Source organism: Thrips palmi, unplaced genomic scaffold (assembly GCF_012932325.1).
Source record: "Thrips palmi isolate BJ-2018 unplaced genomic scaffold, TpBJ-2018v1 HiC_scaffold_10, whole genome shotgun sequence".
Classification (NCBI taxonomy): Eukaryota; Metazoa; Arthropoda; class Insecta; order Thysanoptera; family Thripidae; genus Thrips; species Thrips palmi.
Genome location: NW_023144621.1, coordinates 10,816,028 through 11,071,621, shown reverse-complemented (window position 1 = coordinate 11,071,621; position 255,594 = coordinate 10,816,028). Strand labels below are relative to the sequence as shown.

Sequence of the window (255,594 nt, the reverse complement as noted above, 5' to 3'; positions counted from 1 at the left end):
CAGCTCCGCCACCGAAAACCGAAAGCAGTAAGCAGCTCTGGGCGGCACGGTGCCCGCTGCTCTGCCCGCCCGCCCGGTACGCGCAGCTAAGCGGCTGGCTGGCTGGCCCGGCTGGCGGCTACAGGGCTGTGCTGGGGTGGGGGGTGGCGGGGCGTCCGTGGCTGTCGCGCGCTGCGCTGCGCTAGCCGAGCCTGGCGGCCCGGCGGCCCGGCCCGCCGCCCGCCGCCTCAGACTGCCTTGGGCCCCCGCAGGACTCGCAGCACCCGCCCGCCGCTCGCATCCTTTGTGGCGGTCGCCATCCGCGCTCGCGTGGTGTTTGTGTTGTTGTTGTTGGTGCTGGTGACGGGGCCGCGGGCAAGCACGCCGAACATGGGCGGCGCCCGGCATGTGGGGCGCGTCGACTTGTAAAGCCGGCTCGTCGGCGACACCGCGTGCACCGCGTCCGGAGCGCTGGCCGCGGCAGCCGAGGCCGCGGGGAATGACAACTGCAGCGCGTCGACCGCTCCATTAGTCCAGGATTACGGCCGCAGTTTGCGGTGCGGCGAGACGGCGGCGTGACGGCGACCCCACGGTGAGTGATGCACGGATTTGGTTAAAGCTTCGGCCAACGGGCCATGCATCGCGGTGGCTGCGGGCTGCGGCGGCGGAAACATGCCCCGGATGCACCCCGCCGCTCGGAGGGCTGGCCGCTGCCGCCGCAGCCGCCGCGTTGGCGCGCCATGGCGGTCGCTGGTCGGCGCGCGCGGCCGCGATGTGGCGTCACGGGGGCGGCGGCAGCACGGCGGCAGCACGGCGACAGCACGGCGGCAGCGCAGCGGCCACCACGTGGCGGAAGGCCGGGCCGAGTCACCCACACTTATTCCGAGAGTTGCTTTCGTCGCTCTGTCTCTATCGCTCGCATTGGCGTCCCTAGTTCTGAGAGAGGCAGAGCGACGAAAAGGAATCAGTCTGTTGGACGGCGAGGTGAGGCTGGCGGCACGGCGCCCGTCCGTCCGTCGGCGTGCTCCTGCCCGTTCCCTGCGACGGCCAGGGCCACGGGCGGCCACGGCCAGGGGCCGCCAGGGGCGGGGAGAGGGGGCGGGTCTGCAATTGTCTTATTGCCGCCGCCACTCCCGCTAGTCACTTCCGATCAAACGGCCGTTCGTTTCCATTTGAGGACGCTGCCTTTGCCTTGAACGCGGACTGCCGGGCGGCGGGCGGCGGGGCGGCCGGGCAGGGGGGCCAATCAAGCACGGCGGGGACGGGGACCGGGACGGGGACCGGGACGCGACTGGCGACCAAGCCTAAGTGGCGGCCGTCTTGTAGCGGCGCGGCGACACAGGGCGATGCAGTTACGCCGAGAATAATGATTGCTCGGTGGCCTCACCTGCCTCGCCCGCCCCGCCCCGCCCCGCCCTCGCGACCGACTGATGGACATGATTAGTTAAGGAGTATCCATGAGGGTGAACAAGGCCTGCCTGGTAGCCGAGTATTTTTAGGCGCCTGTGCCTGTGCCAAGTTTCGGGCAATTCGGCGACAAGCGTATTGGTGGAGGGAGTCCTCTCGGCTTTCCGCTGCGACACACCGTCGTCTGTGTGAGTGCGTGTGTGTGCGTGCAAGTCTCGCCGAATAATCACGAAGAGGAGGTTATTCTGCGTGACTTTGGCTGGAATTTTGCTGCGAAATGAATATTGACGCAGGGTGGCGTGACTGGGGCGGGCGTCGATCTTCCGCCACCCAGCATCAAAAGCGCGGTCGCGGTCCCAACTTTCATATAATTTATAAATGTCTCTTCGCCTCAAACGAGGTGAACGGAGTGGCGCCAGCATGTGGATGCACACAAAAATAATTTTTTCAGAGTGTGGTGCGGGCGCCTGTGCGTGTGTGTGAGCGTTCGTAGGTTCGGAGCGAGTGAGTTGGAGGGAAAATATTACATTCCAGGGGCAACAAGACTGCGCTGGCCTCTCTTTCTCTCTTTCTCTCCCAAAACTCAGCAACGAAAATAAACGAGCTCGGGAATTTAAATTAGGCTGACGTGTGGAAGGCACACACTAGAGGAGAGGTTTGCACGCGCGCCGGTCTTGGGGACTGCATTCTGGTGCAGCGCGGTGCAGCGCAGTGCTGCGTCCGCCTCGCCTCGGCGTCCCGCGCACCAACAGTCCAACACGCCCCGTGTGAGTGTGTGTGAGTATGTGTGTTTGAGTGTGGGTGGTAGCGTGGGTCAGATAGTAGGGATCAGGCGGTGGATTAGGATGCGCGGCGATCCATGCCGTTCCCGGATCTCACTCACGACGCCGCGGTGCCACGGCAGTGCCACGGCAGGCAGGAGATTACTGCCAACGCGACCAGGACGACGACGACGTCGACGGACTTGCAGGAGGGGAGCGTACGAGCACCGCCTCCATCCTTTTGGGCCTTTCTTCCCCGCGGCCCCCGGACGGAAATTGTGGTGTTTGTGTAATTTCCGGCGACTGTGCGCCGGGCCGCCGCGCGCCGCTTTTCCGAGCGATATCGCTCAGCCACACCTCCCGGGATAAATGCTGCGGCCTCTCGGTTCCAGGCAGCACAGGCGGCACAGGCAGGCTGCCGGCAAGCCGGAAAGCCGCCTGGACGATCGGAAGGAAGGAGCTGCGTGCTGCCTCTCGCCTCTGAGAGGCACGACGTGGGCACGACGTGGGCACGGCGACGTCGCGCAGCAGCGCGCAGTGTGTGCGTGCGTGCGAGCGTGTGTGTGTGCGTGAGAGAGAGAGAGAGAGAGAGAGAGAGAGAGAGAGAGAGAGAGAGAGAGAGAGAGAGAGAGAGAGAGAGAGAGAGAGAGGAAACGGTGCGCGACCCTCAGGCCCAGTCCGACACCTCCCCACTTGAGACATTTGTCACCCCCACCCCCTGTCTTTCTCATGCCGTGTTTACTCTCTGCCCGGCGAAGATCTCCGTGACTGCCGTGGTGCTCCTCCGCGTGTATCGCGCCACAATTACGGCCATCCTGATTGAATAAAGGCTCCGCACCGTTCATCTCGCCGCCCTCTGACGGCGGCCTCTGTATAGCGGCCTCTGTAAAGCGGCCTCTGACGGCAGCCTCTGATGGCGGCCTCTAACAGCGGCCTCTGACGGCGGCCTCTGACGGCGACCTATGACGGCGACCTATGACGACGGGCTCTGACGGCGGGCCGTAACAGCGGTCTCTGACGGCGGCCTCTGACGGCGACCTCTGACGCCGACCTCTGACGGCGACCTCTGACGCCGACCTCTGGCGGAAGCGCCCCGAAACGGCGGAAATAGCGACTATTTGGCGCACTCGACCGTGTTCCGTAGTTCCATGTTGGCGCCGGGTCAACACGGAGCCACACGGAGCGCGCCGCACAACAATCGGGCGTTTAGTTTGATGCCGGAGCATGCCGGCTGGGGAGTGAGAGTGACTGAGTGAGCGAGTGAGGCAGTTGGCGCGCGGGCGGAAGGGTCGCCGTCGGGGCGCAATAACAACTTCGAATGTGGACAGAGAGCGGCCATGGCGGCCGCCATGAAGGTCGCCATGAACAGGGTTATCAAAGTTTTCACAAGCGGCGGCGTCGGGGCGTCCCTCGTCGGAACGGCATGGCACAAAATTTATGAATATGAATTCAAATTGTTGAGCCAATGATGGTGTTGTTCTACTGGTGACGGGTCACAGTTTTTGCGCGTGGAACTGGCTGGTGTGGAGCGCGAGCGACACTTTTCCGCTACACCAGGCGGGGCGGGGCGGGGCGGGCCGATCAAGAGAACCTTGTCGAGCGAGGAGGCCGTTAGCCATTATCGGGCCGGCAGAGGGCTGGCCGAGGGCTGGCTCGCTGGCCGTGCACTTGACCACAACACGTGGGTGGGCCCCACGGAGTCCCGGCCAGCCGGAGAAATAAACGTGCCAGGACCGTCGTGGTGAGAGGAAAAAAAGCGAAAACAAAACAAAAACAAAACGAAAAGGACAACAACGAAAAAAGGGACAAAAGGACACGAGTCGTCTGCGTTGGTCAGGGGCCGTGCCGGGCTGTAGTGTGCGGCCTTCGTTAACACGGTCGGTGAGGGAAAATAAATGTAGCACCCCGTCGGGGCCCGGGTGATAAAGGGGCCGTGCAGCGGTGAGGACGCCGATCAAACCAACTGGAAAAAGACACTTCTGCGACGACGGCGGCGGTGGGTGTCGAACCCGGGCCTGGCTTTTCGGAGGGGACCGAGGCGGCGCATGACGCATGCTGTTGGCACCATTAGCAGTCGGCGCACGTCGCACTCGCACCTTGCTGAACACGCACGGCCGGCGTTGCGCGTGGGCCAACCCTGCGGAAAGTGTCCACGACGAGCACCCCGCCCCGCCCCGCCCTGACAAGCGCGCATTGCGGTGACGTTGATTGATACTTGACGGCCGCAGCGGAGCCAACGGAAGTGCAGGTGTCAAACGACTGTCAACAAGCCAAAGCTGGAGGGGGTGCTGGGCCAATCTCACACACGATAGTACCGATAGATTCCTCTATTCCTCGAGCCCCAAATGTGTCACGGGAAGTGTCGCTTCTATGTCGAAACGACTTAACCCATTCGTTTTAATCGATTCGACTCAACTGTTTTTACAGTGTGGCCGTTTGCCTTGCCCGGTCTTCCCTCGCAGGCCATGCGCCGTGCATTGGCGTGCCCAGGCCTCCATCTGTCGCGCGGGAAGTCGCGCTGCGATTGCTTTTTCGCCGGCAAATTGGAAATGTCCGGAGGTGCCCTGGGTGTCTGTGTGGCCGTGCCCCACGCCCTCCCAGAATGCGCGCAAGCCGCGCAAGCGGACAGCTCGCGAAGACCTCTTTGCACTCTTCCCCACCAATTTCTTTTTTAAACACATAATTATGTTTAATGTTTGCAAGCTGTGCGTGCAAAGGGTTGTCGCCGTGTGCGGGAGGGAGGGGGAAATGGCCGCGCTTTCATCACGTTGCCCGTCGACCGATCAGTATCACGCGCATTTTGATGCATTTCGATGCATTTCGGAGTCTATATCATTTCTCCTACCTAAATGTTCGCCTACCTGTCTATTTCGCCTACCTATATTTCGCCTACCTAATAAAAATATTGAATGAAAATATTCAATTAATATTGCCATTTTTCGCCTACCTATAGTTCGCCTACCTAATAAAAAAATTAAATAAAAATATTCAACAAAAAAACGAAAAAATCGGCGGCAAAAAGTGGCAATACGAAAGTCTCAAGGAGACCCGCCGATCAGCTTCGGTGTTCTTATGGGAACCGGGCCTTCATCCGACGCTCCCTGCCGCGCAATTCGACAGATTAGTGGGTTCGTATTAGGCTGGCCCACCCGAAGTGCGCGCGGTTTCTGTGGTACAGTGAGAGTCCAGATTCAGAGGCCTTACCTCAGAGGGGTCACATTGGGTACTTGAACCCGCGACCCCGAGTGCCGAGTCTAGTCAACTCCTCTACCCTGACCGCTCAGCCACCGAACCAGCTTGTCGGCGGCGATGTTGCAACTCCTCTTGAGCTGCCGTTCGAGAAATCTGGTCCCGAAAAAATGGTAATTAGAGCGGTCTCGAACCCGAGACCTGCTGCTTCCCTCATCATGCTCTTAACCACTGAGCCACCGGGACCCCATGGCACCCGCCCTGCCTGCGCTGGTACTCAATCTTCTCTGGATATACCTCCCGAAGCAATTGGTCGCCGAAAAAATTGTGTATACTACCGGTCCCGAACCCGGGACCTACCGCTTCCCACATCATGCTCTTAACCACTGAGCCACCGGGACGCCATGGCACCCGCCTTGCCAGCGCTGGTACCCAATCTTCTCTGGATATACCTCCCCAAGCAATTGGTCGCCGAAAAAATTGTATATATTACCGGTCCCGAACCCGGGACCTGCCGCTTCCCACATCATGCTCTTAACCGCTGAGCCACCGGGACGCCATGGCACCCGCCTGGCCAGCGCTGGTACTCAATCCTCTCCGGATAGACCTCGTCGAGAAGTCGGTTGCCTCTGCCGAAAAATATGGTCATGGTACTAGTCTCGAACCCGAGACCTGCCAGTCAGGAACGCAGCACCCTAACCACGGTGCTACCAGGTTGCTATGCACGCCACTAACCCAGCGCCAAACTTCAATAGCCACCCATCTTGCTTGATGCTGGACAAAAAATAACTTCGGCGATGGGGTGAGCGCTGTGCGTAGCAACCTAGTAGTGCAGTGGTTAGAGTGCTGCGTTCCAGACTGGCAGGTCTCGGGTTCGAGACTAGTACCATGACCATATTTTTCGGCAGAGGCAACCGACTTCTTGACGAGGTCTATCCGGAGAGGATTGAGTACCAGCGCTGGCAGTGCGGGCACCATGATCCTCCGGTAGCTCAATGGTTCAGAGCACGTTGTGGGAAGCGGCAGGTCCCGGGTTCGGGACCGGTAGTATACACAATTTTTTCGGCGACCAATTGCTTCGGGAGGTATATCCAGAGAAGATTGGGTACCAGCGCTGGCAGGGTAGGTGCCATGGCGTCCCGGTGGCTCAGTGGTTAAGAGCATGATGTGGGAAGCAGCAGGTCTCGGGTTCGAGACCGCTCTAATTACCATTTTTTCGGGACCAGATTTCTCGAACGGCAGCTCAAGAGGAGTTGCGACATCACCGCCGACAAGCTGGTTCGGTGGCTGAGCGGTCAGGGTAGAGGAGTTGACTAGACTCGGCACTCGGGGTCGCGGGTTCAAATACCCAATGTGACCCCTCTGAGGTAAGGCCTCTGAATCTGGACTCTCACTGTACCACAGAAACCGCGCGCACTTCGGGTGGGCCAGCCTAATACGAACCCACTAATCTGTCGAATTGCGCGGCAGGGAGCGTCGGATGAAGGCCCGGTTCCCATAAGAACACCGAAGCTGATCGGCGGGTCTCCTTGAGACTTTCGTATTGCCACTTTTTGCCGCCGATTTTTTCGTTTTTTTGGTTGAATATTTTTATTTAATTTTTTTATTAGGTAGGCGAACTATAGGTAGGCGAAAAATGGCAATATTTTATTGAATATTCTTATTCAATATATTTATTAGGTAGGCGAAATATAGGTAGGCGAAATACAGGTAGGCGAAATAGACAGGTAGGCGGACATTTAGGTAGGAGAAATGAACAACTCCCGCATTTCGATGCACTCGTTTGGCCGGCCGACTGCACTGCCGCGCCTCGCAAAGTGCTTTGCAGACCGATCAATGGGCAGCGCAGCGCGGCGCAGCGCGGCCTAATTTCGGCCGGGCTGTGGGCTCAACTGCTAAAAATATTTATTTTAAAAATCAAAATATCTTATCTCTTTAGGTTAAATTTAAATTTAAATTAATAATCCTGGTATGTAGTCGGGTGGTCGCTTCTATCGAAAGATTTAATTTCCACACGACATTGATGGGAATCAAATTTTGTGAGGAAAGGAGTGAATTGGAGTCTGCTGGAAAGTGTCCGCGGAAGCACCCCGACTTCCGGTGTGGCCCTCCGCGGCCGGCGAGGGAGCCTTAATCACGCAAAACAAATAAAAGCTCGAAGGGCCTTTCTGGTGTAGGCGCGTCCTTTGTCGAACTGGCGCCAGTCAAATTTGGCCATTCAGCGACGGACCGCCGTACCGCCGTACCGCGGAGCACTGTGGAAGGGGCGGTCGCCGCCTGCTCCGCTCCTGCGGGCTCGTCCCGTCTCTCTCGCACTCCCAGAGCGGCGCAGGGGTGCGACAGAGACAGAGCGATGGAGCGCTGCCCGGAAGCAGCGGCCCGCCTCCACAAAGGGAACCTCAGCGGCCTGCCTAATCATTCGCAAACCGCAGCGAGGCAAGTCCTCCTCCTCCCTCCGCGGATCGCGTTATGACGGCCTCGGCCACGGCGGCTCGCGCTGTCTCTCTCGCACCCATAAGGGACGTCTCACGTGTGCGAGAGAGCCAGAGCTTGTCTCGGAATTGCAGTGCGGCGGTCGTCAAGTAGTGCTGAATACCGGCGTGCTGGCTGCTGGCCGCTTTGCTCGTCGCCCAGGACGAGGCCCGCGCAGCATCGTGGAAGATGAAGCGGAAAATGAAGGCAGAGCTTCGCTTCCGTTTCCTGATTCGTTTCTCTCTTAATAAAACAAAATGAAAACAGTTTACGCTGCAGTGTTTCTTGGCTCGTTGCGCCATTGTGCAGGCAAGCAGCTGCGCTTCCGAGGGAAGACAATCGCCCGATTGGGCAGAGCAGCGTTATTCCATCAACGCCTGCGCGACGGCGGAAACGCTGGAAACAGTCGCACGCAACAGGTGAACGTTTCTAAATTCTGGGAAAGCTCGCGCGTCAGCGAGAAACTCCGGGCGCATGCCGTTCGGGTCCGTCACCGTGGAACGGAGGCAGCGGCGTGGCAAGCGAAGGAATCGTGTCGCGAGCTAATTCGCTGGGAACGCGCGTTCGCTGGCGCGTCCTGCAGACATCGGGCCTCGGCTCGGGGAAGGGACTCGCAGCGGCCCGTCGCTCTGTCTCGCTCGCACGCCCACGGGCTGCCAGGGCCGCCCCACGAGAGCGAGCGACTGCGTCGAAAAGTGCGCACTGTCCGGGATCAGCCCGCCGGATTACCGGATTACAAGTTGGAAGGCACCGGGCCGAGTCCAGGACGGCGGCCTCGGCGTTCGCGGCGTTCGCCCTCACGTTTCTCGTTTTCCGCGTCCACGGGGAGGCGTGCTGGTCAGAGGGGACCGGCATGCCGCCCGCAGCGAAGCACGGGGCTCTTCTTGTGCCGCAGGGCGTGCCATTAGCGCCGTTGCTGCGCGGCGACCGTGTTCGAAGTGGGAGGCGGCAACGGTCCGGATGGCGGCGTCCTCCGCAACGGCCTTCGCGCTTCGCGGCCTTGCTGGCGCTGCGGAATGAGGAATCGGGAATGAGGACCGGTTCATGTGGGCCACATAATGTGGCGCTGGCCACGACGCGGTCCTCTCCTTCCGCAGGGGGAGGCCTGCCAGGGCGCATGGGCCTGCCCTGCCCCGGGGCCGAGCGGCCGAGGGGCCGAGGGGACCGCGGTGGGAAGTGTGCCGGCTTGCAGGATGTGGTTAGGCCGGGGCCTCGGCCGGGGCCGTCACTGTCGCATGGGCGGACCGGACCGAGTTTTCCTCGCTTTTCCTCCAGTTTCCGTCGCGCGCAGTTCGCCTTCATCCAGCACAACTTTGCCGTTTTTTCCTGCTTTTTTTTCGGCTTTGTCCCGTTTTCTGTTTTGAATTGGCATGCAGCCTCGCCTCCGAGGTGGTGCGCAACAAGGTCCAAAGCGTTCAATATTTTGTTTTTATTTTATTAGATGTTTTCTTTCGTAAATTTTAAATATTTTCGTGCACTTACAATTATGGTTTTCTCCTGATGAGCCCCCTTTACTGTTTCCCCAGCGTTTCGTTGCCACCCCCTCCCCCTCCCCGGCCCAACCTGCTCGCTGTCCCAGGCCAAGTCAGCGAGTCAAATGGTGCCGTCTCAAATCCACTTGCCGTGGGGAGGGGGCGCTGAGTCAATACGTGCCATGTTGATGAGGCGCTTGCAAGGAGCACACCGGAGAGAGAGAGAGAGAGGGGGGGGGGGAGAGGTTACACGACGGGACGGTGGACCGGAAGGAGATAGAAAAGAACAATGCGGGCGCGCCGTTTGGATCGGTGCTTTGTCAAGACTGCTTCTAACGGAGGCCCAGCCGAGACCGGCCGAGCTGAGCTGTGCCCAGGGAATGCCCTCGTCGTGGGGCGTGGGGCAGACGGGCAGTGCCGCCGTGATGCTGTGATTTAGGGGCTGCAACAGATCGCTCCCCTCCCTCCCGGCTCGCCGCACGGCCGCACGGCCACACGAGTGTATTCCGTTCCGTTCCCCGCGCCCCTTCCGTTTTTCGGGACGATGCTTCATCTTCCATCTCCCTCTCTCTCCCTCTGCTGATGGGGCTAAAAGTGATGGGCGATACGACAGTGGCGCGACCAGGGGGAAGGGGAGAGAGGGAAGAGGGAAGGCAGATGCTGTGAGACCGGGGCCTGCACCCGGGGCGATTGAGTCGCCCGGCAGCTCGCGGGAAGCACCCCTGCACTCACGCTCCGCGTCACTCCGCGTACACTGCGAGGTGCTAGACCGAGTGCTGCGGACTAGGCCGACAGTTGTCGGAATGCTGTTCGGTCCGGGCCGGTCCGGGTCGCGCATACCGAAAGCACTCATAGCGCCACCTCCTCTGCTAGCCGACTTGCTCTCTCTCTGTCTCTGTCGCTCCTGCTAGCCGCCCGGAGGGTCTGCCGTGCCGCCGGACACCGGAGCGCGGCGGGCAGCCTACCCCGGCGTTGACAGGCGCTCTCCAGCTTGTTTTTAATCCGGGGGCGGTAACGCGTACCGCGGCCCTCTGAAGCTGCTGGCCTGGCCAGGCCGCGGCACCGCGCGGCACGGTGATGGGTCGCGGTAATTAGAATTAGACTCTCTCTCTCTTTCTCTCTCTGTCCGCGGCTCTGCTCGACGAGGCGCGATGACGCGCGAGCTTGGCGACGGCAGTGTGTGTCTGTGTGTGTGTGTGCCCGAGTGCGAGAGCTCCCAGAGCAGCGCTCCACTTCGCGCGCTCACAGATAAGGCAAACTTTTTGTTTTATCGATGGCGGCAGCTCCGCCCTGCAGGATGCAGCAGACGCTTTTCGCAAAACAAAAAAAAAAAAAACGACAGCAAAAACACACACACCTACACATTCAGGCGTACGCACGCAACGCGTGCAGAGAGACAGGCAACGCCAATCAAAAATGGATTTTTTAAAGGTATGAGTTTTTCGCTTCGCCGGTGATGCCCAATAAAATGGCAATCCTCCGGCCATGAATGGACTCGGTGGGCGCGTGTTTTAATTGTCGTCCCGAATGTGTAATGCGAGATGAAGTGAGGCGGGTGACGCATCGCTCGTCAAAGCCTCGTCAAAGCATGGCAAAGGCTATTTATGGAGTGCTCTCTCTCTCCCTCCCTCTCTCTCTTAATCAGGTTCCAGCGTAATCTAGATGCCGCGCCCCGACTCGGGCCGCGTCGCGTGTGGCTCCAGATCACGCCGATAAGAACAGCGAGTTGGCACGACTAAAATTAGCGTCCGGGTCGGCGACGCGCTGGGACGGATGGGGGCGGGGCGGGGCGCCCTGACACGCTCGTCGCACGACAAGCGCGATGATCATGGCGTCATGGCGACGTGCAGCAAGCCGTATTTAGCGAGGGGGCAAGACAAAGTGGATTATCGAAAACGACAAAAACAGACGGCAAAACATGGACGCCGGGCGGGGCGGGGCCGTGCGGGGCGGCGTGGCTAAGCCCGGTCTAGACGTGTTTTGCCGGGCTGCTGGGGCGGAGATAGTGCAGTGTAGGGGACAGTGCTCCGCCCGACCCGCTCGCGGCGCCTCGAAGCGAAAATAATGGCATTAATTGACTCTCCCTGACCGTCGTCTGTCACCCCGAGACCCCCAGAGCCGCAAGCAGACGTTGTTTTTATTGCCGATGGGCAAAGTAAAAATCCACGTCCCGCGGTGGCGATTCTTTCAGGAAAAATCACATCCAACAAGTTGGTTACGGCGATGCAAATTTAATGTGAAAAATTGCAGAGGGCCGAAGACTCCACCTTACAAAAAAAAGAAAAAGAAACGGAATGGAGGACGCCTTTGTTGCCTCTGAGTTTCCTCGGGTCCAGTGACTCGGCTCCTCCGGGGCCAACGGCCTCGCCGACTGTTTATTTTTCGGCGTCCGTGTCGTCGACCAGATAGTGCATCACCGCCCTCGCTTGTCGCTTCTCGCCGGCCAGGATGTATTACCGCTGTTCGCCGCCACGCCGGCCCGCCAAAATGTTAACGAACGCGCCGCAATCTGAATTTCAAATGGCGACACAATGCTCCACGGAGAGGCTGTAGGCCGGGCGCCGCGGAGCGCGGACAGCCCACACGATTATTGGCTTCGCAGTTCGCACGCACCCCTCCCCTCCGCCCTAAGAAAAGCGGAAAACTCGCAAAGAAGGCCGCGCGGCTCCTCTTTTCCCACGGCTGTTGTTTTTTCTCGCTCGCTCCCCTTTGCGGCGTCGCTCCGCCGCACGGCGCGCACGGCGGGGCGCGCATTCATTCACATTGCCGGTGCAGCGTGCAGCGCGGGGAGTTGTGCGTGTCGGCAGCGTCTTCTTCGCGGCGAGCACGCCGAGGTGTGGCGGTGGCGTACAGCGCCCCGCCCCGCCCCGCCCCGCCCCGCCCCGCCCCGCCCCGCCCCGCCCCGCCCCGCCCCGCCCCGCCACGCGACGGCGCCTTGGCCTGGCATCTCTCCCGGTGGTGCGGCACCAGGGGTACCCCGGTAGGAAGGGCGCGGTGGCTCGGCGGCAAGGTTTCTGGGCCGGGAGAAGGGGGACGGGGGAGGTGAAGCTGCTGATGAGGACCTCTGCCCCTCCCCCAGTTGGCATGCGGACTGGCGTTTTGGCGGGGGAGGGGGTGGGGGCAGCTGGTTATACACCTGATGAACTTGAGCGACACACGCGTCAGCGCAACGCAACGGACGAACGGACCCAGCCAGGGCCACCCCGCCAGCTGAAGCCTGTAGCGGCCTGAAGCGGCGGCAGCATCCTGCAGACTCGTTCCGAAGAGGCGTCTGTCTCTGTCGCACGCAAGGGGTGGTGTGTAGGGGTGCGAGAGAGACAGAGCCGCGGTACAGAGCGGCGGATGGCGAAGCCACAGCTGCCTCGCATCCTGGCCGTGCCTGGCTGCCATTTCCAACTTCCACGCGGTGCGGCGCTGTGTGGCGCGCGGCATGCGCACAGTTCGATTGCAGTGTACCTGCCGCGCACTGCCAGTTCAACGGTCAGAACAACTACAGTAACTTTTCTGTAAACAGAGTGGCAGCAAATTTTCCCTCCCTCTGGTGTATAGAAACGAAACAGCGCGTGAGCGGCCGCACAGTGGTGGTGGTGGTGGTGGTGGTGGTGGTGTGATGGTGGTGGTGGTGGTGGTGGTGGTGGTGGTGTGATGGTGGTGGTGATGCGGGGGCTGGGGCCAATGGGCCGGCGCAGAGCTCCCCCACGGGCAGCGCCGCCGCATCGCTGGCACGCCACATCGCCACGCAACACCCTTTATCGCCTACCCGGCTTGATTATTCCACGGGTTTTATTCGGCCGCAGGAGGCCTCTTTCTGTCTGTCTCTCTCGCACTCAGCGGTCGCCCCGTGAGGGTGCGAGAGAGACAGAGAGGCCGGCGCCGCTCGGAAGCAGCCTGCGGCGAGGCGGCCAGGCGTGTGCCGCCGCCCGGGAATATCATCTCGGTGCCGGGAGTCTGGAGCGTAGAACCTCGAACGTGCGGCGGGCCGTGGGAGCTCGGCGTCGCGACGCGTCGCCATTGCTTGACAGAGGCGGCGAGGCGCGAGGCGAGAGGCGAGGCGAGGCGGCTGTGCGGTGTGGCCGCGTCGGCGCCGTGTCGCGGACGCGGGCCGAGTCTTTCACGGCAATTGCCTCCATGGACCGAAGGCGAGGCGGGGAGTCCTCTCCACTCCCATCTTAGTCGCCCTGCTGTCCGGCCCTTTCGGCTACGGCGTGTCCGGGCTCGGTTTCCGGTTTCCCCGCTCCCAACACACTGGAAAAGTCGGTTACTCTGTTTGGCGGAACGGAGGCGCGGAAGACACTGGCAAATCCATGTACCCGGCTGCGATTACAGAAAACGTAAAAACTGACGCTGGAGGAGACTCGAAACCTCCTGGAATGTGCCTCCACTGCCGGGAGTTGAACCCAAGCCCAGAGGGTTCGGAAAAGAGGGACTGGGCGCGCCACGCGCCACCCGCCACGCATCGAGCACGGTTTTTCATGTTTATCGGCTGGCCCGGCTCCAAAGCCCTTCCCTCCTCCCTGCCTCCGCCCGCCATAATGTAAGACACGCACACAGAGGCGGCCGCAACGCGCAAAGAGCGCGAAGCCACCCTTATCGCGCAGATAACGCACAGTGGAGTGACACGGCAAATCGCCTCCTTAAAAAAAGCTTTAAAAATGGAGAAAGAGCTTTCACTCTGCGAGTGTGCTGCAGCTCCCTCGAGCTCCCTCGTAATCGGCGTATCGGGCGTGATGCAATTTCCTCGGCAGCGCGCTCTCTCCCGCACTCGCTGTTTACTGGCCGGCTTGAGTGCCGCGCCCGGCGCAAGGCCCGGCGCAAGGCCCGGCGGGCCGCGCGATGGACAATCCCCGGCGAGCGTTACACCAGAAACAACCGCAGCGCCAGACTAAAGAAAAAAGGAGCGGCGAGGGGTACTTGAACTCGGTTAAAACGAGACGAGCGCGGCACTTGTTTGAACGACCTCGCGAGCGGCAAGCGCTTTTTTTTTCGGGCAAGTATTTTAAAAACGCGTTTTTTGTTGCGATGGAAGGAAGGGCGCCGGGACTAGTGCACCTGGCGGCCTGCATTGTGGTGGCGGCGCTGGCGGCGGCTGGCGGCGTGGCGAAACCCCGCAACGCCCCGCAACCTGCAATCGGCTGCGGTGCGCGCCGAATCGCGTCCAGGAGCCCGGCCGTCGCGCACACACACACACGCACACACAACCAAGCAAGCAGACACCCACACCACACACAGACGGACCCTGCAGTAATGAAATAATTAATTGCAGCAGTGAAATGCAGCACTGACCCGGACAACTTTGCCCAATTTCGGAGTGGCGGGCCCCAAACCGGATTGTCGTGCGCACACACACTCTGACAGGCCAAACAAACACACACACTCACACACTCACGAGAGAAAGAGGATGAGTTTACCGTGAGAGTACACTGCGTGGGCTGGTGTGCCGGCTGGCGCTCGCGTTTTTGGCCGAGCGAAGCGGGTGTCTCGCACCTGCTTTGCCTGCACTCCCCGCACTGCCGCGGCACTGCAGCGGCTGCATAATAAGGCGGCCGTGCTGACCGTGTTTTGGACAATGGCGTCCAAAAGCCGACGTAACAATACAGTGAATGCTCGCACACACTCGGAGGCACGCATTGCCGGTTGTTTTGTGCCGGACCACGCCTGCCCCGGCCGCCCCGGCCGCCCGGCTGTCGAGTCGCGCCTCTGTGTGCGAGCGGACGTCTATCCCAGCACGTGGTCCAACGCAGTTAATATGCTGATTATCAGAGATTTGTGTTGGCGGCCCTGTATGCACTGGGGCACTACGTACAGGGCACTCATTCACTGGTGGCGCGGCTGGCGCGGCAGCTACACTGTAACCCCGTGGTGCCAACATGACGGGCCCAAGCGACACACTGTGGTTGCCCGCGGTGCCAACCTGCAGGCGCGGATCCAGGGTCTTTAGAAAAGGAGGAGGGGGAAGGTGATTCCTTTTGTGGAACTTACTGTCCTGGGTGATGTAGTGCTTGTTGCCTGCCTACCTTCCGGGCGGCCGGTCCAGTATACCCAGAAGGGAGCTCTGTCCAGTACCCAGAAAGGGGCCTCGGTCCAGTACCCAGAAAGAGGAGAATCGGGAATCGGCCCATTACCAACCTGACGGTCCGAATGGCGCTGACGCTGTTGGGAACGAGAAACGAGAGTGGCCGGCCGTGCGAAGGACTCGGAGTGGGCGTTCCCCGTGTGGAGCCGTGTGGGGCAGTGTGGAGAGGGAGGTGCTGCCAATCGCAGCCATTAGTGCACTGCACTTCACAGCCTGTTGGATCCGATGCAGGCCGAGAGCCGTGCCGAATGGGGCTTCCGGGAAGTACTTACCGGTCGTCCTAAGAATCCGCTCCTTCGACGCCTTGCTTCGGGTAATTTGATTTCTAACTACAATTGACAGCAGCAGCCTGCCGATATTTTTAACGAATAATTTTGGTCGGTTCGTCCGCCGGTTTGTGTCTTGAGGTAGTGACCGTGAAAGTCCCGGTGGCACTGCGGGCGGCGGCTTACCTGCGTGCCGTGCAGCGCCGCGCCCTCCCCTCCTCCCCGAAGGCCGCAGGGATGGCCGCAGGGATGGCCGCAGGGATGGCCGCAGGGATGGCCGCAGGGATGGCCGCAGGGATGGCCGCAGGGATGGCCGCAGGGATGGCCGCACGGATGGCCGCACGGATGGCCGCACGGATGGTCGCAGGGATGGCCGCAGGGATGGCCGCAGGGATGGCCGCAGGGATGGCCGCGCGGCTGCAGCCCTTATCGAACCTGATTGCCCCGGGCGAGGTCGTCATCGGGGGCGTAAAGTCGAGAAGGGCCTCGCGGGCCGCGGGGCCGGGCCGCGCCAAGGGCACCTCGCGATCCCCGCGCCCTTCGGCCCCTTGGCCCTTGACATAGTGCGGCGCGGCACGAGCGCACCCTGCCCTTGAGTCCTTGAGTGCGCCAAGGTGTTTGCCGCGGCCTGGGTGGCGTGCTGGCCCTGCCGCGTTGGCCCTGCCGCGTTGGCCCTGCCGGCCCTATGCCGGCCGGCCGCGACGGGGAGGCCGGCCGTGACTCCGTCAGCTGCTTCCGCAGTCCCCGGGTCGCTCTAAGTGGCGGGGTGGGGCGGGCGAGGCCGGCGAGGCGAGGCCTGCGCTACGTGACGGATCGCGCCGAGATCACAGACTGTTACAATGTCACCATCATTCACGGTTCAGTGGCTGAGGATCAGCAAATCCCTTTGCCGCCGGTCAGCGAGCGCCAGCACCGCCCCCGGCCGCCCCCCGGCCGCCCACGCCGGCGACGTCGTGGCCTCCAAGGCGCCTCACGACCCAAGGCGAGGCAGCCGAGCGTCATTCGATTTATTGCCTTTCGTGCGGGCCTCCGCTTAACGCATATCACACTGCAGTGCGTCATGACAAACCTAAAAAAAAATCCCGGTGTTTTGTGTCTTTTAATTTGCTTCATTTAAGGATTTCAATTTGCTTCATTTATTATGTGTGCCTTTCAACTACAGACAAAGGCAGCCATAACCGCGAAAAAATATTTGAAGTTGGCACTAAATGCTCCGCGTGTGGGGCGAGGGCGACCATGAGAGCGACACTGGTTATACGTTGGCGGCAATAGCGGCGTCGGCGGCTTTGGCGCACTCTAAATAATGGGGGTTCATATTGCTCTCGCTTTGACGCCAATCTAAAGGCTATTACTCATTTCAATTAGTACGCGGGCAGATCAATGGAGGTGTGGCGCAGGTGGCTTCGGCTCGGCTCGGCACCCGCGGCATGTGGCCGTACCGCGAGGCATCCGGGGTCGTAACAGTGGCGAGGCGGGAAACGACAGCAGAGGCCGTCGCGCTGCCGCCGTGCCGCCGTGCCGCCGCGCCGCCGCGCCGATGCGCCGATGCGCGGGAGGGAGGCGCCGAAACTTACACTGAGGATAAAGGCCTGCATCGCGACCCGGCCAGCAAGGCCGATTTCAAACCGCGCTATACGCTTTCGTAAGGCTCTCCATTAGGGCTTACGCCTTTGTCGCTCCGTCTCTCTGTCGGTCGGCTCCGTGTAGGTGCGACGGAGACAGGGCGACGAAGCGCTCTTTGGAATGTCTGCTGGCCTGCCGCGGCCTGCGAACAAGTGTCCGTGTCATAGTCGTCCGCGCCCCTCAACGGTTCACAGCGGTCCCCAGCGGTCCCCAGCGGTCCCGAACCCTAGCGTCGTTCAATAAGAGGTCCAACTTCCACAATCGAGCGTGGCCGGCTGGGCGGACGCGCGGACGCCGCACCGCCTGGATTTTGAACGCGGCCGCGTAACAGTCCACGGAAGGCTTTGTGGAATCTAGAAGCAACAGGACGGTCAGGGTTGCGTGCCACGCGGGAGTGGGGAGGAGACGACGGCACAACGTCAAAATCAAAAAAGAAACAAACAAAATTTGATGTCCCGTTTAAGAGTACCGCACTCTGCTTGTCGGGTACCACATAGCGGGCGCGGCGTATTGCCGCCGACATTTTACTGCGAGTGACGAGTCGCCGGGAAGGGGAGGCGACGCCAAGCGACGCCAAGCGGGAGAGAGGGAGAGAGAGACGGCGCCCAAGGACGCGGAGTCGGTTTATTCAATGTAAAATTGACTCTTGAGAACAGAAAAATAATATTTCAGCGTGGACACGAAATGGGAGGTGACGGAGGGGTGGCGGGAGATATACGGCGCGGTCCTTTATGCGTCGCGACGCCTTCCATTGGGGCGGGCGGGCGGGCGGGGGGGCGGGGCGGGGCGGGGCGGGGCGGGCGTTCCACGCGAATACTGGATGCTCTTCCTAATGGAAGGCAGCGTGACGGAAAATTGCGGCGGAGACGTTCGCTGTAAACGTCACATCCAGTTGCACCTGAGGCGGCAGAACCGGTGCCGCGGCTGCCTCGCTCACGCACTCACTCGCCGTCTCTCTCGCTCTCGCTTGCTCGCCTCGCCACCACCGCGGCGGCGGCTTAAAATTAATGAACTTGTTTAAATGTTCGAATGCCTGAAAGCCAAGTTTGTTCTAGTTGTGCGAGTGAGACGCCGCGCCGGCGTGCGGGGCCGTGGGAGGGGTGGGCCGCTGCTCATTTGGGGGCTCGGGGAGGGGGGGGGGGAGGTTCGCGCGGAGGTTCGCGCGGGGCTGAAGCGCCACCGGCGGCGGGCGAATGGGGGAAATGCAGCAGCCAGCCGCAAAGTTTCAAGCGGGGGAACGGAAAGACGGCAAAAAGAATGCAAGAGTGCGCCGAGCTTGGCCGAGCGCATGGCACTCACGAGCACTCCCGCCGCGCGAGAGAGTAGGTTGTTTTGGTGTCGCTCGGACGCGGAATGCAGCAGGCATGCCACTTTCATTCCGACCGGGGGACTTTGTTTCTTGGCGCACCTGGTGCAGGCGGTCGTCAAATTATCTCGGATACCACGAAGCCATGCGTGCTCCACTCCGCTCGGCGGGAACAGTGCACTGTAGGTCATTTTGCAATAAAATCGACTTTCCAAATTGACTAATCGTGCCATGAGTTGTAAGTAATTGCAATATTTTCAATTTTTCGACAATTTTTGCAAGGCACACAACCACGGCCTCGTGCACGTCCCCGTCGCGCCGCTGCCGGCGGAACCAATTTGCAAAATGATCGCTGCCGCTCCATAGCTGCGCGGGCCGCTGAGCGCCGCTGAGTGTGGGGAAGTGGTGGTTAAGGTGTTACCGCGGGCCGGAGTGCTCCCGCCCTCCGCCACTCCGGGACCGCAGACCGCGGGCCGCAGCAGCGCGGCGCCGCGAAGCACGCAGGCATGGCGGGACGGGGCGGCTGCCTCGGACGCACCCCGAGGATGGAGCAGAGAGGCCGCCACCACCGCTTACAGCTCGACGAGACCAGGCCGTGCAAGTTGGCGCGCAGATTCGAAAACGCCGCACTTGAAAAATGGCGCCTCAGCGCTAGCGGTGCTGCTGGTGGGAAGGGAGCATGGTGAGACTTGGCGGCGTCTGTGGGATTACCATAAATAAGCGATGCGGTTTGGCGCGCCTACGCGGCTTACGCGCCGCGACCTTGATTGCGCGCGATGTGAGAGTCCAGCGGGCAGTGTCCGAGGCCAAGGCCGTGTCCGAGGCCAAGGCCGTGTCCGAGGCCAAGGCCGCGTCCGAGGCCAAGGCCGTGTCCGCGGGCAAGCCGCAAAGTATCGAGGGAGGTTTTCTGGGCGGAGTAAGCGATATACCCGAGGCCCGTTATTCGTTATTTGTTATTTCGTCCCGACCGCTAATGAGAAAAGCTCTGAAACAACGAAGGCCGAAGCCGATCCTCGCGCGCGGCATGGCGAGCAGCGGGGCAGCCGAGCTGCAGCGGGCTGTGCTGCAAGGGCTGCTGCAGGGCCTGAGAGGCCTTTGTCTCGGCCCTATCAGCCCTATGGCAGCCCTTTAGGGACGCTCGCGGCGCTCGAGAAGAAGGCCGTTCTGCGCCTTCGACCTGCCGGGCCGTCCGGGCCGTCCGTGCCGTCCGTGCCAGCCGGGCAGGGGGGCGGAAAGAAAGAGAGGACTAACAAAGTGGCGGAGGTCCGCGCAGCGCGGACAAAGACGATCCCCCGGACCAGCTGCAGCCCGGCGCGAGCGGTAGCACCGGGTGCGCCGTGGAAAAACGACATGCTGGAAGAAAAACTAAGCGTGAATTGAAACGAAATACCGAGTGCGAATTGAGACAAAATACCCAGTGCGAATTGAGGCAAAATAGTAGCGAGTGCGAATTGAGACGAAATACCCAGTGCGCATTGAAAAGCAATACCCCGTGCGAATTGAAATGAAACAACGAGTGCGAATTGAAACGAAATATACAACGGCGCCCCCTCCCTCCTCCTCCAGCCGGTCCCGCGATGCCTATTATCTCCGCTAATAACGCGTGTGTTTTCCTTTTGTGGGCAAAGCAAATAATTCCGGAGTGTGGCTGTGGTGGGCCCGGCCCGCTCGCGGCCCGGCCCGCTCCATCTCGCAACAACTCACTCGGCGCGTGCTCGCCGATTGGCCCGCTCCGCTCCATTCAAAGGCCGTCGTTTTGGCGCCATTCAATGCGGAAAAACGTGCAGGTAACAGTGTGGGCGACGCGTGGGCTTGCGGCTTTCCCACCTCCGAAGAGTGCTCTGTCTCTCTCGCACCCACTGAGCCCCCTCGGCCCGCCGCGGCCCCAGGAGTGTGAGTGAGTGAGACAGTGCGACAAAAAGCACTATGCTGGCGGACGACCGGCGCATGCTGTGCACGCTGTGTACCCGCACGCCACCATGCCGGCCATGACGGTCCCCTTATCGCAGCAGCCTCTCGTTCTGTTGATATAAATCCGGATTTCATTAGGCTTTGCTCTCGTGTGCTGCCGTCGCTCTGTATGGCGGCGTGGTGGAGCGGGGTGGGGCGGGGCGGGGCGGGGCTGGGCGGCAACGAAATCGCCGCGCCAAAGTTTCCGCCGGCCGGAGTGACTGCGCGGCGAAAACGCAGCATCGTCGGCGTCGCCACACCGTTCCGCCCTTATCAGGCGACGGGATGAGGGCTCAGGGCTCCGGGGCTAAACCGGCCGACGGGGCGGGGCGGGGCGGGGCGGTGGGCGGGGCGGGGTGGGGCGGGGCGGGGCGGGCTGGAGCGCGGTCGGGCGCGAAATGCCGTCGCCGTCCTCTGCAGTGCTTGCTGGCCGTACCGCCACGGCTGGCCGAGGCGGGGCGTGGCGGAGCAAGGGCCTCTTTTATACCGCCGGGGCCCTAAACAGCTATCTTACTTGATGCTGCCTGCTCAGCCCTGCGCTGGGACCGGGCTGGGACTCGGTGGAGATTTGCCGGTCATCCCGGTTGCGTGTCTGTGCGTCTCTTTCCGCCCCTGTGTGCGTGGTCGAGGCGTCCGGTTCTTGTCGGCCGCCGAGTCGGCTGTGCCCAACATAGCCATGATTCGCTATGAAACAGTGCTTCGCCGCGCTGCCTCGCTCACCCCTATCGGGCGCGCAGGAGGTCCGAGAGCGACAAATCAACGATGCGCCGTCCGTTCCCCCCTCTCCCCCCTGTCTCCTCCATTTTGTCCACCTTTTGCATATCTCACGGGGCTACGGCCCGACGTCCGAGAGGCTAGGCTCCCTTTTCTCTACTGCCTGCCAGCCTGCCACCATTGGTCTGCAGCGGCCAGGCCACGGCGTGGGGTTCAAAGCTATCGGAAACAGTTAGCCATCTGTCCGGCGCGCGGGGCGGCGCGGCGCGGGGCGGGGCCCGACCTAGCGAGGCGGACGACGACGCCCACCTCGTCCCCGTCCAGGCCAAAGGGCCGAAGGGCCGAACACCCAAAGGCTGGCCGCGGGGCGGCGCGGGTACGCTGGAAAAAGGGTTTAATCTGCTGAGTACGTGTTTGCGCTGTGCTTTGACCGGCCTGGCACGAACGTACACACACACCACTCCCCCGCGCGCACACACACACGCATTGCACTGTTTACTCTGGCCATCATCACACCGCTGCACATTGCCGCTCTCCGTGCTCTCAGTCCGACTTCTCGCGCGTCTCGCCGCGTCTTGCCGCGTTGCCCTGCCAGACATGAAGAGGCCTCAGGAAGCGGCCCCCCCCCGCGAATTTCTGAATCGGACACCCGTCGAGAGTCTCAGACGGCGCCGCGTTCGTGACTTAGAGAAAAGACCGGCAGAGGAAAAGGGGAGGGCATCATCCGTCCGTCGCAGCGGTCGCAGCCCTGCCCCGGCGTCATCAAGGTCGTCTAGGTCGTCAAGGGGCTGCTGCACCCGTGTCGTGGCTGCGCCACTCGTTGAGGCCGGTTGACGGCTGCTCGTAGCGAGCACACCGAAAAGAAAGGAGTTACTGAATTTGCACCAATGTCAGTCTGAAGATTGGGAAAATTGTATTGAAATTCATGATTATTTTTTTGCAGTGGGGCTTTATTCGTCCTGAATGGCCCCGCGTCACAATGGCGCTGTGCGGGCGCCGCGTGTCCCCAGGGGCCTAGGGGCTGCGGGTGCTGTAAGGCGATAGCGCGCGGAAAGACTCTATGATACTCAATTTATTTAACACGTTCGCTCCGAATAACGAGGACGGTGTTCTCGCCCCTTGCCCGTGGGGTGTGCACTGCGAGGAATCGTGTACAGACTTCTCGGTAAAACGCTGCTGCGGCTATGTTACACGTGTATCCGATTGGGATGTGACAATTCGGACGAGTATGTCACGTTTGGTCCCCAAAATGGTGTCACGTCTTTAGTGGACAAGTTGTCACGTACCCCCTCGCTCTTAACATCATTTGTCATCTTTCAAAACTCACTTCTGAGTGAACTTGTTGGACTAAAAATGTTCTTCCAGGATTTCTTTTAAGATCGGGCCCTGAGCAGTGCTGTGTATGATTTTGGTCACGTTCCCGCCTTCGTTCCGCTGAAATATCCGTCACGGTGCTCTCAAACCTCTCAAACCTCCGCCGGCGAGGGAGGCTCTGGAAGGTAAGGGCCATACCCTTCCGTTCCGGAGGCCGTGTCCGTGTCCGTGGAGATAGAGAGAGAGAAAGAGAGAGAGAGAGAGAGAGAGAGAGAGAGAGAGAGAGAGAGAGAGAGAGAGAGAGAGAGAGAGAGAGAGAGAGAGAGAGAGAGAGAAAGAGGCGGGCGCGCCATGACGGATGGCCCGATGAGAGCGGACATGTCCGGCGGCCGCGGCGAGCCAGGTGGACGGAAGACGCTGTACGCGCGGGACAGGCTGTAGGACTTGGACATGCACAGCGGAAAACTGCTTCTCTGAGGGACGACGGAGAAGGTCGCAAGGACGCACTCTTCTCGAGGTGGTCGCCGCGGCCCGGACCGTCTGACCTTCAAGAGATGCTGGCGTTCAAATCCCAGTTTGTAAGTGGTTTTTCTTGCTGTTTTGCCCGCAGCCCGGCGAAGCCAGCGGCGACAAGCCGTCGGCTTAAGCGCGCGAAAGGTTGTAAAACAAAAGGCAAAGTGCCGTAATGGATGGAAAGCCACTGGAATGGATTAATGCGGCCCCTAAATCAACGCGCTTCGCACTGAGAGGCGTAATGACTTCGGCCTGAACGGCCCGCAGGGCCTGCAGGGTCTGCACGGTGCGGCCTCCGAGTCCGTGGGACTCATCCCGACGGTACTGCTTCTCATCCGTCACGGCGGCGTCGGCGTTCCGCCTACCCGCGGCCCCAGCCAAGGCCCCAACGAAGGCTCCAGCCAAGGCCCCAGCTGCCGCTCTGCAGCGTCCAATCCAGGAGCCTCCAGGCGGTCTCGCTCCAGTCTCGCTCCAGCCCCGCTCCGCCCACCAATCCCTTCGGCCGACAGGCCGCGTCCGTCTAGCGCGTCATGACGGCCGGCGACATCAACAAAGGCCGTGTGTGCCGGACTCCAGGCCGGACTCCAGGCTGCTTGCCGGACTGGACTGGACTTCAGGCGCCTGTTTGATTTGTAACGCCGCTGTCCGAGGCCGGCGGCGTTGGCGGCGGGGTGGGTCCGACCCGACCCTTCCCGTCCGCGTCCCCTCCGTGCGGGGCGTGCGGTTGGGCTTGTCGCCTTGATGAGTCCGCAGCGCCGGGTGCTCCCGGCCAGGCGCGGCCCGGCCCGGCCAGGCCAGGCCCGGCTCCAGGAAAGAGGGTGGCGGCCGGGCAGCCTCTGCGATCCACTATCTGGATCCCACCGGGATGCTGGAGAGCCAGCGCCTCACCGCGATGCCGTGAGGCCGGAGGAATGCGGCGCAGGACGTCGACGCCGTGCCCTCCACGCAAAACGTCTTAAATTTGGTTGTTGTTGGAAAGGAGAGCTGCACTGCGCTGCAGCCAGTGGCGGTCCCGGTTCTCGGGTCGTCGGCCGACGCCCCTTTGACGCTCTGCCGGGCGGTAACTGGCCGCCGGAAATGGGAGGGCGAAACGCGGGAAGAAGGGAGGCAGCGCAGCGGCGCGCTGCAGCGAGGAAATTGAAGAGACAACCCTGGATCCTGGCGGACGGCACGGCACGGCAACGGGACGCGACGCGCCGTGCGGGTCCCTGTCTAGTCCGGTCCGGCTGCACCGTGTATTCCCGGACACCTGCTGTGCCCCCCCCCTTCCTTCTCTGCCTCTCTCCGGTTCCTCGTTAGCGCCCTGCTGCCAGGCTGCGTTGCGCCCTGATGTGCCCGCCCCGCCGGACAGGGGGCGGCCGCGACGCGACGGGATTTATTGGGCCACTCCTGGACCTCCAGCGGGCTGTGTGTGTGTGTGTAAGAGTTTGTGTGTGTGTGTGTGTGTGAGTGTGAGTGTGAGTGTGCGTTGGTGTGGAGGGAGGAAGCAGAGCCGTGATCTTCGTTAAGGATGCAGTGTGGCCATTGGGGGACCCACCAGTCCCACCGCCCAGCCACCCTCGCCGAGGGCAGGGCAAGGCAGGGCGCCCCGTCCCCAAGCCTGCCTCGCGCTGTGCCGAGGCCGCGGCCGAGGCAAACTAAGCGAAGCCGACTCAAGCTGGTGTGGTACGGCGGGGACGGTTGGTTGGTCGGCGCGGGCTTGGGTGCCAGGGCACTGCCAGGGCACTGCCAGGGCACTGCCAGGGCACTGCCAGGGCGGGGTGGCGGGCGGTGCCAGGCTTGGATCTCCTGCCGCCGGTCCTGCCGTTGGGTCCTCGGGGCCAAGCGGGCCAAATGGGCCAAGCAGAGACGGGACGCCGCGCAGCCCCTCCCGACTTGCAGTGCGGTTTGCCTCCCTCGAGGAGTACCCGCTCCTCTTAATGACACCCCCCCCCTTCCGCTGTACAGTGGAACGTGTCACCCGTTCTGAGAATAGATCCGCTTCGACACGTCGTGTCAGGCGGGCGGCATCTTTTTGGCGCCTCTATTTATTTCGGTGTGGTGGCCGCCCTGCCCCGCCCCTGAAGGATGGCCTCGGGCAGCGCAGTGGCGTTGGGGTGGCCAGCCTTGCCAGCGAGAGGAGAGGGTCTCACTAAAATCCAAAACGTTAAATAATTTTTTTAAAGTTTTGAATGTGCCTTTTTCCTAGTGAGCCTCCCGCTCTCGCCTGATTCCCCAGTCCGGGCCCGGGCCAGGACATCGTGCATGTGCAGGGCCTGCGGTGCTTGCACGTGCAATGTGTCTGTGTGTGCAGTGGAAGGGCCCAGCAGGTGTGCCAACACACTCGGCGGCCACTCTCTGCAAACTAAACAGGGCCGTTCCCCTAACGATATCCAACATCCAACTGCAGCAGCGGCAGCAGGTGGCTCCAAATGCACCGGACTGGGTAAACACTTTCTGTGGCGCCGTCTAGCCCTGGTGGTCCGGCGGTGGTGGCGGCGGCAGCCCCTGCAGCCAGCAGGACCAGCAGGCAAAGTTTGTGAATGTCCGTAAAGTGCAGCCACTACTGTCGTTGCGGCCGGGGCGGGCGGGCGGGCGGCGGGCCTCGGCCACGCGGTCGGGGAAGCTGTCCGGCGCGGCGCGGCGTGTTTGGAAGAAGGGTCGTCAAAGCAGGCTTAACGACGGCCGGAAAGGAACGACCGTGCTCTTGAGTGTCGCGGGTTCAAATGCCCGTTTCCCTCTCCCTTTTTTTGGGTTTTCTATTTTCTGCCGCTTTAAAGTTTAAAAGGGATCTTTTCGGAACAAAGCACCGGACCTTGTTTCGCCGAGGCCATTCGATAAAATAGTTTGAAGAAGAAAAGTTAGTTATTGTGTTTATTGTGGCTCACGTTGAGAGTTTCCAGAATTTAATTACTCTCACCGCCGGTATTTTGTTTTTCACCCCTTTCATTTCCCATCTTCTCTTTTCGGTAAATTTGATAGCTGCTGCTGGATGGATTCCGCGTTATCGCTTTTGAATAGCACCGTATTTTTAAAAGTGTTTTTTCTGCGCAACGTACGGTTTTAATCCACTCACATGTGAAGACGAAATGCGGTACGGCTGCGGGACAAATGACTCTCTCCGTCCTTTGTGGTCGGGCCAGGCAGGCCAGGCAGGCCAGGCAGGCCAGGCAGGCCAGGCCGTCGGGTGGGGTGAGATAATGATGTAAGTCGGGAGACAACTAAGCGGAGGAAACAACCAAATTCATTTAGGGGGCTGCGGCGAGCTGCGGTCGGGACGGAGAGGCAGGAGAGAGGCTGTGTCACTCGGTGTCGTCGGGGAGCGCTCGGTCCGAGATTGTCGCCTCAACAAAGAGTACAGCTGCTTCTTCCTCCCCCACCTCCCCCTGCGTCGACGCGCCGCGACGCGCATACCGCGGAAGAGCGGCATGCTGATGGGGTCCAGGAATCCCCGCCCTCGGGTACCCCTACCCCGCGCACCGCGCGCACCGCGCGCACCGCCTCACAACGGCGCGAAAGCGAAACTACTTGCCGGCTTTGCAGCTCGTGTTGTTGTTGCTGTTGTTGTTTAATAATGCCGCGGTCGCGGGATAAGAGTAGTAATGTCACACAGCGAGGGCCGCACACACACACACGCACACACGGCCGGCGTCTCGGGTATCGCTTGGCTCTTTGGCTGGCTTAGCTGTGCCGCGCCCGCTTTGCGCAGCCACCCGACCCCGCGGCGCCGCGCCTCCCCACCCCGCCCCACCGTCCGAGCCAATATATGCTGCCTCCCAATTTGGTTGCGTGCCTGCGAGGAAGAGAAGACCGGTGTTTCTGGAGGCACTGGAAGAACATGCCCCGCGCGTATGGAGGCCATGCCTTTGGACCCCGCCTTTGGAACGCCACGCCCCGGGACCCCGCCCCGCCCCGCCCCGCCCCGCCTCGGCTCTGGCTTCGGCATGTTCCATTTCGTGCACGTCCGCCCGTGCGGTCCAAACTATTTACTGGTCCGCGCCGCCAACTCTCTTGCGGCGTTTCGTCCTTGCAGGTCCTTGCCTCCTGCACCGCGCCAAGGCGTCGATGTGGCGATGGGCCGCTGGGGGCAGCACGGCCCTGTACACCGAGGGGGGGGGGGGTGCAGTAAGTTTGGATGTGTAAGTAGTCCGGCCCTCTTTCCAAGGACCCAACTGAGCGCGCGATATTGCCCCGCAGCCCCACCCCACCCAGCCACTCCCCACCCCGCCCCGCCCTATGGCGCGATGGGCCAAAGGGCAGCCCTTCGACTGTGCTCAAGGACTCGCCGATAGCACGCAGCGGCGCAGCACGCACCAGACAGACTCCAACTGCCCCGGCGAGCGATGCCAGACACATATGATTGCCCCTCCCCTCCTCCCCAAAGCAAAAGCATCCAAATAATGCTGACAGCGAGAGCACGACCGCAGCTTTCATTCATTGACGCACGAGGGGCGCGCGATGCGGTGTAGGTTAATGGGGCCGGGCACGCCGCGCGCGCGCCGCAGGCGTCGCAGTGACGCTCCCTTTTACTCGGCACCCTTATTTTGGGCGGCCTTGGCCCTGGGGCAGCCTGGGGCAGCCTGGGGCCGGCAGCACCCAGGAAGCGATGCCCCTCGAGAGGCAGGAGCCGACCCCACACGGCGACGACGACGTAGAGCCTTTCAAGACACTTTTTTTTGTTCTTACTTTTTCGGCGGAGGAAAGTGGCGGCGCCCGCCCCGTCTCCAAGAATGTCAATACGACGGCCGCCCGGACCGGCCTCGGTGCTGCCGGCCTCGGCGCCACGGAGCGCTGAATATTGCTGCCGGCCCTGCAGGGGATGAGCGAGAGGCGGGGATGAAATTCGAAGACGGTCTTGCTGCTGCTGTGCCGTGGCCGCGGCCCGCCTGATGGGCTGATGCATTTACCTCTCCCTCGCCCTGCCTGGAGAGAAACTCGAGATTCACCCCCTTCCCCCCTTCCCCCTCCCCCTTTCACCGCCACTCCCGGTCTTTAACGGCCGCCTTATTGGCTCTGCTGCGGGGAGCCGCACCCCCACCCCAGCCCGGCCAGGTGGGAGCGTGCCTGTCAAAACTTGGAAAAATGTCGGCGCATCGTCCATCCGCTCACCTCTACCCTTCGGTGCCGTCTATCCGCCGCACTCGTCCGTCCGCTCACCCCTACCCTTCGGTGCCGTCTATCCGCCGCACTCGTCCGTCCGCTCACCCCTACCCTTCGGTGCCGTCTATCCGCCGCACTCGTCCGTCCGCTCCCCTCTATCCCCCGCCCCGTGACGACGGCCACTGACGGAATATTCATGAGCCGTGGCAACTAGCTTAACACGTTCACCCTCATGGAGCAGAGCGAGATACGCATCATGATTGGGGAGGGGGGCGTGTGCTTCCTTGGATTGGCAACGAGCTCAAAGTCACGGTGGCGCCTGGCCTGGGCGGTGCAGCGCTGCAGAGTCCTTGCTCTTGACCGGCGGCACATGCTGTTGCTTCATGCCCAGCAGCACGCGGCCCCGCGGGGAAAGCCGCCCCAATCCCTCTGTAGGTCGCTGTCGTTCGACCGCGCATTTCGTCGGCGAGCAAATCCACGACTTATCAAACGCAGACGCATCCGCGGTCTCTTTATCCTCTTTTACAAATGGCGCCGCGGGACACCTGTCAATACGGAAGCGAGGAAAAAACGAAAATCGTCGCTCCTTCATGTTTATGGAAAAGGGACGCACCGGGTTTGCATTTTATGAGGCGCGTGCTGGCTGCGGCTGGCGGGTTGCGAGGCTCCGACGCTTGGAGGAGGCCGCTGGACGACCGAGTCTTGTTTTGCTTTTAGCGGCCCGCTTCGATTGTATCGACAAATTTCATTTCCATTCTCAAAACGGAGAGTGAATAAAAGCGACAGTCCGACTGTGAATCCGAAGCACCGCCCTGGCCGTCGCGGTCGCCGCCCACGCCGTAGCCGCAGGGCCGCAGTAGGCTGTCTCTCTCGCGCACCTAGGCAACGCCCCGTGAGCGGGAGGGAGACGGAGCGACGCCGTTGTGGAACGGGCCTGCAGCTGGCTGCTGTCTGATTTGACGCATAATCCTCGTGTGTGGACCCGGCCGCCGCGAAGCTTGGCATCACCTCCGGCCTCAGGCACGCTCACTCTCTCTGTCTCTCCCACACATACACACACTCACTCGCCGACGCACACAGACAGCTTGACCTTTGTTAGGCGGGGCGTGACACAGTCCGTCCGTTCGTCCCGCGGGGCTCAAACTAGCTCGGTCTATGGCCGAGGGCGGCAGTCGGTCGGCCGGCCGGCCAGCCTCGGCCTCGGCCGGGCTTTGGCGGCCTGTAGACATATTCCGAGAGTCGTTTCTCTCTCTCTCTCTCTCTCTCTCTCTCTCTCTCTCTCTCTCTCTCTCTCTCTCTCTCTCTCTCTCTCTCTCTCTCTCTCTCACACACACACACACCTATACGGGACGCCCCATGAGTGCGAGAGAGGCAGAGGGACGACTCTCGGAATGAGTCTGCAGTGCACGCAGCCTGGACCTCGGCCGAATGCAGTGTGTGTGGAGAGGCGCGGGGCCTCGACCGCCAAAGTAAGTTTGTTCTAATTAGAGGCCCTTTCATGCTTTCCAGGGACGGCCGGCGAGGAGCAGCGCGTATAGCAGCGCGTATAGCAGCGCGTAGCAGCGCGGCCGCCGATGCACGCGGCCCGGCAGCGCACTACACCGTGAGTCGAGTGGCGGCCGGCGGGCTCAGTGGAGTGCACTGGGCGAGTCTCGTAATCCGAGTGATTGCGCGAGTGCGCGCCTTTGTGTGTGTGCGTATGTGTGTGTGTGTGTGCGCGCAAATATGTGTGTGTGTGTGCGTGTGTGTTTGTGTGCCAAATTGCAAATTGGAATTGGAGAGCACTTCGCCGGTCCTCAATAGAGCAATCCCGCACAATGCTAATGGCCGCGATCGATAAACGTCTTCGGGGCACGGTGCTCGCGGTGCTCGCGGTGCTCGCGGTGCTCGTGCCCACGCCGCGGCCAATGCGCCCCAACGAGATTAAAAACGAATTACTCCATCATCATGGTCGTCAAACACGACCACAGTCCGATGTGAAATGTATAGCGCTCCGCCGCTTTGGGTTTTTTGCCTGTGTTTTTGTTTCGGAATGGAAGTGTCGACTGGAACAAGCTCGCGTTCCATTAGCGCAGTGTAGCGGCCTGGCGGCGTGGCGGGGGCAGCCTGGGTAATGGTCTGGATGGATGTCGCGGGGAGGCCGCGCCTCGCCGCACACACGTCTCAGGAGGAGTTTCTCCGAACCGGCCCGGGCCGGCGGGCGGACTCGAACCTGAGTGGGCCGGGCTGCCCCCGTCTCGCGAGTGTCGCGTCCGCGGTCGCGTCCCGTGCTCCAGCGTGGAACTCACCCCTCGTCGGCCCGTTGCCCTGGCAACCGCGGGAGGACAGACGCTCACGCGTGCGTCTGTGTTTGTGTGTAAACGTTTGTGTGTGTAAGTGTGCGTAAGTGCGGGCCCTGTTTGTCTTTACGCAAACAGAGTGATACCAATATCAGGATAGCATCTAACTGGAAACGGAGAGCAAATAAGGTGCATGGCAATTTGAACAACAAAACAAACAGCACGCGATAGCGCGCGGTAAAAGCGGTGCCATATGTGGTCCCGTCCTCCCTCTTCCTTTTTTGCAGTGTGTGCTCTGCTCGTTAGAAGGCAAATAAATGTCACACATTACGCGCCGACAACAAAACATGAGGTGCACGTGGGCTCACCTTAATGATGATTGCCCGAGGGTGTAATTGTTTCCTCGACAGGGCGTCCTTGTCGCCCGCACGCCCAGATTTCTAATGAGAACGAGAGAGAGAGAGAGAGGGGGGGGGGGAGGGAGGGAGACGGAGAGAGAGAGATAGAGAGAAGGCGGAACAACGGGGTGAGCAGCACATAGGCCAAAACGCGGAGCTGGAAGCAAAAAAAAGGCGGAGACTGTCATCATGCTTAAAATGCCCTGTATGTGGCCGCTTTTGCTCCTGCTGCGAAAACAAAGAAGGAGCGACGCCGTAGGTAGGACGTGGGACAAGGGTTCAGGTACACTGCGAAGTATACGCCAAATGAGACTCGCCATACACCTGGCAGAGCATTGCCCCGATGGCATTTGTCGCGGCCCTGCTTGGGGTGGCGGTGGTGGGGGGTCCTTGGTTGATTCGTCGTCATCGCCATCAAGGTGACAATTAGCAGGCTGAACGCGCAGAGGACGACTGAGCGGGGCGATGGCTGGAGTGGGGTAGGCCCGCGCTGCGCCCGTGCTAGCGCGCTGGAGGGCTGGAGCGGCAAGGCGCCCGGCGGGCAGGCCGCCGTGGCGCACGCGTGCACGGCGCGTTGCCTATGCCGCCGATTGCGGGCGCTCTCGCTCGCTCTCGCTGGAAGACGAAAGACAAACATGCCGGCCCCTGCACTGGAAGCGGCTGCAACCGCACTGTAAATGTCTTACGAAGAAATTTCCCACGAAGGAAATGGCGCAAGCATAATACGAAGGTGGTTTTTCTTCGCATTATGAAGGTTTTTCTTTGTATCTTACAATTAAAAAGCTAGAAAGATTCGTATTACGAAGGAATATTGCTTCGTATTATGCTTGCGCCGAATTCACTGTAACATACGAATAACATAGGTCAAATTTCACCGTAAGACATTTAGAGTGCGGCGGAGTGGCGCGGCCGCCCGCCCGAGCGAATCCTGATCGATGACGGGGACGGACACGGGGGACACGAGGACGGTGATTCAGCGGAGGGCCAAATTATGATTTCGGGATGGGAGCCCAGGTGCGAAGGACAATGCGTCGCCATGACGTATGGGTGGAGGGGCGACCTGAAATAAGCGGCACAGAGCTGAGCGAGCTGCCCTCGCTGTCCCTTCCTCTCTTCCTCCCCCCCCCTTCTCTCTCTCTCTCTCTCTCTCTCACACACACACACACACATTCACTCACGTGTGCGCACGGGTACTGTACTCTGACGCAAGATCCGTCACGCTCCGACGGTGATTTTTCTATTCTTCGAAACGGGTCCTGGGCACTCTTTCTGCCGGGGAAACAAGGGTCCCCTGCCGCGAAGGGTCTTCCCTCCATCTCGCGTGGACGGACGGGCCGAGATGGAAGGTGCTGGGGGGAGGGGGATCTCTTTTTTCGCTGTTTTTATTCCCCCGCACTGTATCAGCGCCGCCGAACTTGGACCAAACTGTGGCAGGGATCGCGGTGCTGGGTCGGCGCGTCGCCGTGAAACGATATTGAATATCCAGTCTCGGCTCCACTGTGACTGTGGCACTGGTCTGGACGAGATGCGAGAGGCTCGCATCGTCGCCGTCACCCATAAATCAATCTGCTAATTTCCACTTTGGACACTCCGCGCGTCTCCCCTTAGAAGGTTTTCGTTTCTTTCCTCTTGTCGCAAGGGCCTGGCCAAGGGCCTGGCCAAGGACCTGGCCGAGGACCCGCCGCCCCGCTGTCGGCCGAGACAGGCCCCGCTTCGGTGCGCCTCTCGGAAGGAACGATCTGTCGTAAGCGGATACGCTGTCAGCCGCACGACGGCCGGGCGGGGCGGGGTGCGGCGAGGTGTGCGGGATGGATATCTTGTTGGGGGCGACGGACGTGTGTAGCCGCGGATGGGGTTGCCGTCAAAAGGTTGGCGTCCCTGATGGCATCAGCCCCGCCTCTGCGGCGTCGACGGGCGTCGAGTCCCCGGTGCCTGCAGTCGCTTTGCCGTCTGACTTGCACCGCGTTATGGTGTACGCGCGCTTCGCCAAAAACTATCCGGCCGCGCCCGGTACTTGCCCACACAGTTCTGCTGGCCGCGAACCCCGTCGTCGTCGGGCGGTAATGAAAAACACTCGGCCAGGGATCCTGAGGTCATTCCATCACGGGAGGCTCCTGTCTTCGCCGAGGCGGCCGAGGCGGCCGAGACTCCAGTCCATCCAATCTCGTCAAGGGGATGACGGCGCCGCTTCATGAGTCTCCTGTCGGCCTGCCGCTCGGCCTGCAGTCCGCGGCCGTTGCAGAGACGTCATCGGCGAGGGGCGGGGGAGGGTCTTGAGTACCGCTGTGTGAGGCACGCCTACGCGCGATGGCCAAGCCGACTCGCCACAGTGGCTTGCCCCGCGGCTTGCCCGGCGGCTTGTCCGGCGGCTTGACCAGGTCGCAGCCCGCCGATCGGGCCTGCGGGCAGCGCGGCATGGAATTCAATAGCGGGAGGCTGTTACGATGTAAATGCAGGGCGCTGCGGACGGGGCCCCACGGCCCCACGGGGCAGCGAGGGTCACGCGCCGCGGCCGAGGCACTCGCTGGAAAGAGCACGCAGCATCAGCAGTGCCGCAGCGCCGCGGGGTGCTTCAACCCTTGAATTTCCAATCCCTGACTTGGTTTCCTTCTTGTGCTGACTGCCGAACTTTGGTCTGGTGGCGCCGAGCAGGGCGCTGGGACCGGCGAGGACCAGCAGGACGGTCTGTTTGGGATCGCTGCGGTGCCGGGCCGGGCCGTGTTGAGCCGCACCAGCAGGGTTGCGCTCGCGTTCCCGCGTTTTGCAGTGATGGCAACGAGCGGCGACGGTCTCACTCCGACTGAGTCTCCTTTCCTCTCGTCTCGCGCGCTGAAGACTGCGGGACGGCGTGCACAACTAAAAAAACCAGACGCGGATGACAGTGAAGTGCTTCACACGAGAATAAGAGTATTTTTGCGCTCATTTCTGTGCCGCCGCTCTGGTCTCGGCGGCGCGGCTTTCCCCCGCGCTGCACCGCGGCTGCACCGCGGCTGCACCGCGGCTGCACCGCGGCTGCACCGCGGCTGCACCGCGGCTGCACCGCGGCTGCACCGCTACGACAAGGCCCTCCGCCGCGCTTCAAGACGCCTCGAAGAACGCCGAACGCAGACGCGTAATCCATCACCGACGGCTCTCCGAACGCGGAACGGAGGAAATTGATCGGCGCTTTGGCCGAGGCGGCCGAGGCTTTAGCCGATTACCGCGTGGCCCCTCGACGACACCGCCACGGCCACAACCTCGTGGAGCTCGTCGAGCTCGTCTAGCTCGTCCAGGGCGGACATGCGCCATTGTTCCGCGCGGGGCGTTTACCAAAGTTTCGTGGCTCATACCCAACTTTTCCCCGAATCTATCGGGGAACAGCCCCCAACCTCTGCCCCCTCCACCCCGCGGGGCCCGCCACACTTGTCCGCGAAATAAAGGCAAGTGCCCGCGGGGCTGGCGGGGGCGGCGGGGGCCGCGGGGGCCTAATTCCTAAAAGAGCCGCCGCCGCGTCACTTTACTTTACTTTTATCGGATGAGAAATTTGCCTCATTATCTCCTTTTAAGTGGTATTATCGACGCTAATTTGGCCGGGGGGAGCAGCCCCCTCTCTTGGCGTGCCCCGCGTCGACTCGTTGATGTCTTGCGGGCCTGGCCGCTGCCTGCCGGCCGGCAGGTAGGTGCTTTGGACCGGCGGCGCGAGCAGCTCGTTACCGCGGTCAGTGAGCTGTGCAGCGACACGGACCCGCGCCCTCGCACTCGTCCTCTCACTCTACCGTTCACTCGCACCAGCCCGGGCAACGGTGGAGCGGAGCGGTGCCGAACCAGCAACAGATTCATTGATGATTCATGATTCATACGGCAGTGGTTCTCAACCCTTTTCCGCTAGCGACCCCAAATTTGTGGCCAAAAATTTTCGCAACCCTCAGGAAATCTTTCGCTGCCCCATGCGACCCCACCCCTCAAAAATACCCCCACCCACAAAAAAGTGAAAAAGAATCAAAACATGTCCTTTTGGAAAGCTACAAATAAACATCTGAAAAAGAAAATAATCCGAATTTATCCGATCTCCTGGTCATAGTGATCTCGGCTCTCGACCCCGCCGGCAAGGCAGCCACCACGAGCACTCAACGTCGCCTCAGCTACTATAGTAGCCGTATACGGCAAACCAAAAACCGTATACGGCAAACAAAAAACCGTATACGGCAAACAAAAAACCGTATACGGCAAACAAAAAACCGTATACGGCAAATCAAAAACCGAATACGGCAAACAAGAAACCGTATACGGCAAAGTGCAACAGTGAAACAGGTTGTGGGTTTCCGAGTTCCGCGAATGTAGGTTCCCGGCAATGCCCGGACAACCGCGTGCCGGGAAACAGCCGCGACCCCAGGTGACCCCAGCTACCGCGACCCCACAAAAATTTTTCACGACCCCATTTGGGGTCGCGACCCCAAGGTTGAGAAGCGCTGTCATACGGTGCCCCGCATTTTGGTTGGGCTTCCTGCACTGCATAAGTCCGGAAGTATTTGACTACCATGACGCCTCGCCACGCGTCGTGTTTTTTGTGAGGCTGTCGCGACGCTTGCGGCACGGCCCCGACGCCCCAACGGCGTGCTCGGTGCTCGCATGGCCCAGGGGTGCACGACCTCATTCTTACGAGGTGCTTGTCCTTGGCCGACTGTGGGTGGACGCGAGCCAAGCCGCGTCACGCCGCGCCTCGCCGCGACTCGCCGCGCCACGCCCTCAGGGACCTCGCGCCTTGCACTGACGAGCCCCTTGCCGTTTGAGCCCACCCAGACCAAAAGGCTTCAGGCCGCTCCAGGCACCCGAGGCGCCTCCAGGGCCTCCAGGCCCTCCAGGGCCTCCAGGGTGGCCACCCCGCCCGGATTACTTCGCCGATCGGCCGTGGTGCGCACTTCTTGTTGCGGCCCGGGGCGGTGCGCCTTGGCCTCGCCTCGGCCCGCCTCGACCCCCTTTGGCGGGGACCGCCGGACGCACCACAAGGCTCTTGTTTCCATTTGCATATCTTAGCAAGAACAGCTCCTCGAAGAGCACCAAATCCAATTTTCCATTATCTGCACTTTCAATTATACGCACCTTGGGTGTCGACCCGACCCTCTTGTAGCTTGTAGCACCTTGCCTTGATGTAGAGGAGAGGGTGGTGCGTGCTTTGAAGCACCAGGGGTCATCCACCCTGCGCCTCCAGCCATCCTGCGCCCACTCCGAGGCGAGCAAGGCGAGATTCCAGATCGCAATCTCACTGTTTCTTTTCTCGCAGCGCTGAGTCGCGCAGCTTTTCAGAAAATGAAAAATAAAGCGGTGCTGGCGGTGTGAGACGAGCGGGCGAACCCTGCGCACGTGGCAGGCCTGCGCAGGAAGATAAAACAAAGCAAGAAAAACACGAAGGCAGCGAGGGGGCGTCGGGACCCCCTCCTGCAGTGTGGTGCAACGTCCTTATATCCGGGCGGCCACGCAACTGGCACGCAGCGCTCTCCTGGAAGTTGGCGTCGGAGAGCGGCGGGTCGCACGGATCGGGAAGACGGCGTAACAAGCAGCTCGGGTTGGCGCCGTCGTCGTGAGCGACGGACAACTTTCCGCCGAATGACAACAAGACGAGTCCTCGGAAGTCAGCGGTGCAAGGAAGAAGCAGGACGGGGAGCAGGGGAAGACGACGCGGCATCACTCTGCAGTGACGTGGCGTCCGGGTTGATTGAAATTATTCCTCTGGGTGTTGGCCGAGGCCGGCCGCGCCTTGCCTGGCCTCGCCTGGCCTTGCCAAGCCGCGATAATGCGGACGCCACTGCAGTGCCAGGCCCGTTTGTTGGTGGCCGATATCGGCCCCCTCGTCAGCCAGTCGTCAGCGGCACTGCGGCACAGCAAACCGGAAAAACAGTCCGTTACCCGGAATAAAACAATTTCCTCATCTCCCCTTTCTTTTATCTTGGTTGATGACTTTTCCGGACCTTCCAGCGTCAGTCAAGAACTGAATCAAGTAGAAGAAGAACCGCAAAGGAAAACAGTTGCTAAAGAAAAGGAACAAGACTGGCCGGAGGTCGAGGGGGTATGCGCTCTCTGAACATGTGTACCGACTATTACGCTATTACGCTCTATTACGCCACAAATTAATCGGAATATAGCTAAAAATGGCCTAAAACACACCAAAATTGATAAAATTTTGACAATTTTCGGCTATTACGCCGACTATTACGCGTATTATTACGCTGCTATTACAGATATAGTGTACCGACTATTACGCTAGTGCATACCCCCTCGCCGAGGTTTTTCCTCTAACTTCACACAGCTTCGACTTTCTGACTAGGGGTACGCGCCGTTTAGTCTGGGCGCGTAGTGTGGCTGAGCGATGCGAATTGACATGGTTTGTGCACTTTGGACTTTGCTTGAGAAGACGAAATGTGCATCTTAAGGACTCATATTGAGTGAACTTTAGACCAGGGGTACAAATGGAAGTGATTTTCGTTATCAGAACACCAAAAACTGCTGGGATCAATGCCAAACTCGATTTAAAAATTTTGGTCCAAAATGGGTTAAAATTCGGTTAAATGTGAGTCTGGGAAAAGTTTGAAGGTCATTTTTGAGTTCAGCACAAAAAACTGCAGGAAACAATATAAAACTCGACTTGAAAATTTTGGTCCAAAATGACCTAATTTGGGATGAAAATATAAGTCTGGAGTCGAAATGAGAGTGATTTTCGTTATCAGCACACCAAAACTGCTGGGATCAATGTCAAACTCGATTTAAAAATTTTGGTCCAAAATTGGTCAAAATTCGGGTAAGTGTGAGTCTGGGAAAATTTTGGAAGTCATTTTTGAGTTCAGCACACCAAAAACTGCAGGAAATAATATAAGACTCGACTTGAAAATTTTGGTCCAAAATGACCTCGTTTCGGATGAAAATATAAGTCTGATGTCTAAATGGAAGTGATTTTTGCTATCAGCACTCAAAAAACTGCAAGAATCAATGTGCAATTCAATTTAAAAAATTTGACCCAAATCGGTTAAATTTTGGGTCTGGGGACAATTTAGAAGTCAATATTGAAGTCAGCGCACTGAAAACTGCAGGGAAACGCATGACTCTCAAATTAGAAAGTTTGCCCCAAATTGCGTAGCTCTAGGTGAAAGTGTAGGTTTGGCATTGAAATAAATGTAGCTTTTGTGACTAGTACACTGAAATCTACAAACAACTATCTAGACTCAATTTCTGTACATTCCTACACTGTCTTCATGAAGCACCCTCTGTCATCACCAATTCCCTGATGCCACACCAATGTGAATCCCTCAGTCGAGTAACATTCAATTGCCAGCATTGAATCGCTTAATTGGTTACTCGTATGATTGGGTCACTATTCGATATCTCTTTTTTCTTAACTAATGAATTCTCAATTTATAAGTAATATCTATGAAACATTTTGTCATTCTTTCATTGTGAACCAGTGAATAAAACAATATTGATTGGCATACGTTATCACAGTTAATATTAAGAGAGTCAGTTTAGGGTAGGCTGATCTGAACCAGTTAACGGGGACCAATTATTGTCAAATCCAGTGATTCGTCATATAGAGTCCAATGCCAAGGCTACCCAAGGCTTAATGAACCGACACAATTTATCTTACTCAGGTATGCAATACTGAGTAGTACCAGTTATATTAACTTCAGTGAAGTGAAAGGAATCGTCTCATTAAATCCATTCACTAATTCACTCACCGCTCAAAACCTGAGTCGTCTCTTTGAACCCAATATCAATTCAAACTCTATTAGGATTAAATATACACAACCATACATTGATTCTATTAATAAACACATGTTAGTACTTTTGCACTCTTGTCAGCTTGCAGCATTGCAATAGAATGTATTTCTCGAGTCCAAACTAAGTATGCCTGCTAATTTCAACACAAGTTATTTGCATTTCCCTGATTTCCTCTACTATGAGAATTTAAAAAAAGAGGATGACACTATAGAAAATGAAACAAGTAGATGCCCAAATACAAAAGGTCAAAAAAAAACATTCTTTTTACACTGCTCTGTCAAAGTGCACTGACCTGAAGAAGATTCCCCTCGAAAGGGGAGGGGGGAGAGGGGAACGAAACACGTAAATCATTTTCACTGCCATTCTCCATATTTCGCTGTGTTGATACCCTAAAAGGGTTTTAATCATTCTAGAATGTGGAAAAACTATGGCCGATCTCATTTCCAAACCCTTCTGCTCGTTATTTTGTTTTATTTGCTTATTTGCTTCTGTCCCGTATTTGAGAGCCGCGGCCGCAGGTATGAGAAATTCGTGAGTGCTGAGTGCTGCCAACCTAACCATGCTAATAACCTGATTCAAAAGTATGTTTTGAATATTTCAAACGATACTAAACAACGATTTGAAACAAACTCGTGTTGGGGGGTACTAAGGTGACGTTAAATACGAAATCTTGAAACTATAGCTACTGTAGTTGCTGAGAATCGTTGGTGAGTACAAAGTCACAGACAGACAGACAGACTCACGACCAGTCACTTTTCAGCGCGCCCAAACACGGCAAGGGCTTCGCTATCGCTCAGCCAATGAAGAGGACCGGGGACATGGACCGAGCGCTGCGAAATCGGAACAGAGCATTGGGCCGCCCTGAGATGGACGGCTGGTTCGGATTCCACCGGCATTGTCTGCGGTGGCGGGGCAGGCGGGCGCCACCGGACACAGCCTCGACGGAGGCACCCGAGACCCGAGTGGGCCATCTTCGCCCGGAGACTTATCGCGGAGTCCAGCTGGCTGGATCCGAAATGGCGCTCCGTCGCTCAGTCTGGGTCGCACCCCTACGGGAACCCCCGTGCGATAGAGACAGTGGTGTTTGGGCTGTGTCTCGGGTCGGTGCGGTCCGAACGCCAATCTGAAGCTGAGTCTACCCAGCCCCTCGCGGCTCATCGTGTAGTAGTGGTCCTGGAGCTCGTTAGGGGACGGCCACATCTTTCACCGCTGCCTGTCGAAAGCTCTCCGGCGAAGCCCCGGCGAAGCCCCGGCGAAGCCCTCGCAAGCCGAGCTTGCAGTAATAGGACATCGGGATAATGAGAGGGAGGCGGACAGAGGAGAAGGGCTGAGCCGGGGGGTGAATTTGATATCCGCGACTATAAAATGGAATCTTTTGTATCGCGGCTAGCCGGCTGGCGGCGGGCAATCGCGGGTTGTTGTCAGTCGCAGGTTCGTGTCGCGAGCTCGTCCTCGCCCTCATTACCCGGCCTGTGTTTGACTCGGTTGCCTATTTCCTTGCCATTCAAAGGCCTCTTTGTGGCGCCCGTCTCTGCCTCATCGGCGGGGAGCGTCCCCCTAGGACGGCAGAGGCAGAGGGCCACCCGGTGAGCCTTCCGGCCTTGGGTCAGGCCACAGACCAAGCCGTGGGCCTCACAAAAGAGCGACCTGCCGGCGTCTGGCGCCTCGCCTCGTCCAGCATCGTCTCGTCGCTTTTTCCTCGATTTCCCCAGCGATCCATCCGGCGTGGAGTGGCGTGGCGGGGCGTGGCGGCGAGTTGTAGCAGTCAATCCCCGTTCTCTTATACGCCCCGCGTCCCCGCCCCGAATAGCCATATGGCGGAAATGGATTCTCAATCTCTCGGCCATCGCGGAAAGTGTTTGTGTGCTGGCGTCTGCGCGCGCGTGACTGTGTGTGCGAGAGTGGGCGAGTGTGCGTGAGTGTGTGTGCATCGACATCATCATCAACGGGAACAACGTCATCATCAATATCGCCATCAAGGCCGTCTAACGGCATTCCTCCGGGATGAAGAATGCCGACTGCAATTGCTGGAGGGAGAGAGAGAGAAGGGGAGGGGGCGGCTGGAGCCCGCCCCTTGTCCACGAGTGCGCCGTCGGCGAGCCGTCGGTCGCTGGAGCGAGTGCCTTGTTGTTGGCGTATTTGATCTGCACCACTTACCCGCACCCCTCGAAGCGCCCCGCTCCGCCGCGGCGCGCCGCCATGCGTTGTGTCACCGCCACTCCAGTCACTGCGTCACTGGATGTCAGGAGGCCGCGCCGCAAGTCGGGATCGGCGAGCACCTGGCGGTGCACTGGGCAGGGGTGACTCTCCCTCGCTCTCATCGGGAGTACTGTACGTGTGCGTAGGGGACAGCGTGACGAAACGCAGTTCAGTCTGCAGGTTGGCCAGCCCGTGAATGCGCGCCTTGCGTCTTGCCGCGTCTCGCGTTTGCATAATCTGGAACGTCCCGCGCGGCGCCGCGGCGCCACTCGGGGCAGAAAAAAGTGGCCCACATTCCGGACGGCTCCATCTGATTCTGGTAATGTATTCCCCCCACGACGCCGTGCCCGCCGTGCCCGCCATGCCCGCCATGCCCACGAACGTACGATGAGGATGTCCGGAACGACGCCCGCCGCGCCCCGCTGGGCCGTCGCGTCACCGACGGGTCCCGCTCTGGCTTTTCGCCAAATCTGCAAATAGAGAACTGCCTCCCCAGAAAGTGGGTCCATCTTTAATTTTTCATTTAAAAAGGGGGAGGCCCCGAAAGGGGTGGCGACGAGCGGGCCGCCCAGTCCATTGCGACGTCGCGCCACCCGCTGCGCGCAGCGCGTGGGGCGGGAAAACAGTTTACCATAAACATTACTCGGCATTTTTGGCCCGTCGCACTTGCTGCTCCTAAAAAAGATGCGGGGTGACGAGTCGCGGCGAGGCAGGTAGTTTGTAAGGGTAATCCGCTGGTTTGACGCAGCCAACTTGGCCGTCCCGAGGGGCTAGGGGGGGGGGGGCAATGAAGGACTTTGTCGTTGCGGCATTTCGACTTGGCTTGCCGCGACTGGAGCACTGCTAGTCCCCCTGCCAGCCTGCCTGCCACTTCAGCGGCCTTGAGGGACCATCACTGTCGCAGAGCTTCGCGTCGCGGAGCCAGCGCCATGGCGCTATGCAGAGCCACGCAGTGCAGTGCCGCATACCGTCGGCGCTGCACAGATTACCATAAAAGTCGTAAACACCTACGCCAAAGTGGAGTGCAGTGCAGTCCCGTTCCCTGGGCATGCAACAGATTCATGGCGCTGCAAGAGACGTAATTAAAAGTGCAGGTCTGTCGGGCAGTGCCTGGGCTCGAACCCGAAGATTAATTTAGATCGGCTCCTCATCATTCCCGCGGCTCATGGCGGTCCTCTTGCCCGTGACGACTGCCATTGTGCCGTGCCTCCTTTGTGGTCCCCAGCTCGAGAAACGATGATGAATGCAAATGAGCTTCTATAATCTGCACAGGACTCCTTTTTTCTGGCTGCGCGAGGCGGCGCAAGGTGGGGCTAGAGCCTCGGCTAGAGCTCTTGGTCGGGGAAAGTTTTGGCGCCAAATTAGCGGTGACGTGCCGCCGTGCTGATGCGTCGGCTTAATCGGTTTGAGGGCCGCGCCCCGACCGGCCCGCCGGAGCAGCTGCATTTGTGACCGGAAAGTTGGCGCTTGGTCCGCATATCCCATCTGCGGCCCGCTGCTGCGCGCCGCGCCCCGGCATCCAGAGAAACAGTCTGCGTCGCCGGGACGAGACGCTTATGACGCCAACTTGGATTCCAATCCCAACTTATTCGAGTCCCGGGCCGGGTCTGCGCCCTGGTGTGCACCCTGGTCTGCGCACGGCCTGCCTGTCCCAGACAGACCCGTCACGGCGACAGTGCCACAGTACAGTGCAACTGAAAATTGCCGACAAAGTTCTGTCCGACTGCGCTCCACCGCCTCCGTCTCTGGCGTCTCGCGCGTCGTGTTCCCCCTCGGGAGCGGTGCAGCCAGCCTTGCAGCTGGCTATCTCTGTTGCACCACTACGGGACCTCTCAAGAGTGCGAGTGGGAGAGGCAGTCTGCAGAGCGCAGCTCGCCAGCGAGAAAGCCGGCGAAAGTGTGGGACTGCCGTGTACGGTTCGCAACCGGTGTACATCGTTTGTCCGACCGACGTTTGTCCGACCTGCCGAAATTTGTCCGACCTCCTTTTCCCTTAAATTTTTGTCCGACCGACGTTTGTCCGATCGACGTTTGACCGACCGACGTTTGTCCGATCACTTTTCGGGCAAGAGGGACGGGGAGAGTAGAAATATTCCACGACGTCAGTGACAAATTGGTCGTCAGGATGGACAAAGGGGGCGGCCACGGTGCACATCGTTTGTCCGACCTTTGTACGACCTGTCCAAATTTCACTTGCCCGTGAATCGGCTGAAAATTTTGTCCGACCTCCGTTTTGTCCGACTCACTTACACCGCCACGCGGTCAGGCTGCAGCTAGAGAGCAACTCGGCGGCGCTCAATTGATCTAAACACCCGCGACTTACTCTCTATGTCAATCAAGACTGGATGCATGACAATCCAAAGACATTTTAACACAAAATGTATTCAGAGTAACAGAAGTAAAATGAACACTATAAAGAAAATTTCAGCGAAAGAGGGCACCCCGGCGAACCGGCCCTCTTCCCCGCTGGCTTGGTGAGCCAGTGGTTCCCCCATCTCATCACAGGAGCAACCTCAGAGTTAAACCGCAGTGGCCCCGTCATTGGTCACGTCATCTGTGATGTGGAGGAGTCCTCTCATAGTAGGCCAGGCTGCCACCTTTCCCAGTAGTCGGGTTTCGTTCCCGGCCCCCTTCCCACTCAGGGGCCATGCTACTGGTACTCAGGAGTCTGCGTCACCCTGCCCAGCAGCGGAACCACTGGGCTATGAGAGGCACACTGGACGCCGGCCGATTTTGTATACTTGAACCGCCTTCTTGCGATGCAAGCTTGGTCAAAATATTCGATATCGTACTAGGTATCGAACCCCGGACTCCGCAGTTGGGAACCGACGCCTCTGCGCTCTCGGCCACCAAGGCCCATGTGTGACGCTGTGCGATGGGGAGCCTTTGAAGCCGCTGGTCCGAACCGTATAGTCAGACAAAAAGAGCGGGACGCTGGTATTCGATCGCTCGATCCGCGTGTAGGATTGAAACATCTCTACACGTTCGACCACCGCGGCTCTCTGGGGGAGCTGAGTGGCGCGACGGATCCAAACCGGATCGGAAAGTCACTCCCAAAATGTAAAGAATTGCCGGGAGTCGAACCCTAGCCCCTGCGGGTGCGGGTCGACGCCTCTGCGCGCTCAGCCGCCAGTGATTCGAGAAAGTGAGTCACATAGGGTCCCACCCCTGGCTCCACACTGTGGCATCCCGAGGAATTCATGATCCGCGCAGGGGCTAGGGTTCGACTACCAGCAATTCTTCACCGGGGGAGCCGAGTGGCGCGACGGATCCAAACCGCATCGGAAAAGCCACTCCCAAAATGTAAAGAATTGCCGGGAGTCGAACCCTAGCTAGCGATGCAAGCTTTGTCAAAATATTCGCTACTGTACTGGGTATCGAACCCCCGACCGCGCAGGAACTGACGCCTCTGCGCCCTCGGCCACCACGGCCCATGGGTGACGTTGTGCGAAGGGGAGCCTTTGAAGCCGCTGGTCCGAACCGTATAGTCAGACAAAAAGAGTGGAATGCTAGTATTCGATCGCTCGATCCGCGTGTAGGATTGAAACATCTCTGCACGTTCGGCCACCGCGGCTCACAGGGGGAGCCGAGTGGCGCAATGGGTCCAAACCGCATCGGAAAAGCCACTCCTATAATGTTAAGAATTGCTGGTAGTCGAACCCTAGCCCCCGCGCGTGATCATGATTTCTCGGGATGCCACAGTGTGGAGCCAGCAGTGGGACCCTATGTGACTCACTTTCTCGAATCACTGGCGGCTGAGCGCGCAGAGGCGTCGACCCGCACCCGCAGGGGCTAGGGTTCGACTCCCGGCAATTCTTTACATTTTGGGAGTGACTTTCCGATCCGGTTTGGATCCGTCGCGCCACTCGGCTCCCCCAGTGAGCCGCGGTGGTCGAACGTGTAGAGATGTTTCAATCCTACACGCGGATCGAGCGATCGAATACCAGCGTCCCGCTCTTTTTGTCTGGCTATACAGTTCGGACCAGCGGCTTCAAAGGCTCCCCATCGCACAGCGTCACACATGGGCCTTGGTGGCCGAGAGCGCAGAGGCGTCGGTTCCCAACTGCGGGGTCCGGGGTTCGATACCTAGTACAGTGGCGAATATTTTGACCAAGCTTGCATCGCAAGAAGGCGGTTCAAGTATACGAAATCGGCCGGCGTCCAGTGTGCCTCTCATAGCCCAGTGGTTCCGCTGCTGGGCAGGGTGACGCAGACTCCTGAGTACCAGTAGCATGGCCCCTGAGTGGGAAGGGGGCCGGGGATCGAAACCCGACTACTGGGAAAGGTGGCAGCCTGGCCTACTATGAGAGGACTCCTCCACATCACAGACGACGTGACCAATGACGGGGCCACTGCGGTTTAACTCTGAGGTTGCTCCTGTGATGAGATGGGGGAACCACTGGCTCACGAAGCCAGCGGGGAAGAGGGCCGGTTCGCCGGGGTGCCCTCTTTCGCTGAAATTTTCTTTATAGTGTTCATTTTACTTCTGTTACTCTGAATACATTTTGTGTTAAAATGTCTCTGGATTGTCATGCATCCAGTCTTGATTGACATAGAGAGTGAGCCGCGGGTGTTTAGATCAATTGAGTGCCGCCGAGTTGCTCTCTAGCTGCAGCCTGACCGCGTGGCGGTGTAAGTGGGTCGGACAAAACGGAGGTCGGACAAAATTTTCAGCCGATTCACGGGCAAGTGAAATTTGGACAGGTCGTACAAAGATCGGACAAACGATGTGCACCGTGGCCGCCCCCTTTGTCCATCCTGACGACCAATCTGTCACTGACGTCGTGGAATATTCCTACTCTCCCCCTCCCTCTTCCCTGAAAAGTGATCGGACAAACGTCGGTCGGACAAACGTCGATCGGACAAACGTCGGTCGGACAAAAATTTAAGGGAAAAGGAGGTCGGACAAATTTCGGCAGGTCGGACAAACGTCGGTCGGACAAACGATAGGGCCAACAGAGCGATTCCGGACAGCATTGTGGCGCTCTGCCCCACGAGTGCGAGAGAGAGGCAGCGACGACGAGACAATTGCTCGGAACCAGCCTGAAGAGTGTATCATCCGGAGCCCTCCCACAGGTGCGCTGCCCAAGCACTGCAGGTGTCATGCCTCTGGAGCAAAATCTTTACTTGATACACTGCGGAACAAATATTTGAAGAAAATAGTTGTCGGTTCTGCTCGCTGGAAGTATTGCAGAATCTCATCAGTTGGCAGAATTGTGGTGGGCGTACTGTCTGTGTGGGTGTGGACGCTGCAATGCCGCGAAATGGTATTGGTTTTCGAGTTTCAAAGAAGGGGACTCCCCCACGCCCACTTGCCAAGATTCTCTCCGCTCGTGGCTCGCAGAAATCCATTATTTGCGTCAACTCTGTTTTGATTGCGGTCGTCATGCCGTCATGCGATTCCCATTGCAACGTTCTCATCTCGCCTGGGGCTCCTTTCACACCACTGGCAACGTCTCAACCACCCCCTGCGTGCCTCGCCTATGCGTGCCCTGCGAGCCCGGCCCGTGTTCTCATTTCGCAGTTTCACTGCCTCGAAGGGTTCAGGCAGGCGCTACCAGCGATACCCGAGAATATTGCCTGCGCCAACAACAGCAACCGCCACCAACGCCGCCACCCGCTCGCCAAAAAACGAATGGTCAAAGTCGGCCGTCTTCTTTTTCACTTGTTTCCTTCCCTTCGTTTCGCCTTTGTTGCGGCTAACTGGCTCTCCATTTCCAAATATCCATTTCGCAGATTGGCAAGGTGGAGGGTCTTTGCCTCTCTGCCACAAGGGCCAGCAAAGGCCTCGCCGCCGTCCGGCCCAACTTTCCGTGGCGAGGCTTGGCGTGGGGTGGCGTCGTTAGGGTGCATTCAAGTGCACTCGGTGGGGCGCGTGGATGCGCCCAACTGGACTGGTCGCCTCCCTGGTCTTGTTGTCGTTTTCCCGCCATTACACTCACGGCGAGCTCACTCGTCTCTCTCGCACTCCTTGGGACGCCGCCTTTGCTGTTCGGAATCAGCCTGCAGCCTCGCAGATAGGGCCGCCCGACGGTCCTGCGTGCGGCGCGGTGGATAAACCTCCCGAGCGATTCTGAAGGCTCGTTGCGCCGTCTCTTTCGCACGTAGGGGGTGTTCCGCCAGGGAGTGAGAGGGACAGGGCGATATCCTTCGGAATGAGGCGGCCGGTGCAGGTCGTAAAGCCCCACGCCCCTGCAAGCCGCACGCCGCCGGCGATGCTGGCGATGCTGGTGATGCTGGTGATGCTGGCGGTGATGCTGTGCGCCGGAAAGCGTTGCGGCTGCGGCTTGCTGCGGCTTGCTGCGGCCTGTGGGCGGAAGCGGCCGAAGTGACCTCATCGCGCCTTCATGAACGTCGGCCGTAACGCGCCCACCATACCCAGAATGCAGTGCGTCACGCCGTGCGCGGTCTCGCTGGTCGACTGGCCGGCTGGCCGGCTGGCCTTGCCTCCGAAGCCGCTTGGTGGAGCGGAAACGCGTTGCCGATAAAACATAATCCTGATAAAGAAAATTTCTGCGAAAGAGGGCACCCCCGCGAACCGGCCCTCTTCCCTGCAGGGGTGGTGCCCACCAGACAGTTCCCCCATCTCATCACAGGAGCAACCTTAGAGTTAAGTTAAACCGCAGTGGCCCCGTCATTGGTCACGTCATCTGTGATGTGGAGGAGTCCTCTCATAGTAGGCCAGGCTGCCACCTTTCCCAGTAGGCGGGTTCCGATTCCCGGCCCCCTTCCCACTCAGGGGCCATACATGCTACTGGTAGTCAGGAGTCTGCGTCACCCTGCCCAGCAGCGGAACCACTGAGCTATGAGAGGCACGCTGGACGCCGGCCGATTTTGTATAGTACTTGAACCGCGTTTGTGCGCTGCAAGCTTGGTAAACACATTTGGGACCTTACGGGTATCGAACCCTGGACCTGACGCCTCTCGGTTCTCGGCCACCACAGCTCATGTGCAAGTGCTGGTGGAACGAAGTGCTTGAAGCCATGAGTTCGAATCGCAATGTTAGAGCCAGTAAAAATGTGTGAGTGATGGGTTTCGATCGCCCGATTCGGACGTTGAGTACGGACACCTTTGCACACTCGGCCACCACGGCCTGTCGACTGTACTGGGTGAGGCAACAGGCTTGATCCGCAGTGGGATAGACAGTCAAAAAATGAAAAGACGTGTAGGGAATCGATCGCTCGACTCAAGGGTAGAGGACCAATGCCCCTTATTTCGCACCGACGACGCGGTGCGCCAGTTCGCGCGATGCGTCTTCTGTCCTCTCTCTTTCTCTCTGCACCGGGCGGGCGGAGCGAGCGGGCCGAGCGGGCCGACGCTGAGGCCGCTATTCGCGTCGTGTCGCGCGCCGCCACCTGCGTCGCGCGCTGTGGCGTGGCGGTCTCACACGCGCCCCCGGGCGCCCGGTTTAGAGAGACACTGACGGCGTTGCTGCGGTGCGCCGCCAGCTAGTCCACCAGCGTGTCCACCGCGGGCGGGATTCGAACCCGGCACCCGATCCGAACGGCAAACCACGGTTCTATTTGGCGATCCCGGTTTACCGCCGGCGGATGGTCTCGGAGTGCGTCACCTCTGGCGCCTCTGGCTCTGGCGCCGTCCGTCTCTCTCCCCCCGGCGCGCGCGGCCGGCGCGGTCAGCGCGCCAGACAAGGACCGCCTTTCTTTCTTGGCCGCGATCTCGGCCCTGCAACTCGGACATGAATAATGGAAGTGTTCGGGAAGTGATTCGGCGCGGACGTGATGGGGTGCCCCGCCAGGCCCCGCCGGACCGGACCGCCTCGCCACTGGAGGAGAAAGGCGGAACGGGCCGTGTGCGTTTTTCTGTGCGAATCCGTCTGTGTGAGTGAACGAGTCTGTGTGTTGTTGTAAGTGCGCGTGGCCAGCTGGTCCGACCGAAAAAAGAAAGAAAATCTCCATCTCCATCAAAACAACTTTCCCCCTTTTTTTTTTACAGAAATGGCGACTTTCCCCCCAGGACGACGAATGCTGCTGGCCCGCCCACTGCGTCCATAATCCGCCCCTGGCTGCTGGCTTTCTGTCAGAGAGAAGAGCCAATTTGTTCGCTTATTAGGTCCGCAGATGAAGCGGCAAGGGTTCTGCAGTAATAAGTTGCCTTCGGGTCGGCCCGAAGCGCCGCGGCGCTGCAGCCCCACTGCGCTAGCCAGCTCTAGGCAGCACTAGCGCGGGCATGGCGGGCTGCACAGTGGAGTTAGTGTGAGTTGTGGGGTGCCGCAAAAGGTAGTGCGCTCGGTGTGCGGCCCCGGCGGCAGGGCGATTCAGGCGTATTTGATGCTTGATTTAGAGGCACAGTTCCGGCAGCAAGTGGGAAGTGGGCCACTCGCCTGTTTATCACTCGCAGCCCGCTCGCCTCGCTTGCCGCGCTCGCTCCTTGGCTGCGAGCAGGCCGTCTCTCTCCCACTCCTGGAGGGAGGCACCGCTCGGTATCAGAGGGCGTTGGAATGAAAAGTTGAAACCGGCGGCCGAAGCGAAGCCGGGGGTAGGAGGACGGGCACGGCGCGCCCACTAGGAGGAAAGAAGGCGGGTTTGCGTTCGCCCGGGTGCCCTGGCACCGAGAGCAGCAATATCTCCGTCGCCCCGGCGGTGCCTCGGGCGGTGCAGCAGCATCGTCCTGGACGTCGTCCTGGACGTCGTCCTGGACGTCGTCCTGGACGTCGTCCTGGACGTCGTCCTGGACGTCCCAGTCAGCAAGGCGGAATCCACGGCGCTGCAACAACGCGGCTCTTTAGGCCGCCCTGCTCCCGCTGCTGTACATATTTTCGCACTAACATCGGCAGCCTAGACGGGCTTGCACAAGTTGGGCGCAAAACTGCGTAAGTCCCGTAGGCAACGCTAACGCTCGGACTCTGTTTGCAGGTGCGGCCCGTTCCCGGCCGCGTCGGGGCGGCAGAGGCGGCAGCCTAGTCGGCGGAGATGTGACGCACGCGCCTGAACGGTAAGGACCCAACTACTGTGCGGACAGCGCAAACTGTGACAATTATGTAGAAATCGTACTTTGGGCTCACTTTTGGCGGCCACTGCGTCCAATTCGTCGTATAATCGTGCTCCCTAAACGGGGCAGTATTCTTTGATGGTACTTTCAGCACGCCTTTGCTACGGAGTGCGATTCCCCGGCTCTGTTTCGGAGCAGTCTCGCCACAAAGACGGTCATAACGGCGGCTATTTTACTTTATAGTAGCCATATACAATCCGTATAAAATTCCGTTCGGCGGGGCGGCGGGGGCGTTCTCGTCGGACTTGCAGGTGTTGCGGTGCCGCGCCGGCCGCCCCGCGGCCAATTTGCCGGCCGGCCGAGCCCTCGGCTTGGCTGGCTTGCGCTGCGCCGCCCCCGGCCGCCCCGCTGGAGCGAGCAGGCACGGCAGCGGGAACACGCGGCCAGCAAAGTGGGAGGGGGACGTTATTTTCAGGGAGGATGCACGCCGCAGCGAGGATGCTGGAGGGAATCAGACGCCGGGGCTCAAGCCTGGAATTATCCAGTGCCCCGCTGGACTGAGGAATGAGGACGTGGGAACGGCGAGATAGCGTGCGGAGGATAGCGGGGGCGGGGACGGAGAGCTCTGGGTACTGTACCTGGCCAGCCAGTCCCGCGCAGTCCCCGAGGTAGGCACCCCGCCTGACTTAGGGTGGCTTAGGGCCTCGGCCGGCCTCGGCGTGCGCGTATGCTAAGCGCGGTCGGCGCGGTCCCGCGGGAGACGGCGGGGCAGCGTGGCAGGAAGAAAGGTAGCCGCCGGGGCACCCGTCCAATCTTCTCCGGATTCTGGCGAATATGACAACGATGGTGGGGGATTGCCTCTTACCCGTTTTCCCTTGAGTCAGGCCTTTCGGAGGAGGAGAAAAATCCGGCCGATCTTGCCGGCAGTCCAGACCTGCAGGCGCACAGGCAATCTGCCGGGCTGGTGGTGCAGTGTACGTACCCGCACAGCCCGCCGCAGCGCCGCCGTGCTTGGTAATTGTCGACACGCACTCGGAGCACTTTAAAAAGTTTCCCCCTCTCCGCGCGGCCTTTATTAAAGGCCTGCCTTCGCCGAGTGGGCAGGCCCCCTGGGCCTTTAGGCCTTTGGGCGGCGGTGCTCGTCGTCGCTTTGCGTGCAATTCACAAAGTTTCGACGAGACCGGCAACGCGGCGCGCGGTGCGTTGCGGGCGGGAAGGCGGGCGGGAAGGCTGCCGGCGCGCAACAACCGCGCGCGAGCGGCACCCAGGCGGGGAGGACTTCATCGCCGGCAATACCGTGGACGGGCCCGTGGCCGGGCCTGCAGCAGCGCGACAAGGGCAGGGACACGCATTCCTGCCGGCCTGGCTGGGCTGGCCCTCGGCATTCCGAGCGCGGACACGGCGCGCCCCCTTTTCGCGCAATTACAGACTGCGGGGCTCGCTCGGCCTGCACGCCGGAAAGTGGGGCCCTGCCCCGCCCCGCCAGGGGCGTGCTCGCCCAGGGTCCAAGGTCGCAGCCCCGTCTGTAATGAGACGCCCTGGGCATGATGAACATGATGATCCCCTCGCCGCTGGCTGTCGTCATTGACGAGCTTTTGACTGAGGAGCGTTTCTCCTGGCGAAGAGCATTTCTTCTGAAATGCCGCCGATACTTGAACGGTGCTCGAGAATGACACGAGGCAAATCCACTAATGAATCAATCTCCAATCAATCTCCAGTCCCCCCCCTTTGGGTCGGGTGGCTCAGCCCAGTCGGTCCAATGTCCAATGGAGCGACTAGGGTTGCCAGCCTGCGGCGGACTCTGGGGGGACGGGACGGCGACCGCGGTGACCGGCGAGGGTCATCAGTTACGCTTCGAAATCCACCCGCCGCGGCCGAGCGCAGCGCGCAGCGAGCACGGCGGGGCTGGGCGGGCCGGCTGCTGGGTCTGCGACAACGAGGCCGCTACCCTTTCCAAATACACTGATCCTAATTAGGAACCCGGGCCGGGCCAGGCAGTGCGGTGCGCGTCAAACGGCGTGGGAGTGGCGGCCGCGGGCAGGTGCCCGCGAGTGACGCAGAGACGCAGTGTGACGCAGTCTGCTCCTCTTTGCTTGTCGCTGTGGACTCTACCGCCCCGCCACTCCGCCCCAGCCACCACAGCAGTGTTTTTCGGTTTTTCGGTCCCCGTGATGCCATCACCCCTGATCGGATTTGCCTGCCCGGGGCGGGGCCAGGCGGGGCGCTCTCCTTCTCGGCCGAGCCACGAGCGAGTCGCCCCGGGCCGACAAAGAGTCCCCTCAAAGACATTGTTCCAGACCCGCGCTCTGATTTTTAACTCGGCGTTCAACTCGCTCCAGAGCAGGAACGTAGTCGTCCACGAGGCTCGGACCAGCAGCGCCCCGAGCGGTCTTCTCGACTGGCGAAGTCTGACAACTTCATTGGCTGCCGCGCGAGCGCCGTGCTGGCTGGGCAGCCCAAATCGCGCTGCGCGTAGCGGGCCTGCCTACCTCACAGGCTGTCTTGAGGCGCCGTGCGAGGTAGACAACCCAAACTGCGCTGCGCGCGGCGGGCTTGCCTACCTCACAGGCTGTCCGCAGGCAGCTCCCTAAACGGGGCCACGACGTGCAGGGTCTTCTTTCCCCAGTCGAGATAAGACGTCGCGGCGCGGTTTCCGGAATGGATGATGCCTCCACCGTCGTGCGCCGCGACGTGGCTCGCCTTTGAAATTTGCAAAATACTCTGAGGGATATCAAAACTAGCTACTCTGTGGGAGTCGCGGCGTTCGTGGTGCGGCGCGGGGCGTGTTTTCTGCTGTGCCGCCACATTCAAAGCAACGACACGGGGCGCTTCTTTGTGCGGACGAGAGTGTTTTGTTTCCGCGGTGCCAACCTGGGGCCGGGAGTGCTCTCGTGGCGGGGCGGGGCGGGGCGGGGCGCCGCATGCATGCGCACCTTTGTGGGCCAGAGTCACAGCAGCGCGGGGATTCGGAGGGCGCGCCCAGGTAGAAAATTGTATGACGCCAGCAGCTTGATTATGGAAATGAGTGGTGCTCTCTGTGTGCCGCGTCACCGCGTCCACGGTCCACCGTGTCCCGGCAGTGCGGCTGATCCCTCCACCGCGCAGGCCCGGCTCGGCCTCGGCCTCGGCCACGGTCCTTCCTCCTGCCGACCGCAGGGTTGGACTGGTCGGACTGCTGTGGGATGGGCCGATGGCGCCGGCAGGGTTCGTGGTGGTGGGCGGTGGCGGCGGCGGTGGTCACGCGTGTACCAAGGGGCCGCAAGTTGGGTTCTGATTCTAGTTAGGTGGAAGTTAGCCTGTGGTCATCCCAGGGATTCGATGAGACAAACTGGCACGCACGCACACCCGTGCGCGTCACCGGGTTCCGGTTTACTCTGGGAGTCCACTTCCTGAGAGAGAGGGGGGCGCTGCCGGCGCCACCCGTGTGCGACACTAGCGACACCCTGTGCGGCCCCGCGGGGCCGGGCAAATGGAAAGCGGGGGCGGGGTTGGCCGCGACGGGGCGGGCCCGGAGAAAATTATCATGTCCGAAGTGTGCCGCCAGCAGGCCGGTCCCCGGTGCCACCGCGTCGGCGCGGAGCAAATCCGGCGGAAGCGACAGGTCGTTGTCGCCGTGTCGGCGTCGCCAAGTTGTCGGCCTTGTTTTACTTCTCCGGCGACACGCCAGGGAGACGCCAGGGCGACGCCAGGGCCAGGTTTATGTGCGGGGAAGCGGAGAAGTGCGGGAATAAGCTCGGCCTGGCGTTGCCTCGCCTCGCCCCGCCGCGGGCACCTGTTGCTGCCTGCGGCCCTGCGGCCCTGCGGCCCTGGGCTGCTCGCTGGGCTGGGCTCGCCCTGGCCGTTTGGAAGGCGAAGAAGGCCAGCAGGGCAGCGGGCCTGGCGGGCCGATGGTAGCGCCCTCTCGGCAGAAACAGGGACAGTGTCGTGGCCGCCTCTTGCTGCCGCCATCCCTGTGCTTCGCGCTTCGCGTTTGCGGAGAACAGAAAATGGAGCATTTGGTGGTTGCTCGAGGTTGATTTCGCTGAGCTCGGCGCTGCGTTTTTTTTTCGAGACTCGCCCGTTTTTCCCTTTAGAAAGGCAAAAGGGCATACCCACCGCATCGGAGGGGCGGGGCGGGCGGAGAAAAAGCGGGTTGTTATTCCGATGATTAGCTGAGCCAATACAGGTAGAGTCAATATTGGTTCTTCGTCCGATGCCGATTTGGCAACGCGACCCCGCTACCCTGCATATGGCGAGGCACTCTCTCATCGTGAGGCTAATGGGATGCTCAAACGGGACGGGCCTCTTCGCCGATTGGGTTGGCTGTGGACACCTCGCGAGGCACGGACAGGTCTTGCTGCCGCGGGCTGCTTTTCGGACCCTCCGCCTCACACTGCGAGCTGCTGGCTTGCTGCTGGCTTGCTGTCCGGGTGGGTGGCATCGAGAGCTGGCGGCGTGGCGTGGGTCGGCCTGGAATGCACGGCACGGCCGGCACGGCCCGCAAGTACTCTCCTTCAATATGCCACGGCCGTCGGCATGGTCCGCATCGTCGGCGTCCCGGCGGCGGGAAACCTGTTGTCACCCGGCCCACGCGCTGCCGCCAAGCCGCCAAGCCGCCCCCACTCCACCGCCACGCCCACGGCCCCGCGGCCCCACGGCTTCCACGAGGGCGGCGCGCACAAAGGCCCGCAAGGTTCCACGGTTTCCCTGCACTGCTCTGCGCCTTCCGGGAACTTGAACTCCCAGGAGGCGACGCGTGGCCGCGCGTGGATGGTGCGGCGCAGTCTCTCCGGCCGGGCCGGCCGGCCGGAGACGCCGAGAGACAAGTGGACCGCTGTGATGCTGTGTTGGGGGCTTTCCCTTAAAACCGACGCAGGGCCGGGCAGCCTGTGGGCAGCCGGGCAGAGCGCGGCCCCCGGCCCTCCTAATGGCGCTGTAAATTCACTTTGCGGTCCCCTCGGTCCTTTAGGTCCTCCAGGACCTCCAGGGCACCTGGCCAAAGGCGGCCAAGGCGGCCAAAGGCGGGTCCTTATTCCCTACGCAGCGTGGCTGGCGAACGGCCCCCGCCACGCCCCGCCACGCCCCGCCACGCCCCGCCACGCCCAAACTGTCACCCAAAGTGTCACCCCGCGCCCCTCACCCAGACAATGTCCGATATTAGATCAGCCGGCAAACTTTTTGCGCGTCCCTTCAAAGCGAAATTTGCGGCTTTAAAATATTTACTTCTTGCTTCCCTTTTCTTCTTTTCTGTCTGGGCGCCGCCCCTTGCCACGTCACCCCCAGACGATTACAATATCTGATTAATCTCGAGAAAATTGGCGACGGATCGCTCGGTCTGGGGCAGAGTGAGAGAGAGCCAGGCGGTTGGTGCGGAAGCTGCGAAAGAGGGAGAGAGAGGGGAGGAAGGGAGGCAGAGATGTCGAGGGAAACAAGACGTCGTTTGTCAACTTTACACCCCGCCGTCGCGCCGCGTGTCCGGTGCTGTCGATCGCGGGGCGCGGGGCGGGGCGCGGGGCGCGGGCGGGGCGGGGCGCGGGGCGCGGGCGGGGTGTCCAGGCTGGGCCGATGGACGTCGACGGCCGCGACGCGCGACAGCTGCGCGATGACGCCCTGGTCCTGCGCCCCTCGCTCTCGCCCGACGTGTAGGCGTGGCGTGGCGGCGGCGTGGTGGTCCGCGGCCGTAACAGCGTAAGTCCCGCAGCCGGAGCCACCCGATGTGGCGTTCTGTCCGGCGGCCTGTGGGCTTCGGCGCGGTTAGCACATTTTCATCACGGGGCCGGCCAGGCTGAAGCCGAACCGAACGCCGGCCTTGGCAGGCTGGGCCGGGCCGAGCAGGCCACGCAATTTGGCGGTCCGGCCGCAGCGGAGCGGCCCGCTGGACACCGTGGAACGTGGGCGGGCCGGGCCGGGCCGGGCCGGACTCATCGGGATGTGCGCGCCTCGCCCGCCTCGCCTCTCCCGCCGAAATTAGGCGTCAGTCAGTCCAATAATGTGGAGGGTTGGGCGGGGGCTCTCCGGCAGCGGCGGACTGGGGACCGGGGACTGGGGACCCCTGCGGGGATAGAAATTGCCGGGACCACCTCGCGGGGCGTCGCGGGGCGTCGAGCGGCGTCGCGCGGCGTGTTCAGTGTTCAGGGATGGAGCGACGCCGCGCCACTCTCCGCTTGATGTTCTAATAATGAGCTTGATGGGCAGGAATACGATGAAATCCGAACCACCGACCGAACGAGATTCCGAACGAGCGGCCAAAAGGTGTGGACGTGGACACGAATCTCGGACGAGGGACGATGACTTTCGGCCGGAGTGGCAATGATTGCCTGTTGGAGGCCTCGGCAGCTCTTTCTGCTCTTTCTCTGTCTCCTTCTTTCTCTCTCTCAGCCCTTTGCGCGGCTCCAAGGGGGTCCGCCTTTTCTTCAGGGCCGCAGAAAAAACAGTCCCCGCGTGACGTTTGGCTGCCTCGCGCCGAACAGAGCCAAAAGGACGCCAGCTACAGTTTCCTGCCGCTCCCTCATAAGTCCAGGTTGCGTTTCGAAGGAACGGTGGCCTGTCGCTGCCCGTGTTCACCGTGCCGATTGCAAATCGCGTGTAGCGTCAAGAACGCGCCATCGGCTTGGGGGGCCTTCCCACATCTTTCCACTCCCAGGCGGTGCACGGCCCCACAGCGCCCCAGAGGGTCGCGGTGGCCCCAGTCAACCCAGCCCCAGCATCCCGTCCAGCAAGCGGCCGCCAAACGTGTTTCATCTGGTCCAACACCCAGCCCGTTCTCCTTTCGCCCCATCGCCCAGCCAGCCCAGTCCGCTGCCGCTGTTTCTGTTTTCACGCCGATCTCCCCTACCGAGAAGGCAGCAGCAACAACAACAAGATCACTCCACTCTGCGGCTCATATCGCACATCCAGGTGCACCATCCAATAACCTTGACATGGACGACTGGGCAAAAGATTCCATTTCACCTCGGGATAGAAAACGATAACGCTTTTCTTTCTTTCTCTCTCTTTCTCTTGTTGGCGTCACCGCGATGTTGTCCCCTCCGTTCCCGCCACCACGCTCAGATTCTGTTTCTTCCGGCGGAGGCTGACGCGCCTTGACGCGCCTTGACGCGCTGCGGCGAACGCGGCCTGACGCGGCACGGCGACTTGCACAGGGCGGGTCCTGGCGGGTCCTGGCCGTCCGGGCGGCAAAGTGTTTCCGAGGAAGAAAAACAAGGCGCACTCCTCTTGGGCCCTGACTCACGGCAGGTAGGACGGCGTCGCACCGCGTCGCACGACATGCCTCCAGCGACACGGGGGGCTTAAGGCACCCCGGGAGGCAGGTGTATCACGCGGAGTGCGGAGTACTCTCGCGGGATTGGATCCCTCACTCCCTCCGTGTTGTGTTGATTCGTCTGTTTGTTTGCCGTGCTAACTTTTTTTTCGTGAATTACCTCAATCTGGGGGCGCTTGACCACGAGGCCGTGGCATCCCCGCAATCCGGCTCGGTCCGGCCCCGGCCCGCCCCCGTCCGTCCAGCGACTGACTGATGTGGCCTTTTTTGCGCGCCACCGCGGCCGCGGCCGCCACCAAGGCCATAAAGCAGGACACCTCAAAGCGCTGCGCCGCCGTTGGCCACCGCGCTGCCGACCTGCCCACCGCTTTTTCGCCTTCAAGCTCCGCTCGTCCCCCCGTCACTGCCAGGGCTGGCCAGGGCCGGGCCGTGGCCGAGGAGGCCGAGACCCCGGGAGAAAATCACCGCCGCTCACTCCCGGACGCGCGAACCGCGAAGTGAAAGGCCGCACAACACGATCTGTCTCTTTCTCTCTCGCCGTGATGGGTCGCTCCGTGAGGGTGCGAGAGAGACAGGGCGGTTTTCGGAAACAGCCCGCGGGGCCTCACAGTTTCCTCGTTTGTTTTCATTCGCGGTCTCGTTGTGCTTGGCCACGCTCGGCCACGCTCGGCGAGATAGGTTTCTCTTTTTCGCTATTATTACCCTGCCGGTGGTAGCAACCAGCCGCCACGCGCAAACGATCCAGAATCATGGGCCGGTCTTGGGGAACTAAGTTACGACGCCACTGCGGCCTGAGTCCGTTGGGCGGAGCGACGGAACTTGAATTGAATTTTTTGCGGTTGCATATCGTTTGTCCGACCTGGCAAAATCGCAAAAATAGAGTACCAGAAAGAAAATTTTCTTTATCGTATTGATGTTATTTCTGTTACTCTGTGACACAAAAATGTCGGGCAAACGATATGCACCTTTTCGGGCATGCGATACGTTGCATTATCGCGGCCGGCCACGGCGATTGCCTCCCCCCCCCCTTTCCCCCCTCCTTTGCCCCCGCGGTTGACTTAGCAGTAAAGCAGATCGCGGCAGCCCCCCCCCCCCCCTTGCGGAGCCAAAGCGTCGTCCGTGGTCAACTGAATAGCTCGGCTCGGTTCGACCCGCTCAGTATCATCTTTTCCGCTCCGTTGCCCCCCGCACCCCCTCCCCCAATCCACGCGGCCCCCCATAAATACCAGCGCGCACCGCGCCGAGCGGGGGATGTTTCTTGCTTCCGTTTTTCCGTTATTCGCCCCTCATTGGTTCCGGTCTGTTTGCCCCGCTCGTTGTCGCGTGCCTCCTCCTCCTCCTCCTCGTCGTCCTCGTCGTCCTGGGGGCCGCGGCGCTGCACGTGATTGTCGCAAACAAAGGGCGCGGGCCCCAAAACAGGCACGGGCAGACCATTGGGGTGGGCCAGCGGGCCCCGCCCGGACCAGCGCGTCGAGCCGGGCCGAGCCGGCTGCTGCAGCGCCCGATGCCCTCTGGAAGTGAGACGAACGAAATGGCAAATCGATACTCGATTCAACTAGTGGACCAAAAAGCCACCATTGGCAGAACGCGACGTGGTGCTTACGCCCTGCTGCTGCGCCAGCCCTCTCCCCCTCCCCCTCCACCACGCCCTGATGTCCTTCTCTCCGCCCCCGCACCCCCTGGAAGCGCTGCGCGGGTCTAATTTCTTTGTGGGATCTCTGACGCCGCCTTAGATAAGGTTAGCGGGCGCCTTTCTCTTTGCTCAGTGAGCCGCCGCTCCGCGCTATCCGCCCCCAAGAGTGCGCCGTGGGCACCCCGCCCCCTTTGGGTACGCACCTTGCGGGTGCTAACCGGCCGGATGATGTATGGCGCTGAGAATTAATCGTTTGAACTCGCCCGGCGTGGCGTGAGGCGCGTGAGGCGCTTGCTCGCGGCGCTGAGGCGCTGAGGCGGACAGGCAGACGGGCAGGCTCACTACTCATCGCCATGCACGGGACTGTCATTGCTGTCATTCACGCGCACGCGTCCGTGTTCCAACAAAACCCTTCCTGCGGCACCGCGTCCCGCGAGACAGTGTTCTTTGTGGCGGCAGTGCGGCAGGAAGCGCGCTAACTTGGCGGGCGCGGGCGGGCACGCCGCCGTCGCCCCGCCCCGCCCCGCGTGCGCGCCATCCATTATAAGTGTCCAATTAGCAAAGCGAGCTGGATTTATCCTCGCCGTCTAGTCGGCACCCGTTCAGTTAGGGAGCCCCGGAGCGGCCCGGCCCGGCCCGGCCAGCCCCAGGTCCGAGAATCTACGGCGGCCATGGCGCGTGACTCCAACTTATCAAGTCCACCACCCGCCACTGCGATTCGCCTTGCGGCCGCCGCCAGCAGACTGATTCGGCGGCCCGTCTCTCTCGCACTTACACGGGATGCCCGTGAGTGCGAGAGAGACAGAGCGACGAAAGCGACTCTCGGAATCGGTCCGCAGGGGCGCCACCGCCGCGCCGCCGCGCCGCCGGCACGAGCAGCGGGAGGCCACCTTCTCGGTGACAGTTTTCCAGCTTGACTCGGTCGGGCCAAAAGTTTCATCAGGGTCCGGCAAATATTGACCGGGCGGTGTTCCGCCGTGGCCGAGGCCGCGAGGCGCGCGCCGCTGTTCCTGCAGCAGGAGAAGAAGAGCCGTGCGCAGCCCGAGGGCAGCCCGAGGGCAGCCAGGCACGATTCACCAAAGTCAAAAAGTTGCCAATGGATTTATTGTTTTCGTTGCCTTGTTCTCGGGGCGACGCCGCGGTGGCCGCGTTGTCTTCTTCGGGGAGCTAGCTCCCCTCCCCGACCCTCGGCCCTCGGCGCCGGTCGAACCTCTCCGCCGGTCCATCCGTCTGAGCAGAGATGAGAAAGCCCGCCATAAATTGGGAATGTATTGTAAAGACGGCGTGGCTGGCGTGGCGCACCACATTTCCCAGCCACAAAGGCCATGTCGAAGTGCACCAAGACGGAGGGCTTTGCTGCCCCGCTGCGGCTCTCCGTCGAGACCGAGACGCAGCCCGGCTTGCCGCGCGACGCTCGGCGCGACGCCGTGACCGTTATCCTGTGGAGTGCGGCCTGTGCGGCCACCGCAGCGCGCGGCGCGGTGCGGGACGTGCAGGGCTTTAAAATTTATCACCGGCAAGATCCGATCCGGGCCGCTGGATCGGCCGGCCGGCCCTTTTTGGCGCGCGGGCTCGGATTAACGACTTAACGAGCCGTTGCTGCGTCGCTCCGTCTCGCTCGCACCCACAGGACGCCCCGTGAGTGCGAGACAGACTGGAGCTCCGTTCGGAACGAGCCAGTGTGCTTACCGCCCCGCCGGCCTGGCGGCGTGAAATGTTGCCGTGTTGCCCCGCGAAGGGACGGGCGAATATTATTCGTAGAATCAGAGCCGGCCGCCGCAACATCCAACATCCGTCTCGCTGGTCCCGGAATACGACCGCCGCATTTCTCATAGCCCGCCGGGCTGCTCGCTGTGCGCGCTGTGCGTGTGTAATTAATGGCGGTATTTACAAGGCTGAGCGCGCGAAGCGACGCGCGGTCACAGCGACGCGATACGTCTCCGTTGAGGTCTGCGTCGCCGCCACGCCCCCCTTGAAAATTCCTGGAACACCGCCTCGGGGGTAGAAAAATAAACAACTTGGTTTTTGGCACTTTTGATTTGACTTTTGGCTGCAAGTAAAAAGCGCTCTTCGTTCTGCATAGTTTGGCAGCAAGTTGATGATCCAACTGTCGCTGCCCGGGGCCATCGGTGGGAAGGAGGGGGTGGGCCGCCACCGCCGCCGCGCCACAGGCTCCCCCTTGCGATCGCCGAACCGCCGCGCGCTGTGTCCCAGCCAGCTTCTAGCCCGGGAGGCGGGCAGGGCGGGGCAGGGCGGGTAGCGGTACCAAGTTGAGGTCTCGAGTGGTGTTTGGCGTTTGTCGTGAGGTTTGCGAAAGTGGCCCGGTCGTCGTGAGAGTGGCCGTCGGGGTGGCGGACGAGGCGAGGGCGTCTTGCGGCGTCTTGGCGGTGGCCGCTCTGCGCCGCTCTGCCTCGCCGCGGCTCCGGCCTTTCAATCTTTGGGTTATTCATGGCCAGTGCAGCCCCAGCCTCGCACAGTGGGTCAAAAAGGTAAAAATCGGGAAAAAAATATTTTCCCGAAATTACTCTCCCGACCGGAACTTGAGGTGGCCAGATTCGGATTCCTCAAGAAAATTTGAGTCAGAATCATGAAAAATCGCCGTGGCTTTTTCAAATGCCGCCGATATATGGGCCTCCAAAACAGCTAAATGGGCTAAAATCAAAAATTACACTCTCTTAATATGACCCACACATCGTCGGGTATTCAAAAAGCCACGGCTATTTTTCATGATTCTGACTCAAATTTTCTGGGGGAATCCGAATCTGGCCACCTCAGGCTCCGATCGGGAGAGTAATTCAGCGTACGAAAATATTTTTTTCCCGATTTTTACCGTTTTGACCCACTGTGCCTCGGTCTTCTGGTCCCGCTTCGCCTCATTGAGGACCGGGCAGGGCTGGCTGGGCCGGCAGGGCAGCTCGCTCTGCTGGCTGCTCCGGGCTCCGGGGACGCATCCAACCACTCACCCTAATCCGGGCACTAAGAAACAAAGAGTCGTAATCGTGACGAAAATTTTGGGCTTTGTCACCCAGTTTTGAGTTGAGCAATGTTCTTCGCTCAAATTTGGATGAGATATGGCATTCCGTTTAAACGAAACTGATGCACCCTCCACGGCGCCAAAATTTGGGCGATGGCGTCACCCTCGCCCAATCGTGTGTGGACTGGCCACGTTTCGAAACACATTCAGCGGGCCAAGGCTCTGGCCAAGGCCGCCAGACGTGCCCCGTTCCTGTGACTCCACTCCACTCCACTGCTAGTCCGCGGAAACACTTTCCCGAGGGTATTGCGGTGTGGCGCCACGGGCCGCGGGCTGCGGGCCCCACGGGGCCCCACGGGGCGCCGCCAATCTCTCACTTTTGTCGCCGCGAGGAACTTTGTCCAGTAAAGCGCCCCCCTGTTGCCCCCCCTCCGACATGACGCGCTTCAGAAACGCCTCGGCGTCGCCGCGCCTGCACGCGCCGAACCGTCAAACGCCGAGCAGCGCGCACCTCGTCTCGTCTGGAGGCTTACAGTGTGGAAACACCCCGAAACTCGCGGCCCCGTGAGCGCAGCGCGCAGAGAGCGCTCGTGCTCCCGGTGGTACACTGGTACACGGTACACCGGTGCACGCCAACGACGGAGTGGTAGTGCTCTCCGTTCTGTGTTCTCTATTCATGTCCAATTTGGTTTGAGTGCCGGCCCAATAAATCGTGTCCCGAATTCACGTTGCGGTGGCTCCGGCCAATCCCGCGACCGCGGCCTCGGCCACCTCGGCCGCCGCGGCCACCTCGGCCACCGCGGCCACCGCGGCCACCGCGGCCACTGATTAGCTGCTGAGGCTGCTCCAGGTGGGGCGGCGGACGGACGGGCCGTGCTGCCTTTATCCGGTGCGGTGCTCGTTGGCGGAGTTCAGCGCCACCACAGCGGCGGCATGGCGCCAGCCCGCGGCATCACCTGCACGCCGAACAATAAACGCTCACCAAGGGCCGCGGCGGGGCGGGGTGGGGCGCGGCGGGGCGGGGCGGCCCGCATTCTCACCCGCGAGGCAAAGGAAAACGTGGCCGGGGGGTGGCGTGGCGCCGACGAGGGTCTCGCAGTGTGGTGGAATCGGAAGGCAAAGCCAGGCGGCAATAAGCGGGGAACTTGACGGCGACGCGAGAACGACAGCGAGCGGGCGCACACACACACACACGCACACGCGCGCTAGGGCAAACACAACGCCAAGCACATGCAGTTCCTCGCAGAAGGGCGCGGCGCGGCGTGGCGTGGCGTGGCGCGGGGCCAGGGGTGGGTTGTAAATCAAGTCCACATCCAGTCCACTCCAGGCCAGAAGCACGCCGCCCGCCGCCCTCACCGCGCGGCGCGCGTAGCATGACCTTGGTGCCGGCACTAAAGAAAAATACTCTCCGGCTGATACTTTATATGCTCGGCGCTTTTTTTAGCTTCTCCCTCCGCCCGCGCACGGTCATGATAATTAATTATCCAGCCGCGATTTTTATTTCTGTTTTCATTCCCTCTCCTTTGCATTCCTTTGCATGTGCAGCGCGGTCCTCGCGTCACTCGCACCGCGCCGCGCACATCATAACTCACCGCAGCGAAGATTAATGGACGAAAGTTGCACTCGTTTAGAATTATCATGTTTAAATGGCGTGGGGACTTAATGGAAGAACAGCAAAAGGACTGGAGGTTTCCGTAGCTTTATTTGCCTCCCCTCGGTGCCCACGGTGCCCGCCCTCCCCCGGCCCCCCGGCCCGCGCCGAGGCCGTCCTTACTTCCAGGATGTACTGCTCCGTGGGGTACTTTACCGCCGTATATAGCGGGCGCAGGACTCACGAGGGGTCAACTCTTTCAGCCGCCGCCCCGCCCCGCCCCTCAAGACACGCCAAACATGAACCTCCTGTGCCTCCACAGGGAAAGCCCTTTGCATAAAATAAACAGGTCGGCGGCGCCTCGATGAATCTCATCGGGGAAAGGGAGAAGGGCCTCTGCCGTGCTCGCGGTAAATTCCCATTCAGGGCATGCGGGCGATGCGGGCGTCCCGACCGCCGCCGCGCCGCCACCCCGTCACGCCGATCTGGACCCCGCCGATCCCACCGGCTGATACAGCGGCGGCGGTGCGGTGCGGAGGGCGGCGGGGGCGTCATGGGTATACACACATATCCTGACGAGGGGGGGGAGGCCACAGACGGCGGCAACCTGACCAGCCCGCGATGCGGCGGTGCGACAGCCACCCCCACTCGCTGAGGGGTGCGGCGGCGCGTCAAAGCACCTATCGGGGTTGACAACAGGCAGCCGGGGCGGCGACCCGTCCTGCCCGGACCTGGCTCCGACCAAAGTCACCCCACAGGTCACTGAGGTCACTGCTTCTTCTCCTCGCTGGAGGTAACGACCGCGCTGATTGTGTGCCCGTGCAGGCGGACGCACGCCCTGCGCACGCCGCGATGGACGCCGTGGACGCCGTGGAGGCCGTGGTGGAGGTGGTGGCCGAGGTGGTGTCGCAGCAGCCCAACTGCAGCGCGGTGCCCTCGTTCACCGCGGACTGGCCTGACGGGCCCCTCGCCGCCGAGGAGCGCTTCCTCCGGGGCACCCGGTTCCTCATCCAGGTACGTGTAGACAGTGTAGTGTCAGAGCGGAGTACATCGTTTGTACGACCCCTTTTTGTCCGACCTGCCGAAATTCGTCCAACCCCCTTCCCGCTGTTATATTTTTCTACGACCTCTTTTTGTCTGACCTTACCACCGCCTCAGCCCCCAGCCCCCACACTCGACAACACATGGTACCCACGACGGAGTCATATAAAATTTGGTTTAAAATAAAACATAAAAAATTTGAACCCTACGACCCTCTCTCCCCGCAATGGGGTTCGAGCCGCCTGCTTAACTTCGGTGTTCGGATGGGAACCGGTGTATCCAGGCTTTAAACTGCTACCGCATAGTTCAGCTTCTGTAGGACCGCTATAGCCCTCCACACATGAAGGACCGCCTTATGAGGGCAGCCGGCGATCGTAGGGTGACAGAGATAGAGAGATAGAGAGAGAGAGAAAGAAAGAGATTGTGTTTGTCACGGGCCTGGTGCTCCCGTAGTCCCCCACATGGGCATCCTTCAGGATCATAGGGCCAGATTGCCACGTTTCCAAAACAGTACAGGCCCCCTTCCCACTCGGCGAGCCACTGCCTGGTACAACGGAGTCATACGCCACCCGTAACCTTCCGGACAATGGCTGACCGCCGAGAGGTTGTATATATGCCTCAAGGAGTGAGCGGAGTCATCACCGCGAGGGAAGCGCCCGTCGACGCAAAATTGCGGAGTCGGAATGTGATCCGAAAATTGTGGACCTAGTGGGGGGTGTTGAACCCCAGTTCATCGAGTTGGGAGACCAACACCCCTACGCTCTCAGCCACCGCGGCTCATGGAGACCAGCCGGTAAGGCAGTGTGTAAGAAGCCAGGCGTAGGTCTCGACGGTAGCAGTTTCACTTAAGGTTAGGTTAGGTTCGTAGTTGGTTCAGTTCTATGTAGCTTACCTGTCTGGCGAGACGGACCTCCATCTCCCTCTCTTCTTTCCTGAAAACATGTCGGGCAAACCGTAGGTCGGAGAAAAAAATGGCGATGCAAGAGAGGTAAGGTCGGACAAAAAGAAGTGGAGCCCAACGTTTCTGAATTGTTTTTTTCTGTCAGCGCGTGCTGGTGCCCCTGGTGGTGGTGGTGGGCTTGGTGGGCAACTTCGCCACCATCGTGGTGCTGACGCGGCGCCGCATGCGCTCCTCCACCAACGTGTACCTGACGGCGCTGGCCGTGTCGGACCTGCTGTACCTGCTGGCCGTGTTCCTGCTGTCGCTGCAGCACTACCCGGGACCCGGCTCCATGGAGGCCACCTTCTTCTTCTACTGGCAGGTCTGGCCCTTCATCCTGTGGCTGGCCGACTCCATGAGTAAGCATCTCATTATTCGCACTCATTTTCTTTGGCCATATTCATGCGCCAAGTTGCTCACTTCCTCTTTCCCGCAGCCGCCACGTCTATCTGGCTGACGGTGGCCTTCACGGTGGAGCGGTACATCGCCGTGTGCCACCCCATGCGGGGCCGGCTGCTGTGCACGGAGCAGCGGGCGAGGCGCGCCGTGGCCGCGGTCTGGGTCTTCTGCGTGGCGGCCACGTCCAGCGTGCCCTGGGAGTACAGCGTGGTGCTGCACCAGGACGCCAACGGCATGCAGTGCATCATCCTGGACACGAGGTCAGGGCAGGACCAGGTTCCACTCCGAGCGCTCCGAGCCCTCCGAGCGACCCTAATGCCCAATCGGCTAAGTGCTGCCCGGCCAGGTCGGGCCGGCCAGGTCCCCGCAGTTTTCACTTTCGGCCTATTCTGTTTTGCCGGGTCCGGCCTCGGCCAATGGGTACCCTGCCAAGGACAAACCACCCCTGACGCTTTAAAAGCTTGGGCGTCCACCTTGCGCCCCACCGGCCGGACCCCGCTGGACTCGCCCTACGCGACCCACGCTGGTGCTGGCTCGCCGGCCCCGCCCTGGGGCCTACATTGAGAGGAAGGACATCCCCTTTCCAGCCAAATGCTGTGTGGCCAAAACTTTACGAAAAAGATCAGGACTAGCGCTAAGTTTTTTTAACTGAGAAGTTTACCACCGGCGCCAATAAAAATTGTTGGTGCCTCTTGATTAGGTGATAACAAAATATTTAACAATCTGCTTGACAAAAATTAGCTGAGCTTGGATTTATTTTTCTGTGCGCTAAGCCGGATATTAACGGCTGGCCCTGCCATGCACCGCGGACTGCCTTCCTTTGACGACGCCGGCGTTACTGCACTGTTTACGGCCCATTCTTTATGGTTGAGCGGGTTCAAACCCCGGCGCGTCTCAACATTATTTCCTTTGTTTCACTGCAGCCGGCTGGGGGACAACGACCTGTACAAGACGCTGTACTACTGGTCCAGCGTCACCATCTTCACGCTGCTGCCGCTGCTGCTGCTGGCCGTGTTCAACTGCTTCCTCATCAACGCCGTTCGGCAGAGCCGGCGTGCGCGCCGCTCCATGACGCAGGTTCGTCAATCGTCCGCTGTCCATGTGTCCATGCATCCGTCACGGCCTCGCCTCGGCCTCGCCGGCCAGCGGTCGTGGGGGCTTTGCATGTGACATACGCTGTTCTGTGAGTGGACCTTCCATTTGTCACAAGCTCCCCCGGCAGCCTGAAAAATGGAGCATCTGCGGCCCTGCTGGGAGCGGCGCGGCGCGGCGCGGCGTGGTCCAGCTTGAGCGCCCGCAAACGGCCGGGTAGGCCGACCCGCCGCGCACGCGTGCACGGGGCCTGGAGGGCCGCCGGGCGCTCTTGCCGCCCCACACTCACGGTGTAGAGGGTGTTTCTAGCTAGCCATTCCTGGCTGCTCTGATTGACGCGAGCGTTGCTGTTGCAGAACGAGCCGCAGTCCGTGTCGCAGCACCAGCGCCAGGAGAACCGCATCACCATCACGCTCATCGCCGTCGTGATCCTGTTCCTGGTGTGCCAGACGCCCTCCGCCGCTACGCTGGTGTACTCCATCTTCACGCGTGTCTCCACGGTGCAGCGCGCCCTCGGCAACATCTTCAACTTCCTGGTGGCCGTCAACGCGGCTTCCAACTTCCTGCTCTACTGCGCGCTGTCCGACAAGTATCGGAGGACATTTCTAGTCACTTTCGTCCCTTGGTACGTACGCAAAGGCGGCCGGTACGTGTAGCCTACGGTGTAGGCGCGCCGACCTGGCCAACCATCGGCCTGCCGCGCCGCCGCGGACACTTCCCTTCTCACTGTGTGCCTCGCTGCAGGTGCTACAAGGGGCAGGCCTCGGTTCTCCAGCGGGCGGGTTCCATGTACTCGACGCACTCCGACTTCACCCGGACGACGCGCACCCGCGTGGGCAGCGTGTACCTGCAGGTGCCCAACGCGCGCAACGGCGGCGGCGGTAACCGGCTGCAGAGGACGCCATCGGGCTACTCGTCGCAGACCCTGGGCCAGGGCCTGGGCCCCCACAAGGACCGCCCCTCGCCCAGCCGCCTGGCGCCGCCCGCCAGCCCCATGGGCCCCATGGGGATGGGCCCCCTGCACGCGGCCAACGGCAACGGCTTCGACGGCCACGACTGAGGCCGCGGGCCGCGGGCACCTGGAGCACCTCGAGTAGGCCAGCAGGGCGCTAAGACTGAATGAGGCTGTGGACTCGTGGCCCCGACAGGACTTGGAGTGCAAGTTAGTCTCGCTTTCGTTTTCAAGCCAGTGTTATCCTTCTCTTCGTATTGTAAGGAGAAATTCCAATATTTTTCTATGTGCGCCGCGCTGATGGCGGCAGACTGCACGGCCTCGAGAGGAATGGTTCGGCTGTGCTGTCTGCGAGTCGCGGTCGCCCCTCTATTTAGCCTGTAACGGCTGGTGTGGCACGTTTGTCTAGTCCAATTCCTGCTGGAAACCCAGTGGACCATTTTCTGAGGCCTAAGAAATATATCCCAGATGGGGCTCGGATGAGAGTCTTTATGTTTGAATGTACTCTGCTCTTTAGGAATAACAAACTAAATGTTTCGACGAGAGTGGAGAGCTGCGGTGGTTTTGCATCTAGTCATGTTTTAAGTTGATAGAATATTTTCTCTCTCATTTTCCATTGTAAATATTTCATCGTCAAATCGTGTAGGGCTGATGTGAAACAACAGCCGCTTTCTCATGTTTGTGTCATTATCTTTTAGATTAAGTGAATTTATTGCTGAGGCCACATTCTCCTTCGTATTGTGCTTTGGCATTGTGCTAATGTGTAAATGCATTTGCATTTCTAGTCGTCTAATTTAGTGTGCAGACCATTCTCAATCATGTTGCTCGTGCTGGCTGGACCACCACTTTGCTATAATACTGTCCTGTGCACATATCAATGCATTTGTATGTATACTGGCAAGCTATAATAAAGATTCTGAAAATGTTTCTGTAGCTTGTCTACAAAGCAACGATGTCGTATCTCTGTTCATTCAACCACTCATACTTTGTAATGTAACTCGATTAACGTGGGGGAAGAAAAGAGACTAGAATTGAATGACTCAATGCATAATTTATTTTGAAAGTGTTGGCAAATTATTAGAGCGGTGAACCTGACAGAAGGAATTATTTACTATGTATCACAAAGTGCTTAGGCAGTGTTGTTGGGCTCGTTGACCTGCTGGAAAGACTTCTGGTAGATGAAGACGTCCTTGAAGTACATGTTGGGGGTGTAGAACTGGTTGAAGTCGACGATCTCGCGGTCGAAGGGGAAGCCCAGGGGGCGGTTGTCGTTGTAGTTGAAGACGCCGGAGCAAGAGTACTGCTGGTTCTGCTGGTACTGCTGGCTAGGCTGCTGGTTCTGCTGGGTGTAGGGGCTCACGACGGCGTAGATAGCGAAGGGAGTGCCCTCCTTGCTGCCCATGGGGAGCACCAGACGGTCGGGGAAGCCGCACTGCTGGTCGTTGTCGTTGATGTAGAAGGAGCCCTGGCCCTGGAGAGCGGCCTCCACCTGCTGGTAGATCTGGTCGAAGGACGGGTAGTCGCCCACGGTGGAGGTGAACTGCTTGGAGGAGCGGTTGATGACATTCTCGCCGGGGACGACTGTGGCGCAACGGAAAGGGTGGTCAGATTGGAGCAAAGAGGGTGCAAAACAGGAAACACGTATTTCCGCGATGTACTTACGGTTGACGGGGAAGCGGTCCCACTCGACGAAGTACTCCTTGAGCTTGTCGAAGTTGACGTACTGGAAGGCGTCTCTGACGTTCTGCTGCTGGGGGTAGCCCTGGTAGTAGCCCTCGTTGCCGCCGGCGTAGAAGCCGTACAGGGAGCTGTAGTACGCGTCGTAGGAGGGACCGAAAAAGACGCGGACCAGAGCGCTCACGTTCTTGTCGCTGTTCACGTAGAGCTGTAACAAATCATCACAACGCCGTTAGGAAAAGGTTTTGAAAAGTTAATTGTTTTACGGCGTGGACGAACTGTGCAGTACCTTGTAGTTGAAAGGCTCGTGGTTAAGGCGCAGGCTGCGGGCGACGTAGTTGAGGGACTTGGCCTCCTCGGCGTTGTTCACGTAGAAAGCGTTGCTCACGTCAACGTTGAAGTAGTCGAAGTAGGTGTACAGTTTCTCGACCTCGATGTTCTTGACGGAGACGCCGGAGAAGGCGAGCTCCTCGAACTTGTAAGAGGGCTGGTTGTACGCGTACTGGCGGAAGAATCGGTTGATGTACTTGTAGAAGTAGTAGAAGGCGGGGTCACGCAGGGCGGTCTCGTAGTTGGCCAGCACGCCGGGGACGACCTGCAGCAAGAAAGCGGTGGTGTATCCGGTGGCACCGAGTGCACCGTGGCGCGCGTTTTTTGCGGGAAACTGCACTCACGCCGTGGTTGTAGCCGGGGTCCACGATCAGGGCGAACAGGCTGCGGAGCATGGACTGGTAGGAGCCGTAGTAGCGGGAGTTGACGGAGTCGCCGTTGGCCTCCACGATGTTACCCAGCAGGTTGATACCCTTGATGTAGTTGACGATGGGGATGCGGGAACCCTCCTTCTGCTCGAAAGAAAGGACCGTGTCAGTTTTACGCGCTTTCCGATGGCTGCGTCAGTTGGCAGCAGTGGACACTCACGCTGTAGACGTAGCCGGAGTCGATGGCCTCCTGGATGCGGTACTCGATGTACTGGATGTCCTGGATGGTGTACGAGCGGATGCTCTGCAGAGGGTAGTTGTCGGGGCGAGGGGGGAAGGGCTTGCCGGTGTGGTACTGGATGTTGGGGTAGTAGCCGTTCTACGGACACAGAAAATGGTCAAGTCAAACACGAGTTCAAAAGGAAAGAACAGAAAAGTGACCGATAATAATTGAGCAGCCACTCACGGGGATGGGCTTGTCCCAGTCGAAGTACTCCAGCTCGGGCAGGTAGTTGGCAATGCGGTTCAGGTTGTAGAAGTTCAGGATCTGCTGGTAGTAGTAGTAGAAGTACTCGCCGCGCGCCTGGAAGTTGTAGCCGTACTTCTCAGCGCTCAGCCAGAAGGGGTTGTACAGGTGGGAGTAGGCGTTGTACGCGTTCAGGCCGATGTCCTCGGTGAAGTAGGACAGGAGCTGCTCCTGGTTTCCGTAGTAGTTTCCGTAGTAAGAGCCGTAGTTGTAGCCGCTGAAGTTGGTGTACACGGAGTACGCGTTCTTGCCTAGAGAAAGTAGCAAAAACTTAGAACAATATAGCAAGAAAGTCAAAACTAGATGAGGTGTTTTAGGAACGCGAGGCTTACCCTGCTGCTTGGCCTGGGAGAACTGCTGGAGGTCGTTGCCATAGAAGTAGAAGTAGGGGTAGATCTCGTACAGGGGAGGCAGGACGATGCCGTAGGTGTCGTCGCGGTGGATCACGGCCACGTAGAAGGCGTAGGCGAACTGGCCCTCGTTGTAGTTGTCGCGAGCCCAGGCGGCGACCTGCGCAAACAAGCGGGATCAAGACGTCGTCTGAAGAAATAAACAGCGGTCTAGTTATCAAACTGTGGCACTCACGGAGATGAAGCTGTCGAAGTCCTTGGCGAAGTAGAACAGGTCGAACAGGGCGATGGCCTGGTTCAGGTAGTCATCGTTATACAAGTTGAAGATCTCGCCTTGAGGCAGGACTCCCTGCTTGTAGACGGCGAGGAAGTTCTGGTAGGCCTGGACGTTCTTGAAGTAGCCGGCGCTGTTGTACACGTCGAATTTGCGGCCCACTTCAGCCAGCTCGGGGTAAAGGTTGGGCTGGGTGATGTGCACGAGGAGCTGGAGCACGGCTTTCTGGCGGATCAGGAAATCCTTGTCGGCTGGAACAAGATCACTCCAACAAATCAGTCTCGGCAACTTTTGACCAAGGCGTTCGTTAGTCGAGTCGATACTTACCGACGCGGGGCTGTCCGTTCTGCTGGCCGGGATATTGCTGGCCCGGCTGGCCCTGCTGGCTGGAGTATTGCTGGTACTGCTGGCCGGGGTATTGCTGACCCTGCTGACCCTGCTGGCTGGAGTATTGCTGATACTGCTGGCCGGGGTATTGCTGACCCTGCTGACCGGGGTACTGCTGACCCTGCTGGCCGGGGTACTGCTGGCCCTGCTGACCGGGGTACTGCTGGTCCTGGTACTGCTGTCCCTGCTGGCCGGCGACGTAGCTCTGGTACTGGTTCTGGTAGTTCTGGTACTGCTTGGACTGGTAGCCGCGCTGGCTGCTGGGGGCGTAGAAGGCGCCGTGCCACGACTGGTCGGACTGCTGGCCGCGCTGGAAGCGGCTGCTGCGCTGGTCCTGCTGCTGCCAGCGGTTGCCGTACTGGCCGGCGGTGCAGGCGGCCACCAGGAGGGCGACGAGCCCCAGGGAGAGAGTGAGCTTCATCTCGGACTGCTTGGCGTGGACGAGGAGACCAGACCAACTGCGACCAGCCCAAGTGCCGGAGCGCCTCTGTGCTGTGGCTTGGCGCCCCGGTCCTTTTTAAGGCCCTTATCACCGCCCCGGGGTCGACCCCGCGCAACCCCGCGCAACCCCGCGCCCCGCCAAATCACACGAGGACCTGAAAATTTGCAGCCGGCCAGCCGGCCCGGGCGGTAGATAAGGCCGGTCGTTTTGATTCGGCGGGTAGAGTCTTTCTCTTGATTTCCGTTTCGTTTTTGTTTTGGGGCGCGGAACGCCGCCACGCCCTTTGCACTGCGAGGCCTCCGGGTTCGCTAAGTGGGTGACGGCCTGCCTGCCGTGCCGGCCTGGCAGGGCCTGGCAGGGTCATTGGCCGCCCATCCGCGAATAGATGCCATTCGCCTGAGATCTTATCCTGCCTCAGAACATTCGGCGCGCTTTGCGACATAGTAACACGGTAACATGTGTCGCCGCAGTGTCCTGCGTGAGGTGGACCAGGTGGACATCGTCACTGGAAAAGCTGCCTGCTGCTGGTCTTCCCCGCGGCCGCCGCGCTGACGTCAGAGCCCCGCCGCGGGACTGGGAATCGGACCGCCCCCCCCCCCCTCTCTCGCTCTCCGTCGGTCCATTAATGGCACTCTGGGCGTATAATTAGGCGCCACACCTCGCTCGCGCCAGTCTCAATTCCAACTATTTTGGTAATTATTTTCGATGGACCACTTTGTGCCCGGAAATTTGTTTTCCTTGCGGATTTTCGGCTTTAAATCACGGCCCGAAAGATGATCAAGGAAAGGCGTCGGCTTGAATGGCGACGTTAGCAACCCGTCTCGCCGGTCTAGTCTCGATCCAGTCGGCAAACTCGGCGGGCTGTCCCGGCGTTCAATTGATTGTCATCGTGGAGGTGCAATTATCCAATTAGTGCCGAGCTCAGTTGAAATGCCTTCCACAATCGATACGCCTCACGTGGTGTCTACGAATTCGACGGCGAACACAGACGAGCGGAAAGACTGTCAGATACCTGGAGGATTTGAAATTACAGTGGTAAGGATGATGTAGGACTGTGTTCATTTTGGTAAAATGCGCATGCTGGTTTTATGCTTCTTCAGATAGACAGACATATAGACGAACAGACGGCGGCGCGCATTCCCACTCGCAGATGACGGCGTCGTGTTGGACTGCAGGGATGCTGGATGACGTCATGCTGGAGCCGCGCCGGCTGGAGTCTTCCTTTTTTCCAGCTCGCATCAGACGGGGCAGGACAGGGCACGCCGCCGGGTTGCCGGCGCGAGCAGGAGGGGGAGGGGGGCAGGGACTCTGCAGGTTCTAATGCCCCTGGAGTGGTACCAGACAAGGAGATGAGTCCAGTCGTTGTCCGGTAGTCAGTTCGCGAACAGCTTCGGTGCACGCCAGGCACCGCAGGGTTCGAGGTTCGTGCCCCCAGGCCCCAGGACGCCGGTCACCATGGCGACGGTGCGAGTCGGAGGCTGCTTGGCGGTCATGCTGCTGGCCGTGAGCTTGGCCCAGGGCCAGGGCCGCCAGGGCCAGGTACGCCAGGGCCAGATCCGCCCGGGACAATTCCGGCAGAACCAGGCGCAGGCCCCGGAACAGCAACCGGAGGGTAAGAGTTCGCCGGTAGGCCCTCTGTGTCTTTGTTCTAGCAGCGCGGCAGTCCGTCGAAGGCGAGAGGCGGCTGCCAGACAGCGCGGCCACTGACCTGCCACAAGCACGAACAAAGCAAAGTGCAGTGTTCTCTTCGTGCGGAACTTGGCTGTACTGTACTTGATCGTTTGTAAGGGAAATCCGAAAATCACCAACTAAGCACTAGGCGTCATATTCATCGACAAAAAGTAAACACTGCGGTGTGACGTTTGTTCTGGTTTCTTCGTCCTGAGAAAAGCAAAACCGCGTTCGACTCGGCGGCCGTTACAAATACATACGAAATTGGCCGATTGGCGGCCTTGGCGAGCATCGACGTGCTGGTCGCTAAGTCGGAACAAAATAGTTGGCGCTAATGCGGCCAGTGACTGGCCGGCTGCCGGGAATGGCAAAATGGCATTATGCTCAAGGTCAATGAGTGTAAACAACACGCCGCCGGCCGGCGCCCCGCTCCAGCCGCTCCAGGCGGCCAGCCAGACGCCTGGCTTCGATAATTCCGCGCGGCGCAAGCGGCGCAAAGGAAAGGGCAGCGACCGAAACCGCAGGAAGCGTCTGCCGTCGGCGGGATTGCCGATCCGCTCGCAGGACATGAAGGGCCCCGTGGAAGACGCGTGGTCTTTCGAAGCCCCGATCGGAATGTTGGCGCGGCTTGGTGTTTTAAGACGTGTCTCCGGTGCCTCACTCCACGGCACCAAAACACCAACACCGCCTTCTTTTCCAGGCCGGTCGCTGGTGGACTGGTACTTCTTTGACGTTAGCAACCTCGACGTGCCCGAGGGACGGTTGGTATCCGTGCCGCCCGTCGCGCACCACCGCAGCTTCTCGCATGGCGCGAAGACGGCCTCCATCGACAGATCAGGTGAACTATGCGCCGGGCCTGCACGCTCCGCCGCGATGACCGCTGTGTTCCAGTCCGACTGGAGTGGGGCTCGTGCTAACGAGCGTCTTGCCGTTCTCTGCAGACAGGCTGGGCCGGTGCTTCCACCGCGGCACCTCCAGCGAGGGCGTGTGCGCCAACATGGTGGACTGCGCGTACGCGGCCCGCCAGATGCAGCACTGGGGGCACGCGGAGATGTGCGCGGACGGCGCGCTGGTGTGCTGCCCCGGCCTGGCGGCGGACGCCCAGTACACGCAGCACGCCCAGGACGACTTCCCGTCGCCGTCCTGGGACCCCTACACGTTCCAGTACTTCCCGGCGCCTTCCTGCGGCCACCCACACCACCAGCACGACCACCATGGTGGCCAGCAGCAACAGAACTTCCACCCGGCGCCGCCCATGCCCCAGGTACCTGTAAGCGCTCCGCCGCAGGACTTCCAGTACTTCGACAACCTGTATCAGCAAGCTGCGCCGCAGCCCACGCCCGCCCCCGCCCTGCCGCCCGTGGTCCACGCCCCCCACGTCCAGCCCATGGCTCAGCCCCCCATGAAGCCCATGGCTCGACCCCCCGCGAAGCCCATGGCTCAGCCCCCCACGAAGCCCATGTCTCGACCCCCCATGAAGCCGATGGCTCAGCCCCCCATGAAGGCCCCCACGCCGGAGCCGCTAGTGCCGCTCATCGACGCTGCCACCCCGGCCGGCAAGCAGCCGGGCGACGTCGCCAGAAAGAGTGAGTAGTGTGGACGCCGAGGGCGTGGAGTGGAGCAGCATGTCCAGGCGTTCGCGGTGTTCACGGCCTGCTTGTCCTCCAGAGTGCGTCGAGTACGAGAAGTACGCCCCCACGGTGCGCTTCGGCCCGGACAAGGACTGCATCCCCAACCACACCTACCCCATCGGCGGCAACCCCGCGCTGCCCAGGGAGTTCCCCCACTTCGTAAGTATCGAGGCTCGGCGGCTTGCCTAGTTCCGTGTCGCCCTGGCGCTGACGGGCTGTTTCTCGTCCTCAGGCGCAACTGGGCTCCGGGGACCGTGGTGATATCCAGTGGTTCTGCGGCGGCGCCCTCATCGCCCCCAGCTGGATCGTGACCGCGGCGCACTGCCTGTACAGCGGCAGCAGGTATGTGGAACGCCGCCGAAGACGCGGGTTCAACTCCCACCGCAATTCCTTTTTCAACCCTTTTTTTTGTGGCCAGGAAGGTCCAGTGGGTGCGCCTGGGTGACCTTGAGCCGGAGTCCGACGAGGACGACTCGAACCCGCAGATCATCGCGGTGGCGCAAGCGGTGCGGCACCCCGACTACAAGGTCCCCGAGGTGTACAACGACATTGCCCTGCTGCGCCTGGCGCGCGAGCCCGACATGAGCACGCCGCACGTGCGGCCCGCCTGCCTGCAGGTCGACACCAAGCTCAAGAAGGACAAGCTCAACCTCATCGGCTTCGGCCTCACGGAAGAGAGTGAGTGTGGCTGGTAAATGTGTTGATGCTCGATTGAACCCCATCTTACTGTTTTGTTCGCCTTGCAGACGGCGACCCCGCCAAGGCCCTCATGGAGGTGGCGCTGTGGCGCACGCCCGGCGACAAGTGCAAGGACTTCTTCGAGGGCCCCATCAACCTGCGCCAGCTTCCGGACGGCCTGCGCGACGAGAGCCAGCTGTGCGCCGGCCTGGACCAGGTCGGCAAGGACGCGTGCCAGGTGAGAGAGAGCTCGTCCAGCGCCGCCAGTCGGTGTCTTTGCGGTGTATGTCGTTTGTCCGACCTTATTTTGTCCGACCTGTCCAAATTTCATTTGCCCGTAAATCGGCTGAAAATTTTGTCCGACCTCCGTTTTATCCGACCCACTTACACCGCCATGCGGTCAGGCTGCAGCTAGAGAGCAATTTGGCGGCGCTCCATTGATCTAAACACCCGCAGCTCACTCTCTATGTCAATCAAGACTGGATGCAGGACAATCCAAAGACATTTGAACACAAAATGTATTCAGAGTAACAGAAGTAAAATGAACACTACTATAAAGAAAATTTCAGCGAAAGAGGGCACCCCGGCGAACCGGCCCTCTTCCCCGCTGGCTTGGTGAGCCAGTGGTTCCCCCATCTCATCACAGGAGCAACCTCAGAGTTAAACCGCAGTGGCCCCGTCATTGGTCACGTCATCTGTGATGTGGAGGAGTCCTCTCATAGTAGGCCAGGCTGCCACCTTTCCCAGTAGTCGGGTTTCGATCCCCGACCCCCTTCCCACTCAGGGGCCATGCTACTGGTACTCAGGAGTCTGCGTCACCCTGCCCAGCAGCGGAACCACTGGGCTATGAGAGGCACACTGAACGCCGGCCGATTTTGTATACTTGAACCGCCTTCTTGCGATGCAAGCTTGGTCAAAATATTCGCTACTGTACTAGGTATCGAACCCCGGACCCCGCAGTTGGGAACCGACGCCTCTGCGCTCTCGGCCACCAAGGCCCATGTGTGATGCTGTGCGATGGGGAGCCTTTGAAGCCGCTGGTCCGAACCGTATAGCCAGACAAAAAGAGCGGGACGCTGGTATTCGATCGCTCGATCCGCGTGTAGGATTGAAACATCTCTACACGTTCGACCACCGCGGCTCTCTGGGGGAGCTGAGTGGCGCGACGGATCCAAACCGGATCGGAAAGTCACTCCCAAAATGTAAAGAATTGCCGGGAGTCGAACCCTAGCCCCTGCGGGTGCGGGTCGACGCCTCTGCGCGCTCAGCCGCCAGTGATTCGAGAAAGTGAGTCACATAGGGTCCCACTGCTGGCTCCACACTGTGGCATCCCGAGGAAATCATGATCACGCGCGGGGGCTAGGGTTCGACTACCAGCAATTCTTAACATTATAGGAGTGGCTTTTCCGATGCGGTTTGGACCCATTGCGCCACTCGGCTCCCCCTGTGAGCCGCGGTGGCCGAACGTGCAGAGATGTTTCAATCCTACACGCGGATCGAGCGATCGAATACCAGCATTCCACTCTTTTTGTCTGACTATACGGTTCGGACCAGCGGCTTCAAAGGCTCCCCTTCGCACAACGTCACCCATGGGCCGTGGTGGCCGAGGGCGCAGAGGCGTCAGTTCCTGCGCGGTCGGGGGTTCGATACCCAGTACAGTAGCGAATATTTTGACAAAGCTTGCATCGCTAGCTAGGGTTCGACTCCCGGCAATTCTTTACATTTTGGGAGTGACTTTCCGATCCGGTTTGGATCCGTCGCGCCACTCGGCTCCCCCGGTGAGCCGCGGTGGCCGAACGTGTAGAGATGTTTCAATCCTACACGCGGATCGAGCGATCGAATACCAGCGTCCCGCTCGTTTTGTCTGATTATACGGTTCGGACCAGCGGCTTCAAAGGCTCCCCTTCGCAAAGTGTCACCCATGGGCCTCGGTGGCCGAGAGCGCAGAGGCGTCGGTTCCCAACTGCGGGGTCCGGGGTTCGATACCTAGTACGATATCGAATATTTTGACCAAGCTTGCATCGCAAGAAGGCGGTTCAAGTATACAAAATCGGCCGGCGTTCAGTGTGCCTCTCATAGCCCAGTGGTTCCGCTGCTGGGCAGGGTGACGCAGACTCCTGAGTACCAGTAGCATGGCCCCTGAGTGGGAAGGGGGCCGGGAACGAAACCCGACTACTGGGAAAGGTGGCAGCCTGGCCTACTATGAGAGGACTCCTCCACATCACAGATGACGTGACCAATGACGGGGCCACTGCGGTTTAACTCTGAGGTTGCTCCTGTGATGAGATGGGGGAACCACTGGCTCACCAAGCCAGCGGGGAAGAGGGCCGGTTCGCCGGGGTGCCCTCTTTCGCTGAAATTTTCTTTATAGTAGTGTTCATTTTACTTCTGTTACTCTGAATACATTTTGTGTACAAATGTCTTTGGATTGTCCTGCATCCAGTCTTGATTGACATAGAGAGTGAGCCGCGGGTGTTTAGATCAATTGAGCGCCGCCAAATTGCTCTCTAGCTGCAGCCTGACCGCATGGCGGTGTAAGTGGGTCGGACAAAACGGAGGTCGGACAAAATTTTCAGCCGATTCACGGGCAAGTGAAATTTGGACAGGTCGGACAAAATAAGGTCGGACAAACGATGAGCACCGTGTCCAGTGCGCCGCCATGGCGCCGCCAGGACTGCCTGGCTGAGGTGTCTGCTTGCGTGCTTGCAGGGTGACTCCGGCGGCCCGCTCAACACGCCCTACAGCCCCACGTGCATGCACGCCATCCCGGGCATCACGTCGTTCGGCCAGGGCTGCGGCCGCGGCGCGCCGGGCGTGTACACCAGGGTGTCGCACTACGTGCCCTGGATAGAGCGCATCGTGTGGCCCGAGGAGTTCGAGTAGGCCGAAGCCCTGCCGCCAGACCGACGCCGCGGCACTGTGAGCGTACCGCGTCCCGCAGGCGTCCGCCACCAACCGAACTCATTTGCAGCCCAACCAGCCCTAGACTGAAACCAAGTTCCTATTAGAAACTGCCCCACCCCATTGCGTTGGTGGCGCATGCCCCCGGACGTGCGTGCGCTTGCCTGGAGTGCCTGGAGTCGCAGCGAGGCGAGGGACCCTCCAGCGACCCCCGCCTGCGGTGAAAACGTTTGACGAGCAGCCAACTAATGCTGTGTATGATTACTGCAATTATTTGTATCCTCTTTCGAAGCCATCCTCTGAGTCTGAGCAATTGCAAGTCGTCAAATAAAGAGAGAATCCTCCCACAGTTGCGCGTTTTCATTCCCCACCTTGCGGCCAAAGACACACGGGTTATTGAAAAAAAGGGCGGGGAGGACACCCACTTCGACGCTGGGCAGCATTCGCCGTAACCTAACCTGCCGTGCTGGTGTTTGCAGGCAGCGCGTGCTTCAACATGGCCGCCAAGTCCCCGGGCATCTGCAAGCTCCAGGCGAACTGTCGGCCGCCGGCGGGGGTGGGCAGCCAGGACCCCGCCTTGACCAAGCAGGTACACTGGGATGCTGTTCGAGCGCAGTGAGAAGATGGTGGAGCGAGTGGACTTGAACCCGCGGTTGCTTCAGGTCTGCTCCTTCAGCGGTGGCCAGCCAGTGGTGTGCTGCCCGACGTCGGCCGAGTCCATCGTGTTCCCCAGCTCGTTCCTGACGGCGTCCCTGGCCAACCGGCCGCGGCCGCCGCCCCTCGACGCCATCACCGCCCCGCTGGTGCCCACCAAGCCGCGGCCGCCGCCCCCCGCTGACGGCACGCCGGGCAGCATGGCCAGGAGGAGTGAGCATCCCGGTCGCGGGTTCGAGTACCGGCCACGTTCCCTTTTCCTCTTTCTGAGCGTCGTCTCGTTCCGCCTGTCGCAGAGTGCGTGGAGTACGAGCGGTACATCCCGAGCATCCGCTACGGCCCCGACAAGGACTGCGTGCCCAACCACACCTACCCCATCGGAGGCAACCCCGCACTGCCCAAGGAATTCCCCCACATGGTGAGCTCGCCGCACATGCGCCGCGGCCCGGCAGGGCTCATCAGGGTTTAATCAGGGCATCAACGACAGTTAACGTGGTGCTGCAGGCCCTGCTCGGCTACGGCTCGCGCTCCTCCATCTCCTACGGCTGCGGCGGCTCGCTCATCTCCACGGTGTGGATACTGACCGCGGCGCACTGCGTCTACTCGGGGGAGTAAGTCTCACCGCCGCGTGCGCGCGCGTGCGTCGCCGACAAGGCCGAGGCCCTGGACCTGAACGAGTGCGCGTTGCTGCGCGTTGCAGGGTGCCCGTGTCCTGGGCGCTGCTGGGCGACTTGGTGCGCGACCGCGAGGACGACGAGGCCTTCAAGCAGCTCATTCCCGTGGCCGAGCGCGTGAGCCACCCGGGCTTCAAGCCGCCGCAGGCCTACAACGACATCGCGCTGCTGCGCTTGCAGTGGTCGCCCAACATGACGACGGCGCACGTGCGGCCCACCTGCCTGCACGTAGACCGCGAGCTGCAGAAGGAGAAGCTGTACCTCACCGGCTGGGGCCACACCGAGTACGGTGAGCACACCGTCGGTGCCGCCGACCTTGGCTGCCCCGGCCGCTGCTTTCAATCTCTCGTGTGCTCCTGCACAGGGGGCGAGCCAGCCAACGCGCTCATGGAGGTGGCGTTGTACCGCACCAAGTACGAGGAGTGCCGGAAGTACTACGGCTCCAACTCGCAGAGCTTCATGCCGAATGGCGTGGACGACGACACCCAGCTCTGCGCCGGCGCGGGCCAGCTCCTCAAAGACGCCTGCCATGCAAGTACCGATTGCCGTACATTCACGCCCACTCGGAGGTGTTTCCAGTGGAGTGCTTTCCCCTCCCCCTTCCCAATGCCTGCTGGTAGGGCGGGGTGATTTACGCCTTTGGCTGTGGCGCACCCGGTGCGGCCCGGGTGCGGCCCATGTTACAGTGTGTCTGCTTCCAGGGCGACTCCGGCGGGCCGCTGCAGACGCCCGTCATCAAGGCCACGTGCATGCACCTGCTGGCGGGGGTGGTGTCGCTGGGCCAGGGCTGCGGCCTGGGGGCGGCCGGCATCTACACCAGGGTGTCCTTCTACGTGCCGTGGATCGAGAGCATCGTCTGGCCCGACCCGTAGTCCAGTGCCACGCACGCAACTTATCAATTTAACGTTGTTTCTTAGTTTAATTTTACTTTCGCATAGGACTGCATGCATATTATGCGGGTGCTGCTTTTTGCATCTTTTTATTTCGTGAACTTCAATTGTTCGCAACGGTCGTACTCGAAGAGATTACCGTGATTGAATCATACTGTGCAACTCGCGCGGGTTTTTGTAATCATGAGTGGCGCCTTTACACTTTTCCGAATCCGAAGTAAAGTTGGAGAGTGTTTAAGACCCGTTCCTTTTCCTAAGCGCTGCTCCACAATAAATATAAAACCAAATACTGCATGTTGTGTCTCGCGAATCGTAAGATTCCCCTCCTACCCTCCCCTCCACTCTTTGACCCCGCCCGCAGTTCGCGAGGGGCCCAGTCGTGTTCTTGGCCACTTTATTTTGGCCCCATTTTGGCGCGTTTAAAGGCAGTCCAGCGAGTCTGCAAGTGATAAGTGATAAGGATTTAATGTGTCACGAGGCGACCTCGTGCCCACTGCTATGCACACGGGCGCCAAACTGCTGTCTGGTCCGCCTGGTCAACGTTCTGCTTTGACCTGATACACTCTCACTCTCAGACACGCACATCACAGCCTCCGAGAATGTTTGCGACGAGCTTAGGCGAAAAATGGAGCAAAAAGACGAAATTATCTTCGGGCGATTGCTTCCCGCTGGTCGGCGCTGGCGCCCTTTCGGAATCAGGGAAGAAGGGTCAGGGGGCCGTCAGGGCGTCAGGGGGCATCACGCTGCGCAGCCTGCGCGGCCGGCCAGAGGCGTTACCTGATAGCAGGACGTATGCGACGTGCACTGTGCGTACGGCTTCACGGTTCTTCCCTAATTCGTAGGCAAGCTGGGTGTTCCGTTCATCTTTCAAAGAAGCCGCAAAATTTACCAAGAAACATTATACTTTAGTTTTTTGTGCGTTTTTATATTTTTTAAAAAATATATATGCAACAGTTCAGCCACTTAGTCATCGACATTTGAAAGAATTTCTCCTTGTAATTCTAGCTTTTGGGTTGGTTGCTTATTATTGTCTGTTGTAGTTTTCTGTGGCTTTTTTGTTTCTGCCCGCCTTCGCCTAACCGCTCCCACCCCTTTGGACTTCCCTGCGGCTTCTTCGCGCCCATCAAATCCGATCGTGTCTTTCGAGTTCCAAGTGTAATCCTCTTCCGGGATGCAATGTTTAGGAAACGTGACGGTCTTACCTTTGGGGCTTGTCCAAGGGCTCGCCTCACGGATGATGCAATTCGTGTGTGTAAACGACAGACGTAGTCCCCACAGACACTCTTGGGGGCTCGTCCCGTTCGCACAGCTGATGTAATGTTTGGTTAAAGTGACAGTATGGGTGTCGGGGGTGTGTCTCGTCGGGCAACTGCGTCTGAATCATTCATCATTGCTCATTACCGTGAAGCCAATCTTAATTCTGGGATAATTTTTCTGGGCCATCTTCACGCCATGCCTCCGGTATGTGCTGGAGCACTTCCCAGTCATCCTAGACTCTATCTCGAGGTTACTTTCAGCCCCTTACAGTAACTTTCTTTAAAAAAAAAAAAAAAAAAAAACGGGGCTGGTGTCCAGTTTTTCACGCCTTCCCTGTGACGTGTCAAAAGGGTGGTCTACCTTCACGGCGCGGTGCACCGCGTAACAATGATGGCAACAAAAATTTATTTTTCCTGCGACGCTAGTTGAGTTCTGGTGCGGTGAAGAGGCTGTGGACGATGGGTTGCCTACCTTTCGGGCGCATGCTCAAGTCATCAAAGTTTTTCGCCAGAAAAACACTGTGGTGGGTAATTAACCTCTGGTGCAGGATTTCTTCATTCTTTTGTGAATTACAACTAACATTGATGTATTTGTTTTGTAGAGTGAACTTTTTTTCAGTAATTTATGCCTGAGCTATATGGTAGCAAAGGTTAGCAGAATTAACTTCTGCAGTGTATGGGACAACCTTTCTCACTGGCACTGCCATTGGAATAACGATTGTTTGGTGATAACAGGATCTTCTCTTTATTCTCAGTCTTTGGCAAAATAAACTAAGCATATCAGACCAACAGCAACAACCAAACGGAATACATTTTTTTAACTAATGCAAATAAATCTGTAATTCACATCTTTTGCATGTTTTGCAAGTAACAACTTTTAAATCGAATTTTAGTGACAATAAGTCATCTAAAAGTTCATCAACAAAAGGCATTTCTTCAACTGAACAATTGAAAATATTGGAAAACAAAAATGCAGAACATAGATGGTGATGTCAGGCTTTGGCACAGTGCCTCTGAGGCAATAACGACAAACCAGTTCAATTTACAAACAAATTAAAATTTTGTCCAGTTGTTTGCACCAGTTTATCACTTTGATAGTAACATACTGAATGTTAACACTGACAAATGCACAAAAGAGATGCAACTTACTTCTAATCCCAGCATTGTGAAAGACAATATCACAGAGGTAATGATTTCCACACGGGAACAAAGTGAAAACACAAGTGTCGTTAAAGATATGGCCAGCTCAACAGGAAGGAGTATTCCCCCTGGGCAAAAATATATATACATAACTCTATAGACAATTAAATAAGTAAAAGATTACTTAAATTATTAAGGGAATGAAATTTCCTGTGCTTTTAAATCTGTAAACATGATATTTTGTCTAGATCTTGCAATGGTTATCAAGATTTACGGCTATAAAATAGTTCCTATTTCCAAACAGCAATGCAGCACAACAGATGAGATGTATTTAACATAAAAAGAACTCTAATCTTATAAAAATTTAATACATTGCTTATATTATTAGGATCACAATGTACCATGATTAAATATTAAGTAAGTCATACATACACATTTTTTTAAAGGATGACTGGACACAACACGGACAAAACTGTTGAAGAAACAAGCATCTTCATGAGATAAAAAGAACAACTGTGTGTGAAAACAGTAGCAGTATGGGAAGCAAACCCTGGCATGGTGGAAAGTAAGATGTTGTATCCAACTAAGATGTACAAATACCACATGAAGACAGAGGGGAGCCATTCTAGTATACAGACACAAGAGGATAGAAACCAAAGTTAGCTCAGTAAAATACAACAAAATCAGTAATTATCTTAAAAAAAAAAGTAAAATAGGAACAAATTATACAGGTAATAAAGGTGCTTTGCTCATGTTCATGCTGCTACTGACTCTGGAAGTAAATATCTTTGTAAAAAAGGTGATGCCAGCTCTACCTCCAGGTATTGAGCTAGCCAGGAAAAATAGAAGGGCAATAATTTGTAAAACAGCACAGAGTACAGTCAGTGGTGTGCTTTGGGCAAATAATGCAAAATACAAAGTGGCAAACAATGTGCCAAAATAACAAGAAGTGAACATGATTCGTTCTCTTGAAAACAGGTGTCTGAGGTGGGTCATAGGGCCCCAGAGAAATGAAAAGCTGGAAAAGCAGAATAAACACAGTTTAGGACAAGGCAGGTGAAATGGAGAGCAATAAAGTCACAAATATTTACCTGCATAAAAAGAACAAGCTGCCCATGGTGTATAGAAGAGCAAACTTCCTTGCCTTAAACAGTAGAACAGGTGCATAGAAAGCAGCAATGGAGAAACATATTACTCCCATGAAAAGGCAAAGGCAAAACCCCACGATGCGTTGCATACGGCCCTGTAACAAAAATGGGGGGAAAAGTGTTAATAAATCGAACTTGATAGGATAGACACAATTTTGACACTGACAGTGACAGCTAGTCTCAAGTTCGGGGTCAATATGATAACTTAAATAACATTGGCAGGGGGCAGCAAAGAGTCTTAAGGAAGATGAAAATCAACTATTTTTGTTATTCTGGAACAAATTAGCAGAATCTGCCAGCCATTCGATACTGAAATAATATAAACAACAAAAATACAGGTTATGTGACTCACCATACTGGGACAACAGTCTTTTTGAGTTTCTTGAAACCAACCATAGCTGCTTTCTTCGGGTGCTGCATTTTGTTTCTTGGTCCATTTTCCGAACTCTGGAAGAGCGAAAGATAGAGACAAATTACTATGTTTTGGTTGAGATTTTTCACTATTTCTCGACAAATAGTCGTCCAAATCTTTCTTGAGGTCTGCCATATTGCAGCCACAAAACGCGCTGCAGAATTTGTCATAGCCTGGATAACGGCCCGCTACGTGGTCGCTATGAGAATTTTAGCGACTTTAAAACTGGTGGGTGGAAGTGGTGGGGAGAAGCGGGATTTCCAAATTTCCATCAGTTCTCTGCATTCAAATCAAACAGTCGTGCGATGTTTGATGGCATTTGCCATGAAAATTGGTTAATTCTTCGGCAAGTGAAGCGAGTAATGCTGGTTCTAAACCATCCATCCACCCGATGGTTTGCTGATTACAGAAAACAATTGAAGGGAAGTTTCGATAGCTCTGATAGCGAGTCGAGGGATTAGCGGCTGACGCTTGGATTATTATATTTTCGATTGATGGACCAAAATGACGACAAACTCAGTAATATGGGCGTTTCTCAGAGGCCTCAGCCTTCAGTTTCGTGGCGAAGTAATGAAGGCCTTTCCCACGCCCAGGTGGGTATGACATCATGTTGGGCTACGGCAAGCCACGGCACGGGGAAGGCCCACCTCCAGCCAGGCCCACCCTTAGCCACGACGGGTGACGGCTATCTGTCAGCCAGCCCTAGACGAGATGCACGGGGTCAGGCTGGGCTCAGGGAGTCCCAGGCCGCGTCTGCTGTACCGCTGTTGGGGTTGGGCCGTTGGGCCCACGCTCCTCATTACTGGCGTTCGGGATTCGGGACCGGCTAGGGCCAGGGGGGAGGGGAGGGGCGGTCGCAGCGCCGCCACGCGACGCCAGCCCACGCCAGCCCACGCCAGCCCAGCCCCGGCTCGCCTGTCTCCATCCCCATCCCTCCTTGATCTCCAAGGGGAGGGACAAGGATCAAGCAGCCGCGCTCCGGTCGGGCTGGGTGCGCGGGGTGGGGCGGGGCGCAGGGGTAGCTCGGGCGGGGCGCGGCGGCAGGGTCGGTACAGGGGATGACCGAGCCACGGGCGAGCGGTGGGGGATGGTGTGGGGTGTGGGGCGTCGCGGGGCGGAGGGCGGAGGGTGGCTAGAGGGCTGTGGGGGTTGGGGCTGGGGCCGGGGCGGCGCTCGGCGCTCGGTGTGTAGCCACCCTCCAGTTACGGACCCCAGTCTGACGGGCAAGGGTCGGAGCGCTGCCCGGCGCGCCGCACTCTGCCTGCCCGAAGGTTGCTTTGCTCTTGGTCCTGGTGATCATTCTGACCGCACCGCTCCACCTCGCCCAGCGACGCGCCGCCAGCAACTCGTGTTCGTCGTGGTGAAGTGATTGTGCGTCGAGTGACCCGTGGTGGCCGTTTAGTTTCGGTGCTTGGGGCCCCGATCGAGGAGTGTGCATCGCAAGAGCCGCGGCGACACGGCGTCGACGCGCCGCCAACCACACCGTCGTCCAGCCTGGTGCAGTCAGGAGGTGCAGTTTGGCCCCTGTGAGGCCGTGCGCGCGTGTCGAGGACGGCGTCGAGGACGGCGTGTTTTGCTCCCCCCGCCCTGCCCCTGGCCTGCCCCTGGCCTCCGTGCACTCGCCGTTCCCCGCCCCCGCCGCAGTCGTAAGACTTCCATCGATCCGCGCCGAGCCGAGCGGAGCAGCGACGCACCGAGCCCGGCCGGGCCAGCAGCGCGGGGCAGCGCGGAGTGGTGAGGGAGGGCCCTCCTCGGTGTGAGGTGCGAGCGAGAGCGACGTCGCCGTCCCCGACGCGGCGCCATCTTGCTCCGGTGGCGCCACCACGCTAGCGCCGCCGCGCCAACGTCGTGCTTGCTGCACCACCCCCTGAGGCCGCGCGGGCCGAGCCGCAGGCACTGGTACCTGCCCTCGCGATGGGCGGACCGTTGGCGTAGCCAGAGGCACTGTCAGTGGCGGAGGTGACGTCCGCGCCGACCACGACGCCGTCATGGGGACGGTGCTGAGCTTCAGCCCGCGAGAGCGGCGCCCCGGCCCCGCCAACCCCGTGGCCTTCGCGTCCAGCACGGGTCTGGGCTCCGAGTACACGCTCAACAACTACAGCCTGGAGCAGCTCAACAACGTCAAGAACCAGCAGCAGCTGCCCACCCCGCAGGTGTTGCCCCAGGTGCAAGTGCTGTCACCCTCGCCGTCGGCACCGCATCTGCAGGTGCCCCCCGCCTCCTCGCACCACATCCACAACAACAACAATAACAACAACAATAACATCAACAACGACGCGACGACGCGCATCCTGTGCGAGAAGAACACCAACGCGCTCGACAAGAACCTCAAGAAGCATTCGCTGTTTATCAACGCGCTTAGCTGGAAGCGGTTCTCCACTACCAACAACAACAAGAACAAGAACAACAACAAAAACAAGAACCTGACAGCGTTCCGCCAGCCCATCGTGGACAACATCCACCACCCGCTGGCGCACGGCGTCGTGGTGGACAAGAACAAGAACTTCCAGAAGTCGGGCGGGCACGCGCCGCTCGCCTCGTACTACCCCGTCGTCAAGTCGGCGTCCACCAACACGGTGTCCATCAGCGCGCTGGACGTGGTGCACGCGTCGCACGCCGCCAGGGACGCCGCTAGGGACGCCGCCAGGGCCAACAACGCCAACAACAACCAGCACCATGCCGACAAGGCCGACAAGCTGGTGCCCAAGGCGGGCCTTCCCTCGGCCGCGCTGCCCGCCCAGGCGCAGCCGCAGGTCGTGCCGCCCCAGCAGCAGCCCGCCAAGGTGTCGCACGGCGTGCAGACCAACCTGCCCGTCCCCAGGAAGACCGTCATCCAGGCCTCCACGTCCGAGCTGCTCAAGTGCCTGGGCATCTTCCTCCACACGCGCTGCCGGCGGCTGCACGAGTTCCAGGCCGGCGACGCCGTCACCTGGCTGCGCTCCGTGGACCGGAGCCTCTTGCTGCAGGGCTGGCAGGTCAGTCCCGGGTTGGAAGACCCGCCATTTCTTTCGTCCTTTTCTGGCTGATGGGTTTAGTTGTTGTTTTTCTTGCTTGGCTCGTCCTGTATGGCAGTGTGCATGCAAAAGGACATGATGCCTTTATCTGAAGGCCGGGGCCGTGGCGGCCACAAAGGCACACGGCGCGCGGCGTGCGGCACGGGGTAACGGTAGCCATGCGGTAGCGGTGGCGGTCATTTCATTTGGGGCCGAGCCACTCGGTGGCAACCAGAGCGAGGCCGCGTGGAGCCAGAGCGGGCCGCGGGCCGCGTGCAGTGCCGCGTGCCGTGCCCCGTGCCGCACGCGCACTGCCCAACGCCCCAGTGCTCCAGTGCGGCAGTGCGGACGCAGCGGCTTCATGTCTTCCCCATCCAGGGCGGGGTGTGCGCTGCATCGCGGGAACAGCCAGCAGCAGGGGGAGGGGGAGGGTCGCTAGTTGGAAGTCAAACAGAGCCTCGTTCTCATTTCAGAGCGATTCCGGACATCGCCGGCTTCCTCGCTCGGTCTCTCTCCCACTCATGAGGCGTCCCGTTCAAGTGTGAGACGCGGAGCGACGAAACGATGTGCGAATTGATCCTGTAGGCTGCGTGCGGTCTCAAACGCATTGCGAGGCCGAATCTGTTCCCACGCGAGATTGACAACCCCCTGTAGGTAGGCAGCCCACCAAACCAATCACCCAGCCCAGAGGAGCTTCCTTGACGCGCTGTCGCTGGAGTCATGGGCTTAGGGGTGGGCTGCCGACCCGTGCCGAGCTGCCCCATTGACGCACGCAAGACGCGGAACGACGGCAACATGCCGATGACGGCGAGTGAGCGACGAGTGAGCGGCGGGTTGGGCGCCAGTTCGTTGGCATCGCGCGGCACGGCGCAGCAGGGCGGCTGTCAGGCCGACTGCTCTGACGGGCTGCCGGCTTTGACTAAGCAACACGCGAGACGCGAGCGAGCACGGAATAAGGGTGGATTCGGGGAATTCAGTAGCCAAGGGGGAGGCCAGGCCACGCCACGCCAGGCCACGCCACCGCCCCCTGCATCGACTTGACCCGCACGGCCCTCAATGCACTGCACACAGGCGGTGAGGCGGTACAAGCGCACAAACTTCCTTTACGATCCCGGGGGGCTCGACCTGACTCGAGGTAAGGCGGGACGGAGGGCGGCACTCCGGAAAACATAAACTGGAAAAAAGAAACAGCCCGAACGGGGCCCCGCCCCGTTTGCATCGGTCTCGTCGGAAAGTTCGCGGAGATGATTGAGGTCCTGAAATAGAGCGATCGGCTCGCACGAGCGCACAATCGGCGTGGGCCCGATCCGCCGCGCGTGCCGCTGCGTCCTGCGTCCAGGGCTTTGGCCCGCTTGGCCCGCTTGGCCCGCTTGGCCCGCTTGGCCCGCTTGGCCCGCTTGGCCCGCTTGGCCCGCTTGGCCCGCTTGGCCAGGTAGACGGACACAAAACGAGACCAGCGGGGCGGGGCCAGGCGGGGCCAGGCGGGGCGTCGCAGCGGGGTGGCATTTACCTGGCCGCCTGCCTGGGACAGCCCTGCGGCCTCGCGCCCTTGCGGCGTCACGGGAAAAGGGCACAGCGCTCCCGCAGGAGCCTCCCTCCCCGAAGGACTTCGAGACTCGTTCCCGTTCCGCTGGGTACATCGCCGGATGTCAGTCACGCCGCGGAAGAGAAAGTATCGGAAGAAAGGGTAGTGTGTCCAAGAAGGATAACCTATTTATAAACCGCCTTCGCGGGAGCATGGGGCGGGGCAATGCAAGGCACAGGCCGCACTGGCGTTGGGGGTGTTTCGGGTAGCGGGGGCCGTGGGGGCACTGGGCCTTGGGAAAGCCGGGCCGCGACTGCTGCCTTGGGCTGCTCAGACAGGCCGGCACAGCGCTAGGATTCGATCACTACAAGCTGGGCACATCGCAGTCTGCCATCCCCAGCGAGGGGAGTGACAACCCCCAACACCTCGCCTGCCAGGCTGCCGCGCTCGGCCTGGCCTCCCTTAAACGGGTTGACGTCACCGACTTGGACCGGCAGGGCGGCACGGTGGCGGTGTGGCACGGAGGCCGCGCGGGGGACGCGGGGGACGCGCCCAGGCCGGGCCGGCCTCATGCATCATCACCATCAGTGCCTCTGTGGCACTCATGGGTCGTGCCGCGGGGGCGCGCGCGCGCGAGAGAGAGAGAGAGAGAGAGAGAGGGGGGAGAGAGAGAGAGAGAGAGAGAGAGAGAGAGAGAGAGAGAGAGAGAGAGAGAGAGAGAGAGAGAGAGAGAGAGAGCGTCGAAAGCCCAATGCGGCTTGCTGGGCGGCGTGGGCGTTCTGGAGGACCATTCAAACCGCGCCGTTTTCCATGGCAACGACCGCGAGCTCGGTTGACCATGCCAGCGCGGCGCAGCGCGGCAATGCCCATAGGCAATTATCGATACGGGTTTGCGAGGGCGGTAGGGCCGGCACTACTCGGTACCGCCCAAGGCTTTCCGGCGGGGCGGCGAGGCAAGGCGAGACCGCTAGACGGCGGGGCTGCACCAAGCTCATAGACCGATTCCATGAGTCGTTTCGGTCGGTGTGTCCCTCTCACACCTACAGCGGACGGCCTGTGAGTGCGAGAGAGACAGCTCTAAGTCTGCTGGCGGCGCGGCGATAAGATTCGTCGTATCGCGGCCATCCACTTGATGTATCGCGCTTTGATGGGAGTGGTCTCGAGAGCGGCGGCGACTCGCCCTTTGCGCGCCACCGCCACCTCCCCCTCCCCTCCCCCTCCCCCACCCCCTCACCTTCCCCGCCCCTGCCGCTCGCGGCGCCGCTATCGATCGTGTCGGGGTCGCGCCGTAGTCCGGGGAGGAGAGGAGTCGAAGCCACCACCCGGAGCTCTGGCGCAGCCCTGCGCAGCCCTGCGCAGCCGAGTGGAGCCGAGGGACTCGGGGCCTAACACGGCGCGAGCCGAGCGGAGCCGAACGGCGAGCGCGCGCACCACCACACCCTCCCGCCGCTCTATCTCTCTCTCTCTCACACACACACACACGCGCGCGCGCGTACCCACAAACACAAGCACGCGGGGGCGCAAACTCTGCCACGCAAAACACCAAGGCCTTCCTTTGCACGTGGCTACGGGGCGGCGGGGCGGTAGGACCTCGGTCGCCGAATTGCGCAGCGGGCAGGCAGGGGGTCCGGGCGTGGCGCCGGCCCGGCGGAGCGGTGAATCTGCCCGCTAACGATGATGTCGAGGTTGTCGCGGATTATTTCGATTTGGTCCAGCAGTCGGGGTGGGTTGGGATGAATGGGCGTTGCTGATGGTAAAAATAAAGCGCGCGCTCGGGGAGCCGGGGAGCTCGTTGCCGGGGGATGCTGTTGGCTGGACTGGCGGCGGAGGGCCCCCGCGGGGGTAGGCCGCCCGCCCAGGCAAGGTGTCCGGCGGGACTGCCCGCCCACGACTCTGCGGGCGTTCGTGCGGACCGTGGGGCGGGGCAGGCGGGGCAGGCGGGGCAGGCGGGGCAGGCGGGGCAGGCGGGGCAGGCGGGGCAGGCGGGGCAGGCGGGGCAGGCGGGGCAGGCGGGGCAAGCGGGGCAGGCGGGGCGGCGGGGCGGCGCTTTGACACCAACCTAACCACGTGTCTCTCTCTTGTGCGCAGGACATCGCCTTCATCAATCCGGCCAACGTGGTGTTCGTGTACATGCTGGTGCGCGAGCTGGTGGACGAGGACGTGACCTCGGAGCAGGAGCTGCAGGCCGTGGTGCTGACATGCCTCTACCTGTCCTACTCGTACATGGGCAACGAGATCTCGTACCCGCTCAAGCCCTTCCTCGTGGAGCAGAGCAAGGACGCCTTCTGGGACCGGTGCCTGGACATCGTGTCGCGGCTGTCCAGGGACATGCTGCGGATCAACGCCGAGCCGGGCTTCTTCACGGAGATCTTCACCGAGCTCAAGATGTGGGGCATCAACAGCGCGCTGGGGATGCACCTGATGCACCCGCACACGCACGCCGCGCACGCGCACGCCACGCACGTCAGCCAGACGCGGCAGCACCAGCACCGCGTCACGGTGACCAAGGGGTCACCGGGGAGGAACCCCGCGGCCAGCTGCAAGCCGCCAGCGCCGCAGCCACCGCACCTCCTAGTGCCGCCGCCAGTGCTGGCGCCGCCCATGCTGGCGCCGCTGGCCACCCGGGACGACGCGCTGTCCGACGCGGAGACGCCGAACCCCAGGCCAGCGCTGCCGCTGCCGCTGCTCACCGCCTGGAACGACGCGTCCCCCGACGAGAACCACAACCCCAAGATGCTGCCCAGCGCCACCACCACGCGCTCCCGCGAGGACAACAACGGCAACGAGTTGAGCGCCGCGTCGTCCCGGGTGTGCTCGGCGGCGTCCACGCCCGACGCCGAGGACACCCTGACGACCGACGGCGTGCCGCACGCCGCCGCCACGGCCACCCCGGCCGAGGTGGACCAGGCGGATGCGGACGGCGGCCAGGGCACGACGGCTGCTTGACCGGCCTCGGTGCCGTGCACGGCGTGCCCCGGGGAGCCGTCCGACCCAGCCAGCCAGCCCCTCCGGGGACACTCCACGCTGCTGGTCAAGCTGGCCCTCGCCAAGTCGCGCCGCTGCCAGCAGTACGTCACGACGTTGTGAAGCACGCTCGTCTGGCTGCTGCGTGACACGCGACGCACGCGACAGGCTGGACTCATGCGCCGAGCGCACGCGAGCCACAGCCACGACTTGCGCTGCAGTGCGCTGACCGGCAGAACCACGCCCTGTTCTCGCCAACAAAAACATGCGTTCTATCCTATCCTATCGAGTTGTGAAGTGAATGTAGTTAGAACCAAACTCTTTCCTTTCCTTTCGTTTGTTATTGTTGTCATTGTTTTCAAGTTACCAAAATACCTGTATGAGTTTTGTCTGTTATAGTGATTTCTGAGCGTGATTTGATATTACTTATCTTCTCGTGGTATGGCTAGCAAGCGAGTGTGAGTAATGGTGAGATTTTCTTGTTTCCTATTTTTGTTTGAGGTGCTCGTCGGAGAGCGGCAGCGGGAAGAATGTGAGAGTGGGACTTCCCTCTGTTGGTGTCCGATTATTATTATGTCTTTTTTAAATTATGATTGTGATTATTATTATTTTTATTATGATTGTGATTACGTATTATAATTTTATTATGATTATGATAATTATTATTACTTATTTCACTTTTATTTGAAGGCTGTGATTTTACTCATCTTAGTTCGTAATGCTTTTCGCGATTAATGTTAATTTTACTCGTGCAACGGTTTGAGCTAGGCGAGGTGAAGGAACAGCATCCAATAGCAATCCTCCCTTTTCCGCAACCACTGTGATATTTGAAAATGAAATGGCCAACGGACGAGGAGAAGTTTGGCAGTGAACATTGGGCGTCCACGACTAGCCAAAATAGTGCCGCTGGCATTTTGCCCTCCGAAAACTGGCGGGCTATAGTGTGGATTTGTGCAGCAAAGAAGGGACACTTATCAGCGCCTTGAGTATTGTTATTGTTAACGTTGTGATAGTCAGGGTTCGCGACGCAGCACTGCCTCCGGACTGCCCTAGCCCTGCCTTCGGTGTGTTGTGAACATTAGCATAGCCCTAGCCCTGTAATACGTCCAAAAAACACAAAAAAGGGCAAGGTCACCCTATTTGTATCACACTGAATCCAAAGTGCCGTATCATTCAATATTTCCATGACGAAATACCGAATTCACTTTCTGGTGTCGAGGGAACTCCATCAACTTATTTTCCAAGGTCATTCTCTCGAGGGAGATATGTTAGCTAAAATATATGATAAACTAAAGTGAGAATTAGTGATGAGAAGCGAGTTATTTGTGTCCACGAGGACTTAACTTAATTGTTAAGATTATATACAGATCCATTTTACAACATTGTTCATCTAAATGGTAAGGGCTTGAGGGTCAGTGAAGGTGAGCAAATAAAAAGTAAGCTCCTTTTGGGTCTGCTCGAGGGGGCAACCACTCGAGAAATCCTGTGACCCCTGGAGCCCCAGAAATCTCTGGAAATCCGAAATCTTTCCCCAAAAAGGCAAAAAACAAGCAGATTTTAGGCTTAAAATTGGATGAAATCCGACGAAATCTCTTGTCTTAAGAAATCGTGTCCCTAAACATCGTACGTGGTTGTCCCCTCGGGTCTGCTGCACATTTCAAACCAACTGCGTTTGTAAAGTGCAAGGGAGGCCATATCATCGGCGAACACAAGCACGTACTATATTTCTCTGCGCTTGCCTTTACTAATCCTTGATCCTTTCATCTGCTCGGTGAGCCCCAAGGTTTCCCTAGTGGTAGGTGAGTTCCACGATGTCCAGGTTGATAGACTTAAGAACTCCTTTCGAATGTAGAAAGTAACACACATTACATAGAAATTTAGAAGGGTGTCCTGAATAGTTGTTTACTTGCCACCTGTCTCTTACTTCAGAAAGGCGTATTCGTATTGTGATGTGTCATTGATCATTCATCTGTATCGTTTGTCGAAAACATGAACAATGCGAGCAACTATAGTTCTCTTCTTTACTGGTTTTGTTGTTGGGGCTTATTCTGCTCATATACCTGTTGATATTAAAGTGCAGTTTGCTTTTAAATTAATGCGGGCATTACAACATCTGTGTTTCTTTTGTGTGAGTTTAGTGAAAATTGAGATTAATCCTACTTTTCTACTGTTAAATCGACGGAACCGTGTCCCCAAAGCAATCCTGTGTGAATGGCTCTCATTGCCTCGACAGACTCACGACACGGTTTTGCCACAAGTCATTAAATGAGTTGGAACAAGGCAAACAATTTATGTAATTTTATGTAGTTGGTAAGAGAAATATAGTTATGGCTCCTGAAGGGCTGGTTAAAGTACTGGTTACGCGACACACAGCCGATCCACCACTGACAACTCAGTTGAGGTGAGGACGAATTAATTGTTTCTTTATATTTTCGTCAGTGGTGTGCATCATAGAAGTCAAACAATTATATGGCTGTGTGTTTTGAAGATTCAACTGTTCTCATTAAAATAGTCGTAGCTAGTAAGTTCGGAAATCCCAGAGGTTTTCATGGGCCGATTTAGTGCAATACTATGGTCTCTATGTTCTCAGTTTGACAAAGAGTCATATGATTAAACTCTCAAAATACGTTCTTACAAATACGTTACTGCATAAGTCAATGTTCTTGTAATCGTTTTGTTTTCATTTTGTTCTAAGCAAATAAAACTTATTTTTTTTACATAATTGAATTGTATGCTGACACGATATTTCTTTTCAATTTCTCTCACTTGTTTCACAATGATGTATCCAGGGCTTATCGTTTTCAAACGACCAAACTTGTCTGTGAGTGAGGCACATGAGTGTTCGTCAAGACGTTCAAATCAATACAAATTTTGGTTCAGATTACCGTTGCTGTTAAATTCTGGTTTGGATGTCGACATGGATCAGAATAGGATAGTGAAACATCCGTGCAACGACGCCGCACTCAGTGTGGACACAATCCATACAGTACCCGTATATAATAGACTTCTGTTTAATCAGGGCATAATAAAGTGAACCAAATTGTTACATATCTCGCTTTTGTTCCTGACCCCGTCCTCGACAGACCACACACATACGTATACACGCATGGAGGCACGACAAGAACACACCGAGGGGAAGTGTGTTGAGGCAGCCACGGAGCCAGGGCCGCCAGGGCAATGCATACGGTCCGTGCATGGCGTGCCACCATTTCAAACAACGCCGTCCTCTGCGACTGAGCGCTCTGATGACCCCTCCCGTCCCCGTTTCGGCCCTCTGGCTCCAGCTCGGCCTCGACTCGGCATCTAGCGGCAGTCTTGAGACGCGCTCCGTCCGGAGATGGCCTCCCCACGGTAGTGTCCCGTGTCCCCTAAAGGATGACAAACCTCGCGACGAGCACGCCAACAAGAGCACCGCCGCGACGTCCCCGGCGTCCTCGTCCTGCCGGCCCCGCCCTCGGCCTGCTCCCCTTGCTCCTGTGCGTCGCTCTAGCCGGAGGGAGCGCGGCCCGCGCCGCGACCGACTCCATGCACCTCGTGGAGACGCTCAGCCCGAAGGCCTTCGCCACGACCCAAAAGATCACGAGGATTTCCCCTGTGCCACCAGGCGCCCCTGCCTGGCCAGCACCGCGGGGCCACACCCTCAGCAGGTAGGAATTGGCATGCTCCCCGCACTGGAGAAGGACTGCTCCGCTTCACTGCTCCGCTCAATTCCACACAGGAGCGATATTGCTGCCGACGGCCTCGTCCTGGTCGACGCCATGCCCTCCGACTCTGAGGAGCCAACGGCCGTCAGAGGGCGCGACCACAAGTGCCGCCCCAAGGCCGTGTCCGCGACGCCCAGGAAGCTGAGCGACCGCGGCGGCGACCGCGGCGGTGACGGTCGGCGTCGAGGCGCCGGGGAGCGGGTGTCCCCGAGCCCGGCCTTCGACACTTACGCCGAGGACGGCGGATTCGAGATCGACGTCCGACCGGTACGCCTCCCGCCCCTCGCGGACAGCAGGGAAGACGGGCTGCCGTTCAGCCTGTGGGACGGCGCGGGGCGGCGGCCGCAGTACCTGGACCACGACGACCTCGACCAGCCGCCGTCCTTCGAAGGTGAGCTCACTGTGTCAACGAACCGCGTTGTTCAAGTCAGGAACTCCTTGTGACAGTTAGCTGGACGTTTGGGGCGCGTGGTGGAGCGCGTGTTGTGCTCCGAGAAGCGCCCGCCGTCCGCCGGGTAGGCCACCCATCCAACGCGCCTGCGACGCATGCTGCTGGCCAGGCGCTCCATTACCATTAAGGGCTAGACCACACATGATCGTATGCCATTTCGGGCCCGACACATGCTCGCCTGCACTGCAAAACGAGACAAGGTCGTCCTTACTAGGGTGACACGTTATGCCGGCGGAGAAGAACCTCAATCGGCTACATGCTCCCACTCGCAGTATGACCAGTCAGGGCGAGGAGCTTTTTCTGTCTTTCTGAAGAAGGTGAAGGTTACCTTCTGCTTTTCGCTTGCAGCCGCTTCCGGTGAAAGTGCGGAGGCACACCACGGCCACGGACTCGAGGGGCATGGCGTGGACGGCGGCCACGGCAGGGGGCCGGTCGTGGTGAGGGCACCGCCGTTCAACTCGGTGGCCATCGGCTTCCTCATCTACCTGGTGCTGCTCACCTTGCTGCAGGCCTCCATTTACGACACGTCCCAGAAGGGGCTGCTCAGCAGCCTACTGGGGCCGCTGGGGCTCAAGCCCTCGCGGAACCGTCGTGACATGGAGGACGACGTGGAGGGCGCTGACGTGATCCTCGGCCAGGCGGGGGAGCGGCGCGTGTCCATCCTGGGTCTGGAGCACCACGACCAAGGTCTGCAGCAGGGCGCGGCGCCCACACTGCCCGCCCTGGAACACCGGCCAGTGCTCGTGGCGGCGGTGCTGGAGTCGGAGGACGGAGACGGAGGCCCTCGTAGTGTCAGGACTCGCAGGGACGCCCCAAGGCGAGGGGGTCGGAGCTAACCCCACGCCCCACACTCTCCTCTCCGTTGTGGGCTGAGGGTCTCGTTGTCCTTGTGGGCGTGTGATATTTTGTAAAGGAACTTAACTCCCTGTATCAATTAGGTAATCATTTTATTTTTATCTCAGAAGATCTTCTACAAGTGTCAGTAAGTCCTGAACAGTTTTACACCAAGCATAGGGGAGTAGTAGTAGGAAGTTCCTACAAACATTGGATAATATCAATTTGTATGAAGAATCCAGGCTTTCAAATAATTACAAAATACACTTCAATCTGGGGCCGAATACATTTTCAGTCTTCCGACCACTGCATCAGCAACACACACTTCAAATTAAAAAAATAAAAAAAATGACAGAATTGCACTCTTTAATTACCTTATAATTATACCTCAGTTTAACAGAATAGATAATGAATTGCCCCAATGATTTTGACTGGTGCACTAAACATCAATAATAATAATAATAATAAATATACAAATCACAATGTTTCCGTTTAATGGTGTGTTTAAAACTTAAACAAAATTCTAAGAGTTGGAGTCACTTGTTGAGAAGCAGAACTTTAAGCTACATCGAAATTTACATGAATTGTTAATGAGCAACAAACAATGTTACGAGTGAAGTCCCACTATGTTTAAGATTAGATTATTTACTGCCGAACTATCTCAAATGGCATGTTACTCCAAGCCAAGCAATAAGAGACCAAAAAGAAGTCAGCATGTCAACCATAGGAGAGCTAATTTCATCCCAACTTAGGCATGTAACTGTATGTATGTTACTGCATGTACAGAGGCACTATGGACATTGTGAAAAAGAATTACAATCTTTCATACTTTCTTTTTGTTTTATTGAAAAACAGCTTACAATACATACTTTTACATTGGATCACACAGATAATATTTACAACACACAAGTGTTCTGTGCACATAGCCTACTAGGTAAGCAAAGGATCCACCTTCAAAATAAAACATCACAGAAGTTCGTCAGAGAAAATCCTTTATTTACATTTATGCCCACTAGCCTTTTCAGTTTCTCATGAGGGAAAGTGGGAAAATTAGCTCATAATTTGGTTAACTTAGCTGACCACAAACAAATTGTATTTCATTTTTACAGAGACATTTTTAACTGGTTACATTTCTTACAGATTTAAAGTAAGGCCTGGAAGATTGCTTACTAGCCAGGATTAATTTACACAGCAGAGTAAGCAAATATTCTGTACTTGCAAAAATGCAAGTTGATACTTTCAATTAGATTTGAAAAAGCATCGATGTTTTACAAAAGTATTTTGAATATTGATTCATGCATCAAACAATGGAACACCATGAAAATATTTTGAAAAATTTGAATGAGTTTGCCAAATGTAACATTTACGAACAATTTGTGTAGTTTTGTAACAAAAGTTTACAGTCCAGAATATACAGGCTTGATGGTGAAGTCTGCTGCCAGTTGTAAACAATAAACTGCGCATAAACCATGGCGCTGAGCATTGCTCAAAAATTTACATGGTTCCAAATTCCAAGCATCCTCTGAGCAAGCAATACCATTTTACTTTAACAATAAAACTGATACACATAGCAATGTACACAATATGAGCAAAACAAGTCACAACTGAAACAAAAGATAAATTTAAGATATCCGAAATGAAACAGCCTGTCAGAGGAAACAAGGAAATAAAGCAATTTTTGACCAGAAATGAATGGCATGTCAAAATACAAAAACTATATGAGAAAAGAAAAGGTGTGATGCGAGGAGGTAACATAGGTGGGAAGACCCCATAATGACTCAGTTTTAAAACAGCTTCCTGGCAAAGAAAAGTTACAAATAGAGCATATCTAATTAATTTAAATGAACTTTCTGACATCAATTGATGATTAACTCAAATGAACTCATTAGAGTTCCTGAAATAGGGACATAACTCTTCACACAGTGAAGAAAAAAACCTCGCCACTTGTGCAAGATGCTCCACAAGACCAGAGAGCTACATTCTCTGCAAGGAGCTGATTGAAAGGTAAAAGGGAAAAAGGAACTTTAAAGATAATGCTCAGAGATTCAACAGGAGGGTCCAAGAGAAAGCGGTCATTGCCAGAAAGAAGCTTTTCTCTCTAACAAATAAAAGTAATAATAAAAAAAAAAAAGAAAAAGGTACAAAAGAGATGAATAAAATCTAATATTAAAGTTGCTATCTTATAAAACCAATTTACATATTTTCTTCAGCATACTGAAGAAATAATTTATACACACATATTTTGTTCAAAAATGTGAACATAAGTTCTTGGCAATCACCGCCATGATATCACAAGTGGAAGGGGGTCCAAGAAACACTGTGGATGAAATGCTATAAGTGGAAGCCATAGTACCTCTGCAGCAGAAGCATGAAGCTAAGGTTTCCATGCTCCAAAAGGCAGATAAAGTTAACAGAAAAGACATACTTTCGAAGATTCAACCACACTAGTGTTTCGACACTTTGAATCAGTACATGCCTGCTTCACTTTAAAGAACCACCGAATCACATTTAACAATGTGTCCACAGCCCTGCTTCAAGTCCTCCATTGTGCCACACTAGACGGTAACGCCGAGGGTATCTTCTACTAGGGAGATCAGGTAATGTCCGACAGGATAATCTGCCACTGAACGTTCCCTAAAGGAAGCTTCCGTGGTGTGTGGCCAGGTGACGGTTGTTATCTTCGATCCCGGTACATGAGGTAGTGTTTCAATGCTTGGGGAAGCCTTAATTTTTGAATCTTGTCCTCCAAATTTCTTTTACCAATACGTTGCCTTATAACCCTCCGGCAGAGATCCATTAAAGGTAGGGGTTCAGCTGAAAAATGAAAAAGAAACAATAAACTTTTGATCTATGTCATGTGAAAAGCAGTACCAAAGTAGTTAGATACTCACGATCAAGTCCTCCTATATACTTCATAGTAATTTCACAGTGTCCCCATACTGCACTAACGATAGGATGCAATTTCTTGCCCTTCAGTCCTCGGAATGCTACACCAAGGTATTGGCCATCAACCACAAATGAAAGGGTACCTTCATCCATATCAAGGACAACTGCAAAAGAGAACAAAAAATTAATTTGAGCTTTGAATGCAATCCAGTACAGATACTGTGTCAAACAAATTAATAGCTCTCATGCAACAAAGAAATTCAAGGAACTTACCGAGGAACTTATCAGGAACGATAAAAGTTTCATCAGGTTTCAATAATGCAGGGTATGTGACACCAGCATTATTTTTCGAATCATGGTATAATTTGTTTCGGCCAAGATCCCAACCCCATGATTGGTTGTTGCTACCAACTAGGCTCTGCAAAACAAAAAGAACGACGAACATAAGTAAATATAATGACGACATTCGTAATACCAATAGGAAAGTGCAACGTTAGCAATGAAACAAGAGAAGGCGGAAGGGAACGGGTGGCTTACCTGGTAACCAACAGAATGTAAAGGGGCTTCGGCGGTGGCTACTCCTACAACGGCGTGCGTCCCCCGCTGTCTCGTTGACCAGTGCACTTCCCACACATGGAGGCCTTTGGTGAGACCGACCTTCCCTCGGATGCAGTCTGTGCTCTGTGCGACGGGGTGTCTGTGGAATGTCAGCTTGTCGTCCTCCTGAGACAAATCAAACGCTCACTTAAGTCACGGTCCCCGAAGCCAAACGACAACACACATCCAATCAAGCCTGGCAGGCCAACTCACTTTAACAAATATATTGAGGGACCGGTCGTCCGCGTTCCAGGCATGCGTGATCTGGCATTCCCTGGTGGCGGGGGGCATGTCGAGGAGGATCTCGAGGCGCGCCGGCCGCTGAAAGTCCTGCGCCAGCTCCCGTGGGATGACGGGCTTGTAGGGCTGCGGGCTCTCCCTGGCTAGCGCCGTCTTCACACTTCCTGCAAGTCGCAGACAAAGACAACGGTCAGCAAACGGGCCAAACCACTCAGCCAGACAGAGGCAACGAAACGGGGCTTACCTGATACTTTTTGACCCATTGTCATTCCCCTGGCCCCGTGGCCACGGTGACGTCTCAGTTCAAGGTAGGACGAGGTTTTGGTCGGCAGCACCGAGTTTTTGTAGGGGTACCTCCGCAGCTCCCGGAAGTGCTCGTACGAGCCCTGGCTGCTGGCGGGGGTGGTCGTGGACGTCTGGGTAGTGGTGCTGCCCTGGCTGGCGCTGGCCAGGTACGAGGAGTAGCGCGTCGATCGGGGGACTCGGGACACCGAATTCTGGGCAGCCGCTGTCACGCTTCGCGTTTGCCTAGTATTCTTGTATCTGCAACAGGAAAAGAGAGAACTGGTTAGCATCGCGTCAATGTGGCAAGCGTCCTTCCACTTCCGCGTGGGAGTAGCGGATGAATATTTTAACCGGGACTCGCAGCGCCAGCCGCCAGGGCGGTGCGCGGTGGCACTGGTCCACGTCGCCGGCCGCCAGTGGCTGCCAGTGGCTTGCCAAACGAATCAATGAGTGGTATTTCAGCGCCTGGCCACAGACACCGTCACCACGCAGCGACCAGCAGCGACCGGAAGTTGCCTCACGCGGCCCGTGCCGGCCGTGCCAACACCGCTTTGCTTTTCGCACCACAGGCTCCGACACAGGCACTTCGACGACAGGGTTCCCGACACCTTTCGCTTCGCCGCCGCTCCAAAATTGGCGCTCCACCAGCAGAGGGCAGCACGGCCCAGCCCGACGCGGCGCGACGGCTGAGCCTCCACCAGCTTCCACGCACCGCCAACAGATGTCGCTGCCAGAGTCGGGGCCGGTCGGTAGAGCGCGGGCCTGCGGCGCGGCGCGCCAAGCCCGCCTGCCTTTGAGCCTTTGTTCCCACAGTGTACGCGCGCGCGCAGTGGTACACAGCCAGCAACGAAAAGCGAACGGCGCGCCATGAGGGTCGCCGACGAGGAACTCGATAAAATGCGGGTTCGCGGCCAACGCCCAGGCCAGACGGGCCAGCCACGGCCAGCCCAGCCCGGGCGTATGTGTCCATTCGAACACATGTCACATCGCCGCGCCGGGCCAGCGCCGGCCCGCCGGCTGGGTCCGGGACGAGTCGGGACTCCGGACGGGCATCGACCCCCACGAGTACGCCGCGACAGGCCGCGACCCACGACGCGAGGCCCACGGCGGGAGGCGTGGCGCCACCCAGCCCATTCAGTCAGTACCTGAGCGATTGCAACGGCAGTCGGCGCGCGTCGCCAGAGCGTCGCCAGGCAGATAGCCTTGAGGCGTCGTCGAGGCGTCGCGACGCTGGCTGGCTCCACAGTGCAACACGGCGACCCGACCCGCGACGCCAATGCCGAAGCACCGAAGCCGATGCGGGCCAAACGCCAATGCGACAGCGACGCGGCCAAGCCGTTCGCGGCATTCCTCACCGTCTTCCTGGAGGTCAGGCCGACTGAAAAGGCGCCGGTCCAAAGGTCACGCCGCACGCCGCGTAGCCGAACTCATCATCGGGCATCCAGCTCAAACGGCCTAGACGGCGACTTGCGGACGGCACTCCGGCAACGCCGCTGCCGCCCAGGATTTCCATCTCAGATTTGACAGCGCTACCTGCCAGGACGCCCCCACTTCCCCTTAGGCCTGAGCTTTTCTCAGTCTCTCTCTGTCTCTCCCAGGTACCTGCCCCCTGCACCCCTCCCGCGCCTCTATACAAGTTATCAGCCGGCAGGGCAGACCAATTATCGTCGACAAAAACCCCAGCCTGCCCTGCTCGGCCCAAAAGGTTCTCTTATTTCACCGTCCCTTCGTCCCTTCGACTCCCACCCTCGCTTGGAACGCGAGAAATACTACCTCCATGAACGCACAGCTGCTCCACGGGGCCCTGTTGGCCCTGCAGCCAGGTAGACGACCGGCCGCGCCACGCCACGCCGGCCGGGTCTAGCAGACAAGAGTCACAGCTGAACGCCCAAGCCAACCGACAAGCTGTCTAAACCTCCTCGTGCAGGGGGATTCTGCGGGGGCGGAAAGGAAAAGCCAGCAGGGTCGACAAGGCGGGCAAGGCCCCAGCGTCCCTGCGACGCCTGGTGCAGCCATGGTGCAGCCCGCACGCTCATTCCGGAGAGTCGTTTCGTCTCTGTCGCACTCACGGGGCGGCCCGTCTGGGAGCGAGAGAGACAGCGACAAAACGTTTCTTCGGAAAGGAATCACTTGGCTGTGGCTGGCGAGGGCCGGCAGTCGGGCCGTCGGGCCCCAGGCGGCCGTGCTGCCGTGCTGCACTGCGCCAGGGCGTGCCACGCCGTGCCACGCCGTGCCACGCCGTGCCAGGCCCAGCAGGGCTCAGGACAAAGGAAGGCCAAGAAGGGCCCGTCCAGCGAGGGCCGTGCCGACCAGTACGCCGACCCTGCTTCAAATGCACACGCCAGGCCACGGCGCCGCCGAGACGTGGACGTCGGACTCCAGCGCGTTGCGCGTTGCACACGCGGCCCTGACCGCGACCCACTCGGCCCCCGCCATGGCCCCCGCCCCGCGCGGATCCCACACGGTACACACAATATGATACGTGCGGCGGGACTGCGCGACGATAGGCAGCCGTTTCGCGATAAAGTCATGACGCGGGGCGTGGCGGCGCGGGGCCTTCGCCGAGCGTGAGAACGGTGACGGTGCACGCGCCGAGGAGTCCCCCGTGCTGGAGTGCAGCCGTCTGGCGCGCCGCCGCGCCGCCGCGCATGGCCAGGGCGCCGGGCCTGGGGGCCTGGGGGCGACCGGGACGACCGCCACGGTGCGGCAGGACAGGGTGTGATAACCGTGGCGCTAAGCGAACTAACGAACTAAGAGATAGCTGGAGATAGCGGCGGCGAACACGCACTCCGCGACCAGGCGCAGGCCGCAGCGCACAGCAGGGAGCGGGGCCGACACGGAAAAGCTCTCCTCGCTACCTGGCCGACGACAAGCCCGGCCTGCCCGGCCCCACACAAAAGCCGCAGCACTCGCAGGAAAGTCTTTGAAAAGCAGGGGGCGGCAACACCGGGCCTCCATTTCGCAAAAGAGGAGGAAAGACGGGGGCACTTTGCGAAACTGCTACACTGCCAGGAAGGTCAGGCAGTGCGCGTACAGTGTACTGCACTCCCAAGACAACAGCTCAGTCAATTCCAGGGAAGCCCCAAGCCAAGCCATTCCTCTGGCTGGCCTGGCAGCCAGGCAGCCTGGCACGCGTGTCTGTGCCGCCCGGGTTCAACACCCCTCGAGTCCTCGACGCGCTCCAGTTGCACTGACCTCACTTCCGGTGTCAAATGGAGAGCGTATCCGAATCACACGCCAGGCCATCGGCAGCCATCGGCCCACCAAGACAGAGACAGACGCTCCCACCCCTCGGCAGTCGGCAGACCTTCGCTCCGCGGTACCGACCGCCCCAAGCGCCCCTCGGCGCAGAGCCGCAGAGCGCTACGCCTCCCTCGTCGTTCAGCACGTCCCGGGCGTGCTGGGCTCTAACCCAAACACGGCCCGGGCACGAAGCAAAAGCAAAACCCGAATCCCCTCGGCAGAGAGGCAGACCCGTCCCGCCGCCGCGGCCGCGAGCAGGCCGAGCTCGTCTCGAGCTCAGCCGGAACCGGCGGCGGGCTGGTTGGCCCTCCAGGCCGCGCAGCCGCGCCGAGCCGAGCCAGACGGGCAGACGAGGCAGGCAGCCGGGAAGGAGGGCCATAGAAGAAGAATACCTCTGGGAAGGCACAAAGCCGCGCGCGGTGCGCGGTACAGTCCGGACAAAGAGTGTACAGTCGTGACAGGCAGCGCGGCACGCGCGTACAGGCCGGCCCAAAAGGCCAGGCCGAGGGCCGCGGCATTCCCATGGCACTTGCACCCCGGTAATGGGAATAGGGTTGCCGGCTACCGGGGGACACTCCACCTGCCACCGGGCCGCCAACAAACACCGTCAAGGATACCGACGGCGGCCTCGGCGGAGACGGAAGGGAAGGGCAGGAGCAGCACCGCGGCAGCACCGCGGCGGCACCGCGGCGGTAGGCCAGGTAAAAGGAAGGCCGCCGTCTCCAAGACGGCGGTGACGTCCAGGACCTGGGCCAGAGGAGGACGGAGGGGTGCGCGCGGAGTCGCCGCCGAAACCAGTCAGCGCGACCGCTGCGACTCGAGACTCGAAGTGCCTGGCCAGCAAATCCACGACCACGACCGCCACCGCCATTTCGCACGGTGCGGCCAGCGGGCGAAGGAGGACCCCACGCCCCACGGTGGAGGGCCCCGCGGCGGTGCCATCAATCAACCGCAAGGACGCGACGAGGTTCTAGAAAGCCCCAAATTCGCTTTGCATGGCTTGCAGAGCGACGCCGCGATAGTGGCAAGCAAAGGGGCGACAGGGAGGTGTGACCGGGCCGAGCCCAGTCCGTCAGGGAAAGGTCGCCGAGTTGAGTTGGGCCCGGCACCGGGCGCCACCACTTGCGTGCGCCGAGCCGCGTTTAGCTCGAGCGCGGCGGCCCGGCAAAAAGGCCCAGAGGCAGGAGGCAGGCCCGACCGTGTCCGGCTGCGGCTCCGCGTCCGCCGAGTTAGTCCACGGCCAGACAGGTCCGTGGCCATGGATAGCCATCCTAATGACACTGGGCGTGCGAGTGCGTGCCTAGAAAGCGACGCATGCAAAGGTTGGGAGAGGGGGGAGGGGAGGGGGAATCAAGAAACTAACCCTGGCCTTCGCGGTTGTGCCGTGACCCGGCGAGAAAATGCACTTGGTGTGCCTAGTTACGTAAGGCTAGGTGAGGCGGCGCGCGATACAGCCCCCCCCCCTCCCCTTCCTTTTCCTTGGTTCGCGCGCGCACACGTTCCGCGTGAGCCAACCGAACCGCGCGCGTCAGAAGCGTCGCCACAACGGCTGGTTCCGAGAGAAGTTTTCGTCGCTCTGTCTAACTCGCACCCATACAGGACGCCCCATGAGTGCGAGAGAGACAGAGTGACGAAAAGGTCTCTCAGAATCCGTCTGCTGGCCCAAGGAAACAAACCAGATGGGACTGGCAACCTTGCGCAACACGCCGCGAGAACAAAGGCCCGCGGGGCCCCGCCATGCCCCGAGGGGGTTGAGGCGACGGGGGCGTTCATCCCTCCAGGACCGCCAAGACAGCCGGGCCGCCGGCCGCGCGGCCACGCGGTCCGGGATTGAAGCAAACGGCCGCCTCGTCCGGCCGGCCGTAACGAGGACTAACTTGGCGGCAAAGCGTCCTGGCTGCGCCTGGCACGGCTTCGCCTGACTTCGCCTTGGCGGTCCGGGCGGCCAGCCGGGCACTGGGCACGGCCGCCCAGCACACTGATTACGCGGCCCGCCAGCGCGCCAGCCCATGGCCCGGCCTGGCGCGGCCCCGCTAGGCTAGATAGCGCGGATTGGAACGGCCGACCACGCCAGCCCAACATATGGTACGAGCGCGCCGCGGCCAGCCCCGCGTTACCCGGCGTGGGGCACCGCGACGCTACGCGACGCCGACGCCACTCCGGACCCGAAGGCACCCCGCCGGAGGCATCTGGGAGACCCCTCCGGACTCTGGCGGCGCGGCAGTGCGCGGCAGCCACCCCCAGGGAGGCCCCTTCGGGACTCCGGGAGGCGCGCGGTTCGATGGAGAGTCCTGGGGCCCTGCGGGACAGGGCCCCACCGCGTGCTGGTAATCCTTGTGGTAATCCATTGGTATGTACGCTGATGTATGTACCTCATTCTACTCGAGGCGCGCTGGGACTCTGCGCGCTCCTCGTGGGGGTGCGCCGTCTGCGCATCGCCCACAGACGAGTCGTCCACTTTCATCTCCCATGGAAGATGATTGTCGTTCAATCGGATCCTCTTGCTCATCACAACACTCAGCACTTGGCACTTTCACGTCACAAAATTGGGTTCAGCCCAAAAAGCGGCTGAACTTAGTGCTGCTTTGTTTGAGGTATCACAGATAACGATTTTTCAACATGTTTCCACTGTATGCACCACTTTTGCTTGTTCACACGCGAAACGACACGGCACGACTCCACGACGACGGCCTCCTCCTCCACCACCACCACCACTAGCGTGCCAGGGCACTGCCAGGGCACCACAGCGGATGGAAGGCGCAGCAACGAGCCTTCCCCCTCGCGCGTTCACACTCAACTGGCCGCCTCGCCGCCGCCGCGCGCGCGCGCCGCCCCGCCCGCCGCGCCGCGCGCATCCGCGCTCCCCCAGCCCGGGCGGCCGGGGAGGGGAGCGGAGGAGCGGGGCATTGAGTCACAACGCTGGTGGCGCGCTCCCGCGGACGGCCAAGAAACGACCCACTGCCTCCAAATGCGTTGCCTGCCGCTGCCTGCCAGCCTGCCTTCCCTGCCTGCAGGACGACCAGAGTGCTGCACACCCACCACCGGGACCCCGGCAGGGCCCTCACCAGGGGAGGCCGAATACACTCCTAGAATCAACGCACAAGAGTCGCCCAGAGCCGAAAACGTTCAACACCAAGCGCGCGCTAGAGCCTCTACACTGCCAGGAAAGGCAGAAAGTGCTTGCCGTGTCACTGCCGCAGAGAGGGGGGCGGTGGAGCCAGGGTACCCACCCGAGGGATACCCGCCCGTCCGTTCAACTCCTCTGCGCTATCGGGGCGCCCCGACGCCCAGCAGGCTGCAGCAGGCTGGTGCCGAAACAGTGCTTCGTCGCTCTCTCTCTCTCTCTCTCTTCTCTCTCTCTCATCAGTGCGGACGGCCCATGCGCGCGACGGAGACAGCGACGCGGAGAGTCCAGGACGGCGCGGCCGCGCGGCCTTGCCCAGCCAATTAGCGCGCCGGACTTCCCTGAGACGGCCGAGCGCGGCGGCCGCGGCAATGCGGTCCAAACGCATCCTGGCCAGCACCCTACACTGCTTTCCCGCGGACCGCGTCCCCCCATGCGTCCCGCCATGCGTCGCGCGCTGAGTCAACGAGTCAACCTCCGCGAGGTGCGCCGCCACTACTGTAGTACGTGGCGGTCGGTGACGCGGGAGCGCTTCGCCGTGCTTGGCCGTGCTTCGGGGAGCCCAGCCCCCCGTGGGGCCGCCCGGTCCGCCCTCCTGAGTCACGGCGCCACGTCAGCGACCTCGCGCAGCGTAGCGCAGCGCCCTCGCGGAAATCGGACAAGCTGCGGCGACGCGACGACAGCCGCCGCCCTCCCTGGACTTCCGGTGGTCGGTGGCCGTCGTTGGCCAGGGGGGCAGTACAGGCCGGGCAGTACACGCCGGGCCCTGCAGCACGGCGTTGCGTAAGCCAGAGCTTCAATTCAAGGCCGCAGTGCGCCGAGAGTCAACAACCCGGCGCGCCGCCAGCCCAGCCAGCCCGACAGCCAACTTGACTCCTCTGCGGGTTGGGCTTGGTTCGGTTGCCTGCTGGCTTCGGCAGGGCTTCGGCTCCACTCGGAAGCCCTGGCAAAGTGGCGGCCCCCCTCCCCCGCCTTTTCCAGGCCTGCTGGAGTCCCGCCTGGAACCCACCTGGAGGAGGGAGTCCGATAACCGTCGGGTTAATACCCTGTAATAATGCTCCAGAGCTCCACACCAACTTGATAATTTCCAAACATTATTTTGATCCCGCCGCCGCCGACGTAAACTATTTTGATTTGACGCGCAGGGGGGATTCCTCGTCGCTCGTGTGCGTGGCGGCGTGGCGCGGCGGCCTGGGAGCGCGCAGGCCGCGCAGGCCGGCACGGCGCTCGCCCGCACGCGTGCATCTATTTTAGCAGCGCTGGTGCATGGGGGCGAGGCGGGGCGGGACGGGGCGGGGGAGCGCGCGGTACAGTCCGCGCCAGAAGGCACGACTTGCGGGGCAGCCTGTGGCAGCAGCCATCTACGCCATCGATCCACGCGGCACCACGTCCCGCCCTGTGCCGCCCTGCGTACAGCGTCCCTGGCACAGCCCAATATAGTGGGCGACTTTCAACCATTTCAGAACCCCGAGTGGAAAAAGTTGAGCGCCAAGTTTAATCCAACTCCGGCAAAATTAAAATGAGCCCTATCGCTTCGCTAAGTGCTCGTCGGGACGGGGCCCGTCCTGTCAAGCCGGCCTGCCAGTGGCCGGCCGGACAGGCCCACATTTCCCTCCAATTTCCAAAGCCTGAATAAGTCCCGACGAGTTCCACGGAAGCAAAATCTCATCCCCGGATGGCCCCGGCTCAGCTTCGGGGGCTCAGCGCGGCCCCTAGGCGCGGCCCTCGCCCGGCTCGGCCGCCGAGCAGAGTCCCCGTCCGCGGGCTTCCCGCCCCGTCCGCGCTTTCGAGAAGGAACCTGCAGAGGGAGCAACTTCTTTTCGAAATGACACGTCCAAAAATTAAGATAAAACTTGACAATGTCTTTAGATTACGGCTGGGGACTTATTGGCGAGGTTGGCTCAGATCAACTGGAGCACGAAGTGCGCTCGGACCTGCACTCGAAACACGACGCGTCGCGAGCCACATCGCCACACGAGGCGTGCGCCCGCCGCGTCCCCGCGCCCGCCGCGTCCCCGAGTCACTTTCGTCATCGCGTCACGCGGAACCTTCGACGAGACCATTTTGTCACGTCCCCGTTTTCCAAAGCACGCGGCCGGCCAGAAAAAGAACGCCACCGCCGGGCCACTTGAGCGCCAAGCGCAGCTTTCACCCGCTTCACCATTTTCCACAACTCACGCTCGCGCACGCTGGCAACGCGGCCACGCTCACGCCCTCCGTGCGGGCCACACGTGTCTCGGTCGGTCTCGGCGCACTAACGCCTCGGCGCGCCTCGGCCGGGATGGGACGGCTATCGAGACGAGGTAAAACAAAAATAAATAATGATCGAAGGGCCTAGCCCAGAGGGACTCTAGAGGGGGGTCCAACGAATTAAATGACCCCGAGCGAGCTCTATCTCGGCGGGCATCGCTCCGGGGGAGAAAACCGAGACCACTCCGCCCCGGCCGGCCTGCCATGGGCCTGCTGGGCGTCCAACTCCCAGCCCAGGTGCGGCAGGGCCTGGCTCGAGGCCTAGCCGCCTTGCGTTTCGACACGTAGTGTGATAGCTTCAATTTGACCGCAGCCCACCGTAACTCCAGGTAACTCCAGGCCCGAGGCTCGACGGCAGTGTCACCGCAGCGACGCGACATTTCCAGCGTCATCCGTCTTGAGGCGGACTTTGCGCTATCGATTCCAAGCCGGGCCAGGCTGTGGCTAGGACGACGTCGGACGAGTCAGCAGACGACGGAGCCGAGGGAGCAGCGAGAACGGGAGGGAATGTCGGACAAAGCCCAGGGCCAGACCGGACCGCAGGGCCTCAGGGCCGCAGGGACCCTGGATGACGGTCCACAGATGCAGCGACAAGCCCGACCTGCCTGGGCTGCCCGGCCGGCCAGCCACCCCACTGGAGCGCGCTCCCCCGCGTCAACCCTTTCCGAGCGCACGGCCGAGGCGCCGGGCTGCGGCGGGCCGGGCGGCGCTCTAGGACGGCGAGGGGAGGGGGAGGGGTAGCCATTACTAGGAGTAGTGGTGGAGGAAAGGGCGATCAGCTGACTGGCGGGGTGCGCGGCGCTGCGGCGGGGCGCTGGCGCGGGGAGGGGGGAGGCTTTGGGGATCAGCGCCGCGGCGGCGACGACGGCAACACCGCAGCCCAGACGCACACACACGCGTCGCGGAGCATTGCGGAGCGCCTCCAACCCCCTCCCCCTGCGTGGCCGGGACGGCGGGCCGGCCGGCGAGGCACGCCGTGGCACGCCGGGGTCGCGGATAGCCAAGAGGACGCGGCGTGGCGTCTGCTTTCTGCTCTGCCGAACTTGTTGTGATGCGTGTGAGTCACGCAGCCGGCTGCAGGCTCGGCTTGGCTCCGCTGCTCGGCTCGGCTCAGCCAGCCACCCGCGACGCCCGCGACGCCCGCGACGACGTCCCGTGTCCCCTAGCCAGCGCCACCGCGATGGCCTGGCGGCCTGGCACACTGCCCGGGCCGCGCCGCGACACGCACCGAGACACGCACGCCCGAAAAGACAAGACAAACACAAGCCCCGCGGCGCGGGCATACTCACAGGACGGGGTCGAGCGAGGGGTCGAGTGACGGGTCGAGGGATAGCGCCCCTAGGGCCCGCACCACGGCCTGGTCCGGCACGGCCCACACGCCCCGCACGGCCGGTAGGGACGCCGCGGATTGCATCGATGTAGGTCGGCGCGGTGTCCGCGACACACATACGGTGTGCATGTATTATCGCACCAGCCGCTCCCGGCGGCCAGGCGGCGCGGCGCGGATCGGCGCCACGGAGTGGCACGGAGTGGGCAGCGCGGCGGCACCAAGGTCACGCGGAGAACGTACGTACGAACGAACGAGCCCAACCAACAAACGTCCTGAGAAAACACGGCGACGTGTCTGCGGCGCGGCGGCGCGTTCCTGGATCCGCACTGACCTTGCCGAGTCCTCTGACGCTCGCACGCTCTGGACCTGGACGTATCACGCACTGCACTGCACTTGCACCGAACTGCCGTGACCACTGCACTACTACTGGCGCCGTCCGTGTCACCGCAGTCACTGCACTCCGCGGGGCCCTTGGAAGTGTCCCGCCACCAGAGTGTGCTGGCGATGGCTAGCGCGGCTAGCGCCGGCGGCCCCTCGGACTCGGTGACTCGGACATTCCCCGGCGGTGAGAAAGCCCAGCCCGAGGCCCGATCGGCTCACCTCGCCGGAAATACCTGCAGGACCCGCGGGCGGGCCTGGCGGTTCGGCCACCCTTCGCCAGGTAGTGGCAGCGCCCGCCCGGCCCACCAGGCTCGGCCCACCATCGCCCAGATAACCAATATATATCGCCCATAGCCCGGTCAACGGCCTGGCCAACTCCGCACCGCAGCAGGGACCACGGCGATGGCAGGCTACAGCCTCCCAGGCGCGGCTTGTGGTCCACGAGGCCGGCGGGCTGGGCGGGCTGCCCCTCCGGGCGCGGAGGGTGGTGGGGGAGGGGGTGGCCGCGGCGAAGGCTGCGGCTCCAAGTTCATTACCCGCGCCACGGGACTACTCCGTCCTCCGAGGGCCTAATGACGCCAGGGCCACTCGCAGTGCCCTTCCCGCCCGGCTCCCATCTCGCGGAGCGTCGCGGTGCGTCGTGTCGTCATCAGCCGGCGAATGCATGCAAGCACAAGGCGCGGCCACGCCAGTGCCACGACGGCCTAAGGGCAGCCAGCCAGAGCCAGGCAAGCCAGGCCAGGCAAGCCAGGCCAAGCCGAGACAAACCGACCAGACGGTGAATGGACGGGCCTGGCAAGCCGGGCAAGTCGGTGCCGCTCGCGACTCCCGCCTCGGCCCCCCGGCCTCGAGACGCCGCGCCGCGCCCCACCGCGCAGCCGCGCGCCCCGCCCCGCCAAGTCCACCTGCCTCGCCACCTTCCCACACCCCGCCCCTACCCGCCCCGCCCGCGTCGTTTCCCGCCGTTTTTCTTTGTAAATAAACGGCGGGCGCGCGGTCCGTCTCAAGGCGGCGAGTGCCTGGCGGCCTGGCGGCGTTGCCCGGTCGTGGCCCTGCAACGTCTGGTGTTCGTACAAGGTTCCCGACCGGGCCGCCCGCCGCCCGTCCAGGAAGTCAAATTAAAAAGCCTTTTCCCTGGCAAAACCTGAGCGCGGGCTGTTGCTCCGACGCAAGGGCACCGTGCAGCGCGCCGCGGCGGCCCTGCGGCCCTTCTGTACCGCCCTTCCCCTCCCCCCTCCACCGCGAGGGCCGAGGACAGCGGAGACGGGGCGGAAGGGCTACCGTGCAAGGGCCGGCAAGCCCCCCTGCGAGCGCCACGGAAATAGAAGCCAAACCGAGGCGTCTGGGCCCTGCCGGCCCTGCCACCCAGACAAGACGCCCTGCGAGTGCGAGAGAGAGAACTCTCACTCTGCGATGGGCCCAGTGGGCCAGGCAGCCTGGGGCTCAGAGGAGAGGCCAGCCAGCCGCGGAGCGGCGGCAGCAGGTTCACACTGCAAGTTCAGCGGCCTGGCGTGGCGAGGCAAGCCAGATGCCTGCGGTTCCAGGGGGTTCCAGGGGACTACCAGGCGCAACTTGAGCGGCACTGACAGCCAGTCGCTTCGCAGCGTCGCTCGCACAGCCTAACAGTGTCACAGTCACACAACTGCTGGCTGGGTCACCGACCCGCACCTCCTCCGTGTGGTTACGTTGTTGGTGCGGGATGAGTCTCGCTGGCAGAATGCTAATACACGCGACATCCGTTACCGTCCATACATTAGACGGACGAAAACACACAGAAAAAAAAAGAGCCAACAACAGCGTCCGAAAAAAAAACTGCTTAAAATGTCGCGGCATATATATGACACCCGCCGACTCATACATTCATCGCGAACCCGACGTGTGTCCCACGATGTCCAGGCGGTCCAGGTCGGGGGTGGCGGCGGGTGGCGGCCAGAAATCACCATTGCAGAGGGGGTGGTGAATGGCCGCATGGCTCGCCGCATGGCCCGGCAGGACAAGCAGCTTCGAAAAAGCGGAGCGGCGAAGCCCACGCCAATGACAACGAACGGTGCCTCTCTAGACAAGGGCCGCGGCAAAACACCTCCACTGTAAAGGCTGTCCCAAGGGCGATTTTAGACAGGGTAGTAGGGCCTCGGCGTGGCGGAGCGCGGCGGCGCAAGAAACCCACGACGACGACGACGGCGACGCTCTCTCCTCCCCTTGCTGCGGCGCTGCGGCGCGCCTCGCCCGCCCCGCCCCGAAGGCTCCCTCCGAGGAGGCGAGGCTCCCTCTCCGGCAAACAGCTGGCGAGAAGCCGAGGCGAGGCGACGCCGACTGCCGACGGCGGTTGGTTTCGCCGCCACGCCGCCAAGCAGCGACGCAGCACACAAGGAGGAGACTGCCGCTTGCTGCTCGCTTCTCGCGCCATCATGCCACACTTTTAAAAGCCAGCGACAATGGCGCGGTCCGAGCCGAGGGAGGGTTGGAGCGACGCCGCCGCAGTCCCAGGGCGAGGGCGCCGCCGTCGCCGTGCTCCACAGCCCTGCAGAGGACGGCAGCGGTGTTCGGCCCGGTTCGGCCGCGCGCGTGCTTGGCAGGGTGGGCAGGCTAGCGGCTCGGAAGCGCTTCCCGCTTCCTAGAAACAGGGCCCTGCGCCTTCCCGGGCCTAAATCCCTTCACAGGGCCGCGGCCTGCGCGGGGCTTGGGCGCGGCGGTAAAGTCCACCAGCGTCCTGTCCGCGCGGTCCCCGTCCCAGCCTGGATTCGGGACACACCACCCGGGCCAGCCATTCGGGCGCTCCCTTCCCTTTTCGGCGCTTTACAGCGTGGCAGCGAGGCGAAGCACGGCGACCCCAGTTCTAGCCCAGCCCGCCCTTAGCTCTGCAACCCTCCCTTCCTTTCCCTCCCGCGGCACCGAGCTATGTACCGAGCCAGCCAGCCAGCCCCGAGCCCAACGCCAAGCAGCGAAGCAGCCCTCCTTACAATTTTAGGATCCGTTTAAAACAGGTTCCGCGTACAGCCGCCACCAAAAGCACCCAGCACGCGTACACTCCGCGCCGGCAGTGTCGGAGCGGGCGGAGCGGCGCCCCCACGCCAGGAATAGCCCGCGGCAGCTTGCAGTGTGCTTGCAGCGGCGGCCTGCCTGCTGGCCCGCCTGGCCGCCTGCAGTCCGTCCGCACGCCACCCCGCCCCTGGAAACTACACTGGGAACACTGCAACGCACCAGTGACAGCGGCGGCCGACGCCACCCCAGCGCGATCCGCACGCGGCCCGCCGCTTTTGAATTACAAAATATTGCCGGCCGCGGTGCACGCGCAGTGCGGCGCAGCGCGGCGCGGCCGGGGGGTTGAAGCTTGGAACGCCGTGGGGGCCAGCGACCCCGCCGCGCCTGCAGCGCCGCGCCGCTTGCACCGGCCGAGTTTCCCAAAGCCGGCTGGGCCTTCGACAAAATCAATGTAGAGATTAGAACCCGGCGAGCTAGAAAAAAGCACCCTCGTGGACCGAGGGACCGAAGGGCCTGGGCTGCTGGTTTGCCCAACCACACCCCCGCCGACCGTCGCCGACCCCACACCGTAAACCAGCTGGAAGGAAAGCGCGGCAAGGGTTCCCAGTTTTTATTCACCTACACTGCGGAACAAGGCTCCTGGCCGGGCAACCGGCACAAGAGGCTCACAAACTCCAGTTTTTTCCACTCCCTAGTCATTGGCGAGGGCACTAAGGGCACCACAGGGCACCGGGAGGGCGAACTACCAGGGTCCCCAGGGCGAACGGCAGCGGCAGGCACCAGCCCCCCAGCCTGGCTGAGCCACGGGAAGTGCAACCGTTTCCGGCGCAGCGAGTCAACGACCTACAGAACTGATGCACACAAACTACGGGCGGAAAACTAGCAAACCCACCAAGACGAGACGGCGGCGCCTTTTCAAATTCTAAACCTTGACGGCCGCGGTGCCGGCTGGAGGCGCGCGCCGCGCCGCCTGGAAATGGTCCGTTTTTCCAGTGCAGTGCGTCGCCAGGCGTCGCCGAGCAGAGCACGGCCCCTTTAAAACCCCAGCAGGGACGGCGTCGCGGCCAAGCCAGGGCCAAGCCAGGGCCAAGCCCGCCATGGCGCGGCGTTGCCACATCCGCCGCACGCATCGATCCACTGGGGGAAGGAGATGGGGATGCCGGTGTTTCCATGACGACCGGGCCGGGGCCGCCGGGGCGCCCTCCCCTCGCTACCCCCTCTGGGCGTGGCGGGGGCGCCGATACCACGAGGATCACGTCCTCCAGGACGCCGTCGTCGGCGTCGTCCGTCGTCGGCGTCGTCGTCGACGCTGAGCCGACGCCGTCCGCCTCCAGGGCGCCGCGACGCCATAGCTGCGGGACGCGCTGACAATGTTATTGTGGCGGGATAATTCATCGTGGGGCTGAAAGGCTGGAAGCCTCGACTTGGGCCCTCTAATGCGCCGCCAGCCAGCCAGCCAGCCAGCCAGCCAGCCAGCCAGCCAGCGCCCTCAAAGGAAACTACATCGAGGATCACGGCAGAGGCTTTCAAGGGACGAGGGCCCTCTCGCGGGGAAAAAACTAGACGCCCTGCCCTCCTCTCCTTCCTCGTGCCGCCATTACTGCTGCGCACTAGGGAAAAGGAGTGGGGAGGGAGGGGTGTCGGAGAGAGATAGAGAGATGTGTGGACGATAGAGAGGGTTAGATATACGAGTGACGCACTGCTCGGAGAAACAGGGTACTGCGTACACCGCCAGAAAAGCAGACCCAAAGCCGGCAGCCAGCAAGGCGGGGTGCATCGCGGGGTGCGTCGCGGGCGCCTAGAACCACGCCGCGAATCAGCTGACGTACTCCACACCGCAGACCCGACCCCGGCCGCCTCGCCGCCCGACAGCCTAATCCTGCCAAACGAGCATCCCATCAAAAACAACCCCTCCAGCCGACAGCCAGCCACCCCCTACACTCCCCCAACTTGTCCGGGCGGCGCGGGGCGGCGCGGGGGATGCTGCTGGCAAGCAATATAAGGGATGGCCGGGAGGGGTGGGGGAGGCGAGGGAGACAAAGAGGGGGATCTGGACCAGCCCACCCCTGCCCAGAGCGTTTCCTGTTAGGGGGAGGAGCATTACCGGAGCAGGTACACACACACACACCCTAGACACGCAAGCACACAGACTAACACGGATGCAGGTGAGGGGAGCGGCGGGAGGGAGGGAGGGCGGGGGCGGTGCGCGGGGCGACCCCTTTTCTGCGCGAAACACCCAGCATTTAAATTTAAACGCCAGCCCCACACACAACGGCGCAGATCCACTGTAAGCCCCGGCGCAGTCCGCAATCCACTGTACACTTCGCACAGACGCAAACACAGACAGAGGCCGCGCGATGCCCTCTGCCCCGCCTGCCCCGCCCCCGGCCGTCGTCTTTCCAGTCTTTCCCAGTGGCGGCACCGCGACATCTAATCGGAGGGGGAGGCTGGCCCGGCCGGCCAGGCCGGTGCACATACAAGTACAGCCTCAGCAATCACACAGGTGGGTGTGTAAATCCACCCCCGTTTCTTTGCTCCTCTCTCTGTCTCTCTCCCTCGCACAGCGACACTGACCGTTCATTCCGCACCCATTCGTCCATTCCATTCCCATGGAGGGGGCGACGGCCACCGCCGGCCACCGCGGCCGCGACGAGTCAAGGCGAAGGGGGTGGGAAAGACGGGGCGAAAAAAAGGCTAAGTACACTGGCGACACGTACAAGTGGACGGCGAGACGACGCCCCACCCCGCCTTTTGCAATGACCACGGCCACGCCGGCCACGTCGCAACCGAGAAAGGAGAGGAAAACTGGTCCGACTCGAAAAGGTTGCTCAAAAGGCGTTGGGAGGTTGGCGGGCCGGGCGACGGGCCGGCTGGTTGCGGCAGCGCCGAAGACTTGAACGCTTTTCTTACGACAAATCCGACCGTTACTAAGGAGCCCAGCGAGCGAGCAAGAGAGGGAGAGCGAGCCACCCGCCGCGCCCAAGGCCACGGAGACATTCGCCTTACAGATGACTCGGCAGGGCGGCCGGCGACAGGGCAGCCCCGCAGAGCTGCCTCGCCGCCGCGCCGCCGCGCCGCCGCCCGCCCCGCCAAAGAAATGCCGCGTCCGCAAGTCCGCCGCCGAGCCAGCCGAGCCAGCCGAGGCGACGCGGCGACGAGACGGCGGGAAAGACGAGCCGCCCCGAGTCTGCCGCGTCGAGCAAGACGACACCCTTCGCGGAGCTAAAGCTCAAGAGGGCCGAACCGCCACCAGCAAGCACCGCGCCGCCGCGCCGCCAGCGCTGCGCAGCCGAGCGTCAAATCCGCGCGGATGTGAGCGCCAAACCGCCGCCTGCCGTGCGGTGTGTAATCCAGGAAGCAGGTCCCGCGGGATCAAAACCAGATCCGAAAAAAGTCGTTTGCACCCGGCGGGAGTTGAACCCGCGCCCGCGGCGGCAGGCGGATTACCTTATCCACACCGTCCCTTGGATCAAAACTTGCAAACGCCGCTTCCGGGCGGCACTGGCCGCGGCGAAGGGCTGCGGCCGCAGCAGCCGCAAGCGGCCCAGCCTGTAGCCCCTGTCGCCCCTCGAGTGCCTCCGCGGTCTCCGCGGTCTCCAAGGCGGGGACACGTACCTGCAACAGACAGACAGACGTCGTCAGACACGACCAACAACCGGCGGCAAGCGGCATGGCATGGAGCGGCATGGCGGCCCCGCGGCAAATTGACGGCAAGTGCAGCGGCGTCTTGTCGACATGGCGGCAGGTGTGGCCAGGTGTCGTCAACGAGCAGCAGGGCGGGGCGGCGGGGCGCCAGGTGCAGCCCGACCACCTTCACTTCCTTCCGTCTGCCGCCGCCCTGTCCACGCGCCGACCACCAACCCGGACGCCGCGGACTCGACGCGGTGGCGCGCTTTCCTGGCGGCAGCTGACTCGGCCTGGCCCACGGCCTGGCCATGGCCTGCCGACGCGGCGGTACGCGACGCGGTACGCGAGGGACAGGTGCAGCAAGGCCCGCACGGCCACTCGGAACGCGCCCTCGTTTTTGGCGGCAAAATTCGAAATGGCACCGGCCGTCACCCAGCGAGTCCACGACAAACTGGACCGTGACAGCCACCGGCACACATTTGGGCGCGGCGCGGCGAGCTGTCCCATCACTTCCGCTCGGACTGTGCAGAGCCGCGGCAGCTTAGGTCAGGCAGGTCGGTGACATCCTGTACAGGAGCAGCGTCTTCTCCGTGAGAGCAGCCAAGCACCGCGCAGCACCGCGTCGCATGGCAACAGCGTGAGTCGCCGAGTCGCTCAATGGGATGGGAACCAAGACAAGACACACGCCGCGCCTTGCCGCGCCCCGCCACGCCGCGACGCCCAGGGGGTTGGTTGCGCAGCGCGCTCCAGTGTAACGGTCTCGGCGGCGCGGGGCGCGCGGCGGCACAGAGGGGCGGCGGGGCGGCGACGTCGAGGGTTGCCGCGCTCCAGCCTCCCTTTCTCCCGGCCTTTCGCCCTTCCAGAGCCCTCCTGCCTCCCGCCCTTTGTCCGTTTGCCGGTGCGGGGCAGCACTGTACCACTGTACCGGCGTACAGGCCGCCTGGAAACAGGCTGGAGCGCGGGCCTGGAGACCGGCCGAGCCGCCGCCTAGAGCCCCCCGGGCCCCAGCAACGCCAAGAAAAGGACTTACGCCCGCCACGCTCCGCCACGCTCCACCACGCCCCGTCACGCACGCTGCCGACGACGGCGGCGTTGCCACGTCGCTCACCGGGCTTCAAATAGTACGTGCACACTCCGCGGCAGACTGTACACACACACACACACGGCAGACGACGAGTGACTGACGAGTGCCACCGAGAAGACTTCCCTCATGTCCCTGACGACGTGAGAGTGGGTGTGAATAGGCGGCAGGTACGTGTGCGCGCATGTGTGTGAGTAAGTGTGTGGACGAGTGTCTGGCGGAGGGTCTTGTGTGTGTGTCAAGGCATGTGTATGAATTTCTATAGTACGTACACATCCCCGCTTTTTCTCATTTCTTTTCGTGGTGTGCATGCGTGCGAGTGTACAACAGTGTGTGTAAGTGTGTGTGTGTGTGTGTCACAGGACGGATGCGCCGAGCATCGCGTCGTGCTCACCGGATGCGGTCTCGGCAGGCGGCGTGGATTGGTTGGCTGGCTGGCTGGTCGGCCGCACAACGCTGTACATACACACTGGGGCTCAAACGCAACGCGCGCTCGGCACACAGGGTACACTACACACGCATACCCTCTTCACATCAAGGCTTCTCCGAGCCGAGGGAAGTCCGAGGGCGGACAGGCTTGGGGCGACGGCGAGGCGCGACCGCGCGACGCGGTGCCGTGCCGACATGGCCTTGATTCCGAAACGCCTGCCGAACACGCCGAACCAATCCACATCATGGAAATTTCGATTCAAGGCTGCATTCACGCCACTCGATTTAATGCGTGCGCTCCACAAACGTACACAGCGAAGCACGGCAAAGCGGCGCGCACACGCCAGCCAGCCGGGAAGCCAAAAGCCCGGGCCCGGGCCACAACAGACCCTGCTAAGCCCCTGCAAACGCGCGTCGCCACGCCTCGCCAAAGGTAATCAGTGGCCCAGCTAGCCTAGCCACGGCGGCCCGGGAAGGGCCTTGGCCAACCTTGCCGCGCACATCAAAACTACATTCACGTGACCTTTTGGCGGCGCGCCGCGCGGGACCCATCGCAACATTTACTCCTCATACACGTATGTATCGCCTGACATTCACCAGCGCGGCGGCAGAGCAGGCGAAGCAGGCACAGCGCAGCACGCGCACCACGCAACGCATTGTGGACGCGCTAACCTTTCCCTGTGGTTCCCGGCGGGGTAACTGGCGAGGTAACTGCTCGTTCCATTGGGAGGGTAACGACCCCCCGATCGGCGAAACGCGCCAAACGACCAGGATGCAGTGCAGCACACAGCCAGCCGTGCTGCGCTGCTAAGTCCGCTGCTCTCATGGCTTCGAGGCTGCACAGGCTGCACAGGCTGCAGCCGCTGCGGTCTTTGTCCTGATACCAGTTGTTGAGCCCCGGGTCGAGGCGGGTCGGGCCGGCCCCCCGAGCACCGACCCTGCCACGCCCTGCCGCCCCGCCCCGCCGCCCCGCCCCGCCAGACAGGCTGCACCCGAGCGAGCGACGCGAGCGTTGGCTGCTGCAGCACGGCGTGCTGGAAGAAGGAAGGCGTCCGCCAGCCCCGGCGGGCCGCCTGGCTGGAGGCTGGCCTGAGGCTGGCTGGCGTGCCGCCGGGTGGCTGTGGTGGCTGGCTGACGCTGGCTGGTGCTGCAGCAGAGGCTGCGTGGGAACCCTCTCGCGCTGCTCGGCCTGCTCGCGCTGCTCGGGGTGCATCTGCCCCGCCAGGTGGTGGCCGTGGTGCTTGGCGCGTCCCGCGATAAGTCCCGCAGCGCCCAGCAAGGTCACCGAGGCCCGCGTCAGCCCCGCGGAGGAGACACCGGAAGGAGCGGAGCGGAGCCGCGACGCCGATAAGGCGACGAGCCCTGCAGAGATAGAGTGGCGGATGGCGCGCAGTGCAGTGTACTGTACTGCATGTGGGCCCAACGGCGCGGCAGGCGCGGCGCACCCATTGGCCAGCTCGTTGGGCTTGATTGAGTCGCCGCCGCGGCCCAGCAAAGCGCCACTGTACACAAAACCGCGGCGGCGGCCGGGGTTCGAACACGAGACTTGGCGACGGCCGAGCAGCGCGCTGCGCGGGTCCCGTCGGGTCCCGTCGCCGATCACGCCAGCAGTCCCCGCCGTGGCTCCGCGGCCTGGCTCCGCGGCCTGGCTCCGCGCTCTACGCGGCCTTGGCCTTGGACCTGGCCCGCCCAGCGCGGCGCGCGAGGCGAGCGAGGCGCGGGGCCGCCGTCCCGACGGGCCGTCCCGACGAGCCCACAGTCGCCGCGACGCTGGAGTCTAGTGACACAATCAAACGTGAGAACCGGCGGCATTCGATGTGCAGCGCTGCAGCGCCACTTGCACAGCGACCTTGTCGCCCCAGACACCCCCTTGGTCCCGGGCCCCCGGACCGAGGCCTCCGGACTGAGGCTCCCGTCGAGGGCCTCCGCTCCGCGCCACGCTCCACCGCCGCGCCCGCCGCCACGCTCCGCCCTTGGACGGGCGGCCTGGACGTGCTGCAGCAGGCCCTGTAGGGCCGGGCCCAGGGCCTGGAGGGCCTCGAGGGCCTGGAAGCCCAGGGCCTGCAGACAAAGGCGTCGGGCAAGCCATGGGCAAGCCGGCGAGGAGGCACAGCGGCAACGCCGCACCTGTCTGGAGCTTATTTTTCCTGGGCCGGCTGGGCCGGCCAGACGTCTCCGGCAGGGTTGCCAACGTTGCCGGGCCCCCTGGTTCCCCTGGCTCCCCTGGTGCCCCCTGTCACCCCCACCCCCTTCCTGCGCGCTGCTTTTATTTTCATTTTATACCCCGGCCGCCGCTCTTTTTCATTTTTTCCCAACGGCCCTGGAGTTCCACAACCTGCCGGATAAAAATTGACTCGCCGTGTACAGGCTCGTTTAAAAATAAAATAATTGGCGCGACTGCACTGCCGTCGGGCCTGTTTGCATGCTAGCTGTCGCGGCGGTCGCGCATTCATTCGCCCGCGGCGCGTCGCGGCGAGTAGTGGCACGCTGCCAGGCCAATTCCACGCACACAGCCACACGCACGCTAATCGAATTTGGGGGCGGACTTCCGAAGCACAACACGTCCGGGTCAAGGCACTGCGAGCACTGCGAGCCGGCCAGGGGAAGACGCACTGAAACCTCGACCACAACCTCTCTAGACTTTCATCTCTCTCTCGCCGTCGGGCCCTGCCGCCCCACCAGGCTCCTCTTTGTCTGCGTACACATCTGTTTCTTTGTGTGCGGGGTCGTTCGCTTGGACACTCCAGAGCCAGGCAGTGCCGTGGCAGTGCCGGCAGTAAACCCCCTCCCCTCCCCCAGATTTGACTTGACAAATCGAGCGAACGCCGGCCGACCAATCAGCTTCAATACAACAACCTTATAGTACCTTTACGCGTTCGCCTGTTGCCTACAATACGAGTCCGTCCGCAGCGCGGCTCAGGCAGGCTGCTTTCCGACACGTTGTCGTCGTCGTCGTCACACGAGCCTATCAGCCGCCTATCTCCCTCAAAGCTATCTTCCTCCCCTCCGGACACAGCCGCGCAAGGCCCTGGTGTCTGCCCTGGCTGCCCTGGTCGCCACATGTTCCTCAAAGGCTTCGTAAAACTTCTAGCTTCCCGGAACACCGCGCCACGGCCTGCCAGCACACGGTGCCCGCCACACCACTGCCACACCAGGAATCTCAGGAATGGGGAGGGGGCGGCGTACAACATTTCAGGGCTTTATGGTGAATTCTCGTGGGCACGACGCCAGGAAAACCAAAGTGGCCGTGGCAGCCCTGCCTCCCTCCACCCCTGGAGCACAACGACAAACGCGCCCCGCTTACCAAAGCGCGCGTTGCGCCACGACCAAAAATCAAAAGCAGCGCAAACCGTACACAAAAGGGGGAAAACAAGAAAAAACCAGACGATAACTGTCCCGATGAAACAACGGGTGTTTCGCAAACTCTGCACTCGCGCGCGCGCACACACACGCAATGTGCTGCTCCAGCATCAGCACACACACAAAGGAGGTGTAGCAATTAACATAAACAAGCCAATTCTTTTATTTCCTGATTAACGACGGGGACGCCCGACTCACATTTCAAACGTGTTCCATTCCGTTCCGGGCGCGCTGTAAAATTGGGGGCACAGCGCAGATGCTCCGGCCGCCGGTCCCCTGGCCGGGCCAGCAACCCATACGGGCTTTCGGACTTGGGCAACCCCCTCGTCCCCCATTGTTACGTGTCCACAGACTTTCCCTTCATCCTGCTGGTCCTGCTGGACGGCGTCGTCGGCGTGGTCCCTTCGGTCGCAGCCGACGGTCCTACACACCGCTCCACGCTTTCACCAAAACCGAAGGCATCATTGGCCCGTCGAGGCCCGCCGTCGCCGTGGTGGTGCACCGCGGGTGCGCGGCGAGGGAGCTCGGCCGTTACAGTTCCAACACCTCGGGGACGCCGAGGAGTCTCGGACCGCGCCACGACCGAGGCACCTGGAAGTGTATTGTTAGCCGCGGCTGCCTGCCGGGGACGCGGGGACCGGTCAGCAGCCTCAGCGGCGCGGCACCGCGGCGGTCAAGCGGCCAGACATCCGAGGATCGAGAGCTCGATCGGACCGCCAGACCCACTGGATCCAGGCTCCAAATTCCAGCTGAATTCAAAGAAGGACCGGGCGATTCAGATCCACCCTGACCCCACGTCCACCACCGCCAGGACAAGAAGGGGGAGCCTCACTCCGCGGCTTTGCAATAAAGTATTGATAACCAAATCGCAGGGTGAAAAAAAATTGCAGCTGTTGACAGACGCACAATGGCTCAATCTACTTAGAATGATTTTATTGCGAGACGCCAACAGGTTGACTGTATCCCTTTCGAGTGGTCTCGCCAGAGGCAGCCAAAGGGTCGCCGCCCGCGAGAACCGCCACCAGGGAGCGACCATTCCAAGACCAGCACCAGGAGGAAAATATCGACCCTATCTTCTTACCAGTACCACAGCCGTTTGGACAAACTTGTTCCGGGCCGCGCCGCCCTTTTATTTCGATCCTATTCCCGAGAACACGGCCTGTCTCTTACTGCCCTTGCTCCAGGCCGTCCAGGCCGTCCAGGCCCTCCACGAGCTCGACGCGCTGCAGCGGCCATAAACCGACAGCCTCCAGGTGGGCGTCCGGCAGGCCGCGTCGGGCAGCGTCAGCACGGCGTCAGCACCTCGGACCCCCACGGGGCTTGATCGAGGTGGTGCCCCGTCCCATGGCCCTGAGCGGCCCCGAGCCATAGGAGGCCGTGGGCCGAGAACACAGCCTCCAGCGCCTCACGCCGGGCACGCCGGCAACAGGGCGCTCCGGCACAAAGACGACCGAACGACGACCCCGCCGAGGGGGACGGGGAGGCGACGACAACATTAGCGGGAAAGGGGGAAAACTGAGAAATGGAACCAGAAACGGAGAGAACACCCTAAAGGGTGGTGGTGTAGGTATGGCGCGGAGACGCCAACGGAAGGAGGGGCGGCGGGGCGGGGCGGGGCGGGGCGGGGCGGGGCGGGGGGCCGGGCGCGCCGGGTTCGGGGTGCACGCCGGCGAGGGGTCGATCTGGGGGTCGCCGCCGTGGGAACGCAGACGGGCGGGGGCAGGTGCAACGGCGGCAACGCCACGCCGGCCTGGGCCGTGCAGGCACGCCGTGCGGGCCGCCCGCCTGACCCACAAAAACGCACGCAGCACGAGTGCACGCAGCCGCCGTGTTGTCAAGGCGCGGAGAAGGGCGCAGCAGTTCGAGAGAACAGTGTGCCGCGTCGCTCTCCGTCTCCCTCGCACGCACGGAGCGTCCCGCACCAAGCACAGGGGTGCGAGAGAGACAGAACATGGGCCAGCGAGCGCGCCCCAAACCAACCACTTTCCACACGCCCCTTCTAATCGCGGCGGCCATCGTCAATACCCCGCGATGCCCGCCGCCAGTTTGCCCAGGGGTTAGCGTCGTCGCGTTGCGTGAGAGAGACTCTCCAGTTGCGAGGCGCAGAGTCAACTCTTTGCCGCCGAGGAAACTTCCTTCAGTCAACCCTACGCCTGGCTGGGACCACTGGGACCTACGAGGTAAAAAGAAATTACACTGGACGCCTCAGCTTACTCGCGACCAGACAAGGAGGGATGCAATGGGTCGGAACGTGACTCCGCCTGATTTGCATCACGTCATTCCTCCAACCGGCCCGTGGCGTATACAGTGTGAGCGCAGCGGCGAGTCGCCAAAGGGATCTGTCGATGAAACAGTCAAACAGGGACCAGGCCCGGCCAGGCCACTGATCGCGAGTGTGAGTGTGTGCGTGAGTACGCCAGACACAATGCGTCATTTACATGGCGTTCGGAAAAACTCAATTAGTGGCGCACGAAGGGAGCAAAAGAGGGGCCCGCCAACGGCAACGCGGCAGCGCCACTGTTAGGCCACACCGGCGGGAAAAACTGTTCCGATTGCTGGCGGACGGCCCCGGACGGCCCCGCACCGTGATGGATGGCGCCTTTTGCGTCCCCTTTGGTTACGTCCTTTAATGAGGGCAGAGCAGACCAGTTGGCGGACTTGGCGCGCGGCAGACGTTAAAAATAATTCTCATCAAGCCGTACCCGTTCCCATGGGAGTCTTCCCTAGATTCCGGACGAATTTACATCCGCGGGCTGATTCCGAAGCTCGTTTTCCGTCGCGCTGTCTCTCTCGCACCGCTCGCACCCTAGGGGAGTGAGAGAGACGGCGGGCCGCCCCGTCTGCTCGCCCGGCGTTCACCCACCGCAGCAACAGCCGGGATCTAGGGAGACGCCAAGCGCACAATGACGAATCCAAAAGGGGTGTGAGAGGGAAAAAAATGCATTAAAAAAATTAAACCTTTGGTGGTTTCTTTTCGCCGGAGGATTAATACAAAAGAAGTTAATGAAAGCTTCGAAGAGAGGCTACCCATTTTCACCAAACAAAAACAAGGGACGCAGGAGACTTTGTGGCGAAGCACCAACACAGTCGCGGCAGCATAACTTCGCCTCGCCGTTCCGACACACGGGATTGAGACTTCGGCAAATCTCGCCTCCAATCGGACAGCGCACCGCCGCCGCTCTGGATCCGAACGAGTGGCGAAACGACTCATTGTGACCGGACAGGACGGCCGGGCCGCGCTTCGCTCGGCGCTTCGCTTCCCATGACGACCGGGAGTCTCTTGGCCGTCTGCAGCGAACCAAGGCTCCCCAGAGGGCCGCGTCGACGGCCACCTCTGGAAAGGCGCACCGCCAGGCTTCCACGCCGCGGCAGCTGCCACGCCCCCGACGCGCCGCGCACGGACAATGTTGAGGTCTAGGCCCGACGTCGCCGCCTGTGCCGCGTAGCGGGCTGCGGGCAGCACGTGGCCTAGCGTAGCCTAGCGGTGCTTGGCGGCAGCAGCCAAGGTTCCGCGGGGTTCGGCGTGCGTGCGAATGAGGACCCCACCCCGCACACGGCCGCCCGCGGCCGGCACAGGCAGCGGCCTTCATTTGTATACGTGTGCCCCGCAGTCTTAGCGTTCCCACCCAGCAGGGCCCCGCGAGGGCCAGCAGACGACACGGCCAGCTGCATCATCGGGCCCAACCGCCAGGCGCGCCAGCCCGCCGGCGAACGGCCGGAACCGGAACTGCACCTCAGAGCGGCCGGCCAGCCAGGCAGCCAGGCGGCCAGCCAAGCAGCCAGGCAGGCCGAGTCCCATCCCGCCTTTCCCAGGAGGTCATCGCCGCGCGCGCCGCCGGGGCGACGCCAAGCGATGCCGTCATCGCAGTGGTGGCGGCCGCGGCCCGGCGGCCCCGTCGCGCGTCCTCGCCGACAAAGTTCAACGCGTCTTCGGCGAGCAAAACAGCGATTGCTCAAATCAGCCGGCAAGGACGGACAGGCCGACCTGACCTAAGCCAACCCCGCCGAACTATCAACTCCCTCACCCCTCCCCACTTCCTGGCTCTAAGGTTACCAACCGCACCGAGCCACACCGAGGACCTAGAAACGTTCCCTTCCGCTCCGCCAGCTGCGCGCACAGTACAGCGCGTGCAGTGCACTGCGAGCGAACCGCCACACAGTCACACAGGCAAGGGCTCGCCGATCGCAGGGAAGGGGCTTCAGTTGGCACCCCTGCGGCCCCGCCCCGCCCCGCTTGGCGCGCAAAACGTTCCAATCAGCGCGTTCCGATTCGCACACAGACGCGCGCACGCACGCAGACACGCACACACATGCACGGCGGCGCCAAGGTCGGCAGCCGCATGCCGATAACAGCAGCCCGCAACCGCACGCGGTGCAGCCACATCGCGTGTGTGTGTGTGTGTGTGTGTGTGTGTGAGAGAGAGAGAGAGAGAGAGAAAGAGCAATTTTCGAGGCTCGACTCGCGGTCAACGAAAACGCACCTCTTCTTGTGCGCACGGATGGATAGGTGGCTAGGCGGGAAGCATCATCGCGCGGCGGCCGCAACAGCCTGCCCGGCCACAGCCTCCACAGTGTGGCACACACCTGCAGGCCTGCCAGGCAGGCCGCTCATTCTCATTATGCGAAAGTTATTCGCGGTGACGTCACGACGGGGCGCCAGTCCGCGCAGCCCGCGCCAGCTGCAGCGGCGGTGACGAGCCGAGCCCGGCCGGAGCGCGCTCAGGCGAGCCACACGCCGGGCAGCCCTCGGCGACGATAGAGCCGAGCCGGGGCGGAGCGGGGCGTGATTCGCGCCCAATTCAAGGCCGCGGCATGGCGGTTCGCGCTTCGCTCTGAGCGCCACGTTTTGCACGTCGCCGTTACTGCATGCTGCTGCATGCCACGCCGCCCTTCGCCCGATGCAAGCTGCACAATGACGGCAAATGCCAGCCGGCATTCCCAACAGGGCTTTCGTCGCCATGTCTCTCCCGCACCCATGCGGGTCTCTAGGGACGCCCCCACGAGTGCGAGAGAGAGGGGACCTGCCGCTCGGAAACAGTCTGCAGGCCGAGCCGGGCCGAGCCAGCCACACAGGGTCACGAGACGCGCCGGGCCAAGGAAAGAAGAAGTTATTCCAGGAGGAGGAGGAGAAGAGCGAAATGGAGAACGGAGGGAGGCTGCGGCCCAGGCAGCGCAGCAGCGCAGCCAACCGCATGCACGAGGGCACGGCGCGGCACGGCGCGGCACGGCGAGGAAGGGGGTCATTACCAACGTGATGCGATAGATGGAATAGGACGGCGCGGCGCTGGAGCGCTGGGGCGGCGCGGGAGAGGGACGAGGGGTTCTGCACCTGGAGGAGACGACTCCAGCTCCATGGCTGTGGTCAGGAGGAAGGGTCATGGCCCTCGGAAGTTACGCCACGTGTTCCCTTTTGTCGTTAGAGGTATCGGCCCAAGGCAATTTGGATTCGTTTCCCAGCGCCTCACAGCGCCTCGATCCTCCAGCCGTGAGTCCAGCATGCTGGATGGGCTCTCTAATCAGCTCAGTACACACATGGCTCTCTAACGGGCCGTGGCGTCGCAGCCAGTCCAGACGGCTCCAGCAAGCTCCAGCCGGCCCGGCCGCCCACAGCCCAAATTGGGCTCGTGCTGCTGCCTCGGGCCGGCCTGGCCGCAGCGACGCAGCAGGGTTTCCAGTTGTCCAGCAGAGCTCTCCAGGCGGCCGTGGCGGCCCAGGCCCAGACAGAATGCTTACCCGGCCCTCCTCGGCCCGTCCTCCAGAACGCCCAGAACCCAGGGCGGCCGTGGTGGTACATACCTGAAACAAAAACACAAACAGGTCAGAAAGCGAGTACGTCTTTTTGGTCGGCGGCGGCAGCCGTGTCGAGCGAGGCGCACCGAGGCCCGCGTCGCAAGCCAGCGGCAAGCCAGCCAGCCAGCAGCGCCACGCCCTGTTTTGTAACGCAGGGCGCCCTCGCCACGCCACCAGGCCGCCACGCTGCGTGGGCGCGTCGGGTAATCATATTCCAGGGGCCCTGGCGGCAGTGGCGGCAGTGTAGAAGCGGCCCTTGCGTCTGTCTTGTCTTGTCTGTCGCGCGGCCTCAATTCGCAGTGGCGTAGCAGCGCGGCCAGGCCCGCGCCTCTGCGACGCACAGCCGGCCAGCGCCATAAAGCACGCCACTGGCGGCCAGGGACGCGAGTCTCGAAACCAAAAACGAGCACCAGGCCGATAAAAAGCAGCCCGATGGGCGGAGGAGCGGGAGGGGGCCGGACACCGAGGCAGACGAGGCGAAGGAAGGGCAGACGACGACATCGCAGGCATCGCCCCGCCCAAGGCTGCCGCGCCGCGCCGCCGCCAAACGTTGCATGTGGGTCACTTTCGCCACGTCGAGGACACCGCGCCGCCGGCCAAACGCGCTGCAAATGTGCACCCCGCCGCGGCCCCGGTGCAGCCCTGGGCCCTGAGCCCGCCGAGCCGCCGAGGGCCGAGAGACAATGCGACAGAAACAAAGGCAGGAAGGCGACCGGCGCAGCACAGGCGCAGCCAGCGGGGCACAGTTCCGCGCAAGCAGCGCGCAAGCAGCGCGCAAGCGAGGGCCTGGCGGCCTGGTCGGACTACAGCCTGTTCCGCGAAAACGCCCGCAGCGTCCTTGGCAAGTGGCCACATTTCCATTTTCGATGAATCGGACCAATAGAGGGGTAGCGCCACACCAAGCAGGGTCGGGAGAAGGGCCCTCCCCGGGGGGTCCTAAGGGCCGGGGCAGCCAGGGCGCCAGACGAGCATAGCCCTTGAGGATGGCGAGGGCACTGGCTCCTCTCGCCTCCATCAGCGCCTCATAGACGGCGCGCCTGACCTGGCTAAACCCGGCCACCCCCTCGCGACCTCGCGACACGTCCGGAGCACAGACACTCGGTGCACGCGCGCAAGGAAGCAGCGGCCCAGACGTTCTAAGTATTGTCAACTCCCCTTCTCCCCGAAAATAAAAACGACAAACATTCAAGACCCATGAAAGTAGGTAGGGCAGCAGCGCTCCCCCTGGATGCGCTGCTGGGCTGCTCGCTCTTCAGGGCCTCCAGGGCCTTTGTGTGCTGCAGCGCTGCAGCAGCGCGCACCTGGTGCCCCAGCCCCCGCCAGCCCCGCCCCCGCATCCAACGAATCGCGCAGATTGTGTCACAAAATAAAAGTTGTCCGTTATGGCGGCCTGCAGGGCTTGTGTGCCAACGGTCGTGGGAGCGCGGCGGGCGCGGTGAGCGCGCGACGAGCCCGCCGGCCTGGTGTCCCCCAAGTCCCTTTGTGTCACCCACACCGGGATGCAGGTCCAAATAATGCGGCACGGCCAGGCCGACGGCGAGACGCGACGAGACGACGACGCGCAAAAACGCCCGCCGATCCGTTTCATCACGACGTCGGTCGCCGTGTCGCGGCGAGGCTGGCCGAGGCTGGCCGAGGCCTGCAAGGCCGAGAGCGCGACGGCGGCCGCTGCGCCTGCTGCGCCGCTCTTCCAGCCGCGCAGCCTCGATGCCGCGCCCACTCCACGTGCAGACCGAACAGAACAGCGCTTTTCGTCGCCCTGTCTCTCTCGCACTCACAGAGCTCGCCGTGGGGGCGCGAGAGAGACAGAGCGACCCAGCAGAACGCCGCCACGCACGCCGCAATTCCGCACAACGTCGTCCAGCCCCTCGGCCTGCATGCCACGCCGCGCCTCGCCGAGCTGATCACAGGGCCGCCGATCAGACCACCCGAGTGATCCGATCCCAGCGCAGCGCAGGGGACGGGATGGTGCATCCAGGCGTGCGGTGAGAGGAGATCCAACCGATTCCCCGCCGGAGGCCGTGTTTAGCAGTTTAGTGGAGGTCCCCGTCCTCTCCGGCGGCAAGGTCCGAGATGCAGCATCAGCAGGGCCGGGCAGGCCGGGCGGGGCGTGGGACGAGAGGAGACGGCCTGTGGGCCCTGTGGGCGATAGAGGCGTCCGCGGGAACGGCGAGAACCGAGATAGCTAGACCATCGAAGAGGCCGATTGCTAGAGAGGGGCCGATGATAGAGCGGCCGATAGAGGGACAGATAGGGAAGTCCACCCCTCGTCGCAGCCGACAAGTGCAACCCTTCCACCCCGTGACGGCATGGCGGCCTGGCAGGCTGACGGCGTCACAGAAACAACGCAAACACATTGGCCACGCCGCAAGCTGTCACCGAGGCGATGGCCGCGGCGTCGCCATGGCGACGGAGAGGTAAATGCTGTGGGGAAGGGCGCGTCTGCGCGTCGGGCCTCGTCGGGCGACCCACTGTTTGCCTGGCTGCCGACACGTCAGGCGTGCGTCACTAGCGTGTGGCACGTGCGGTCCGGTGACGTGTCACGGAGGTATACGTGACGTGTCACAAGGTGCGTGCCGTGTCACGGGTATGTATGCTTGTCGTAATGGTGTGCCGCGTGTCAGGGTATGTGAACTGTTACAGACGTGTGACGACTGTGACGTGTCACTGCGAGGGGGAAGGGGTGGGGGCTGAGGCGACAGTGGGCCTTGGGGGCGTAGAGCTTCGCCTTGCTTCGCCCTGTCGCTCTGCTTACGGACAGTAAAACCTTACAAGGCTACAGCGGAGTAGGGGCGGGCAGGCCGGCCAGCGTGTATTACGGCTTGTACCTTGCGCTCCGGGTTTCCATGGCGAGGTGCGAGCAGGGCTGCGACGGTGCGCTGCAGGGTGCGCTGCACACGGCCCAGCAGCGAAACACATACGGGCCGAGGAGCGCGTCAGTGCGGGGGCGGGGCCCCGGGGCCGGGCCGAGCACCGCGCCGAACGCGCCGAAGCCTCTGACGCCGAACGCGCCGAAGACGGGCAGACGAACGGTGAAGGGCAGCCCCAGGGGCAGCGACAACGGCACGACGGGCAGCGGCGACCAGGACCAGCAAAACGCGAAGGGGCCGAGGCCGGCGGGCATGACTCGGACACACGACCGTTCCGAGCGGCGAGCCCCACGACACTCCGCCACGGCCACGCCGTCGTGCCCCCCGCCGAGCCCCGCCGCGGCACCGCGCCCAAGCCGGGTGGGTATTGATCCGGCCGCCCACACCCCCGCAGGGCCCAGCCCAGCCAGCCCAGGGCAGCCCTTTGCCCTGCCGCCGTGCCCTTCCCGCGGAGGCGCGCCCCACCCTCCAAACCCCAACGAGGGAGCCCGCCCCGCCACTCCGCCAGAAACCCGGTCAGGAACCCCGGTCCCGGTCCCAAACCCCGGCATCGAACGAGGGGAGGCAGCTCGGGCGTTTCGAAACGGCGTGAGTCTCGCTTTCACGCACCCACCTGCCTGCCCTGCCCGGCAGACTGGCAGCGCCAAAACGCCACCTTTGGCACGGCGCACTGCACGGACGCCATGCACTTTGGCTGCGCGCACCACACACGCGCGCACACAGACGCCATTCACACGCACTCCACGTGTGGTGTTCATTTAAATAACACACACAGCCAGGGAACAGCTGTTGTCCGTCACTCCAGGGGGACTTACTTGGGGCCGGCCCCATGCGCAGCCACATGCAAAGGGGTAAAGACAGGGAGGGGAGGGGAGGGGCGGCAGGTTTCCCGAGGGCAACGGCCGCGGCACGCCGGGGGGAGCGACGCCAGCAGCGGCAGCGATTCGGCGCCCTGGTTTTTAAACTTCGGTTTCAAACGGCACCACGCCAAGACGCGGACAACTCTCCCAAAACAAAATGAGAAAGACGAAACGCGAAATTTATGTCCCCAGGCCGAGCTTGGAACCGAGTTTGCCGCCACCGCGGTTCGCGGGGGGTGGCCGCCGTCGTGGCGGCCTCGGCGGCGCGGCAAAAACACATTTCCATTTCAAATCCTCACTGCAAGCGACCGCGAGACCGCGAACAGGCCCCACCTACGCCAATGACAAAGCCCACCGCTGTCCCTTCCGCAACGCGCACTGCACTGCACGTCGCCGAGCGTCGCCGAGCGTCACCGAGCGACGCGCACCACGCCCGCCGCTCGGGGGCGGCGATGGCCCGATGGCCCGACGGCCGGCCCGGACATGTCCTCGTCCAGGACGACGGGCCGCCTGGAAAGTGATTCGCAGCGGCACCAGTTTCCAGTTCACTGGACCAAAATATGTAACGTTCCGAACACATGGCTCCGGCGCGCCGCCCCGCCCCCTCCCCCTGCAACCCCTATGAGCAGATAGACTAAGCGGAAACACGCTAGCCAGCCGAGGGGGTAAATACTTCAAGAAATCGTGTACAGACTACTCTCTATTACGCTGTATTACGGTGTATTACACGTGTATTACGGCCTTAAAATGCCAAAATTTGGCACATTTGACCCAAAAATGGTATTACGATCACGTGTATTACGCGTAATACACGGTTTTGGTGTACAGGGTATTACGCGAGTGGTTACCCCCTCGTAGCCAGCGCGGGTAACAAGCGGCGGCGGCAGCGGCGGCTCGCAGGGTTCAAAGCACGGCCGGCAGCACGGCCGGCCGGCAGGCAGCAGCGTAGCCCTCGTTCGAGTGTGGCACTGCCGTAGCCTTGCTACGCCACTGGGACGTCCGCCCCCTCCCCCTTTTGACCGGTTGCGACACGACGTGCATGCAGACTGCAGCACCAGCCGTGTGCAAACGCCGTGCAGGAGGCCGGCGGCGCGGCCCGCCGGCTAGGCATATAATTCCAAGCAGCGGCGTAGCAAGGCAAGGCACCCCACTTCCCGCGCAAGCACTGACAGTGGCGTAGCCAGCGAACCCAGAGTCCGACGACAAACGAGCATAGAATGCAATGCGCGCACAAAAAACACCGCACCCCCTATGAAAACGGCGGCACATAAACGCCACACCTTTTGACCTCATCGGAGAGCAGCAGTGCCTAAAGCACATAAATTGTCACTAAAATGACACACGCGCTCACTGCGGCCCGGTGCCGGCGGTGCCACAGTGTGCCACACATGTGCGTCGTGACGTCACGCAACAGCTGTTGCCAACCCCGCCACCATAGAGAGAAAGTAAAGGGGGAGCGAGATAGATAAAAAACAACCGGTCATGGACTAATTACACACGATGCACCCCTTATGTGCACGGAGTGCACAGAGCCTTGCAGGCAGGGCTCGGTGCATTGCACGCGAGCCCTTACAAAAGGACGAAAAAGAGGCATCGAAAAAAGGTCGCCTGACAGTTGGGCCCTACGGCCCTGCGGCCCAGTGCGCGGACAATGCCACCGGCTGCACCACTTCCACCTCCGCCAATACGGCCAATCCCCATCTCGCCAAGCAAATGCGACACAACTCCCAAGATCCAGCAGATGTCATTCATGCATTCAACGCTCCGGACAGCGGCCGCACCGAGTAAACGGGCGAATATGAATGAATGAATGAATGAATGAATGAATGAATGAATGAATGAATGAATGAATGAATGAATGAATGAATGAATGAATGAATGAACGAATGAATGAATGAATGAATGAATGAATGAATGAACCAACACACGGCAGTAAAACTGCTAACGAGCGACAGAGGATGCGGCGCGGTGCACGATCGGGCAAAAAGCGCAAAACGCGAGCAGAAGCAGTGAGAAGGGAAGCAGCTCGCGGGTCGTAAATCCAGAGCCAAACGGACAGGCAGACAGACGGACAGGCGGGCTGAGTGCAACTTGTGCAGCGACAGTGTAGGGCACGCACGGCCAGATGTGCGCGCGGCGGCGTGTAGTAGCGGCGTGGCAGCGCGGGGGGATAGTGATGCGTCCCCGGGGGCGGGGCGGGGTAGAGGGCGAACGTCGGGGAGGGTGAAGCAGGGCGGCGGGGCCGAGGCGGGGCGCGGGGCGTTGGTTGGCGCTGCTCGCGGCGAGGGTGTGGGGTGGCCCCGGCGGCCCCGGCGGCCACGAGTTTCCGGACCAGGGGAGTGCGGTGGGGCAGGGTGGGGGCGTCGCGTAGCGTCGCGGCCACGAGTGGGGAGGGGAGGGGAGGGGAGAGGGCACCGCGCTTTCCAGCGCCAGGCCGGCGGCGCGTCCGCGGCCATCCCGGCCTGGCCACGGTCTGGCCGCCCAGCGTTCAAGTCTCCAATCATACCTGTCCTTGATTGGACCCAGGCACTTGGTCGCTCTGTCTCCCTCGCACCCCCACACGGGACGCGCCATGAAAGCGAGAGAGACAAAACGCCAAAGGAACCTCTCGGAACGGACCCACCGGCCCGGCCGCGGACAAAGGCGGCAGCGGCGCGGCGGCCAAAAGGCACCACGCGGAAAGGACCTTGGGATTTGGAAAGGAGGCACGGCGCAGACGGCGCGCCAGCGCGGCGGTTACCGCCAGCACGCCAGCACCAGCTATTAGCGCTCCAGGGGCGCGGCGCGGCGAGGCGCGGCGAGGCGCGGCGCTACTCCCAGCCAACAGAGCCGAACGCCGCGGTGCTGCCGGAGCTGCCGGTACTGCAGGCAGTCTGCAGGCACGGCCAAGGCCGTGGGCGCCGTGGGGAAGGGCCACCGCCACGTCCGCGACGTCCGCGACCACCAACTGCACCGAGTGCACCGCCAGACACGCCGTCTCTAGCCCGCGCCACGAACAAAGGCAACCCGCGGTAACCCCAGCTCGCGCCTTGCGCGCGGGGTATCGCCGTGCACGTCCTTTGCCTGCGGGCCCTGCGGGTGTGGAATACCAGGGAGGGAAGCCCCCAGGAGCAAGGATCCAAGTTGTTTGGCGCTGCCCGCGGCTTGGCGGCTTGGCTGGTCGGCGTTGCCGCGCGGCGCCGCGAGGGCGATGGCGCGATGCCGGCTAGGCGGTTTCGGGGCAAGAACCTCTGCCGGTTCCGGCGCGTCTTTGTTCTCTCTCCCTCTCATTGTGGGCAACGCTATCAGCGAGCCTCTCTCTCGCTCCATCTCTGGCGGCAGGGCGCAGGGCCCGGCCAGGCCCTTACAGGGCTGGGTGACGTTGCTCTATTCCTGATTGCGGCGTCGTTCCGAACGCCATCAGCATCATCATGGAGGCAGCGCGGCCTGCTCGCTGGCCGCGCTGGCCGCTCCACCGTGCCGCTGACGGACGTGGAACGGACGTGGAACGCCATCTGCCTCGTGTGTCAGGCACGAATAGGTTCCATGGTTACCACACCGTCATACACCGCTGAAAAACCGGGCCGCGTTTTTCCGCTACACCGTTCGCGCCGAGCTCAGCCTCGCCGCGACCCGGGGGAAAAGCCAGGCGACGCGATAAACTGCGTCGATTCATTTGCAAACGCTCTTCGGCTGATGGCATACTTGAAGGGCTCAGAGCCAAAGAAGGCTACCGCGGCACAAGCGAGCCCCCGCACTACCTGTTTAGTGTACCGAGGCGTACCGACGCGGAGGTTCTGCCCCAAGAACGAGCCAAGGCAAACCACATGACGCACACGACACAGCCTCTTTCCTTTTTCTTCCATTCGCCATTCATTGGTCCATTCATTGGCAACGCGTTCCGTAGAAAACCTGCAGCATGTTGTCGCAAGGAATTGCCGGGGTTTCGAACCAAGGATTTTCCTGGCAACGCCAGTCGCCGTCGGTGAAGGTACCGGCTCCATTTCCACGGCGAGGAAACGCACTCTGCGCGGCGAGGCGCGGAGAGGCACGGCGAAGCACGGCGGGGCGTTAAGGGAAGTCCAAAAAGGGAAGGGAGAGGAAGGGGCCGGGATCGTCGGCCGCCGCGAAGGCCGCGCGGCCGGTCAGAGCGGTTGGAGTGGAATGGCTTGGCCCGGCCGTGGCGTGCCGTGCCGTGCCGTGGCGTGCCGCCCGCCGAGCTCCTTGGAAAGGCTGAGCCCGGCCCCCGGCCCCCGGCCGCTGAGGCTGCAGAGCACCAGCGAGCACCGAGGCGGTTGGACAAATCGATGACCGCTCCCAAGGTGAGGCAGCCAGCCAGCAGACACCGCGCCAAAATTAAAACGCCAAAACGCCCAAAGGCTGCGCCAGGCTGCGCAACCAGGGCAACCAGGGCAAGCAGCAAGGAGCAAGCAACGCGGCGACGCAACGCCTCGGCAGGCTTCACGGCTTCACGTTCCCCTCCCCTTCGCGCGGTGACATTTGTGGACCTGTTTGGCGCCGCTCCCTTTCGCCTAGTGGCCGGTGCGGGCCTAACGCACTCCAACACGGTAGATAAGCTAGGCAGGGCGGCGCGGAGGCACTCCCACTGCCGGCTGGCTGGACAAGGCGCTGAACCGCTGGACACGAGGCGGCCGGCTCGAGAAGGCACTGACATTTAGGCGGCCGGTCCGGAGCGGTCCGATTCGGTCCGCCCAGGCGGCGGCGGGCTGCACCGGGGCGTGCAGCAAATCATAACGCCGCTTTGTTTCGGGGCTCTAAAAATACTGCAAGCAGGCCGCCGGTGCAGTCGCGTCGTGCCACAAGGGACGAACACGGCTGCAGGGCTAGGCCCCCGTGCGGCACCGCGGCGAACGGCCGTGACCGCCAGCACGCCAGCCAGCAGCACGGCGGCCGGCCCAGCGCCAGCCCGCCGTCGAGGTGGGCAGCCCCGCCGGACGGACTCCGTTTGGACAAGGAAAATTTGAATTCAAAGTTAAGCGTTGAATTTTAGTTAAACAAAGCACGCAAAAATGCCAATAAATGCGAAGTTAGCACGCCCTTCCCCGCTCCGCGCTGCTCGCGACACGAGCGCTCCTTTCCCACGAGCGGCAGCGCGGCAGCCAAGGCTGCGTCGCTCGAACCCTTATCGGCCTGAGTTATGGCTGCCGCGGCCCAATCCGCGATAGCGGGGCCGCCGAGGGCCGCGCGCAGACGGCGAACCGCCGCACCGCCGCCACGGCATGGCGTCAGCGACACATGCAACCTGTCCGCAGCCGCCACCCCAAAACGGCACGCCGTCGGCACGCCGGCCCGGCCTGTGGCCCGGCGGGGCGCGCGAGACGCAAGCCGCCTCCGCGCAAAATCCACCATGAAATCGGGGAAGGCGACCTTGCCTCCAATGCGCGGCGAGGCGTGGCGCCGCGCCGCCACCACCACCACCTTGCCGACACCGAGCCACCCACCGCCACGCCACGCCAAACGCCTTTCTCACGAAATACAACAAACGACTTGATTATCATTTTGGAAAAGTTTCGCTTCCCCCCGCGAACGCCGCCGACACGCCGGGCGCGTTCTGTTCTGAGTCAGCGCGCCGAGACAATCCAGGGAAGTTTTCGCGTTCCGAAAAAAAAAAGGCTAAAACGAGCGAGTTTAAGTGTGGATTTATTCCCTCGGCGCTGGCCGCTAGAGAGAGATACAAGCGGGGTGGCGGGAGCTCAAAATTAGAGGAAGAGGACACCACGGCGACGGGGTGGAAGAACAACTTTCGCAGACGCAAAGTTATTATCATTCGTCCACGAGAGAGTTTACACGGCGAAACTTGCAACAACACGAACGGAGACGCTGGGCAAACTTTTCACCGGGCGCGGCGCCGCTCAGCGCTGCAATCACATTCAATTGCCCCTAAGTCGCCCCAGGTCGGGCGGGTGGACAAAGCCTGGCGGAAAATCGGCGGCGGCGAGGGGCGTTCTGAAACCCCGTGACGACGACGGTGGTTTTGGCAGGACCGCCAAACGTGACCTAGCCCAACACAACCCGGGTTCGGTTTACCAACGCCCCGGCGTCACTCACTGTCGCCCAGCCCCAACCCAATTCAAAGGCGGTACCCCCGCCACGCCACGCCCAACGGATTGCCAATACCCAACACTCGCACTCGGATTGTGCACGTTTATCTGCGAGGCTGGCGACACGTCGAGGTGCTTGAGCGGCTTGCGACGCAGCGCTCCCTTTCCCGCTTTTACGGCGCGAGTACCCTTTTGCCTTTTGTCACACACGCTGACGCCACGCGGCGGCTCGTCCCACCACCAGGGCCACCAGGGCCACCAGGGCGCACACCCCCCGCCGCGGAGCGCCAGCCAGACCGGGGCGCTCCACCTAATCTACGAGCCAGGTAGGGATGGTACACATTATAAAAAGGCAAATAAAGCTTATCAATGCACCCCATCGCGCCACCGCCCCGCCCCGCAGCCGGGGTTTCGGGGCCTTGCCTTCGGGCCTTCGGGGCCGCCGCCGCCCGATCGATACAACAGGTGGGGCGCCACGGCGAGCGCCACGGTGCCATCATGGTAATTGCAGCCAGTCACACCGACTACACCGCAGGGCCGGGCCGGGCAGCCGAGGGCCGCCAAACACGATCTGTGGTTATGCCGCCGAGTCGATACTCGGTGCACGCGGTGCACGCCGCCCGATCGTCAACCTCGCGCCGCGGGGGGACGAGCCGCCTAGGTCCGAGGGACCTTTTCGTCGCCCCGTCTTCGTCGCACCCGTAGCGTCCCGTAGCGTCCCGTTGCGGTGCGAGGGAGACGACGCGATGCTGGCGGCGCCAACGGGAGCTGGCTGCGTCATGGCTGCGCCCCAGCGGCAGAAAGGCGGCGCAGAAAGGGCCCACGCCGTTCGAACACGTTCCGTCCCCCCAGCGGGCGAGCGCCAGGCCCAGCGCCAGGCCCGCCAGGGCATTCCCTCCTCCGCCGACAGGGCGGCGACACCACCGCGCCGACGTCCCGGCACGACGCCTGCTCCCTTCGAACGCGGTTGAGTTATCCTTTGTCTGGAGCAAGCTGAGCCAGCCAGCCAGCCAGCCAGCCTGATATGACGTGGCAACAGGGCGCAACGGCCTGCCGGCAAGCCTGGCGGCCTGGAGGCCTGGCTCGCAGGGCAGCAACACGAGGGCCCGTCCCGTCGGCCCGGCGGCCCAGGCGGGGCTGCGGGGCCGGTGGGGCGAGACGTGCGGGGCAGGGCGAGTGTCTGCTGAGTCGTCGCCGCCGTTGTCGGGCTTTGGAACTCCACACTCATTATACCACCACATTCGCGCCAAAGACCAAGTTCCACTGTGTTTCCACCTGGCAAGAGACATCGGGGTCCCGTCCCAAGCCCATAAATAAAACTTCCAATAAACAATAACGCAGAAGGAAAGAGAAGGGGGGCCGAAAGCAACAAATTCGCTCTCTGGCCTCGCCCGCTCTCCGGCCGGCGAGTTTTAACGACGAGCGTATATTTCACCCCACCCCCTTCTGGTGCACACGCCCTCACTTGGCCATTACACCCTAGCACTGCGTAGCACCCGCACTGCACCGTTTTGGGCTTCGCGCACTTCGCGTGGTGCCAAGCGGCAGGGCGGCGGGCAGGCAGAGCTGGCAGCCGTTGCGTCTCCGCCGTCTCCCTCCGCGGTCCAGGAGAGGCCCGTGATTGATGATTAGGACTCCACTGCGTTGCCAGTGGGCTGCCCCTTGGGCTGCCCGATGCCCCGACGAGGCGCTGCTAACGACGCCGACGACGCCACCAACAGCCCTGTCCGCACGCCGATGTCGTCGCGGTCCCCAAAATGGCCCAAAACCAGTTTCCACGTGTTTTCAACCCCGAGTGTCGGCAGGGGGTGGGTGGGGCGTGGTGGGGCGGGGCGGGGCGGGGCGTGGCGGGGCCATGCCGTTTGGCGTTGCAGGCGGCGAGCAGCCGGATCGATTTCGGCGAGGGGTGCCGGGGGAACGCCTCGGTACACTCCACGCTCGAACCAAACGACACGGCTGGCGAGCGACAGCTCGGTACACTCCACTCCAAGACGGGGGCCAGGGCGCTTACTCAGCGCGGCGCGAGAAAAGGGTCTAAAAATACGGCGGCCGGTGGGGGCAGTTGAACCCAGAACCCGGGCAGCGGCGGGGTCGACCGCCGACATGGTGGCAACCACGCAAGGGCGCCATCAAGGAGGCCTTGGGCGGCGCAAGCAGCACCCCCGGATCGCAACGCCACGATGCACTCCATGCACTCCCACACGGCGATGCAAAACGCCTCGGGGTTGGGCTGCGCGCTGCGCCGGGCTCGTCGGACCAGCACAGCCATGGCAGACATGGCACAGCCTCGGTGCGTGTGCACGTGAGCGTGTGCGGCCGGGGCCAGGCCGGGGCGGCCAGCGCGGCCAGGCGAGTCGGCGAACACTGAGCGACTTGGCCGTTGTTACGATACGGATGCGTAACTCGTGACGCCAGCCACGCCAGCCACGCCAGGCGGGCCGGGGCGTCACAGAGCGTCACGACCGCCGCGTTCCAGGCCGCCGAACTCGAATAAGCCAGCGCGCTGCTCAAAAACAAGGAACAAAAACCTCGCTTTTCCTTTTGACAGCCGCACTATTCCAGCAGCAGCACTTAGGCCCTTGCCAGCGGAACGCAGCGGCGCAGCCAGGGGCCTTCCAAGGCAGTGCGGCTGGCGCGGCTGGCGCGACGCGACGTTGACATTCTCAGTACAGACTGTACGCCGTCGCCCCGCCCGCCCCGCCCCCTGCCCGCCGCCCGCGCCAGTCACGGACCGAGGCGAGTATACCTCGTTCACAGAGACCAGCTCTTGTACTGGGGCCTTACAAGTACCACAACACACCATGTGGCTGCTGGCGGGCTGGCAGGCTGGGAGGCGAGGCAGGCGGGTACACACACAGCCAAAGTTTTTCCACGGCCCCGCCTCGCAGCGCACGCACCCTCCAGCCTCCGGGACAAAAGCCTCTCTCAATATTTCCAGGCAGCGAGACGACGCTCCCCGTTCCAGCCGTTCCAGCTCCAGGCAGCACCAATTTCAAGGCAGACGCCGAATAGAGCAATAAAAAGCCACGCCGCCTGCTCCGCCTGCGCGTTCCAAACGGCGGCGTCTGGCAGAGTACCCAGCGCAGCACAGCGCAGTGCCTGCATCCTCACTCAGCTGGATGCGTCCCATCCATCGCGCCCCAAACGGCTGCCTCCAAACTGCGGCGCGCCCCGGACGCGCTCCTCCAGGAGGACGAGACGGATCCACTCCTCTCCCAGACGAACAAAAAGGGTATCGGGGCCCCGGTGGCCCCAAGCCAGCCAGCTCCGCGTAGCTCCGCGCCCAAACGCCAAAAGACCGAGAGCGCCCACAGCGCCGCGCGAAATCCAAACGACCTGTAAGAGGTTTCGGACAGGAAGGTTGTCGGCGGCGAGGCGCGGCGTGGCGGGCGACAGGACAGGGCGGCCTTCGCTGCACCGCCGTCGGGGGGCGGGGCGGGCAGGGGCCGGGCGGGGGTTGTGCAACGCCACAGCGCCAGACGGGTTGGGAAACTGCAGCGGGTCCTTGAGTGGAGAGAGAGAGGGGGACAGGGAGAGAAGCCGGGAGAGAGGGATGGAGAGCGGGAGAGAGAGAGAGGGGACAGGAGACAGCCGGGCGGAGGGAAGGGGAAGGGCAGGCAACCTTTTGTCATCGTCTGGCCGTCTGGCCCTGGATCCCGTGGATGGAGGCTGCAACTTCCACATGTCTCCCCCCAGCCGCCAAGCCGCCAGCGCGTCTGCACGGAGTATCGCCGCGCGCCTTCCCGCCGCTGGAGTGGAGGCAGCGCGGGGTAGCGACGCTACAGCGCACGCGCGCGTGGCGCTGCTCGCGCGGAGTAGCGGCGACCGCGAACGGTCGTTCCCTCTCCCCTCGTCGTTGAGCGCGGGGTAGCCACACGGCAAGGTAAGGAGAACCAGTATATCTATCTCCAGTGACTATCCCACACACAACCGCCACCACGGGAGTCCCAAACTGAGAACAACGTATTCAACGCCACACTGATAAAACGGACACTAGCGTCGCCACACACCGCCACAACGATAGCCCCCAACGAATCAAGTCCGAACAAGTCATGGGGTGCACCCAGCCGGCAAACACAAAGAACGGCAACACATTCAGCCAGTTTCCATTTTCACGCAGACACCATACAACAAGGTTATCTGCTGCGGTCTGCAAACTGGGGTGATGCACCACCGGCCACCGCGCGGGGCGCACCGTGTGGGGAAAACGCCACTGCCGCCTTTTGCGCTGCCGAGCGTGGTTGTTTGCCCACGGCGGACACGCCTCGCCTCGTCTTTGAGGTTAGGTAGGACGCCCGGGTTCCCACGCTTCCCACCCGTCGCGGCCGGAGCGGACACGACCCCCTGACAAACCCGACACTACTTCCGACACTGCACTGGCAAAACCCCCAAACTCACTTATGCGGTGTAGCGACAGCTGCTTTCTTGGCTTTCTTGGTACAGAGCCGGCCGGACCGGGCTCGTTCCACTCGTCGCGGCTTCATCTGGGCGTCGGCGGCACTCGCACACGGCCTCGGAGGGTCAAAGGACGCAAGGGCAGCGCGGAAAAGCTTGAGGAAAGCCTCAATCCGCGATCGGCGGCTTGGCGAAAACGACAGGAACGGACGCCGGCGGGACGGACAGGACAGGACCGGCAGCGCGCCTCGACACTCGGCCGGCCGTCTGCTCGCCGCTCCACCGGCCGGCGGCGTGGCGGGGCGTGGCGGGGCGTGGCGTGGCGGGGCGTGGCGTGGCGGGGCGCCGCGAAACAAAACACGCGCGGAGGGAATCGCGTTTCGCGCCAAGACCGGCCAAGCCGCCAACGCTCGCCGAACTCCAACCAAGCTGTTTGCCGTCGCCGATGTCGCCCATTTCCATTCCCATTCCAGTAATACACGATCGACAAGTTCGCTGCCCACAATTTTCTTTGTCTTTCACTGGTCTGATTTTACTGATCGAAACTTTGCCTGAAAGCAATCGAATCGACATCAAATTAAGTCGAACTGACCACCAGCAGCAGCACTACAACCGGGGACCCAGAAACCCGAAACCTCCGCGGTTCCAGCGGGCGGGGCCGCGAAAGGTCAAAGGCCGCGCGGCCCAGCCCAGTGCAGTGCCGCCCGCGGGGGCTGCGGGGGCACGGCGCGGGACGGAGCTCCGACCACCAACCCAAAGGCCGAAACGCAAACGGGAACGGGAGCACGTCAGCGGGACCGGGGCGGGGGACGGGACGGCACGGGCGACTTCCACTCACTCCCAGCCACAAATATGCGAGGCAGGAACACTTCAAAGCCTCGCTCGTTAAAAACAAAAGCGCTATCGTCGAAGCCGCCACAACATTTATGATTCTACCCCGACCGACCCGAACCAACGGCTCTTGAAGAGCGCGCGATCGCTCAGCGCTGGGAGGGCCGGTCGCCGGGAGGGTAGGCAGCCCAACCGCCGCCGCTGCGTCCGACTCCGGTGGCTGCATCGCCCAGCCGGCAGGCTGAGAGGCCCGGACGACCGGACTCGGAAAAAAGTAAAGGAAGAGACACAGCAGGCCGGCCGGCCCGCCAACCTTCACACCTCCGACGAGACTGGCGCGCTTCTGCAGCGCGTCAAGTGTGCCAAGGCCGCCCACGCCACGACCGCCACGACGCCCAATTTCGTCTAGGACGCCTTGCTCGCCGGCCTGCGAATTATGTACCGCCGAAGAGTCGTTTCGCCGCTCAGACAGACAGAAGCGACTCTTCGGAATCAGGCGGCCGGCGGCGACGGCGAGTATGAATTAATCCGTGATGCATGCCGCCAGGCCGCCCCACGGGGGAGTCGCGCCATGGAGGACGAGACAGGTGCACGTCTGGCTCGGTGCGCGTGCTGCGTGAGCACCGCGTGAGCCCCGCGTGCGGCGTACAGCAAACGGACATGTGCGGCGGCAGCTGGCGGTGCAGGCACTCCACCGGCCGGTGGAGTCGCCGACGTGGCGGTGGTGGCGGTCCCTCGAGGAACAAGTGCAGGTTCAAGGAGTTGAAGGCGTTCACTGGCTTGCACCGCGGGGATCAAGGCGGGCCACCTGTTAGCATGCCGTTGTCGGCGTGCAGCACGGCCTCTTATCACGGCCTCGGCGTGGCGGTGCCAGGCGGTGCAGTGAGATAACGGGTAGCAGGGCCAGCAGGGCGAGCAACGTGAGGCACGGCGTCATTAGGGCCGCCGGCAGGGCGCTGCACGCTGCAGCGGCACTCGGACTCTTCTTTCTCTCTCGCGCTCACGGAGCGTGCCGCTGAAGCACGAGAGAGACCGAGCGACTGCCGCTGCGCCGTGGCCGCACTATGACGGACGGCCCGGCCCAGGCCCAGCCAGTGTTGCCTCGTCGCCTATCAAGGAGATAGGCTGCCGGCGGACTGGTGCACCTGGCCGAGGCGGACGAGGAGGCCGGGGCCTGCGGAGCAGCGGAGCGGCGGAGCCGCGGAGCCCTCAATCTGGACCGCCAGGCCGGCCAGCCCGGCCAACCCGCCGCGGAACGCGGACACGCCCTTCTTCGTGCCGTTACAGGACGGCAAATTCATTCGTTTTCGATTGCAACGCGGATTCCATTGGGTCAGCAAAAGTTGTCGGTAGTATTACAGTATTTTCACTTTGATCAGACAACTGGAAGAGGTTATGCCAAAGGGCTCCAAAGTTTTAAAACTTGAGAAAACCTGAGTGTTTTAAAGCCCAATTTTTGTCGAAAGCCTCATGGAGTCATTGAGGGACCTTTTCCCGTAGTCTGAACAAAATGAAACAATACCACAAACCATTTACTCGCAAAATGACTCCAGTCAAAAAATTGGTTTCGAAGAAAATACTTGGTCCTCCCTAAACGTCACGTCGTCCACGTTCCCAGCGGCGTGCGCACGTGGCGCGTGCTGCGCGTGCACGTGTCCCCAAGACCGGGGTAATGATGGCGTTGGCCCGGGCCGCCCCGGCCGCCCCAGCGCGGCACGCCCCGCCACTGTTTGCGCCTCGCTTTGGAGGACGCGTCCTCGCCGTCCTGAAAAAAGCTCCGCAAACAGAAGCGGCTCGCCTCCAAGCGACGCGCGCCGAAAAGGCGCCATTTTGGCCGCGTTCATTTGGCAGCCGCGAGGACGGTCTGACGCTGACGGCGCTGACGGCCTGCTCCAGGGCGCGGGCGGGGCTGGCAGGGCGTTCGGCGCCCGGCGAGAAGAAAGTCGGCAAAGTGCACTTCGAAGCTCCCTGTCCTCGGGCGGGACTTTCTTTTCCTCCTGGCTTCCGACATCCAGCGCCGCGGCGCCGCGGCTCCGGAGCTTTGGCAGTGCAGTGCAGTCCTAGAGACTCTGGCCGCGACGGGCCGAGCCAAGGCTGAGCCGAGCCGCGGCCAGCCGGCGCGTGCGGGGCATATCTGGCATCCTCTGTCTTGCAGGCCTCCTGCATCGGGCGCGGCGGCGCGGCCACGGTCAATGCAAACACCGACAAAAAACGATGAGGCGGCAAAAAAGGAAATGAGTCAGAAAAGGCGGACCAAACAGCCACGGCGCCGTCCGGCCGCCGCCGCCTGCGCGCCGACGGCTGCGGCTCTGCAACGCACGGCTGCGCGCGGGTTGCCTACCTGCAAGGCGCTCTCGGCCGCCAACGCCGCGCAGCAGAGCGGGACCCAACTGCAGGCTGCAGGTGCCTCGGCAGGTGCTGGTTGGGAGCGAGTCGACTGACGGCCACGGCTTTTCGGCAAGCCTTTCCTTACGCTGGCGAAAGCCCCGGCGCGGCCAGGGAAGGCCGCTGTACAGTAGTGAGCTGAGGAGCGACAGGCCGCGGAGGCAGGCAAATGAGCGCGCGGGGCGGCGCGGGGTGACCCCTGACCTCAGCGTCAGCCCGTCAGCGAGCACGCGCCCCATCCCCGTCCTCGCCACTGAGCCGCCAAGCCGCCGAGCCACGGCCGACGGAAGCCAAGAATATTCTCCACTCGGCTCCCACCTGGTCGCGACTTCCGACGAAACCCCACCCCAGCCCAGCCAGCCCCAGCCCGACAGCCCGCCGGGCCGACATCAGCAAACAGACACGATTCCAGCCTTGACCCGCTAACAAAGTGCTGAGCCCCCCGGCAGGGCCGGCCGCCGTCTTTGCGAGCAAGGGGACGAAAACACTGGCCGCGCCGCCACGGCTGTTCCAAGCAAGCCGGGCCCTTGAGCGGGTGGGTGTCAGCGGCATGCGTTTCCTGCGTCTCGATCACGCTGCTGCGGGGGGAGGGGGAGGTTTATCGCTTTGGAAAGCTGCGTCGCGTCGTCGCGGAGTGCCACCACACCTCCCTGACGCGCAGACTCCAAGACTCGCACCAGGACGGCGGTCGCTTCTATTTCCGCACCGGAGCGAGACAATCGAGGCCGTGATGGCGGTGATGACCCACCCGCCGTGAGTCGTGAATCACCCCCGCGGCAGGCCTAGCGGCGGCAACGCGCGGCAACCATCGGCCGGAGCGGCGCGTCACTGGCCGAGCACGCCGCCACGTCATGGCGGTGCTGGCGGTGCCCCGGGACCGCACCGTGACGGACGACACCGTCTCCAGCGCGCCCAGCACCGCCAGCTCCGTCAAACAACACTCGCGGAAGGCTGGGCCCCGCTCGGCGCGGCTTGGCGCGCGCCGCGAGCGAGTTGACTTTGAGCGAATAACCGGTTAGCACCATCGCACAATGTTTTTTCCCGCTCAGGACGTGCCGCGCGGCACGCCAACAACGCGGCCAAGATGACCAACACCGAGAGAAACAGCTTCCATCTCTTCTTATTAGCGCGGCACCTCCGCGGCCTCTTCAACTTGGGTTAATCGTCGAAAAAAGATGACTGAACTTTATTTACCTCGACGCATGCCTTCTTTCCCCAGGCAATTGTTCTAGACGCCAAAAAAAGATTCTTGAACTTTACCTTACTTGTGGTTAGTTTTCCCCGGCGGTGGCCTCGCTGCAAGGCTGAGCGGCTACCTAACCTCATCCCGTACAGTCCAGTCCAGCAGCGGCACTGCGGGGCAGTGCGGGCACCGCTGCCCGTTGAGATGGTTTATTCAGACTGCCGGCCGGCCAGTCCGAAGGAGAAGTACTAGCCAGGGGAAGGCCTTCGGCCTCGATGCTGAGCTGGATTCTGCTGGAGATGGAAATGCATTTTCATCAGTAGTAAATTTGGATGTGTTTATTGAAAATGAGCCTCTTTTTTTTTGGGGGGTGATAGCCAGGAAGTATGCTTTTGCGCGAAGGATTGTGATTCGGCAATGGTTGGTTTCTTCTTGAATCCACGGAAGGCTATTTAAATCAAAACTAAATGTTCCAACCATCCTAACCTAACCTAACGGGCTCGTGACAGATCTTACTCTACTCGTGACAGGATCTTACCCTACTCTCGACAGATTTTATTCTCAAACTAAATGGTCCAACCAAGCCTAACCTAACCTAACGGGCTCGTGACAGATTTTTCTCTACTCGTGACAGATCTTTCCCTACTCTCGACCGATCTTATTCTCAAACTAAATGATCCACCAATCCTAACCTAACCTAACGGGCTCGTGACAGATCTTACTCTACTCGTGACAGATCTTACCCTACTCTCGACAGATCTTATTCTCAAACTAAATGGCCTATGAAGCTTGGCGTACGACTATGGACCTGGACTATTGAGCTTGGACTATAGAATATGGACTATGGAGCTTAGACTATGGAGCTTGGACTAGGAGCTTGGACTATAGAGTTGACTATGAGCTTGGCTATGGAGCTTCGACATGTATCGCATATGAATATAGAAAAATAACAGAGGAAGATACCTCTTGTAAACTAAAGGTATCAGGGGGGGGGTCGGACAAATGAGCTATTCAAAATCGCAAACAGGGTGCTTCGCTTCGCTCAGCAAAAAGTGACACACCGCCGCGCGCCGCCGCGCCACGCCAAGGACCGCGGACGCAACGCCGCAACGCGCTCTAAAGCGCGGCTGGTTTCTACGCCATTAGCGCTGCCGTCCTGCATGCATTATCGGCTCTCACAGCGATCGGTTCGCATAGCGATCGCATTGGGAAAGCAACCCGACTCATTCAATGCCGGGATCGGCGCGGTGCAGCAGAGTTCCTCGTTCGATTCGACTTTCCAGAAAAGCAAAACGATAACGGCGCGGGAACGCTGGCGCTGACGGAGTGCCTCTGGTGGCGGCCGCGCGGGGCATGGCGGTCCGCGGCTGGAGGTGGCCTGCGTCAGATAGCGATCGGGCGAGGTCGAGCCGAGCCGCATTGATAGGCGGGAGAAAACAGGAAACGCAGAGCGACGCAGAGCGACGCAGAGCGCGGCCGCGAGTGGAGCGGACATTCTACCAGTGACGCCCAAAAGCGCCGCGCCATGATGCCTTCGACGCCAAGGCTGCCTAGCAGGCTGCGGCTCCATACGCTTGTCCTGTCCGCGGTGGGCCATATCCGCGGTCTCATGACGCAGGGAATCATTTTTTGCGTCCAAACGAGCCGCGCCGCGCGTCATAGTGGAACCTTCGTGACTGTGGCCATCACCTCCTTGGGGATCAGGAGCGGCTGGTCAGGCCGACGGACGGACGGACGGACAGACAGAAAGACTCACGGGCAGACGCGCCGGCGCCGCACGGACGTCCTCGCCCTCGCCCTCCACTTTGGCGGCTTTGGCGCAGTGTCCATATTGGGTTCGGACTCCTGGCGGGCCGGCAATGGGCTTCATTCGGCCGCGGGTGGCGGAAATCTCGCTTTCCCGAAGCCCGGTCCTAATCTATCAGGCTGCATTTCCGCCTCCACCCACCGCACCGGCCAGTGCCCTGGCTCGGTCCGGCCAGCGGGGCGTGCAAACTTACCATTTATATTGACATTTTGGGAGCCTACATCTTGTAAACGGCTGGAGATAAGAAAGTTATGCGGAGGGTAGCTTCAGTTTTTCATATCTTGCCGTTATGAAATGAAACTCCAAAAAGCGCAAAAAGTATGCTAAGTTTGCACGGCCGGCTGCGCCCACCCGTGACAGGGCGGGGCGGACACCTGCCAGTCTGCCAGTCGCCACGAAATGACGCGGTCGTCGGCCCGGTTCTCGCCATCACGTTGCCGCGATGTCACGCGGCCGCCTGTCATCCGAACCACATATCACATCGCAGAGTCGAGGCGTGTATACGAACAAGCCGGACAGCAACCCATTTCGCGCCAAATTTGAAATTGGGCTCGGGGCGCGCTGCGTCAGACTCCCCACGCGAACGGAGCGCACCTATCCGGCCTCCGGGCACCTCCGGGTACCTCCGGGTGATCTCGAAGGGCGAGGCCGTTGGCTGACTCCGAACGGAGGCTGTTGGTCTGTCTCTCCCGGACAGGACGCTCCATGAGTGCGAGAGAGACCTCACTCAGCCTGCAGGCACTGCAGGGCGAGGTACGGCAGGGACAGTCATCACGGCCGCACCACGGCGATGCGATAGCGACCGATAAGTGGCGCGATAACTTGCGGTCACATCGCCGACCCTCGCAGTGCCCCGGCAGTGCCCCGCAGCCATTGGCCTGCAACTCCGCGTCGTCCACGCTCCGCCTGCAGGCACACTGCAAGCTTGGCGGCCGGCCCAGCCCGGCCATCCAGCCCCCACGGCGTTCCGTGGTGGCCGCATTGGTCGCGACCCTCGACCAACCGGCCAAATCTCCCCGTCAACAGGGCGCTGCGTCGTCCGAGCAGCCCAAGCCATCACTTGGAACGCGGAGGAGCCTGCCAGCGCCAGCCGGCCAGTCGGGCAGACAGACGGCTGAAGTAATCCTCAATCGTGGATGCTGTAGATGTAGAAGGCGACGCCGTTGCACCACTGGGGCACACACACATGACTCGTACGACACCACGACACTCGAAGCGCTACCAACCATTTCGCCGACGCAGCCGCCGCGGCGCCGCAGAACTAGGCCGCCACACCGTGCACGCGTGCACGCACGACGCACGCGTGCCACACACACGTCACGGAGGCCGCGATGCGCCGCGATGTCGGATGGCTCGGTGGGCCTGCTTGGCCAGCTAGACGCGGACGCAGCTCAGAGTGCACTGACTGTGCCCGTTGACGCGGCGCGGGCGCGGGGCGGAGGGCGTGGGGCGTGGAGCGCGGGCCGGGGAGTGCGGGGCGCGGGGCGGGGGCAGCCCGCTACGGTCCGGGGACGGCGGGGCGCGGGGCCGCAGCAGCGGGCGCCGCCACCACCGTGCCACGCCGCCACGCCACCACGGGACTTGGTTTGGTATGGTAGAGCAGGCCAGGTGAGCGGACTGTCGGACTGCCCTGCCGCGGTCTGCTGCCCCGGCGTCGGACCCGTCGGGCCTTAGCCTCGCCTCACGCCAGCTGACCAGCGTCAAGGAAGCGCCAAAGCAGAATTCGGCTGTCCATCTCGTTGCCTGCCACTGCTAGAACACACTGAGCGGCGCGGTAGGACATTCCTGGTCGTTCCCCGCAGTCCTTTGCGGCATTCTCTCTCTCGCTCCCCTACGTTTGGCCGCGTGAGAGCGAGAGAGACAGAGCGGAATGAGCCCCGCTCTGCCCCGCGCCCCGCCCACCACGGCCCGGGTCCACCGAACTCGCGTCAGATCGTCGCCCGCGTCGCCGCCCGCAGCACTCCACTCCAGGGGGCGGGTAAAAATACCGCGGCAAACAATAGGCGGCACGCATGGTGCAAGCATCGGGCCGCCCAGAGAGGACGGTGGCGTGCCTTCGTACTGCAGGACTCCAGCTCGACGGTAGCGGACCCACAGCACAGCCGGCCTGGAGCGTAACCTTTTGCCTGCTTACAGGGGCAGTGAGTGGCTATCCAGGGGACAAGGGGGCGTTGTCCTTCCTTAGTCCGCGCTTGGGTGGCCAAGTGTAGTTCGGTCCTCGGTGCGCGATGCTGCGATAGGCGACACGTTGCGGTGCAAAACAAGGGCCAGGGCCGCCAGGGCCGCCAGGGCCGCCAGGGCCGCCAGGGCCGCCAGGGCTTCTGGGGGCACAGCTGCTGCACTGTACGTAGTGCCGCTGGTCGAGCAGGCCAAGCAAGCCGGGGCAGAGAAACCCCGCAACTCGGGCATGCCTTGCCTGGCCCACGGCCTGGCCTAGCCAACAATCCACCAGCCGCCGCAGTGCAAGTTGGCGCGAGTCAATATTGGGTCGGTCTCTCCGACGAAACAAGACTGCGTCGTTTTTGAAACGTCAGCAACGCCGCGATGGCCGAGGTCCTGTCCATTGCGCCGAAGGTGGTCGATTATTCGACCAGAAGGGAAGCAAAAAGGAGAGACGAGAAAAGGTAATGAAAGCGAGACTGCGTTCGTCTGCAGCTCCGCAGCGCACAGCTCGCAAAGGACTTGGTTGCCTTGGGGTGGCTGCCGTTGGCTGCGCATGGGGCTGCCGCTGCCGCTTGGCACGCAGCAGGTGGAAGGCCTCTAGCGTGCATGCGTGCGGCCGCACAGCACAGTTCCGTGCATGGCGGCCCCTTCGGGCCCCTTTCACTGCACTGCACTCGACTGCACTGCACTGCGGCCTGCAGTCCGGCCTGCAGTCCGGCGAGAGGGAAGGGGCGTGCACTGTAAGTACCACCTTGGCCACGGAGCAGGGACAAGGGGGTGGGTGGAGTCAGATTGAGCTTAATTTGGCCGGATGCGGCCCCGCGACCACCGCGGCCCAGGGTGGGGCTTGGTGGAGACAGGCCGGACTCAGAGTGGCGGACTGGCTGTCAATCTCCGGGACTCCGGGACGCTGAGAAAGGAGGGCTGGAGGATAGAGGTCTAACCGCGACACAAGCGCCGGGCAGCCCCGCAGCCGTCGCCCGGCACGGACGGCACGCTCTGCCACCATGCTGCCACCAGGCTTCCCTGCCCGGGCTTGCGAGGCCTAGCCTAGCGTGGCGGCTGGCTGGGTGACAAACAGCAACGCATTGCGGCGTTACGCAAGCCCTGCCTAGTCCTGCCCCTGCCAGTGTGCCACACAAGGGGTAGGTTAGGTTAGGGGTCTCGCTGCGCCGCGTTGCTGCAGTCTGCAGTCCAGCGTCCAGCGATCAGGTTCTGGACGAGGCAGCAACGACACACCGCCACCAGCTGACTGTTTCCGAGTAAGGCTTCTTGTCGCGCTGCCTGTCTCACACGCATACGCCCGGTGTGTGCGAGTGCGAGAGACCTCTCGCTCGGAATCAGCCCGCGGTCGGTACCCTTGACCTGTCCAGACCCGCCTCGCATCGCACCATCGGCAAGCCATCGGCACCGGCCGCTCCGAGCGACGAGTACCAGGTACCTCGCCTCCGCCACCTCCTCGCTCGACCGCATGAGAATAGGACCGGGAGCAACTAGGCACCAACCACGTACAGAGACAGGAGAAGGGTCAGCAGACTCCATCACAAACAGCCAGACCACAGCAAGGTCCATCGCACCGGTTTTGGCCACAAAAGAAAATTAATTACTTCAGTGAGACTCTTGCACGATGTTATGTCCATGTCCAGATCTGGGCATATTTCAGTATCCAGTTAAGACAATCTTTAGCTTTGTTTTAATTATTCCAAGTCAAGAAGCAGTCTGTGGAGCAGCAATCAATCTGCTTACTGTGCACAGAGAAAAAGTTTACAGTTGAAAGCAGGAGTTGTCAAACATTCTGGCACTTCTGCCCTCCAAAAAATTGAGTTGACGTTATCTGCCTGTTCAAAAAAAAAAAAAAAAAAAAAAAAAACGCACAGAAAGGAAATATGGACAGTGAAAGGAAAATTCAAAGCAAGTTAGTGATTTGGCACCACAATTTATCAAAAAAAGGTCACACACAGAGCAAGTGAAAACAAAAGGAGCACACTACATTGTGAAGGGTACCAAAAAGTCTAATACAATATCACAAAAATAAACTCATCATGATCAAATTCAAACTAACAAAGCTTGAGAATTTAAGAGAAATATCCACATCAAATTTTTGTAACTTCTCAAATTAAGACAGTAAGCTGGAAAGTAATTTGTCTTAAAATGAAGCAAATGTTCAGTTAGCAGACAAACTATAGTTCTACTTTAATTCTTTCTCTAGGGTCCGAACATGATCACGTAATAAATAAAGACATATGCAAAATCCTTACAAATAAAAAATAGTTGGGTAAGACCAAAACAATCGGGAATAAATATGAAGAAATAGATGTTTTTCGTACACCACACAGTGGGGACTTAGGGGGGTGCTTACTGACCTTGATTATCCAGAAACGAGCGGAGTTTTGATGACTCGAACGCTTCAATCTGGTCGTCGCAGGCAGCACATTCCTCAAATTACCGCTTCTGAGTTCGATATCATGGCGCAAGCGGCTGAAACAAGCCAAAAACGCAGTTTTTCTCTAACACCTGCGGCCTCACAGGCAAAACGCAAACAAAACAACTCGGTTCTAGTCCGAAGTGGCGGCCATATTGAAATCGAACGGGACCAAGCGGCAGTACTTCGACAAAAAATATGAACGCCACTCTAAAAACGAACATTGCATGTTTGCCACACCTATATGTATAACACCATGGCAAATTTTTTTATTGTCAAAAAATCTTTCTAAAGTGCATTTTGAGGTGGCATTTCAAACTAAAGTTGCGCGAGAAGAAAGGGCGTCATTGGTGGCCCTGTAAAATGGGATCTGCAAGGAAAGCGGGCATTTTGAACGCGGCAGCTTTCATCTCGCCTAATCTCGCCAAGAAAGGAAGCCCAGGGAAGGCAAAGTAGCATCGCTGGACAGGTGACGCATTGTCACTCCCATTTTCTAAATTTTTATTGAATTTTGGCTTGCACATCTCATGTTGAGCGAGAGCAGAAATACGGAAGCGGGAATTGTTTGGTGTTATTACCCTGGCTCCATGGAGACCCGGAGATAGACTGAAGCCTGACTAGTAACAAGCTAGTGTGAACTTGTGTAAGGTGTCTAAGCGTCCTCTTCTTCGATCGGCGCCAGCCAGTGGCCAGCGGCCAGTTTGTGCCGTGGGGAAGGTAGGTGGGTCGTGCTGTGCTGGCTGGGATCTGGGATGGGATCGATGATGTTTGGTGTGATTTACAAGGCGGTGGACTCCTGTCAAGTTTGTTTTGATATGTGAGCTATTAATTTAAGACAGACTTCTACGTTTCGACAGGTTTCCCCTAAACGAAGGACTTAAGTTTATCGCGGTAGTTCCGCATATCACTCTACTGTCGCAAATCAAAACACGTATGTGGATCACTAACCTACCAGTTTCCAACAAACGACCTTATTTTAACCATGACATTCCCCATGAGTTTCTTTTATGTAATATATGTTATTTATATTGTTCCTTAGTAACCATCCAAGATTGATGACAACTTTTGTACTCCTTTGTGCAGGTGATTTCCCATGACACCACATCATGGATCCAATCGTATTGAGTTTTCATGACTCAATTATTAGGCAGAGCGATGTGGATATTTTGGAGGGACCGCACTGGCTGACTGACACCTTAATTGGTTTCTATTTCGAGTACCTGTCTAATGTTGCATATAAAGACGAAACTCGTTTGCTGTTTATTGCTCCAGAAGTGACCCAATGTTTGAAGGTTTGTCTCTTTTCTCTTAGTGTTCCTTTTCCGCTCTTAAAAATCAATTTTATTAAGGCTTTTCAATTGTTGATTTTCTTAATCAGGTTAGTCGCTGTCAGGAATTGGGGGTGTTTCTAGATCCTCTGCAAGTAGAGAAACGGACTTTTATTTTCCTTCCTGTGAATGACTGCACCCAAGTGGAATCACCAGGAGGTTCTCATTGGAGCTTACTGGTTTTTTGTAAAAATGAAGATAGTTTTTTTCATTTTGATTCTTCATCTGGTTCAAACTACCAACATGCTAAGCAATTAGCAAGCAAGCTTAGTAAATACCTTTCTACTTCAGAGGAAGGAGTGTTTGTGCAGGCTGAAACGCTGCAACAAAAAAATGGGTACGACTGTGGTATCCATGTGCTCTGCAATGTGGACCTTGTTGCAGAGTTCTGTGCCCGCTACAACAGGGTTGAAGGTTGTGGTGTCTCAAAACATACTGAAGTGATTAAAAAACGTGTAGAGGTTCTCAACCTTATCTTCCATTTGAAAGAAGAGTCGGTAAGTCAATAAAATTATACTAAAAAAAAAAACTAAAAAAAACCCTGATTAGCAACAAAATTTCATAGCTTTACGCAATATTTTTGGAATTTTGATGAATTTCTGGCATGCAGATGAATCTAAATTTCATTCCAGGAAAATGATGCAAAAAGGAATCCAGGAAAGGATGAAGGAACATCATCAGCAAAGAAGCCAGCTAGTAGTAACATAGCAGGGTCTTCTAAATGAAATATTAAATTATGGATTACTAGTTGTTGATTATAGGAGATATTGTATCAAAGTGTTTATATTTTTCTGCATTATTAGGACTTCTAAGGAAAATTGTGATATGACTGTTTCTGGAACCAATAATGGCTATTTTAATTGAAATGACACATTGACTTAAAGCACATACTGTAGTAATGCTTCTTTTTCTGTGCGCGATCTTAAGAGAGATCTCTGGAAATCTCTGGAGAGAAGTAAAAAAAAAAAAAAACTTTATAACTACTTAGTAAACTATACTAACCCAAATTGATAAATGTAAAACATGTCTTCCTTGCAGATGTAAGGTAACGTTTCTAAATGTTGGCAGAGAGACTCTTTACAATTGTGTATTTAAGTTGTTCAAGAAGAGGATCAAGCGAATTTATTTATGTGATTCTTGTACTTCTGCGCAAGGTTCCTGATTGTTTCAGAGTGTAGAAAGTATCAAGTAAATGTGATAGTTACTTATTTTAAATTATTGAATGATTTGATTTGAGAACTAAATGATTCTAATTTCAGAATTTAGGTTTTAAAGTTACTGATTAAATTATGGGCCTTCTAGACATAAGTAACTGTTGTTGTTAATAGTTATATGAACTGTAAAATTTCCTCTTATTCTTTCCTAATAATGCTAGTCAAACCCTTACCGTAATATCATGTATTTATTTTCGTCATATCATATAACCACACTCACCATCACCACTGTCATCATTTGTCCTCTTAGAAAGGACGAGATTTAATAAACATTGATGAATGAAAGACCATCTTGTGTCCTTTTGAGAGAAGTTCTTAGCCACAATGAACATGAAAAAGAAGTACAAGTCGGTCCTGTTACCGAATTCAAATCTTCCACGTCCAGAATGCCTTTTAACCACGTGATTTCGCCAACCTCGCGCCAGAAAAAGTCTCGCTGTTTCAAACAAAATGTAATACAAAATTCTTGAGGATTCAAACGTTATCTTTCATTCCTGAAAATGCTGTTGTTTTTCGTACATGAATACCTTTATTAAGGAACGAATGCATGAAGACAAAGTTGATATTGTGGGAGATAAAATTGGTTAGTAAGGTTGTCTATAGAGCATCACTTGCCGTCACCGTTCACCGTTACCGTTGTGAAGAGTTGTTGTTTTCGTTACATTCATGGCTCCTATCAAAGAACTAAGCAGGTGGATTTTGGAGATGTCAATGTAATTATTTCTTGCCCATGATCTTGATTAATAATCTTGGACGGGTGAAGGCGCTGGGTGCCTAGAAATGATATCCACTACCTGGAATCTGAGACAAGTAGTAGTATGACGCGGTACGCTGAGTTGGGTTATGGGTGTAGCTAAGCTCCTGGGCCCCTCGGTCTCGGTGCCGCTGCCGCTCGCCTTTATCCGTCTCGCATCACTGCAATGGAAGGATTAATGCTGTGGCTAGTGTCCATAGCAGTAGCAGTTTGCCTCATGTGTGCCTTGTGGGCCTGCATCTGGGGATGCCGGAAGACGGAGCCAAAGTAAGTGATCTACCGGGGTGCCACCCTTGTGTGTCACCTGCCTGCATATTTTAAAATTACCACTTTTCGTTAGTTTCTCTCTTGACACCTGACCTAAGATAACTGCAACTGTAGCAGTCTCGTTTCTTACACAGTCACATGAAAGAAAATCATGGTATCAGTCATCTTTATTTTATATTCATGTAGGTGTTCCTTACAGTACAATTTATCTTTGTTTTATGACAGGAATGAGTTGTTAGGATTAGCTGGAATGGTGAAATTAACAAATCCTGATGAAGCATTCAGTCAAAATGGTCAGTGGCCTGGTCCCAATGCAACTGCTGTAGCGACTACCTCAGATTCACAGTCCAACAAAAGGTAATAAAATGCTTCAGATTGTAATTTCTTAATTGTAGGTGCATTTACTGCCTGTGTGTGTTTTATTTCATTTGCTTTGAAGCCAGATTTGCTAATTATTTTGCATATAATTTTTATTGTGCTCACCTAGCTTTCAATAAATTTTTTTTTAAACCTTCAGGTGCCCAACATCTGCTAACCGAAGTCTTCCTGACTTGCCTGTTGATGTTAGTCATCTTCGTCATCCAGATGGGAGTGTAATTTGGGAGAGTCAAGAAGTAGGGGGTGATACAGGCTCAGAATTATATGCGACAGTGGAAGAAAATGCAAGACCTGGTAAAGCTCTTTGCCCAATTATAACTAAAGAGGTTCCCCATCTTGTAGTATTATTTTAATATGAGCTAATAGTTCTGACATTTCTCAGGTATGCAGTCTCGCAACAAGAAGTTGGTTCCTCGAGAACTGTCATCTGAGAGTAAGGAAGAAAGTGAGAGCACTCGTGAAGGTACATCTCCCATCAGCCAGCCAAACATATTGGATGATGATGGATTCCCCACCTATGCCAGGTTACGGAAAGAACATCCCTATGATAAACTCAAAAAATGTAAGTCTTTAATTTCTGGAGAAGTACCCATTGTGTACCTTGACATGATTAATAGTTCTAAACAAGGGCTTTATTTTTGTTATCAGCAGCAGAACACCCTTATGCTCAAGTAAGACCACCAAGCTCTAGAGAGCCAGATACAGAACAATTGCCGTCAGACAGATTAGATGTGTCAGATCCAGTGCCACCTCCAAGGACGAGGAAATCTCTGTCACATGGTTCTCTTACACCACCCCAAGCTACTATTTCCTCAGGAGTCAATAGTGCTGGGGCTGATTCTCCTCGCTCTCTTCACTCGGGTCATTTGCAGTGTTCTCCACCTGGATCCACACCTGACATAGGTGCAGCTGTGGCTATATCAGGGCGAATATCTGCAAATCAAGATCTACCCTACATGACTCCACCTATTGCATCCTCCCAAACTCAGACTGTTCAGCATTTTAGTGGAGACTCACAAGACTCCAGCAGTAAGTGCTCTTTATGTAGCCCCTCACCTCATTAAAAATCAGCAAATTGTGATTTTTTTTAAAATTTTGATCCCCACAGAAGGATACACTAGCATCAGTGTACGAGAACCCTTAGCTAACATTCGCCAACAGCGTCCTCATGACTCACATTATGCCACTGTATCAGATGACAGCGGTAAGGTCCTTGTTTTCCTTGTCTCTCCTTAGAAGCTAGCAATAGCTGCATGCCAATATTTGTGATGCATTCTTTCTTTCCTTTTTAAGATGAGATGTATGCAGCGATCGAAGACCCAAGTCAAGTGTACACCAGTGGAAGTGAGACTTATGCCCAAATTCAGCCTCTTGCCCTTGTGTCCCTGCCAACCTTCACTCCTCACCCACAACCAACTGACACTGTTGACCATGAGGATGTTACAAGCACTGCGACTCAAACTGTACAAAGTGGGCCAATGCCTGTTCCCACACAGCAGGGTGTTTTAGCTCCTCAGCCTCCTAGTGTGGACAGTTTAAAACATGTGGCTCAAGCTCACTCTCGTCAAGGTATTTATCACATGTGCTATTTCTGTTGGTATCTCTGGTAAAATACTGACCCTTCACTACTTCAACAGTGCTGATTAGCTGAACAGGCTGTAAACTTTCCACATGAAGTAATTGACAGGGTTGTTTCTTAAGAGTTTACCTGCAGAAGAACAAGAGCTGCTGTGCGTTTTCTTAAGGCGGTGACTGGGCAACTTATGAAAATTCACGGCCGCTCTTGTTCATCTGATATCAAGTACCATTTTGACAATGTATCACTTCAAGAAGTGAAAGTGTGTGCTCAATGTATTTCTTCATTTGATAACAGCTTCATCGTCAAGTGCTGCAAGTTCTGTAGCTAATTTGGGTTCTCCAAAACCTGAGAAAAGACCTGCAAATTCTCCACTTCCACCTCCCCCAGCCAATCTGGCAAGTCCAGAAGGTGGATGCAGTTTGGAAGATATGTATGCAAAGGTACATAGTCAATGAAGAATTTAAACATTCTTGAAATCTGGACTCTTTTGTTACCACAACATGTCATTTTCCCTCTTTTTTACTTTTGCTAGGTTGTTAAAAAAAAGAGAGGCAGTGCAGAAGAGACAGATGGAAAGTCTCAAGACACAGATAGTCCTAAAAGCCAACCATCTTCACCGCAAAGGCGCTTCTCTACTCTAATACCATCAGATACTGTTCCTGCAAGCAACGATCCAGGTTATGAGACAGTCAGTGCTACAGAGGCTATTCCACAAGAAAATATTCAAGTACCAGGGTATGAAACTGTTCGAAAAAGTACACAATTGGACATAGATCCTAATTATGAGGAGTTACAAGTTGATGGGATGGATCCAGGATATGCGCATATACGCATGCGAGCTGGGAACAAAGAACCTAAGTATGCCAAGCTTTCCCAGGAGCAAGTCGCTGGGAAACAGGATTGTCTTGAAGAACCTGACTATGCAAGTATATCTAGGGGGCAGAATCAAAAGGTTCTAGCAGCGCGAAAGGTAGCTAGGAGAGAGGATGGGGATGATCCTGGCTATGAACAAGTTCGCTTGCAGAAGGAAAATGTTCAAGGTGAAGACAGTGATCAAGACAATCCTGGTTATGAGCGTGTTCATGCCAGAACTTTTGGAAGCAAGAAGACTGCCCTCCTAGATCAAGATCCAGGCTATGAGCAAGTAAGATTAGGTGGTACTTCTCAAGTATGCTCAGTATCTGATCAAGATTATGAGGGAGTAACTTTGAATCAACTGGACCCTAATTATGAAACTGTTCACAATGAAGAACCCAATTATGAAAGTGTTCAATATTGCAATAATTCTACTTCGGTGGACAATTCCTCAAAAAAATTTGACCATTCTGATGAGGCTTCGAATCCTCTTCTTGGAGGCAGTTAATTTTACTGCATTCGCCAAAGTAATAAAACAAAAGGAAGGGGGAAATTGGAAATTTTATGTCAGCTCAAAGTACAAGAAAAACATCTGTGCTTCTTGAAATTATTTTCTGTGATTACTGTATTTAAAAAAAAAACAACATTTGTATTATAATTTGATTCAATTGCAAATGCAGTATTAATCAATAATGTTAAGTACATAACGTGCCCAAGTTAGTGGGTTTTCTCTAACCCATTTGATAAAAGTGACCTTCATGCTATTGTGTTGTTGATTTGGATGTGCTCTCCAATATTAATTAATCTTTGTCATTGCCATAAGTGTTAATAATGTATTGTTACCTTCTCAATAATTTGAGGTGCTTTCAGATTAATTTACTCTTCATGCAAGACTGAATTAATGAGAACTGAATAGCCATCTTTGAACCTCATGGTATCATAGTTGTACTAAGCTAATAGCCTTTTAAAATTCCCACTTGCTGCTAATGTTGATCAAGGGAGATACATTAAATCAATTATCCAATTTACTACTAAATAACTATCTCCTATAAGCTCATTCAAATGTTTTGAAATGGAACAATTACCAATTTAAAGATTTCCTTGATTTTGAACTATTACATTGTATTATGTATACTATATACACTTGTAGGTAAATGGTGTAGGCAGCTGATTAGTGGTATTTGATCATTAAATAGGTCCAATGGGACTTATGAAAAACTTTGTAATTCCAGCTTTGGGTGATGATGATATTGACTGAGAACTCTCTACAAGTAGATGACAACTTACTCTTTACCTTAAATAAATGCCCCCAAAAAGCAAAAACTTAAAAAAGGATTACTTCAATTTCCTGTTATATACTTATAATATGTACAAGTAGTAGTCATCTACTTGAAGAGGGTCATTTTTATACATATCTTTTAACAAATTTTTATTTATGTTGACAAATTTGTTTGAATATTTTAATGCTAGGTCAGAGTACAAATGAAATTACGATTTATTGTAATCAAATTATTCAAACTGTATTTCTTATTTTAAACATGCATTTTACTTGATAGTTCTAAGTTTCATTTTTTTCCAACTTAAGAGCTTATATGCAGCCAATCACATACACTTAGTTAAGCAGCTTCCAGGCAATTCCTGAAAAACAGACAGACATGAATTGAAAAAGACCACAAGATGACAAATACAAACTTGAGACCATTCACCATCTTACATGCGGAGGATGATTGCTTCAAGCTATTTCGATGTCATTGCTGTCATTTGTTGATACAGATTCAGCAGTGTCATCTAATGGTCCAGCTTCAAAGTAAGTTAAAGGCATGAATTTAGAACTTAGAAATGATTTAACTGCTTGAAATTTGGGTTTTACTGAACTACCTGATAGACGAATGTTTGCTGAAAACAAACTTGGATTTAGTGAAGGGAGAAGAGAAAGCAATGATAATAATTAAAACAACTTAAAACATAATTTACCAGCCAAAAGGTCCTTGATGTTGCCTTGGTTTTTCACAGTTAAGTCCACCTAAATGAGAAGGAAATAACATACAAGTCACAGAATATAGACCATTCTTAGGAGCATTAAAAGTAACTTTGAAAGCAATATATTTCATCCTCATACCACATGTACATCATCTTCAGTAGTAGGCTCCCTCAACACTCTGATAATGCAATGCTGATCCACTACAAGGTTGTGAAGCATGTCAAGTGTATGGAGATCCCAACTTCCATCCTTGCTGACCTGAACAATGAGAGGGGGAAGAGGAGAGGAAAATCAGAAGGTATTCCTTTGAATAAGCACAAGATTACACGATCAAATTCACTCCTCCAATCCACATTTGCTCCCCCCTCCCCCTTTTGATTTTCAGTGCAAAAGGGGTCCTTTTTAACTATAGAAAAAAAAGAGAAATACAATGGTAAAGAAATCATACCGGTTTTAATCCTCTTACACGGCATTTGCGAGCAAGTATAGGAATGCCTCGACAAACAACTTTCTTCCTGACTTCAACTGATCGGCACTCCTCTACATTACCATAGTCTACCAGCTGGACCATTAACATGTTGTTCGACAGTAACTGAAAATAATTGGAAGTACATATAGAAATTAAGAAAAGGAAGAGCGTAAGCTAACAGGAAAATAATTAGATTTAACTAGAGGTGAATCACCTTTATGACTTTCCCTCGGTACCAACTGCCATCCACATGGTACCTTACAGAACACATTTGATTCTCAAACCAATAGGCATCTTCAGGCCCTGGTTTTGATTCCACAAACATTCGGTTCAAACGCTTACAAACTTTATTAAGTGCTTCTGAATCTACAAATTTAACAATAAGACAGTTAAAACAGCAGTTTATAGCAGGAGAACAAAAGGAAACGAGAGGAAATGAGATTGACTAATACCTTCATTATCTTGGAGATAAACACAAGCATCATGGTCCACATAAGAGGCCTTGCCCTCAAATTCATCAGAAAAGAACTGTTTAGCAGGAAGCCAGCTATCTTTCATTTTTGGAATCTCCCCCTCGCCATCACTTCCATCGTTCTCGGTGCTGCTTTCGCTGTTTAAATCCTGATAATAAATAGCATAGATAAATGCAAAAGACTTTTAAATATCAGTGGGTTAGTTTTATAAAAATTGTGGCAGAGGAACACAGCAAACTACTGGTTGCTTACTGCATAACAGAAAAATGAGTCAAGAATGAAACAAACAAGATAAAAACAAACTACAGTATTTGAAGCAATTTATGAATTTAATATATTTAAGACCACAAGAAAAACTAATAATCGACATAACAAAGAACAACATGCAGAAAGGGGATGGCAGAGTGCTGCTTGATATTATTTGAGCAGGACGTAAACAAATTGAGCAACCCGCTTCTAAATTTAGCTTGTTCTTACCTTCAGATCTCCATAGGAGTCATCTTGCTCTACAATACTGTAGTCACAAGGGGAAATTTCAGCCATAAGTGACCTGTAGAAGATAAGATAAAAATCAGAGAAGATATTAACATGAGAAGTTAAAAATTAACTACAAAGGTATTATGCCAAGCACACCAGTCTATAGGGAGGGCTGCTCCTCTTTCAACCAGATATTGGTTTATTGTGAACCAATGCTCTCTGCTAGGCTCCAGAGGTTCTGCTATTAGGTTGCATGCCCATAATAATACTGGTATAGATTTGTCCTTAATTTCCCCCTGAAAAAGAAAATACTGATAAAACACTTGTACACACAAGACCACTAGTCCACTAAATACTCTGGTAGTATTTCAAATAAAACCCGAACTGTCTTGTACCTTCTTTGTAAAATACAGATTAAAGCTGTGCTCCTTCAGAATTTCGTTGAGCGTATCACAAGCCATTGACGACCAAGCTGCATCATTGCCACCAGCAGGTTTGACATTGGTCAAATGGCATTTGATGGAGCCATCCATGCCATGCAAAAATACTGGTGCTAATTTTCGAATAGAATCTGATGACACTATGTCAATTCTTCCAATATCTTTACAATTTACCTAAAAAAAATTTTTTTTTTTAAATTATTAGAAAAATGAATAAAAATGGAACTATTCATGTTAGACATAATTCAAAATAAATCGAAGGAATTTACCTTAACCTGTGAATCCGAAAGTACATCCAACACAACTGCTCTGTACCATTTAGAGTCCACAGAACTTTTCACAGCACACTTCTCTGAAACATCTGGGCGCCAGTTCAATGACTCTTTAAGAAGACCACCGCCCTCATAAAAATGTAGCATATTCTTTATCATGCTACAACCAAACACAGGGGTAAGAAATTTAATTTTTAAAATATAATCTTTTGGAACGCAAAGTGACATGAGAACAAACCTTTCAACTTTAAACATTTCTGATTTGCGCCTGACAAAAATGCAGCTTGGTGATTCAGCCGACAAAATCACAACCTGTTCTTTTACTGGGGACCGATGAGGAGCTGGGATGACTGAACTCTGTGCCTGTTTAAGTCTGGACTGGACAGAACTAAAAGGCCTTTTAAAATTTTTTTTGAATGAGCAAGTTTTTGATGTACTTGGTGGAGTGTGTAACTTCTCATCTGTACTATAAGCACGATTGCAATCATACTTTTCATTCAAAGCTTCAATACCAATTGGTAACAGCTTGACTGATTCCTGGCCTCTTTTAATTGCACAAGCATCAGGCTGTTCTGATTTTAAATAATTACTCAAAACAGAACCATCTATCTTTTCAGAGCTGATCAATTCTTTATCAACAGCTTCTTGCTGGTCTGAATATTCAACAGAACCAGATGACTCTTCAAGGCAATTACTAGGAACAGATACAAACAACTCTTGAAGGCCATTACCAGGTACAGAAACAGATGACTTTCCAAGACAATTACTAGAAACAGAGCCAGATGACTTTCCAAGACAATTACTAGAAACAGAGCCAGATGACTCTTCAAGACTATCTGCCTCACTTGAAATCAGGTCTCTCTCTTTCTGCGAGAGTACTTTCTGTTCATTGTTCTCTTGTTCTGTGACCAATAAATCTTCATCCTCATTTTCTAGAAATCTGTTTCTCTTTTCAGTGGTTTTACAGATTCTAGTATTTGGCAATTTCTCTGCACTGTCTTCATCAGAGTTTGAGGAGTCAAAATATCCAATTTGATGCTTGTTCAATATTTTTCTGCGGCTTGAAAGTCTGATGTTACAAGTCATTTCCTACAAAAAAAATAAAAAAATTTGTTCCTATGAAAGTACACAACTACACAAACACAACCGTCAGAAAATTTGTAGACATTCAACAACCCTATTTGAAAGTTTTTAATAAAGGGAGACAATGAAATTATGGGTACCTTGTGTTCTTTCTTGGCTAGAATTAAATCTTCTTCATCCTTTTGATATTCTGATAACAAGGACCTGAAATAAAAGTAAAATAATGTAGTGAGAATACCTTGTGTCACAGAACTTACTTGTGTTTGTTGGCACCCATCATTACCTGTGGCCAGTGCTTTGGGCAAATTTGTTCTGGACAAGGAGGCCATTGATACAAAGAGTGTTATTTTCTTCTACCATGTAAAGGAAGACCTTGTAATGATCTTTTTCCTGAGAAACTACCTCCATTTTCAAAAGCGTATCTTCGAATTGCCTAGTGTACTCCAAACATTCTGGCGAATATCCATGATCATTCAATGGAGCCACTTCATGTAAAGAACATGGCACAGCCTAAAAAGACAAGAAATAAAATAAAATAATGAGAAATAATTTATGTTTGTAAAAATCAAATAGTCTGTTAATGTGGTTTCACTTACCAGCTCTGGTATAGGTAATAAACTCTCAGGTACATAATTAATCTTGCCATAATCCACAATGTCAGAGTTTCCATAATCAACAAAGAAAACTTTTGCATATCCAGGTGTGCTTAAACTTGTGATGCGGGCTCGATACCAATTTCCATCAGAATACTTTCCCAGACAGGGCATTCCTTAAACATGTAAAAAAACATTGAAAGCAGAAAGCAAAATAAAAACATTCATATGGCAGCAATAGCAAAGAATAGGACAAAGAAACTTTACCAATGTAGGGATTGACTGGTCTGCTTTCATTGTCTTCCACAGAAAGATAAGAGGAAATCATGTCCGAAATGTGTTTGGTGATGCTTAGATCCTAGCAGATAGAAAAACAAATATAAATCGAATCACAGCATCCACACACACAAACACACACAGATAATACAAAAAGAAATGTTCTTCACCTTCTGTACGTAAAAGTGAGAAGGAGTAAGCCATGATGAAATCAGAACATGTCCATTCAGCACACCCAATGGAAGATCAGCATGTTTAGGGTATTTTCTCTGAGAGGAAACGGCAGGCAACTTAAACAGACATCAGGAAGACAGAAGATTCATAAAAGGTGAGAAGGAATACCAGGCATTAATAACTGTGGGAGATATTAATAGTTACCTCCCCAGCCTCTTGGAACGAACCAACCCCTAGATGAACGATTGTGTCACGAAGGGATGAGGGCGCTGAACCGTCGCCTGTCATAGGGAACAAGTCTACCTGGATTTTGTCAGGAGAAGTTTCCATCACATGCATCCACAAAATACCTCTGCAAAAAACATATAGGCTGTAAAATTCAAAATCTATAGGTTGATAAATTTATGAAACCCACAGAAAACAACTTACTGCGTTAATTTTGCCATTACATTCAGTGCACTTTGATCCCAGTGCCCACTGGGCGGAAATGTATGAAGCAAGGAGCACTTCACTGCTTGAGCAGGGAGTGCTGTGTACTGACAGGGTAGTTCCCTTATACTAAAAAACAGCAGATAGTGTAAATGATGGAGAACTATGACCAAACATGCTTGACAGCACAAAATTATTATAATCAAATTTTTACTTACATGTCACCGGTAACTTTTTCAATACTTCCATAGTCCACAAATTTAATGTAATGATCCTGCACTTCTCTATTATTTTCAGTTGGTATAACTATTCCTCGATACCACGACTTGTCTGATGCCTTTACAGCATATAGTTTGCCTGCACACAAATATTTTAGTTTTCAGAGATCAATCAATTAGTCAATCACGCAACCCCTCTAAGATAAGCATAAAAAGTTGAACTTAAAGAAGAGCATCAAATGCGCAGTTGAGAACTCTTACCATGCTCAATGGATCTGGCAGGTTCAGACTTCATAGCAAATTTGCTGATGATTTTGGATAGCTTTGTCAGCTTTTCATGGGCAGATGCCATGATGACATAAAACTCGGACGGATTTTTAATGTGAGTGACGATTACTCCAGAGGTTGACTCTAATATTGAAAACAAACAAGCAAAATTTAGATTTCAACGTTGGCATTCCAAAAGTTTAAAAGAGAAGAGAAAAAAATAAGAAAGTTTACCTCTGGAGAACACATTTAATGGATCAGAAAATTGAAGGGATGTTTTGGTGGTAGTTTTCATACCCGCTGGTACCAGTAGTGGGAAAGTTGAAGATTGTGATGAGCACGTAGAGTTTTGAGAAGATAAAGATTTGTTACTCTGGTCTAGAATGTAAAAAAAAATGCCACAAAGATATTATTTTCTTTTTAAATAAAGAACAAAAATACAACCGAAACTATGATTAAGTGACAGGAGTGCAAATATTGGGCTAACTTTGTTCCAGAGAGTCAGGTGACACATCCAACGGAGGAATTACATAAGATGCTGGAAGATCCTCCTCAGTCGACAGGCACATCATCGCATCTTTCGAAATATCGACACTAATAATGTCATTTAGCTGGTCTCTAAACGCCACACGAACCCTAAACGAAATAAAACAGAAAATGAAAGAAACGATTATGTAGATGTAGATGGCAACAAACCAATGATACAGTAATGTGTATCTTACTGAGCTGCGATGTCTCCGTGCACCAAGTGGCAAGGCACAGCCAGCGCCCTGTCCAGGCGGCTCTTCGCCGCCTCCAGGTCCGCGGTGGGCAAGTTCTCCGGCGTCGTGCAGGAGTGCGCCGCCTTGATCGCGTCACCCAGCTCGGCCAGAGCCGCCGCCAAGCTCGCCTCGACGTCGCGACAGCGGGCCTCGCCCTCGGAACGCTTCTCGGCCAGAAGAGCCGCCGCCCTGCCCTCCTGCAGCTGGAGCTGGCCGTGCAGAAGCACCGCATGCTGCACCAGGTCGCGCTCCGCCGCGGCCAGCACCGTCCTGGCCTTGAGGGCCGAGCCGCCGCGCGACAACTCCCGCGCCTCCTGCAACACATTGTCACACCGGTCAGACAAACATACAAAATAGAAACACAAACACCAACAAGGCGGTGCGAGGGATGCATCCCCTTAGAGCTCCTAGACCAGGCCACCTCCCTTCCGTCCGGGACTTCCCTCGTCTGCAGCGTCCTGCAGCCTGCAGCGGCGTGGCGGGGTAGGCAGAGCGCAGGCATCCAGACGGGCGCCCCGCCGCCCCACCCCACCGCGAGTCCCGCGCCAGGCAGCCCAGGCAGGCCGCGGTGCCGCGCCGTGGACGCGAAATGGCAGTGAGTCGCCGGCCGTGCAGTCGAGCGGGCCGGACTAGACTTGGACAGAGGCAGACGGCCAGCCCGCGACCGCGACGACCAGCGTCATCGGCCCGCTGTCGCGACAACGCACATCACCGCAAGCCGACCCGGCACTGCAGTCAAGTGGAGTGCATCGTGTGTGGCGGCACGCCCTGACGGCCATGACGGCCACCGTGGCCAGGAAGGCCTCCGGGACCAGGGTGCCGTGGACCTACAGGATAGGGGCGCCGCTGCTCCTCATCGCCCTCCAGCTCATCCTGTCAGGTGCGCGCCCGAATACTCCTTGAAGTGTCCAGTGAGGCCCCGCCAAACCGAGTGGGAGCAGCAAGCCGGCAACGGCCGCGGCCATCGCTTGTGGGGAACAGACGCAGAAACGCTCTTTTTCGACTACCGTCGCCATCATCAGCGCGCAGTGATGTAAAAACGGGTGTAGGGCGAGCAGAGCAAGCCCCGTCCTGGACCCGGCGGCCCACACACACACACTCAAACACGCACCAAGGGCGTGCCCACGAGTGAGGTCATCTCGATCCGCCAATAGGTTCATTTGGTCCGTGCCCCGCCTCGCTCCAAGGCCCCGCGCGTGGCATCGCGGCCCCGACGTCGTCCGCCCACCGGTCGACGCGCACGTGCCAGTGCGGTCCCGCGCCCTCGGCGAACGGTCGCCGGCCCGGTGGCTAGCCTCTCGTGCCTCTCGGCCTGGCGGTCGTCCTGGATGCGTCGCGTTATTGACGGCCCTGGGCACGGCGCGGCACGGCCCCGCACGCAGCATTGACAGTGGCGCCCATTTAGAACCCGATCCGCGGCCGCGAGTGAGTCGCCTGGCGGCGTCATGTTCCCCGTCTTGTGGTCGCGTGCTCCAGTTTCCGGTCACGCCCTTCAAGGCCGCGCCGAGCCTTCCTGCTCTCGACGAGGAGAGGAGGAAGCCGGTCAGTGTGCGAGTGAGGCGCGGGCGGCAAGCGGGCGGCAAGCGGGCGCGGGGGTGACACGACAATCGGACAGGGCGACGCGACAAGGCCGCCTCCGATACGGCACGGACACAGGCAAGGCAAGGGAGGGCTTCCGTCGGCCTGTCTCTCTCGCACTTATGCGGTACGTCCTTTACAGTGAATGTGAGCGAGGAGATTTCACTCCGAGTCGGTACGCCCACGCCAGCCGCTGCACCGCGACGCACCGCGACGCACCGCGGACTCCAGACGGCGGGCGGGGTGGGCGGCCGCGGCCCCTACACCCTACGGCGCCGCAACCACTTTATGACGGCGCAGCGCGCAGCAACCACTTTTATGTCGCTCCACAACGCCGCGAGAATTTTCACGCCTTCATATCGAGGAGGGCGTTGCGAAATGAAACGCGCGAAAAAAACAACAAAAAACGATCACGCCAGAGAGAAAAGAAATAACGGGCGCGAGGAGGACGACGACGGCCACGGAGACAGGGCGATGCACGGCCGCGCTAGCGCCGGCAGGCAGGCAAGCCGGGATTGTCTTTTCTGCAATGGCAAGTCGAGGAGGGAAGCCCCCGCGCTTTCCATCGGCCTGCCGCGTTCGCCGCGTTGCAGCACCGGGCGTCGTCGGCCGAGAGAAACAAAACCACAAAACCAAGAAAGTGAGCGGCGGGGCGCCACGCCAGACCACGCCGATGTGGACGCGGCGTTTGCCCGCGGTGATGTCAGCCCGAGCACGCTGCACTCCAGACCGTCGCGTCGCCGCCTCACCGCACCAGTCAGGCCCTGTCCCGCACCCTCCGCGTCGTCTTCACAGAGTCCGCGGCTCGCCGGCCCGCCCTCGCAAATCTTGCAGAGTTCCCCTCCCCTCCCCGGCGACGCGCGACGCGCGATGCGCCCCCCGTTCACCTGACGGCCTGACGGCGTGGCACCGCGCCAGCACCGCCGCGCCAAGAGGAAGCCGTCGAGCCGCGCCGCCGAGACCCGTCCCGCCGATCATAAACACGGACAACAGCGGCGGGGCGATTCCGAAACAAAGCGCTTCGCGATGTCGCCGGGCGTGGCGTGGCGTGGCCGAGGCGTGGCGGAGACGACCCCATACGTCTCGGGGCCGACACTCGCCGCGCCCCGCCCCGCCACGGTCAAGGGCGTGCCGCGCGTGCCGCGGCGTGCCGGCCCGACCGGAGCAGACGACGCCTTTGTCCGCAAGAGAAGGGCGCCCTCCTCTCCTCGCCGCCTGGCCGCCGCCAACTCCCAAATCGGGCGGGACGGTGCACTTGCAGCGGCGGCCGACGGCGCGGTGCAAGCAGGCCTCTCAGGGCCTGGGCCTGCCGCGGTGACGAGCCGAGTCCGACGCGGTGCACTGCAGAGCCGCGCCGGCGCCGGCGGACCGAGCCGAGCCGGAGCACGGGGGTAAGCGGGGGTACGGCGGCGGGTACGCGGGTACGGCACACATGCGCCGCGGGTACGCCTGCCTCGCGGCGCGCCGAGCCAGGGCAAGCCGGGGCGAGACGGGGCGCTAGCAGCCTAGCAGCCTGCATGGCGCTGCCGCGCTGCATGGCCTGGCCGACGGCCTGGCGGGTCACGGCCGCACAGTAACTGTCGTCACAGCTGCCCCGCCGCTACCGCCGCTACCGCCGCTACCGCCGCGGCTGCAGCCTGCAGCGCGCCGCGGACAATGGCGACACCGCACCACACGGCCAGCGGGCGCCAGCGGGCCACGCCCCGTCACATACTCGTCACACGTTTCGTCACGTCAATCATATTTTCACGTCACGCCAACCAGGGCTGGCCACAGCCCGCGTGGCGCGCCAGTTCGACGTCGACGACGACGCACAATCGTCCTGTCACGTTATCGTCACGTCACCGGCAGCAGCGTGCCGAGCGCGCGAGGCCCCCGCCGCAAACGAGACCGTCACGTTTCGTTGCACGCACGCACACACACAAAAACACATACATACACACACACGCACACACACACAGCAGCGCGCGTGGCGACCTGGGTGGCACCATATAACAAGCCGGCCAGACCCCTGCGAGGCACACATCAACCAGTCAATAATAAAACCAATTAGGAGGAAGTGATAAAATATGTACCCGACTAAGTGGACAGGAACGCCCAACGCCCAGGCCGCCCTGGACGGCGGCCGTTGCGCAACCCATTGGCGCTGCCGTCCGTGTATTTCTCGGTGACCTCTGCACCCAATAGGAATCGTGCATAAGGCCGGGCGTGGCGCGGCGAGGGGCACCGGGGCGCACGCCCCGTGGCAACCGCTGGTAGCGGGGTCCGCGGCCACCGCGGCCACCGCGCGGCGCGCCCGAGAACGCCTTTATCGCCGCCGAATCGGCCGGGGGCCACGGGCAGTCGCGGCCCGGCCCAAACACTGCACTCGGAGTCCTCGACGCGGCGCGGGCTGCGCGGCCAGCTCGACCCCGCCGTGCTCATTATGATTTTCTCCCACTTGCCGCGCGGCTGCGCAGCCCCAGCAGGCCGCCGACACGTGAGCTATGGTTAGCATCGCGCCCCGCGATCTCGCCGGGTCACACCGCCCCGCCCCCCCGGCGGGAGCGCGAGCCCCACCCCCGCCGCGAAATGCTAATAGACGTTTTCGTATCGGCGAGATGGAGCGCCGCCGCGCCGTCTGGCGAGGCGCGCGGTGTCTCGTTCGCGGACAGCCAGGCCTTGATCCAGGCCGTTTGTCCTTCCGGGACAAACCAATGCAAATCCGTGGCCAGCTAGATACGCGATCCGCACACGAGTCGTTTCGTGGCTGCCTCTCTGTCGCACTCTTTGGGATCTCCGTCGGGGCGCGCGAGAGAGAGAGAGCGACAAGCTGTTCTGGCGGGGGGTCGGCTTGATTACCCCAGCAACAACTAGAGCCACACCTGGGGGGACTGGCTGGCAGGGGGACTCTGGGAACACACCGCGACCGGGCAAATCGAATGTTAATCCTATCCAGCAGCTGGCCGGGCCGAGCGGGCCGCGCGTCCGACCGCGCCAAGGCCGAGCGGCGCCGCGCAGCGCCTTGGGCGCAGCCGCGCAGCCAGCCCGGCACCACGCCCACACGCACAACAAGCTCGACCCGGCCCGGTACGGCCGGTACGCAGTTTGGCCTGTTCAGCCCTGTCCCCTTTTGCAAACTGCTCACTTGTCCCTCGCCGGCGTTCAAGTCTCCGGCGGGCGTCGGCAACTCCAGAGAGCGGCGTGAAGGGCGGGCAAGGGCGTGGTCCGTGCCCCCCGGGGCCCTGGCCGCGCTGCCAGCCTGGCGGGCTGGCGGGGGCACCAAGCCAGCGAAAGGGCTGCCGCTGTTTGCTGTTAGCCCGCCTGTCTTTCTTCCCGCGAACGCAGAACGCGGCGACACTGCCCGCGTCGATCTGCCCGCCGCCCACTTTCCCAGCGCGGCTGCGCGGCTGGCGGCTCGCCTTTGTCCAACAAGACCGCACTGCGATACACGTGTCGCGTGGCCGTGCCGCCGCGCCGGCGACCAGCACCCGAAGCGCGCCGTGCGTCTTCAAGGCCCCGTTCGCGCTTGGCGCGGCTTGGTGTTCGTTCGCACAGTCCTCGCGCTTCGCGCCGCACGCTGCGACCTCCACTTTTCTCCAGCCGTCCGCGCCATCGCCACGGCGCGCCATCCGATAACCGACGCCCCTTTACTGGCCATCGCTCAACGCAACCTCCACGCGGCGCGCGGCACGGCCGGCACGCACCGCACGCTGCTCATCTACTGGCGGCACAGCCGGCGGCCACGAGGATTAGGGACGCTAACGACCCTGTTCTTGTTGCAGACGGCCTGGAGGAAGGGGCGAGCGTCAAGAAGGCACGCGCGTCCTCGGTGGACGACGCGCACGCCGAGCCGGACCAGAGCCTGGACGAGCGGGGCGACCAGCGCGGCCGCGTGCCGCCGGGCTTCCTCAGCCCCTCCGTGCAGGAGTACCTCGAGCTGGGCAAGTCCATCCCCGGTAAGGCCGACACCACCATCAAGGGGGCGCCATGTTCCTTCCTCCTCATCCTCCTCGTCGCCGTCACGGCCAAGGGCGCCGACGAGCAGGCGACCCGGGGGCGTCCGGCCGTCCGGGGGGCGTGGACGCCGGGCCATTGTGTTGGCGGCGCTCGACGCGCTCGGCCGTCAGGCGGAGCAGAGCCTCGGCGAGACGGGCCGGGCCAACCCGCCCTGTCGGAAACTGACTGACGGACACATCATCGCCTCGGAGGCCTACCCCCGACGGCCCGACGTCTAGACGCTACAATTCTAATAGGGCCCGTGCAGGGCGAGCGCTAGGACGTCGTCATGATAGCCATCCAGCCATCCCGCCGCCACGGGTCCGGAACCAGAGCCTTGGCCCCGTCCGCCACGCCGACGAGGGTTTCAACTTCGAAATTTAATTTCGGAGCCAAATCAAACAGCGCGAAAAACAACAACAAACGTCGCGACGGCCTTCTTTCTGAGAGCCTCCGCACGCTGCCATTTTATTTCATCACACCGTAACCGTCTTGCCGTGTTACAGCCCCCTTGGCAATTAGCACTCGAACGGTCCGGAGCGTCCCACTGTGTCAGTCCCACTACACTGCATGCGGCAGACGCGGCACAGCAAGTCACAACGCACCAATTAGAATACAACGCAAGTCATGTGTCACCGCCGGGCCTTGGCACTCCTCCTGCCCACACAGCGTGGCACACACACACACAGCCCGCAGACGGACGAGCGTACACACACAAACACACACGAACGCACACATGTGCAACACCTTTTCGTAAGTCCGACGCGCAGGGTGTAGAATCCCAAATGTCCGACGCGTGTGTGTCTGCGAGTGCGGGTGAGCGTGTGTGGGTGGCGCGGCGCAGCCCGGCGCCAAAAGGCCCACATTGTGTGCTCACACTCCAAAGCATTCCGCGCGGCGCATGTACGCACATTGACACACACACACACACACTGCCTCCCAGCCCGTTTACTCAAACAATCGCTGATTCACTGCGGGCGCGCGCGCGCATAATGCCATGATTGTTTCCAAAGCGGATTCTCGCGCCAAGGGAATGATACACAGTGCAGGCAGACATCTTCGCGCCGGGCCGGGCCAGGCCGGGCCGCCGGCAACGTACGTCGACAAGCACAGGGCTCCATTGCCGCACCGCAACGAAACGCCCTGGGGGGAGGGAGGGATATGCATACCGCACAAATGTAATGGCAGTCCGACTTTTCCAGTGCGGTGCCAGTAAGCTTGCTCTCTGTGTCCCCAGGCCGGCCCGGGACGGACTACCCCGTGCTGGGCGTGGTGCCCTACACCAACTTCTACTGCGACGAGCAGGAGTACCCGGGCTTCTTCGCCGACATGGACACGCGCTGCCAGGCGTGGCACTACTGCGACATCGACGGGCGCCAGGCCACGTTCCTGTGCCCCAACGGCACGCAGTTCTCGCAGGCCGTCTTCGTGTGCGACTGGTGGTTCAACGTGCGCTGCGACCTGTCGCCGCAGCTCTACGCCATCAACGCGCGCCTCTACGGCACGCCCAAGCTGTCGCCCACGCGCCCGCACCGCGTCATCGACAAGCAGCTCGTCGAGGACATCTTCACGTGAAGGGGGAGCGAGAGCGAGAGCGAAGCGCCGGGCGGGCGACGACTCGCTAATCCGCTGGAACCGCGCCCTGCCACTGCCACTCCACCCCGCAGGATTACCGCGAGCGGGCCGCGGCAGGCCGCACCTTCGCGAGTCGTTGCCCCCTCGGTGGCAGACTTGGCAATTATTTATCTCATTTGGAGGAAACCGAAAGCAAAACCCAAGCCGAGCCCTGGGCGCCCTTTGACCACGAGGCCCGCGCTTCCTGCCTCCTCGTCGTCGGCGTCGTCGGCGTCGTCCCGCGGTGAGCGCGGCGTCGCGACGCTCCGGCCAACCTCGCCAAACCGACGACGCGGGGTTCCTCATTTCTTCACAGTCCGACCGGCCGGCCGGCCCCCAGCGGCACCGCCAAGGCGCCGCGTCGCTCCGGGGCTGGCCGGCTGGCCGGCCCTAGACCCACCGTTCACTTCCTCATGCCAGAGCGCCCCGCCGCCCGGAGTCGGCGTGGACCGCGGAGTCGACGCCAACCCCGGAAAAGCCGCCGCCGCCAACAACCCTCCCGACACGGAGGACCCGTCGACGCGGCGCCCTTCGCGTGACAATCGGACGCGTGGCTAGCACGCCAGTGCGCCTCCACCTTAGTGTCAGTGTGCGAGTGAGTGAGTGTGTGCGTGTATGCACGCGGCCTGTTTGTGAGTGTGAAAGTAGAGTTACGTGTTCGAGTGTGTAAATGTCGGCGCGGTGCCGCGGCTCGCCAAGTGCCGAGTAAGTGCGCGAGCGAGATGGGCCGTAACGGCACCGCGCCACACCGGGCACCGCACCGGGCACCGCAACGCCAAATTAGCCGCAGGTCAGTGCCGCTCACTAGAAACAAGACGCCATTGTTTCTTCATTTTTCTGTTTTATTGTTCGAGACGACTGTTGGAGACGTTTCCAAGTCTGTGATGCGCACGGCCTCCACCGCCGTGTCAACCGCCGTCGAGGCCCGCGCCCCGCGGTCCTTCACCTCAATAGGCGCGAGCCGGCCCGGGTTCAACCCCCCGCGGCGGCAAGCTTTTTCTCTGCCCGTGGCAAGGCCCGGCGAGGCCCGGCGAGGCCGGCAAGGCCCCGCCCTGCCAACAATGGGTCATGCCGTCGCCCCCACCTCTGGGCACCTGCCAATGATCATAAGCAATAATCATCACGCCTGTCGAGTCATTCAGAAGAGTCGTTTCGTCGCTCCGTCTCTCTCGCACCCGTACGGGAGGCCGCATGAGTGCGACAGAGACAGAGCGACGCGTCGCTGGAATCAGTCCACTGCCAGCGTCCCGGCCGGCGGGACAATCGGCCGCTGTTCCAGGCAGGCGCAGCGCAGCGAAGCGATGATTGGAATAAACAAAGTTGAACCACCACACCACTGTCCACGCTTTTTTCATTCGCCCGCCCTACTCCCGCCCACACCAACGTCAACACAACATCACAACAATCGAGTCCTTGATGACGCGCGGCGCGTGCAAATTGCACTCCGCCTAATTGCCTCCCCCCCCCCCTTTTCTCAGCGATCAGGCTGCAGTGCAGCGCGGACGAAAAGACCGCCCTTGTCGCGGCGAATCTCGAGTCCCTCGGCCCGCCGGCCCCTCGGAACACAATGCGCCCGCGGGACCCACAGCGCCACAGCCCAGCCGGATGAATGGAGTGAGCGAACGGCGAGATAACCACGGCGAGGACACGGCCATCTTTGTCCACGGGGGGCCGGCCGGCCGGAAGGGCGGCCAGGCAGCCAGGCAGGCAGCCGCTGGACCGCCCCGCCGCCGCAGCCAGCCAACACGACCGGTCGGTCGGTTGCAGTTTGCTGCAGACAGCGGCAATCAGGCGCGCCCGGCCAGTCCAGGTCTTTGGCCTGCTGCTGGCGCGCTGCTGGCCTGGCTGCTCCCATCTCGGCCAGCGGGCTGCCTGTTCCGCCCTGCCGGCCGGCCGGCGCGCCCAAGACGGCTGCTGAAATGTCACCAGCCCTCAACACACGCATTCGCACGCGGCAGCGCGCCTCAGAGGAACGACAGCCGTTTCAAACGACGCCCAATTCCACAATAATGACAGCGCACACACACACACACTTACTGCACTAGAAGCACTGCCTCGCTTATGAAACCCTCCCCGGGCGGACCAGCTTGCCGGCCCCTCGGCCCGCCCTACCCCACAGCGGTACTGCTACTCCACTTGGCGTCGCCCCGCGTCGCCCCGCGTCGCCCCGCGTCGCCCCAGGGGGACCGAGGTGTGGGCCACACCGCGTGGCGTGCACTCCAGCGCGCGCGGCCGTGCTGCATATCACGCCGCAGTACTTCTCACCCTACTTACACCACACGCCACGCCTCGCGGTTCAATTTAAAATTCAAACCCAAAGGCAGAACGGCGAAAAACTGCAGTTTAACTTCAGAGATAAGAGAGCGTTTCAGAAAGCATTTTCTTCCTTTCCTTGAATATAAAATGGTTTCACTCGAAAATCCAACTCCATAACACTTGTATCACGTGGTCAGAAAATAGCATCACATACAGCCAAAGTTAAAAATTTGAAGAAAAAGAAGGGAAGAAAATTAACTTTGTTTATTTGTTTGTTATGGAAGTTTTTTAAAAAATATCTCAGGACGTACCGGCGTGACGTGAAGACCTTAGAGGGGTGTTGCGGGTGGGTGGTCCTCTGAGCCGCCACACACGCCTCAGCCTTCCACAACAAGCAGGAACAACCGCCCAGCGGCAGAGCCGGCAAAAGCCACGCCGCCCGGCAGTCGACCGGTCCGCAGTCACGGGGGAGGAGGAGGGGGGCGGCTGGAGTCGAAGGGGACGCCTACCGCCGCGGCGCGGGAAAGGCACGTCTCACCGCCGCGACGTCCGCAGCCCCGCGCCGCGCACGCACGAAGGGTGGCCGACGCGCGGCACCGCAGGGGCAACCCCGGCGCCGCTGCGTCGTCCAGCCCAATGCCGCGGAAACGCCACATGGGCCATACCGCACGCGGGCCGAGGAAGCGTCTCGACCCATTGGCTGCGCCACGGTCTACTTCACTGTGTGTACGCGCACGCGCCACGCAACGCGGCGACCACAACCAACAACCAAAACTGTGGTCAGCCCGGCGCACGCCAAACGCCCGCCCTGCAACACCCAAAACGCCCGCCGACTCCAGGGTAGGCCAGCCCGCAACACCCAAAACGCCCGCCGACTCCAGGGTAGGCCAGCCCGCAACACCCAAACGCCCGCCGACTCCCGCAGCACGCCACAATCCTCCTCTGTCTTGAGGGACGAGATCCACAATTCAGGACCGAGCTTGTGGCCGACAAACGAGCCGAGATGATGCGCTGGCAGTGGCCGCCCTGCCCGGACTGGCCGGCGTGGACACCGCCAGATGGCCTCCCGATACCGAAGCGCTGGCCGGCGGCCCCCCTCGGGCCTCCCCGCCTCACCGCGCCCCGCCGCGCCCCGCGCACCGAGGGGTACCGAGTGCCGCCTTCCCAGTTTGGGATTCAATTGCCCTGCCGGCCCCGCGCCGTGGCCGCCGTGGCGCCACGCCCCCAGTGGATAAATCAGTGCAGTGCCCCGCTGCCCCGCGTCCGCCAAGCTGACTCGCCTCTCACCGCGACCTTGCGCCGCCCCACCCAGTTAGCGAGGCGAACTCAAAGGCCGCTGAATCAAGTAGCGGTCCACGGCGTGGTGCATCCGGATCGGCCGACACTGGCACTACAAAACAAACAATGACACAGCGAGCAGGACATGGGTGTCGGCCAGTGCAGGGCTTGTTGATGCAGACGCGATACAAATGAGGCGCAGGGCCGCGACGGGGCGCCGCACGGCCGTGGCGACACACGGCGTGCACGGCGAGCACCGCGACAACATTCTCGCTATCGCCGCCCGCCATCTCGAGCCAAATGCACAATGCAGCCCGACCGCAGTGCAACAATAATGCAGCGGACTCATTCCGAGCGTCGTATTCGTCGCTCTGTCTCTCTCGCACCCATAAGAACAGCCGCATGAGTCCGAGAGAGGCAGAGTAAGCACCCCGGCGCGCGGGGGCATCGCCATTACCCGTGCATGGCGCGTCGCCGCGCGACCACACCACTGTGACCGACCGCCGCGCCGGACCCTCCAGTAATTAAACACCTGTGTTCCGGGACGCCGCCACCGCATGCAGCGGCAGCGCTTTCTCCGGGCAGCACTAGCGAGCCCAGCGCGGCCGCACCGATATGCACCAATGTCAAGAGCGGACGCAAGGCGCAGCTCGCACCGCGCTCACTCGGCCAGCGCTTGCGGCGCTTGCAGCGCTTTCGCCCGGCGCGCTCGCGCCCAGCATCTGCCGGTCGGTGCATCCACGTGTCCTTCTGTTCCTTTCCCCCGGCCGGCTTTCCCCGTGCATGGATAACACGTGTCCGGCAGCGCGGCCAGCAACGCCACGCCGCCATTAAGACAATTGCCCGCGACGCGCGCATGCCCGCCCCGCCCCGCGCACGCGCCTCGGACCGGAGAAATCTTCTTTTCAACCCCCGGCAGGCCATCGCGCTCCGTGGCTCCGCCTCGCTTAATCCGCCGATGTTTACGAGCGTCCGCCGCGCCGAGGCCTTGAACGAGCAGAGCACTTGTCCGTCGAGCCGCGCCGCAGCCGTTCACCCAAATTGCCAAACGCGTCCGCGCCGCGCTCCAATCACGCCGTCTCCGTCCTGGTGGCGGGCCTCGCCTCGCCTCGCCACCTGCTGCACGGCGTGGAGCTGGGCGTGGCGGGGCGGGTCGCGGTGTCCAGCCAGCCAGCCCGGCCCCATGCGGCCCGGTCCGTCCTTTCACTTTCGACTCGTCCCTTCCCGCTCCAAAGCTGCTGCGAGTCCGGCGAGGCCAGTCGACCGGGCGCCGCAGTTATATCAGTTTAACAACGGCACGGCGTCCGCGGCCCGCAGTCCGCGCGGAGTGCAGAGTGCATACCCTCCGCTTCCGCGACGCCCCGCGACGCCCCGCGCACCGCGCCGGCCAGCGACGCCGTGACCTATGCCGAGCGGGCCGAGGCGCCAGACAATCCCTTTCGTCCTCCTTTCACACTTGCCACGCATAAGAAGCCGCGGCCCGTCGCACGCACACAGTCACACACAGACAGAGGCACGCGCCCGTCATAAAAATAGGAAACAATGACGACACGACCTCCGCGCAAACGAGCGCATTACTGCCGCCGCGCCGCCGGCCGGGGCAATACCGCGCCGTTACATTTCTTGGTGCGACCCGACCCGTTCCTTTTGCAACGAGCCCGCCGCGCGTCTGTCTGCGTGCGTCGCGACGTCGCCGCCACTGTGCACACACGTCAAGGAGCCTCATAACGCGTTCGGGCAGCCATTTGTTTCCGGGTGAGGCGGGTACGGGGTACAGCTACGGTACAAGCAGGCGAAGCAGGGCACGGCAGCAAGATGGCCCCGGCGCACACCACTCGCCAGTTATCACAACGCATGATGGCGGCGGCCCGATGGCGCACGGCCGTCGACTCTCTCCGTCTCTCTCGCACTCGCGGGGCCTCACGTAGGGGCGCGACAGAGACGGAGCGACGAAACGACTCTTCGGAACGGCCCCACAGCGACTGCACGCGGACAGTGATGCAAAGACACTGCAAAGACCGCGGAGTGGAGGAAGGTCTCCCTCCAGGAAGCGGGCCAGCGGGCCGTCAGGGTGTAATGGCTCCATTGTAGAGCGGGCCAGTAGCCCCACCGCGCACGCGCACAAACACACGCGTCCCGTCGCGGTGCGTCCTCGTCTCATCCCGAACCGGGGGAGTCTCCAGCGCCACCAACGCCCGGCCACCCCCTCCCTTTTCTCTCCTTAATTATGCCATAAAACGAGCCGTAGAAAGCCGTCCGCAGTTGCAGCTTGCTCCCGCTCCTGAGCGATGCGATGACGGTTGCACAAAACCCCCCTCCGCGTTTTCGTGACAAACATTAATCGCGCATCGTGCGCGGCGCGGAGTTGCGCCCGCTGCTGCCCGCTGGCCATCGACCACTTCCGGAACCCAATCGGCGTGTGCTGCAGAGCCTGTGGTGCTGATGATGATGAGCACAATGGGGCAGCGGGCCGCCACTACGGCGCCGCCCACTCATATTTCACGGCTCATTTTCACACCTTTCCCCGGAGCCACGCCACCGCGGCACCACCACGGCGCCAAGGCTCTCCCGGCCGGGCGACCGCCCCGCCCGCCCCGCCGCCCAGCCACTTAGCATAGACCGCGCCCGCCTCGCGGCCTGCCCGGCGTCACTGGCCCGCCGCGGTCACGATCGAACAAACCCCAAACACGGCTCGCGGCTTGCTCGCGGCACGGTGCGAGTGACCAGCCCAGCCAGCGGTCGTGATGACGAGGCCTTGCCGCCTTGGCCCTCTACATGACACGGCCCGGCCCGCTGCGGTCTGGCCCGTCTGGCCGCGCACGCGTCGAGCATCGTCACGCGGTCACGCGCCGCCACGGCCGTGCAGCCGTGCACCGCAACCACTACAGTGGCGCAGCAGCGCGCCGCGTCGCCCCCCCCCCCCCAAACACACACACACCGGGAGAAAGGGATGCGAGGATAAGGTATCGCCCACGAGCAGCGCGGTCTCGTTCCGGCCCGCGGGGGCACTGCCGGGGACTGCCAGGACCGCCGCAGCTTCCGGAGCTACGCGGCTACGCGGCTGCGCGCTGCGGTACGTGACGGCGGCGCCAACGTGCTGCGCTGCGTGCTCGGGGGACGGGACGGGAAAGGACGGCCCGCCACCGAGTCCGACAAGAACAAGAGCGTCTTTCCGGCCGGACGTCCGATCAGACCGGCATGTTTTTCAAGCCCAGCGCCGCTGTATTGCGATTCAGACCGGGCTGAGTTTCAACGACGGTTGATCTCACTACCACGACGGGGCGGCGGTCTCCGGACCTCCAGGGTGTGTGATTAACCGATGAAACACCTTGCTTTTGGAGCGGGTGCGAGAGACAGAGCGACGGAGTGCTGTTATCGGCGTGGCCCACCGCCCCAACGGCATTGGCTGCAAGGCTGTGGACGTCGGCCGACACCGCGACATGGCACTTCAAGACCAGCCCAGGGGCCGGCCAGAGGGCAGCCAGCCCTTTCACCCGCGACACGACCAACACCGGGGCGGACACGGCCGGCAAGGACACCGCCACGCAGCGCAGCCACTCTGCCCGGCAAGGCGTCCTGGCCGCCCGGGTCGAACACGAAGCCGGTTACGTCGGCCAGGACGACGACGAAGACGCGCATGACTTGACAACCGCGACGCCTTCCGGCCCGTCCGCGCTTTTACCGCGCTTCTGCCCGTTTCCGTCGCGCCGCGCTCCCCTCCGGCTTTCCGGGGCTTTCTTCCGAACGAGGAAACAAAGCCAGCCGGCCGGCCGGCCGGCCGCGCCGAAGACGACCACGACCAACCCCACGGCACGCCTCTCCCACGGCGCGGCGCGTGCGTCACGCCGGCCGGCCGTCGCATCGCCGGGGCGTGCGCGTGCCCACGCACGCACGCGGCCAGGCGCTGCGACCCGCCAGCGGCCCCCGAAAAAAAGGGCCGCTCAATGGGAGCGCGCGCCTTGGTGTGCGCCTTACGTTTCGGTTACGTGTGGCGAGCGCGTCCGCGCGGCCACCTCAGCGCGGCCGGGCGGGGCGGGGCGCTCGTGGGATACCTCCATTAAACCGTTTTCTCACCAGCAGCAAACCGCGTCGCGGCCGCGCCTCCATTTCCTTAACGTTTCGGCCACGTGTTACTGCCTGCACTCCACGGCGAGGCACTCGGCGGCCGGCATTACGCGCGGAGTGCGAGGCCCGCGATAGGCCGGACACGGCCGGACAGCGCGGACCGCAGACTCGGCAGGCCAGCCACTTCGGGGACCGCGTGACGCGCGTCGCGGGGGAGGAAACCACGACGATGAGAAGGAATCTCAGGATTCTCCTGCTCCTCTCCACCGAAACACACACATACACACTGGCGCACATTCGCTTGCGCAACGCAGGGACGCGCAGCCAGCCAGTTCCGACGCACCACCAGTCTAGGGCAGCGCTCCGCAGCGCGCCGCGGCAGTGGCGTGGGACCCGCACGGCCCGCACGGCCCGCCGAGCTTTTACCTAAGTAGGGCAGGAGCAGCCCGCGAGACAGACCGCGAGGCGGCACTGGGATTGGCGAACTCCGAATCACTTTAGCGAGGCCGGGAGCCTGGCCAGCCTGGCCGCGCAGCGCGTCCCCGGCGGTCCCGGCGGACGCCGCCACGCCACTGCAAGGCCAAGCCCCGAGCAAGCGCGCGCCCCGACGCGCACCGCGACTTGCGCACGCGACGCGTGTCACACCGCGAGGACTCGAGGCGCCGCGACGCCCTGGACGCCACTCTCATTAAGAGCCTTCAGGACGACGCCCAGCCACGCATCGCCACGCCAGCGGCGCCGCCAGCCTCGTTAGTGTGTGTGCAAACGGCGTCTCCCCTTTCTTTCCTGCGACTCCAGTGGCGGACCCTGGACCACACACACCACTGGAGTCGACTCACCCGCTCACCAAGACGCCCTCAACCATTACGTCAAAAAAAAAAGACAGGCAAAAAAAAAACGCTTGTCCTTTCACGAACGCACGGTCGGGTGCGCCAGTCGCATGGCAAGGCAGCAACAAATCGACCGACTGACCGCCCCGGCCGGCCGGCCGGCCTGCCTCGCAGCGCAGGCGCAGCCCTGCCCACACCTAGATATACTAGTTTCCAGAGAGCGGCGCTCGCTGCCAGGGCTGCCACCCACTTTTCATTTTCTGCCAGGCGGAGTGGGCCTCGTCCTGACTACGGCTCCGCCGTTGGAACAGCGCGACAGTGCCCGCGGAACGCAAGGACGCGCAGGCCATGCAGAGTGCATCTCAATCGAAAGCGAAAGGAAAGCACGACGGAGAAATGCAGACCGCCGACGCACAATCCTTTTCCCCTCCCACCGGCGCGGGAAAAACAAAAACAAAACAAAAAACATCAGCGCAATACGCATCTAGCTCCACGTATTGGTCCATCTCCAGCAGCCGAGCAACCTGTAGGCAATCCAATTGACTGGGGCACTCAGGCGGCGCGATTGGCGGGTGCAGGCGGAGCGAGCGAGCGGCCCGACCAGAAATTAGAGCGTCGCCGTGCGAACCGAGCGAGCTTGACCAGTCACGTGTGTCGACAGGGACGAGCACCAAGCAACGCCCTGCGCACGACCAGCCGGACCGACACACGGACGGACTCAACTGACTGACTAAAACTGGTTGACCTGACTAAAACTGACTGACCTAACTGACTTAACTGACTGACTAACCTAACCTGACCTGACTGACAGAACTGACTGACTAAACTAACTGAACTGACTGACTGAACTAACTGACCTGGCTGACTAAACTGACTGACTAAACTGACTAAAGTGACTGACTAAACTGACTAAAGTGACTGACTAAAGTGACTAAAGTGACTGACTAAAGTGACTGACTAAAGTGACTGACTAAAGTGACTGACTAAAGTGACTGACTGACTGAACTGACAGACACGCGCCTGGCACGCCACTTAGCACCGTCACATGGCGTCCGGCGTCGCGTCGGACTGACGCCTCTCTTTCCCACGCCGCCCCGCCCCACGCCGGCGCTCCATTCCGGCTCGAGCTCGGCCGATAGGCAGATAGCGCGCAGTCCGCGGAATGGGCAGCATAACCCCCGCGGCGGCCTCGGCTGGGGGCGACCCCCGACCGGCAGGCAGGAAGAGGATCTCAGATCAGCGGGCACGGCCAGCAGCAGCCAAAGCGCGGCGAACCGACGACCGACATGGCGATACAGCGCGGCCACGATCTTCATTAGGCCAGGAAGCCGCGCTGCCACGCATAAAAGAGGGAGGGGGAGTTCTCCCGTCACGCCCCTCGGGGCCGCGAGGCGCCTGGGGGCCTCGGGGTGTCGAATTTCGCGGCACGACGCCAATGCACCGCCCTCAGGCGTCGCCGGGGCGTCGCCGGCCAGAGCGCCCCTCGCCTACCGCCAAAGTAGAGTGCAGCGCCGCCGTGTAAATCAAAGCACGGCCGTAAATTGCCGGTCCGACGGGCAGCGCGCCGATTGAGCCCTCCGTTTAAACGGCGCGCCGCGCATGCGGAGCACTGGGGAGCGCTGATTGGCTGCAGGGGCGGCCCTGCCCGCCACACTGCAACACCCTAGCCCTCAACCTTGGGCTCGCAAAAAATATTTTGAAGCGCGTTTCGGGTCGCTTCGGGTCACGAAATATGTCATGGCAAGAGCATTTCTCGAATCCAATATGTGCCATGAGCGCCTTCGAGAAACGCTCTTGGCCGGGAGAAATGCTCGGGGGAGTTCCGAAGGGGTGCAAGAGAGACAAACGACAAGGCCCTGTATGCAACCCGCCTGCAGGCCACCCACCCGCCTCGCCAAATCAATTCGCATCTCGCATGCAAACCTCCGCGGGGGCCTTGAGGGGGGCGTGACGGCGCGACTTGCACTCGTTGTGAGCATTCAAAAGTAGCCGAGCGCGATGCCCGCCGCCCGCACTATTGCCGCGGCACTGCGGCCCCCACCCGGAGCCCCTCCCTCTCCCCGCTCCGGCCGGGGCCCCCGCAGCCCAGCGCCGCGGCCCAGCATGGCGGCGCGGCGAGCCCCCAGTGTCTGGCGGGCGTCTGCAGCGAGTGGAACCGAACGGGACGCGACGCGAGAACCTGCTACACGGCAGTGAGCCAGGCCCGCCGCGCCGGCCGGGGCCCCCTCCGCGAGTGTGAGCGTGTGTTGACGCCCGTGCGTGTGAAGCGTCAGTTTGTGCCCCAGTGAGAGTGTCAGTGTAGCCGCGTGGCCGCGTGCCACCCACCGCCCCGACAATGAAGTCCAGCCGGGCCGGCTCGCCCCTAGGCTCGCCCCTAGGCTCGCCCTGGGAAAGTCCGTGGACAAGACACGCGCTGCTCCTCGCCCTCGCCCTGTGCGCAGGTCAGTTACTCTTCCTGCTTGCCGCCGCTTCCCGCTCGCGGCAGACAAGACAGACAATAGCGCTGGACGACCGCGCGCCACTGGGTGACTGGGTCTGGCTCGCGCGTTCAAGTCTCCGGCGAGGCCGTCCGATCAGAACCGCCGCCCGCTGCAGGCGCCGCCGTCTCTCTCGCGCCCCTGCGGATCACCCTACGAGTGCGAGAGAGACAGGATGCTCTTTGCAATTAGCAGTGACGCGGCCGCGCGGCTCATTGGCGGTATCGCCCAATCCTCACGACGCGGCGGCGGCGCGGTTCGTTTGCTCGACTTCATCGCGGCCGTAACCACGGCAGCGCCACTGCAGCGCCACCTCCAAGGCGACGCCGAACACAACGCGACGCCCCCAGGAAAAAAATCCGCACACAATCACACGTGTCGAAGCACTCACACACCGTCGAGGACGCCCCATGAGGCGGACCGAGGCGGCGGACATCTAGCCGATTTTTTGCTCCGCCTCCCAGCTCCAACTAGTGCTTCAGCATCCGTTTCCGTCGCGGACCTACAGACAATCGCGGCCCGGGGCTGGCGGCTCACTGCGCGGCCGTAATGGCCATGTCCTTATTGCTCCGACTGCCGGCCGCGCGGCCATCGGACACACAGTGCAGCGCCAAGGCCGCTCGCATCCGGAGACAACGCCCCACTGCTTTCCCAGGCCAGGGCGACTCTTGCGTCTCGCTGCTCCAATCCACTGCTGTCCATGCCACTTCGGGCAGCGGAGAAGGCAGGCAAGAAAAAGGAGAGGAAAAAAACGGCGAGCGCACACGCGTCCAGCTGGCGCGCGCCACAGCCTCGCTGCTATTTTCCTTTCATTCCCTCTCTCTCGCCTTCATCTGAATCCCCGGTGGTGCTTCCATGCACTGCACGTTTAATTGCAAACGGGAGGTCGGGCGTCGACGCCGCGCCCAGCCCGCCTGCTTCCACACATTTGAGCGCAACACGCGCGGTGCGGCGCGGCGGGCTGCGGTCGCGTCGGCCTTCCCCGGAATGCACGCCGACGCCGCGGCCGGCCGTCGGTCCACCGCGAGGCTTCGCCGCGAGGACGGCCTGCCCCACGGCCTGCCGGGCCACGGCGGCCACACAGCGACGGCTGACGCGCGGGGCGTGGCCGCGCGGCCGCCCAGGCTTCCGCGAGTCTGCGGCGTAAAAACGCATAATCAAGAGACGGCCTCCCGCGACGCGGACACGGACGCCAACATTGAATTCACTTAGCCGCAAGTGGGGCAGAGGGAATGCGAGTAGGTGGCCCTGGATCGATCCCGGACGGCGCCGCCGTTCGGCCGCGCACCTAATCCGCAGGGTGGCGAAACGCCCGTATCAGCGCGGACGGCCAAAACGAAAACACGTCGCCACTTCAAAAAAAAAGTCGGGCACGGCGGTGTGTGTGCGCGCGTGTGGGAGTGTATATCACGGTGACGAAACCGGCCCACTACCTTTCCCCCGGCTGTCGGCGCGGCAGTCGAGAGCAGAGCGAGGCGGAACGCACAGCGGAATCGGAACCCGAATCTCAATCTCCATCTGGACCAAATCCAGTTATTGGTCCGGTCCTGGGTCCGGCCCCCCGCCCCGGGCCGGCCGGGCGGCGCGGACAGACGTCGGCAGGTGTGACGCGTACTCTACAAATCAAAGAGTGTACATAGTATGCTCTAACTGGAGCATGCCTGCAAGCACGCTCTAGCTAGCGCATGCCTGCCAAGCATGCACTAACTAGTGCATACATGCCATGTACACGCTTCCTGATGCAGAAAACTCCCTATCCCTTATGCAGTAAATGTATGCTTCAGTTAGCGTGTACATGGCATGTATGCACTAGTTAGTGCATGCTTGGCAGGCATGCGCTAGTTAGAGCGTGCTTGCAGGCATGCTCCAGTAAGAGCGTACCATGTACACTCTTTGATTTGTAGAGTACCGTACCGCACCGTACCGCACCGCCCGGCACCGCCGCAGCGCGTGCCCGGAAAATGCCCTTTCCCCGCAGGCAAAAAGCCAGCCGAGCGATTCAGAAGAGTCGATTGGTCACTCCGTCTCTCTCGCACCCTTACGGAGAGGCCCATGAATGCGACAGAGACAGGGCGACGAAAAGTCGGCAGTCGCCGCGAGATGGCATCGCACGGCATCGCGCGGCACGCTCAGACAGACAGGCGGAACGCCGCGGTCCGCCCCGGACAAACGGCCATTATCACTCAGCCCGGCGAGATAGACGCAAAGCGGGCAAGGCGCGCAAAGCGGCCGAGACGGGGCACTTTCGTTCCGCCGCATCGAGGATCAGCAGCGTCACTCCGAAACGTGCTCTTGTCGCTCCGCCTCTCTCCCTCTCCCTCTCTCGCACCCGTGAGGGGCGCTGCTCCGAGCGAGACGGAGCGATGCGAGCACCGCGCGGCCCGGGGCGGCTCCGGGCCGTTGGCTCCGCCGAGTGACGGCACCCCGTTAGTGACATCAGGAGTGACTTCATCGACCGGAAACCAATCAGGCGGGACAACCTTTCCGAGCAGGCTTCCCTGCCTCGGCCGGGCAGCTGACCAGACGGCCACTTTTACCCAGCGGGCTGCCGGACGGCCGGGCGGCCCTTGGCTTTGCCTGCACCTCGCCGTGCTTTTCCCGCCTCGCCTTGCGTCGCTTGCCTCGTCGGGGAATGCCAATTAGCGCCTCCGAGCGCCGCAGCGACTCGAGAAAAGGACACTCCAAAATGACGGCCCTGCATAACGCCCCGATTCCCCTTTACGGGGCCATCTCGGATCGGGACCGGCGTCCACTGCGGCATCCTCGCCCGGGACCCCACGGGGACCCTTCTCGAGCCGCCTCCATCTCTTCGGCCCTCGCTAGGACCCCCATCAAACGAGCACCGGTCGATTCCTCGTTCGAAGGGCGCCCCGTTTGGTGGTATCAAGTGATGCTCGATTCCAGTCCCGTTTAAGTAGACACCAGAACCAAGCTGGGCGCATCTTACGGCCCGCTGCTCGCCGGCCTTCGGCGTCCCGCCTAAAGATTCCAGCGGCCAGCTTCCAGGCACGGGTACGTCCCACCCCGGCTGCACTGCAGACAAAGGGGCTGACCCCGGCGAGGCCCTTCGCGAGGCTGGCGAGGCTCCACCACGTCTGGCCGCCTCGGGGCGTCGCGTCGCGTCGCGTCCGCCCGTCCGCGGGAATCGCTAGCAGTGAAAGTGACCGCAGCGGCGCAGCATCGCAGCGCTGGCCAGTCGGCCCGGCCATCCTCGAGGGAAACCAGCCATCCTTATCCCCACAGACGAGGCGGCGAGGCGAGGTGGCGACACACGCCGCGGCGCCGCGGGCACGCCCAGCTCGTCGACGGCCAGCGTCCAATCGACCACAAGCCGACAGCACACGGCCACGGCGCCGCGGCAGCCCCCAAATTCCAGGCCACGTGGTGCAACGCCACGCACACGCGCCGGAGTGCCGAGCCCTAGGGCCTGATACCCCACGGCCAGGGCCGGCCGCGGTGCCGAGGCCTTGGGCAGCCTCGGCGCGGACACCGACGGTTACGCCCATTTTCGGCGAAGCCCAGGCAACCCCGCCATTGTCCAGACGAGTCGGGAAGGCAGGGCCGGCAGGGCGAGCTCAAGACGAGACATGACCGGAGAGGGGAAGACGCCACCGCCGCTTGTCACACGTCGCACTTTTTCTCGGTGCGCTCCGCGCTCCGCCAACCACTTCTAGCACAAGGACAGGACGGCACCAGCCAGGCAGGCCTCGTCGGCGCCGTTCACTCGCCTCCCAATTGGAGCGAGCTCCAGCCAGGCAGGCAGGCAGCCAGCCAGGCGGGCAGCCAGGCAGGCAGGCAGCCAGGCAGGCCACTCCAGGCAGCCAATGGCCACCGGCCATCCCATTTGCATCATCGGTGCTGCCGCGCTGCCGCCCACCACCGGGCCGTGCGCGCACAGCCACGCCAGACACTTTTTTCTCGCGCACGCCGGGCCGGTTCAGTTACCCCTGTATGACGTCTGCGCCGACAATGGCGCCAACAACACTGCCGACCTTGCAACAACGTGGCCACACACACCACCACTACACACAGAGGCTCACATCATACGGCACGCGCCGAGACGTACTACGTACTACGTCGACGCACGGCGCTCAAATCATGCGAGCCGCGGAGGGGACCGCGGGAACGGGCGGCACGTCGGCCGAAGGCACGGCATTAAAAACCCACTTGGCTGCGCACGCGGCACGCCAAGACCGCAAGCGGCAATACGAGGCGCAATCACAGTCAAAAGAGAAGAATGGCCCGGGCAAACAGACGGACAGACAGACAGATATGCCCCCTAATTTATTTTTTCCCGTCCAGTCTTGACCTTCGCCCCGCGCGGCGCTCGGCCGCTGCTCCAGCGTCGCCAAAAGAAATGACCAGTCCGGCGCCCAGCGCGCACACTCTCTCTTTCTCCGCCAAACACGTCGTTGATATTTTTAAACCATTCGCTGTAATTCTTTCTGCCCCACGGCGCCTCGGCGGCGCGTGCGGCGGAGGAAGTTTCTTGGAACCGCGGGCCGGGCCGACGCCGTCCTCCAGCCAGACAGACACCCGTTTTCCACGTGAGCGCCGACAAACACGCGCCGATTTTTCCCTTTCTAACAATGGCTGCTGGTCCGTGCCGTCTGTGCGCGGGGCGGGGTGGGGCGGGGCGCTCCCCGTCACCAGTAGCAGGTGATCCAGGCTAGGCTGGCAGAGAAGGGAAGTGCCGTCCACAAGGCCCAGCAGTATCACGGGGAGCATCTCCTCGGCGGCCGTCGCCGCACCCCGCCGAGGTCACCGAGGCCCTGCCCGGCCTGCCCGGCGGCGGCTAATTATCCCAGGGATAATCAGAACAAAGCGCACGCCCAGGAACGGCCAGGAACCGCAGGGCTGGTCGTGACCCAGAGCCGCGCTACTCCCCACACCGCACCGCGCCGCACCGCGCCGCACCGCGCCGAAACACCGAGAAGGACCCTTGCGCGCTTGCGCCACCCCGCCCGGCACCGCACTCCCATTGCTTTCCGCTCCCTTCCCCTTTCCTTTCCGCGAGACGCACACAACGCCCGTCCGGATAAGCCCTCGCAGAAACCCATTCCACGCCCGACTTGATCTCTCTTTCGCCCGAGCACAACAACAACAACATCATCAGCGCGCTCCTCGGTGTACAACACGTACCGGCCGACGGCGGCACGCCGGTGGCCTCGGTCCACGCTCCCGGTTCGGCAGCACAACATCATGCTCCTGATTGAGTTGCACTCGGGCACGGCGGCGTCCCGATACGGAGACCTCTTCCGCGGACGCACGGCAACGGCACGGCACTGGCAATAATGACCCGGCCGGGGCACGGCATCTCCCACAGGTACCCACAGGTATCGCCCTGGGCAGGTTATGTCAGCAAACGCAACGGCGGAGGCCCTGTGCCTGCATCCGGTCCCAGAAGGGGACTCGCCACAGGGCGGTGCTTTGGCGGTGGCGTGGCGTTAGTATGGCGTTGCAGCCGCCTCGCTGCGACACGACGCGCCAAACCCGTCCCAAGGCAGTCTCCTTTCACCGAAAAAACGGCGCCACAACAGTATCGCCTCATCGACGAGGGCCGCTACACGCGTAAACGCGTTTACGAGTCCGGCCGCCCTGCAACTTTATCAAGCAGGCAGTGCTGCCACCGCCTCGTTTCCACAGTGCAGTCGCAGGTCGAGGAGCCCGGCGGCCAGGTCAGAACAACCTGGTCCAGTAAACCGCCAGACTTTCCAAACGGCCCGCACACCGGTCAGCGAGGCGGCGCAGCGAAGCCCCCCGTCGTCGCCGAGTCACCCACCACGTCACTGCAGCCAGAGTGCACCTTCGCGTCGTCGCAAGCCAAATCGAGCCCCCTTGCACAAGGCGAATTTTTCATACCGCCGTCGGCCGGCCGACTCACCGCGCTGCAATCTGCTTGCACTCATCTCGCGTGGCGCCGCACTGCCGGCACTGCGCGCGGTGCATCCCAAGCTGCAGGTGCAAGCCACTCGAAGTGCAGCAACAAGTGAAGGACGGCCCGACGGCTCACATTCAGCCACGTTTAACGCGACACGCCGACACGCCCACCCACGGCTCGGTGACGCTACACGCGGAAAAAGCGACAAGCAGCCCGCACGATTCACACCTCCTCCCGGTCACGACTCGGGGGTCAAGCCGGCTTGGGATAGGTCGCGGCGCCCGGCGCTGCCGCCCACACAACGCGATGGTGTAGTGGTAATAATGTAACAACGGCGCCATTATTCAGCCACGTACGTGATTAAGACCTCTTTCTCCATTTCTCCCGCCCCGCCCCCCTCCCCTCTACACGCACCGACCCCCACCCGCACCCGGCGCGCCATTCTCACGGGCCAGGCACGTAGTATGCATCCGCGAGGTTGTGTGTGTGTGTGTGTGTACGCGCCGGGTTGCGGGGGCGCTATTACCCTACAACGCCCCAAACCCCACTCAAAAGCCGCCAGAGAAAAAAAAGACTCTTGCCCAATTTCAAAGCGGCTAGGAATTAGGACGAAATTGAAGCCGTAAGGCGACACCGCCGAGCCGCGCAGGTGGACATGAAGCGGCGAGTCATGAGGCAGCATCAGACAGCCGTCACGACGCGTCACGAAACGTGACGGGCGCGTGACGACACGCCAGTGTAGGGCCCGTCGGTCGGGCCGCGTGAAAGGAACGAACAAAACAGCCGTAAGCTCGGCTTCGGCCTCCGCCTCGCCTCGGCCGCCTCGTCGGTGTACCCACCTGCAACAGAACCAAAGAGCAAATCAAGAGCCAGCCGATTGTAAAGGGCCCGGTGGAGTGACGCGGCCTGGTTGGCCCGCCCCGCCGCGCCCCGCTGCGCCCACAGAACCAATTACCAAAGGACACAGAGACGCGAGAAGCCCGTAAAATCGAGTAACAAGCTCGCATTGCCCCGCATTGCCCAGCATTGCCGTGCCTGCACCGCCGCGTGTCCCAAGGCGCGCCAGCCAGCACCGTCATTACTCGTAATTGAATCAACAAAGGCACTGCACTGCAAGTGCGCGGCCAGTTCAATGAGAGTCGTTTTGCATCGCACCCAGCCAGGCAAGCCAGGCAGCGCGCCCTGGCCCCTGGCCGCGAACCGGGCTGTTTACACTTACAGCCTGCCCGAAGGGGGAGAACCACTTTCCATTTTATGCATCCACTCACTCGATTTTTACAGACTGCTTACTGTCTTAATTTGTGATTTACATTTTCGGTTCGGGTTTTTATTGGGTGTACAATTTTTATTTTTTTCCTCGAAATGAAGTTGGCGTCAAGTCATTCCCCTCCCTGTGCTGTCGTGCCAACCTGTCCGGCGCAAGCCTGAGTGGATTGTATTTCATTGCTCCAGTAAAATCAAGCGAAACAAGACGGCGAACAACTGCATGAAAAATAACGGGGAAAAATCATTTTTAAAAATTCTTTTAAACGTTGCTGACGGCAACTTTGCAAAAGAGCCCAGGGACAATCGAATGTGTGCGGTGCAGCGGCAGCCCGACCGGAAAGACTAGCCCATCGCAGCAGCCCTCGCGGTCCAGAGCGCCTCGGTCCGGCGCGTGAGGGAGGGGGAGGGGGGCCACCGTAACGTTTTATTTAGCATGTGCAGCATAGGGAAAGGAAAGGGAAAAGAGCCCCACTCATAATGGCGGCCCTGATACGGTTCAGGTGGCCTGCCAGGCTACTGCCCGGCTACTGCAGCCAGCGCGCCGCGCCTCGGCAACGCTTTTGCCTTTTGCACAGCCCCGCCGCGCCACGCCACTCGTCGTGCTGCTCCAGCGCACCGCTGCGCCGCGTGGCGTGCTCCGCGGCCCCACATAATCGAAAGGGAGCGCTACACGTGTACGCCAGTACGCCACAAAAGTATACATATCAGAGCTGCACGGCGTTGGCGGCGGCGGCAGCCCGACGCTTGCTTTCCTTGGGCGCGGCCGCACGGCCACACACGAGCCGGGCCGGCCGGCCGCCACCCCCGAGTGCACTCCGACGACGGGTTTGTTTCCTCTGCCCCCTGAATATCGAGTGGAGCGGCCGGCCGGGGCGGCACTTTCCCTGCATCCGCCAGCGCGGCCGGCGCGGCCGGCACAGCCAGCGCCTTGTCCGGCAACAACACTCTCACGTGAGCGCCACCGGCACCGCCACATCCCCAGGCACGTCATCCCGGCCAGCGCGTCCAGCAGCGTCCCCTCATTGCCACACCGCCCGGCCCTCGGCCCGGCCGCGCCGCGCCATGTGGGACAGGCGAGCTGGCGGAGCTGGCGGCCCTCCAGAGTCCAGAGCGAAACGACGGGGCGGGCGGAGGCCGGCGGGAATCGAGCCGGGGAAAAGGGGTGGATTCCCAGCGCGAGGTGGACGAGGTGGACGGGCCGGCGGACGGTCCTTCCTTAAAGGGGACTGCAATCACGGCTCTCGGTTCACACGGCGAGTCGCGAGGCGTGTCACGAAAAGTCACGGCCGTGCCGTGCCGTCACGGGGCGCGGCCCTGATCGCACCCATTGACACGCCGCGTCCGCGTGATCGCCGGAGTCAGCGGGTCCGCATTGGCTGGCTGGCGTGCATAATCACCCTGCTACTACTGCGACGGCTCGACGCCGAGGTCGGGGACATGGCGCTGCACGGAAGCCTCCTTACAGTGGCGACGAGCGCTGGCACTCCGAGCGGCGTGGCGCGGCACGGCAGAGCAGGGCCGTCGCCGCGGGCCGCATCGCGTTTTGATTTGCGGTCGCCTTGATGGGCCGCATACACATTGCGCAGCCGGCCGGCCCGGCCAGCCCCATACATCATACCGTCCGTCGCAGAGCACACGCTCCGCGAGCACGCCGCGGAGCCGCGCACCAGGCCAGCGCGCCGCGCGCCCGGCGGACGGCCTTCCCCGGGTCAACGGCCCGGCCCGTCCACCTCGCCTCCACGGCCTGCTTCGCCTGCTTGTCCAGCCAATGTCCAGCCCGGGGCGCGTCCAGCCGAAACTTGGCGCCGTGCCCGCCGTGCGCGGTTACACCGTCGCCACTTTCTTCACGCCTTGCGGCCCAGAGCGCATGCGCGGGGTAGACGCAGCAGCAGACTGATTCTGCACAGCGGGCTCGTCGCTGTCTTCGCGCGCCTGCACGGGACGCCCAACGAGTGCGACAGACACATTCGGGATCAGTCTGCCGCTCCGCCTTCCCTTTCATTGACCGTTTTGTCATGAGATCGTGAGTCCGTTGCCTCAGCGCTACGTTGTGTTGTTCCAATGAGTCGGCCAGTCCGCGGCCCCAAACGCCGCGCCGCGCCGCCCCGGGGCGCACTAAAGGGCGGACGCCGTCGACGCCGTCCTCCGAGCACGATAGTAAACATTCCCCGGCCCTAATCCGCGCGGCGTCCGCGCGGCCTCCACGCCGCTACACTTGTCGCCGTCGCTTCCCTCCGCGAGACAGTGCCATTCATTTCGGCGAGGCGTCCAGGCCAGGCTGCCGCGGGCTGACGCCGCCACACGTTGCAACGGCTTTGTCTTTGCGGTGGCGTGCCAACACGCAACGCGCTTCCGCCGCTCCGCCGCCGGCAACCACCTGGAAATCGGCGCCACAAATAATCATTCTTTCCCCATGTTTTTAAGCGCCGGCTGCATCTTTTGTTTCGTTTTTGTTGCTTCGCTTCCCGTCCGAGCGGGCGGCCGGGCGGCCAGGCAGGCAGGCGGAAAGGCCTCCGCCGCCTCCTCCCGGATCGTGACGGCGGAAGGCCAAGGACGGCGTCGTCCCTGCGGAGTGATTAGCGCCGCGTTTGTCTGCAGGCTCATTCCAAATCGTGGCTCCGTCTCTGTCGTACTCGCGCGGGGGTGAGAGGGACAAAGCGTCCGAGCCTGCAGCGCGGCAGTCCGGCACGCCGGGGGCACGCCGCGGCCGTGGCGCCGCCAGACAATGCAGCGTGGTCCGCGGGCACCTGCTCCGACTGCTTCGCACCCGGCAGGCCGACGTGCACGAGGCAGCCAGCGAGGCAGCCAGAGGCAGCGCACCAATCGGGGGAAAAACAAGCGCCACTCAAACCCTCTTTCCAGATTGAATCACCGAGTCCCCCTCCTCAAGGACCGCTCCCCGTTTCCCCGCGTCATCGCGCCAGCTCCTTTCAGGGCAGCGCGCTTTGCGCAGCCGGCGCGGACCGGACCTCGTGCTGGCGTCCGCGCGTCCGCCGTCCTCGGCCGCGTGCCGCTCGGCGTGCCGCTCGGCGTGCAGGATGCAGGGCGGGGCACGGCGCGGCGCGGCACGGCCGCCTTGCGTGACGCGACAGCACGCGCTGATGCCTTTCAAGGCTAATCGCGTCGCCAAGATGGCACAACAGGGGTAGTAGAGTATGCGGGACTGCGGGGCCCGCAACCGCCTGAGCGCGCCGCCGCGGCCAAAGCGGTGACCCTGCCAACACGCCCAGCCGCGTCCAACAGTGTCCTCCAGGACACGCGAGTACGCACAAAACCGCAGTCCCGCTGACCTAATGCGACGGCACGCTAGGCCGAAGCCGGCCTCCCGCGGAAACCAACTCGAGCGAGTCCAGCGCCGCCGCCAATCAACCAGAAGACTGACTCCGCGGGTGTTTCTCGTCGCTCTGTCTCTCTCGCACCTTAACGGGACGCCCTTCGAGTGCGAGAGAGACGAAAACCACTCTCAGAATCAGTCTACATACTGACCAGTGCGGCAACATTCGCGCGGCGGGGCGGCGGAGGACGCGCCTGCCTTTCACTGTGTGCTCCAGGAAGCGCGCGCCGCCCTGCCGCCCTGCAAACGCACGGCCCGCCCATCGGGCCGCCCTTGCACTTCCCTGTCATTCATCCTCGGCTAACGACACCAGGGCTTCATGGCGCGGGTCGTTACCGTGCCGAATCACTCAAGAGGGCTCCCGAAGCCACGCACGCCGACGTCGTTGCGCGTGCCGAACAAATCGCCTGTCGGGGCAGGGCCATCGGGCGGCCCGCCCGCGATGCCCGCGGTAGGCAGGCCCGCATCACGCCTGAGCGCCTGCGAACTCCAGGGTAGGCAGGCCCGCACCACGCCTGAGCGCCTGCGAACTCCAGGGTAGGCAGGCCCGCACCACGTCTGGGCGCCTGCGAACTCCAGGGTAGGCAGGCCCGCACCACGCCTGAGCGCCTGCGAACTCCAGGGTAGACACGCCCGCAAGAAGGCCGCTAGCCTCCTCAAGTCCACCCGGCCGGCGAGCTTTCACAAGGGCCCTGCGATTTCAAACTGCTTTTAAGTGTTTTCCGGAATCCATCGTCAACGGTCCCTCGTTTCGTGGAAACAGTGGGGCAGTCCGAGGGAACCGCGAGCCAGGTTGCGGGCGCCGCCGAAAAGGCACAAGGCACACAGGGTCGCCGACGACTTGGCGCAACCGCCGTAGGGCACAGCCAGGGCGCAGCAAGGCCGTTCCAACAGCCAAAAAGCAAGAAAGAAAGCACGCGAAAAACAAACATGCGCCCTCGCGGTGTCCTGCCAGTGTCCTGCCCCGCCACCAGGGCACACAGTGCACCGCACTGCACCGGCCTCAGGCGGGATTCAGACCGTGACTCGACCGAGCATCAACGTCGTCGCCGTCCCGGAGATGAGAGTCCCGCCCCGCCGGCGGCACGCGGGGACAAAGGCATAAAATTAAAACGCGCCGGTATTCGAACCGGCCGGCCCACGACGACGGCGCTTCCTTGGTGGCCGAGCTCACCTCCGGGCAGCGCGCCGTAAAACCGCGAGCACCGTTCACCCGCGGTGGGTTGAATAGAGTCCGCGGGGCGAGGGGGAGGGGAAAGGGAGGGGGCAGAGCTAATCCAAACACACCTAGATAAGGTCAGGCTGGCCGACCCATCCTCCGTCGTTACCTGCATGAGGAAGAGAAAACTCGGACGCCCTCCGCGCCTCCGCACCCCGGGAAGGGCTAGCCTGGCCCAGCCTGGGCTGGCGGCCCGCCATGCCGTGCCGCGCCTGCAGGCATTACATTACGGCACCGGGATGAACCCGCGCGCAGCCCGGCGGCTATCCGCGGCCCGCCGAGGAGGCGAGGCACACCGCCACATCTCACCGGAGGGAAGCATTTCCGGGTGCCAAATTTTGAGATCTCGTTTTCTCATCCACGCATCCTCAGCCAGGCGGCGCTAACCAGCAGGCAGCGGCACTGGTTCAAATCCCGCCGCGGCGCGCGTTTTGAGGGGAAAACGGCGGCACTTCCGCCGCGCACCGCGCCTCTCCGGGCAATTATATCATCCCGCGGCGCGGGGCGATCTGACGCAGAGATAGCGGCGCCGCCGCACCGCTGTCATTACCCGACAAGGCCCGGCCCGGCGAGCGTCCCTTAAACTTGGCCTTTCGCTTGCGATAAATACCCGCTCATCGAAACGTGGAGCGCAGCGTGTCCTCGCGCGCACACACAAAGGATGCAACCGGGCCGATGCAACCGGAGAGCGTCGCCGACGCGACGCCAGCGCGGACGAGGCAAGCACGGCCAGGGCCTCGGCCAGGGCCTCCAGGGCCAGCGGGACCGGCGCGGTGGCAACACGCAGTGCCTAGGCTTTGACTCGCCCGCGGACCGGCAAAACACTCAGCGCACACACACGCACGCACACAGACACACTGGGCGACGCACTCGGGCTGGCCTTTGTGGCGAAACACTGCTCAAATCCAGATGCGAATCAAGAGCATCTCGACCTATACCGGCCGGTCCGAGGCCGCCGGACTGGCCCGGCTCCAGGTGAGGACGCTCCAGAAGTCAAACTGGAGCGGGCGGCAAACGGGGGCAGCAAACGAGTGCTTGCGTAAGGGGGGGAACTAATTTCCAGCCTCCGAAAGGAAGCCATCCCATCCTCCACTATCGCTAACGCCTGCAAGGTCCCGCACTGGACGCGTCTGGAAGCGAACGTAACTTTTGATCGACACCTCAATTTCCGACTGAAAAATGTTGCGCAGTCATGAAACCAAGCTATTTGTCAGCACTATGCGATATAAATCCATCATAATACTAATAAAGTCGTTCGTAACATGAAGCAACAGGTCATGAGTGATCTTCAGTGTGTGTTGACTGATTCGAAACGTGCTTCGTCGCTCTCTCTCCCACACCCCTACAGAACGGCCTATGAGTGCGAGAGGGAGTGACGAAAGCAGTGCTGGGGCAACGGCCGGGTCGCTTGGGGCGCTAACGGCCGCCAACGGGCTGAAGGCGCGGATCGAGTCATTGGCAGCCAGGACTAGTAGCTCCGGGCCGGGCAGGCGAAAGGCGGGCGGGCAGGACACAGGCAGGGCACAGGCAGGCACAGGCAGGGCACAGGCAGGGCACAGGCAGGGCACAGGCAGGGCACAGGCAGGGCACAGGCAGGGAACAGGCAGGGAACAGGCAGGGCACAGGCAGGGAACAGGCAGGGCGTGGCAAATCCCGTGCCAAGCGGGCGTCAAGTGAATACGGCAGCCGCCCGGCGCCGCTCACCCCGCTAAGTGCCTGTCCACACACAATGAGTCCGACGAAAAAACAACGCCATCAACAGGCAATCCAGGCAATCCCGAGCTCCTGGCCGCAATAAAAAGACGCGGCCTTCTCAAGTGCCTGGCTCCCCGTGCATTACAACGCCAGGCGGGCCGCGCGCCGTCCCCGCCGGCTGTCCGCTCTGACCCGGCTGCACGTCAAGCTGCCCGTCACGGCGGCCCGCGCGCCGCGTGCATTCCACTGCATTGCATTAGAAGCAGTGCAATCTCGTCTATAAATTCGCGCACATGTTGCAGCAGGCCGCCACCGCGCGCCGCGGCGCCACCAGGCAGCGCGACCCCCTGACCCGTCGCCCTGGCCGCCGTCGTGCGAGCCCCCCATTAGGCCCCGAGTGGCGTGGCCGCCGCCGTCGTTTGTCACCCATCGGGCCAGGGTGGGCGGGGAAGGTTCGGTCCCGGAGGCCGGAGGCGGAGGGACACCAGAGTGGCCACGGTCCCCGACGAACGCGTAGCGGCTTCCCGCCAAGCACACAAAGCGATGCGGGTCTCTTTCTCCTCCGGGCAGGGAAGACCATCGCGGCGAATTGTGCGTTAGAAAGCGAGCCGCGCGTCCAGTCCGATTGCGTCGTGCTGAGCACGGCGGCGCGCGGCGGCCCAACGGAACCAGCTCCGCGCGACGAGACTTACCATCTCACACGGCCATCATCTCGACCTGCCCCGCCAGCCGGCCGCCAGCGCGCCACCATTAGCTGGCTGGCTGCCGGTGTCGGAGTGCGTTGGGCTGCCTGCAGACGGGCGTCGCTGCGCTACTAGCGGTGCTACTCCACGCGCTAATGCGCCCCTTCCGTTGCAGGCTGCCAGCACGCCACCGCCGCGTCCACCAAGGCCGTCCCCAAGGCCGCCGCTACCCCGACCATGACAGTGGCCACGCCGCACGCTGCGTCGTCCGTTTCCCTGGACCGCTACCGCCGCCTCGTGCCCTACATGACGTACTACGTGGCGCAGGGCCTGGCGCAGCGCCCCTCGGCCCTGCAGAGCCTGCAGCCCGTCCCCAACGGCCTCGAGCCCTACACGGTAAGCCCCGAAGCCTCCGCGAACTCGTCGCAGGCAGACCCGACTAATGCTTCCCTTCCCCTTTCCAGGGTCGGCTGCGAGGCAGCGGCGGCTACGTGCTGCCGGCGTACGTCGTCAGGCCGGCGGCCGTGCCTCCCCCGCGCACCCACGGTCCCGCCGCCGTGCCCGCCGTGCCCGCCGCCACGCAGGGGGCGCCGCCCCGGACGCTGTTCCGCTTCGACTTCCAACAGGGCTCGCGGCCAGTGACGCCGGCCAGCGCCAGCAGGCTCAAGGACCAGCCCTTCTTGCCGTCGCCGCCGCTCACGCCCGAGAACAAGGACTCGGACGACTACTTCAAGCCGCTCACCGACACCGCCAACTACTACCGCGCCGTGGCCGCGCCCGCCCCCGACCACCACGTCGTGTTCCCCGAGGACGACGCCCGGCTCAGGTCTGGCCCACTGCGTACGATGGGTGGCCTACCCACCAGGCGCGAACCAGCTTGGACCCCCACTGACATTTCCCTTTCTCGTGCTTCCAGAGCCAAGCTTCGCCAGCAACAGCGCAAGAAACAGCAGCAGCAAGAACAGCAGCTGCTGCAGCAGCACCAGAACCAGCAGCAGCTGCTCCTGGACGAGGCCTACCGCGTCAAGCTGCTCGTCCTGCAACAGCAGCAGCTGCAGCAGCTACAGCAGGCCAAGGAGCTGCGTGCACAACTGCAGAGCCAGCGCCTGCGCGACCAGCTTCGCGCCCATCAGCACCACGAGCAAGAAGTGCGCGCGCTGGTCCAGGCGCAACAGGCCAAGCGCCAGCGAGAGCAGCAGCTCCAGGCGCAGCTTCAAGCTCAGCTGCAGGTCCAGGACCTCAAGATGCTGCGGGAGCAGCAACTCCAGGCCCAGCTCCAGGCGCAAGACTTGAAGAAGCAGAGGGACCAACAGCTGCGCCAACAGCAGGAATACGAGCTGCAAGCGCAGCTGCAGGCAGAGCTCCAGGCGCAGAACGAACTGAGGGACCAGCGGCTGCAGGCCGAGCTGCACGCGCAGAACGAGCTCAGAGAACAGCACCTGCACCAGGCACAGCTCAAGAAGCTCAAGCAGCAGCGCTTGCAGCAGGAGCAAGAGCTTCAGGCACAGCTGCAGGCACAGCTGCAGGCGCAACTCGAGGAGGAGCAGAGGCAAGCCAAGCACCAGCAGCAGCTTCGGCAGCGGCCCCGCGGACCCCCGCGCCACAAGGCCGAGGCCCCCGCCGAGGTCGACACTGTCGACACCGAGCAGCAGGTCGTCGTGTCCCTGGAGGAGGTCGAGAAGATGCTGCCGCCGTCCGCTCCGTCCCCCGCGGCGTCCCCCGCGGCGTCCCCCGCCCCCGACACCGAGCCGGTCCAGACCGAGGTCGTCGTCGAGCCCATGGTGCCCGTGCGCCCCAGTGCCGCCAGCCCCGTCCTCATCAACCCCGTCGTGTACGCCGAGGAAGCGCAGGTACGTTCGATGCGTCGGCTAAACTAGTCCCAAGGGAATTATTGGTCGAATGGTCGAATTATTTAAAATCGCCATTTCTCATCCTAGGTATCACCATCCGTCGAAAATGTGACCCCACCTAGCAGCAGCCGCGAACTGGTCGCACACCTAATCAATGGCCTGCAGCTGTCAAACAAACTGCCGCAGTCCCTCACGCCGGACAACTTCGACATGAGTTTGAAAACCATACTGCAGCTGCTGAAAATTCTGCACAAAAGTAAGGCCACCAATGGGCCTGTCGCCACGCCAGCAAAAATAAAGGTAACATCAAAATATATCTGCGTTAAGAATGACTGCTTTGTCAGCTTTAACATTGAAACTATCTGAGGAAATATGGTTGCAGGTTTCACCTGAAGCCCCAGAGCGAGAAACATCATTCTACATTGGGGGAAGCACGGTATCCCAAACATTCCCAGCTCCTAGTGCTGAGGGATCAACGCCAGGAAGGCCTGGCATTGATTACCCAGCTTACGATTCTATACCACAGACAACCTTCAGCTGTGCCTCACAACGATACAAAGGATTCTTTGGTGACCCAGACACAAACTGCCAAGTAAGTTCCACACAATATTTATGCAAATGAATTAAACTTTCTTTTCAATTAAAAAAAGGTATCATCTGCTAAAAAGTAACATCTCACCTTTTACTTAGGTTTGGCATTACTGTGACTTAAATGGTGGACAGGCCTCTTTCTTGTGTCCAAATGGCACAATATTTAGTCAAGTTGGACTGACATGTGATTGGTGGTTCAACGTTCGCTGTGCATCCACACCACAGCAGTATGTTCTCAATGAAAGACTCTACAAATACATTCTGCCAGTCAAACCAAGTTTTCCAGAGGATTACTCTGGGCCGGATGTTGATCGTTACCTGACAGAGAAGTTCCGAGAGATGCAGGCAAAGGCCAGAGGAAGAAAAGAAAAAGTAAAAGCTAAGGAAAAGGATAACAATGAGCCAACAGATACAGCAGAACAATCTGCTGAGCCAGTTGAGAGCAACCAAACAGAGGAGCAGAAAGCTCAAACCATCAAGTCCTCTGAAATCACCAACAGTACAGTTATAAATGGACAGCAACAGCTTGATCCAGATCTTTAAACTTCAAAGAGTAAGAGAGTTAAGTTTTTTTTTTTTAAAAAAGACAGGCAGAAGGAGACACAGGTAAATTAATGGATGACTGACATCCAGTTCCAGTATTGTTCTAGCAAACCTCAGCATTCAAACTCCTTGCCATATGTAAGATTGCATCATTTTATTTGACTGGCAAATGAGCATTAGTAAATACACTATGTGCCACATGTAAATATTAAATTAGTAGCAATGTTGAGGGACATGTTCTACAGGTGAAAACAAAAAAAAAACTTGTGATGCATTACTTACACACAAGCCAAAAAAACGAGGCTGCCATTAAAGGAAAAGGCTCATCATGAGGCGTTTCTCTTATGTAAAGACAATTACTCGTAGGCTGACAAGTAATCAATCATTTCAGTAACTTCTTAACTTTCGACTGAAATATTTAAGGAAATCCAGAACTAAAAACATTTATGAATGCCAACCACCTAAACTTGGAGCAAGTTTACATGACTAACTAATACCTCAATTGCTTTGTGCCACCCTAAAGAAACAAATGATGGACAAAATTTGTGTGCCTGAACTACAACTATCATTGCCATTGTCACTTTTAATTTAAGGTTTGGATAACCCAAAATTTAACCATTACAAGGAAGCTATGAATTAAATCCCAGTTAAGCCTGCCAATATGCCATTTTGTTTTACTACGGGTTTAAATAAAAATGAAGCCGCACATGAAAAAAGAATTGTTGGTGAAACACGAACCAACTAAGCCAAGATGTTTTTCTAGTCAGTGGTGAGAGGTATTTTTTTGGGGTGAGAAATTTAAATTGGTGTCAGTTTATTTGAAGCCTTCCTTTAAATTATTGCTTAATGCAGTTGTGCAAGAAGTCCAAATAATTATGGATGTAAGTGTCTTTGTAATTATAATGTTTAATGTTGAAAAGCCTGAGCATGTTTTAGATAAGTTATTTAATTAGTGCAAAAATAAACCATGTTATTTAAGAATACTTTGTAGATAGATAAATGTAAAGCATCAGTTTTTTGTTACCTTGCCAATTTATGTATTAAAGAGAGAAGAAAAGACAAAAAGACAGCCGCATCTCAACCAAACTCCACAAGGGCCCCGCTCCACCTAGGCTAAAAGTGATGACTTTTGCACTTACCTTCAATGACATCTTGAGTCTCAGCTTTATAAGTTCAGCTCGATCCATAGCCTCCTGGATGGCTGGCAGCAATTCTTCATTCTGATGAAAAGGTATTAAAATTAAGAAACAGTGCGCTGGCAAGCCACAACAATGCATGAAGCAGTTAGAATTGCCTACCTTGGTGGTCCGTTCAACAAAATCATGATCCTTGTGGGTCATAACACAACATTTACTACATATATTCTCCATACAGGTTGTGCAGAACATCTCAGATATATTTTCTGGGTGTGCCAGGCACATTATGGCACATGTATACAAGGAATCACGCTGATGAGACCGCAAGGACTTTGATACGGAGTGAATCTTAAAAGAGGAGATAGTTCAATTAACTCACAATACAATTACAACACTGATAATAAAACACAGAAAATATTCCTGAATGCTTACAGTTGTAAAACAACTATCACAGTATGGTGAATTAGAGCATTTCTTGCAGATACAAACCGCAGTAGCCGACTCACACTCGTCGCATTTAACTGAGGACATCGAACAAGTAAATTTTAAAATGATGGCAGTAAGAATCAAAGCGATAGATAACACAAAAATATTAAATTAAGTACCTTTCTTGGAACTGGAAGAGGATGTAATCTGGGGTTTTGGTGGTTGGAAGACGAATTCAGGTTCTGCCATATCTTTCCTGTTAGCTCTGACCAATGCTTGGCCGATGATGTAAAGGTGAAGGGGGAACTGGCTGTCCAGCTCCATCAACGTGCCACAGCAAGGGGTCTCATACTTGCAAAGCCCACACACAATCGACTTTTTGCTCTTGTCGTTTAGAGACACACGTACGCATTGTTCGCACGCGGCATGGCCACAGCCCAACAGGCGAGGGAGCCTCTGCCCCGCTCCCTGCCGTAAATCTGCAATTTCAAACAGAATCACACGGATAAGACTTCAAAAAGCCAAGAACGAGCCTTAGGACAACGCTACGGCACAGGTTAGGGTTGACGTGCATCTTCGGGAATTTTCAGTGAAATAAAGCAGCAAACCAATAAATATACTTAGGGAACTGTAAAGGCTGAACTACTTTCTCTGATAAACGGTAAAAAAGTGCAAATCGTCGAAGCTAAAGGCATAAAAATGGAAGTTGAGTGCAAAAATGGCATTCCCCTTGGCCCATCTTAGGCTCCAATATCAGGGCTGGCAAAAACAAATATCGCATGATTTTTTCGCAAATTAAAGCGACATGCATCGATTGAAGTCAGATAATAACTTTGGACAGGGAGAATAGATAGTTTCGACAAGCTAACAGGCAGAAGAGCAGTGGGCCTAAGCGTGGGGCCCCTCAACAATAGGCCTCTGTAACACACCTCGGACGTTGAAGGATTTGTCGCAAACAGAGCAGAATGCGGCACTGCCCATTCCAGGCATGTTGGTCCTTAAATCTCACAGTCGTCAGTGGTAGAGTGTACACTCCTGTCAAACAATAAATCTCACAAAGGAAGACAACACAGACGAACGCGTGCAACGCGCAACCGAGCAGCACAGGCAAACGGCGTCCTTTCCTCACTGCTGCATTCTGAACTGCAACCGGTCCAGCGATGGTCCTGCGCCCTGCGCCGAGCGAATGGCAATGTGGAGTTTTAGCAACAAAAACAAATGGACAGGATATTGTTTTTACGGCATCGTCATGACTGGGCTATCAAAATTGTTCGTAATCGGTACTGAGGTAAGTTTTTATTCATGTCTTCGAATATTTTTCTCAAATTTTGCTTGAAACGGAGATGTAACAAGTGGGTGGACCCGGACCCACTCCACACCACACAGCAGACAAATCCCGCGTCGGCGCAGGTGGTCGAGGATGTCAACAACATCACGTGACACGAAGGCGGCCGAAGGCGTTCGGGTTCGGGTCGTTCGGCTGCGGTCGGAAAGCCTTCGGGCCGCCGAGCGACCCGAACCCGACGGACGCGACGCGACGCGATGTGAACGTGGATCAGTCGTTTGTTTACGTTCGTGCTGCGAAGTTGAGTTCGAGTCCGAGAGCCGAGAGGCTGTCCTCCGAGTTCTACCGCACTGGCGGATTTTGTTAACGGAGGCAGCTTGTTTACAACTTTATTTTCCCATCGATAGCTTCCAGCTGGAATATTCTCGCATATGTGAGCTCACGGTTGGATAATGCTCCAACGTGATACTGTTATTCACCTAGTTGCTGGCGGGTAAGCATAGCATTAGTTTGTATGTCCTAGTTCGTTATGACGTTGTCCTTTCGTCTAAGGCACTGTGAAGATTTTGAGTCTTTACATGTCACGGTTGTGTGGAAAGGCTGGTTTGAACCCCTGCCTCTTTCCTTGATGTGATGTTTTTTTTCTTAGCTACTTTGTTGGTGCTGCCGGCCACCTAGCTGAAGCTTTACCCGCTAGCCTAACTTTCCCGATCATGCATCTTGAGTTGTGGCAGTGGCAGTGTGTACCAGTGGATAGCTGCATAACTTTGGAGACCACCCACTGGCCGTGTTGCACCCGGAACACATAAGTATGCCCATTGTGGTGTATGACAATGGCTAAGGCAAATGTGGACAACTCCTCTTCACTGTTATTGAATGTTGCCACCCCCTTTGTTCAAGAAAATTTCCTTATCTGTGGAAATTTCTGTTCATGTCTTCCTTTCTCCTTCTTTAATGTCAAGAACATACTGCTGTCATTGGCTGTGTCTTCAGATCCATATTCTCTCATAAGATCATGCAATTTTTCTTGTTGTGGCGTTCAGTTTGTTACCAAGAGAAATTTTATGGAAAGTGAACATGAAGAACATCAGAGTACATTGTAAACTGTGTAATTTAAGTCTTTCACTTCAGCTATACATTATCACTTGACATCACTACATTTTCAAATCCCGCAACATTTATTTACCTATTTCCATTATCGAACTGATTGTCAAACCTCTTGGTATCTGTATATTGTTGATAATATAGAAGACACATATGTACTCTTTAACTTTTCCTGTTTCATTTTGCAGATTATAATCTCTCTATCTCTATTACTTTTTCTTTTCTGATTTTTCTGTCTTGAATCTATGTTCCCTTGATCTCACTCATAATGAAAGAAATTAAAAATTAAGTCCGACAAACAATTAGCTTCCTCCCATTGTGGCAACTTCAAAAGTCTTGTTTTAACTTAATTTCTATTCAAGTATATTTTTTTTCTTACATTTGTAACTTGCTTTTAAAAATTATAATACAGTAAATAATAATTGAAACTAAAATTTTTCTGCTTCATGTAAATTTAGACATCAACAAAAATTAAGTGAGGGTTGTATTGGTGCTCCTCAGGACTGTTTTTACATAGTGTTACTTTTTACTCTCTTTCAGAACCGCTGGCACAGCAGGTGCTATAGTAACATGCCCTTTGGAAGTAGTCAAGACACGCCTGCAGTCATCAAGCGGATTCCAAGTTCATAATGTGAGCCTCCCTAAGATAGCGTCTGCTGAAGGTGGCAGCAGCCATGTTACCTGCAAGACTTTGCTACCGCCTCACCAGCGGCGGAGACTCACCACCATGGCGGCACGGCACACTCAAGTCCTTTCCATTTCACACTGCGGAGTGGCAGGTGGCCCTAGCTCCAAAAGTATGAGCATCTACCAATGCATCAGGTAAGACAACCAGCCAGCCCACAATGTAGAAAATAAGTTAGCCCCTGCTAATTTTGGCCCAGTCTTTATTTTTGACTCCTGTCAACGCCCTGTGGTTAGTAACGACCTCCCTGCAGCTTTCGCTGCACTTATGGCCTCGTGCTATCTTGGTTGGCACGGCTTGGCGAGCGCTGCAACTCTGCAAGGCGACGTGTGACCTCAGACGGACTCTGCGCGAACCTCACCAATTTTTCAATTGCCTGGAGAGTATTTGGAGCCGAGCCCCCTTCCAGTCTTTCAGCGCTGGAGCCTGGCTCAGCCCCTCGCCGGCCGCGGCGCTTAGCCGACCGGTTCCGAGCCGAGCCCTGCGGAGGGCCATTGGGGCCTCTACTACCGGCCGGCCGGACCGGCTCACGCTGACCTGGGTTGGGCGGAGATGCAGGTTAAAAATACACTCGTCCCGCCGCGCTGCTCCTGCCCCCCGGGGCGCCCGGGGGCACCCAGGACGCACTCGGTGCAGTCGGCACTCGCCACGACACTGGGGCCGTCGAGGAAGCCTCGGACTGCGGAGGCCTGTGCCTGCATGAGCAGCTCGCTGGTTCACGCATGTCGTTCTGGAAAGCCGCGCAAGCGCTAGGCTCGTCCTTGCGACCGACGGCGCTCGGCGGGCTCGTTGCCCCTCGACGCGCATCGCGCTGGACGCGCAGGACGTGGTCAAGCTGGCCGCCCCGCCCCTGCCCGCCTTGGGATTTGGCCAACCGCTGCATCGTTACGCAACGACTGCAAGAGTGGCGCCAGCCCACGACAAGCACTCCGCTGCTAGGCTAGAGGCTAGACTCCTCTAGGCTCCACTATTTTCCCAGCCGCTGACGAAAAGCGGAAAGCGCTGGCGCAACGCAGTGCAACGCGCTGGTCAGCCAGTCGATATCCGCTCTGTCAATTTTTCATAGCAGCCGTGCGGCCGCGGCGGCTGGGCTTTCCCCTGGGCGTTTGGCTGCCGGCCAGGCGGCCGGGCGGGCAAGGGCTGCTCCCTTCCTCCCTTCGAACCGCCGACGGACAACGACTAACGAAGACGAGGTGCACCGTGCGCCTCGCGTTTCGGATTCGAACCGCGCTGGGACGGCGAAAAAGAGAAACGCCCCGTTCGGCCCGCTTTTTAGTGCTTTGTCTCTGCGGTTTGGAAGAGGGGCGTTATCGGCCAGCCCCGTCGGCGGTGCCGGTGGCGGTGCGTGTGCGTGCAAGGGGTGGGGCCGTGTCGGCCGTGCGGCGTGGAAAGTTGTCCCACTGCACCTCTGCACTGTGGCGCGACGCCGAGCCAACGCCGCCGACGTGGAGAGTCCTAGGCTAAGGCGAGGCGGCCTTTGCACCTAGCTGGACGCGAGTACTGTACACCGTAGCCGAACAAGCGCAAGGTTTGAGGCCTGGCGTACTGGCGTGGCGCCTCGGGGGCCAGCCTGGGGAAGTTCCACGGCGGCAAGCCTCTCGTCGGCCTGTCGGCCGCGGCGGCCCGCTGCCAGGCGGGGTTGCTCGCTGCTGCGTGGCCAGGCCGGACGGCGACACGTCGCCTTTGATCCGCGCCCCGCTACGCCCCGCCGGGGCCCGCCATTGGCTTTGGGTCGCCGGCCATCGCCGATATGATTCTGCGGTCTAATTCGGTCGCCGAGATTTGGCTTTGGCGTTGGAGGCCGGACTGAAGCCCGCGACCTGAGCCCGAAATCCCAGACCGGCGGCGCGGCCGCGGCGCTCGGCCTTGGCGGCGGTACTGCCCGCCCGGAACCCAGCCGCCGCGGGTTGAAAACAACAGGACGTCCTTTTCTTTTTTCCGTGGCCGGTGTGTGACAGAGACGGCGTATCTTGTGCGTTTGGTGGGCTGCAGAGCCGGCCGTTGGGTCGGGACTCTGGCACCGCAGCAGGCAAGCCTGGCAACGGCCGTTTGTGCCCCTCCACGCCACGCCCCGCCACGCCCCGCCACGCCCCGCCACGCCCCGCCAAGCCCCACGCGTCGTCCAATGGCTGCGGCTCCTGCTCGGCCGGGCCCTCGCACGACGCCGCGGTGCGTCCGTCGAGCCCCCGCGGTGCCCGCATGTGTGTGAGTGCGAGTGTGAGGACGACGCCTGGCTCCGCCGCGACTCCCCGCCACGCCCTTCGCGCCTGCCCTGCCTAGCCGCTGCAGTCGAGCAACAACCTCGTCGTCCGTCCGCGGCGGTCCCCAGCCTCATGTCTGAATCCCAATTCAGCTGGCTCGGCCCGCTCCACACTCCGCCGTGCGTCTGAATAACGTCGCGCCAAGTGGATCATTCCTCTGCATAATGGCCCCGGCCTCGCTTCCCGCGCGGCCTGATTCCGAAGTTTGGTCGCCCCGTCTCTCTCGCGCCCGTTCAGAACGCCCCAGGAGTGCGAGAGGGACAGGAACGAAACCAGCCTGCCCTTCCGACGTGGTGAACCCTTGCTCGTCTTCCTCGGCCCGATTCGCACTTGAAGGCGATAGCGTCGCGACGACGCGGAAGCTAGCGCAGCGTGCCGAGGACCGATGGGGCGCTGGGCGGCGTCGTTAGCGACGGCGTGCCTGGGCGTGCCCTGCAGGGCCGCGCCGCGACGCGCTCTGGCGGGGCCTGGGTAATTGGAGGTGCCAATTGAAGGGGAGACCAGCAAACCCGCAGCACTGCCGCGGCGGGGTGGACGGCGAGGCCCAAGACGGGGCCCTTTTGCGTTCTGCCTCGGAAAGTGATAAGGCCTGCTTGATGGCTGGCTGTACAGTCCCGGCAAGCAAGGCAAGCACTGCGAGCACTCGACGGCCGGGCCGTGCCACTGGCCGTGCCAGGGCCTTTTGTCCCCAGTCACGTTTCCCGGCCTGCGCCTGGCGCCCTTGGGGCTGCTGCAACCACTGCAGCACTGTGTGGGGTGGGGCGGGGCAGGCGAGTCGATTGGCCTGGTAGGGCTGTTGTGGCGCGCGTTGCAGGCCTTGCAGGCCTTGCGGGCCTTGCCCTTATCGCACTGCAGCTATCTGCCTGGGCCCAGTGTTTGGACAGGCCCGAAAATAGACTGGTTGCCATCCAGAGCCTCGGCCTGCTTGTAGGCGCGCGGCGCTGTCTTGGCTGTGAATGGCGGTCATCTTGTAGCGCCCCGCGATGCGGTGTGTGCACTGTGAGCGCGCCGGAGCACTGACTGCCCGACGGCGCGGCGCGCGGCTTGGCCACCGGTAGTACATGTGACAAGTCTATTTTTAGAGCGATAAAACAGTGCGTCCCGCGGCGCCCCGCCGAGGCTGGCAGCTGGCGGGCCAGGCCGAGGGCCAGGCAGGCCTCTCAGGTTTTTCGACTAGCGGCCCGCCCCGCGCGGCCCCGCGGTGTGCCTCGCGGCTTGGCTGGCCCAGCCTGGCGCGTAGTAAACACGCGACACCGAAAAGGCGACCTTTGTATCCCCGACTCGCTCTGTCATGCTACGGCTTTGCAAACTGTTTGTCCATAACTCGATGGTGTTGGATGTTGCAGGCACATCGTGGAGCGCGAGGGCGTGCGCGCGCTCTTCAAGGGCCTGGGCCCCAACCTGGTGGGCGTGGCGCCGTCGCGCGCCATCTACTTCTGCGCCTACTCGCAGTCCAAGGAGTTCCTCAACACCTGCCTTCCGCCCAACTCCGCCCCGGTGCATGTGGGCTCCGCCTTCTGTGCCGGTCAGTACTTCGGCTATCAGCTGAAAAATAAGGCTTGACCCCGGCCGGGATCGAACCCCCGACCGCGTCTCGCCGCTCGTATCACGCGTTCTCACTCTGGCGCGGTGACGCGCGGAAGTCTAGGCGCCCCCTCGGCCCCTCCCCCTCCTTCCGGTGGGTCCTCTCCCGATTGCGATGCTGCGATTCAGCAGGCCGCCCTTCTGGTGACGGCAGTGCCTGCGAGATTGGCTCGTCCTCTCCGTCTCATCTCGGTGTTATTTCGGCCCTTTGAAGTCCGCCTGGCGGCCAGGGCGTCAAGGTCCCCGTCGACGGCCAGGGGCACTGCGTTTTCGTCGCTGTCTCTCTCGCACTCATGGGGCGTCGCGTGTAGACGGCGACGTAACGATTCTCAGAATCAGTGTAGCAGTGCGGGCTGCGCGTGGCGTGATGCCGCCGTGATAAGGCGGCGACACTGGTGCACTGGACGGCGTCCGACGGGGTCCGACGGGGTCGCTGGGGTTGGCGGCGACCCCGGCAGTGCCACCGGTAGTGCGGGCACCCCGGCCGACGCGTAGACATTCTTGAAAGGAAAGTGGCGGCGGCGATAGCAGTGCGGGTGATTACGGTGCAGGCCCCGTTTGAAGAAGACCCCTCGAGACTTGAAGAAGAAGAAGAAGGAACGCGGAGGAATACTCTCCGGTTATCTTAGCCGCAGTAGCCGAGAGGCGGGACGGGTGACGGCTTACCTCGCCGCTATCTCCGCCGCGGGCCGCGCGACGAGGAGCGAAACGAGTCCCCGCGACTCACCTGCGTCGCGCAATCGGGGGCACGGTGTGTGAACCGACCCTCTCGAGATTCGGTTTTCCGTTCGGCCTGTCGCGATAGAAAATGAAATGAAGAACGAGGTGGCGGCGTGGCGCTGGTCGTTGCACCTCCCGCTGGGCGTGGGAGTGGTGGTGGCCGCGGTGGCCGCGGTGGCGGTGACCCAGGGGCCGCCAGGATGCGCACTGCGTCATGCACGAGACCATGCGGTGGCCGCGTGTCCACGTGACACCATGACCGCGCTAATCGTTGGCCTCCGCGCCCCCGGTGGGGCAGGGCCGGCCGGCCGGCCCGAGCGCCTACGCTCGCACTGATACGCCAGCTGATTGTGTGCAAGTCCTGTGTGTGCGAGCCGAGGGCACGCGCCGGTCGGGTTCGAATCCCGCCGACGGCGGCAGGATTTTTTTGTGTCGCCGCGCGGTTTATTGGCCGTCCGCCAATAATCGGCTGAATTGTTGTTTTCGCGGGCGATTGTATGCCTGCTGTTCAGATAGCGGCGTATTAGTTCAGCGCGCTCGCCTCGCTGCGCCCAGATAACCTGGTTACACGGGGCGGCGCGGGGCGGCGCGGGGCGGCGCGGGGCTGTTCGCACTTCGCAGCCCGCTGGCTGGCAGATGGCGAAAGGGGGAAGGGGCTGAGGCAGCCAGATGCGCCCCGTCCGCGGCCCCGTCCCGTCCCCGTAGTCCCCGTCGATCTGACAGCCCTCGCGCCAAGCTGCGAGCTGCGGTGGGCAGGTTTTTGCGCTCGAACCCGATGTGAGCTCCGAGCGCCGCAGCAGCGGCCTAGTTTCTCATACTCGGCAGCGTGTTTACCGATGCCCAGTCTGTACTGCTGGTGCGAGTCTGAACTGAAGCACGTCCTTGTTGTTGTTGACGCGGCGGACTGCACGCTCGTGTTGTTGCTGTCGTCTCGGCGGTCTCGCGACGAGAATAGGGCCGGGGATGTTTTTCGCTGACCGGGTCGCCACGGCCAGACAACGTCGTGGTGCGCGCGGTGTAACTCGTCCTGCAGGACTCTGGGGAACTGGAGCGGCGGCGAGCAGGACGAGGCCTGCATCGACGCGGCGGTGTGGGGCGGCACGGCGAACGAGCGTCTAGTCACGGAGGCGTAGCGCGGGGGAAGGCCGGGGAAGGGTGCGGTTTGTTTTCGCTCCGTCTCTGTCGCACTCGCGGGCCGCGCGCACGCGCAGGACATGCGTGAGGAGGGGGAGAGCCTTCGCGGCCGGAGCGGCGGAGCTTCCAGCGCTCAGCTGTTGTCGGTGGAGGCGGAGTGGAGTTCTCAAAACAAGCAGCGTTGCCAGCTCGGGCCGTGTTTGTGTGCGTGCGTAGCGTCGGTGGTTATTTGTGATGTGTCGTCGACGCCGAGGCAGCACAGCCGCGTTGGGAGCATGTGGGCTTGCTTGGCTTGCTTGGAGTTCGAGAGGCCGTTGTTTGGGCCGCGGCCTCGCTGCCAACCACGTCGCCGTCCCATGCGCACCGCAGTGCGGGGGCTGGGGGCAGCTGGGGGCTACTTGAACATCCGGTCTGAAGGCGGGGGCGCGGCGCAGTTGTATTCTCTCTGTAGGGGTGGCGCCCCGCGGCCCCTTGCGCTGCCCCGCCTCTGACCGGCCGGGCCCTTGCCCGCACCCTTCCCCCCGCGCCGCGAGTGCAGGGTACCTTGTGGTGCCAAAACATATCGACCCAAGAGAGGGGCGCACCCCGCGGTTAGGGCGGCCGTCGCGGTGCCTCTGCTTCGCCGTGTGCAGGTCATGGCTGCAGCAGTTGAAGTGCGGTGCACGGCCGCGGCCTGCAGAGTGGTTCCCAACAGAGCTTTATCGGCCTGTCTCTCTCGCACCAGGTACGCAAGCCGTTCGAGTGAGAGAGACAGCGACGAAAGCACGGTTCGGAATCGGACTCTGCTGGCTGACGGAAGTCCTTGCTGCTTGAACCTGGCGCGGGGGACGCCGCGGTGGCGCCCACGGCCTACGTGACGCGTGTCAGGACGCCGGGGGTCGTGGGGTGGGGGAAGGGGTGGGCACGGCGCCGCGCACAGTGCGACGTCGAGATGCTGGCCATGACGCGCCGCGCCGTTTTGAGGAAAAAGGACGGCGCCGTCGTCGCGTCACCGCGGCCGAAGTGCCGCTGACGTGCGGTGTCCCCCTGCTGGCGCACGTAACCGTTGACGTGGCCGCGGGGTGGCCGCGCGGTGGCCGGCACACGGTAGGTGAATCACGGTGTGGTGCTTCACCCTCCTCGCGCTGCTGCCTTGACCGGCCTCACCCCCGGCCGCGTGGCCGTGGCGTGGGGCTGCCGGCACCGTCATGTAGGGCAAGGCCATGGTGGTCTGGTGTTCCGTGTCGTCGCCCCGTCGCGGCCCGTCCTCGCACGGGGCTTCCTGGCCATTCTGCATAAGCCGGCCTGAGGGCCGAAGGGAGACAAGGCCTGGCCGCTATTCCCGGCCGATGATCGATTTCTGTGCGGCTGGCGGCGTGGCCCAGGCAGCCCAGGCGTGGCCGAGGCGCTGCACCCCGACCCCCGGTACAAGTTTAGCCCCTCGCCTGGCTGCGTCTTCGAGGACCCGCCAAGCCCTGCGCTGCCGCTGCGGAGGCTTGTGGACTTGTTCCGACAGGTGACGGCCAACACCTGGCCGCTGGCTGTCGATGTCTTTGCCCGTCGCGGTCGTCGCGGTGAAGGGGCGCCCCGGAATGCGGTGGCTGCGGACAGACAACGTCCCTGCCGCGTATCTTGGGGACGCTTTGCGTCGAAGTGAAGTCAAGTACATGCGGAGAGACACTCCGTGCCGAAATTTCAAGTTGGCTTGCGCTGTTTGCCTCGCATGTGTCTTCTCCCATCGTGGGCGCGCACGCCGTTTGACTGCCGTCAGTACGCGCCGCGCCGGCCAGGCCGGCCAGGGCGGTGCCAGGGGCCAGGGCAGACGGTACAGCCCCCTCCGCGACCTTGGCTGCGACTTGGCCGGCCGGCCGGCTGGCCCAAGCAGAGCCCCAAAGGCGGCGCACCCGACTGGCGGCCGGTGCGGTGGGGCGTCCCGGCTGCTCCGCGCCGCATGGCGAGCACGCCGCGTCGGCCACAGCCGGAAGAAACGAACTGTCGCAGAGAGCCTCTTTCAATCAGAGACAAGATTAACCTTCTGGACAACGTGGTAGCGGAAACGCGTATTTATAACGAACACTGCGCCTGCCAATTCTTTGGCCTGAACTCGCCGTGCTCTGCCGCTCTGAGTCGCGGCGGTTCGCGGCTGTCCGACTCGATCCGACGCTCCGCTCGGAATGAAAAATAAGGCAGTGGCGTGTCGAGCGAGGCCAAGGCTGCCTGTTTTTGAATCCTTGTCCGGCTGATAGCGCTGCCGTCCTTGGCGCGAGTATTTTCGAGACTTGGCTGACTGGCGTCGCGGCGCCTCGCCGCTGCCGCTACACTGTACATGGCGCCGCGACGCTGCGTCGCTGCGGCCGCTCTCTTGGCGGGGCTCGGCGGGGGCATCGGCAGGGCATCGACGAGCAAACGAACGACGCAGCGGCAAATGAAAGCGCGGCTCGGCGACGCGGACGTGCGAGGCGCGAGGCAGTCAACCTGCCAGGCTGGCACCACTCGCGGAGCTCTGCCGGTGTAAACACGCTCTGAGTCACGGCGCCCAGCGCGCCCAGCGCCAAGTCGCGCTCGGGGGGAAACGTTTGTTATTTCCAAATTGTGTGTTTGAAAGCCCTTTTGCCTGGCAGCGGCGTTGTGTCCGCGTCGCCCGCCTGGCCCGGCGCACTGGCGCCGTGACGGCAAGGCCAAGGCCTTGTTTACATGCACGCGACTGATTTGGCGTGCCGCCGCTTCCTGCCTGGTGAAGCCTAGTGCCGAGCAAAACGCGCAACGCCGGCCTGGCCGGGACTCGAACCCGCGCCTCGCCCGCTTCTACAGTGCATCCGCCTCGTGGTGACCTTGCACCGCCGTGCAGCGGGCGTGCACCCGCGTGACGCGGCGGCCGGCTCACGGCAGGCAGGCAGGCAGGCAGGCCGGCAGGCCGGTGGCGTGGTGGGCGGCCTGCGACTGAAAGGCCCCGGTGGGGCATCAACAAGACACTTACGGTGGCCGGCTATTTTTACCACGGTGGGCCGAGCCGAGAGCGGGCAGGCCGCGCAGGCTGGCGGTATGGACGCACGGACGGACGGCCAGGACGGGCCAGCTGATGTCAACCACGCTGGCGCCGTGAGGCCCTCTCTCAATGTTAGCCGGCCCTGCGGAGCGCCTAGGCTCGCCTCGCCTCGGCTGTCGTGTCTTCTGGCCATCCGCCAGGGCCTGCTCGGCCTGCTGCGTTGAATCATGGGTAACGGGAAAATGCAGCCAGGCGGCCTTCTCGGAGGGGGCAGGATTATTGATGTCGTCGCAATGACTCGCCTGGGTCGGAGTGCAATGGGCATGGTTGTGGGGCTGGCGCGGCTGGCGGGGCCTCGTGGGCCTATCAGCCTCCAGCGCTGCACCGCGCCCTCCGTCGGCCAACGGCCCCGACCGCGCCACACCCACGCCGCGCCACGCCGCGCAGCGCAGCGCGACAACTGACCATCGCGCCGGCCAACCAGAGAGCCAGCCCGGGCAGCCAGCGGCTCTAGATTGGCGGTACACTGCGAGGAACGTGCGGCAGACTCCGTGGAACAAGGCGGTGGCCGCCGTCTGCAGTCCACCGCTCGACGGGGACAGTAATCTCCGAGGCCCGTCGGCTGTCCGACAATGCCGAGCCGAGTCGGTAGAAGTTTCCGCTTGATTTTGGTCTGAGAATGAAACGGATCGGCCGGCGGCAGTGAGGCGTGCGTGGGGCGGGTGGGGCCGGGGGCGGCACTTGTGGGGCGTCCGCTGCTTTCGCTTTCGGTTTTGGGGGTCTGGGCACGCCCAGGGGAACGCCCAGGGCACGCATGTCGCTGTCGCAGGGCTTCGGTCGGTCGACAGTGCAGGCGGTTCCATGGGCGCGTGTGCAAAGGTCGCGGTGGTGTCCAGGTCGACCTACTGAGTGCTGAGCTGCGGCGTAGAGGCGATTGTGTGTCACCGTGGCGTGTTTGTCTGTACTCGCCTCGCCGGTCGGCTGGAGCGCGGATCGGCTTGGAGCTCCGCTAGCGCGTTGCGTAACTTATTTGCAGAGTCTCGTCCGTTTGGTCTGCCCTGTGCCGCGCCGCCCGGTAGGGGTTTTATTTTTGCCCACCGCTTCCTCTGCCGCCCTGCCCGCCCTGCCCGCCCTGCCCCCAGCAGACAGGCAAGCCGATTCTGAACAGTGCCTCGTCGCTCTGTCTCTCTCGCACCGCCGCGGAGTGCGATTGAGGCACTGCAGGCAGGCCGCCGTCCCGTCGTTAGCTGCTGAATGGCCCGTTTGCGTGGCGCGGCCGCCCGCCCGTTTTCTGCGTAGTTGCGGCCTCAAGCTGCAGCGCGGGGAGCGCCCGGCAGGCAGGCAACCGAGGGGCGAACGCGGCACGGGTGCGGGAGGGTTGCCTACCTGCCGGGCGGCTCGGTCCGGCAGGCGTCCGGCCGAGGCCGAAACCGCATGCGTTGCAGTTCGGCGGCGACGTGCTGACAGTCGCGCTGGCACTGTACTCTGTGAAAGACCGGGTTAGCTGTGCCGCGCTCGTTCTGGAGCCCCTCGACCCCTGGTCCCTCGCGGTCGCCCATGACCAGGCGGCGCGAGAGGGCCTTATTTTGGTCGTCACTGATTGCCGCTTTGACCGCCAGTGATGGGCCGCGAGCCTGTTTGTCCCGCGGGCCGCAGCAGGGGGCTCATGTGGACGCCTTGCGGACACCGAATGGAGCGACGCAGGCGCTCTCCAGAATGGCTCTGCAGGCCGGACCACAGGGAACTCGATAGCACGGGGCTCCCGGCCCTCGCGGTACACCGGCTGGGCTATCCTGCGCGAGGCCAGGCCGCGGTGGCCGCTGGCCGCGCCGCGCAAGTAAACAACATTCCACGGGCCGCCTTGCCCTATTCCGCGCCGCTCGCTGCATTAATGCCCAAGCAATGTTTGTTGAACAGGTTTGAAAGGGATTTCGCCACCGCGATGGCCGCAGCGGAGTGGCACACTTTCGGGCCGAGGCTCGGATTGGATCGGATTTGGGAGTGTGATTTCTGATTGGCTCCCTCTACTCGCGTGTTGCAGGCTTCGTGGCGTGCTCCGCCACCAACCCCATCTGGCTCGTGAAGACGCGGCTGCAGCTGGACCACAACGCCGACGGCCGGCCCATGACGGCCAAGCAGGTCATCCGGAGGGTGTACAGGCTAGGGGTGAGTTCTGAGTACATGAGTCGCAAGTGTGCTCGTCTGTTCGTTGCGGGGCTTTAACCGCAGTCGTGTCTGTTGCAGGGCCTCAAGGGCTTCTACAAAGGCGTCACGGCGTCGTACTTCGGCATCGCGGAGACGGTCATCCATTTCGTCATCTACGAGGCCATCAAGGCCAAGCTGTCCTCCGTCCGAGCGCCCTCCCCAGACGACTCTAAGTCCTCCAGAGACTTCTTGGAGTTCATGGTGGCGGGGGCGTTCTCCAAGACCGTGGCCTCGTGCATCGCCTATCCCCACGGTGAGCGTGCCGCTTCAGCGCTGCACTTGGAGTTAGAAAGTCCGCGTTCGGCGCGGTGGCGGCCTGCCGGCCTGTCGCCGTGGAGCGAGACTTTCTCGTCTTAAATGCCTCAAGTCGTTGACGTTATCGCAGCGATGCGAATGTCAAATTCGCGGAGATTGAGATTTGGGGCGTGCGTCACCGTTTATCAATGGTCTCGGTTCGGGTTCGGGTCTCCGGCGTGCTTACTGCGCAGTGCGATGGGCGGATGGGCGATGGATGCCATGCCGCAGTGCGCAGCCACGGCGCAGCCATCCCATTCCCATCCCAGCGGATGCCACGCCGATGCCGGCGAGTGGTGGGAGAGGGGCTCGACCCGACCGGGGGAGGGGAAGGGGAGTCTCGCGCTGTAGTTCGCTCGTTGGCCGCGAGAGGCAGCACCGGTCGAACAAGTCTCGCGGACACGACACCAGATGGCGCTCCCGTCGTGGGGAACCCTGATATGAATGTGAATGTGTGCGCCTTGCGCAGTGCCGCCAAGATTCAGGCCCCGGTGTTGTGTGTGTTGCTCAATTTTGTGTATTGTGTTTCTAATGTTAGTTTTGTTTGTGTTTTCCAGAGGTGGCACGCACACGGCTAAGGGAAGAGGGCACCAAGTACCGCTCATTCTTCCAAACTTTGAGCGTGGTCATGGCTGAAGAGGGATACCGAGGACTGTACAGGGGACTGTGGACCCAACTAGTCCGACAAATTCCAAACACAGCCATCATGATGGCTACTTATGAAGCTGTTGTTTATGTTCTTACTCGTCACTATGGGCACCAAGAAGAAACCCAATTTTATGATGTTGATGAAATAGAAGATGATGATTTAAGGCATAAGATGTAGGAGTCATGTCTATTTTATTATTATTTTTAAGAAAAGAAGAAGAAAATCAGTATTCTATGTAATACATGAAAGTTCTACTTTGCATCTCTCTTTCAACAGCAAGAATAAGACAGTATTTTTATTATTATTTTGTTTCCGCTTTAAAAAATAGTGTCTGCCTTGACTTGTGGATAATTTTAGTAATCTTCAGGAGATACATGTTTTGTAGTGCCATCCATTTTGATTGAAAGTTAATTTTTAAGCCAGCCTCCTGGCTTCCTGGCTCTTGTTTTGTAATCAAAAAGTTTCCACCGCTGGTTGAAGGCTGAGAAATGGTGGTATTTGGAATTTGTCATGTTTGTTTCTCGGTCAATAACTCCTTTCATACTTAACTTTATGTCAGTTGACTGCAATGTAATCTGTTTCCATTACACTAGTCTCCATTTCGTCATTTTAGTCATGTTTATAAAGCAGAAATTGGAACATTTTCTGTTGTTTTCTACCCATTTTGTTAGTGTTGAGGCTGTTGTTTAGGTGCCACATCTATCCATCACACTTGTTAGTTGCTCATGGTAATACTTTTGAACTAGATGTTAGTTCGGATATTTATCAAAATGTTAAAATAGGATAGCCATTCACAACTTTGTGAATATTTGATTTTACAGGAGGCTTCATTGCATTGTCACGTCACCTCAATGGAACCTCAAAGCTTTGAATTTATTTTGTGCTGTGTATGCGGCTGTTGAGAGGTCAAGTGTTGCCCTTTTTCTTGTTTTTCTTATTGTAGACCTCAGCTTAATATTTCCCCCTTGTTTTAGCTGAGAAAGTTATGCTTAAGTTATATTCTAGTTGCTGAAAAGTGAGGGTAATTTGTAATAACTTACTATAAGACTGAAGCTAGGGTTTGCTTGATAGTGAGAGTTCAGAATGAGCTCAAATTTCTTTGTTTTCCTTTCTATTGTATAATACATAAACCTGTGGTAAGAATGTGATATCTATATTTGACCTGAAGAACTATCATAGTTTTAATGAGACGTTGGGTGTGAATGAATTTTCCTCCTTCGGTTTAAAATTTTAATTTCTGTCATCAGTGCACCATATTATGACCTGTTAATGAACTGTTATAAAATCATGTTGACCACTGTATCTTTTTATTCTTTTAAGGCAATTTGTGTGCCTACACGTATATTTTTGGGTTAATGCTGCTAATCTTTATGATGGTTTTTTTTTTTCCATGTGATTATGCTCAAGAGCATATACAGATCCCTTATGTAAAGGTACCAAGTTTGGTTAAAATTGTCTCTCTCGTGTTTTTGTGAGTTTCTGCAAACAATTTGATTGTGCACATGGGTATTGTGTAGCACAACTCCTGAGGCTGCTGTTATAAATATTTATCTGTGTCTGTTCAGCAATGTCTAGTTCTGCAATGTCATCAAAAATAACTTATGAAGGGAGCCAAAGCATTTTTTATAAATTTACAAATAAGTCACTGAGAATCTAAATTTAGTGAAGATGTATAAATTGGGAATACCAGCAAGGCAGAATCAGTAGACTTGACTTGGTTAACATGGCAGTCAAAGGGAGTTTTTTTTCTATAACGATTTTGCACAGTACTTATTTGCTTGTTGGTCTAAATCAATTTTACCGATGACTTTAGAGGAAATTATACCAAATACTTGTCTTGAAAATTAAATAAAACACACTGGGCCCCTGTTTTCAAAGGCCAAGTAGATGTGATTTTATATTTGAGTTATGATGGTTGTATGTTATTTTGTAGATATTGCTCTATTAAATTTCTAAACTAACTTCTGCATCTTTACTAGGACTTCTCCCTCATCGACTCACCCAAGTACACTACCGATCTCCGTGAATGAAATTCACTAACTGCAGTAGCAGTCCAACGACTGAACACACAGTGGCTGATATCTATGGATGGAAGCTTGCGTCGCCATTGATAAGTCCTTTATTTTTACTGAAGGAAGTTTGTGTCGGTATTAGAGTAGCTTTTTTTCGTGCTGAATTTCTAATAACCTTGTGGCGAAGAGGCAATGCCTTCCATACACCTGGGACATCGAGTAATTACACTAGAAGGGAAAAAAACAGTGAGCGCGCCAGACAAGGTAGGCAACCCAACCAACGCGGCTGGTCTGCGTAGGCGCTGTAGTAGCATTGCACGCTTTCAATCGTAGACGAGCTCAAGGAGCGCCTAATGGATCAAGCCTGTAAAGAGGTGCCAGATGAGTTCTGGTGTGACTTGTGTCAGTATTCAAGGCTAATTATTATATTTTATTTGACTTAAAATAAGCACATAATGTACACATGCCCCCAGAACAATTATTAACAATGCTTCTTAATATCTACAAATTTGACACAGGGCGAATTTATAAATATTTGGCATTTTACAGGAGTTGATAAAAAGGGGAAGCATAATTAAAACACCCATTTATTAATCTAAACAGCACCAATAAAACAAAACAAACAACAACTTAGTCATGTATAAAGACAGCGTAAAGTATTTCAGTTATGACATGATATATGATGATCTATGATTGTGCGAATAAGATGAACATTTTTGATGATACACTATGAATAATCTCAAATCTCTCACCTCATTCAAACAAAATGACATCGAACAGAAATAACAAAAATATATATATATTTATGTATTGCACTGCAAACATAGCAGAAGTCGAAAAAAGAAAAGGAAATAAAGGAGAGACAGGGGAGAAATAGGGGAGACAGAGAGAGCAAGTGCGTCGGTGAGCAGGACGCAGAGCGGCCGCTCAACCGAGAGTTCTTGGCCGAGTGTCCCTGGCTGAGACTCACATGCGCACGCTGCACACACAGCAGAAGTTGACGGCGCGGAGCTCCCAAACCCAGAGGTCGCGGAGTTCGCCGGGCAGGCCGACGGTGGACTCCTCCAGCGGGAGGTCCCCGGCGGGCGCGCACACGCCCTCGCGTCGCCGCAGCACCTTGACGGAAAAGGAGCGCGGCCTGCACACAAAGCCGGACCCCGTGCAGGTGTGGTGGCCGCAGTCCGCAGAGCGCAGGAACCGCGGGAAATAGTCGGGACCTAGGTCCAGCCAGCGCAGCGGGGACTCGCAGTGCCACTGCATGTCCTTGCTCAGGGCGGCCAGAGACATGCCGCCCCACACGGCCCGGCCCGCGCGCCCGCTGCCGTCCGCCAAGGCGTCCGCCGTGCCTCCGTCGTCGAGCTGCTCCGGGTCGTGCTGGCGGACCCGACGGCCCGCCGACGTGCGGTAGTTGACGCCGCCGCCGTACGATTCTGCGTCGCCGCTCAACGTGACCGTCGGCATGTCGTAGCGCACCTGCCAGGCCGGATCGTTGCTGAGCACCTCGTGGAAGTCCTCGTCCACGGAGAACGGACTGCAAAACAAACATGCCAAAATTAGCTCCGAGACGCCAACTTTACAATACTTTGGACCGGCATGGCACGGGTCTTACTTGGCTGGCCCAGGAGCGTCGCGGGTCCACGGCGACTCCTTGAGCACGCGGCTGGAGTGCTGCTCGAAGTCGCCGGCACCACCGTCGTCCATCCCGGGGCCGCGGCCTCGGGACTGGAAGGCGCCGTAGCCACCGCGCGGGTCCTCCAGGGAGAAGGCCATGTAGGCCGGGTTGTAGGCGGGGCCAAGAACCTGCAGCAGGACAAGAGTGTCAATGACAATGCGCAACGACGCCATGACGCGCTGAGGGAGGCAGAGCGAGGCAGAGCGAGGCGATTGGCTTATCGGCGTGGACGCTATCTTCCCAGAGGCGTGCGCTGTGTTTACGGTCTTTACGCACTGGCCTGCACTGGCCGCGCAGCGCGAAGCGATTGCTGCACCGCCGGGCCGCCGCCGAGCCGCCGCCGCCCCCAGCAGGGAATTCCCAGCGAACTACAGTGGTACAGACCTGGCGCAGCACTCTGTTGGACAGCGCGGCGCACCGACGCTGCTGGCTCGCGGTGGGGCCGCCGGCATGGCCGCCGGCATGGCCGCCGGCATGGCCGCCGGCATGGCTGCCCGCCCCGGACGCGTGGCTCGACGACGGCAAAGGGTTGTCGTCCTCGACGGAGGGCCCCGGCGCCAGGCGGCCGCCGTGCGGGAGTCGCGCTGCCGCCACCCCCACCCCCGCGCACCACCCCAACAGCACGAACAGGCACAGCAGCAGAGGCAGAGGCAGCGGGGGTGCAGTCAGAGGCCCGCCACACCGGCCCATGGTCCGGCCGAGGGCGGAGGCCCCGATCCATCCATCGCCGTACACCGCGACCACTGGAACAACAAGCAGAGGGGTGTTAAGAACGCGAGGGGGCTTCGGGGTGGTTCACCCTCGGGGGGTGCGCGCTCTGCGTACCGGTGCGTCCTCCTGACGCCGCGCCGTGCTCACGGCCGCCAGGGCGGTTTGGTGCCGCCGTGACGAGAGCCTGTCGACCGCGGCGTGGTTCTCGACGGGGTCCTGGACGTGCTCGCGACCGCATGCTGATCGGGCTGCTCGGCCTCTTGGGCATTGTCGTCTTGGGCGGGAGCGTCCACGGCGGCTCGGCTGGCCAGAGACGCCACGCCGCCCCGCCGCGCTGTACCGCCCCGCCGCGCTGTGCCGCCGCGGCCCCCCCGACCCGCTCCTCTGCCGGGGCTCGGCCTGGGGCTGGGGCCGCGGCTCGGGCAGCGCGGGGCGTCCCTGCCGTCCCGACCACGACCCCGATTGCGACACCGCCGGTGGCAGTTTGGGCCTACGAAAGGGGCAGCGCAGCAGCGCGTTGCAAAATGCAGTGTTGGTTCGGCCATTATCTGTGGCCCGGCTGGTCCGAGCGGGGCGTGAACGCCACGCACCGCCACGCGCAGCGAGCGGCGCGCGCCAGTCACCGGCAGGCAGTGCCACAGCGAGGCAGCTAAGGGTGGGCACTGCATCGGCATCGTGGCACTGCACACGGCGAAAGGCGAAAGGCGAGAGGAGGTCCTTGCCTGTCACAGTAACGCACACAAACGTTTCCTCTGCGGCCGCGCGGCGTCGTTGTTGGCGTAGTCGCGACACGGGCAGTGGCACGCAGGGTTGTAGCAGGGCCGCATGCCGCCAGCCCCCGGCGTCTGCAGGGGACGGCGGAAGGGTTAGAGGACGCTCCAACGGACCGTGGCGATGACGTGGACGTGACCTACGTGACCAACGTGGGTGGGGCTCGGCGGGGCGTACGCGGTGCGGGCCGGCTGGTACGCGGGGCTGGAGTAGGCCGCCGGGGGCGGCGGGGAGGGCGCCGTGCTGTACGACTATGGGGTAGATAACTGGGTCAGAGACGGGATCTGCGGCTAAGCCCTAGCAGAGTGCTGAGTGGCTCACGGACGGACTGACCGGCGAGGGCGGTATCCTGACGGGGTAGGACGGCTGCACCATGAGGGAAGGCCGTGGGGGAGGCTGTGGGGAGGGCGGCGGCAGCGGGGGCGGCGCCGATAAAAGTTCCTGCATCGCCCGAAACCGCGGCCGGTACGGGCAGTTGGGGTTGGTGCACTCTTCGGCCTGCGACGGGTTCTCGCGACAGCTGCAGCCGCAGCCCCCGTCCGGGGGTGTCCTGGACAGCACGCCCGGGTCGAAGGAGGACGGCGAAGACGCTGGCCTTGGCGGCGCGAGGGCGCCCGGCGTTGACCGCATCACCGGCCGGGACAGCGAGGACGTCGGCAGCGGGGCGGACTGGGACTGGTCCAGCTAATGGGTATGGCAGGGTCGTGGGTTCGAATCACGCTGGAACCCAGCGCTTTTCGGTAGGGCGTTGCTCTTACTGGCTGGTTGTTGAGCGTGGCCCGGACGTTGTAGTTCGGCGAGCCTCCGGGGGGCGTGGGCAGCAGCTCCAGGCTCACCACCACCCGCACCTCGCACCAGGAGGCAAACGGAACGCGTTAAACACGTCAGTTGACTCGTCATTTGGCCCGGCGATGACGTTTTGGGGCGACCGGTGCAGGCCGCCCGCCCTGCAGGCCATCATGGCGCGGGGAAACCCGGCAGTCCTGCGGGTCCTCGTGGTCGCCGTGGCGGCGTAGGGAGAAGGTCGCGTTCGAAACGCGACGTCTATGCCACGCGCACGACCTCCACGGCCTCGCACTGGCAGCGGCCAGCACTTCGGGCTCACTCCGGACGCCACCCGGCTTGGCACGGCAGTGCACGGTAGCCCGGCAAGTGGAGGCAGTCACCACAACTGACGGGCACGGCACGGCACGGCCGGCCCGGTCTGTCTGGCCACGGCCCCGTCAGCATCGAAAGTGGCGCCTTGGCTGGGATTCAACGAATCGGCCATATCACTGCTACTTGCTACTATATACAGGAGTGACCCCACACGAATCACCTGCAGAGTACAGTCAGCGGCAGAAGTTGCGTCCGCCGCGGCGCAGGGCGATGTTTACGCATGCGAGTTCGCGGTGGCGACTTTAATCCCAGGCAAAACCCACGGGACCTCGTTTGTCTACGCCTTTTCCCCGCTTTCCAGGACGCCGAGAGGCCGAGACGCCGAGCCCGACTTTTCCACACAGGTGCACCCTGGTGCAGCGCCTGGATGTCGTGTCCGAGCTCACCTGGCGGCAACCGTCCTTGTCACCCATGGCGGTCGGCCCGGGTCGGCCCGGGTCGGCCCTGGAAGCGAGGAGGGGCGGGGAGGTCGAGGAAGGCGCACCGGCTCGCCCTGCAACAACCCTTGCCTCGGCCGCCTCTACCGCCTCGGCGCGGCGCGCGGTTGCTAGGCAGCGCGGCAACGCGCACTTTGTCGGCGACCTGTGGTGCACAACTGCACAACGAGTGTACGAGCAAGCACAGCGTACTTCCCGGAGAGAAGAATTCCCACTGGCTTCTCCGGGACTGAGAAACCAGTCGGAGGATTTGGGGTTCGAGTCCCCGCGCCCGTTTTCGCGTGGGGTCCGCTCTGGGATGAGCCCTGAGTCGGAGGAGCACCGTTGGCGTCCTACCGTGTCCTAGCCCGGCCCGGCTGGTCAGCCTACAGAAGGGCGGCCCTGAGCGTTCCGCGACCCTCGACGCCGAGGTGTGTGGCGCTGGCGCCGCGTGGCGTGCGCCGTACGGTAGTAGTACTTACAGTCCCAAGTCGAGGACTCCGCCAGAAAGCCGGTGTGGGCAAACCCCGGTAAATCTCCGGACCACGGCACACTGGACTGCAGCTCCACGGCCACGGCAGGACAGTCGGTGCTGGCGCCTCCCTCCCCCTCCCCTCGGCCAGAGAGCATCGCCGCCCCACCCCGCCCCGCCCTCGGCGGTGCGGCGTCACGCAACACAGGTGGCGATTAGGGTTAGGGAGAGAACGGCCGACGCGCCCGGCCGCCGTGCCAGCGTTCCAGTTCTCTAACCCTTATCCGAGGGGCTTAGCAGGCCGGCTGCATTCCTCACAATTAGAAGCAGTGCCGTGTTATCCCTCAAACCCGAACCGAAGCCAAGCAAGGCCCGGCCAAGCCTGGCCAAGCCAAGACCGAAAGAGAGAAGAAAGTGGGGTCAACGCTCCGGAGGGGCTGGCTACGGCCCCGGCCACGGCCACGACGTGGGTACCACCTCCGCCCACGCCCCGTGCCTCGACGGCCCCGGCCCAGCCTGGACTAGCCAGCCTCCGCGCATACTGACGCAGGGTGTCCCCTGGGTGTCCCCTGGGTGTCCCTGGAGCCAGTAGCGAGAATCCCCTCAGGGAACTTTCCCGAACCAGCTGCGACGGTTCGGAAAAACGCACAAAAAACAACGAAAAAGACAAACAAAAGCAACCTGCTTATTTTTGAAAACACAAAATCATTTCAACTGATTGAATTTTTAAAAGTTTTTTCCGGGTTGAGTAAGGTTTAAAGACAAACCGTTCAAAGACAGAACGGGCAGACAGAGAAGATAACCGAGCCCCGCGGAAGCCATTCGACAAACACAAAAATAGAGCAATTACTGAAATTGAATTTGACGAACCTACCTTTCGTGTCGCGAAGACCAGTCCCAAGTCGTCGCGAGAGTCGCTGCAGGGTATCCAGTTAGGGGCGCGCCTCGTTCAGCTCCCTATCCGATAAGGCATGGCTGTCATACAGTGCCACTCATGTCACACTCTGGTTGCGTCACGACTGCGTCACGACGGCTGGCCGAAAGCCGCAACCTCGCCGTTGAGGAAGGGCCAGGATGACATTCCACCAGGACCACGATGGCCACGACGCTCACGGCCACGAGACCGACCTCGACGAGCTCAGCCAAACGACTAAAGCTCCGCAACGATGTCCCAGTCCAACTAAACTCCAACTGACCCTCGACGGGGTCCAGGCAGCAGGCTGGCGGGGCGGGCCGCCCGGATCCGGATCGCCCGGGCCGAGCACCGCCGAGCCGAGCGCGGCGACGGCGGGCCGAAGACGGCTCCCCACTCTTCTGCCCCAGCCCCGCGCCCCTCCCTCCCTTCCCCGGAGACTTGCTCACCCCCAGCCCCAGCCCCGCCCCAACCAAGAAGCGAAGAAAACGCTACATACCTTTATTTTTGCGCGCCTGACACTCATCGCGCTAATGACATGAAGTAATGTACTCGCAGCACAACAATACTCTCTTTTCCAGGAAGGCGGCCAAGGACGAGTCCTTGATTCCCACCCTCCCCCTATTCCTCTTCTCCCAGCGCGCGCGAAAACAAAGCGAGAAAAAAGCGCAGTCTTTACGCTTTCACTCAGTGGTCAGAGAAGTCAGGGCAGGGCAGAACAATACCCCACCCCACCATAAATATTGACGTGTGTCAGTCACCACCGTGTCACTTGCGTGTCGCGTTGACGCCTCATCGTCCTGGTCCAGGTGGCGCCTGCCTCTCCCTCCCCAACTGTCTCTCTCGCACCCATTGTCGGGGCGCGACGAGCAACAGAGACAAGTTTCCCCCTCGCTCGAAGTGCAGCAGCAGCAGGTACCTACCACTACACAAAGGAACTTCGGCTGCCAAACACGCAACGGCGTCGACCCTCACGCGTCTCTGATTGGGTCCTTGGTGGGGTTCGTAGAAAATGACGAGTTTGGTTGGCAACTTGGCGAACGAGGCAGGTAAACAGGGACGGCGATTTACAGCCGACTCACTATACACCCTACACGCGGGGCCGGGAGTGTTTCGACACACGACTAGGGATCTCTAGGGGACTCGACTAGGTTGTCTGTATTCCCAGGGGATCTCGAAATGCAAGGGGCTGATGCAACAAATGCAACAGTGCGCTGCGACTCAGCGCGGTCCGCGGCCAGCGGCACCGCCAGCGCCCGCCTGCGAGGTGGGCAACTTATTTGACACCGAGGTTGGGTGTTGAAGCCATTTATAGTTCTCCTGGTTGCGGTGGCGTGGAGCTGGTCAGCTTGCTGGCGTTCCGCGTTTTATCCGTTTGATGCGGAGGATCGGGAACTGGTGAAAAAGCAAATGGGCGCCTTTATCTATTTACAAATGGTTTATTGTCACTGTCAGATGTATGGAGGCTATGTACACGTTGTTCAGGTTGGGGGCAACAGTGAGCAACTGTAACATTTTCACCAAATGCTCACTGTCACTGGGTGACTCATTACATGACACATGCAGCAAACTAGTTGGTGCACCAAATCTTATCCAACAAAACGCCAAAATTTTAAAAAATTACATGCCTCTTTCTTGAAAATAAACCACATCAAGTGGATGTTTAATAAAGCATTCTTAATTTTTTCTTCGCAGTTACAAAAGCCAATAAATATATTTAAATATATATGCAATTTAATAATTAAATAATCCTAAAAAAAACAAAAAACAACAAGAACAGACCAAAATTTGCACAGATTTGTGGTAAGTACGGGGGACATACAAAGAACTATTCATGGTATTCCTGAGACATTTACTTTTTGGTTCACATTTTCAAAGAGGCACTTCGGTTACCTCTCACATCTGCTCTTCACATTTTTACCAGTTTTATGTAGCCACACAAACATCAGTCAAATGTTTCTTCCTGTGTGACTCCTACAACACCCAAGAAATATGTTACTTGGTACACAGAAACACGTTTGCACCCCCTGTAAATGCTTCTTCCTCGAGCCTTTCAATGGCATGACTAACAGCTTTTTACAGTAAATGGCCTTAACAGTATTACACTTCAGAAATAATGCAAGACCCAGCGAATAGTTTTAAAAATTTGCTGGCTGAAAACTCCCTTACCAAAAAGTTGGTTTGGAAAAATATGAATGCAATTTAGTTTCATCTTTTTTTAAAAAAAAAATCATAGAAGAAAAATCTACACAAAAGAGATAAAAACTTTTGATCTAAGACCAAAGAAAGCAACTAGAATTTAATTTCAAATGATCCATTGTTGATGCTGGATGACTCATATGACTCAAATTTGAAATAGTTCTACAGGCATGAGTACATTATATTTTCTGAAGATCACCAGACTAAGATAAATCAAGCATTCTAAGAGTGTCCCCAGCTTTTAATTTATCACAAGCAAACTGCTGCATCGTTCATGAACTAGTACACCCTTAGGCTGCTTACATTTATTGATTTTAATGTAATCGCTTACTGAAAGCTATCATTTCATTTTTCTGAGGTAAATGACTAATAAACTGTCATTAGTAACGAGATCCACAATGAACAAATACTATCTTTCATTTTAAAATCATTCACATTTAAAATTTTAAGTTTTCAGGTTAAAAGTGAGGGACACTTATCTGCATAACATTTATATAATAAAAGGAACTTTGAAAGTTCAGCCGCATTCAAGATCTAAGCGGCACCTAAATGGAATAGATTCATCGCAAGAATAAATATGGCACAGAATTTTTTTAATAATAAAATACAAAGAATACCTATAATGACATAGAATGGGCACCAAGTAGGGAGCAAAATTTCCTAAAAATATGCAATTTTCAATTCATTTATATTTTATCAGCCAGAGGCTTTACAATGATTTTGGATAGGATCTGCCAGGTAATGACTATCATGACTTTAAAGGTATTCCTTTGCTATTGGTAGCAAAAATTGCACTTAAAACAGGAAAGGAAAAATAATAACTACCGCCGTTTGTCTCAGCAACTGACGTATTCGTATTTTTCAGCCACCCATTAAGTAAAAACGAATGTTTGAAATTTATGCCTGACTAGCCTGATGAGAACGACGCGCGCGTCGGAGTCGCGTCTCCAAATGTCTCTCCTGCCAAACTGCGGCACTGCCCGCTCGAGCGCGAGGCGGGGCGTGGCGGGGCGGCGTCGAGGGAATGTCCACAATGGTTGACGCGCCCTCCGCTCCGCCACCGTGGCGGCTACAAGCGGCGATAACAGCAGCTTCTACAGTGCCGAGGGGGCCACGCGGCCTAGGCGGGGCCTGCCCCGTCAAGACACTACTAGTGCAGTGCTCTGCGTGACCGCGCGTTTTCTGTGATTCTACGCGAATGAAGCTCGCTTGGCGGAGCGCGGAGCTGGGGCTGGCGAAGCTCGGCAAGCCGCGCCGACTGGCACACGCGCACACTCGCGGCGGCACTGGCGCACCCCGGGGCCTGACTGGGACCACTGGAACCGCGTCGCCTACAAGCACTACAAGCAGCGCTTCGAGCAGCAGTTCCAGCCTGGCGGCTCGCAGCGGAAGGACTCAACGCGCCCCTCGGCCGACTCAGGTGTTGTCCTCGTCGTCCAGGTGGTCCAGGTGGTCCAGGTGGTCCAGGTTGACCCGCGCGCCGAGGCCGAGGTTCATCGACGACGGCGACGACAGCTCCCGGCTGTCGTCGTGGCCCTTGTAGCGGCCGCGGCCCGCGCCGGACGCCTTCTTGCGGTCGTTCTTCTTGGGCACCACCTCGCAGCTGCAGCCCGAGCGCAGCCGAATGTAGTCCAGCTTCCAGCCGGCCGAGCCACCCGGGAACAGCCCGTTGGGGTGGTGCGCGCCCGGTGCGCCCTGCGCGTCGCGGTGCGCGTCGTGTGCGGCGTCATGCCGCACGATGGCGTACTGGTAGCCGTGCTTCTGCGCGCAGTGCGACTGGTTGCGCAGCTTGCTGGCCACGAAGCGGCACGGCCGGTTCAGCACGTCGGGCCGGCACGAGTACTCGAAGAAGCGCTGCGTCTCGTTGTTGGGGTTGTTGCCGACGTACAGGTCGACGAGCAGGCCGTCCTGGTTGATGCCTTTCCGGGGCTCTATCACCTCCATGACGGCCGGGCAGCAGTCTACGGGGCGGCCCTCCGCGCCCCCCTCGAGACGCAGCATCTTCTGCATTCGGGCGGGCGAGAATTCGTCCTGCCTGCTGACCAACAAGAAAAAGAAAAAGGAACTTTAAAAGACACACTGGGCTTGAAACGGCAAGTAATCCAAAGTCAATTCCAAGTAAAAGTCACCTCACCTGCGAGCGGCGTGCCGGTAATGCCTCACGTTGCCCTCTCTCTCAAACGCGCGAACCTCGGCGGCCAGGCAGAGCACCTGCAGCAGGACACACAGGGGTCAGACATGGAGACGGAACAACGGCGCGATCAACAACACTTCTGTCACAGCTCGGCCGGCTCGGCGGGCTGCGCGCTGGGTGGGAGGCCGTCCTGTCCTGACGTACGGTCCTGACCAGTCATGACCCAACGCGACGTGGACGAGCGTGCTGTGGGTGCTCTCCGTGATCCCCCGGTCACGCCGACTGCTTTCCTTCCCCAAATGCTGAGCTTATCATCGTTTGGACGCCGCCCGCCGCCTTCGTCACGGAGTGCGGGAGGTCCGAGGGGGGCTCAGGGTGCTGACCGAAGGGACCGAAGGGACCGAAGCCGCCACTTCCCAGGGAAGTCCATATCCCAGCGGTTCCCAACCTTTTTCGGTTCGCGACCCCAAATTTGTAACAAAAAATTTCCGCGACCCCCAGGAAGAAATTTCGCGACCCCACGCGACCCCTCCTTTAGCATGCCTTTGATACAAAGGGCGATAATCCACCTTATTTTGGGAGCAGTATTGCCGCAAAGTTGATCAAAACGGCCACAAATGTCTTTTAAAAATCGTGTTTTGGGCTGACTTTAAGCAGCCACTGCGTTTGATCCGAGGCGGTATTTCGTCCTCCCTCAACGGGCATTTGGTCTTTGGACCTTCCTTTAGCATGCCTTTGTTACGGAGTGTGATTATCTGCCTTAGTTTGGGAGCAGTATTGTCTCAAAGTTGATGAAAACAGTAAAAAATGCCTTTGAATGCCATTTTGATCCACTTTGAGACAATACTGCTCCCAAACTAAGGCAGATAATCACACTCCGTAACAAAGGCATGCTAAAGGAAGGTCCAAAGAACAAATGCCCGTTGAGGGAGAACGAAATACCGCCTCGGATCAGACGCAGTTGCTGCTTAAAGTCGGCCTAAAACACGAGTTTTCAAAGGCATTTTCGACCGTTTTGAACAATTCTGCCAGCCGGGAAACAGCCGCGACCCCAGGCGACCCCAACCACCTCGCCGCGACCCCTCAAAATTTTTTCGCGACCCCCTTTGGGGTCGCGACCCCACGGTTGGGAACCGCTGCCATATCCTGACCCCGGCGGACGAGGTAGCGTTCGAGGCGTCCGCGTCAGGGCCCGCCCCCAGGCCCCAGGCCCCAGGCCCCAGGCCCCAGGCCCCAGGCCCCAGGCCCCAGGCCCCAGGCCCCAGGCCCCAGGCCCCAGGCCCCAGGCCCCAGGCCCCAGGCCCCAGGCCCCAGGCCCCAGGCCCCAGCGCCCCAGGCCCCAGGCCCCAGGCCCCAGGCCCCAGGCCCCAGGCCCCAGGCCCCAGGCCCCAGGCCCCAGGCCCCAGCCCCAGGCCCCAGGCCCATCTCCACCCGCTCCAGTCACACACGACACGGCCGGGTCGCGCCCCGCCCAGAGCAGCGCGCGGTTTCGAGTTTCCTCCTTTTGGAAAGTGTGTAACTCCGTCCGTCACCGCGGTGCTCCGCTCCCCTGCGCCCCGCTCCGCTCCGCACCGCCCCGCCCCGCGCCCCGCGCCCCGCCCGCCTGATGGATGGAGCCTCACAATGAGACTGTTGTAGGCTCATGTCGCTATCTGTCGCGTTCATCGGCTGGCCCTCCCGGTTAAATACCGCCAGACCGCCGGGCCGCCAGGTGAGCGCAGCCCGTCGACCGACGTCGACGACGGCCGGAGGGTGTAGCGGGGGAAGGCCACAGCGAGGCGATCCATTGCCTCCAATAGGATTGAAACGAGCCGTGCCAAAACGCTTCCCCGTCGCCGCACCGCCGGGCTCTTTTTCAGAGGGAAGCGCTTTGACGCGGACGTCCACGACGACGAGGACACCCACCGCCACTCGCCACAATGCGCCACAGTGCAACGCAGCGACGCGTCGTGAATTAATCCGGCAGAAAACGGCGAAAGGAGAGACACGCGTGCCGCGCGTGCAGCGCAAGCGAGACGGAACACAACAAAAATAAAAAAATAAAAGGAGAGAAGAGACGCATCGCACCCCACCTCAGTACTTAGAGTTGCTAAATGCCGTGAGTCAGGGCGCGTCATTCCCTTGAGCCCCCGGTCACGTCGCAGGAATGCACGGCAGGTTCACGAGGTGGGGAGGAGAGAAGAGGCTGGCTTTGCAGATGAATAAGTAATGAGACATTCCATGCCGGTTCGGCCAGGGCCTGAAGGTGACCATTGACGATTTCCGTGCCGCTTTGGCATTTTTTTGTACTCGTCGAGATAGGGCGATTGCCAAATTTTTAGGTCCCTAAGTCCATTTTTGCGCCCAGGGTGGCAATTTTTAGATTTCTCTGAACATTCTTTAGTGGTTTTGTTGAAATTGCGCTTCGAAGTCCCTTTCTTGGCTCTCCACGGCACAATTTCAACGCTAGCTCAATGATTTTGTGCTTAAAAGATGCGTATTGAATAGAGGAAGAGACTCCAGTGGTCAAATTCTACTTTTGAAGTCATCTTCGTGGTGATCCAAGTGATTTTGCAAATTAAAAACATGTAAAAATGAGGTAATTTTTGCTAACTTTGGCGAGGGATCTTTCGATGACCGACATCGAAATTTGAACTTTTTCTAGCGGATTCTTGAAGGTCTCGAGGAGATCTTTCGAGTTCCGGTGCCAGAAAGTATGGGACCGGCCCTAGTTTAGCCGCTACACCGCTCCAAAGTTTCGAAAAATCCCAAATTTGCACTAAATGGTGCAAGGAGTGGGCTTTCGCTTGCAGGCCCACGGCAATTGCCATGCGAGTCCCAGGCCATCTCGGCCCGACTAAAACTGACCCCTGCAATAACTTCTACTTGATCCCAAGCCCCAGGGTCACTCACCGGCTCGGGGGTAAAGGGGAGGGGAGGAAAGAATACAGTGAATTTTCACAAAATTATGCCCCAAGCTTATATGTCGTCCTAGCCCCGCATCAGTGGTGATTATGGACCTCAGGCCCAGTGTGTTTGACAATACTTGATTCCGCCTCCCGCAACTCCCCCCTCGGGAGAAGCGGGTGCTCTACAGGCGTTCGCTCACATTTGTCCGCGGGGAGCGCCTGCGATTAAGTAGAGCAGGCAGCCCCTGCAGCACGCGTGCCGTTTGGTGGCCTACCTTACAGGCGCTTCGGCCCTGGACCACAGGCCCTTGTACACTTTCTTCGGCCCCCTCTGCTGGAAGCGTCGTCTCAAAACATAACCGCAGTAAAATGGGATTGGAATTTTCAAAGAAAAAGCAAGTTCACCGAAAATGTTGCTCATTGTATTTAGGTCTTTGCAAATTGTTTACCGTGGTTTTAATGACTTCTTCCTTAGCTTGGCTATGTTTTTGATCCTTGAAATTCCGCCCTTGCCAATTGAATACTCTGATGAGGCTTCCTTTGATACTGGGACTGTTCCCAGGACGTTTGGACTGGGTGGCACATGGCCGCTTCAGTCTTCATTCCAGGTAAACTTTGTTGCTGAGAGAGGTGGGTAGAGCAGCATCAGGTCAGCTTCTTGCTCTTGCATGTCAATGTCTGTGATGAGATCCACATAGGTTTTTTCTCGCTACTATTACGGCCTCAAAATTATTAATTTCGAAAGTCAGTGGCCTACTGGTTTCGCAGATCTCATGGATGCGGAAAAAGCGTGTGTCAGAGCTTACGCTTTTGCAGCCACCTGTCGTTTCTAAATCATTTTTCCTCCCTATCTGATATGTTTAAAATGACAGTCATTTTCTTTTCAATCTCTGTATCTTTTTTCTTCATTTAGAAACGACAGGTGGCTGCAAAAGCGTAAGCTCTGACACACGCTTTTTCCGCATCCATGAGATCTGCGAAACCAGTAGGCCACTGACTTTCGAAATTAATAATTTTGAGGCCGTAATAGTAGCGAGAAAAAACCTATGTGGATCTCATCACAGACATTGACATGCAAGAGCAAGAAGCTGACCTGATGCTGCTCTACCCACCTCTCTCAGCAACAAAGTTTACCTGGAATGAAGACTGAAGCGGCCATGTGCCACCCAGTCCAAACGTCCTGGGAACAGTCCCAGTATCAAAGGAAGCCTCATCAGAGTATTCAATTGGCAAGGGCGGAATTTCAAGGATCAAAAACATAGCCAAGCTAAGGAAGAAGTCATTAAAACCACGGTAAACAATTTGCAAAGACCTAAATACAATGAGCAACATTTTCGGTGAACTTGCTTTTTCTTTGAAAATTCCAATCCCATTTTACTGCGGTTATGTTTTGAGACGACGCTTCCAGCAGAGGGGGCCGAAGAAAGTGTACAAGGGCCTGTGGTCCAGGGCCGAAGCGCCTGTAAGGTAGGCCACCAAACGGCACGCGTGCTGCAGGGGCTGCCTGCTCTACTTAATCGCAGGCGCTCCCCGCGGACAAATGTGAGCGAACGCCTGTAGAGCACCCGCTTCTCCCGAGGGGGGAGTTGCGGGAGGCGGAATCAAGTATTGTCAAACACACTGGGCCTGAGGTCCATAATCACCACTGATGCGGGGCTAGGACGACATATAAGCTTGGGGCATAATTTTGTGAAAATTCACTGTATTCTTTCCTCCCCTCCCCTTTACCCCCGAGCCGGTGAGTGACCCTGGGGCTTGGGATCAAGTAGAAGTTATTGCAGGGGTCAGTTTTAGTCGGGCCGAGATGGCCTGGGACTCGCATGGCAATTGCCGTGGGCCTGCAAGCGAAAGCCCACTCCTTGCACCATTTAGTGCAAATTTGGGATTTTTCGAAACTTTGGAGCGGTGTAGCGGCTAAACTAGGGCCGGTCCCATACTTTCTGGCACCGGAACTCGAAAGATCTCCTCGAGACCTTCAAGAATCCGCTAGAAAAAGTTCAAATTTCGATGTCGGTCATCGAAAGATCCCTCGCCAAAGTTAGCAAAAATTACCTCATTTTTACATGTTTTTAATTTGCAAAATCACTTGGATCACCACGAAGATGACTTCAAAAGTAGAATTTGACCACTGGAGTCTCTTCCTCTATTCAATACGCATCTTTTAAGCACAAAATCATTGAGCTAGCGTTGAAATTGTGCCGTGGAGAGCCAAGAAAGGGACTTCGAAGCGCAATTTCAACAAAACCACTAAAGAATGTTCAGAGAAATCTAAAAATTGCCACCCTGGGCGCAAAAATGGACTTAGGGACCTAAAAATTTGGCAATCGCCCTATCTCGACGAGTACAAAAAAATGCCAAAGCGGCGCGGAAATCGTCAATGGTCACCTTCAGGCCCTGGCCGAACCGGCATGGAATGTCTCTAATGCAACAAGCCCGCTGCGCCCTGCCCCGCCCCGCCCGGCCCCGCCCCGCCCGGCCCCGCCCCGCCCGGTTGCCTACCGCCGCCTGCCCGTTTGTCTCCCTGTCGCGACGCGCCGGCGCGGCGTCATGGAAAGCCATTTTTTAAAACAATTTTCAACCGTTTTCAACACAAGCTGCTCCATTACGCAAGATGACGTCCGCTCGGCCGACGCATCGTTATGAAGCACGGCGCTCTGAAATGCCTGACAAACAAAAATGACAATTTCCAAAACGAGCAGAGCCGGCGGGAAATATTGAACGGGGCGCTTCCTGGAGCCGACCGCGCCCGAACAGCGGCTGTCTCTCTCGCACTCGCGGGGCGTAGCGGGGCGTGGCGGGGCGGCCCCTCGGGGGTGCGAGAGAGGCGGAGAGCGAAGCGCAGCTCGGAATGAGACTACTGGTCGCGTCGTCGGCGCGGCGGCCCGCGCATCAGATGTTTCGTGAGAAACAAATGACTGGCGTTTCTTTCCCTGGTCCTGGCCGTCCAAGGCGTCCAGGCCATCCTGGCCGTCTCCCCGCGGTCGTTCTGATCGGGCGGGCGATACGGCGCAGCGCGGCGCGGCCGCGGCCGACTAGGCATGCACGTCGAAGCGCGGCCCCGGCGGCGTGGCGGCAGGGCCGCGGAATCCGGCATCCAGAATCCGGCGACTCAATCTGCCTGCAGCGCGCCATGGCCGTCCAGGCCGTCTCCGTCAGGCTTCGTCGCTCTGTCTCACTCGCACCCGTGCGGTACGCCCCTCGAAGGGGAGAGAGACAGAGCGACGAAAGCAATAATCGGCGGGCAGGCGGGCCGCGCACCTCGCGGGGCAGTCGAGGAGGCATCAGCGCGCGTTACTGCGTTACTGCGCGAGTGATGGGCGATGGGCCCTTGACAGGGATCTCAAGTTACCGCCACGCCAGGCCACGCCGGCATCGCGCATGCCAACAACTTCATATTATTTCCCGACCCTGCGCATGGCGAACGCGCACCGCACGCCGTGCCGCAGCCACGAAACAAAATTGAAAAATTGAAAAATGTTCCCAAATAAGGAAACTGGTGCTGCATGGCGGCCGCGACGGGTGCCGTTCCGTTCCGTTCCCCGCGAGCGACCAAACGGATGGCGGATCGGACACGCATTGCGTACGTACGTTGCCTGCTCATCTTTATGTGCAAACGCCACACCGCGCCACGCCGCGCCACCGGCCAGGGAGCGCATCCCATAACTCTTTGACCGGCCCGCTATCTTCCAGAGAAACCCTTGCAAGGCTGCAAGGCCTGGCTGGGCTGGCTGGCGTGCCGAGCCGTCTCGCCGTCTTGGCATGGTCTTGGCACCGCGGTGCGGGGCTGCCATCCTTCGGACATCCTTCGCAAGCCGAGTGAATCCATTAATCAGGCCCCTCACACGCCCCCGCTTGGCGGCGCCCCCTGCAGACTGTCCGCGTCTCCCTCGCACCTCCGCGGAAAAGGCCCGTGAGTGCGAGAGAGACAGAGCGACGGAACGCTGCACGGTGGCGGCGCGCCGGGCGCGGAAACCTCAACTGTGGAGGACGGCGTGAGCACGGGGCGCGGGGCGGTGGCCCGTCGCGTTGCCGATTCGGGGGGGAACGGGCGGCGTGGACTTTCTCCCGCTTCTCGACAAAGTCAGAGAGAAAGAGAGAGAGGGCTAGGGCGTTTCCCCTGCTTGCGACGTCGCCCCTGCTTCGAGTACCAAGGGGTGCGACTTTGTAATTTTTTTTCCCGAGGGTGTTTTTAGCTGTTTCACCTCACGCCACACAGGCCGGCACACGCGTCAAAACACTTGTCCCGGCGTCCTGGGCGTCCTGGGAGCGGCCGCAGACTGAACCGGTAGTCCTGCAGCTCGACAGGCAGGCCGGCACGGCACCAAATCCACGCGGACTGGACGACTAGACGCATGCCTGTAAATCTCGCTGCCGAACGACGAACGGCGAACAAGGGGCCGGGCGTGGCTGAGGCAGGCCACCGCACTGGCACTGCGTAGCACCGCGTAGCACCGCGCCTTTTACGTGGACGTAAACTTGAAGCCAGCGGGGACCAACTACCGCAAACTACGCGCTGCAGTCTGACGCGCTAGACGGACTTCACGTCCTGATTAATCGAGCGTCGGCTAAAGAGCGGGATACAAATTGTTGCGACAGGCCGAGTCTCCCCAGGGACTGCGTCGACTGCGTCCCGGTGCCCTGCGTGTCCCCCGGCACGGCGACACGGCTCTCGCTCTCGCTTTTTCTTCGCTTTTCAATGGGGCTTAATTGGTCCCCCCGTGTCCGACAGAGATGTCCCCCGAGACTGAAGCCATTCAATACCGTGTAAGCGCACCAGGCGGACCGGCCACCTCGTCGAGTACGTCGGGACGTCCGCCGGTCACGAGGACGGGGACAGGGGGAGATATGAGGTCCACTGCCCGGCCCTCCACGACGCCACGAGACATCGACCACAAATACAGAGGGACACGAAACGTCCACTGAGAGCGCACGACCGCGCGGGGAGGGGAGGGGAGGGGGGCGTTCTCCAACCCCTCCCGCCGCACGCGCTGTCTGCCTCCCAAATCGCGGCAATCCGCAAATGCGCAAGTATATCGCAGGGCTCAGTGTCAGACGAACAGACAAACGGGCGGACAGTCGGGCGGACCGGCGTGAATGGACTCCTGCTGGCCCCACACGACGGCGCGCTGCCGCGCTGCCGCCACCAGTACGACCCGCCACGAGGATCAGGGCGTTCACGGCGTTCACGGCGTGGCCGCGGCGTGGCGGGGCGCGGGTAGAGCCCTCGGACCGAATGCCGAGCCGCAGGGCCGAAGGGCCGACGGACGCCCTCAGGTGCAGCGGGGCAGGTCCGGCGAGCGGGCGAGGCTCCGGCGGTGGCCCCGTCGTGGAGGTGGGCCGAGAGGGCCTCCACGGCACGGCCTGACGCGCAGGGCTCCGCGGGCCGGCCGGGGCGCTGGGCGGGGCGGGTGATTGACGGGGCGTTAGGCCCCTGGGCCCTTCGGCCTCTGGCCCTCTCGGAAACACCCGTCTCGAACCGGTGTCTGGGGACCGCCGACCGGCCGACCGGTCACAGAGCGGCGCGCGAACAAAACAAACAACGCCGAGGGCCGAGGCGGGCCCTCTGGCTGCCTCTGGCCCTCTCCCCGCCGCGGCGCGGTCGCGGTGGCGCCCCGCACCCTGTGCGACTCTCTCGAACTCGGGCCGTCACCGCCATCGCCGCCACGGAGCGGTAAAGACGGCCCGGCGCCGCTACGCTCCTTCACCCAGTGCGCCAACGACACCTTCAACGCGACGCTTTCACTCGTCGAAGTGGACTAGACCAGGACCGTATAACCAGAGCGCCAGCGGGTGTCTGTCACTGCATTGGCGAGGACTCGAGGACGGTGGCTGCAGCGCCAACTCGCCGCCCCGCTCGGCCTTCCCTCTCTCTCGCACCGCGAGGAGGCGAGGACCAACGACGCGGCCACGCATGCTGATGCGGGGTGCCCTATGAGTGCGAGAGAGACCGATCTGCGAAAGTACTGCCTGGAGTCGGAATGAGCTGGCCGTCGGATTCCGTCCCGAGCTGCAATGGATTTCTCTGCGCTGTGCCTCGGGTGTGCCCGGCGCCCCCGCGCGGCCGGCAACCCGCGCCACGCGCCACCACGGCCGTCGAATGGGCTGCCTGCCTTCCGGGCGCTTGGCGGCAGCTGGCCGGGGAGACCCTGAAGGGGGTGGTGGCGTGGCGGCACTGCGCAGCTTGCGCAGCACAAGCACAGTCCGCGCGTGCAGCAAGCGGCAAGCACCTGTTGGCGGAGCAGACACACATCCTGCCCCGCCACGCCCCACCACGACAGGAACGTCGCCCCCTCCCGCGCACTGCGCGTTATCAAACGTCCCATTTCGCACGACGGCCACCATGTTTTTTCAGTGCGGTGGATTTATGTGCTTTCTTTCCGGTCGGCCCGACGCGGCGGCCGAACACCGAACGCGAGATGGGAGCAAGATCGGAACGAGATCGAAATCGGGCGCGCGGCTCTCACGATGCAACAACGAACCAAACGACCAAATCAGCCTGAATCGGAATATCCGATGAGTCGGAGCGATAGGGGGCCGTGGCCGCCCTGCAGGCCGATTCCGAGCAGCCGCTGTCTCTGGCGCACTCTTGGGGCGTCCCGTGGTGGTGCGAGAGAGACAGGGCGACGGAGCACTGGCCACTGGCCTACTGGCGGCCGCTGGCGGCTCGGCCCATCGGTGGTCGCGGACGCGCGGACCGCAGCGTCTGGAAAACACTTCTCTGAAGTGGGGCGGCTTGGCGGCCGCAACCCCGCAGTGGCCAAGTCCGTGACATAACCAGCACCAAGAGGTCACCAGGGCGTCACCAGGGCGTCACCAGGGCGCCTGCTGCAACACTCAACACTTACCGCAATAAGGATGCTGGCGCTAGCAATGCGCATAGTCTCCGTTCCCGTGTCGGCAGGCCTTGGCCTCGGCCCTGGCGGGGCTCTTCGCCGTGGGCAGGCCCCTGGAGGCCCTGGAGGGGGCGGGGCCGGCGGGGGCGGAGGCGGCCCGGCGGGGTGCCACCCCCGTCATCAGGGGCGCGCGGATCGGTGCGCTCGGCGACGTCGGCGACACTCGGGCCTCTGCGCCATCACCTGCAAGGCAGAGGAGGTCTTGGTTCAGGACAGAGGCTCGTTGCTGCAGTTTCCTGGTGCTTTCTCCCTCGCAGACCTCGCGGCACTGGCGGCGGCCCACGCGGTCGTCAACCAGGGTCTGCACGGGACGGCGTCGAAGAGACACGCGAAACGCCGCGCCTCGCCACTGAAAGGGTTTACGGACTTCCTAAATCATCGCCGGAGTGGCCGTGCCGTGCCGTGCCGTGCCGGGACTCTAGCCAGGACTCTAGCTGGCCGGGGAAACAATCATAAATACAGCCGGAGTGGGACCACGCCGCCGCGCCGCGCAGCGCGCGTAGACACCAGGCCCGCCGGTGGACTTCGTTAGTTTTCCAAATGATGGAACGCGGAGTTTCTCATATGAATCGGCCGGGATCGGCCTCTGCTTGACGTGTCGATGCATTTCTAATAGAAGCTGGGGATTCCTGTAGCGCCGCCAGTCTCATAGCCTCACGGCGGCAGCGCGGGCCGCCGGCTCCTTCCCTGTCTCCTTTACTCGACACACACACAGACACGCACACTCACAGACCGCCGGGATGAGTGGAAAGAGAAGGGGCAATTCACGGCCATTCTTATGCTCTCCTCGGACCACCCGGGGCGGCGCTCTTTGCCACGCCGGCCGCGGTGGTGGCGGCCCTGGCGGCCGTGGTGGCGGCCGTGGTGGCGGCATGGCGGTCAACGGGGAGGTGCTGGCCCTGGGCGCCGAGCCCCGCGGCGTGTCTCCGCGTCTTGCGCAAGCAGCAGCCCGTCAGACGCCTCCAATTAACACGCCGCGGATCAAGTGCGGTGGGCCTGGAGCACGAACACTCTGTCTCTATCGCACCCCTAGGAACGCCGCATGAGTGCGAGAGGGAGTGAGGAGCTGGTCGGGGCAGCGGCAGCGGCGGCATGAGAGAAGGGCGGCAGCGCCCCCGGCAGGAGAATTAGCCTCGCGTCGTTTAGTCGTTAATTGATGAGCCGCGCACCGCACGGCGTCGCTTCGATTCGGGAAAGGGGGGGGGGAGCAAAACACACACACGCACGGCAAGCCACCGCAGTCTCCACTCGGAGTGAAATGTCACCGCGCCGATACAGTATGCGGGCTGTTTAGCACGATGAAGCGGCGGCCGGGCCGGGCCGTGCGGGTCGGATAAGGCTTCGTCGTCGACGGGCACCCTGCCCTCCTCCTTGGCGGTTCCCGAAACAGTTTCCGCTTATTGTCGTAAATCAGGATGACCCGCCGCGGAGCCAAGCACGGCGACGCACGGCGACGCACAGCGAAGCGCGGGGCACTGCTGCGCGGCGATAGCGCGCGTGCCGAGAACGCGGGGCTGTTTGCCCACGTGGATGAGTGCGCGCGCGCGCGTGTGTGTGTAAACACACACACACACACACACGCTCGTCACGGCGGCGTGTGCCATGACGCGTCGTATGTGGGTCGACGACGGCCACGTACGTGATTTGGTGTGTTTTGGGAAAGTGCGCGTCGGCCGAAAAGGCGCAGAGCGCGCAGTGTGGTGACTTATGCTCTCGCCGTGGCGATGAATACCTGATCACCCCTTATCTCCACTCTTTCCGACGGGGCCAGGGGAGAGAGAGGGAGAGAGAAGGGAGAGCGGCGGTCTAAAATATACTGCCCTCGGCCCTGGGCTGGACCCGGCTCCCGGCTGGACCCAGAGTGGAGTGGTGTGGACAGTTTGGTTATCGACCGCCGCCGTCGACCGCACTCCGCGCGGCGCTGCGCTTCTCGCGACCAATCAGCAGCCTCATTTCCGTCCCTCCATTCACCCCAGCCGAGGACTCGGCGGACTCGACTCGCGGCGCGAGGGTCCCGTTGACGGCGTCCTCCAGGGCGGTACGTTCCACCAAGTACCCCTCATGAAGTACCCCGCGGCCTACCCTGTCCGCCTCGAAACGGCGCGCTTGTCAACATTCACTGGTGCAGTGAATGTTTCAGCCCGCGCTTTTTCCACGCACGCCGCCCGGTGTCTTGTCAATGAATACTACGGGCAGGCCGACGGGGCGGCGGGGCAGGGCGGGGCAGCGCGGCGAACGGCGGGCAGCGGAGCAGCGCGGGCCCATTGACATTTGCGTTTGGACTCATGCCACTGGGGCCATGCGCGCCATGCCCATGCCACTGGACTGGGCCGTTGGGGCCACTGCACCGCCAGCGAGCAGGCGGCGTGCCGCGGCGTGGGGCAGCGTGGCGGTCCAAGAAGCCATCGCCGGCCGCTCTGGACTCTGGCCGTCGGCCGGGGCGGCACGCGGGGCGGCACGCGGGGCGCAGCGCAACGCCATTCATTTCAGCGCGCCGGAACGTTATTCACTTAGAGAGCAGTAGAAAGGAGTATTTCATGGGGGAATGACAGTGCGAGGCATGCTCTGCCACGCTCCGCGCTCCGCTACGCGAGCCCCGCGAGGCGCGGCGTGGCGCGGCGCGGGGAGGGGGCGGATGCTCCGTGAGTTCGAAACCGAAATTGGTCCGACCTGCATCGCCTGCATTGCCGGCACCCCCAGTGTGACATATGGCGGTAGTGCTGACGTTCAATTACGGAGCCTCCCGAGTCGAGCGCGGGAAGAGCAGAGAGGGAATTCGATGCCCGATCGACCTGCCCGTTCCCCTTCCTTTTTTACTCGTCACGCGCCGCGCCGTCGCCTTGCTCTTTTTTCACCATTTTAAAATCGAAATGGAAAGTCGAGTCCTGGACGCAGTGTCAAGCAGTCGAACACAGCGAACCGCACGCACACTGTGTTTCTCTCGTAACTCCATCCAGCTCGTCCACTCCGCTCGGAGCGCCGATTTCACATAAATCCAGATTCGGGAGTCCTTATCGGATGCCGTGCCGCTGGCGTGCCGCTGGCGGCGAGTCCCTAAGTCACAACGGCCCGCTGGCCTGCGTCTGCGTGATGCATGCCCCGCGCCACACCGTAAAGACGCTGCCGGAACTCTTTCGCCCGGAGCGGCGCGGAGCGAAGTGGGATTTCAACACTTTGTCGAGCGACACCGCCGGCAGGCTCATGCCGAACAGTGCCTTCGTCGCTCTGTCTCTCTCCCACTCACGGAGCGCTTCGCAGGGGGTGCGAGAGAGACGGCGGCCGGCCGGGATGGATTACAGTGGAGCGTCGCCGGCCGGCCTATCGCGACGGATCTCTGCTCTCCCTCGCGTAAATAACCAAATAACTCGACAGTTTACGGTTTTCGGAACACCGACGGCACCAAACAAATCGGGTTTGATTCATCCTGGGAGGTGACCTGGGGGAAGTCCAGCAGGTACGGCAGGAACGGTTAGGGGACCACAAATCGGCGCGGCGCAGGTCCCCTTCCGAGCGCGCCCGAAGTCCCCCTCGCCGAGCGCGGCCCGAAGGCGAGCACGAAGGTCCCCTTACACGTGGGTATTCCGAGGATGGGGATAACCCCGGACCCTCGGGGGGGCTTAGTCACTCAAGTAGAGTTGTCGAGTGCCTTCCCATCAGATGTCTCCGTGGCTCCAGGGTACCACCTCTGCCCACGGCCTCTAGTATTGGTGGTTCAAACACTGGCCTTTTTTTTAATTTTTCGGTTTCACCCATCCTTTTTAGTTATGTTCAAATTTTAGGTTGGACAATATGGTTTAAGAATATTAGGGTTTGGTTTAAATATGGTGCGTTAGGTTACGTAAAGTTGGTCAGGTCGCAAGTGACCGAAAATTGTCGCGATTTTTGAGAATAGAGTAAGATCTGTTGGCATTATAAATAGATCTGCCGCGATTAGAATGAGATCTGTAGCGAGCCCGTTAGGATTGATTAGAAAAGGTTAGACAAATTATTTTTAAAATGTTAAGGTAGCCTTCTGTCCACCAACATACTACAATTTCCTTCTGACGAACATGCATTTCCATCTGAAGCAGAATCTAGCTCTGCATCGAAGCCGAAGACCTTCCCCTGGCTAGTAGATGTTAAAACTATTAGCATTTAGGTTATTTCGATGATTAGGACTCCTTCGTGCCCCAGGTTGCCGTGCTCGGCACGGCACTAAGTCCCCTTCGGCTCCGGCCGCTCGGCACTCTTCGGCACCGCTCGGCTCGGCCGCCAGGGGGACCTGCGCGGCGGCGATTTGTGGTCCCGTATCAAGACGTGGTACGGCATCGTAGATTCGGCCACCTGTTGGGGGGAACTACTCGGGTCAGAGTCGGAAACCTCCACGACACTGGACCGCGCGCAGTCCTCGCGTCGCAGGAACAGTAAATGGCCGCCGCGCTGGCATGAGCACGTGTGTCTCCAGTGTGGGTGCGAAAGGGACATCGGAATGTAATTCCCATCACGTTTTGACAAGGTAGGTGTTAACTGGGTCGGCCCTTCCCGCGCCCGCCTCGCCTGCCCTCCAGCCTTCCAGAGACGAGCGAGAATGTCAGCCCACCATTGTTGTGGTAAAACAATGGGCGCGCCTTGCCGTCGCCTTGCCGTCGCCTTGCCGTCGCCTTGCCGCGACTCCGATAAACAGATCGCATTCCGACTCCATGACACTAAGTGTCAACGCGTTGGTCACGAAAAGAGGAAAAATTAAAAATGGCGCGAAAATTGTTTTGAACGAGGGCTGGTCTCCGCCGCGTCCGGCAAGGCGTGCCGCTCCAGTAGCGACACCCGACCGCTTTTCCTCCGGAAGGGAGCCTGCCGTGTGTTCCACCGTGTGTTCCCGCATTAATGGCCCATTTAATTGCGCCACTTTATCTGGAATTCTCCAGCGGCCGCCTTGGGCCCGCCAGGCCCGCCACTACACGGCAGCCCCCGCAGCCCACGCACTAGAGCAGCGGCCCCAAGCGCGTCTCCGGCGACCTACAAACAAACGGTTTAGCTGTTCCCGGTACCGCCTTGACCTGCCAGCCTCCCGTTCCCATGGCACTGCATGCATGGCACTGCATGGCACTGCATGGCACCCGTACCGCAGCGGAGGGGCGGCAGTGACCGCCGGCCGACGGACGGACTACAGGGGGGACACAGCCGGACACAGCGAAAAGCAAACAAATTTACAACTTTTAACAAATCCTATAGTCTACATTCCAAATTCTATAATGTCAAAAAATTATTTGAAAATTTTAAAAAATTGAAGAATTTAAAAAAAAATATCACTTTTGGACCCCAAAATTCAAAGCGAAAAATTCGAACCGCTGCACTTATTATTCCCCACAAAGTCGAAATGCAGCAACTTTACATTCAATGTTCTCCGTTTTCCTTCGCAGCGAAAAAAAAAGCAGCGTTGAGGAAGCGAGGACGACCGTGTCAACTAATTGCCGCGTTCTCAAGGCGAAATTTCTTCGAGTGGCGGGCAATAAACAACGCGCCCAACATGCGCTTGTGTGCCCCGTGTCAAATTAGGCCCCTCGTTTTCTCGCCCACAAATTGGATTGGTGTACGTACAAGCGGGGCGGGGCAGGGCGGGGCGCGCGGCGGCAGGCGAACATGGCCGGGGGTAATCAACCTGATTGAAATTTGGCTTGTTGCTCCTTTTACTTTCAGGCCGTGCTCCTGGAGGCGGCGGCACCAGGGCGGTGCACCAGGAACACGGGGGCAGTCATAAATCCACAAATGTAGCAGAACCACACGGGCGCACGGGCACTCGCTCAAAGGGGAATTGTGCAACTCAGCACCTTCACTTTTTTCTTTCTTTTTTTAGGGGAGGGGGCAAAAACTGCATGTTTGCAACGACAGAGATAGCGGGTCTGAAGAGAGGGCAGAGCTGGTTTAGCCTACTAGCAGGGGAAAAGAGTAGCTTTGCCTACCTTCCTGGCGCCTCTCCGAGGGCCGGTGGGGCTTGTCCTTTCCCCTCTCCCCTAGATCCACTTTTGGTTTTCAAGCTAAGAAACTCCTTTTGGGATGTGTGTCAAGAATAGGCCAACACGCTCGCTGCCACAACAGAAGCCTCCTACCCATGCACGGTTCTCGCGCTGCGCCGCATTTTCACGCTGAGGAATTCCAGGTCGCTGCTCGGCGTGAATGCATGCAGCACGGCCAGCGCGGCCGCGAACGGCTGTCAAACCGCGGATTAAGAACGCCGGACCCTTCCCCGAGACTGAACGCCGAGCCGGCCGTAGCTGCATGGCCGTGGCGCGGCGGCGCGGCCGGCTCGGCGCGCTGCGTTTGGATCGTTTGAATGAAGCCAGGAATACCTCTGGTGGCACCACTGCCACTGCAGACTGATTCCGAGAGTCGGTTTCGTCGCTCCATCTCTCTCGCACTCATGGGGCGTTCTGATGGGTGCGAGAGAGACAGAACGACTCAGCACGCGGCAGCACGCCGCCTCGGGGAGATGAGATGCCGCCGCGCCGCCGCGCCATTCGGATGCTGATGAGCCGATGCACGACACTGGCACGACACGCCCGGACCGCCTGGACACGCGCAGAGCGCGCAGACGGCAGCACCAAGGCACTGGGTGACGTCCACGCCAGCCCGCGCCAGCCCGCGCAGCCAGGGTGCCGCCTGCCCCACCTGCCGAACGATTCAGAAGATCGGTTTGGCGCTGTCTCTCTTACACCCTTACGGAGAGCCCCATGAGTGCGAGAGAGACAGAGCGACGAAACGACCCTTCTGAATCGGTCGGCTGCCCCGAGGGCTGTCCGACGTGGCGAGAGCAAGCGATCCCTCGGCGCGGCGCCATTCCATTTTGGCTTTTATTTTGTACAGGTCCTTCCCATTGGTCGTCCGCGCCAGTGTGTCCACAAGGCGCCGAGTCTGCCAGACCGACGCCATGTTGTTTAGCTCTCCTTTTTGTTTTACAGTGGGGAGGGCGATCAAAATTTTGTGGCAAGCGCCTGCGAGGCGGGGCCGGCGGGGCTGGATTAGGTGTCGATGACATGAAACGATGTGGTGCACTGTAACAAGTTTCCCGGCGGGCAAAACTGTGAGACACCCCCAGCTTTTCGATTTTCTACTTGAAAGGTTGCGATTGGCCACGACTTGACAGTGGCGGGACAGCGACCCCGGACCTAAAGAGTTCCGCGGTTAAACTAATAAGGCAGCCTCTCATCGCAGCGATTGCCTGCACGTGCTTGCCGTCGCTGCATCGCTGCCACTTGCACTGCTAGCACTAGCACTGCGCATAGCACGGCGCCGTTAACACCTGCCCCCGCCTTCGCTGCCTCCTCGCTCAAATTCCCTCCATAAATAATCTATTTCGAAGGGCCGAAGGGGCGCGGCGCGGCGTGCTCGCGGTGAGCGGCCGCCTGCCTGCCTTCCGCGGCGCTAAACCACTCCGTGTCCGTCGGGCTGGCTGGCTGGCTGGCTGGCTGCTTCTCAGCGGGATTCGCATGCGCCGCCAATGCCGGGATTTGTGCACCCGGGACTAAAATGGGCATAAGTCGCGCATGCAACAAAGTATAGTCCATCTCACGGCCGAGTGCGGCCTTGACATACGCGTGGCAGTCGCCTGCTCGGCGCCGACCCAGTTTCTCTGCTGGGATTGGCTTCCACAGACAGCACGTCAATTTCATTTTTTATTTTCCACTGCCCCCAAAAAGGTATACTTTCTTTTTTGCTGTTGCTGCTGCTGCTTTGCGGGCGGGGTGTCAATAAACCTAATGAAGCGCCCCCGTGAGCGACACCGGAAACCGGAAGTGGTCACTTGGAAGCGAAAGGCGCCGCCGCGAGACTCCCGGAGGCTGCGGAGAAAGATGGGGAAGGGGGGGGGGCCTTCTCCGCATTTCCATACAACAGAAAGACACGCGTATGATGGAGCACGAGAGGCGGGCCGTTGACCCCCACACTGTGTATCGGTGCATGTGTGTGGGTGCGCATTGGTGTGAGTGGCCATAAAGTATTCCTCATCCAGCGGAGGCCAAAAGCTTTTTCCCAGCCGAAATACAACTACACACAGCAGAGGGCTGCGCACTTTACTCTGCCAATACCAAAGTGGCGCGCATAAGTCGTAGCCATGATAACTTGAAGAAAAAAATTGCCACACACACACACGCGAACACAGACAATGACTGCGGCCATTGGGTGACGCACTGCTTCCTGCGCATCCACAACGAGGCCCATTCTGTCATTAAAGACGCGATAGAGCCCCGGGGGACGTCCCGGGGGAAGTCCTGGGGGACGCCGCCAAGGCTGCCGCCGGCGGGCTGGAGGGTGTGGCGACGGCGGCGGCGCGCTTCGCGGGGCGAACGTCCCCGTCAAGGACCCCTCGGGGCTGCGCCGCCGCGCCGCCGCGCCGCCGCCCTCCACGGCCAAGGCGGTGCCCCAGGGCAGGACCCGCCGGGGCTTGCTCTCGGCTTGCTGGAATCGTTCTTTTCACCTCGCGCGTTCAAAGCGCAGCCGCGGTCATGACAGTAACAACGCGTCGGGAGGGGGAAACTCGGGAAACTCATTGACACGAACCGATTTCGGCCATAAAACGATTCGAGGGGAGTCAATCGAATTTCTAGGCACAAAGCCAAACGAACAGGAGTCGCGTGATGAGGCCACAGTCAAAGCTAACGGGGTGATTCGTTGAGAACGACGCCCCGGCGTCGGGTGGGTTGGCTTAGGTTGTTTGGCTGGGTCCTTACCGCCGATGATTGCCATGAGGATCCACCGGCCGCGGAGGGGGGACGCGCTGCCTGCAAACAAAAGCACACATCGTTACTCGCAGTTCGCGTGGCCCGCGTGGCCCGCGTGGCGGAGGGAGGGAGACAGGGCGCCCTTAATGGTAATGGTAATGGCGGGTAGGCAGCACCGCCGCACGCCTGCGCGCGCACGGCCTACCCGCCGGGCGATTGCGCCCACTTGCACTCATTGTGTTGGCGCGTCCTTGCTTCGCTTTGCTTGCCTGGCCCTCGCGGCGGACCCACCGCGCGTCGCTCTGTCTCTCTCGCACCCCCACCTGGACACCGCGAGAGAGAGAGACAGAGCGACGGCACGGGGCCACGCCGGGCCACGCGCTGCAAGTCCCTATCAGCGGATGCAGTAAAAGGAAGACCACACAGCAATTCATTAGCTGTCCTAATTATCAGGCGGGCCTAGATAAGAAGCAGCAGCCTCGCCGGCCTGAGAAAAGGGAGCGCCGCTGAGTAAAGGGGCGGCCTCCCACTCTAAATTAATTCGCCACGAACTTTACCTGGAAACCACCAAATTCAACACACTTGCATCATTTTTTTTTAAGAAAAAGGCTTGCAAGTTTTGAGAATGTACTCAATAAATGTAAAACCACCGTTAAACTCGAACCAAAATGAAATCGAAATGACGGGTAGTCGTGTGCATCGGCGTGTGAGCGTCCAGTCAGTCTGTTTGCCGACACTGAATGGAAGTGGGTGTGAATTGGACAGGCGCAGGGCGCAGGCTCGGCGCAGGCCGCACGGAGCGGCCCATCCACGGAGTCGTTGTGGTCGGGGAGGTAAAAGTGTAGGGGGCTGCCCCCTACACTGCCCACAATGACGCCCGATAAAAGACTGCCGGTTTACAGCGTATGCGCCCAATGACCGCCGCCGCCGCCAACAACAACAGCGGACAACACTCCACCGGCGCGGCGCGGAGAAGTGCCTCACAAATGACTTGATCAGTGAGTGGGTGAGAAAAAGCGGGACTATTTTCCACCCTCAGCACCCGCTGGGGTGCTTTTCAACAAGAGCGTGCTGGCGTCACACAGTGGGCCGGAGGCAGCCAAAATTCCAGACGCGTTTTCAGCTCCAGGGTCGATAAATGGGACTCGAACCGGAAAGTGTGACCCCACCAATGAATTGCGCTCCGAACGTGGAATCCAGTGCTGGGGTCACACGTTCGGTTCGAGTCCTGTTCAGCGACTCTGGAGCTCAAAACGCGTCTAGAATTTTGGCCGCCTCCGGCTATTCACACGGCTTGTCACCGTTCCTCGCCATCGCTCGCGTCAACAACGCGGAGCCTATTACCGCAATAATCGGCCAATAAACCGTGCGGCGTCTGCTTCCTGTCGGGGCGCCGAGGCGCGCCAAGGGGATCAACAGGTCGGTCAATATTTGGGCGACACGTCGGCGGCCAGCCCGAGCAGCCAGCCCGCCCTCGCAAAGGGTGTTTACGACTTGACACCTGATAGGGAGCAGGCGAAATGGAGTGGGCTCAGGCTGCACTGTGTGTGTGGACCTCACCTATCCCACTTTTCCGAGGAAAAGTTCAAAAAATTAAAAATAAGAGAAAGAAGGCGTACAGTGTGTACACGCAAACACGTGGCACGCGTTTTGCCAAATTTAAGACGTTTACTGTTTGGATTGTCTGCTAACAGGCGTTTGTATGTATAACCGAATCGCCTCATGTGAACGCGTAACCGTGCGCACCCTCCGTTAAAAATGATTTATCTAGAAGCAGTTGGAATGAATCTTCTCTAAGAGCAAGAGCTGCATGCGGAGACGAGGGCGTGGCGGGGCGTGGCGGGGCGAGGCAGGGCCAGGCCCTCGGTCCAGGGCCTGTAGGCACACAGCAGTGTTTGCGCGGGTAAACGCGTCGCCAGGCACACTGCTGCACACTGGTGGCGTGGCGTGGCCACCAGGCCCTCGTGGTCGTGGCCAAGCCCCGCGAGTAGCCACCGCGACCGCAGCAACAAAAACATGCTCTCGTTTCGACGCCAGCACGCCACGCCACGGTCCAGACGGTCCAGCCCGACGGTCCAGACCCAGACGCGACAAAAGTGCCCCTCCGCCCACAGGCCGGCCCCGTGCCTGCACCTCCTCCCCACACCTGCCTCGCTGCTCCTTCTCCTCCAGTGAGGCAGCACGGGCAGGCAGGCACGGCCCGCACGGCGGCCTGCACCGTGGCTTGCTTGCGTATGCCCCGCCCCGCCCCGCCCCGTCCGTCCGGGGTGCCGAAGTGTCGAAAATCGCTCGCTCCTGTACAAACAGCTCGCCACACACTCCGAGAAGAAAGTGGCGGAGGCAGAGCAGACAGACGTTCCGGCTGGCTAGGGTGGCCGCCCGGCCCGCGGCGGAGAGTAGGGTGGCCACCCCGCTATCGGCGTGGTGTGACTTTATCGCCTTCCCGCGGCTTGTGCTGCTCCGGCAGCCGATGCCATCAGTGGCACCGAACCGCGGCACTAAACCGATCTGAGGCGGTCCGAGGCGCCAATGCATAAATCCAGAGTTATATTTATCGCTTTTATGGAGTGGAGGTGCGTTTTACGAGTGTAGGCCCGGGCAGACCGCACCGGACAGGGCGGCCGCGGCCACACCGCGAACGCCAAACCGGAGTCCGGCCATCGGTGGACCAGCGAAACCGCCGTAACCAAGGCAACCGCGAGACGTTTCGTCCCCTTCCTGCCCCCCCCCCCCCCCCGGGCCAGTGCGTTGCGATTATCCCATTATCGGCCCGTGTTCGATTCCCGGCGCGTGGCGAGTGCGTGCACGCAGTGCAGGCGACTCCGGCACGGCCGCGCATGAAAAGATTGGGGGGGGGGGGCAGCGTCGGCCGCCGCCAAGGCGCCCGTTTTAGTATTCCGTGTCCGACAAGATTGAGATATTATTGCCCTTTGTGTCTGAACGTCTGGACGCAGTGAATGGCATGGGATGGTCGTGCGGAGACCAACCCCGTTCCCTGGTTCCCTGGTGCCCTGCCGCCGGGCCGGGGGCACGCCCAGCACGCCCAGCTCGCCCACACCCACAAGGGCTTCATCCTGCAGGCCCGCCATCAACTGCGGTTCGATCGAAGTGAGCCGCCACCTCGCTCTTTCCGTTCCAGAACAATCTTTAGCCCAAGAGAGGCGGTTCAACTCACCCCGGCTGTGTTTGGACACTTAGGCCCCGTCTCCATTCCTCCACATGGGATCCGCCGGCGACGTAGACTGCAACAATGAAGCAAACAGGATGAGTGAGTGCGCACACAGACGCACGCACACACAGACGCCCGACGCGTGTGGCTTGCCAGAGAAGAGCTCGCCCAAGCGGAGGAATACCGCCAAGTCTGTGTAACGCAAAACGATTTCGGAACGAGACAAGGCGCGCAGCGCGCACTCAACATAACATTCTCATTCTCACATGTTTGCGGGGGGAAAAATGGCCGTACGTTTTTGCTGTCACATTGCCGCACGCCAAACAAGAGAGTCGCGGATGCACAACTCGCGGGGCGGGGCGGGGCGGGGCGGGGTGCAAACAAGGACGGAGAGGTGGGCTCGGCGGACAATGGCGCACCGAGACCACGGCGTCGAGCGCCGCAGTCTCCGCGGCCCGAAAAGCGTGTATTTCACTCATTCACGCTCCGTGGTCCGTGGATCGGGACCCGTTCATTCATTCATTTTTCACGTCCCCGAGGATGCACGGCGGTCACGCACCACCGCGCCTTTGGCCGCGCCAAGGGACACGCCTCGTTGAGGAATATTTAGCACCCCGCCAACTGTTGTCAAACACATAAAAACAGAAAAAATAAAAACTTGACTTCCAAAAAAAAAAACTAATTTTTAATTTTTAAAAATGATTATTGGATAAGAGTATGGGTGGCTCTAAACTTGCTTCCCAGCAATTGTACCGATACCTCTAGCTGGACAGCGGCGGAAACGGCATGGGTTACGACGGGGCCAGTCTGTGCGTCCGTGGTCGAGTCTCCTACAAGTGCCTCCACTTCTCCTATTCCGGCCCAAGCGCGGCTCGCGCGGCTCCGGGCGGACTGGACCGGAGTTTCCAAAGGGCCGAGTCCGCAGTCTGTTGCTTTCCCCCTGCCGCCATCACTGTATAATGACCACAATAATATTTTTACTGGCGATTTGGGGGACGACGACTTTACGGCACGCACCATGTAAAGGGCGGACGTGCCCTTTTGTTGTTACGTAAAATGTGGACGTCGTCGCGCGCCATTTCGCCCCAAAGGGCCAAACGGCCCAGCGACCCAAGGGCCGAGGGGCCGAAGGTTGTGCCGGAGTGAATAATCCCTTCCGGAACGGGCCCTGCTTTACGAGACACTCCGCGGCGGCAACAGCGCGAGCGTGGACGCGACACGGCGCGACAGTGACACGGCAGTGACGTGGAAGTGACACGGTGGTGACACGGAAGTGACACGTTATTGCAGCGAATTAGGCTCCCAAAGTGACGCGATAATGCAGGTAATTGAAGCAGCGCGCGGTTCGCGCCACACCTGACCCGCCGGAAGCAGTGTGCTAGCAGAGCGGAGGGTAATTTGGAGGGGAATTATGATTACAAAGCGTTACACCCTGAAAGGAAAGGGGGCGGTCCGGCGGTCCCCGCATGTTGCTGCTGCTGCTGTGTGAGGTGTGTGTGTGCGCTTGATCGTTGATGGGGGTCTCGTCTTGGATCTGTCAACCCGCATCAACTCGCCGCCGCGTTCACAGAGGTGCCGCCCGCCTCGCCTCGCCCGCCGCCAGGCCCGCCCAAACGCCCAGCCGGCC

At 59.8% G+C, this 255,594-nt stretch overlaps 15 protein-coding genes across 25 annotated transcripts; 9 read left to right on the top strand and 6 right to left on the bottom strand.

Moving 5' to 3' along the window:
* Positions 1-63,953: 63,953 nt before the first annotated feature.
* Positions 63,954-68,503, top strand: LOC117648528 (FMRFamide receptor-like). Its single transcript, XM_034391044.1, has 6 exons — positions 63,954-64,140; positions 65,214-65,466; positions 65,544-65,766; positions 66,430-66,583; positions 66,955-67,223; positions 67,343-68,503. Exons 1-6 carry the CDS (start codon positions 63,979-63,981, stop codon positions 67,656-67,658), a joined length of 1,377 nt encoding a protein of 458 aa, XP_034246935.1. The 5' UTR covers positions 63,954-63,978; the 3' UTR covers positions 67,659-68,503.
* Positions 68,504-68,581: 78 nt separating this feature from the next.
* On the bottom strand, positions 68,582-71,957 carry LOC117648337 (allergen Cr-PI-like). Its single transcript, XM_034390819.1, has 9 exons — positions 71,403-71,957; positions 71,037-71,326; positions 70,784-70,961; positions 70,392-70,702; positions 70,146-70,304; positions 69,902-70,069; positions 69,517-69,822; positions 69,213-69,435; positions 68,582-69,131 (listed from the first exon to the last, which is right to left on the bottom strand). Exons 1-9 carry the CDS (start codon positions 71,881-71,883, stop codon positions 68,680-68,682), a joined length of 2,568 nt encoding a protein of 855 aa, XP_034246710.1. The 5' UTR covers positions 71,884-71,957; the 3' UTR covers positions 68,582-68,679.
* Positions 71,958-73,253: 1,296 nt separating this feature from the next.
* Positions 73,254-79,134, top strand: LOC117648340 (serine protease Hayan-like). Its single transcript, XM_034390834.1, has 8 exons — positions 73,254-73,516; positions 74,276-74,413; positions 74,517-75,161; positions 75,244-75,365; positions 75,439-75,548; positions 75,625-75,884; positions 75,953-76,122; positions 78,594-79,134. The coding sequence occupies exons 1-8, from the start codon at positions 73,360-73,362 to the stop codon at positions 78,765-78,767; spliced, it is 1,776 nt and encodes a 591-aa protein (XP_034246725.1). The 5' UTR covers positions 73,254-73,359; the 3' UTR covers positions 78,768-79,134.
* A 147-nt stretch (positions 79,135-79,281) lies between these two features.
* On the top strand, positions 79,282-80,985 carry LOC117638950 (serine protease persephone-like). The gene is made up of 6 exons (XM_034374192.1): positions 79,282-79,374; positions 79,448-79,652; positions 79,736-79,857; positions 79,944-80,050; positions 80,140-80,644; positions 80,815-80,985. Exons 1-6 carry the CDS (start codon positions 79,282-79,284, stop codon positions 80,983-80,985), a joined length of 1,203 nt encoding a protein of 400 aa, XP_034230083.1.
* Positions 80,986-82,980: 1,995 nt separating this feature from the next.
* LOC117648347 (protein transport protein SFT2) lies at positions 82,981-85,094 on the bottom strand. The gene is made up of 3 exons (XM_034390844.1): positions 84,900-85,094; positions 84,491-84,642; positions 82,981-84,417 (listed from the first exon to the last, which is right to left on the bottom strand). The coding sequence occupies exons 1-3, from the start codon at positions 85,092-85,094 to the stop codon at positions 84,123-84,125; spliced, it is 642 nt and encodes a 213-aa protein (XP_034246735.1). The 3' UTR covers positions 82,981-84,122.
* Positions 85,095-86,811: 1,717 nt separating this feature from the next.
* LOC117638949 lies at positions 86,812-92,423 on the top strand. The gene is made up of 2 exons (XM_034374190.1): positions 86,812-87,934; positions 91,566-92,423. Exons 1-2 carry the CDS (start codon positions 86,948-86,950, stop codon positions 92,421-92,423), a joined length of 1,845 nt encoding a protein of 614 aa, XP_034230081.1. The 5' UTR covers positions 86,812-86,947.
* Positions 92,424-96,199: 3,776 nt separating this feature from the next.
* LOC117638943 lies at positions 96,200-98,101 on the top strand. The gene is made up of 2 exons (XM_034374176.1): positions 96,200-96,536; positions 96,945-98,101. The coding sequence occupies exons 1-2, from the start codon at positions 96,200-96,202 to the stop codon at positions 97,430-97,432; spliced, it is 825 nt and encodes a 274-aa protein (XP_034230067.1). The 3' UTR covers positions 97,433-98,101.
* Positions 98,102-98,256: 155 nt separating this feature from the next.
* On the bottom strand, positions 98,257-143,474 carry LOC117654221 (protein gustavus). Of its 4 annotated transcripts, XM_034400486.1 has the most exons (8): positions 143,205-143,474; positions 118,196-118,363; positions 101,398-101,696; positions 101,127-101,317; positions 100,854-101,039; positions 100,590-100,734; positions 100,322-100,480; positions 98,257-100,244 (listed from the first exon to the last, which is right to left on the bottom strand). In XM_034400486.1, exons 1-8 carry the CDS (start codon positions 143,288-143,290, stop codon positions 100,105-100,107), a joined length of 1,374 nt encoding a protein of 457 aa, XP_034256377.1. In that variant the 5' UTR covers positions 143,291-143,474; the 3' UTR covers positions 98,257-100,104. The 4 variants fall into 4 exon arrangements, with proteins under 4 accessions (XP_034256377.1, XP_034256379.1, XP_034256376.1 ...); XM_034400488.1 differs by lacking the exon at positions 118,196-118,363; XM_034400485.1 differs by lacking the exon at positions 143,205-143,474 and having other exon boundaries at positions 100,854-101,036; positions 118,196-118,315.
* Positions 143,475-154,470: 10,996 nt separating this feature from the next.
* Positions 154,471-156,822, top strand: LOC117654222 (sentrin-specific protease 8-like). Of its 3 annotated transcripts, XM_034400489.1 has the most exons (5): positions 154,471-154,709; positions 154,850-154,923; positions 155,076-155,284; positions 155,371-155,817; positions 155,953-156,822. In XM_034400489.1, exons 3-5 carry the CDS (start codon positions 155,099-155,101, stop codon positions 156,043-156,045), a joined length of 726 nt encoding a protein of 241 aa, XP_034256380.1. In that variant the 5' UTR covers positions 154,471-154,709; positions 154,850-154,923; positions 155,076-155,098; the 3' UTR covers positions 156,046-156,822. The 3 variants fall into 3 exon arrangements, with proteins under 3 accessions (XP_034256380.1, XP_034256383.1, XP_034256382.1); XM_034400492.1 differs by lacking the exon at positions 154,850-154,923 and having other exon boundaries at positions 154,673-154,809; XM_034400491.1 differs by lacking the exon at positions 154,471-154,709 and having other exon boundaries at positions 154,770-155,001.
* Positions 156,823-157,037: 215 nt separating this feature from the next.
* LOC117654220 (flocculation protein FLO11) lies at positions 157,038-161,922 on the top strand. Of its 2 annotated transcripts, none has more exons than XM_034400483.1 (9): positions 157,038-157,555; positions 157,781-157,912; positions 158,073-158,227; positions 158,316-158,495; positions 158,585-158,962; positions 159,042-159,137; positions 159,227-159,502; positions 159,807-159,952; positions 160,045-161,922. In XM_034400483.1, the coding sequence occupies exons 1-9, from the start codon at positions 157,455-157,457 to the stop codon at positions 160,873-160,875; spliced, it is 2,295 nt and encodes a 764-aa protein (XP_034256374.1). In that variant the 5' UTR covers positions 157,038-157,454; the 3' UTR covers positions 160,876-161,922. The 2 variants fall into 2 exon arrangements, with proteins under 2 accessions (XP_034256374.1, XP_034256373.1); XM_034400482.1 differs by having other exon boundaries at positions 157,040-157,555; positions 158,582-158,962.
* On the bottom strand, positions 161,814-206,169 carry LOC117654219. Of its 2 annotated transcripts, XM_034400481.1 has the most exons (30): positions 205,910-206,169; positions 205,160-205,459; positions 204,987-205,075; positions 204,717-204,902; positions 204,558-204,638; positions 168,242-168,594; positions 168,007-168,155; positions 167,754-167,897; positions 167,514-167,663; positions 167,253-167,391; positions 167,035-167,163; positions 166,810-166,957; positions 166,602-166,721; positions 166,423-166,513; positions 166,159-166,331; positions 165,846-166,072; positions 165,703-165,766; positions 164,718-165,568; positions 164,477-164,639; positions 164,163-164,381; positions 163,924-164,063; positions 163,768-163,840; positions 163,270-163,438; positions 163,032-163,183; positions 162,797-162,940; positions 162,487-162,606; positions 162,342-162,390; positions 162,246-162,263; positions 162,082-162,167; positions 161,814-162,005 (listed from the first exon to the last, which is right to left on the bottom strand). In XM_034400481.1, the coding sequence occupies exons 1-29, from the start codon at positions 205,968-205,970 to the stop codon at positions 162,100-162,102; spliced, it is 4,770 nt and encodes a 1,589-aa protein (XP_034256372.1). In that variant the 5' UTR covers positions 205,971-206,169; the 3' UTR covers positions 161,814-162,005; positions 162,082-162,099. The 2 variants fall into 2 exon arrangements, with proteins under 2 accessions (XP_034256372.1, XP_034256371.1); XM_034400480.1 differs by having other exon boundaries at positions 162,082-162,263.
* On the top strand, positions 168,891-176,783 carry LOC117654223. Its single transcript, XM_034400493.1, has 3 exons — positions 168,891-169,160; positions 173,623-173,796; positions 175,074-176,783. The coding sequence occupies exons 1-3, from the start codon at positions 169,058-169,060 to the stop codon at positions 175,409-175,411; spliced, it is 615 nt and encodes a 204-aa protein (XP_034256384.1). The 5' UTR covers positions 168,891-169,057; the 3' UTR covers positions 175,412-176,783.
* Positions 206,170-206,522: 353 nt separating the features above from the next.
* Positions 206,523-221,266, top strand: LOC117650982 (mitochondrial carrier protein Rim2). 2 transcript variants are annotated; one of them, XM_034394670.1, is made up of 7 exons: positions 206,523-206,758; positions 206,915-207,074; positions 207,910-208,191; positions 211,662-211,840; positions 218,760-218,884; positions 218,963-219,176; positions 219,775-221,266. In XM_034394670.1, exons 3-7 carry the CDS (start codon positions 208,097-208,099, stop codon positions 220,041-220,043), a joined length of 882 nt encoding a protein of 293 aa, XP_034250561.1. In that variant the 5' UTR covers positions 206,523-206,758; positions 206,915-207,074; positions 207,910-208,096; the 3' UTR covers positions 220,044-221,266. The 2 variants fall into 2 exon arrangements, with proteins under 2 accessions (XP_034250561.1, XP_034250553.1); XM_034394662.1 differs by lacking the exon at positions 206,915-207,074.
* A 1,021-nt stretch (positions 221,267-222,287) lies between these two features.
* LOC117649784 lies at positions 222,288-224,015 on the bottom strand. 2 transcript variants are annotated; one of them, XM_034392855.1, is made up of 3 exons: positions 223,935-224,015; positions 223,488-223,678; positions 222,288-223,409 (listed from the first exon to the last, which is right to left on the bottom strand). In XM_034392855.1, the coding sequence occupies exons 2-3, from the start codon at positions 223,646-223,648 to the stop codon at positions 222,845-222,847; spliced, it is 726 nt and encodes a 241-aa protein (XP_034248746.1). In that variant the 5' UTR covers positions 223,649-223,678; positions 223,935-224,015; the 3' UTR covers positions 222,288-222,844. The 2 variants fall into 2 exon arrangements, with proteins under 2 accessions (XP_034248746.1, XP_034248737.1); XM_034392846.1 differs by lacking the exon at positions 223,935-224,015 and having other exon boundaries at positions 223,488-223,817.
* Positions 224,016-229,410: 5,395 nt separating this feature from the next.
* Positions 229,411-242,198, bottom strand: LOC117654056. 2 transcript variants are annotated; one of them, XM_034400194.1, is made up of 3 exons: positions 242,058-242,198; positions 232,325-232,401; positions 229,411-232,228 (listed from the first exon to the last, which is right to left on the bottom strand). In XM_034400194.1, the coding sequence occupies exons 1-3, from the start codon at positions 242,088-242,090 to the stop codon at positions 231,607-231,609; spliced, it is 732 nt and encodes a 243-aa protein (XP_034256085.1). In that variant the 5' UTR covers positions 242,091-242,198; the 3' UTR covers positions 229,411-231,606. The 2 variants fall into 2 exon arrangements, with proteins under 2 accessions (XP_034256085.1, XP_034256086.1); XM_034400195.1 differs by having other exon boundaries at positions 229,411-232,225.
* Between the last annotated feature and the right edge of the window lie 13,396 nt (positions 242,199-255,594).

What these genes read in the sequence shown, in the direction of transcription:
- LOC117638950 (XM_034374192.1), top strand. Translation starts at nt 79,282, where the DNA reads ATGGCCGCCAAGTCCCCGGGCATCTGCAAGCTCCAGGCGAACTGTCGG. An exon ending in ACCCCGCCTTGACCAAGCAG is followed by an intron (nt 79,375 to 79,447) that starts GTACACTGGGAT and finishes CGGTTGCTTCAG; the next exon opens with GTCTGCTCCTTCAGCGGTGG. An exon ending in TCCTCAAAGACGCCTGCCAT is followed by an intron (nt 80,645 to 80,814) that starts GCAAGTACCGAT and finishes GTCTGCTTCCAG; the next exon opens with GGCGACTCCGGCGGGCCGCT.
- LOC117648347 (XM_034390844.1), bottom strand. Translation starts at nt 85,094, where the DNA reads ATGGCAGACCTCAAGAAAGATTTGGACGACTATTTGTCGAGAAATAGT. An exon ending in AAGACTGTTGTCCCAGTATG is followed by an intron (nt 84,643 to 84,899) that starts GTGAGTCACATA and finishes TTTTTGTTACAG; the next exon opens with GGCCGTATGCAACGCATCGT. An exon ending in AGCTTGTTCTTTTTATGCAG is followed by an intron (nt 84,418 to 84,490) that starts GTAAATATTTGT and finishes CTGCTTTTCCAG; the next exon opens with CTTTTCATTTCTCTGGGGCC.
- LOC117654220 (XM_034400482.1), top strand. Translation starts at nt 157,455, where the DNA reads ATGGAAGGATTAATGCTGTGGCTAGTGTCCATAGCAGTAGCAGTTTGC. An exon ending in AGACTCACAAGACTCCAGCA is followed by an intron (nt 158,963 to 159,041) that starts GTAAGTGCTCTT and finishes TGATCCCCACAG; the next exon opens with AAGGATACACTAGCATCAGT. An exon ending in CACTGTATCAGATGACAGCG is followed by an intron (nt 159,138 to 159,226) that starts GTAAGGTCCTTG and finishes TTCCTTTTTAAG; the next exon opens with ATGAGATGTATGCAGCGATC.
- LOC117648337 (XM_034390819.1), bottom strand. Translation starts at nt 71,883, where the DNA reads ATGAAGCTCACTCTCTCCCTGGGGCTCGTCGCCCTCCTGGTGGCCGCC. An exon ending in ACCCCGGCTACAACCACGGC is followed by an intron (nt 69,823 to 69,901) that starts GTGAGTGCAGTT and finishes TTCTTGCTGCAG; the next exon opens with GTCGTCCCCGGCGTGCTGGC. An exon ending in ACGAGCCTTTCAACTACAAG is followed by an intron (nt 69,436 to 69,516) that starts GTACTGCACAGT and finishes GATTTGTTACAG; the next exon opens with CTCTACGTGAACAGCGACAA.
- LOC117649784 (XM_034392846.1), bottom strand. Translation starts at nt 223,723, where the DNA reads ATGGCGTCGTTGCGCATTGTCATTGACACTCTTGTCCTGCTGCAGGTT. An exon ending in GACGCTCCTGGGCCAGCCAA is followed by an intron (nt 223,410 to 223,487) that starts GTAAGACCCGTG and finishes TTTGTTTTGCAG; the next exon opens with TCCGTTCTCCGTGGACGAGG.
- LOC117654056 (XM_034400194.1), bottom strand. Translation starts at nt 242,090, where the DNA reads ATGCGCATTGCTAGCGCCAGCATCCTTATTGCG. An exon ending in GCGCCAGCATCCTTATTGCG is followed by an intron (nt 232,402 to 242,057) that starts GTAAGTGTTGAG and finishes GTCCTGCTGCAG; the next exon opens with GTGCTCTGCCTGGCCGCCGA. An exon ending in TACCGGCACGCCGCTCGCAG is followed by an intron (nt 232,229 to 232,324) that starts GTGAGGTGACTT and finishes CTTGTTGGTCAG; the next exon opens with CAGGCAGGACGAATTCTCGC.
- LOC117648528 (XM_034391044.1), top strand. Translation starts at nt 63,979, where the DNA reads ATGGACGCCGTGGACGCCGTGGAGGCCGTGGTGGAGGTGGTGGCCGAG. An exon ending in GCACCCGGTTCCTCATCCAG is followed by an intron (nt 64,141 to 65,213) that starts GTACGTGTAGAC and finishes TTTTTCTGTCAG; the next exon opens with CGCGTGCTGGTGCCCCTGGT. An exon ending in CTAGTCACTTTCGTCCCTTG is followed by an intron (nt 67,224 to 67,342) that starts GTACGTACGCAA and finishes GCCTCGCTGCAG; the next exon opens with GTGCTACAAGGGGCAGGCCT.
- LOC117654221 (XM_034400486.1), bottom strand. Translation starts at nt 143,290, where the DNA reads ATGAAGCCGCGACGAGTGGAACGAGCCCGGTCCGGCCGGCTCTGTACC. An exon ending in TACATTCTGTTGGTTACCAG is followed by an intron (nt 100,735 to 100,853) that starts GTAAGCCACCCG and finishes TTTGTTTTGCAG; the next exon opens with AGCCTAGTTGGTAGCAACAA. An exon ending in CGTTCCTGATAAGTTCCTCG is followed by an intron (nt 100,481 to 100,589) that starts GTAAGTTCCTTG and finishes TCTCTTTTGCAG; the next exon opens with TTGTCCTTGATATGGATGAA.
- LOC117650982 (XM_034394662.1), top strand. Translation starts at nt 206,718, where the DNA reads ATGCTCCAACGTGATACTGTTATTCACCTAGTTGCTGGCGG. An exon ending in AGCATCTACCAATGCATCAG is followed by an intron (nt 208,192 to 211,661) that starts GTAAGACAACCA and finishes TGGATGTTGCAG; the next exon opens with GCACATCGTGGAGCGCGAGG. An exon ending in GTGCATCGCCTATCCCCACG is followed by an intron (nt 219,177 to 219,774) that starts GTGAGCGTGCCG and finishes TGTGTTTTCCAG; the next exon opens with AGGTGGCACGCACACGGCTA.
- LOC117654223 (XM_034400493.1), top strand. Translation starts at nt 169,058, where the DNA reads ATGACGGCCACCGTGGCCAGGAAGGCCTCCGGGACCAGGGTGCCGTGG. An exon ending in CCTCCAGCTCATCCTGTCAG is followed by an intron (nt 169,161 to 173,622) that starts GTGCGCGCCCGA and finishes TTCTTGTTGCAG; the next exon opens with ACGGCCTGGAGGAAGGGGCG. An exon ending in GCTGGGCAAGTCCATCCCCG is followed by an intron (nt 173,797 to 175,073) that starts GTAAGGCCGACA and finishes CTGTGTCCCCAG; the next exon opens with GCCGGCCCGGGACGGACTAC.
- LOC117638943 (XM_034374176.1), top strand. Translation starts at nt 96,200, where the DNA reads ATGCCCTCCGACTCTGAGGAGCCAACGGCCGTCAGAGGGCGCGACCAC. An exon ending in CCAGCCGCCGTCCTTCGAAG is followed by an intron (nt 96,537 to 96,944) that starts GTGAGCTCACTG and finishes TTTCGCTTGCAG; the next exon opens with CCGCTTCCGGTGAAAGTGCG.
- LOC117654219 (XM_034400480.1), bottom strand. Translation starts at nt 205,970, where the DNA reads ATGCCTGGAATGGGCAGTGCCGCATTCTGCTCTGTTTGCGACAAATCC. An exon ending in GTAATGGCAAAATTAACGCA is followed by an intron (nt 166,958 to 167,034) that starts GTAAGTTGTTTT and finishes TGTTTTTTGCAG; the next exon opens with AGGTATTTTGTGGATGCATG. An exon ending in TTATCTCCAAGATAATGAAG is followed by an intron (nt 163,184 to 163,269) that starts GTATTAGTCAAT and finishes TTAAATTTGTAG; the next exon opens with ATTCAGAAGCACTTAATAAA.
- LOC117648340 (XM_034390834.1), top strand. Translation starts at nt 73,360, where the DNA reads ATGGCGACGGTGCGAGTCGGAGGCTGCTTGGCGGTCATGCTGCTGGCC. An exon ending in CCCGGAACAGCAACCGGAGG is followed by an intron (nt 73,517 to 74,275) that starts GTAAGAGTTCGC and finishes CTTCTTTTCCAG; the next exon opens with GCCGGTCGCTGGTGGACTGG. An exon ending in CTTCGGCCTCACGGAAGAGA is followed by an intron (nt 75,885 to 75,952) that starts GTGAGTGTGGCT and finishes TTCGCCTTGCAG; the next exon opens with ACGGCGACCCCGCCAAGGCC.
- LOC117638949 (XM_034374190.1), top strand. Translation starts at nt 86,948, where the DNA reads ATGGGGACGGTGCTGAGCTTCAGCCCGCGAGAGCGGCGCCCCGGCCCC. An exon ending in TCTTGCTGCAGGGCTGGCAG is followed by an intron (nt 87,935 to 91,565) that starts GTCAGTCCCGGG and finishes TCTTGTGCGCAG; the next exon opens with GACATCGCCTTCATCAATCC.
- LOC117654222 (XM_034400489.1), top strand. Translation starts at nt 155,099, where the DNA reads ATGGATCCAATCGTATTGAGTTTTCATGACTCAATTATTAGGCAGAGC. An exon ending in AAGTGACCCAATGTTTGAAG is followed by an intron (nt 155,285 to 155,370) that starts GTTTGTCTCTTT and finishes TTTCTTAATCAG; the next exon opens with GTTAGTCGCTGTCAGGAATT. An exon ending in TCCATTTGAAAGAAGAGTCG is followed by an intron (nt 155,818 to 155,952) that starts GTAAGTCAATAA and finishes ATTTCATTCCAG; the next exon opens with GAAAATGATGCAAAAAGGAA.